A 235,117-nucleotide genomic window follows, 5' to 3' on the forward strand; every position below is an offset into this window, starting at 1 on the left:
AAGCAGAACAGTTTCAGAAGATGGTGGCATCCTTCCTGCTCTGGCTGTGAAAATGGTTATTTGGAAGGTAGGCACCATCAGAAGTAAGGTTTGGGCCTGAACTGCTAACATTTCTAGTGCCCAGCCCTGCTCGCTGCTATGCTGGGTCCCTCCAGGTTTTAAATGGGTCTGACCCCATCCCGGCTCTGAAAATGTGCACTTGATCAGATCACAAAGGTGAGGGCTCGGGGGCTTGAACGCACGCAAGGTGTGAGGCACTAGGTATTGTCAAAACCTAGACTGTCCCAAGGATGGCAATAACTAGGTATATAGGAGCTGGCCAGGGAAGACAGGCTCCCTAGTCTCTGGTAGCACTTTTTCAGCTGGTCACGGCCAGGGAGGGGGCTCTAAGTGACATGGGTGCGTGGTCTGAGTCAGCACGAGCAGTCCGACACAAATCCCCACTCAGCTTGGTCCTCGCCTGCGTTTGCTCAAACTCCCCAGGCACGTCAGTATTTCCCGTAATACTTGCCCTCGTTTTGTGCCTGCAGCACCCAGGAGCTCATCCACTCCCTGAATTTCCCTTAGAAAATGAAGGACTGGCCTGTTTGGAGTGGTGCGAGCCAGGCCCCCCTCCTTCAGGGCTATCCATCCTGGGTATCCTCTGCAGCCTGCCAGTGCCACCGACTCAGTGCAGAAAATCTTCATGGGGCCATGAAGAAACTGGGGAGCGGCCGTGATGGCACTGACATCAAAGGCACTGTGAGGAACCTGCATTTCCATCTCTATTCCCAACATTTATGTTGAGCAGGTTTTGGAGGCCACCATTTCCTTCTATTCCTCCCACTTCCTAGTTTTAGGGAAAAAAAAGAGCAAGCTCTCGTTGCCAACCACAAACGCATGCCTTCGGGAGAAAGGCTCCTGACGTAGCAGAGCGGGATGTCTGGGAGCACGTTCAGGATGAGCCCATCAGCAGCATTTCCCTGCAGACAACTCATCCCGCCTGTCTAGCCCTGCCTGTTTGAGCTTTTCCGTAGCTCTAGTCCTGGCTTCTAGACACAGAGCAGCCCTAGGTTTTGGGGTGTCTTCAGGGTGAGTCTGGATTTCCCGGGATCTGCATTTTGGGTTTAGATAGCTTAATCTTCTTGTCAGCTCTAGATCTAAGTGGACACAATCCAGATTGCTCTCTGCAAAAATCTCCTAGCCATTGAGGTGACCTTTTGTACTTGAATGAGATTCAATGGCTGCAAAAATTCAAACAAAAGGCAGTAAGTGCACTTACCAGTAAAGGCACTTAGTCACTGGGGCACATTGCAAAGGTCTACACCAAATTTACCCTCATGGGGAGATGTTCTTGAAAATACAGGGCAGTTTACCAACCAGTTATGGGGTTGGACATAGGAACCACTGGAAGATACTCTGTGATTTAGATCCTGCAGGTAGTTGTGCTACTTGATTATAATGGTTCTTTGGTTTATGAATAATGAATCATCCTGTGATTAAATTGATGTGAAAACTCCCATGGTGTGTAAATAGAGGCAAACTGCAATTTTTAACTACTTTGAGGTATGCTAACACTGAGGGGATATAATTTTCTTTCTGTAATTTAATTGTACACGATGTTTGCTCCCATCATTCCTACGTAAAAGTTTCTTACAGACTTAACAGATTGAGTTTCCATCTCTGTTGCATACAAACAGTAGTATGGACACAAGCAAAATGGAAATCATAACATAGCATCTCCACTATTTTAAGAGTCGTATTGAAACACATGGAACAGATACGCAATTCCACTCTTCGCTGCCTTCAGATTTAGTGCTCTGTGTATTTACTTAGCGCTAGAAAAGGAAAAGTGAAAACAAACCCATTGCCTCAATAAGCCCCAGGAACATGCTTCGCTGCTGCCCTTTCCCTTAGGAGTGGGTACCATTTCCAGGCAGTGGTGGGGCTCTGGGCAAGTGAGAGCTGCAAAGTCATTCCTAAAATGAGGCAATAGAGAGAAATGGGAAAAAAAAGGAAAAAAAAAAGGACTGAATGTCAGGGTGAGAAAAGCCAGCTGAGGAGGACTAATGGTTGAGAAAGCCGAGACATATCTGAAGGATGGTAGCTCTTGTAGATGGAAAGGCTGACTTGAAATAGGTCTGGCTGTTCCTGTTCCGTGGTGCTCCTGGGGAAGCACCTGCCTTGAGGCAATTTATCCAGCTGTCAGCCTGTTTTCACACAGACCGTAAACGTGTCCTGGGATTGTGACTTCGGCCAGGCATGGGGTGGTTTTCCCATCTCGTGATTATTTTTGAAATTTCAGACCTTTTTCCCACGTTGCGCTGGCTCAAACTGCTTCCATTTTTCCCACGGAGACCTGAGCGCAGGAAGAAGCCGCTCCAGCTGCCAGCGGAGCTGAGCTGCAGCAACGGCTGGGGGACCATGGAGCGCGCTCTGTCACTACGGCCTCATCACGTTCAGCAAAAGCGCTGTAGGTTTTGTGCCTTTTCCTACCAGCAGTTAAGGTCTAAATCAATTGGTATTTTCTTTGTGCAAACTTTTCTAGGTGCAATTCCAATTGCATCCATATTCAAACTTCCATAGAGTTACTTTGATTCGGTCAAGAGTTGTTCTCATCTTTTTTTTTCCCTCCGACCTTACATAATTTCTTTTCCAAGTGTCTTGCGCATGCGCGTTAACTGCAGCAGAGAAGCATCGCAAAAACTCATGAGAGCATGCCAAAAGTAGGCTAGCTGGTCTAATACAACTATTCGGCGTGGCATCTCCCGTGTGCATATCAGAGTTGAATTTCTATATGACTAAGCACATTGGCAGTGGTGTTTGATTGCATCTTTAGAGTACTGCTCCATATTTGTCTTTCCTTCCTCAGTTTGTCTCAGTTTAAAAAGAAAAAAAGGTGGGTTCATAATGCTACGTGCTGACAAGACTTAACTATTATGGATGGCAGGAGGGGTATGAGGCTCACAACGCAGCCGAGTACTGGAAAGATATTTGTCACTGCAGATTTTGCTTGTCATATGCAGAGATGACATGCAGATCTCCCCTTTGACAGATTGATAGTCATTCCGAGATGCATCCACCCACAAAAACCACAGACATGCTGCTTTACTCAAATCTTTACTTTAACCACTACTTTGTGATGCAAAACTGGTGGAGTTTTTGGTACTTTTTGTTAAAAATGAAATCTTTATAGGGGTTTTCCAGCATCCTTGCTAGTTACTAAAAACAAATCAACATTAGCCTACTGGATGGGACAACTCAGTTTACTTGTGGGTGGTTTTGACATTCATCTCATTAACATGTTTAGTTTGAAAGAAGGTTGGAAAGGTAGTAAATAAAAAATTGGACGCAGAAGTACGGTATCTCTCCACAAGCTATTCCTTACATCTCAGTTAAAATGCCAGTTTCACATAGGTGGAATATTTGTACTGATTTTACTCCAAATACCAACATCTCCTACTGGCCAAGTTCAAAGATGAGCAACACGGGTCTGTCTGTTTGTAAAAGTAAATGCACCATGCCAAATGTAAAGGTTACGCTCTACGCTGTTCCGGGCCAGGAAACTCACAGTTCAGGACTGAACGTCCATCACGGCGTGTGAGAACCTGGTCACGTCAGCTCAAAGCCAGGTAGTCTCCAGTTAAAACAAAGAGCCACCCAAATCAGTCATCGGTAGGCTTATGGCCCCTTTGTGTCCTGTGCTGCAGCAGCTACTTGATGCAGTACTTATTTTGGATGTCTCGGCATGGATCTTACTTCATGGGCATCCCTTTAACACCTCGCTTTGGGTGATCATACAGCTGCCTGGAAAAATAGCAAGTGGGTCTGCAGGAGTGCAGAGAACACACATGGAAGTGTCTTCAGATGCTTATGTTGGAAACGTAAAAGGGAAAGTACTCCAAATAAGTTTCTCTTGTTCAGAAATACAATGGGCAATTTAAAAAAACCCTATTAAGCCTGTGTGTAGGAGCATTTCCCATTCTGGGAGACAAGTTGAATTGTTATATGGAGCTATATTATGACTTTCCCGACACGGTATCAATCAAGACCCCATTATGTAACGAGGTATCCATCACGCGCGCCCCATCGCGAGTCCCCGCCGCGAGCACAGAGACTGTAATCCCGGCTCCTTTGTCCTGCCCCCTGCCAATTTGCTGCAAAATTGAGGACGAGGCTTGAATTTGCCATTGTGGCGGTCTCGGGGCCGCGGCGCCACGGCTGTGCTTTCGGAGCAGTTATTTGCATTGCCTTGATTAGCGCGTCACCTGCTTCATTAGCGAAGAAAATTCTCATCCACAGACTCAGCCATTCATGCAAATTGAAGAATACACGGAGATCCTTCCCCTCTAGGACTTTCCATTATTAGCAAAATTGGTAGATTCTTTTTGTTCCTTCCTCTTCGGAAGGTCACTTTCATTTTCACCTCTGAATGAAAGTTCTTATTTAAAAGACAAAATAATCATCTTCCCAAACTTTAACATACAGCAGCCCTGCTTAAAGAAATCTGATGCCAAACGAAGGCATCTCAGGTGCGTGCAAGGCAGGTGGAAACTCCCCAGTTTCAATCTAATCCTTATACTAACTGCCATCTGTCAGTGTCACCGAATCATTAATTTTACTGGATGTCAGGGAAGTGCTTTTAGAGCCAAAAAGCTCCCCACTGTGTAGGACCTAAACCTCCTGGGCTCAGTTCAGCGGTTCCTTCTTCCATCCTCAGCAAACATCGCCTTCTCTCTGATAGTACGAGACACCTTCCTTCCTTCCTCCATCCCTGTTTTCCAGGCTACGCAATCCCAGTTCCTCACACATCCCCTTTTCCCAAATCTAGAAATCCTTCTTGCTTTCCCCCTCTAGCATGCCCACACCATTTTTCCCAAAGGTGGGACCAAACCGTAAGGCCCTCCAGAAGGGCTGCGGGGGCACCAGCTGGAGCAGAGCAGGCACTTTCTATACGTATTCACACCCTGCCCTGTACCCAGGAGCAAGCTACCTTCTCCCACGGCAGCACCCACGCGCTCCAGTGGCCCGCTGTCACCCCTGGACCTTCTCCGGAGGGATTCTGCCTAACCAGCTCCCCTTGCTCTGCACCCATCACCGCGTCGGTTCCTCCTGGCCATCGCCGCACGTGGGCTCTGCATCGAGAGGAAAGTCTGCTCCTTCGCCCTGTCCACACCTCTGGCTGTGGTCTGCAAGTGCTAGTTTTGTTCCTTGAAATTGTCTTTTGATATTCGTAGTTACTCCACTCAATTAACAGTGCACAGCAACCTTGACGCTTCTGAAGGATTCCCCGTGTTCAGTTCATTTCTGATGTCCCTGAGAAATACTACTGCAAAGCCTCTGCAGAGGTGGACAGCGAGAGCCGTGTACCTTATCTTACAGCGCCGCTGGAGGTGACGCTCAGCCTCCCAAGGTCCTGGCTTAAAAAAACCTAAAGATATCATTACAGATTCTGATCTCAGGTTTTGGAGGGTTTTTTTTCACTTGAGCGTCCACAAATTGCAAATAGAGCTTTTTGTGATTTTGAGAGATGCTCAGCTTTTGTGGAGAAGAATATCCAAAACATGGCATTTGCACAGATCCCTCACGCAGCTTTTCCTTGAGATCAACAATAAGTTGCTGTGAGGCACCGGATCTCAGTCCGGAATGGGAAAGCCCTTACACAGGCATTAGCCTCAGAAGCTGCAGGGTCAAAACCGGCACCAACCAGAAGAGGCTTTTCTCCATTCCACACCTCCGCTGCCACGGCTAGCAGAGGAGTTCAGCACATCCAGAATGATCCAAGCCAGAAAAAAAAATCCCCAAAAAGTCTTGAAAACCAAACAGTACAAGAAGAAAAAAGTAAAAATGCGTGATGGTTATGCAGGAAATTTCATTGCAGCAATGAATCTGCAGGGATGAACGACCTGTTTGGTAATGGAGGGGTGGAAGACAGCAGTAGGCTTCCTCTGCTGACCTGGAGCTGATACAGCCTCTGCTCGGGCTGGGCAAGAAGTGTGACCATGCAAACCCACCGCGTCACCACATGACAAACCCTCTCCAAACCAACCCACCTGCCCCACGCCGGAGTTCTTTTCTACTGTCAGGGCAGTGGTTGTGCTTCACTTCAGTCGCCGTGCTGCAGCTGTACCAGAGGGAGGAAAAAAAAAAAACAAACCAAAACCACGTTTTGCATCTCCTCATCTCCTGGCAAAGGACAACCACACATTAAAACACCAGATTTTACACAGCTGATTTTCACACGGATCATCGCGCAGACCGGGGTTTGTGCTTTTACTGAAGCGCCCAGTATTTTTGCCTTTTTAAGGTAAAGATGAAGCCATGTTGCACATTTGTACGGATGCCCTCTCAGGCTGTACTGCAGCCTCCTCCCTCTCACCTGACTGGCAGACTCCGGGAAGCCTGACAAATTTGTGTGTGTCTGCTTATCCCTGGATGGCACCAAGGGAAGAAGTGAGTCAGATACATGTCTCTGCTGCTCAAAGAAAATGAAATCCTGCTCCTTCATTGCACAACGCCGACAGCAGTCACATCCGTCATGCTCCCTTGGCATACACCTTGTGAGGAGCCAGGGGCTGCAGAGGGGAGGAAGACAGATTTACCAGGATATGTATGGAAATTACACATGATTAAGAAGTCACAATCACACCAGTAAATCTCGGGCTGGGAGACTGCTGGTCAGGCTGCCCTCCCTCCCTCCCCATGGATGCACTCGCTTTGACGTTTTGTGATGACCTGTGGCAGGGAGACGCACCCTTTTCAGACAGTTGTGTGCACTTACCAGATTAAAGATGATTAATTGTACCAGGTAGTTCCTGCTACATCTTAATCAAATACACATAATCAGCAACGCTTCTGCGCACACGATACTTGGAGCTGGAGTGGTTTTTTTTTTTAAACTCTTGCACTCTCAGGTCTGAGGATGACAAGCCTAAAATATCAGTGGTAAGAGTCTGAAGGATTGAAAACTGGAGTGATCGTAGACAAGGTTCCTGGGGCACCAGTGCCTGTCGCTGCTGGAGGAGGAAGGACTTGGTCTGGTATTAAAAGACCAACCGCTGCCCCTCCTGCTCTGAGTGGGGGAAAAGCACCGTTCTTACCTGCAAGGCCCCTGCGGCTCGACTTTCCAGGGCGCGCAGGCAAGCGCGACAGCAGACACAAGCACACACCACCTTGGAGGGGGGAGAAAAACCACCAGCAGCCTCTGACCATAGAGTATTTTGCATCATTTATTTAAATACCTATATTTATGCATTTACAAATTTTCATAGCTCTGTTGGTAGCTTTTCTTTTTTTTTTTTTTTTTTTTTTTTTTTTTTTGTAGACAGTATTGCAGGGAAGTTAGCTTTTGTAAAATGAGGTCCATGTATAAAACTATGCAACGGATTGGAGAAAAAAAAACCCAAACCAAGTTTCCTTTCATACTCTCTAGAATCAGCAACCAAAGACAGTGACCGAATGGAGGGCAAGAGGGAGGGGACAGGGTGGGACAGACCAACCTCAAACCAGTGGCTCTCAGAAGCATTACACACGTCAGTGCTCAGCTAATGGTCCTAATAGGATAGGTCATGTTTCAGTCGGTGCAATGCCTGTTTGCTAAAGCTTTAGCAGGCACATAGGTCTCTAAAGAAAAAAATAAAAGGAAAGGATCCTACACACTGAGAATGCAAAGCCTGGACAGCCTCGTGATAGGTTTTAGGTGTCGTGGCATGAAATGCCCGTAGGAGACTGCACCGACTCGCCAGCAGTGCATCCTCATCCCAAACTTCATTTTGCATAAAAAGTTCCCTTTAAGAAATCTTAGCATTTAAAAAACCTGGTATCTGAGCTCTTCTAGCCTCAGTACTTTGAAGAAGTCACTTGAAAAATACCTCCTGCTTTCCTCATTTGGAAGCTTCAAAGTAATGTTTTGCTTTAATTGATACCAATTTAATAGCTCACGGATTCCCAGTGTTATCTCTGGGAGGAAGAGGCAACAGATATGGCATTGCAAGATATTTACACACATGGTACAAAAATGTCCAAGGGTATGAAAAATCACCAGTTACACAATTTTGCAGCAGCCTCATTTACACCTGTAATTTTATACCATTTATTACATTGTACTAACACACCAGATTCAAAGATGTGCACTCCCTTTAGGACATTCAGGAGTTACAAATATATTGTGATTGCATAATTCATATTGCACAATTGTATAAAAACATAAATACTAGCTATTCTATTTTTTTTTAAATACAAAATACATGTCACATAGTCAAATAGTCTTTTCAAGTGCAATTCAGGTGCTCTCTTTAGTCCTTCCAAGAAAAAGGCAATTTTGATAGTTTTGGCACAAAGTTTAACCTCCGTCCCGTGCCAACAGTTCTAATTACAATACGTATGCCCAAAACTTTATATAGTAGCAGTCATATACATATAGTATAAAAACAGGTTATTTACAAAATGAACTGAACGTACACAGAAGCAGCCTCAGTGGTCGGATCTGAACTCTGGGTTAGCATTATTCGTGCTGTTGCGAGAGGGGCAAGTGACCCTTCTTGACTTATGCCGGTTGCTGCGGGTTCACATTCATGGGCGGAGGGTGTCCTAGGAGACCGATGCGCTGTTTCTGCTTCCTCTGCTCCGTCATCTGGAAAATTAAAAAGTTTGCTCATTAGGCCTAGACGCTTCCTGTGCGTCAGCTCGCCGAAGGACCTGGCGCTGCCTTTACTGGTTAGCGTTTGCTCTGAAACCCACTTTCTACAAATAACGCTCCTCTGTCCGCTGTGCCAAGTGCTAACAGATGAAAGCAGCAACTACAGCCCTGTCTCGTGCACTCATCGGGGACGTCCGTGAACTTGCTCGTGCGGCTGACTACCGTTTTGCAAGAAGAGAGCTTGGGAGAGCCAGGCAAATTAGTGCAGAGAGCAGCTCGCAGAAACCTCCCCTCTTAGAAATTCTTTGTAACCGGTCCAATGTACGAGGCAGACCAGACGCAGAGGGCGGAAGAAAGGGGCGAGCCCTCAAGTCAGGCTGGGAATACCCTTGTCTTTGCTGGAATAGACTCGAGCGCTCCCGCTCTCATCAGGAGCGAGCCAACATCCCTCTCCGTCTGCCAAAAGCCAAGACGCAAGGCAGGGACAGGAGGTTAACCACCTCACTGCCAGACAGCCAAATCTTTGGCAGTACTTCCCATCAGATAAAATAACGTTTCTCCTGATCAGTGCAATCATGACCTGAAAATGGATCATCATTTTTTATTACCGATATTGAGAAATGGCCACAATCCAATTCCCCGCTCTCTTTTTTTGAAACCTCGGGAGGTTTCTGACGACTTGCATAAGCCGACACGCCACGTAAGGAGCAACTCCGGCGTGGGCAGGGTCTCCAGCGGCGAACAGCTGGATCGTTCCCCGCGGCTCCCTCTGCGACCACATCTCGGCTTCGGAGGAGCCAACACGTGGGACGGCTTGCAGCAGCCGTGCCGAGGAGGATGCCAAGACAGCTCCTCGCCCCTAGACCACCAAGGCGAGGGGACCCCGACACCGCTCCTCGGACACCCGGGCTCCACCGAGAGCCCCCACACCCTCAAAGCGACGTGCGAACGCACAACCGCACCGCTGCACGCGATCCGTGGCGGCACCGACGGCGTGCACGAATACCCGCACTCACGTCCCGCTTCTGCTGCTCCTTCCCTGGGGCTGAGCGTGCCCGGCTGCGGTAACAGGCATGGGTATGCCGGGGCAGGCCAGCCGGCTCACCGGGGCTTCGCGGGACCCGTCCGGCAACACGCCTGCACGCAGGAAAACCTAGCCCTAAGGCTGGTTCACCCAAAAAAAAGTAATCTTTCGTTCAAGTATAAGATACAATTTGGAATATTTTTCTTTATGAGAATTAACTGAATTCCTTGCAATGCTTTTCCTGCAACAGCTGCACCCACAATCCTTCAGTTTTTTCATTTTTCAGATATTTAATCACAAATGTCAGCCAATATAATGATTGTGGAAGTGACTCCAGGGTAAGGGAGACAGCATGCTCGCACATTTAGTCCATTTGTAGCCTGCATTTGAAGGTATTTGTCTAAAGACTCCAGTTTTGGCAATGGGGAATAGTGTTCCCATCTCCGGTGTGGGGTACCCTGGCACGCTGGGGCAGCCAGCCGGTGGCCGACCTCGGGTCTGGAGTTCATTATGGGGAAAAGAATTAGTCACAACAGGCAGTTCTGGGCAACCTCCAAAAGGCTCCTCCATGTCCCAGGGGCTGTACAGCACTGTGCACACCGCTGCTTTCACTCAGGCTAGCTGTGTGTAATTACACTCATTTAATCACCAGGGAAAGGACCAAAATACAGTAACTCCTCTTGAAACCATAATTAAACTCGACTGCAGCCTGGTGCCTTGCTCATCGCCTGACCCAAGGGAGGCAGAACTGTTATTTTACCTTTCCCGGAAGACGACCGCAGCCTCACGAGGACAGGTCACACCTCCCGGTCCCCTGTACCACACTTTTGGAAGTCTGTTTTCACAAAAGCCTTGTAACATTTCACAGGCAAACAGGAGCAGAAGGAGAGGAGTCTTCCCATCACTCTCTGGTCTCAGACACACACACAAGCTACTCCCCTGCTGAACCACTGGGACTTTTTTTAACTGTCTCTAAGATAACCCACAAGTTGGAAATGCAAAGATGCAAGCAGGATTTAGTTTTTAAAATGCCTGTTTATATTAAGTAGTTTCACTGAGCAAACTAAGAGCCACGATTTCACACAGCAAATAAACTGATTCAGAGGACACATGAAAAAAAAAAAAGGAAAGAGAAAAGAACAACAAAAAGGGACTGTAACATATTTTTCATGCTGTGTAGAAAAAGGGATGGTGCACCCTGATGCAGGTGTACATAGAAGACGTGCCTTTTAAAAAAATAGGAAGAATAAAGCATAATGCAGAGAGAGAGAAATACAATTGCAATGTCGATGCAGAACGTTATTAATCCTGCGAGATAAGTAATGCTTGTCTAGAGGGCACAGGGCTGCAAGACGGAGCAACTTTAATCTCTATCACATTTACCTGGAGACCAAATCTCTTGCAAAAGCTTTACAGCTGTAGCAACTGTACACCTGGGCCTAAAAGGCAATAAAATCTAGGCGCAATGTATTGCAGGGGAGCTGTCAGCTACTGGAGTAATGCTGACAGGATTAAAAAACAAAACCGAGGGACCTGAAGTTCAACTGAGTCAAGCTGGCCTCTCCGATAATCGTATATAACTGCCCAGACGCACGCTGCCTAGCTCCAAAGGTCACGTGTGATTTGGAGTTACCTCTAGGAACGGGAGCAGGGCACGTGCAAAGTGCACGAGCGGGATACCGACCGTGCACACACACGCGGACGCGCCGGTGTCTGCCCGCTCTGCTCCTCGCCAGCCCGCTCGACTAAAGCCAACCTGAGCAGCAGCTCCGGCGACGGAGGACAGGGGTCCCGGCGGGTGCAAAGGGACCGTCCCGAGCATCTGCTAGAGATGCCACACGCTCGCCGACGCCGGAGGACGGCGCTGGAAAGGGCTTCTGGATGATTACATCTAATCCCCTGCTGTTGCAGACAATTATGTTGTAATCTTTTTGCACAGAATTAAAGTGATCAAGATTTTAATGGCTCTTGGTGCACTTGTTTGTGAAAGAAGGCATGCTGGATTTCAGTTTCTAACAACTAGAATCTCCAGAAACCTAACGAGCTTGAAAAGCAAATGAATGAGAGGTTTTCCCTTCCCTTTATTTAATTACAAAAAAATAAATACAAATACAAGTTCCCTGAGTTAGTTCCTTTTCCTGGAGACAGTTCTTGATCAGGAGAAGGGATATACTGGTTTTGTCACATAATTGGAGCATCCTGCAACTTAAGCAGGGCTCTCAATAATGGTACTTAGGGGAATTCCTAAAAGCTATCACAACATTAATGAAGCTGGTTTCCTCTTTTGCTTTTACAGTCAAGTAGCTCTCTAAAAGCTAAATCCTTCATTCTTATTTTCACAAAGAGCGAGAAGGGTTTTTAGTGCTTGGTCAGCCAAGAGCTGCAAGCTTCAGAAATAAATGCATTCTGATCCAGAGCTGGCTGTGGCTGATGGAAAGACTCCTGGTGACTGCAGACCACTTTGAGTCAGACCCTTCAACAAGAAGACGTAAGACACATGTTTCAAGATAATTGTTTCCAGGCAAAATAGCAAAACCACTACCCAACAAGTATTAAAGCACAGACAAAAGAGCAACTGCCTCTATCCTCCATCCTCAAAACCAGCTAGAGCAAAGGGGTCCATGGCACAGTGTCTGAAAACTAATTACAGCCAAGAGCAGCAAGGTTTTCTGCTCCCAATCCTACACATTAATCCCTTCCTTGTGCTCCGTGGGGTGTCAGGTAAAAGGGCCCAGCTCCATCAGAAATGCAGAGCGTGATCGGAAGGCAGGGAGCCGGGATCTCAGTCAATATTGGCTTCCAGAGACTCATGTCTCCGTGAAGATAACTAGCTTACAGACAAACCCGGCCAACCCAGAGCAGAGATGGGAAGCAGGAATCCGATTAGTATTGGAGAGAGTTGTGCCAACTGTGCTACAGTAAGCAGATCACATCTGAAGAGATAACAAACCAAATCTGTTGGCCATTTCTGCCCTGGGCAATTCCATCGACTGCCCTGGGATACCATCATGTGCAAGTTCAGCAATTATTACTATCCAGTGCCGATATCTATATAAACTTAACTAATTGAACCATCTGGCTCAGGTTATTAATCCATAAAGATAAGCAGCTAGTCACTTTGCTGCCGCAAACAGCTCCCACCAGGGCAGGCAACAGCATTTTCCCTTTTGCTTCCACTTAGGCTGTAATCCGTATGGACAACATGAAATAAAGCCCTGCTGCCTCTGTGGCTTTCACAAAGCCATCGCTGGGTTTGGGCTGGGAACAATCCCCACGATCCCCTCGAGCCCCAGCCGAGCCAAAAGTTAACACAAGTCCTCAAACTCTTGCTGCATCGAAAAAATACTCAGAGGTCTATGAGGTGTTCATGTGTTAAGTAGCAGCAATACATGCTGCAATGCAAAATATTTCTGTGGGTATGTCTGCCTATGCTGCAGTCTAAAAGCGTGACAGCAGCCAAATTTTATCTGCATTAGCAGTGCAGTGATAGCACGGAGATCAGTGCAAGCTAACCACTCAAGTATTTCTCCAGTTTCTCAGCAGGTTTTGAGGTCCGTGCAGCAACACAGCACTTCTATCAATATCACACCCTCTGACTTACAGGATCATGCTAAGGTCTTAGGATTAAAACCTGTAACAACAACAATACATACATACATGCAGGCTCCCTGCACTAGCGAGGACTGATTTAAGTTAACTTCAGCTTTGATTTTTTTTTTTTTTAATGCAAGTTTTCCCTTTCTGGAGGTGGCCACTTTGGACTACACCAGTTCGGTTAGCACTGCCAGGCAGGTCAGCTGGGATACAGGGCTCTGGAAGGACATTTTGTTTGTTCGCTTCTTTCCTGAACACGAGTTACTTTAGCAAAAGATCTTCACGGCGTTTGCAGGAGCCATGGAGCTGTAAAACACCACTTTGTACAACAGGCTTGCAGGACCTTTGTCCTGCCCGTAGCAGTGCGTGGCCGCCCGTTCGCAGCCAGGTCTCCCTTACCTGATCTTTAAGCTCTGACAGCTGGCCAGAGAGGTTGGTCACAAGCTTCATGGTGGACTCCAACTTCTCCTGCAAGTTCCTCAGCTCATTCTGCTCTCCTTCTGAGTCACTGCTCACAAGTGACATGGCCCGCATCCGGGGGAACCAGTCCAGGTTTCTCTCCTGAGGATCAGACGCGAGTTCACAATTAGTGTTTGCCAAATGAAAACCTGCACCCGAGCGGCTGAGTGCAGACAGGTTTTTAATGCCACGCAGGGACGTTCCTCAGATACACAAGCTCTGTAGTTATTTTCATTTGCATCTGACTGAAAAGTTTGCAAAATTGCCTGCTAGAGGCAATAAGGCACTTCAGATGTACTACTAAAAATTAAGGCTGCTTATTGTTGGCTTTTCCTTTCGAGAAACTCACTCTCCCCAGCCATTTCTTCTTCAGATACACTTCAGTGTAATACATGAACACTGGACATTAAACAGGCTCAGATTTCATATGTGGACAAGCATCTTCCAGGGCTAGAAATCTGCTGCCACCTTATAGTCTTTTAATTTTTGTTGGAGATTTTCTGCTGATAAAGCTGGTTTGCTTTTTTTATCAAGCAACATTTGGCTGTCCTTTCTAATGAAAGAAACTATGTTCTACCTGTTTCATAGTTGAAACCATGTTTCACAGTTGAAATACTTCCTTTTTAATGAAAAAGAAAAAAAATCACGTTCTGACTGCCCAGTTCAGGCTAAAATATGGGACAGATTAAGTTACAATGAATTGTTTATAATGAAGTTTTCGCTCAGGCATACAAATTCTCTAATATTCCATGTTTAAGTTATAGCCAGGAACTTCAGTGGACACATGCTCAGTTTTACTAATATGTACATAGTGGCTCACACATACACTCACGTACATGCCAGTGACGTTAAAAATAAAAGCAGGAACGGAATAGAAAGCCACAAAAGAGGAGGAGGGGTGTATACCGCATCTTGACACCTTAAATTTCAACACTGAACTGGTTTCCTATCTTCTCTGGTTCTCTTCCCACGCTGGAGATACTCTCTAAAATGGAAGTTAAACTAACACTGGATGACATCAGGATGTGTGCACTCTCACAGGTGACACTACAACAACTGGTAATATTTTAAACAAACCAGATGAAACAGTAATAGCCTACTGGATTACCAGCATCCCAAACCAGAGATCGATCAACAGCACTGGTTAAGGGCGGCCAAATTTTGCCCCGCTTCGCAGGCCAGGCTCTTCGCTAGGCTCTCTCTCAAAACTACAGCTTATTTTTATAGCACTACAAACTCTCTCTGGCTTTTTGCCATTGCCTGCCTAAATCTCTACCTCGAACCCCATCTCCCCCATCTCTCTGCTCCCCCTCCATGCTCACTCATTCCCAGGAGCATCCATCCTGCTTAAATCAGGGTTGTGCACCTCTACAGAGAGTTACAGTCACATCCTTTCTGCAATTCAGATGCGATGCCAAGACTCATCATCTTAAATTAGTTGCTTCTGAACTGCTTAGAGTTTACTATTGCCGAGATTAAAAGGCAGAAAGCAGGCCCTTTCCCATGCAGCGCACCACAGGATTCCCACATGATGCAAAACTGCCAGGGAGGCTTTTTTCTCCTGATCTCTGTTTACAGGGCAGATGGCTTCTGCTAATAAAAGAAAAAATATATGTACAAAAAAATATGCCTTTATGAAGACAAGTGCCAAAATATTTTGGACTTTAGGAAATGACAGTCCCACAATTAAGATTTAATAGTAGTAACAGGCAACATTTCACTGCGTTCTTCCAGCCATAGTTAAATCCTCATTAGGGAAGAGAGGGCAGGCTTGTCACTCGTGCTCAGGTCCAGCACCTCACCCCCAAAGTATTCCCCCTCCCCACCCAGGGAAAACAAACTAAACCAACGGCTATTCCCCTCCCTGCTCTCCTCCAGGCAAGAGGTTTTCAAGGACACGGCAAATAAGACTAAAATGCAGTTTATATTTGCAGGTTTGCCTGGACCCTCAGGTCCATGTCCTGAGGTTTCTAGGCAGACACAAGAGCAGAGCCCTGAAGCTCCTGCCCATCTCCTGCCCACTTCCTACTTGCTGTACAAATACTGTTGTTTTACTTGCTCCCAAAGAGGTGAGCTTCCCAAGCCCATCCCCAGAGTGCTCCCAGGTCCCATCCTTCTGAAGGATGAAGGGGACGAGGGGAGCAGGACCTGGAAAAACCAGCCTTTCCCCACCTCCAAGATCTTATGAACAAATACCCTAACCCTTTTCTAACGTTACTTTGCAATATAAGCAAATGCTGTAGCTGCTGCAGAGGTTGCAACTTGATCATTACAGGCAGGGAAGGTGACGGGCAGTCTCGGATGGTGAAATCAAACCAGCAAGCACTAGAGCACTGACAGCTTCTGCAGGCTCATCAGAAGTTTCATACTCACTGGTCTTCTGAAAGCCCCAGCTCTTGAAGCTGCTTGAGTATGGGAAATCCTGGCTTTCACTTGAAAAACAACAAAGTGCCTCTCTAGTTCTCATGGCAGTGGTGAAAGATGAAACCCCCAAAATGCTCCATGTGAACTCCACACACTAACGAAAAGGAGACAAGACTCGTGGCCCTCCGGGCAGTCTCCTGGGCTGTGAGGACAGGACTCACTTTTGAGCCTGGAACTGGCAATACCCCTGCTAAGTCCTGACCCACCTGTGAAAGAGTTAACGGGGGCACCTGGAAACTTTCTGTGCACAGACAGGCTTAGGGAAGGACCCGTACATCACTTTGCCCACCCGTGTCATCGGGCTGGGCCCTAACCTGCGCTCCCCTTCAGGTTTCCTATACCTTGTTGGCACGACTCAAACCCAAAGTTCACCTGGAAGCGTCCAGCAGCCACCCAGCAAGAAAGAAGGGGACGTCCACCCGAACAGCCTGGGCAAACGCCCCGAGGTGAGGAACCGTGGGGACAGATGTGCAGGTAAAACTCCATCGATGCTGGTAAAACTGGCACCAGTGCTGGCTGACCCATGGTGGCTGCTGGGACCTCTCCAGAAAGGGCAGCAGGGATGCTGCCAGCACGCAGGGACGGACTTCTTCCTCCTCCTCCTCTTCCTCCTCTCTGCAGGTACAACCCTGCACCCCTTCACTCTGGCTTTGCATGGAAAACCTCCAGCCTGTTCCTACAACCTCCACCAGCACCGCAGAGAGAAGCTCGAGAGCCTGGATGCGACCAGCCTGCTGAAATGCAGAATTCTGCCCCAATGCCCATCCCCGGCCGTGCTGGGCGGGGGGGGGGGGGGGGGGGGCAGGTTGTGGGGGTGTTTTCTTTTAAATAAATAAATGATGATGCCTCAAGCAGAGATGGTGAAAACGGAAATAAGCAGGAATGCAGAAAGGTCAGTCGCTGACAAGCCCGCTGGGCCAGCGTGCAGCAGCCAGCCCGGCTCCCGGCCCCACGGCTGCCAGCGGCGCTCCCTCTGCAGAGCGCTTTCTATTCAAGGTTGAATAAAAGATTTATATCTTGATGATCTAGTTTCTGCTGAACTTTAACTGAACACCGGGGTGCCTTTAAAGATACAGCCTTACATCTTTCACTGGGGGTTTGGTAGTTTTTCAGAGGCAGTAAGTGACGGGAAAGGCTTCCCCCTTGATCCCTTTTTCTCTGCCTGTCCCTTGTCCCGCCGTGCACCCTCCCGGCTGCTGGCACCTCGCATACCAATGCAGTTATGCACTGTCTGCTGTGGTCCTCCTGCAAGCAGAGGCACCGGGATCCTGGTGTGCAGTCAGCTCCCTCTTCCCGTCACAGTCGCAGCTTCCTCCGCTGCAACAGACGAACTGACTAAAGCCACTGACGGAAGCTGGCTAACCACAAGTGCTGGGTTTCGGGTTAGCTCTTTTCTAGGTAAAGTTGGAAAAGTCCCTCTTTGTAAAGCAAATATCATTAAATCTCAGACATGGGGGCGAGGCTGACCGTCCACGATTGGAAATTTGAAAAAGGGGAAGCGGAGTTGCATGATGCAGATGCAATTCATTCTGAGAAGCGCCCGCTCCTCCCTGCTTCTGCCAAAGAGTTTATTCTAAGAAAGGTTTCTGAAGCAACCTCAAGGCGAGCCGTGCCAAGAGATGCATTAGCTCCGCTCCTCGGGCAGGAGGCGGCCGCTAACGGCAGGGACCGGGGCTCGTCCTCACCTCCGGCACCACCACGCCGCATCGCCGCTCCTCTTCTGGGTCTCCATTTATTCAGCTACCGCTGCGCCTAATAGTTATGGGGCGCTGAAGGGCTGATTCAATGCTCGTCAAAATAAATCCCTATAGCCTGCCACCGGAAGGCTGCCCAGCAGCCACCATTTAGTAGGGGAAGGTGGCAGCCGCAAATTTCAGTTTCTGTCATGTGTCGTTAAAAATCATACCCATACAGCTAATACACAGCTTTGTGAAGCGCTTCGAAAATTAATTTTTTTGTTTGTTTGTGGCGAGATGAAACTCCTCTTGGTTCTTTCTTTTGCTTCCTGGAAAAAGCCCCATGTCAGGTTCTCTCTCTCTTCTGCAGAGGGCTCACCATCACTTCTTCCACTCCAAGCTGCACTTCTCCCCTCTCCATGAAAAACAGCACTCGACCGTGTCTCCCCTGCACACGAAGAGTATTTTCAAGTCCTCATATGCACCATGTGTTTAAACAGGAGGCTGATGATACAAGGTTAATGGTATAAAAATCTCCTTTTTCACTGCTGCCACAGATTAAATACCTAAGCGGCTTTTGCACTGGTGCAGAGCAGGGAACCTGGAAGACAGACACCATTTCCAAAGGTGGAAGATGAATGACTGACCAGGTGTCTTGGTTTCAACCGGGACAGAGTTAATTTTCTTCATAGTAGCTGGTGCAGTGCTGTATTTTGGATTTAGTACGAGACTAATGTTGATAACACACTGATGTTTTAATTGTTGCTAAGTAGCGCTTATCCTAAGTCAAGGATTTTTCAGTTTCCCATGCTCTACCAGTACGCAGGTGCACAAGAAGCTGGGAGGCAGCATGGCCACGACAGCTGACCTGAACGAACCAAAGGGATATTCCATACCATAGAACGTCATGCCCAGTATATAAACTGGGGGGAGTCGGGCAGGAGGGGCCGATTGCTGCTCGGGGACTGGCTAGGCATCGGTCAGTGGGTGGTGAGCAATTGCGTTGTGCATCACTTGTCCTTCTTGGGTTTTATTTCTCTTTTTTTTTTTGTTATCTTCTTTTTCATTACAATTATTAGTACTACTATTATTATCATATTTTATTTTGATTATTAAACTGTTCTTACCTCAACCCACGAGTTCTACTTTTTTTTTTGATTCTCCTCCCCATCCCACTGGGGCGGGGAGGGGTGAGCGAGAGGCTGCGTGGTGCTTAGTTGCCAGCTGGTGTTAAACCACAACACCGTGTCCCCGTATGAAACGACCCCCCTGTACATCCCCGTGACAGCTCTGCTGCGGGTGACTCACTTGAGCCGAGCGTTGTGTTTACCAGCGGTGAAGTTACCCCACCAGGCATCGCCCGGCTCGATGCGGCTGAGGCGGACGGTCCCGGTGGGAATCCCTCCAGGCGATCTCCTTACTCTTGCCGAAAGGACGGTGCCGCCTCTCCGCAGAAACCTGCTGCTGGCTGTTTGGATCTACATTTTAAAGTAGGACGCGTTACACCACCACCGGCGGGGCAGGACAAAACAATTAAGCATGCAAAGGTTGAACAAACAGCTGCTGGTGGCGATGGCAGCAGTCACCCACCTACTCTTGTGCAACGCATCCGGCACGGCCCGGGTGGCCGGCGCAGCGCCCTGCGGCACGGGGTCACGGGCTCCCTGGCACGGCCGGGCTGGAGGCGGCAGCAGCGATGACTCAGGGGTCGGCCACCTCGCCCCGGCCCCGGGCCACCTCCTCGGCACACGCACACATCTCCGTGGGGCTTTTTTGTCCTAGCCGGCGTTGCAGACCGAGCGGTTTTTTTTCCACGGCACGCCGCCGCCCTGCGAGCTGCTTTGGGACCCACCTGAATCCCAAACGAACCATCACACGGAGTCGGGCTGAAGCCTTTGCTTCTGTTTTCATCCACCCAGGCCCCTTTTTCTGCCACACGCTCAGCCAAAGCGAAACCTTTGACTCGGCAGTGGGGATGCTAACCCGATATTCCCAGCACAGATGCCTGCCCAGGTCATTTATCAGGGAAAACTAAGAACTCGGCCACGTAAGGTTAATGCCAGCAACAGGAGGGTTTTTTTTTTTCTGCAGCACGCTGCAGGGCATGCCAGCGTGCACACCTCCGGAGGAAAGAGCACACTAACGCGGCATGGGGAAGATGAGGTTCACCAACCACTTCTCCCCGTGCAGCTTCTGGTTTGCACTTCAATGCCGATTTCAAGGGTGGAACAAGTTGCTTCACTATCTAAATGCAAAGCTCGCGGCCCGTGCCTATGACACAGTGTTTCCAGCAGCCAAGGGCCTTCTGCCAAACGCATCTCTTGGCTCTTCTATGCCTCTGCTATTATTTATTGTTTAAGCCTCTAATTATATTGGCTAACTCTGGTAAGGTACCTCAAGATGCAGCTTGTTGGGAAGATACCACTAAATTAAGCACTATCAGCTCCAGTTCAGATCCTGACCTCAGTCCTCCTCCTCTCCCAGCTTGCACCCAGCGTCATCGCGACCAGGAGCCCTGAAACCCCCGTTTCCTCGTCTATAACCGAGCAACTGCATACAAGTTATTTGTACGGGCTGCTCTCTTCTGCGTCTGCCGTTGGTTTGGTAAGTATTGACATGACAAATCTCTCCTATTTGATTTTGCCCCAAAGTACCGGATTTCCAAGCACAAATTACATTATGAATGTAACTCAGTTTCTAATACTTCCTCAGACTGTATAATTTTGGCTGTATACAAATCTTTCACCATTGCTGGAATGATGAAGCCCCTTTTGAAGTTCTTCAGGTTTGAAGCATCGTGGCCTGCCACTTGCTAATCCTGTAAGCGCTGCAGTTCAAAATCCAGTCTTGGCCACCTCCAACCACGTTATATTCAATGTAGAGCCTGGGGACACAGTAACCCTTCAAAGCCATCATCACGTGAGCCTCGTGCAGGTTGTGAATCACACTCTCCTGCTGACTTTCAGAGCACAGCGACAGTCATGGCTGGGTGTTTAACTCCTTGGGAGAGGTTTCAGGTTGAACTTGCACTTCTGGAAGAATGTGATTTTAGAAGTTTGACACTGAATAAACCTTGCCTTTGCTTACTAGGAGGCTATGTTCTGGCAGAAGTTACAGGCTACACTGGATGCTCAAAACAGTAAAAAGAAATACTTTCTGATTATGGTATAGCACATCGCTCAAGACAAAAAGAAAAAAAGCTCAGTAATATACTTAAATCTCCAGTTCTGTACAAAGAGGTTAATTAGGGCACAAAAGGAAATCTCTAGCCTTCATTTCCATTCCAAATTCCTTTAAGGATATCTGCACCATCACTCCTATTTATAAATGGGTCATTTTTCAAATGACAACACAGTCCAGTTGAAGATTCAGGACTTGGTGCTCTCAATCTGGACTTGTGAGCTTGGGCAATCTCTTACACCTCTCTACCTCACTTTTGTAATAAAGGTTAATGACACGTATCCTGCTTGGTGCAACACTAGATTAAAAATCTGTGGAAACTGCAACAGCTAGTTAGGAAGCTTTGTGCTAAAAAAACTTTTCCAAACAAGCCTTTATTTTTTTAATATGCACATCTGCGTGCATAAAATCACTCACAGCCATGCGGCCCTTACCCACACTGATCAAATGTTGATGTGAAGGTGTATATGCAAAACCCCACGTTAGGGTATGCAAGCGTTGTGTATGCAAATATTTGTCCATGCAAGTGACAGCGCACTGCAGCTGCACGCACACCACCTTACGAGTGCACGCAAAACCGAAATGTATATGTGGTTTTCTATGTATCGAGCTTCAGAGTAAGATTTTCTTACATATTATAAATGCCTGCGAACAGCTGTTTGTAGCAGACCTTTGCCAAGACTCAAGCGACAGCTGTACCGATGGGGCTGCTGCTAGCGAGGCTGCCACAGTAACCGGAGGCAAATGCAGAAAACTTCAGAAATTCTCAAGGCAGGACGGGTAGATAAGACACTTAAATGAACTAATCTGTAGGGAGTTGCGCTGAGTTCACATTAGTCATTTGGGTGTGGATGTCAATGTCTGGCCAACACGATAAGTGGATCCCCCCACCTCCTACACACTTGGTATTATTCAGACATCACCTGATCTTCCCTGGTGACTACAAAGCCACGCAGAGCTGAACCGTATGCCTTTGTTCCTGGGAAACGCGGGAGGCACCGGGCTACCAGCTCTGCAGCACCATTAACATACTTTCCAGATAAACACTTTTGGAAAGACATTGGTCCATCCCCAAGTCGCACTACCTTAAGTGCACATCTGCAGTGCTTCAGCCAGATGAGCAGAAATTAGGTCATCGGGAGGGCTTTATAAACACCAAGAATTAAAGATCATCTCTGTTACCACTAGATGTTTTCTCACATCCTACAGTACTGTCTGTGCTATTAAACAGATATTAGGAGGTGGCTCCAGAATGCATTTTGAAGGTGAGCTGCTTCATGCCAAGCTTCTGTTTGCCGAGGTTATCAACCTCACCAGCACTGGTAAGGACTTCAGGACAGCGGATGAGTCACCGCAGCAGCTCGGGTGTGTACCCAAGCTCAGCTTCTACATCAAACAGAACCAGCAATCCCATTTTTCCCCACCGCGTTGCTCTAGCAATTCCCAGCGAAGATTCTTAAGATATCCCAAGTTTTACATCACATATCACAGCAGGCACACGCTCACCTTACTGATGAAAGTGAATATTATCCCTATTTACAGGGGGAAGAGCTGGCGATGAATTCCAGGCCTCTTATCAAAAGCCTGGACTTGTAGCTACAAGACCACTGCAGCCTGGCTTCCCACGCAGCGGCACACAAACACACCGGGCTCCGCAAACACGGGGGAACGTGAACAAAAACAATCCGAGATTACAAGCACCAACAGACCCATATTTGTATCAGAAAAAACGTTATGGAAGCTACACTTACCAATCAGTACTATCTGTACAGTCTATTAGATTTTATTTTGTCAGATCATTGTTTTTTAAATTGTTATTTTGCTCAGGCTTATAGTGCTCAAAATACGTCTAAACCTTAATCTCTTTCCAAGTTTAACTGTTGACTTCTTTCTGCATGCTGCTTTTTAACTTACTGAGCTTCTATCCATGAAGAAATATAAAATTCACTAAAGAATTGTAGTTACTCATTGATTTTCAAGGCTACAATTTCTTTTTATGCTGGGTCAGGTTCCTGCAGGGTGCAAGATGAATTCTATGGGCAAGATTCAGCTCTGCCATCTCCAGTACAGTGGACAGCCTCAGAACTGCCTTTCTACACGCATTATTTTTAGACAAGAAAACATCAAAATTCAAGATCACTTTTAAAGCTTCTGAATATTCACTAACTGGCATAAGTGAAATTGTCCAGGATTCTTTTGATACGACAGTGCTTAAAATATCTTTAAAGCACTGTACAAGCAGCACTGGATGCAACTCACAAGCTCATGGTGAATATAATTTTAGTGTCCTAAATTCGTTCTTCTGGGTTTTTGTTTTTTTAATGTTTTCTAGTGTTGGAACAACCCACAAATACTAAATGTCAGAGGGAATTTTTTTTTTTTTTTTTTTTACTATTGCCAAAAGGCAGAAATCCCAGAGTTTTCTAAAGATATTCTGTTGAGAGTCAGAGCAAAGGTGAAGCATATTTGAGGTGTATTCTGTCACTGCAATATGATTTGGAGCACATTATGCTTCCTACCCTCAACTACTAAAAATGGGTATAAATTGCAGTTGAACAATGGTACCACGGAACAGCCCAAGGAAAAGACAGGCCCCATCTTTGTCATTATCAAAGATGTTAGAGTGCCACCTTCAGTCTGCACACGTGGGGAGAAAATCCCTTTTAAAATCTACCCACGACGTAAGTAGGCTTTCCAGGAGAATCTGGTAGCCGCAGACATTAAGCAACCACAGGTTCCCATTTGCCCTCTGTACAAATACAAAATAAACCATCACCTCCAACAGGTGAATCTCAATCTTTGGAACCACTGATATATTTAAGGCTTTCCTTTTGCCCATCCTTCTAGATTCATTGGATGAAGACAGAAGGCTTGAGTAAAAGATGAACCATGCCCTAAATTACTCCTAGATATACCTTAGGCAGAAAAAAGGATTTCTGACTCGTACAGAAGTATTTAAAACAGGCCTGGTAGAGAAATATATTCATCATGTTTTACACTCAGATTTTCTAGGGCAGAAAAGCATGTTTTTAATGTTAACAGATGATGGAAAGAAATTGCTTCTGATTTTCAGAGGAAGCTTTGCCAGATCAGTCCCAAGGAACGCATCGACTGCAAAATGCTGCCGAGAGCTACGGTGTCGGGGCAGCGGCAGCCCGAGCTGCCCCGGTCACGCCTGTGCCGGGTCGTTGCAGACCACTGATGTGCAAAGCAAATTTACTTCCTATTCCACAGCTTGTGTGGTTACACCACGCTTTCAACAGCATTGCAGTGAGACCCGGCTCATGAAATGCAAAAACCCACCAACTACAAGACATACTCCAAACCTCTACCTAGAGCATATAGTTACATAAAACTGCATCTGCATGAGACACTTGGTCTATGCATAATGTATCCAAACTGCCATTCAAGACACAGTAATCAGCCCTTGCTGACACTTCTATGAATGGGAATTCTGATAAAAGTTCTCCAGTTTTTGTGTTTATTGCAAACATATTCAGTGACTAGGTTTTGGTTCTTATCTAATTTGAACTGTTAATCTGAAATAATAATTTGTTAATAAGTTGTTCGTTAATTGAAACTTTTTAAAACTAGTTTTAACACAACACAAGATCCTCTTTTACAAGCAGAAACATTTTAAAGAGTACAGTGCTTTCCCCTGAAGTAATGCTTGCTGCAGTGGGATAAATAAAGGGAGCAACATAATCGGTCAGACTAGAAAGCAGCAGTGATGTACTTAGTTATCTCACTGTGCTAATCCTCTATCAGGTGACTGCTCACAAGATTTCTTTAAGCCCTCATTACAGAGGCAGAAATCCAGAACTAGGACATACACTGTAGTGACCCCAAAGTAACATGTTTAAGAGATCTTGGTGGGATTTACATGCTGACCGGGCCACGACAAATTGCCCACTTCAAGGTACGTTGTACCTCTGGAGTGAAAAGGCTAGAGACAAATAAAGAAAAGTTTTCTGCTATTTATTCGTCTGAAGGCAAATAAAGAAATAACTAATTGAAATGTTACAAATCAGAAACAGCTTTTGCTAACCAGCCAGAAGACACACAAATTAGTAACTGGGGTTTAGGAGCTAATTCCAGGAGCTCTGAACCTGCAGCTTGCCAGAGACAAGGCTTTTAATTCTCTCATTAAAAGGCGTTACAATTGAGTAGATATTAATTTTAGTTTTTTACAATAAGCTAAAATCATATGACAACAAATCCTACAAGTCAGTTTAAGATATTTGTACTGGGACAGGTTATAACCGGTTTGTTACACTTCAGACACGTCCACCAGCTTGCAAATATTCTCCCTTAAACATTAGTTTTCAAAACAGAACACCTTCTCTTCACCCGATTTAAAACCACGGAGACTACCTAACTGTCACTGCTCACTGCCACCTACTTCGGCAGACACGCGGGAGGGTGTCGGAGGCCGAGAAGCCGCAGGCACGCAGACGCAGATCGCCGGACGGCTGCGGTGCTGCAGCACACGTCGGCTCCCACGAGTGCCCCTGCCCGCACCATCCATTTGCAGCAAATGTGCTGCCATCAACGCAATGTCTTTTATCGAGTTATCTTGCCAAGTACATCTTAAGTATATTATCTTTAGGAGATGCTTCTAAAAGGAAAGGCATTGGATTAAGCCTATTATTGCAGAAAAAGTCTTACCCCAAGTTTTTGCTTGCAAAATAAATAAAATACGAGTACTATATTTACCAAACATGCCAGTAGATTGGTCTAATCTGGGAGGGGGGAGTAGGGGAGGAGAAAAGCAGAACTCCAAACTCACCTTGATCATTTCTGCCACATAACTTTCTGGTCCTGTATATTCTGTTGAGTCTTTTACTTTCACTAACACAATAAAGCACAAATAATGCCACATATTGTGCTCTTCTTTAATGTGCTCTTCAAATGTGACTGTCTTGTTATCAAACTTATCTCTTTCCAAACCTACAAGAGTGACACATATATAACCCTTAGTATTTACAAACTGATACTAAGAAAATGAGCTCTAAGAACAAAACTTGTTTCTACAGTCTGCTGTACTTCTTAACAGTCACAATCATTCTTAAATGAACACTCAGTAACAGGGATAAACTCTCTAACAAATTCCCACAATGTAGCAATTAGAGGAAAGAAGGCTTAACAAGTACTGCTCACACTTTACTATATATAACAGAAAACTTTTGATTTAAAAAAGGTAGCTACCTCGTATGCAATCAGCTTGCTGGTTTTCGTAACGCATCTCCTATTTTTAGGCAAAATGACACCAAAAGCAACATTTGCTTTGCAGCAAACTTCCAAAGGTTACTTCTGTCAGTCTGTGTGTTATGCAACTTCTGCATGACCATCACATTTAACTGCACCGGCCTCAAAGGCTCGGCAGCTTAATTCCCAATCTACTGATGGGAAAAACTTTCACAGGCACTACTCAACACTCTACACCCTTGGAAAAAACAACTGTTTATAAAAATCTCTCCCATTTGAATAGGAAACTATTCTTTGAAGCACAGGAGAAACAGAAACTAAGGAGCTGAGGAAAAACCAGTATACCTAGCATACATTCCCCCTCTCTTCCCGCTGCCAGGCTCCGATGTGTGTGGTACCTGAGAATATCAACCAGCTGAGGAATGCAAGGTAGGAACAGCCAGAAATTCCAGACTCCCGTTTCCTGCAAGTTTGCAGCTATCTCTGACTTTGAGAGAGTAACCCCTTACTCTTGAGTGTGTTTCTACACTTACCACAAATAAAGCAAGTTGTTTTTAAAATTTCTTCTTTCTTCTGTTTTTCACTCCTTAAATCAGCAAAAGTGTCAATGATCACACCAAAAATCAGGTTAAGGACAATAATGATGACCATGAAGAAGAATAACAGATCATATATCACTCTAGCAGCAAAGAGAGGTTCCTGCAAGATACATATTTTAATAATTAACAACCCAAATACGTGCACATCTAACCCTTACCATGCCTTTCTCAGTTCAGCAATGGAGTACACTGCCCCACAACCCCTCCCTTCAGAGTCTCCATTTCTGATGCTCTCCAATGATAACTTACAACTCAAAACATTAAGTGAAACTAAAATGCAAGATTACTGAAAGAAAAGCCAAATTAGTCAGCTACCAGTATACAGTCTCTACAGAGTTGCTCGTTCTGCTTACTGTGTCCAAGTCTGTCCTCTTCTCTCACACACGTTGAAATTTGTTCTCCCCTCACCCCCACCCTGCAAGCCCATCCAAATTATATCCTTATATTAATATGCTTATATATCAATATAGTAGCAGGGTTGACCATAAAGTCTTCTGCTGAAATTTAATAGTATTAATTTCATTTATGCTAACAACCATGTATGTGGACATTAAGTTGGACTTCCCAGTATCCATTTCATATTTATTGCAGGCCTGAATACCTGAACACCTAACGCCCATTTTCAGAATCATCCTGCCAGTTGGGTGCCAAACCTTTATTAAAAATTATGTAACTTTCAAATCATTGTAAGCTGAAAATAAGGCTACACATTAGAAAACACTTTGAAATTGCAGATAACAACAGAAAAGCGTTCACTCTGACCGAGACTGCTCCTTTGGCCCCTAACATGGTTTTGGGGAATGACAGCCTGAGACTCAAATGGGCACAAACAGCTAAAAAGAACCAGCTATACGGGCAGCTTTGGGTGTTATGAAAAATTCCTGCTGCTTTGACTGGTCCCTGCTCTCTGATGATGGCTCCAGACAACAGCCTGCCTTCCTTCCCACAGCCCCAGCTCCAACCCATCTTGGTCCCTGTCCTCTCATCCATGCCCAGTTTTACACATCTTACCTTTCCCTAGGGATGCTCTCCACAGAAGCTCGTGCCACTAGCATGGTATCAGCTACCACTGCAGTTTCATTCTGCTACCTCATGTTACTCTTCCAATAGCTTGTACTTATTTCTTCAGATCCTGAACTCCCAAAGCACAGACTGTTGGCTACACCACTTCTGTTCCTTTGGGCCCTATTCTGGACAGTCCTCAAGCTAAAAAAGCCCCCCAAAAAGGATGGGTAGAAGCTTGTTTGAACTGGCTGCTGTTTAATCTGATACTACAGAGATTTAACAATATTACACGGAGAGAAAGTGTGGTCCATTCTAGTCGCGATGTATCCTACTTCTGTTTAAAGGGAGTGTATACACGTTTTCCCCAGCAGAACTAGATCCCCAGCCCGACGTGGTTATCACTCTTCCACCCCCATTCAGTGATAATTTACCTCTTTGGATGGTTTCCTGAGCACATCACCTACTCCACCCCCACTCCTGAGCCCATGACTCAGTACAGTAACAATGCACATCAGTAACGTCTCGCACGTATGCTCTTTATTCTCTTCCTCCATTTCTTCAGCAATCAGTTCTATTAACACAGCAAGCAAAGACACGTTTCAAAGGCAAGAAGATCAGTTTTAAATAATTCTCCTCATTCTCTGCCGGTTATGCTCTCTCCCCCCTTTGCGAAAACTGCCGGGTTTCCAGCCAGCGTTGCAAACCCCCTTAGCTCTTGCAAAGAGCTGACCATGGGAGCGCGTCTCTGCTCCGGCTCCAGCCTGCCCTCCTCTCCCCACCAGCAGAGTTTTCTTTTGTGCTTGAACTGCTGTCTTTGACTTGGTTAAGTATCTCTTTCCATTTCTGTTAGCATGCATAGCTCAGATCACCAGATGCCTGTTTATACAGAATCATAGCTTTCTGACAGCTCAGAGGACAAAGTGTTGCCTCTTACACTCTCCCTTGGTGCCTAACAGATTGCACAGCCTCTGGGCTGCACTCAAAATGGCAACTTCGACTCGTATTTTTCAAATGGCTAAAATATCACTGCTTACGGAAACAGCATTTTACTAAAAAAGTAACACACTTTTTTTGACCCTCTCTTCATTTGGCTGAAGCCTCCAACTTCGCTGTTTCAGTTGCAGAACTGCTAGAATCAATTACCTAATCTCATATACTCTCCCTGTACCCATTAAAAGTCTCATGATTTTCATTTCATCATACAAATGCTCATGAGCAGATCCCACCTTCCCACGGACAGCCTTAGAAAGACCCAAATCCCCATGCAATCCAGAAATAGCCAGACCCCAAGATGGTAGAGAAATGGCCAAAGATTTGGGCATCGTTAATATCCCTGGCCACAGAAGACCCAATATCAGGTTGATTATTTATGATACAAAAACACCTCTGGAGTTTCCCTTCCTGCAGCAAGAGTAAAGACAAAGCAGCACGCTCCTCCTAGAGCTGAACAAAGCAGCTATTCCTGTGTCAGTGTTGAATCTTAGTTTATCAAAGAGGACATTTAAGCAAAACAGAACCATCTCCTCTTGCGAGCATGGGCTTGTGGCCATTATTGACCTTTGAAACATTTGACCATATGAGCGCTCCTTCTAAGAGATACAGTGATGTTCCGTCTGGCTCTCACAGCCAGCGTCATAAATCTCTGAGGAGTAAATTACATTTTCTAGAAAATAAAACTGAAATATTTCAATACCCAATCTGAGGCTGGCGATTATGCTACAAGTAATATCTTGCATGCACTACTTTGATCTCAAAAACCCCCAAACCTACCCTGTCTACTTAATCCATTGAGTACTTCCTGCCATGATATTAAAAACAGTTTCCTTAGTTAGCTAGATAGAATAATGCTGATGATAAACGATGTTCTGCTCCATATTTCACAGGGTATTATCCTCTGAGATCACATTTAATAGCCTAATGTTTTAAAATAATAAACTTTGCAAAGAGGTAAACTGCATCACTTCCTTCTCAAATTGATGTAGAAAATTAAAGAGTATGACAGCGTTTTATCAAAGTATGGTTTAGTTCTAAGTTTCTCTAGTTTAATCACTTCATGTAACAAATGTTATTTATGCTGTTGGCCTAAATTAATCCCATTTCAAGTTAGATAGTCTCATGATAGCTTTGCTCCCAGATTTATTACATGGGATTTTTAAAGAAATTATTGTTCCCTTAATTTCAGGTGCTTAACTAGAAAAAGTGTGAAAACTCAGGGTGTGAGTTATGAATTCAACAGCAGATACTCACGGTCTGAAGGAATGATTGAAGAACAGTTTTCACTGCTACCTGCTTTGCATACATCTGAATAGAGAAACTCTCCAGTCATGGTCTCACCTGGTTCTGCGCGATCTAAAAACAGAAGGTGATGAATCAAATGGATACTTTAATGTTTCATACGTTTTGCAAGATTACTTCTCAGATATTAAGGTACCCCATCATATTCAGTGTGCAATTACTAGGCAGATTCAGAACAGTGTATTATCCTAGAGCTTAGAAGGGCACGGTACTTTCTGATTTACACATTCAATGATTTTAAATTCAAACATAAAATTCTTCTTATTTCTATGAATCAAAGACCAAAGTTGTGCATTTATTTTGCATCAGCTCCAAAGTTGAGAGAGTAATTGAAATTGTTCCAAAATTACTATGTTCTAGTGCACAATGAATTTTGAAGGTGCCTTGAAAACTTGCTTTTCAACATCTTGCAAATATCAGACCAAACCTACTGCCACAGAGTGATACATCTCTGGCATTTCTCCAGCCACATGGAAACGTGAAATAATAGGGTCAGTGAGGTTTGGGTCTCTCACAGGGCTGGCAGTAAAATTAGAAAAAATAGTGGGAATGTCAAATAATACCTGTCGGAATAGCTCAAGTGTCAGAAAAAAAAACAAAGACAGAACAAGACAAAACCCAACCTCTCCTCTAACAAACTTCATTACTGTGCTTCCCACCCACTAAGTTAGTAGCTTGATGCTGCAGGGTGGAAAAAAAAATATGCAATTTTTAACTTACAATAAGCAACCTAAGGTCAGCACAGAGAAGTCTGCTACAGAGTTTAAACTGTAGCAAGTATTTGAGGGAGGTTAATACAGTCTATAAAACTATGAGCAAACCAGAATTAGAGAGATAAACCTCTACTTCACAGGAGCATCTCTTTGTTGTCCTTTGATGCCCTTCATTTATATTCAGTCTGTTATTTCAGATAAAATACTAATTTTTGTTACGCTGAAACTAAACCCCACCGTTAAAAGCCAATATAAGCATTTGAGAGCTGGCAATCCGAGGCAGAACTGAATTCTCCCAGTGCAGAGCCTTCTCCACAATGGCCTACCTAAAGTCTGCTTGTAATTAAACTGGGGGAGGGAGTAGGTGTAGCTGAATTAGATAATCTCAACTGTTTTAGCAAACAGTGAGGGGAGAAATAAATCTCAACCATGTGCAGAAGAGCCCAAGTGCTATCTCCAGGGCTTCCTCCTCCCCATCCCTCTTTATGCTGCAGCAGATTGCAGTGTTTTGTAAAAATACTGGGGTATCCATTTGCCCCCATCCATTTGATTGTTTTAAAATTTTATTTTCTATTTAAACAGCGTCCTTTGTAAGGAAGAAATTGTCAAACTGGTGAGGCAATCAGTATGTTTTGCAAAAGGTGGAAGACAGTCAGCACACCCCGGGGAACAAAAGCCCATTACTTTCTTCAACACAAACCGTCGAAATGAGGCGCCGGTACCAACCTGGCAATAATGTTTCATTAGGGAGCTTGTCTACTTCCAGGATAAAGTCATCTTTGAAGAAGAGGTACCCCACTATGGAGAACAGGTAGACCAAGATGAGAGCGAGAACAGCAGTCAGGATGATAGAACGCCCATTGCGAGTGACGCTCTTGATGACGTTCAGCAAGGTCTCTTCTCGGTACACCAAGTCAAAGAGCTGGGGGGCAACGAACAAAAAGCAAAGGCTGTTTCTCACACGTACCACCAATACCACTGGTGGCATGCTATGTGTTGGCGTAACATGGGGCAGCACGTTAACAATACCAATCTGATGTTTTAAAGAGCATTTAAAGCACTTTTTTTTTTTGCCTTTTTATAGTTATCTGAAATTTAACATATCAGCAAAGCAAAATATAGCAGGAGGCAAGGGAGATGGGGTCCCTCACTCCCACTGTACCAGTCTTGTGCCATGCACTTCGAAACACGAAGAAAGGAGGTAAGCTGTACCCTCCTCTTCATCTGCACTGCACGGACTCTAGTCCTGAGCAGCAGCTTGGGAAGAAGTCCCTGCCTGGTGTGAGGGCAGGTATTCTTGCTTAAGTGCTAGGTATACAGTGCGTGCTTTAAACATAAAGCTGCTAACACATACTGTTTTACCTTTTTTTTATAGTACTATCTGCCCCATCACAATCTGCAAGTAGCGCATCTCAAAATACAGTTAGCTCTTTCCTTTAAGTCTTAGCTTATGGAGTGTATAATTAAATGAGCAACATTTTTTTCCCAAATTCTTTGTTTAAATTTCTTTACAGATGTTTCCTTAATTTTTCTCCCCTCTGGGTCTGTGACAACTCACCAGCACAGCCCAGGCAGGTTGCTGGCTATGCTGGCTGACAATGAGAGAACAGGTATTTGTTAAATTGTACCTACATCAATACAGAAAATAACCAATTCAGGTACCAGAGGATGTCGCAAGCATCAAACAAAGGGACAAAAATAGAGTGTTCTGAATGGGATTTAAGGTTTGCTTTAAAAGTGACACATTTTCTCCACCAACACTAGATATACTCCTTCAGTGCTTATTCTTAGAAGTATTGTGCTGTGCAAGATGAATTCCACCCCAAACAGAAAAAACACATATGCCAGGCATCCGTGTCAGTCGTGTGAGGTCTGGAGTCTAGCTACAGCTAAGGAGACACTCCAAAGATAACCAACTGCTCCAAAAGCATGGACACTATGTTATAGCTATTGACAATAACAGTAAACCATCTTCAAGACTGTGTGCCTCTTACTCATAGCATGGTAACTCCAAAAGTACCTACTGTTCAGCTAACATTTCTATGGCTAGATTTTTTTTTCCCCTCACGTAAGAGCTTATATGACCTTAAGAAGGCTTAAACCTTCACCAGGTATTGATATTAAAGTCACGACATTTTAAATTGTTTTGTTATCTTGGATGTCAGAGCAGGGTCACAAGCAATACATCTAACCTAGCAACCCCATGCCTTCGAAGTCTGAGAAGAGAACTAACATACACAGGGAAATGCTAAATACCTTCATTGCAACTGCATACACATTTACTGTAACGAGCAATTTAAACTAAATTTAACCTTAAACACGTCTTGTATAACATATGTGAGAAGAACAAGAAAGCCCCCGCTTGTCCGTACGAATGAGGAAGAAGAGATGCAGCAGGAGTCCCGTAGCCTCCCACCGTAACTTCTCCCAGGCAAAATCTCCAGTGTGCAGTTCTCAAACGAGTGCTGGTACAACAATTTCCCAGTAGTAAAACAGAAAGAAAGCGGCGTATGACACATCTAGATAGGTCCGAGATGGGACTTTACAAACGCAGACAGAAAACCACTCTGAGGGCAAAGTGAATACCTACCAACAAACTATAAAAGAATTCATGTACGAAGAGCCCCAGAGCGCAAATCAGAAGGTACAGCAGGTGATAAAGAAACTCTACATCCATGATCATTGCCTTGTATCCTCTAGTGAAGGTTCCACAGTTACCCACAAAACTCATCAGAAAAATGATTTTATTACAGACCTAAGGAAAGATTAACCATGTATTAGTTACAACATGTGGCTTTCAGGAAAAAAAAGGCAATTTTTCAAAGCTGGAGGTAACTTGGCTCCATGATGATATCAAGAACCGTGCTGAATTGTCTGTTACACGACAGCATTTCACACGTCAGTCAAAACCTGCTTTCTGTTGCGTTTTCTGCACGGCTGAGACAGTGAGCTAAAACTAAAACTGCAGATGTCCAAGAAAACGTGTGCACTGACTCCTGTTTCCAGCTTGTTGTCAAAGGGCATCAAGACTAAAATTTAAAGAACAACATAAAAACGCTCCCTGGTGCAAGAGGTAAGCCTTCCTAAAAAACCAAACCACCCCACCCCTGTTCTAAGCATGGCACTTTCTGCAGTCAAGTAACTCTCTAGCCTACAGCAACCCTTATGTTTCTGAAACACCTCCTGTTGCTTGCTAATAAGCAAGCAGTCCAGATTCCCTCAGCAATTCACTCTCGGATCACGCACCCAGTAATCCTCCTGTGTAACACCAGCCGTCAACACCAGAAGGAAAGCTGCCTTCAACTTACCTGGAACCTGCTAAATGCTACGATTACCAACAGCAACACCCACCACCCTCGCAATGCAACTCTGGCTCTGTACTACATGGTGATGTCTTTTGAAGACAAGTAACGCTATTAAATGATGCACTTGAAAGCTGGGCACTTCGTAATAAAGGCAAGGTCTTTGAGAAGACACATCTTTGCACGGCTCCTGCTGACTCAGTCAGAGAGAAGCCCTTTTGGCTTACTTGCCACAGGAGACCACAAGTATCCGGGTTTGAGCGTTAATGAAGTTCTCTGGTGGCTCAGCTTACATGCTCAGTCCACACATTACTGTAGCAAAACTGCTTAGTGTCAGCTTTTGGCTAGCAGGTAGACTGCAGACAGACACTGGGGAAATGCATTGTTTAGTGAATCTTACACAACCCTGAAAATACTGTAGCTTAGTCGCTGAACGGAGACGGGTTTGAGCGAATAACTATGTACTTTAGGGTCACAGAGACTTCTTTACATTTCTGGCTGGGGTGGGAGCTGTTTCTAGACTGTGGCAAAACTGAGCAAAACCTCAGAGGTCTCCAGCCTGGGGAACCAGAATTAAATGAACAACAGCAAAGCACTTCTGCTAGAAACAGTCCAAAGAGGGAATTATTTCTCCCACCAGTTCCACCACAATGTCCCAGGCTATTTTTGCCTGACATCTTCCCGAGCAGGTAAGAAACCCTTATGTAAGATGCAAGAGAACTTCAAAAAAGCCCACTCAATACTTACGTTGAATGCACCCAGAAGAAATAAGGTAGGTTGTAAACCAACTGAAAATATTAGTCGTAATATTGTAGAAGCGATTAAGGCTCGGATGCCGTGGGGCTTAGGCAGAGCTATAACGATGGCCAGAGATATCAGCATAGCTGTCCACAGCAAGCCTGACAAGTGGGGCTCCAGTGTACCTAGGGTGGAGAGGCAAAACCAAAACCCAATTCAATACTTTGTAGAACCAAACCAAACAAAACCAAAATAACCAACTAAATGCCATTTTATCTTATCTCTGGTGGAGCATCATTAAGGCTCATGTTCAGACATTACTGATTTCAAAGCTGTAAGTGGAACATCTGAGCCCAATGCCTTCAGCAGATTTTAATTACAAACTTGTTACTAAAGCGTTATGTAAATGATAAGCGCCAGTATTATAGGATTCTCCATTTTAGTGTTCATTACTTATACACCTTGAATGCTGAAAAGGAGAGGCATTTTGCTAATGTGCTCTGTAGAGGCATTGAATGGGTAGGTGAAGACAGACAACATACTCCTCCAGGTCCAGATTCACAGCAGATTCTCCTATTATGCTTTTGGTCAAAAACCTCGTACCAGTTTTTGTCATCTCTTGCTATTTCTGGTTCTATTTAGACTGTCCCATGAGACTGTCTGCTTACATAACATCAAGCCTATGTTGCTAAAAATACAGTTCTCAAAGAGCCATAAAAAATACTCAGCTGAAAATACCATTTACCCTGGGTTTATGCAGAATATGAGAGACATCTCTTTCTTAAAACTGACAAAAAAAAGAAGTTTTTCTTCAAGCAACTGGCTCCTTAACAGACAAAAAGGCAAGATCCCCCAAATTTCATAGCACTCGGCAGCCCTTCTACAAGTACATATGCAGAGGACTGTTGTGTCTTATTGGCAAGATATTTGCTGAGGGCTTTTTCCTCCCCCCGCCCAAATTCAGACAGCTTAGGAAATATTAGTCTCATCTGACTACCACGAGCAGCCATTTCATTTTGTTCCAAATCACTGTAGATTAATAAAGACAGCAGAAGATAGATGGAAATTAAAACTTAATAAGCGTAAAGTTGAACAGATGTTTCCGCTGTCTGAAGGGAGTTTGGGATCCCAGAGCAACACTGCCACCGCTACTTGAGCTGTCAAACAGCAAAAGGTGCAGAGCTCGAAACAGTCTCACCCGTGTGGGAACGATAAACAGCACAGAAAGGGGAGAGACAGAAAAATGCACAAAAGCTTATTTAGGAATGACTTGAGAATTGCCACGAGAGGCAGATCCTGAAGGACCCTGCTGGCACCTGCACAGGTGTCTGAACATCCCAGCTATCACAAAGCCATCCACAGCACATGAAGGGATTTGCTTTCACAAGTTTCAGCAGTTCCCAGCAGGCCGGCAAAAATAACTAGAGTTAATGAAGTCCTCAGCTATTGCCTGTAACATCCACCTTGGAAAGACCCGACACCACAGGCAGCTCATTGGCACGAGGAGTGCAACGCCGTGACATGAAATGTCCTTAGTGGGACCCGGGTCAGGCGAGTACTCGCAGGGAAGAGCGGGGCTCAGGGCACGGGCTCGCCTCTCCTCTCCAGGGATGGAGAGAGACTGGGAACAGACTGGGAGCAGACTGGGAGCAGTGCCTTTGCCCTTGGCAAACGGAGCTCGCCGAGCCAGCGATCACTCGACATCAACCCTCTGCGCCCAACCTACGTCAAAGCCTTGCTGCGAGCACGTGGAGTCCGCTACACGACTGCGGCAGGAGGAGCACGTAACCGGCAGGAAGGTCTCCCTGTCTCTGGAATTCTCACCGTTCCGGTATCGAATTCCAGGCATCCAGTTTTGTTTCTGCTCCTCAAGTCAGAAGTTTTACAGCTTCTGCTACAGTCAGATGCTGATCAGCTGCTCAGTTCACCATGTCTGAGCAACTCAAGACACTGACAACTTCCCCCAAACAGTCTGTTTTGAAGAGGGTTTTTTTTTTTCTTAAAAAAAGCTAAATATAAAATACACATGTATTTACTTATTTTTCATTTTTGACTGTAACTAGTAGAGGAAGAGATTTTATCAAAATGTTACCTGATAAAGTATTTCAAGCATGTAGGGTAGGGCATCTTCAAAATGGCAAATGATCCCCACTGCCAAGTCTTGCAACTTGTAATCTCAATGAACTCCTTTAATTACCAGCTTTCCTATCAGCCATAAATACAGACCTTTAAATTTTAACCTGTCATCTTTGAAACTAGAGACAGAAAATTCAGTTGCTCTTTGTGCTTGTTAAAACCCTTCAACCCACTGCCAGCCAGAACGGGATCCGGGTAGCCCCGCGGTCTGCTGCCACAGGGTGCGATGCAGAGGTACACCAGCCGAAACCACAGCCTGGTGTTGCAGAAGGTAACTATACTCTTCCCCCTCTCAGGAACACTGAAATTTGGTCTAAAATATCCTGTACCTTCTCACAGGCTTTATCAGGATGCAGAACCCCTAAACACAAGTTTTCCACGCCCGCTGCCTTTACCACACTGCGACCACAAGCTGCTGTCGAACACTACTTGGACAAAACTACGACTCTCCTCAGTCTAAATTAACTGGTGAGCTGCAAAAGGGGTGAAATGGCTTTTATGCCGCACACACAGAGCTCAGCTGATAATTTTGTTAGGTTCAGGCTGCTGCTGTCTTTGAGCCGCATTGTCTTTGGGTTCTGTAGTTAGCAATGGATGCAAGAAAGATGCAGATGGAAGTTCAATAGGAAAAGATAAGCATCTAACTGGCCCTGTTGCATGATGAATCTCAAAGAAACGGAAGTGAAGGCTTGAACATGAATCACCCTCTCCAGAAGGAGCTTTTACTGCTGGGGTCCTTATTTACTCCAGTTGACACGGATGTGGAAAAAGCTCCTAGCTAGTCATTTCCCTTACACCAGCTTTGCAAGGGAGAAACTGGACAGAGGCATCCACAAGAATATTTCTCCAGATTTCCAGATTCCACCCCTCGACCTGCCCTGGGGTGCATCTCTTGGGAGAGGCTGGATCTAAGGAAGAGCAGCTGAATCTCATCAGGACTCCACTGGGAGTATTTACTGAATTGGCTCTAAGAACCACCACTGTCGCACAAACCCACTGTTTGGATCAAAAGCAACTTCCAGGAGACCTATTACAGCAAGATTGTGCAATCCCACATGAACCACACATGTTAACCCCCGCTTTACATTAGAAATGATAGCAAGTCCAGCTGCTGGCCGCTGATGGTAAGGAACCTCGGAGAGGCAACCTCCAGAGCCAGGGGATGTGGTTCCTCCTCGCTCCGTAAGGCAAACTCTGCTCTAAGTGCTCAGGGGGGTAAGGGTCTCCTGGAGAGACAGTAACAGAGGGGAGACGGGCTCTTCTTCTGTATTCTCCATTGATTCCTAATGGCACAAAGCAGGTCCCTTCGCCCCCGTATGCCTCCCCTGCCAACGCAGGGTAATCTCACTCACCCAACCCCAACGCTCAGAGGCCTCCTGAAGTGCTATGCAACCACAAAAGTTTGATGGAAAATGGCGTTAATAAAATGCAAGCTCAAGGAAAGCAATAAATTAACATTTCTCATATTCTTAGTTCAATACATAATTACAGAACTTTAAAACAAAGTAGAACAGTCAAGTGATTAAAGGTGGATGTCTGTCTTTGATAATTTTTTCCCTTAGGAAAAAGCATGGCTCTACGTTTTCCTTCCAAATGCCTCAAAGAACAGCACAATTTATATCAAGGCAATTACAAAAAAAGCCAATTTCTGTTCTGCTATCCCCACTGAAATAAACAGGGATGCAGAGACACAAGTGGGGGACAGAATTTGGCTCCTTATCCCTTGTTTGTTCACATATTTTTGTATGTTAAATATTGGTACCTCCTCGAATTCCTTTGAATGGATAGAAAAATGCCACGAGCAGGTTCATAAGGACAGCCAGGTTAAAGGAAATACTGCTCCAGAAGGACATGTTGCGAGCACACCAGTACAGGAAAGGTTGAGCTGTAAAAGAGAAAAATAACTCTTGTTAATGAAGCATTTAAAAAAATAAAAGTTCTATATATAAAAAATTAATCTCCACCAAAACTCAGTTTATTTTCAGTTTGCCCAAAAGCACAGCATCAACAGCAGTAATATTCATGGCTTATTCTGAAGTTTATTTGATTACTCTTTACATTTGGGGTACTTCCAGTTTCCTAGATAGTGCTTTAGGGCAAAGGACTGGCGTTAAAAAGGAAAGCATTTTCAAACATGATTTAGCAGCAGCATGAGAACAAGCTCAGAAATGCAGAGGTCAAGGACTTCAGGTTTCCCCTAATAACATACTTGGTACTCAGAGTCACACAAAGAACAATTAGGAGGAAGAAAATTTGTACAGGTTCGTAACGGTGAGATTCAGCCCCATCCCTCTGAGTTACGCTGCTGCTGCTGCCGCCAGCAGCTCACCTCCATGAGACGCTGCCCACCTTCAAACTTCTTTTCTGCTGCAGCAAGCCAGAAAAACCGCAGTGAAGACAGGGCAAGGTGGACAATTAAGGCACAAAGTGCAGCATAGCGACACAGCCATAAATTTAAAATGTTTAGGACTAGCTGCCAAGCAAGTAAGACAACTTCACTTCAGGCTGATAATAGACCAGTATAGCCCCAGAATAATAACCGAGCTGAAGCTTGGCTGGCCTTCCCTCTGCCCTCTGGGCAAAGGACACAAGCACATCTGCACAGAGCTAAGCGTACAGTTAAACAGCTGCACATTTTAAATTCTTAATGTTACATATAAATACTTTTCAAAAAGACTCCTAGTTTTAATAATCTCTGCAGCTAGAATCAAGAGGCACAGAAAGCAAAAAGATTCATTTTCTGAAGTGGTCGCAGACCAGAAGATGACAAGGACAGCTAAGAAGCTGCCTTACAGTAATTCCCTCTGCATCAAGGCAAAATCCCCGATTTTAGTTCCTGCAGGCTTATTGTACAGCAAATTGTGTACTCCTGAAATCTAGAGTGGGGGGGAAAAAAAATCAATTAAAAATGCTCTCAAAGAAGGGAAAGAACTAATGTTTTTCCCTGGTGGAAGGAGGTAACATGTACAGATATCAGAGAGCAAAGGAAAGAAGCTCACAGTGAAATTTATGGAAAAGATGAAAATGCAAACTCTGGGGCTGAAGAACAAATTAATGAATGCAGCAATTCTGAGCCTCACAGTAGCCACCACCTCTCTTCAGCAAATCACCTCTTCTAGCATCCTAAGCAAAAAAAATGGGTTAAAAGAATTATACAATGCCTCATTATACTGAGTTGAAATGCACATAAAAAGCAAATGTATTGAACAGCTGAATGCAAAGTACAAAGGACTACAAAAAGGTACCCCGTCACTGTAAGAACACAAGCTTCACTGCACCTCATCAGCCAGGCACATGTTAAGCCTCGCTGAAAGGCGATGTAGCAATGTTTCAAATAAACGATACACTGATTTCTATATTATTTCTGTTCTCAATTTCATTTTAACTGGAAGAATTTGTAAGCAGGTTGAATTCATCTGTATGAAATTGTTATACGAAGGGTCATTATAAAGTTCCGGGTTTTACTTTAAACCTTCCTTTGGGGATGGGCACAGACTGTCTGCCCTGTGTAGCACCTCTGCTGGTTTTGGCAAGCTCATTTGAATTCTTAATTAAGACCTTGGGAGACTTATGGTGCTCAGAATATGGGCTAGCACCATGAGCTGAAGGGGAAGTACATGGGTCTTTATAAAGACTTTTTTAGAAAGTCTTTCTCAGGCTTGAATAATCTGTAAGTGGTATCACATGAGCGCAGCACAGAGCACTGCCAGCTGGTCACATCTCGAAAACACCAACCTGTATTTAAGATGTGAGAAACAATTGTATAAACATAGAATATCACCTAGAGGCCAAATAAGGCCAGAATATGAGGAGACAGATTAAATTATTCCAGTTTCTTAAAGAAAAAAGAAATATTCTCCACTTCTGCAGGTGGATCTTGACTAATTTGTGGTCTGTTGTTAATTATGGATGTCTTCACAGCTTGCCTGGAGATAGCCTCAAAGACAATTAAAGTAATTAAAACAACAACATCTAACAGCATACATGGATGCTGTCGAAGACAAAGCTGTCCATTTGTTTAGGAAATAATTCCGTATTTCTTGTAGAGCTCTTAGAAGTCATTTTAGGAAACAGCTTCCTCAGGATTTTGATGCTGTCAGAAGTACTAATCCATTGTTCAGTGGAAATAGCTCCACTCTATTTAGTATTCATGGACATGAAAAATAATTCAGTAGAGCTGACCAAGTTTCAGGCGGTCTCATCTATACCTGACTTTGATAATTTTAAGTAATATGATTACAACTGCTTTTCTCTGTTAAAAGATCTACTAACATATACATACATACACCCAAATGATCAGAAGCAAATACTGAGTTTCCGTTACCAATTGTGCAACACTTCATAAGCTCTAGCGTGAACTGTGCATATGCATCCCAAAAACAAACTGGAAAGAGTCCAAGCTCTTCTTGGAGGTGCACAGTGAAAGGGCAAAATGCAATCGTCAGAGGTTACAACAAAGGGAATAATTTTATAAAAAATAATTTTCACAAGAAGGAAGGTCAAGAGGACCCTTCTCACTTAATTTTTTCCGATGCTATGCAATGCTGACTACCAGCAAGGTCTCCGTCGGGGGAAAACCTTTGCTAACCGTGCTGGCGTGGATGCCTGGCCCAGCAGGCAGGTTTTGGAGGCTGGCAGCAGCACGCAGCTGTACAGCACCAGCCCACTCTCACATTTGCTCTAGGAGGTGGTTCCGGACCAGTCTGTGCTCTTGCGCTAATAATTGGAGTTCAGCTGATTCAAGCATGGGGAACAACAGTGGCATCAGATGGCAGATGTTGACTTGAGCAGGAAATAACTGCTTTCTCTCACATTTCAGAGGGTCATTGTTGGTAAATTCTAACCACTCATGACTGCCCACTGAAGCTGAGCCTCATGTGCAACGTTTCTCCTTTAGCAAAACAAGATTGGTTTTTTTTATAAATAATTTTAAGCAAACAAGTTAGAAAGTGTACTGGGGGAGGTGGTGGCACTGTATGAATTAAAAGATAATTTAAAAAGTTTTCCTAGCTGCCAGGGGGAACTTCAGACGGAAAAGCAGTGCTTGAAAATGCTCGCTTTCAGGTGTTTTAGCATCACAGGGCTGGAAGGGACTTAGTCGGCACATCTGCCAGTCTATTCCTTGCCCAAAGGAAGGTCGAATTCTACTTCTACCATTACTGGAAAAATGCATGTTTAACCTGTTCTCAAGTGCCTCCATTGCTGCAGATGCCATAAGTCCATGCTGCATTACCCAGCCTTACTCCTCCTCACAAAGCAAGGGAACTGCTTCGTGTATCCAGTGCAGGGAAGGAGAACAGACCGCTGCTTTCTTCAGCTGTGTCCTCTCCATTCCTCCCTGCCACCAAATGCCTTCTCATTTAAGCTAAGCCTCCACAATTCTGTTCCTTCCTGTTGGATCTTAAAAAAGACGACCTGTGATCCTTCTTACTGCTCTCCCCTGGATCCCCTCCAGTTGGTCCATATTGCTCTTGCATTAAGCTTGACTTCATTACAGCATACTGCCATCGTGCAGAGGAGCAGACTCTTTCAAACAATTATCAAGGTTGCTGCCACACTGGGGAACCATCTGCTACCAAGTCAACATTTCAAACTCTGAAAACCTGACCTCAGCGCTCTGCTGGTGATGCTCCACACAACCACGCTGGCAACAGCAACCTACCTCGCAATTTCTTTTGCCAGTTCATCTCATTAAAGAGGTCTTCTGATTTCATGAAGAAGTCGTTGATCTTGCTGCCTTGTTCATCCCTCTCCGTGGTATAATATATCCGCAGCTTGGACTCCTTTGTGAGGAATTCACAGATACTGGGCACGGGAAAGACAATCTGCTCCATGGTACGGTCCGACCTGACAATCTGAAGAGCAGCCTTCTTAGAGTTCTTCCTAGTTTCTAAATTCTTTTATTTCTTCATTTGTCTGCTCCCCCCACCCTTTCAAACCAGCTACATGTAGAAACTTGGACACATTTCCATAGAACAGCAGCTTGATAGAGACTTCATTTAATTTACCTTTCAAAGTAGGCCTACAGTTAGCTCCAAGACTGCTAATTTCTATGCTGCGGTCTTATCCTGGCAATACTGCTTTTAACTGGGATTTCCACAGGGCCCAGTGAATCCTGCACCAAAGCTGTGCTGAATTTCAGAGCAATCTGGTTGCCCAGTTCAAGAATCTTAGCAAATTTTAGCCATGCACTGCACAGGCAAGTATGAGGAATAAGAGTTATATTTATATTGGTTATTAGAGTCTTGTGAACTCTCCATATTTGTGTGTGTTTTACTTTTAAAAAGCATCTTAGATTGTACATCAGGCCAAACTGTCATTTTAATACAGAAAGAATGGCAAAAGCTATCACTAACTTTATGGATTCAGCAATAGTTCCGGCCAAAATGTAACAGAAGCGAAGTTACACTTCCTCCTGCCAACAGAGCTCTGCTCAGCTCCATCTTAAAGCCCACATATGACAGCTCAAAAATAGCTCCCCCCCCCAGCGGCTGTCAAAAACTAAAATAAAAAAATAAGTACACATATATTCTCATGTCAAAGATGACAGTCCACACACAGGTAGTCAGTTCGATCAAAATATCACATATAACATAGCCGGCATTTAACTCCATCATTTTTCTTCCAAACGGCTCTTTCCGCAGCAGATCATTCCCCCCCCACACCTCCCGGCAGCCACCAGCTTCCCTGTACCTCAATCTGTGCCGTGTGCTTGGCGTAAAACTCCAGAGCCTCGTCTCCCTCTATCTGACCTCCCGGCTTCAGCATGTTCTGCAGCTCTTTGTTATGACGAGCCAACTAAAATAAAGGAATGCAAAGGGAGTGGGAGACACCAGATGTCTCTCTATGATATTAAATTTCTGATTTTTGGCATAAAAAAAAGAAATAGTACGCAGTCAGCTGCTAAGAAAGGGCAAAGTTGACAGAAGGCTTGTTCTATTCCAACCAGACACCCTGCAGCTCTATTTTGGGAGCAAGTCAGAATGATTCAAATATGTATTTTTTTTTAATATCCGTGTTATACTCCTCTTTTACCCATCCTCTCCCACCCTTTGCCTGACCTGGGAAACTTTGAACATTCACATTCAGTCTATCCTTCTACACCCACCCTAATTCAAAGGTGTGCTAATCACACAAGTATCTAGGCAGGGACGGAAGAGAAAATTTGCATCAATTGAAAAGCAGATGCACAGAGCATTGCTCCAAAAATGCTTCTGCATGCTCTAAATTCATCTTACAGCAGAGTGATGGTCTTTCTTCTCAGATGCTAAAGGAAAAAGAAGTCTGTAATGAAGTGATACATGTAGCATCAATATATTAAGTATATCTAGATATATTCTACACCTCCCCCTTGGTCTTTTACCTTTCAAACACCATGTTGTATCAATACAACAAACCTGACTGGCTCCAACATAGGGAGAATGTGGCAAGAACCACAGAAGCAGAGTGAGATTTCTGCTTGCAGTTTAATTGATCTGTGAGAATAATTTCTTTGGGAGTATAAAGTAACCTTTGACACAGCTGAAAAATAATACATTGCTCCCCAGTACTGCCAAGAACTTGAATCACATGTCTTCAGAAACTCGGTCAAGAGCCTGTCTGCTTCCCATTATAAAAGAAAACTCCAAAACTTTTCTTATATTACAGAATTTTCTTTTCTGATTCTTTACAGGTTTACAAAAGCTGTAGGCAAAGTTCTACCTGATGAGCTAATATATAAATGTTGTGTCCCACGTTCCTCGGAGATGCCGCAAGATCTTCCCCATTTTCTCCATCCTCAAATTCTACTTCTCCCTGCAGATAAGCCTTCTTTATCACTTCCACCTAGAAAGAGAGACACAGGCCACTGAAGAGACAGCTCAGGCTGAGGGCTGAAGTCTGCTAAGGCCAGTATACACTTCGTACTCGTACAGAGCTGAAAGGGACCTGAGCATATACATGAGAGAGGAACGTCGGTGGGCTTCCCAACCACCAGGATAAAAGAGGAGACCTGAACTCAGCACCTTCAGCCCAGCTCATTGACACAAGAACCTAAACTTCACGTTCCCCTCCAGGTAATGCATCCCGGGCCACCCTCGCCGCACGCTCCATCATGTTCCGACCTCTGGCCCCCGCCGTAGCTACGTGCACCGAGACAACTCGACAGTGTTTCAGCTGTACTTTGAATCTCCTGGCTGTGTTTTCACCAGTTAACACATTAACCGGCCCAAAAGCCTGCTACAGTCTACTGAACTGCTTTTAGGGCACAAGAAGTTTTCGTTTCTCTCTGTCTCTTGTGCAAATAACTTCTACACGTGGATTCCAAAGAGTCGGACGACGCTCCTTCCCTGCCTCACGCAGGTTGCTGAATGCCTCCTCCGTGGCATTCGACATGGTTTCCCTAATCGCTCGTGCTGCCTGGGAACAAGACAGACCCCCCTGTGGATATTGCACTCATTTAACCAAATCCTTGAAAGCTCTTCCACCGCCCAGCAATCCACGCACAGACCTCTTGCAGCACGCCTCGGGGGGACGCGACCGCCCCAGTCTCCCCAGTGCTGCTGTCACTGGTTTGAAGGGAGTCGGGAGTTTCAGAGCGACCCAGGGACTCACCAGCTCTTTGGGCCTCATGTTGTAGAGGATCCTCTCCGCGTTCTCGCTGTCGTGCCTGCTCTCCATGATCGCCAAGAGCAGTTTTGAGGCGTTGTTCTGAAGGGAGGGAAGAACACCAGCAATCACTGCCAGGAGTCCAAAAACGAGGAGGGTACCCAGCTTGGGCACTACCACCCGGGCTAAAGAAGGGCTCGAGACAGCCGGCTTCTGAAAACACGACCCGCGGGCAAGGCAGACCCTCCCCGCCAGCCCACTGCGGGCTCCTGCAGCCTCTCCTCGCCAAGCCCTCCATCTCCTCTAATTACTGATATACACAACTTCGTAGTATGTTTTTACCAGTTTATTTCCCAAGCCCTACTTATCGGGGGGCCATCAAACTAACCCAAGTTAAGGTTCGGATTTCCGAAACGCTGAGGTTGCAAGCTGGTATTATTTTGTTTTGTTTTAAAGATACTGCAGCATTACCACAAGCTCTCAACTCCAAAATGGTGCAGCTCAGCTTTACTCAAGATACTGTTGATTAAATCAAAGGACAGCCAAGGCTGAAGACACAGACGTGCTCCGCTGCTTTTAACTGAAAATTACTCTGCAACCTGCTCATGCCAAGAAATAGAGGGAGGAAATGGGAAACTACCACAAGGCACCAGACTACTTTAATACGAACAATTAAGATTAAAATCCATCATGACTGACAATAAAAACCAATAAAAGTATTTAATTTTGAAGTATAATGCTAATTGAGTCTAAAAGCATTTTTTATTTAGAATAATAAAAAACCCACACTACCCATAATAATGGTGTGAGTCGGCAGCGGAAAACAACTAGACATTGCACTATAAGACAGGACAATAAGTCAGAAAGGAAATATTTCTAAAACATATGCTGATGCAGGAGTGCTCTGTGACTGCTGTTGCTAGAAGACAACCTGCTAGTGTATTTTGAAACCAGCACAAGGGCTAATTATTTCAGCATTAATATGAACCGCCCTAAACAATTCTTGATGATTAAACATCAACTGATTAAACAGCAGCAATAAAGTATGAGGAAACTAGACATAGCACGAGAAATTTTACTTCCATTGTATATGTAAAAGCTCCGAAACAATGGAGAAGTTTTCATCAGCTTTAAATCTTTAACAGGAAATTATTTTAGGATTCCTCGGCATATCTTGGCTGCCTGCATCCTCCCCCCATCTGAAAACTGGTGCCTCCATGTTATCATTTAAAAGATGAAATGCCTCTGACGAATAATCTTTGAGCACTGCCTCCAGCTCGCTGATGCATATAATTTTTTGGCACTTATGAATATTGGGATATAATAAACACCCACATAATTCCAACAATAAAATTATGTTTCATCTTACTGTTAACGTGGATCGCACAAGATATTCACTTGCCTTCAGTTCCAACACAAGGTCCATCCTTTTCTTTCCCAACGGGTTGATGTCATTGAGAATTAATGCTGTGATGATGTCAATACCGTTGGACTCGTGAGTAGCAATGCAGTTCTGTCCAAAGAAAATTCATCAAACTTCACTAATTGTCTACACTAAAAATGCAGCCTAGGCTGGTGACCCAGCCAGAACAGAAGAGTCACCTCTTTCATCACCTCATAAGCTGTTTGAGATGGATAACTGAACAGAAAACTCCAGTCAGTGGAATAACAAAAGATTAAGGCATTTTGTTTCAAGCTTTTCCTATCATCAGCCATGGCATGTCCTACAGAAACCACCCAGCCTCAGGAAGCAGAAAGCAACACAGTTGATAAATGAAGCATTTACATGCCAAAGAGTCCAGGCTGAATACATAGCTGAGGAAGAACACTGTTTTACTGAGATTAGAGAGAGTTTTCTTTATTTTAGATCTGCCAATCAACACCTACTTCAGTCCTGTCTAACCAAAGAATGTGAATTTCTGTAACCTTCTTGCTTACCCTTTAGCCCTGCTTTTATAATGGTCTATAACTGAAATGTACCAACCAACAGCAGCGTGCTGGCTTCAAAATCCAGAGCCCTGCTCTGTCATCAAGCCCCACTGCGAGGATCCATACCTATATCTAAAGGTTGTTATTCCACCTGACCCATATGACAGAGAGAAACTGTCAGTTATGAACTGATGTGTACAGCCTCATGCATTCCCTCGCAGAGGTACAATTTCAGCTGAACATCGTCACCCCCCCCCCTTTGTTTAGCTTTGCTGTAAATTACGTTTGAGTGCATGAAGAAAAGGCACTTTAAAGAATAGATATTCTTGAAGACTTTTTGGAAAGTCATATTCCAGTCTTTCCATACCATACTATGGTTCAATTAATATGCAAATAGAGAAAATAAGCAGATATCCATGTTAGAAGGGTGACACCCACCCCGCTACACAGGACTTCGCAGGTCATATCAGCCCAATGGGAAAAGTGTTCTCCAACACACACACACACAGAGCACGTGTTATTTGCGGCGTCAATGCCAAAATATGCAGCCAGAATTTGGAAAACTATTTTGGGGTAGCTATCTCTTTAGTATGGTTTAGTCTAGACTTTCAGACCTCATTTGACTCATGGAAACAGTTACAGCAAGGGTCACGTTCAGACCGAAGGCAGAAGACATGGGCCTGACTAATTGGCGATGCTGCTCAAAAGCACGGCTCTACAACCTGCGGGAAGGTGAAATGGAAAAGCACAGCCGAGCAGTACAGCTGCCCCTGCCCGCCGGTCCTTCCCACTGGAGCAAACTGTAATTCTGGAGCACCTAAAAACTCCTGCTTATGCCAACAAAGTATCTTCCCATATTCCTTGCTGATTATTCAACCCTCGAGGAACAGAGCGGACCAACTCCAGCTGTGGGTCAGTAACTGCTTTATCTGACAGGATTACTGTCATTATTCAGTTACCCCTTCCCTGTAACAGGGTTACTTAAACCACCACGCTTGCTTTAAAACAGTTCTTCCTGCTCAGAGCAGAACATACCGCTGACGGTGAGTACGGTTTGGGGGGAGCTGGACAGAGGCTGCCTCAGCCCCCAGCAGAGACTTGGTGGTCCTCACCAACACCCACCCCGTGCTCGATGGGAACCACTGCCGCGTCCCCGCGCAGGGACAGTCGGCAGCAACGTGCACCTGGTTCTACGTGCAAGGCTACGTCTCAAAACAGTGGTTATCACCTTCATTAACAAAGCTACAGAGCTCAACTTTCTCCCACCGGGCTGGGGGGGGGGCACATTTCTCGCCTCTTTTACAACAGGCAACAGAGCTTGGTTTTAGCAACGTTTTTACTAGACAGTATTTCAAGTACAAAAATACTCCACTCTTCCCTGTCTGTCAAGCCTAATAAAACAACTTAAATCTCAGCAAAGCAGAAAACTCTCTACTGCTTTGAGTGGCTCAAGTCCTCAGAGGGGGGCCCAAGAAAGAGAAGTTGATTATTATGAGTTTATTAGGGAAAAAAACCCCAAACCAAAACCCCTTTGTAGGGCAAGTAAAGGGAGCAGCGTTACAAGAGAACATGTCTAGCAGACCGAGAGCCAAGCCCAGCAGAGCACACGCTTGGGTACAGGGAGAAAGGGTGATGCTTGTCACAGCTGTGGATGTATTACCTGGTTCTCGTGGCAAGGCCCCTGACAGTACTCGGTCAAACTTTCCAGCGTCTGGTTGATCAGCGCTACATTTTTCTCATTTATATACAGACCAAGAAGTCCAAGTCCACCAGTTGTGCTTCCACAGATACAGTCCAGAAACTGCAGCGTCTCACACACCAAGTTGTAGTTGGTCTTGTTGTTCTGGCAGCGTAGAAAATTCTGCGAGGAAAGTGTCAAAGCCAGGAGGGAAAGGGAAAAAAAACCACCAAACAAACTGATGTTTGGATCATAATATTTTATTAGGTTCATCCACCCACAATTGCACTGCATGGTATACTGCTCTAATTTCACTACAGCCTGTACAAGCAATTTAAGCCTCTTTCAGGGCTTGCTTGCAACGTGCTGCTCTCTTGAGCAGCTTGTTGGCTTCAAATTTTATAGAAGACGAGCAGAAATAAACAGAGTGCATCCATTAGAGCACTGAAACCCAACACGGAATAGGCTATTCACTGCAGATCAGAAAGCTCTCCTGAGCCTGCAAGCTTTCCTTCCAGCCTACCTGCTACATTTCACTGCTAACCATCACTCAAGGCTCTCTCCTCCTGAGACCTTTCTCCAAGACAGAAGCAGCAATTCCCTGGCTCTGGCTTCACAGCAGCAGCACCTGCACACGCAGCGAGGAGGCACCTGACTGCATGCCTTGAAGGAAGGTGTCTCGAAATGCAATTCTCTCAATTGCATTTCTTCCCACGTAATTATTGCAATCCCTGCTTGAAGCTGCTGATTAGGAGCAGCTCCTCTAATGAAATGCCAGGTTTATCAGCATGGATTAAGCATGTTTCCTCTCTCCTGTATTCCGAATGAAAAAAAACCCTGGCCCAACCAAAACAAAGAAGGACAATTAACAAAAAACAATTTCCCAGTGACTCAGATGCTGTTTGTCAGCATGTTCCCAGTGGCGCACTGTAAAAATGGATAACCACTACCACTTTCTTTTCCTTGAAGTATCAACAGGAGAACGTCTGTCCAGCCTAATTCTAGCAGGTTACAAAACACTTCAAAGGCAACCCCCCCCCCCACCAGATGAACAAGATGCATGGGACTATGGAACCAGCAAGGTCTTTTCTGCCAGCCTGCAGAGGAGCACTGTTAACTGATTGCCTCTACTGCCTGCATCAGACTAGTAAGTCTTTTAAGGCAAACAGACTGAGAAATTGCCAGATTCAATTGAAGGCTAAGCTAAAAAAGGAAAATGCTGTCTATGAATGCTGACTAAAGGTGACAGTGATTCAGCACATTTCAACTGATTGCTCATTTAGTATCCTGACTTTTGATTAACTTGTCAAAACGTAGAAAGGTTGACGCTACAGAAATCGGAGCTTGTGCCTTCTCTCCAGGTAAAAAAGCAGAGATAATGGATAGTACTGAAAGTGATGAAACAAAATGCTCCCCAGCTGCGGTACGGCATTTATTCTGATTATAGCTAGGTTTATACCAGCCTTAGCTTCTTGATCCAAAGTCAATAAACACAAAGGAAAGAGGAGGAATGAGTCACAGGGGGCAGAAGGACAATGTTAGATGGCTAACAAGGGGATGGAAAAATAGTAGAAAACAAGACCCCACTGCATCGTGAGAAACTGCCCGAGGAAATGTCTGTTGCCATCTCAGCCAGTATAGATTGAGCTCTTAATTTTCTGTCATCCAGAGCATCTCACAGGCTACGGAGTGGGAACACAACTCTTCAATATCGAACATGCCATCCTATTGCTTTCAGTGGGAACGAACCTGAGGAATGTGCCACCCACAAGACCCTGCATTCCAAATAAAAAGTGACAGAGTTGCAGATTCAGCTAGAACATTTGAAAAATATGCAGCTTGTGGGATCTTGAGGAGAAAAGAGGGAAAAGAGCATTCATACTGCCTAACTTTAGGGATTCTATATACTCAGTTGAGAGAGAAATACTTTCCGATGGGATGAAATGAACTCAAAGTCAGGCGGTCTTTCAACTCCTACCTTTGTGAATAACCTTCTGGAGACATTAGCTGACTTCATGCTATCCATTTTTAGGGAGCCCAGTCCTCCCCATTTCTGGGACACATGGCCAGATAGGGCTACACTTGCAAAGGCAGCACCTGCAGCCAGTTCTTAATGCCTCTACAGCATGTCGGGGTGTTGGAGACTTTGCTTCCCAGTACACAGCCTAAAGCCGAGTACCCTTCAAGGAAAACACAATGACTAAAAATAAAATTGGCTACTTACAGAATACTAGCTTGGTTTGCTCAAGCAGGGATGAACACAGAATCCTTGGAACGAATAGTTCTACTATTTAAGTGGGTATTTCCCCCCAAAGTCTAAATGTTTTCTTTGGACAGTCTTTGTTTTAGCAGAGATCTGATCCCTAATTGGAAAAACTTCGCAAAGAAAGAACATAAATAAGAAGAAGGTCTTAGTAAAGAAATATTTTTAAATGAACAGATTTTTCTTCAGAAGCAATCAAGCAAGGCATTTTTCACCGAATATAGGCTTGCTCTTTGGTCTTAGAAAGTTAATTCTCACACACACTTCTTGCCTAAAACATGGCAAGCTAAACTGGCTCATTCTTTGCATGCAACAGTACTGCTCCACTAGCCAAATTATTGAATCATTCCCCTGCAGTATGCAGAACTTTACTGTTCTTTACTACTTAGGCTTTGTCTCCAGGGATTATGCGTATAAGAAACAGTCAAATCCAATGTTAAAAAGTGCATCAATTATTACTTTTTTTGCACAAAAGCAGCGTTTAATCTAGCAATTTAGACCTTTACTCTGAGCAAGACTGGCTAGCAATATTTTTATTTCATGGAAATAATGCACTTAATAAAAAAGAATTGGAGTACTATTTTCCCCACGAAGATGGGATTTTTAAGTGTAACACTGAAGCTGCACGCTTGGCTGTGGTGGCGTGGGAGGCTGCTGGGTATCACCTGCCCGGGCACCAGCTCCGGAGGGAGGGCGCTGCTCCCTGCTCCACCGGCAATCCCCGCTCCTCTCCTCCAGCCTGCGCAGCTCTTGCTTCCAGGAAAGCATTCCCTGGATGCATCACTCAGCTTGTCACGAGCTTCGGTTCTCGTGACTGCTTCTGTAGTATACAGGGACGCCTTCATTCAGAAAAGAGATGGCACAGAAAAGACCTCCTAAGGAAACTGGTGGGGCTGTAGCCCAGCCGAAGCAGACCGGACAAGAGGCTGGCTACAGCGATTCAGCGCCGTGACAGCTTTGCTTTCTCGTGCAGAATTGAGGGTCAGACCTGATGCAAGTTTAATAAGAGCACCCAAGTATCTGCGTGCTGAGAGAGAAACAAAGATATCAAGAGCACTCCACAGGAAAATTTGATGCATTCAGCCTGAAGTGGGTAACAGAACATACTTAAGCATCCATCCATTTGTCCCAGTCCTTGCATTAACTTGAGGAAGATATTGCAACTCCTCCTCCAGACCCAAAGAGCGAGCTGGAGGGGGACAGCATCCTGCGTGCAACGCGGAACAAACTGCCACTTTGTCTGTGAAGGGAACGACTGAGTGATGCAAAAGGCACAGTATTGCATTTCACAAAGACTTCCTCCTCATGTAAAACATGTATCGACTCTTACAGCCGTGACTTGCATTTTCCTGTTTTTGCACATCAGGCTACTCTCAATTGCTAACGGCGTGTAAAATGCTCAGTTTGACAAACCTACAACTGCGCTGGGCAGATGATCCCTATTCACTTCTAATTCAAATCTAACTTACACAATTTTGGAAGACACACAGCTTCTAGATTAGGTCTGTCTTACTCCTTTAAGCAGTGAGTCCATTGGCAATATTGATAAGGAGTTCAGTTACAACGTGCTAGCTGCAAGACACAAAGGCTTTGAGGCTTTAGACACTCCTGCCTCCCCTTCAGGGCTGAAGGGGAAAGGCAAGCATCAAGGCAGGCAAGCAGCAAGAGGATTAGATTTGAAAAATTCTTCCTCCGACCTTTTCTTTTTTTAAAAAACACCTTTTTCTCCCAGAGCTGAATGCAACTACCTGCTGTTTGGGGAATTTAATTGTTCAGGATGGTGAACTGCTCAGGCCAAGTTTCTGCGTTGGCTTGAATTCAGTTTTGCTCCTATAGCTTTCAGAGCCTAGCCAAAGACAGCAGCAGCAAAGGATCATGTGCGTGCGGTTTGGACTACTGCCACATAGAACTGCCGTCCTACTTGTCTCTGACATCGCTAACGGCATGAAAATTGTTTGACAAAACAAAGATCAAATAGTTTTTTGAAAAAATTAGGAGAAACCCTGATGTATGTAACCTCGGCACCTATAAAACGCTAGAAGAATTCCATGTTCACAGCACAGGAACATTACCATACAGATTTGATTTCACATATTGCCAGCAGCAGGGCATTCGAGTTCAGCGGAAGTGATTTGGCAGGTCTGAAAAGCATTCACGCAGGGTCCTACACTTCTGGCGTGCCGTACAACAATATGCAATCACGGCAATTATTCCTCCTTTATGAGGGCATTTAGTACATTGTACCGCGTCTCACTAGCTCCTCGCTTTTATTCAATTCTAATCCAGCAGCAGTGGTTACGCTGAACAAAAATCATCTTAATTGCAGTCCATTTGTAAGCAAAAATCTTATCTCCTGCGGGGGCACGCGCTAGATAAGATTACTAATGTACAAGTTCTGGGCTTGCTATTTCAAATAATACAAACCCATCACAGAGCATCCCAGGACAGCGGAGGTCGGCAGGGACCTTTTGGATCTCTCCAGCCTGACCTCTCCCAGCTCTCTCTGCCTCTCCTTGCCCGTCAGATGCTCCAGTCCCTTAGTCCTCTTTGAGACTCCCTGCCGGACTCGGGACCCCAAGACTGGACCCAGCACTCCGCAGGGGGCCGGAGGCATCCCACCAGGTGCTGTGGGCTTGCGCACGTCCAAATCGTTTGAACGTTTCCTAACCCAGTTCTCCTCCACCAAGGGCAAGTCTTCCTCGCTGCAGATCTCCCCTCTGGTCTCAGGGACCTTGGGTTTGTGAAGACCAGTCTAACCAGTAAAGAGCAAGGTGAAGGTGGCACTGAGTACCTTGGCCCTCTCCATGTCCTTTATCCCCAGAGCCTCTGACCCCTTCAGCAGCAGACCCATGCTCTCCCTAGTTGTCTCCTGCTGTGGATGCAACCTAGAAACCCTTCTTGTTGCCCTTCCTGTCCCTCACCAGATTCAACTCCAGCTGAGGCTTTCCTGATACCATCCCCATGTGTTCATCTCTACGCACATGAACAGATCCGTGAAAACCCATGAGAACCTGTTCGCTGGAACCTCTTCACATATGCTTGAGGGCTGCTGGAACCAAAGTCTCAATGCTCTCTTTATTTTCCTACATGACTTTTTTTTTTCCCTTTCCTTCCCCTCCCAAAAGCCGATCAGTAACTTCACAGCAGAACGCTCGCTTGCGTTGAGTATATACTTTTAAAAAGCCACATCAGGTGTTGACCCCACCACCTTTTATATACATAGAAAAGACCACTGAACACTGGATAACTAGACTTCCCTGTATTTGCCCAGCAAGGTAAAAATAATTTTTTTGGATTATCTGCAAGGCCGAAGAAAATAGTTGGTCATGTATCAATTTTAAAAGGCATGGGATTAGCCAGACCGATGCGATGGCAGTGACCGCACGAGGTGACATGAGCACGCCTGCTCAGGAACCAGGCTGTACCTGCAAATCCCGATTGTGGTTTTCGCAGAGCAGCTGCAAGAACCGGAGGATGGGTTGCATTATTGAGATCACAGCACTCATCTCCAGGTCATCTTTGCTCTTGTCCGCTGCAGACTGCGCTCCTTCTCCTGCCGAATAATGGTCATCAGGATCAGCTTCCCTCCGGTAAGTGTTGTAAGCCTTTCTTGTAGCTGCAGAGGCCTCCAGTAACTGATCCCGGACCTCCTCGGTAATTTGGGTCATAGGCTCTCTCACTAAAACACACAAGAACAGATCTTCCTTAGGCAAACTGAATAAAAGGGACCAGAAAATCTATTCATACATTTCCCATTACAGTTTCACACGCAGGCCAGCTATTCATCATCAGTTCTTTTGGTAAGTATGTTTAGTGTGATGTGAGGGTCTCGAGTTTAGAAGGGTATCATGTCACTCTCTTCGCACCTTTTATGCGAACCACATTAAAGTTATGAATTCTGGTATTAATTGGTTAGGGCACACACATCTAGCACTATCAGGGGTTATGATAAAAGGACCTGCTATAGAAGAAAATTAGGATTTCTCCACTTATTGTTAGAGAAGGCACTGACCACAACCCACAGTCCAGGGTCATTACTACGGATCAGATTTGGGCAGCTTGTCACGATAGACAAGGCGGCAGAGTCTCATCTCAGAAATACTTTTCATCATTTCAATAGCACAATCTCACAAATGGATGAAGAGGGGATGAAGCTCTTGAAATCCTGAGCCAGGGCACCACTGATCTCTGAACTTTGCTCTGTGGGATCAGAGATCAGAGCATTATTGCATCAATTGAAATGAGTTCAAAACACAGCATTTTACTCCCTTGTCACTTCAGAAACGGAACAACTGGGGATTACCTCTTTTCCTGCTTGGTACATCTCTGTCTGAGTCTTCATCTTTCTTTTTATTTCCTAAGTCACTAGTATTGACTGTGACAGTAGCCTTGATTTCTTGCTGTGCCACTTTCATGCGATCATAAAAAACCTTAAAGAACTTTTCAGATTTCTTATCTTCCGTCAGTCGGCAGAAGAACGAATGCTAGGAGAAAATGGAACAGGATCTATATCTTCATACACAGACTTGAATACAGATTATTTCACCTTTCTGCACTGCATGATATCCTGGAGGACTGGGAGGTTAATTAGCTTTCAGTAAACCAAAGCCTAGAGCAATAGAAACTCGTATTTTATTGTTAAGGAAGCCCAAGTGTCTCAGCTACGTTAACTCCCTTATTAACAACTTCCAAACACATTTTTAAAGAAAAGCGAGTGCAATAAATCACACTAGCCCTAATACATCTAGGCAGCACACTTCTCTCTCATCAACGGAATTAAGATGAGTACAATGAATAAAGGTAAGGTAAGGACAATGGAATTATCTATGATTTGATTCTCAGTTCAGAAACAAAAGAGTATGAGCAAAATACATCGAAAAAAGAACTGTCCTGCCTTCCCACCCTCAAATCAAAGGGACTGTGACTCATAACATGCAATAGTCGATGTTAATCACAGTCCAAAAATGTACAAACAGGGCAATGTGATGAGGGACATTTCATGCTAAGTTTCCACTGCCCTGACTGCAGCAGACTTCTTAAAACTCCTTTTAAACCCTACTCTAATATATCTTTAAGTGACAGAAAAACTCAAAGCATTGACTACTTTTACAAAGGTTTATTAATGTTCTTCTGCCCATATGTGCACGGAGACAGAAAGTTCTCCCTAAAATTGAGGAGAATACAAATCATGTACAGGTCAAAAAGGAGCCAACACAGTGAGTGATCAGACAATTCTTGATGAAACCAATATGCTGTTACATAAATCAGGACCAGAGCTTAAACACGACTGAAGGATGAACTTGTAAGTGGGTCACCTTATGCAGAGCATTATGAAATTAGTTAGCATTCTGCAGCGGCTCACGATCCAACAGCTTTACATGATGAATAGGAATGAAGCCTGATTTATTGAAAAAACAAATTAAAATGGGAATAGCAATATATCCTGCCCGCTTTTCTGCGAAGCGGAGCACACAAGGCCGTCTCTGGTACGCCTGCCTTTGATCACTCCCAAGCAGCTGCAGTCAGAACAGCGCTGGATGACTTTGAAACACTAATAAAGTTGCGTCTTTGATTACAGACAAAGGAGGAATGCTACTATTTAAAGAAGCTGGTCAATATTCACATGAGATATCCCTCCCACCACTACAATACCTTCTACCTGCCCAGAGCATCTCAGGTAAACTCTTAAGAGTTTGTTCTTACTTCTAGTGATTAACAGAGAGGAGGGAAAGCAGAAAAAACAAGCGCGGGCATCACACGACCGCAGCGCCAGCCACACCGGTACCTTCTCCTGACATCCATCCAACCAGCCTGATAAAACAGACACGCCAGCACACTGCAAGAGATGCCTTCTACCGAAAGTCGTTGCAACAGAAACTGTGCTGGGCCCTGTGACACGATGCAAGATGATTTGGGTGCCCAATTCGTTTAACAGTATTTGCAGAATTATTCTCTAATCCAGTACTTTATATCAAGAATTTTAATGTTTTCTCATAAAATATGCCCAAATAAAAACATCCTTTGTCTGAATGACAGTTTACTTATCCAGTTTTTGGTGGGTATTTCTGTTCTAAACTGGTTCTTTGACCTGACCAGACCTAGTGGACAGAATACTGTCATAACTAAGAGATGTATTAACACGCTTTCCCTGAGCTGCCGACCAGTAACCAAACCCAGGGCTGGGTTATTTAGACAGGCAACCCTTTGAAACACAGTCTGCTACTTGGTGGCTACGAGTACAGTCAGAAGGAGTTTGCATTTAAGTTGCATCTTAAAAATTTTACTCTAACAGTATTACACAACGAGCATACCAATAATATTTCACAGAACAGATAGAGCAGCATAGACCGTCGGTTGTAGAAAGGGTAACCGTTTTCTGAAAAATAACGTGATTTGCTCCTCAGGCGAGCGATGGTTGTCACCTGGCCGCACATCTCAAGAGCCCGTACAGGAGGAGTTTCCCTGTGATGAAGCAGCGGTGAAGAAGTTTTTTTTCAATGAACAACACTGAAGAAATACTTTCTATGCGAGTAATTGTTACTTGCTGACAGGCTTGATTTTTGTTGTCTTTTCAAGCTTCTTAACTGACTTTCCACTGCACTTCAGAGAAAAAACAAATGAAACGAACATTTCCAGTAAAGCTTTCTTGTGTGTGCTGTGCATACGTTCAATGGTTGTCACAAAATGATTGTTTCAGTTTAGGTCAGGATGCCTAACACCCTCACACATATGAATCAACCACATGCCAGCTATCAAAAGATACTGTATTTTAAGAGGTGCAATCTTGCAAGTTGCACTCGAGCAGGTAATCAGTGGTGATAATTATGACAGAAATCCCGAAGTTTATTTACAGATACAGCCTCAAAGCAAAAACTGGAAAAAAAAAAATCGCCCTTTTTAAAATGGAAATAGAGTGGCCATTTTAGACTACCGTATGCCAGGGTCCCGGTTTGCACACAGACATCATGCAACCACAGGCGAGAATGCTGAAAATGCCAGGAGAGCAGCCTGGAACGAAGAGAACAGCAAACCTCCGCGCTCATACGCCTTGTGGAAGAATAGTGCTTTTAACGTACCGCTGACACAGGAGCATTCGACACCCACCGTCCCTTTGGGGGGCCCCAACAAAACCACCGCGAACCCAAAAGCCAAGCGTCTTCTCATCAAAAGCGAGGGCTGCCCTCCCCGGGCAGAGGAGCCCAGAAGCGTCTCCTCGTCCTCCAGACAGACCCTGACGATTTAGCCACCACCAAGCTGGGACTTGCGATCGCCTAAAAACCTCCTGTAGGGCAGGGAACCGTGACCATAACGTACCAGTATGTGGACTGCAGCTGGCTATCCTGGCACGAGGTACCAGAGGAAAAGCTACCTGAAAGGGCAGGGAAGAGGGAAGCTCCATCCCGTACTCGAGACACTGGCAGGCGACCAGTTGCCTGCTCTGAGAGCACTAAAATCGCGCAGTATGAAACTATTTTATTTCAACTGTGTTTTATTAATGACTGTTAAGAGTCATTGCCGTGAAACAAGAGACAACATATGACACACAGAGGATCATGAGATTTGTTTTATGAATGCCAGGTTCAGCAAACGGCTTTACAAGTACACGCACCTCAATGAAATGCAATACATCTCCAGAGCACAGCAACCAGCTGATGAAACGAACCAAGACTTCTCTGATGCGAGAATATCAGAGATAACGTGATCGCAATTAATTACACAGCCGCAGAATGAAAGAAACTCAAAAACATCCACAGATGACGTGCACAAGCTTCTAACATTATAGCTATGCTCACCATGAGCAACGACATCACGCAAAGAGTTCTCAATCGTTTTTAAAGACCGAGCAACCACCACCTACACAAATGCAATCAAAACTAACTCGGGGCAATGGAAAAAGCTTTGTTAAGAAACAGAAGGGGAAAACCTTCTCGCATAAAGGTTTGCAAGTTCAAAGTCTTGCAGGTGACTGCAGAATATATACATTTCTGTGGTCCACTATTTCCATGCAGGTATGAAGCACTAGGCAAGCAGCAGTACGCTGTTTCTTTTACAGGCATATGATACATCAAGTGTTATGGTGAGCCTGTATTTGTTTCGAGGGGAGGGAAGGAGAAGAACCCAGCATGGGCATCACATGTCTGCAAAGTCAGCCACACCGATTCCTTCTGCTGACATCCAAAGAGGTCTATTAAAATACCACCGAGTAAAACAACTAGTAACACCAGGTACCATGGAAACCTGTGGAATCACCTCTCCTTCCTTCTCCTCTCCATCACCCAACTCTGCTCCTTAAGAAATCCAACCAGAAACCTCATGCACAGCAGAATATCCCCCTTACACCTTTGTTCCCTCCAGCATACTGCCTCTGAGCCAAAGGGGATGGTAAGTAAATACCATCACCTTACCATCTACGACTTGATTTCCCTGGTCCACGCAAAACATGTCGCAGAAGAAAAGCTGCAAACCAAGTGATTGACTTTACTAGAAAATAAATCAAAGGTCAAGTTTAAATTGCAGTGCATTGATTAGCTACAGCCTGGCCCACCCTCGAGCACCATCAGCCCTTCACTCTCGCTCATTAACTGAGTCCAAAGTTGTGTTTAAGTAATGCATCTTTTTGAGAAAAGCATCCTTTCTTTAGAGGGCATTGAAGATGATAAACTATGTCTGTCTGTAGTCTGTTCCAGTGGTTAATAATTTTTAGAAACATGTGATTAAGCTCCTTTTTATATCACTAACTTCCAGTCACTGAACTTAAATTTTTTTTTTTGACATTTATGTCTCTTCTGTAGTTATTCCCAGGAACTTGGTATCCTATCCCCTTCAAATTATTTACATACACTGTTAAATGTTTACCTACCTTTTTTGCTAAACTGAAAATACTATTTTTGCTTGCTGGCATTTTATTCAGAATTAGTATCTTTTTCTGTGGTGGTTATTTTTTGGCATGTTCTCAAATATTGCAGATCATTAACAATCTGGATTGTAGAATCACATTAAAAAAAAAATATCAGCAAAGAACGGGCACATTTCCTAGCATTACCACTTCACCTCTTCTCCCTTCCTGCCTTGCCTTCCAAGACCTGTGACATAAAATATACGTAATTTCCAACGATGAGTGGAAGGGAAGCTCAGCTAACTACCCAGCTGTTCATGGGAGTGGGAATACAGAGACAGGATAACTACAGGGCATGGACAAATGCTCCTCAACGTGTCTCACATACCAGCACGTGGTAGTAAACTGGGTTTTTAACCAGCAGAACTGACATCTGCCCTTTGGAGAGCGAAGCCATAAACTGCAGCACACTAATACCTTTGTGTAAGGTGTACAAAGTATAGACGCAGCTAACTAATCCACTATCAATTTAACTAATCCACAATAAGTTTAATGCTGAGTGAGTCTGTGCCCAGTGTAGGACTGTTAAATGGGGAAAAAAAAAAAAAAATCAGCTGAAGGCAGCTAATTTCTAGCTCTTGCATTTGAAAGGCTTATCCAGTTTTGCCTATGTGCTGTCACCTTTACTGGGTACACCTTCTTCTACGCCGTTACCTGGATCTGCCCTGAAGTCACAACTGTTTTGCCAACCAAGAAAAGGAACAACCGTTTGATTGTTTTGCATCGAATAGCTTGGCTTTCCACCCCAGACTCGGTAATTACAGGCTGGACTGTATGCACTGTCTGAACGATCATGTTATGAGAAATGTAACTAAAACCTATTAGCAAGCGTTGGGTTTAAGACACATCTGCTCGGATGCGTGCTTCCTCCTGAAAGAAGGGTGGCCTGATTTTAGGCAAGCGTTTGGCCGCAGAACCAAACAGAGATTGCCGTCATCCTGCCGAGGACGGAGTATTTTCTGGACCACACCCTCTGTAATTCACAAAGCTGTTTCAACAGACCACAGCTATTAAGCCCCGCCAGACCGTCCGAACAGATCCCGAAGAATTCCCCAGGAAAACAAATATCTGATTACCAATAAATAGGGGAAAGCAAAGCCCCAGCAAACACCTGAAATTAAAGCAAACTGCTGTCATCTCCCTCCCCATTTCTCTAACGCCAGTGAACAGCAAACACCCCGTGAACTTGGCTAGTCAGGGATATTTCAAAGAGGAAAGTCCCTCCAGATACAAGAGAAAGATCAGCTCTCTGGCTTCAGTTCAGGACATTTTATTCCAACACTAGAGAGAAATTATTACGGGGATGTTAACTTGCCTGGGTTATCCGGACAGGCTGCCAGCATGAACTAATGCAAAACTTCTGTGCTACTTCATGTTTGCGGAAAGAACTTGCCACCCCCGTACCGTTTCTTATAGCTGGACTACTTCAAAGCAGCCACATTTTAAGGGGAACTGCACTTCTAACACAAGCGCTGAATTAAGTACAAATGCCAACTCTTTGCATTGTGCCTAAACATACTTCCACTGCAAAAAATTCAGACCTAACTTTGCTTTCTCTCCCCCCTCATTTATTTATTTTAAATATCACTGATCCCTCTCTTGAAATCTTTCATACATCCTGGCTCGCTAAAGATCCATCACTCTGGGGCGTGAGTGATGGATATCATTAGTCTTGCATAGCTTAAGGAAATGGCAGCTGAAATATTTCATGCTGAACATACTTCACAGTTTGAAATAAACCCATAAGGAAAATCTGCCAGAACACCTCAATTGCCTGATTTTTTTTGCAAACTGTAAAATAAACTTTGTCCTGAAAGCAGAAGGGGGACTTCCCAGCTCTGTTTTCCACAAATAAGACAAACTCTGTCATGGGCATCCACACGCCATCCTGCAAGGCTCTACTCTGAGCTGGAGAGTCTGCCCCCGCTTACGGAGGATGTTTTTTGGGGGGGTACGAGGGCACAGAGACAGACCCGTGTCAACGCTCATCCTTCCCAACCAGCTTTAAATGGCAGCAGCAGCAGAGCTGCACCACTCACTTCAGGAAGAAGCCCTTATATCCTACACGTTCTCCTACTGCAACGTCCCAAATCTTGATGCAATTTAAAGTCATTTCACAAAGACAAAAGTAAGAAGCAGCCTGACAGAAATACGGTCCCCTTGTGCCCTTCCAGAGCCAGCACAAACCCGCCGGGACGGTGAAGTGACACTGGATGATCACCAGGAGGTGAAGGCACACTGGGGGAAGGACAGGTAGGAACATGACTGTGGGGTTTGGGGTTTAAATCCCCCCGCAGACGGAGCAGATGGGCTCCAAAGCGTGGGAGGCTCGGGGGCCTGACCTGCTTTCAGCACGGAGCCTTATTTGAGTTCCTCCTGCGTACATGTGGGAGCACGCACCCGGCGGGTCACTCAGTTAATCTGTGCAAGGCTCTTGCATGGCAGGAGCATGAATCCCACTTCCTTACCGAACCAGCAAGCTCTGTGTAGGTGTGAGAAACAAGGAAGTCTGCAGACTCCCCAAAAGAAAAAAAAAAAAAAAAAAAAAGTGTAAGATCTTCTTGAGAGACAGAGGAATTAAAGAAAACCATAGCAACAAGTCAGTCCACCTACCCAAACCACCCACCCACCACCAGTTTCATTTGCTGACGCACTTCAAAAAACAAGCTGGCTCCTACCCGCTCTGGAAGGTGAGCAAGCCCTGAGAGCTCATTAAATTCCCTTCTCAGCTACTCTTGTATGCCTGCAGCTAGTGAGCAAGTGGGATATAAATAGAAGTTATATAACATCGCTTTGTTGATTCCTGTGCTTACCAAAAAAAAAAAAAAAAAAAAAAAAGGCAGCATGACCTTGTTTTTCTGAATAGCTTGCCTCTGCCTGCTTGTGGAGGACTTCAATCCTGCTAGGGATCATCTTAAAAGTTTATATTGGACCTGGATCCCACGGAGAGGACTAGGCAGAATTAGCGGTTTACATCCCCGCTCCTTACAGGACCAGGATCACACCTGAACGCCTAGAGGATCGCCACGCGAGAGGGCTGTGGTACCTAACGACCATGAACGACGCAAGGCTATCACGACTGGAGGGCAAGCAAGGCAGCTGGACCCTGATGTAGCATCTCTCCTCCTTTTTTTTTTTTGCCTATGTCGCTCAGTCACACAGATGGGCACCTCAAAATCTAAACATAAAACCACCCTTTGGGCACAAAGACCGAAAGATGCTGTGATACAGGAACACTGATGGCCCAAATATACTTCACAAAGTAGGATCAGCTGCCGCTCAAGTCGAAAGACTGCGTGGTATCGTTACCATCTCACCTCATCCACCCTCTTCTCAATCTCACCTCTGCATCTTACTGCGCCCGACAAAAATGAAATCATCTCTGCGGGAATGACTGCTCGCAGCTTTTGGCTCTGTTATTAGTAGGGCTTGTTTGTTCTTCACATGGTGGTATCTAACAGGTAAGTGAGGTTGAGACTTCACTGTGCTAAATACATTCAAATACACGTGAAAGAGACAGCGTGCTCCTACGGGCTTGCCATCTTGAGTCTCCTCACGTGCTGCGGATCAACAGAGCATCAGGACGCAGATTTCCTCAGCGCTGAGTTAATTATTAGTGCAGGTTCTGTGCCTTGTTTTGAAGGTAGCTGTGCCGTGAAGGAGGGTCTGGATCTGCAGCGAGCTTCATTTTGGAGAGGACTCTATTTCACAAAAGGATAAGATCGCTGCCCACAGCTGAATGCGATGGTTGATGTACGTCCTTACCAACATTTACCTTTTTTTTTTTAATGTCATCTTCTGAAGTAACATAACCAGAATGTAAAAAAAAAAAATTATGGTGTATTTTAACTTGAGAAAAACTCATTAAAATGGTGAAGGACATAGGTGATTACTTAATGTATGCCGATAGCTTGCTGGTTTTGCATTAGTTTCCCAAACAGGTATTATTAAAACAGCGTAAAAAATCCTACATCAAAGAATTCTGCCTGCTACAAACAAACAGTAGAAATTTTAAGACACATTTTTTAATCAACGACCAAAAGTTCTCAAGTGCTATTTACAGAAGTTTAGTGATCCAAAGATATCCTTGCCTCTGAAGCATTTAACATCACGTATGATTTTGTGTGCTCGCAGCTATCTGTGACTGTTGCAAATTTTTTAAGTGGTAAATCTGGTTTAAAATGTCCAAACCACAAACCCTAAAGCACCATTGTGTCACTAAATCTACGTTTTGTACCACCAATACTTCTGTAATATTTTGTAAATTTTTCTCCCAATTTAGAAGGGCAATTGCGGTCAGAGAGAAGAAGAAACTAAGTCTTTTGGCAACTGAATAGGACAGGACACATTTAGGCCAACAGGGAAAGTGAAAAAAATAAAGCGGGTTGACTGGCTGGTTCCGGCTATTTCACTGTTGGCCTTTTTAGCGTCGCTTAACCTTCCATTTTTGTCACAGTATTTCACAGCCAACGCTACAGCACGCTAAAAGACACAGACCTGTCCCTGAGTCACCGCTCCCTCAAATTGGGGGGCTGCGGCAGAGGGTGACAGCATGAGCCCCCCTCCCCGGTCGCACCCTGGTCCACTTGGGTCCCGCGGCTTTCCTGTGTGCCAGAAACACAAACAAGAGTCGGATAGCTCTGGATTCGATTCCTTTCGTGCATCAATTCTGCAATTATTTAATAATTATCCATCATCTTTGGACAGTCTGAGGCACCGAGTTCAGCAAAGGAGACCACAATTTGCCGTACTGGAGTTTTCTTACTGGTGGCGATGGACAAGGAGAAGCGTTGACTAAGTCCAGGTCCGTGTATGGTGCAAAACAGAGCTGGAGATGGGAGAGTTGTGTTAGTCCAGCTTTTTACCCAAACCAGTATTTCCTACTAAACCAGACTAATGAAGAGCTGGCTGCTGTGATTTCTGGTATCCCGCTTGTTCGGAGTCCCCCATGGTACTTCTGCAACGGGCAGCACAGCACCACGCGGCCACAGGCCCTAACCCTAACGAGCACTCAAAGGAGGGCACACAAACACACGGCTCCTCTTTGCAGGCTGAACTGAAGAGCTCTGGAAGTTAAAGCAACTTGAAGCTGCACAGCTTTTTGTACAGTCGCATCTGAAAGGAGCCTCACACATGTATGGTGAGCTCCAAACCTTCCTTGGCTCAGCACACTGGTTCGCTCTTGCCATGCGGTGATGGAGGCACAACTCTCCGGTCACCAACGTGGGCTCCTTGGTGCCACCTCGAGTCGTGATGGCCCCTCATCTGCATCCCATACTCAGCTGCTAGGGGAAGGAGGGCTGTAGAGCAGATCCCATCATCATCCTTGGTGCAGGAGCAGTGACTGTCTTCAGATGTCTTAAAGCTGGGAGCAAATCCCACTTCCTTCCTGAAAAACAATCACCTTTTCCTTGGATGCTGACTCCCATCACCTCATCCTCCGTGTTTGCAGCCCACCTTGGGAAGAACTGCAGATGAAGGGGGAAAGAAGGTACCACCACACTTTGAAGCGGTAGCGGTTAAAAAATGCCTGAAACTAAACTAATGTCATCAACTGCATTTTACCTTCCCTCGCTGAAAATACCAACACATGTGCGTGTGGGTAATTTGTCACGCAATCTAACTTTTGAGAAGATCCCTAATTAAACGAGCAGCAACCCAAGTCTCCATGGAGAGGCAGTTATGTAAGGGACTTTACTTGCCATTAACTTCCACCGACCAAGGAAACCCGAAACGCTACGGAGGTGAGGCAGAGTAACGGCGCATGTAATTTTTATTTAGCAGATGAGAGACAAGCGTTACAGGAGAAGTCCTCAGCAATTTCCTCCGCTGTCATTCATTTGCCAGGGTTGCTTTAACGGAGGAGAACTCGCCGCGTTGCAGAGCGTGCAGGGAACGGACCAAGCTTTCATCTCTTCCGAAGGAGACGCAGCTCCGCGTGGAGCGTGCCCACGAGGAACAGCACCTGCCACGCAAGCTCCGGCAAAGCGAGCCCACGCCAGCGCCCCGGGGGGACGGGTACCACGCGCCGGCAGGCAGCATCCCAGATGCAGGGCATGCTCGCCCCTCGCCATTTCGGAGGAGAGCGCGGGGCCGGCTGGGCATCCCCCCCTGCCCCAGGGCTGCTCTGTGCAGAACCGCTGACGCCAGCTCTCTCGAGGTGGATGCTGAGGGTTATATAAATTAATAAAGGGGTTTATGTAATTTTCAGTTCAGTGAGCTGCAGCATTTGTCAAGTTAATTTGTTGTCCGGTTTTGACCCTGCGGTTCCACCTCTGCTTCTGTCTCCTCACAAATGAGGGCAGGCTTCCCACGGAAAACCAGAGCTCCTGCTGAGTGGGAGCGACGCGCTACCGGACACAGCTTCGACGCTTTCATCACCGTCTCTGTTAACAAAGAACCTGACAGCATTTCTAAGTGAATTCTAAAACCTAAAAATAACCCAGAAGACTTTCCATCCAGAGAGCTTTAAGTGGGCAAAGACGTCTGTCTTTCTCCCGGAGCAGTTAATTTATCACATCCATGTTCACCCCTGTAGCAAAACACAGAGTAGCACGGGATTCAATGTGCCATACGCTACCAGCTTAGCCTCTTTCCTACAGGTAAACCAGGAGCATTTTTTCTTGTCCTGCTTCTCCCCCACATTCATTTTCTTAACAATGTAATAGAAATCACTCCTGCCAATTATAATAAGGAACATTTCTAGATTTGCTTTTCTGCTAGAGTTGGCAACCACCTACTTTGCCTAGCCATAATATTGGCCCTGCATGTATCTAATGAAACAGTTACACCTATTCCAGTTATCCCTTCCCAACATCATGGGGATCTCTTCTCCCACTGAAGCTCATGGGAGTTACCTGGGAACTCCCATTATTAACCATATTACAATCATCATGTGCAAGTTCCTGTGTGTCAGTACAACCCTTTTGCTTAACTTCAGGCCGAATTCATTTCCCGTGTGAAAACCTGGAGTTAAGAAAATGCCATGCAGGGGTGACACATTGCTGGCTTTGCTGCCAAAAAGCCTTTTTACATAACCTGTCCCTATCTCACCAGTTTCCTATTCTCAAAGGCCTGTAGATACAAGCAATTTAAGGTCAGTAAAAATTATTCAGACCAAGCACAGAATAAACTTGTTCAGAATACTATAGATCAAGACCCATTAATAATAACCAGAAAAATTGTGAAATGAAGATAAACTGTGTTAGACCTCAAAGACAAAGCTGTCTGATTAGGCTATGCCAACTTTCGTAATGACAAATGTATCTGATGCAAAATGAACACAGTTATTAGTCCAGAGACTGAAGATGACTCTTCCACTGGCAGTTACTGGAAACTGCCGTAGAACTTCAGAAAATCCACTCTGCAGGTTGCAGAGGTTGTAAAGACCTACCTACTTAATCTGCAAACCTTACCCAAAGGACATAGATTAGAGAAAAATCAGGATAAAAGACCACGGGAAGTATTGGGTTCATTTTCCTAAGTGCATCTAGTTTCCTTAAGCAGACAAATTTTGCAGTGTATTTTGTAAAAATGAAATCTTACTAAGTAGGAGACCATCTCATTGCTGCACTCAATAAATCTTTACTGTACTGTAGTGGAAGACTGCTCTATAAAACCTGTTGGACGTGAAGCTGTGCAGACTAGCGAGTACCCTGTGCAGCTCTCCCGTACTGGCAGTGCTCCTGAACAGCGGGGCTGCACCCAGAGCCTTCTGTATTTTCTGGGGGAGCAGATAAGCTATTCTTTCAACGCGAAGAAAGAAAAGCTTGGTTACGTGAATTTACCGTCTCAGGACACCAGCTTAACTTGGACACCGTTCAGCAATTACCCCGGGAGATACAGACCTGAAATCGTGATTTTACTAAAGAGCAAGCCTCCACCTTCGCTTTGATTCACCAGCGTGGAGCTAGCTGTTCTCCCAGAAGTTAAGCTTTGTGGTTGGTGTTTTTTTTCCATTAAAGTTTTACTTACTTGGCTTTCATGACTAAAATACTACTGAAAGATCAGAGCGCTGAATATGTGCTGTTCTTGACTGACACTGTAGTAGTCCCCATGGGCTCTGCGCTAGAGCCCGTGCAAGTAAAGCAAGGCATCAGCAAACTCACTCCCTAGCACCAGGAGATTAACCAATACAGAGGTAAGTCAGGGAACACCTTTGTGCACTGATAAACCTTCTTTTTTTCCCTTTTGCTATCAGGCCACTGGATTGCTATAGCACAGAATATCTGCATTACAACTGCTCCATAGGCTATTTTCAATAAAGTCTCATCTGTGCTTTGCATGCATGAGTAAGAGCTCCTGGGTGTGTCCAAGACCTCAGAGCTCACAGCATTAGCTGTAGGCATCACAAGTCATTTGGTTCCTAAAACATTCTGTACTTAAAAGCAGACTACACCAGAGCCCCCTCCCAGCCCTTCGCTGCTGCATTAGCGCACGTACGCGCACACGCACCGAGTAACTGCTGGCTGCCCAGAACATTTTCTAAAGGTAAAGACAACCACAAAGCACTTATTCCTGAGTGGGAAAGGACGGAAAATAGTTACTCTGGTTTGCGGAAGTAACATGTATAAAGGCAAGAGTGCAAAGGAAACTGCCAGGACCGTAAGGCGGGCGGGATGTGAAAGCATTGCCCCATTTGCTGCAAGCATCCTATGCCAGCAGCTCATTCCTAACCGCATAGTTACTTTACAGACTCCTGGCTCCCAGTTATAGACAGCAAATGCAAACTAAAGAATCTCCCTTTTTGGTGAAAAAAGTGTCTTTGGAGATTGATTGCAGATTTCCCTGTTTGTTTTGACCAGACGAGCTAAGGAATCTGCTTCCAACACTGATTCGCACACAGCGGGAAGTGACTCGACTCAGTCCATTAGTTCTGGGCTCCAGCACAAGCAAAGGATTTCTCCACGTCACGCTGGTGCAGAATTTGTTTTTCCTTCCAGCATGACAGCGTGAGGTTACCTGAGGCTCCCTGAGAGCTAGAAAGATGAAAGCTCAGCTTCCTTTACATTGGAGAAGAGCAGGAAATTTAAAGGAGTGACTCTCCCCAAGGAATGTGAATCCTGTCATTGCAGTTTAAGGTGACATTTAAACGCTCAATTCCCACTTTGTCTTTTGCAAAAAAGCTTCACTCTAAAGCATATACACAGTGGAAAAAGGAGGGTACTGATTACAGAGACAGCATGAAGGAGGCCAAAAATGTTCCCTCTCCTCTCAAGAGAAGTTTGCGTGAACACAAGAGGTGCTGCTGTATAGATCTAGTGCATGTTTTAACCGTAATGACCAATTACAACTAGCCAGGATTCAGCCCCACGTTACACTTAATCAAATCTTACCACATACTGCTGCCCAGAAGATAGAGCTGCTCTTTAGCACATCTCTGGTCAGGTTTGAGCCAGCCACTTCTATGGGACCAAATCCATTTTCACTGGCAGGCTGGTTTTCCATCACATCAGCCACTTAATTCAACTCACCGCTCAGCTGCACGAGCCGTACGAAGAGGGGACCAGCAGAGCTGACCAGAACAGGACGGGCCATTTTGGCAACAGCCCGCACTGAGGTTCGATTAAGCACAACGTGGAGTGCTGCCCTCAGTCCGGTCAAACATTTCTCCCAGAAGTTGCCATGGAGGTCTAGTTAAGAGTAACGCTTAAGTGCGGTGGCTCTCGGCTGCGGCAGCCACACCAGAGACAGACTGCGTCTTTCGGTAGTTTGGTTTTCAGGGCAGAAAAAGAAAAGACTGGGGAGTGGTAACACTATACTGGGAACAGTGTGCCACACATCTAAGATTTTTTTAGTTCTCTTTGCCCAAGCTCTTCTGAAAATGCTAGCATGTTTTATCTTTAAGTACCTAAATAAATGTTCCTAATTAGGATGCAGCACAAATGGCATCCAATTATAAGCCTAAATCTGTATGTATATCAAACATTTGGATGTATCATTTCTCCAAGTGAAAGGAACAATCTGCAAAATTTGCCTTCTTAAACAAATCACCAATTGTTTTGTTCAGATGTGTGAAACGCATTGCAGCAGGGTAGGAAAGGGGTAACACTCTCTGGAATAGCTACACATAAAGCCCATTGTCCAAGACAGAAAGGGACTGTTTGCAAACAGAACACATGCAAAGTCAAAAGAATAAAATATAACATATTCAATAATCTTTGTATGCATATTTTTCTGCAATAAGGTTTTACTTTCTGTTTGGAAGAATACCATACAAGCTAGTTGGTGTTATGTTCATTAAAATCTATACCAGGCACAATTCTCCTTTAGGGAAACAAAATCCTTATTTAAAACACAGAAACGAAAGACAGCAAGATCACAGGAGGACAGTGGTGGTCTGGAGTTTACTGTTATTTTAAATTTCAGTCTGAAATCTAACAACTAGTTGTAAAAGTCCCTGAGCATGTTGCAGTTGCTTGAACTTACTCATAGAAGTAGTTACATTAACTCACACTACAAGGCTGTTTTGTTATACATTCCTCTATATTGCCCTGGGAAATACCTCAATGACCTAGTGCCCATGCAAACATTTCTTAAGTTAACTTTTGCATGGTAGACACTGATATTTTTCTTAATTACAAGTCAAAGATCATTTAGTCATTTCCCCTCCCATCTCCTTAACCTCCTCAAGTTTCCTGGATTTCATAAAAACATTTCCCTTGCCAACATGTTTTAGTTATAAGCTTGAAGTTTTCCATTTCCCTACCTGTATTGTAGTGTTCCCACCTTCCAGCAGGGCAATGGCTAGCAGGATGCTCTCATGGAAGACTCTGTCACTGGTGGCATTCATGATGAGATCTATGACCAGGTTGGATGCACCTTCTTTATCCAGATGACACTGGACATCTGCCAAACTCATCTCACCTCGGCTCATTGAACTCGATCCAGAGCTTCCTCCTATAAAGGCGATCACGAGAAACAGGCTGAGATTCAAATGCCGCCACCCTACGGTGATGGCACCTCTCGTCTGGTTTAAATTATTAACCTATCCTGAACGGTGCGCACACGTTTATTAACAGTGATGAACTCGGCCCCTAGCATTTCTGCAAGGAAGAGTTTGTAACTTAAAGCAGAGATCAGGCATGCTATAAGATGGGTACTTAACATGGCTTTAACGTGCGCGAGTCTGCAGGAGGTGGTGTCCTGAGGGAGGACAGCCTGGGCTGGCAATGGGAAATGGTTATTGCCACTGCTGCCCTCATTAGCAGCAGAAAGTGGAGAGACGGCTGCTGTATTGGAAGAGGATTCTGCAAACAGCGTGGATTCAGGTATACAAAGAAAGGCTCTGCAGGACCAGCAAGGGGATGGAAAAAAAGGCAAAACAAATTCCAGAGGACGGCAAAGCCAACGCTACACTTCCGTGCAATTACAGAACCGTGAACTTCATGGATAAACAGACCAAACAAGAGAAGCAAGCGAGAATTTGTGGAAGTGGCAGGAAGAACGAGGACTGAAGCAAAAGGCTCTAGAAAGTAGAAGAGTATGGCAGCAGGCAGCACAACGCGAGGACTAATGAAATACATATCAACTTCAGAAAATACAGGGGAAATAGGGTTTTTTTGGGTTTTTTGTTTGTTTGTTTCTGATCAGGCCTCCTTTCAACAGGATTATCCACTGTCTTTATTTTGAAGAGGCAAAACCCACTGAACTCTATTTTGACAAAACATGCTTGACATTACTGACTTTTTTAGCAATGGTCTCAAATTAAATAAACTGCACTTTATAACTGACTTCAAACCAAATTTTTGCTCATCCTACCCCGCAATCTCTCTGTAATACAATGAAATGTTTTTGTTTCAGGTATGGTTAATAATCTGACATCCTTATAAGCACATTTCCAAACTATTATTGCAAATATTAAATGGATCAGGTTTTCTAAGTACATCCATTCAAAGCAAAGTCACAAAATTCAAGCCAACCCAAGACAGTCTCTGGAAAGTATAGAAAGCTCTGGCTGCTCAATTTAAAGTACTTTCTCAAATGCACTCAGGATAAAAAGAACAGTGCTCTCAGCCGCATGAGGAAAAAGCAGTTGACACGATTAGAGACAGGAGAGCGGTGCTCCGCTCAGCCTAAAACAGAATCCCTCAAGGAGAGTTAAAATGTGTTGGAGTTTCTAAAGCCAGGAGTGACCTGCAAGCAGGACTTCTTCCCTATCCATATGGATAGTTTCTTCTTTTTGGGGATATCACAGAACAGAACAGCAGGGGGAAAAAAACCCCTGTTTCACCTGTAAGATATGGATTTGTCAGGCAGACACAGACACACAGTATCTGGCAGGGCAGATCACACGAACCGCTGATGAGCAGGAGCGGGTCCTACCTCCTGCCCCGGCTTTGCTGGTGCCTCCGGCAGACAAGGGGCCATTGCCGAAGGTGGTGAGGCTCTCGCGCCGTCCCGCCGGTCTCACATTGCCATAGTAACGGTTGACCAAAACTTGCCTGAGTGCCTCACCCTTGATTCAAAGAGGATAACGAAATCATGATGTGAGCTTAATGAATAAACAAACTACTAATATTCAGCAGCAAGGGGACTGGTGTTATCGTTAGCCTACTTGTAAGTGAGGGAGGGGGAACCGAAACCCTGGAGATTTGGAAAAAACCACTGAGCATCTCCCAGTGTGCTCGGGCAGGCTGGGACACCGGGAGAGGGGGGGTTCTCATGGGGCTTAAGTAAGATTATGGGTTCCCAGCACCAGAAACAGCTACAGTTCAGTTTTTGTGTAAAGCTTTCTAGACAGATTTTATTCTCAAAGACTTTTTCTTTTTTTTTAAATTAAGATCTATTGCCTCAATCTTAAATGTAAAAAACTTGCATCTCTACAGCACCAACACAAAACGAAGAAGAGGATTAGAGAAGGAGTAACATTAGAAATGGCTTTGTGAGTGAGCAATCCCATCTTCCCAAACCTATTTTGCCATTTCACCAACGTTACAGGGACGCTCTCTTGCCTCCCCTCCATCAGCAAGCGATGCAATCTAACGCTGTCAGCCGCCCGAGCGGAAACCCGAGCGATCCCCTGCTGCATCCCGGCTCTTTGTTCCCCGTGTCCCTGCTGGCAGCCGCCCAAGCCGGCCGGTCACGCCAGCAGTCAGCATCCCAGCACATGAGCCCACGGACACCGCGGGGCACCGGTCCTCAGATAACCCCGACATCCCGGTCCCGCAGCCCCGGGAGCTGCCGGCACATCCCCGCGGAGCACGCACCGCTGCCGTCAGCGGAGACCAAAACACCTCCCAGGTCGAACATTAACCTGCGGACCCTGCGCTGCTCCCACTTCAGTCTTTACAGGAATTCCCAGGAATTCAGAGAGCCGCCCAAAAGCTGGCGGCGCTGCTGGCAACGGGCAGACACGCAAACACCGCAGTTGGATTAACAGATTTTTGTAAGGTCTTTGTGCAAAAAGGAAAACGGGTGATTATTTTACCTGGGAGCTACTGCTCTGCTAACGGTGGCGTGCTGTGGTGACAGCAGTACCAGCCTGAGACAGTGTTTGAGAGAGGGGAGAAAGAGGGTTTTCTGGGGATTCCAAAAAACAAAACAAAACAAACAAAATATCGATCTAGCCAAGAATAACGTCATATTAAAAATCTGTCAGGATGAACTAAATTATCTTCACCTCCATTCACAAAGCAAGTGCTTGACACTGATTTTCTTTTGCACTTAAAATGAAATCAGTTGTCTGACTATAGATTCAAAATGTTATTAACTACAAGGTTTAATAACATTAGCTGTCATGCAAGTGAAACCTTACTTTTTAAACTTTCACAAGAGGCCCTTTAAACACAAATAAATAAAAGGAACAATGTAAATGTGCATTAATTGGCTCATACAAAACTCCAGCACTGCCACAGCCACGCTGCTTTTGATACAAAGTTGGCAGTCACAAAAGGTAGCTTATAGGGTAGAAATCCTTATACCCCAATGCACTGGCAAGACAAAAACCTGTCTGGAAATTAACAGTCCTTTACCAAATTTCAGACATGACTTCCAAACAGAGAAGCCCAACACCTGCCTGCAGCTGGTCAGGGATCGCTGCCCTCCCTGCAAGGCTGGTGCTCCTGTCAGGGCTCCCACTGTCTGCTTCTTGTCAATACAATTTAGCAGATTAAAAATTGTTCCTATAGATTATTAGTGTGAAAGCTGCAGCCCAGGAGCTGCATTTTACAGAATCAGATGGGGACGGGGGAAGCAGCAGGGAGACAAGATGTAAAATAAACACAAAGAGAGCTTGCCAACCAGCTGCTTCCAAAGTCCCCCAAAAAAGAAAAAAAAGGCAAGTGACTTTGGAAGCAACAGTAGAAGATGATGAGCACTTTTCCAAGGGGCATACGCTTCCTATCACCGCTTGGGCCAAATAGTGAACATGTAGGAGAGGCAAGAGACTCAGTTGAAAAGCTCAAGCAAATTCTTATCCCAGAGGAACTACTCTGACTGGCAGCAACATGAGAGTGTTTAGTACATGATGTAGTGCTTTAACCATATTTCTGTTCTCAGTCTGGCAGGTAAGGAAGGCTACATGACAGAACAAGGCCAAGCCAGACAAAAAACCCCCTTAACTACATCTTCCTTCTACACGTGTACTGATTAGAAAGGCAACTTGATACCCATGCAAGCCCTATGCCAAAAATCAAGTTACAATGGAGTTCTCACATTACCTTTTTCCTCTTCTGTTAAACTAACTGGCAGTCGTTATATCAACTGGCATTTAAAAACAGTAATTTCTACTACTTACTACAAAGCTAACACCACACATCCAACCCCAAGAACTACCGTTCAGTAAACTCCACCTCCTCCTGAATTCAGGAGGGTAACTAAAGCTCCTGGAGTTGTCTCTAGACTTTCCTTCTGGTCCACTGTGGAGCAGAAGGCAACTTCTATTCCATAGTCAAAATAGTTGGGGTGAGGGGAGAGACCTCACTGGGAGCTGCTGCTCTGAGGACAGACCTGCAGCCCCTCTGCTGTCTATAGGAGTAGTGTATTCAAAATGGGACAAGTAACCAGAAAATACAAGAGGGAACACGTATCAAGCATTTGTTGTTTCTAGTCTGAAAGCATGCTGATTCATGGTTTCCAAGGTTTGGCAATCAGCATTCACTAGCATTTTGAATTCTAACTGGGAATAAAAACTTCGTTTCCTACAAAATTATTCAAATCCACTGTGTTAGCCAACAAATATATGAGTATGCGATCAAAGTAGAGGGGAGAAAAAATAAGTGGCATTTAAGAAATGTTATAATTAATTCAGCTGCAATGCTTGGCTCCGGAACAGTTCTTTAACCATCATGTTACTGTTGTGCACCACTTTGATGCGTACAGTATGCAAACAAATATCAGATGTTTGGCGGCAATAAGAAAAATCAAATATGCTACCTAGATAAAAAAACCAACAGCATTCAGTTTCATCTGCATTCACCATCAAGGTAAACTAACAGTAAGTAGTATGCAATCACTATTGTACATGTATCAGTAAAGCAAGAGGCAACACACAACTCAGTTAAAGTGATCTCAAAACCCTGGTATAATCTTTAAAACAGAGAATCTTTAACAATATCTAAGAGTGAAGCAGTTACAAGTTGCTGCTATTCTGTTCCCAGCTACAAGAGCAGTAAGAAATCGAGAAATGTATTAACGATGTTGATTTTGCAGCTTGGCTGTTTACGAAGGGGAAGGTGTGGCCAAAGCAGGCAAACTCCACAAGCACTGATAAATGTCACTTCATACTTGTGCGATCATCACCAAAGGGGAGGGCTTTGAAAGTGTGAACAGACTAGACCAGGATCTGAGGTTTAATTCAGAGCAGCCAAGCACTTGCCCCTTCCATTTAGTACAAGAGAAGGTGCTCCAGCACCCCATTTTGTAAGCATGGCTGATCATTTTACATTTCCCGACAGCAAGCAGTTAACCACAGAAGCTTCTTACACGACTTACGCTTCACTGTTTAAAAGGAAAAGATAGAGGATTAGTTCTGAACGTGCTTGACTGCTGTACATACCCTTCTATGATCCTCCAGTTGCCTCTGTGGTAGACTTTGATCAAGCTCCTGCTGTGCATGCAGAAATTTCATTTTAAAGTAGAACAACATGAAGACACACTAACAACTTTGCACTCATGGAAAATATTAAGGGAAGTCACAGCTGAAAGCAAGGGGGCAGATGAGGAAGATTGACTGACAAGCTATCTAAACAGAACATCTGCCTTCAATCAGCTCTGGCAGTACTTAACCAGTCTGCTCTGCCACCCTCCAGCAGACCACCATGGCATGCACATATGCCAACACATTTCTCATGGATTTAAAGAAAACACATAGTCTGTCTACTTTTACAGTTACCAGTAACACACGAGAGTTTTTAAGAACTCAAACCATGCATGCCCATGCATACAGATACACAGATACACACACACATACAAACACCCCATCCCACTATACACACACTTCTGGTGGAAGTGTAGGTACGTCGTTATATCTGACCGTGGTCAATGAAGCTCTTTTGAGACTGTGGAGGGCCTCCGACAAAACCTGTGTGATTTCCGTTCCAATCCCATGGACTTCAGAGGGGTTCACTGATTTACTGAACAAAGTCCCTCGGCATGTGCATGTTTCCAAATCAAATCTCTCTTATTTCAGATATTAAGTATCTAAAGGAAGCAAATTTTCAGGAATAGAACTTCCACTTTGTAAACCTGAAGTACATTGAGTTTTTGCTGCTTTAAAGCATTCTGAAAATGTGTAGGAACAACCGCTCTATACAGGGACCCATCTTAAACCAGGAGCCATCTCCCAAACATCTCAAAGTCATTCGATGACCACTCAGACTTTCAGTTTACATTTAAACACTATTCACAAAAACTACAAATACAAGGCCTAAACTACCACAAATTGCATTTTTTCATTCATGATTTCAAATATAATCTTCATATTCATATAGCTCAAAATATCAACACTGTGCTAGATTTAGACTTCCATGTGGTTTCAGTTAGGTTTGCACTGATACAGCACCCAGTTGTACACCCTACCAATGCCATCATCTGGATGTCCCATTAATTTAAGAAGAATTTGAGATTTCATAAATTCTTATGTCTTCATTTCGGCAAATAATCCATCTTATGCAAACTGATGCTGGGGTATCCCATAAAAGAAATGTGCCTACATATCCAATTCACCATAGAGATAGTAACCTTGAAGATGTGAAGTGACCATTAACTGTTTCGCTAGGGTGTTTTAACGAGACACGTAGCTGCTCTGGGATTATGAAGCTTCCACTAACTTCTTCTGACACCTCCATTTCCTTATCAAAGTTTTTAAATATGAGAGACAACATTAGGACCTTATTAGGAGCCAGCAAAATGAAGTCTCACTTTGCTAATGCAGGGGGATTTGAGAGGAGACTTTTCAAACGCTGCCTCCCTTAAAAGCTAAAGGGAAATGGCTGAAAGAGCTGCACTACCTTGGATTGGTTAAAACGCTTGTCCTTTGCGTTCTTTACTTCATCCAGGAACATAGATTTGGGACTGATTTACATGCTTTTATATATTTTCAGACTATCGTGCTGATGCTGCATTGGATTGAACCACTTCAACGAATCTACTTATTTTTCACTGTCTAGCACCACGCAGAAACACACATTTCACAGGGTTTTTACCAACAAGACACTCCACCAGGACTACTTCAAAACACCAATATTTGCCTGTTGTACAAATATAGGTGGGTGACACACCTCTACAGAGCTTTCCGTTTCTGGAGGTTGCGGCAGCTAGTTGAAAGTAAAATGCAGAAAAATTAGTCATCCTTCAAGAATCTTTCATCCCAACAGAAATCTAGTGGTCAACACTTAGGGGAAGGGAGCTAGCAAAGCACTTGACTTCAGTTGAATCACCACAAATGAATTATAGCCATAATTACTGTTTATACCCTCCCACCCACCCACCATGCTCCTAAAAGGGCCACATGTTGAAAATTTAGCAGGTATCCTTTGAACATCCCAAACTACTTTGCATGAACACAGAGGCACAAACAAAAAGCTTGAGTTGCAGGTGCACACAGGCCTGCAATGCAGAAATGCACTTTTGGGCAGCCTGCTCGGACCGCACACCCGGGATCTGCAACTCGCAGAGGGTGAAGGCAGCACGCCCGTCCCCAGCGGGAGGAGGAGGAGAAGGAGGAGGAGGAGGAGGAGGAGAAGGGAGGAAGCCAGGGCTGCATGTCACAGAAAGGCAGCAGCCTTACAATGTTAGTTTAAAAAAAATGCTTTCAGTGGGTTCTCATCTATAAACATACTTTTCTTGAGATAAAAGATATGTGATACAGCACCAAACACGAGCAATGAAATAAGAGGCTTACCGGTGACGGCTTTTCAAATTTAAAATGCTGATCACCACATTGAAACAGATGAAGACGAGCAACTTTTATCTAGTAGAGCTTAGACATACAACAGAGACCTAAACATTCAAATGAAACTGCCTACTTAATCGTGGCTAAATTGATTTAACTTCTCAGGAACAGACACTAAGAAATAAGACAATACAGTGGGACCAATTTAAGTCAGCCACTCATCGTCCACGTCCGCCTAGGGCACACAAACTAGACGGACAAATCAAGCATCGGCTGGGAGAGCAACCGTGGTATTTTAACCTAATATCTGCTGCAGCCTAGGAAATGCACAGCAAAGGGAGAGGAAGGACATGGGATCCAGAAGCTGAAATATGGAGAGACTCTGCTTCCCGGGAAGGAGCCAGAGGAGCGAGCGCTTCCCCGGCAGTGCTCCATGGGCAGGGGCTCCTTGGCCAGGAAGAGCTGTTCTCTGTTCTTCTCCTAATGGACTTTCCTCCTGGCTAATTCACATGGCCTTTGGTACACAGTTTCCTTGCATTGTCACCACTCTTGGAAACTTCGCAAGCATGCAAACCATTTCTCTCCTGGTCAAATTGAAGCAGGGAGCATCTGAGCCAGACGATCTAAAGTTAACAGGAAAACCTCATTTATGCAGAGGAACACACAGTTCCTGCACAGCCCGCTTTGTACACCCTTGCTGCTCGTAGGCTGGACACTGGGAACGCCGTATCAAGTCATTAGGGAGTCTGGGCACATTGTTGTGATTGCAGACACCGTCTGCACAACTTGCTTCAGAGCAAAGCAAAAAATTCCTCCTTTCTTAAGTGGTCAACAGCAGTAAGGAAATTGTGCATATTCCCCTGTAAGGGAACTCAGGTACCTTCCTTCCAGGGAAGGGGAGATTGAAGCTGGCAGGTCAAGTGGACGTGACTGCCACAAGGTAATGTCCTGGACTTTGGATTCTGGATGAAAGCATTCTTACTCCCAGGGTTATACCATGACCCCAAATTAATGAAACATACGTGTACATTTGGGGGCTGAAACCCAGCACAGACGAAGAATCAGCAGGAAATTAGTTTGATCTTTCCAACTTAATTGGTGAAGGAAAAAGTACATATTCTAGCTAGCAAATTCCTATGCCTTCCCACTTGAGCGCAGACAGCATGTATAAATAGATCAGCATGTTAGAACCAGCCCCACGAACTCATCTGCAAGCAAAAGCTACTGCCCTTGGCAATGCTCAGATGGATCATTCCAAGTAAGCACGGCCTTCAGCAATCTTTCAGTGAGAATATAAACTCCAAATACTGAAATTGATATTCTTTGAGTCAAAATGGGTTAAAGCTGTAGTTACCGTGCTGCACTTTGCACTATCCTCTGTGCTGCAACAGCAAAGTATCAGCTTATGCTTTACAAGAAGGATTGACTAGGGTGGGAGAGTAGACAGAAGTAGTAATTTTGCTAGTTTTCTTGTGCCTCCATATACCTCTGCTCTCGACCTAGAAGAAAAGCGATGGTTTGGGGGCCAGGGCCAAATTTGCGGAATACCGAGTGCCACGGACACCATGGCCAGCTGTCAAACTGGCATGTCGTCGGTGGCAGGGTCAGAGAACAGTACAACGTTTTTCCTTTTTGCTAGCAGCAGCAAAAGTTCCTTTCAACTTGCTGCGCAAAAACCCCTCTTCCTTTGAAGTTTCCATTCCCACAAGGCTGGCAAATAAACCACTCATCATTAGCCATAACAGGAGAATTACAACTTCTTTGACCTGTTGGTGACCGTAATGCTTCTAGCGTCCATTTCCCCAACACAGACTATGTGCATTTCCCAGAACGGTCTTTTTCTGACTCAACAGTGGATGTATCCACCTCAAAAACCACCAAAGCAAGTGACAGCTCAAGTGTGAACTCATTATATCTCAACTTATGAGATATGGAAGGGGTTTCGGTCCTTTTCCTTTATGGTTTTGAGGAAGGTATGAAAGTTTTATTTTCATTTGCTTTCAAAATAACAATCAAGATGAAAGTTATCTAATCCGGTCTTTCATAGAAAATTCAAACAACTAGCACTGTGGATAAAAAAGTGGAAATGGTTTGAGGAAATGCAGAAAGACTTTCATTCAGGTTTCAAGCCTCAGGATTGCTCTTCTCAAATTTTTTTTCAACTCAACTGTGTAGTAAACATCCAGAACACTGAGAGCCGAAAAGGCTTGAAATGCATTTAAAAGGCAAGTGGAGACTCCAGCTTGCATAGACTGGGTCTCCTCCAAATAGTGGCTTCAACAAAACAGGATGGAAAACATCTCATGTTGTAATGTTAAAAATGGGTGGAAAATAATCTTATCAGAAAAACCTGCATGTTTGTGAGACCAGACACATATGAACACTTTCAAAAACCCGATCCTTTTCTCCTTCAGCCTCACCAAACTTTGGAGTTTTGACAAAATAACATACAAACCAGCACAATTACAAGCACAAACCTCCTCCACTTCAGGCCATCTCCAAGTTCAAAGTTTGGATTGAGAGGTGACAAACCTCAGACTGCTTAACTCCCCAGGCTGATGCCATTTTCCAAACTACCACCACATCTCCTTTTTCCAAACATCCCTTGAAATTGGATAAGAAGGTGACTAGCTGGTGCAAGGCAAAAGTAAACTGACACCTGCCCTGGGAGGTCTTCAAGATCAACCCTAAGCATTTTGAAGACCTTAGTCACACTGCATTGATTTGGCTCAGTAGAGAAGCAATGGAGAGAAATGAGATGCCCTGTGCTGTGCAGGAAGGCGGGTTAAATTACCGAGCGGTCCCTTCTGGTCCTGAAATCTGTGAATTCAGGAACTGACCCAACTCCATGCATATGGCATCTAATTATCAGGGTGGCAGGGGGAGAGATTCGGCTTAGAGAAGAAAATAAAAAGGGGAAAAACACAACTACAGAGTCAGTCAGCCAAATATCACGTTAAGCTTTATAGCTAGGTTGTATATCTAGATGCAAAGAACTAGAGTGACAATCTCAGATATACATTATTCTGAAACCACTGCCCTCCACCTCGGCTCTTGCATTACCATTTCCCATATCAGCTAGAGTTCCAGTGGGACTGGCCATTTAGATAGAGTCCTGGAAGTCCCCTTCCACTTTTTCCTCCCTTTTCCGAATTTCTCCTCTTTTCTGCTTGAAATACATTCAGTATAGTTCTTACTTGAAAGACACACAGCCAAAGCACCACCTAGTCTGATTCATGACAACACACTAGAGCACAAATTATGTTGCTGTCCTTCACAACTCTTCAATAATACCAGAAAACTCCATGTAGGTTACCTGCTTGCCAAGTCTCCTTTGTAAGGCCAATACTGTTACCTTGTAGAACCGAAAAAAAAATTTGGATACGAAATTTCTAGCCTTTGCAGATGATATGTAGGTGTTTGTCAAAGATGCATTTGACTTGCTATGGATAAGTTTCAGGGCAGAGGGAAATAATTGGGAACCAAGAGCACTGAACTACTTTGACAAACATCCCACGTTATAGTTTACTGTTGTAACAGACCTGCGTCAAATTTGCCAAGCGGTGTATTTTTAGTGATGGAGTATCTCACACCTGCATAAATTCAGAGGCAGCGGGAGATATGGAGCAGCACCTTGTCCTGGCACGGGTCCTCCGAGCCGTGCAGCTCTCCCAGCCCTTGCAGGAGACATGTGGGATTTATGGGGGGCAGAGGCAGTTCCCCGGCTCCCACCGGCATGTGATGGAGCAGCAACCACATGCTCACACCCCCTCGCCTTGCCACTGCAGCGCACACCCAGACTGGGGACGTGGCTAAACATTCCCCCCCCAGCCTTATCTCCGTGAATTTGCTGAGACTTTGCATGCTGCCAGACGATGAGGTGGCAAATTTGGCATAAGGGCTGTCAGCGCCTGCACTGAAAGGTCACCGAGATCTGCCTACAGGAATGCCTTCCCTCATTTTCCAGAGTTTTCAGTTGAGAAAGCATGTTTTACTTGGGCTGGGGCTTTCCTGGAGTTGGAGACCTCAGTCTCCGATATGCCACTGACCTTCAATGAGAGTGCAATCATTTGCTTCTCTAAATCCTCAATCTTGCAGGTCTTTTACAATAACTGAATGTAGTAAGAACTATCTTCACTCCACATTTTACATTAGCAGTTTTAATTAACTGGTAAGATGGTATAACTATTTTTTTTTTTTTTTTTTGTTACAAGTAACTATAAGAAATGTTCCAGTCTCCTTTTCCAAAGAGCTCACCAATTCCAGTTCGTGCAATAAAAACAGTCCAAAGATTGCAGGATTTCTGAAGGAAAAAAAATATAAGGCAGCCCACAAAAATTTATGAGCGCCTGCATTTCCTCTGCTTGAGACATAACAAGTGAAGCACTGTCTAAGTGCAAAATACACAAGAGAAATGACTGTGGAGGAAGCTCCCTCTACAAATAAAATAATTTGTTAGTGCATCTCTCCAGCACTTAAGAGGTTAAAACATTTTCCAACTGCAATCAGAAGATGCATAAAATAGCACATATTTTGCACCTTATTCAGCCATTGTAGTTTTAATTTGTCATTGATAAAGAGCATTGAGAAGGTTAATTCAGTCAACCCCTTTGAACCGGGATTTTCAGTTCCCTTTTTACCTACTTGAAACCTCAAGACCAAAGTGAAGAGGTTAAAAAAAACAAACCCAGAACTATATTGAGTGGGTCTGCAGGTGTATTTTGCTGGATACCGTTTTATCAGCTGCGTAAAGTATCATTACTGAATAAAACCAGAAAAACCCCAACAACAAAAAAACCCCGGGGTTTTACTTAATTCCATTATTTAACTTCAAATCCTAAAAAGGACTAAATAATTACATGGGAAACTCCAGGTGCTTATAGAGGTTTGCTGGATTTGGTCGTTTCAGCATTTGCTGGCCCCTGCCCCAGCCCTCCCGGGGTGGGGGGAAGCAGCAGAGCACCCCTTCCTCACCCTGAAAAATAAAATACAGATTCAGCGGTTCGGGACCAGTGGTGATGGGAAGCCGCAAGAGCCCCACAGTCAGGGCAGCTACCGGCTCGGGGGCCGGCAGCCCCCGCGCAGCCTGCGGTGACTGTAAACATCTCCACCGCGTTTATTGGCAATTACTGCTGAAGGTCACACATCAGCAGCGGGCCCAAATTCCAGGAAAAAAAAGCTGTTCTTATGTAACTGCTGCCTGAATGTTGGCAGGTGCCCAGCGGAGCAGCTCACTGCAATGTGGCTGGGAAGGGGGGTGTTGGGGGGGGGGAATAAAACTAGGACATCTCCCAGCCACATTCAGCATCCTGAGCATGCCACCTGCAGGTCAGCACTAACACTTCTCTCCTTCGGAGTCCATAAAATATTAACGTGTTCCTCTAGGATGTACGCGTTTCAGTGCCCGGGACTCGCGCTGCAGGTGGAAACTGGGCCACGGTGTCCCCAGAGACCTGTCCGGACTGGGGAGACTGGACGGGAACGTCATGTCGCAAAACAGAAATGCCTCGACAGGGAGGGAGCTGTGCTGCCTGAGCCGTCCTGGACCGCAGGGAACCCACGGTGGAGCTCACCATCTCCACTTGGGTTGTGAAACACCATAAAATCGGTATTTGTATCGTGCCTGGACTTTTTAGTGGGTTGAGGATTGAATTAAAAGTGAATTAAGCTGTTGTGCCTAATTACAACCGGGGTTGAGTTATCACTGTTGTGTGAAGCTCTCCTCCAAGAGACCGGCACAGTCAACAGCTCCATCAAGAACAGGATTCCAGCAGCTCCAGCCCAGTAAGGAGCCGACCAAGGGAGGCTCAGCCCAAGGGCTTTTATAGACAACGCACAGTGCCCTGCCTTGGAGGTTTCTACTTCATTACTTGAGACGCCTGCACAGAGCCAATGTTAAGACCACGCTATTTATATTTAGCTCTTCAGCTCGTGTCAGACCCCTTCAGCTCCTCACGGCCGCCTGATGCTCTGGGAGAAAAACAGGAGCCCCGCTGCAAACCAAAAGACGAGCTCTGAGCACAAAACTCCCCAAGGTCAGGAGAAAACCAACACAACTGTGTTGCAAGTGAGGTGCAAATAAGGTGTAAAATGGTTTACAGCTTCCGATGGTTTTGGTTTTCTATCAAAACAAATTGTGCTTTCCATCCATCCTTCATGATACTTTTTCTGCTCTTTATTTTAATACCGGTCTTAGGCAGCCCCTATCCCAAAGGTCTGTGCGCTTTTACAAGTTCACAGGCGCCTGGATGTTTTGGAAATACTGTAAGATGACTCTCATCCTATTTCTGTCCCCAGAAGAAAAACCTTTTACACGAATCCTGCCACAACAGCGGATGCTGCAGAGTTCAAAAAAAAACATCTACAAGAGCTTAAAGATGCTCTCCCCATATTTCTGCCAGACCAGGTCATGCTCCTCAGACTATAGTAAGAGAAGCTGAAAACAAACACCACACTACACCGCTTCTCTTCCGAAAAACTGCAGTTCCTTCCCGTCCCTCCTTTCCAACGAAAAGGGAATTCCAGATAAATCCCCAGCAGAAGGCAGGTGAAGGAGGCTGATGGCGTTGGAGCGTCCTAGCCCCCCCGTCACTTCCACAGCCCTTCTCCAGCAGCATCCCCAAGGGCTCAGCCGGGCGTTCGCGAGGGTGCCGCCGACCTCGCGCTCAGGTCGCAGCCCTCGCCATCCTTCCTGTTCTGCGGGGGATTTCCTACCATCGAGGTGAATTCCAGCATTATTCACCCACTTAAAAGGGCACTCCTTTTCTTCACTTGCAAAAACGTTAAAGGGGGACTGGAACGTCGATTTTCTATCGCGGCTTCCAGTAACGAACGCACGGACCTCCCGGCGTTTTCAGTATCTTTTATCATTCGGACCCACCGCTCGCTGAAATTACCTTGCAGTAAGCAACTAAGATATATAAATCAACCTATGTATACAATCACATACATACTATGAAATCATGCCATGACACAGTTACTTTAACAGAGTTTTACCCTGAGGGAACGAGGAGCATTTCAGCTCATCAAAAAAATTAAGTTGTGCATAGTTTGACGGAAAAGGAAGTTAATAATTTTACTAATAATGGAGATTTCGGTATTCTTTGCCCTAAATGCTTACAGTTTCCAGGGTTGACAAGGGGGAAAAAAACCCCTCAGGAAACCCCAGGACTTCCTTTGAGACTTGTCAGTGTTTCAAGCCCCATCCAAATCCCTTTCTATAAGCAGCCAGTGCTTGTTGCTGATGGTTATAAACACACCTGCTCTGTGCATGCATTTTTTCCATTGAGGAGCAATAAGGTTCCTCCTTTGCAGCCTCCAGACCAAATCCTAAATTGCTCTGCACGCTCTGGCTGATTTATTGCAGGCAAAGACAGCACATTACAGCCAGAAACTGAAGGGGAAAGAGTTTCATATTATGACTTAATTTGCAATTAAACAATTCAAGTTTCTGTCTGAAGTTTCTCCAAGATAAAATTATATATATATATGTGCTATTCTGCGAAGGCATAGCGCCACATAATCTAAGGGGTCTAGCACCTGACAAACATTCATGTGCTACAGCTTAACTTCTCAAAATCAGAGCACGCTGCTGGTGCATACTCCTCAGGTAAGAGGGGGGAAAAAAAATCTTGGTTTGTAAAAAAGAGAAAGAGAAAATACCCCAGAGGTTAGACATCACAGCACCTCCGTAACTACATAATACTGAAGTTTGGTGTGAAGCTTGGAGACGCACCCGCGATGTCTCATACTAGCACAGCACAGGTCAGAGGCGACAGCAGCGCAATAAATGGACTTGTGCCACGTGAAAACGCTGTCCTTCAGACCGAAAATCAGACTCTCGCTCTCTGAATACACCCTACCCGTCAGCTATCTTCTGCGCACGTTAAGGGGAAGGGCACGCTAAGAGGAGAAAATTTCCACTGACAAACAGAAGGGTGAATACTCCAAGCAGCCCTGGATGAGGATTTTTTCATAAAGAGCTTTTCGTTAAAGCTGAAACTGATGATGGGAGAGACTTGTGAATTTTTTCTTAGGAAAGGTACCTCAGACCCTGGCTGGACCTTCTGCTCCAGCCCGGAGAGGGGACCCCAGCGCGCGTCGGGATGACGGTGACAGCACCGACCTGCAGCACAGCAGGGGCCTGAGCATCCCAACCAGAGGCTAGGTTAAACCAAAAAAAAAAGCCACAGCTCCGGTTTGTTCTGGTGAGGAATTCTGCTTCTTCCCTCCCCTAAAAGCCCTGCCGAACAGAAAAGAGCCTCCAACCCAGCCCTGGGCCATGTGTACACTTTTTGGTCTACTTTTGTGACAAACAGTTTGCGTTTCAAATGCATTTCAACAGGCAAGGTCCCCAAATATCACTTGGTTTTCAGAATGAAGTTTACCCAGTGAATTCAGATCAACGTCAAAATTAACAAGTTCTACAGAAAGTAATTTATGGCATATTTCATTATCTACTCTGCTGAATAAAGAGCAGTAACATTTTAAGTGTTTTAAGCAGTTGAATTTTGTTCCAAAGAAAAGCTTGGCTTGGGAGAGAATGCAGGAAACAAAGCGCAGAGAGGAAAATATTTCTTTTTTTCCTGGTATTTCAGTAAAATAAGGTGCCAGTCAATCACTTTCTCAGTATTATACATTTATGCAAAAAGAATCTCAAATTTAGCGCCCACACGTGGGTTTTTTTGAGCTGGATGAGGAAGTTGCAGCAGCAGAGACAGCTCAGCTCCCTCCCTCCACCCTGGGTGCCGGTGCCCGAACCAGACACACCACTTTTAAAAGTCCTTAGAAAGCTTAATTTCAGTTAGTCTGAAAGTTCTCACTCAAATACGGCTTTTCCGCCCGTAAAACAGCTACATGCAGCATAAACACAGCCTGGGCTGTCGCGCTGCCAACTGAAGGCACGTTTTTGACGGTAGGAAGCTTTTCGCACAGAAATAGCTTCCGAAGTCAGTAATTTTCATAGGGTTAACACCACGCTGCTTTCACAACACATCCAAACGTTTCACGTGGCTTTATGTACCAAGCCTAAGAAGCAACAGGAAGGACAGCGGGATGCTTTGACGAATTGCACGACTGTCACCTTTTTCGGTAAAGCCAGCAGTAGTTTCTGCAGAAGGACCCAGCCCTCCGCAGCACCGCCGGCGCCCAGCTGCGCCGTGCCCTGGGATGGGAGCAACGGCTTCTTCCAGCTTGCGTGAATGCCATTAAACCTCAGTATTTAGTTTTGCTGAAAGAGCCTGCTCACCGATGACGCGGTAATCGCGGCCGAGCGCTAAATGCGGACGTTTTAATGGTGCTTGCGGCTGTTGATCCTCCAAAGGCGCTCAGGGCTGGTCCTAAGCTTCGTGGGATCTACTATGGCACCAAATGACTGTAGGCTGCCAGAAATTGTAACTGTTTTTGGACTAATATTCCAAGTAATGACATACGGAATTAGTTATGGTAACTATTCCCAGTGTAGACACATGGCAGACTGAAAAAACTCAACTACTTCACTGACACAGGCATACAAATCAGAAAGCTCAATGCTGAAGAGACAACAGGACAGATCACAGAGCTACTCATAAAACAAACACCATAGAAACAACACTGTAGAAAATAAATAAAATTAAAACCTCAGCATTATCCAATTCAATGGTAATCTGCCGGAAAAAAAAGAAGGGGAAGAATTGAAAGCAAGCATTAGTAAGAGAAATTACAAATAAATTTCATGTTAGGATCTTATAAATCATTTAACACTTTAATGCTGCAGTCCAACATTGTGAGCATGAGTAACATTCGCAAGCACCAGGATGTGGTGGGTTAGGGAACGGACACTGCTGGAAGCACAGCACCCGGGAGCTTCGGAGGCAGGATGCGCCCTGGCTTTGTTCCTGTGCCAAGTGACAAACCACGCGGGGTGGCTGACTGAGATCCAAGAACCTCACCCTTGGGCATCCGAGTCCTCACCAGCGTGAGCTGTAAGCAGCAGCAGGAGTGCAGAGGCTGGACTCCCAATTCGGGAGGAGAAACGGAGTTTTAAAACCTAAGTCCTGCAGAACTGAGGCTAATCATCTGGTAGGCACCCAGGAAGACGTCTATGAATGACATGTTTCAGCAAAGTAAAAAACTTGGGTCTAGCCTACACTGTCAATGTAGTAAAGTTTTCTGCCTATTAAATATACCACAGTATGCTACCCATCACTGAGCGAACCTGAGTGCGTGCCAAGATGAAGAGTCTTTAGCAATATGTAAAACTTCAAGCCTTCCCACAGGCTTCTGTACATCTGTGTTCTCACCATGGTTTTTACATGCTGCAGAGGAATCCCAGCTGTTTAATGAAGGCCTTTGCTATTGGGAGTGGACAACACCGCATTCTCATTACGTTTCCCACCTACAAAAGGGACAAGCTCACGGGCCAGGAGGGTGTGGCATTTTCATTATTTGTGCTGGAAGATTAAGCACGAGAGGAGGAGTACAATCTTTTTAAAAATCAGATTGTTCCAGCTAGCACCACATGGTATTGCAGCAAAATCACACGCTATGCCAAAACTTCCATGGCGCTCTGCTGCTGAACACTACTTTGAAGTGACTGCTGTCAATTCTGTGACCATCTGACCTACAAGCCATATTGCTTGCGTGATCAATATGCTGGTCACAAGAATAAGTTTTGCCACCTTTATGTATGTAGGGACTCCTGTATTGAGAATGGGTGCAGAAGTTTTTTTTTCCCTTTTCTTTTTTTTAAAAAAACAAAAGGTATTGCCTTTTAAGTGGTGACTAAATACAGTTATATGAGTCACAAGGGAGAATAAATATGATTGCACTTCTCACGGCCAGACGGTAAAAGCTGTTGTACTACTAGCAGCCTATCTATAAGCAATCAGCTGCTTTTTCATATTCGGATATCCACTGCACAGGCAAGCGTATTCTTGTCTGGCATTATGTAACTGATCTACTGTTTCAGAAATTAATGTATTTTCTACACTTTGAAGATTTTTAGAATCTTGTGGGGTTTTCCATGGCCTAAATGGTGCAAGTTATGTTAACTGTATTTTCTAGAAATACTGCTTCACCCGAGTATGCCAAATAAAGGCTAAGGAACTTCTGTAGATGAATTTCCATTTAGAAAAATCTCCGAGTGGCAGATTGCATTTGAAAGAAAAAACCTCAGAGCTCTCATTTGGGTTTTGTTGGTGTACAGTATATACAGTATATATCATCCAGCTTTCCTATTACTTAAGGTGACCCCGCACAGTCTCTCTTGGTTGTTTTTAACAGGAGAAAGCACACCGATGTGCTAACAAAGTGTAAAACTAAATCCATGGTTACGCTTAATCTTTTACATCCCCAGTGTTGGGCAACAAGAAATACCAGCACCCTGCAGTGGTTGAAGAGGATCACCTAGCCCAACTCCCTTTCGCAGCACCAGACGAACACTTCTGCAGGCTACAACCAGTCCCCTTCCAGATCAGACTTGTACTCTATCGCAGATGTCTTAGCAAAGGGACCTTGAGGAGAGGACAGGTCTCCACAGGGCTTCATCTTGTGCTGTTACGACCCAGCACACGATCTGCCACTTCAGCAGAAAAGGACAATGTGCTGAAAGTTAAGTTGAAAGCTGCAGTGGCTGCCCTTTCCTACCTACCCTGCTCCCCTCCTTATCTCACATATACATGCTTCTTTCTTGCAGTTGATTAGGGCATGCCCCCAAACCCGATGAGTTTATTCAAAAATATGGCTACTGCAAACTGAAAAAAAAAAACCCAACAAAAAACCTAGGTAGGACTGCAAGTCTAGAGCAAAGCAGCAGCAGGAGCCAGGATGCGGGCTAGACCTCTGGCAGCCCAGAGGTAGTGGCAACACGTGGGAAGAACGTTCCCTGACAGGGCAGGGAGCACAGCACCGGCCATCCCCACCCTTCGGGCATTTTCCGAGGAGTCTCCTGCTCACTCACGGCGCTGCTGTGTACTCGGCTGGGTGTGCTCGGGTAACAGCCCACACGCGCGCACGTGCACACCCACATGCGTGCAAGTCTCCTCGCCTTATTTGCTCTCCCTCCTCCAGGTCCCTGCGCTCTGGCGTGCCGGCACCTGCCTCTGGCTGCACTGGCAACAGAGCATGATGTTCTGCTCCTGCATCCCCATTTCCAGCGAGGATAGCCAAAGCAGAGGTCGTGTGCGACATCCCAGCTGGCCAGGCAGCCTAGCAATGCTGCAGGTTTCTCTGCCTTCGGACCATCTCCCTCCCTTGCGGCTGCAGCTATAAACAATTACTACTATTATAAAACTGTCTGACCTCTAAAGCTCTTGCCTTTTTGTGCTGTGAATCTAGCACTAAGCAACAACTTTAAATCCTGCTGCAAGCGAGAATTGGACATGAGACACCATCTGCTGCCGGGCACAGACTCGCAGCTGCAGCTAGCATCCTTCTGCACCTCTGCTTCCCCCAGTCCCTGCTGCCAATTCTCGGCTGGTCACGAGCACGTTCACTGGGAGGGTATACTGCTCTGTACACCTACCGTGTGGCATGGTAATAACCTAAGTTGCTTAGAAATGCACGAGATAACTTAGACTAGGATTTTGAGATTGACTGTAGGAATGTCTAGGTACACAAACATACGGGCATATACACACTCTTCTGATGCAAATAGAAAATAGGTCTGTACCTACAGAGAAACGTACTTCTCAACAAGACAAAGGAGTTGTATGCAGAAAAAGGAAAGAAAAAAAACCCATGGGTGGGTATACTGACAGTTTCCGTCTATATTTCACAACAAGATGATGACTCAAATGTATATAAATTAAAATTAAACTACAGATATCCTCTTGTTGCAAGGTTATGTGATGAAGAGTCACCTAGACCCAGAAAGCAGGTGAAGAGGTTATATCCTTCATAAAAAGGTAACGAAATTAGATATTTTTACAGTGCCAGCAACTGCAGGAATTAGATTTAAACTTGCAAGTCTAAAGTAGAAAAGCAACAGAAACAAGCTTACCTTTCAAATTATATTTGAAGTTATTAGTTGACTAAAAATGTTTTGTTCCTGATCCAGTACAGAAGTGCTTACACATACAAAACACAGCTTGAAAGAGCGAGAATTTTATTTTCCTTTACTGAATAATAAAGACAGTGTTTAACACAGAATGATGAACTGTAAATTACGTTACCTTTTCTCCATAGCCTCTATCTTTGGTCATCATTTCCCTGAGCGTCTGTAATACTTTAATACATAGTTTCTCCTCGTTCTCCTCTAGCAGCTGTTTAGTATGCTTTATTAACCTGAAAATAACCAATCAATCACAGCTTGTTTTAGTACTAATATTGTAAAAATAGGGTAAGATACACGTGCCTATCTTACTTAATTGGCTTAAGCCACAAACAGGTTTTATTATCATACCATTATACAAGCATCTTGGGAACATTCTCTCAGGAGCAACATTTAACCAGCTACCACGGGCTTCGGTGAAGCTGTGAAGGAAACTGCATCCCCCCCGGCAGGAGGACAGCCAGATAAACCCCTCCGACTACAGGCAGAAAGGAATCAGGGGAAGGGGCAGTGGGATTTAGGACCTGATGGTCCTCCAGAACAAGCACTTATAGAAAACTATTCCACATACTACTTTGTTAAAAACCGTATCAAGAGTCCTGGACAGTGCAACTGGAAATCCATCCTACCCAGCATTTGTCACTTACTCAGGTACCTGGTTTCCATAAACTCTGTATATAATCCACCCCTCCAGGAGGTGATCTGAGAAGCTGGATTCTGCTCTGAATTGTCCTCTAAATGACCTTGTAACCTTTCCTTTTCCTTCCCTCTAAATGTAGGCAGCACCTGTGTTAAGTGATGCACATGATAACAACGGATTCTGACATACTGGCCCAGCAGTAAGTGCTACAAGATCAAGTACCTTACAGACATTACTAGGGTTGAAGGCAGGTATCAAATAACAGGGATCAGCTCAAAATTTCTTACTCATTTATACTACTGTTCATGACACTTGTATCCTGCAGCAAATACAGAAATTTTTAAGCATTAGCTCTGAGAGCATATCAAGCAGTCTTTCCCCATCCCCAAGAGCATTTTTTTTTCCCCGTCCAAGGACAAATCGCATTTACTATCCCATGAAATACTGTCCTTTACAAGTATTTCAAAGTATATCAAGTATTTACCAAGCTGGGCACTGTTCCATAAGGCATGGGAAAACTGGGAAAAAGCAAAACATAACAAAACCCCTCCCAACAACACAGACTTCAAGACAACTTACTTGCAAATGAAACCTCCACTTTCACATTTCCTCCTTGCATCCGTGTTCTCTGGGAAGAGCAGTTCAGGCCTGTGAAGCACATCTACTAGTACTGACAACTCTGCCTGGACAAGAGGACGTAGGCGATCCTCTAAAGCTGATACTATGTCCTGGAATATAACCATATCAAGATTTTAAACATTAAATAAATCTATATTTATATGCAAATTAATTTTACAAACCACAAAAGAGGGACAGGACAGTTAGGTCTGTCCTGACTGGATAAACTAGATTAAAGACCTCAGAGTTTGGTCAGATAAGACTTTCAGTTTTATTGATTAATAGGTGTCCTAAAAAAAGGGAGACCTGATTTCCAGCAGTCCCCCATATTACTTAGTTTCCCTACCCTACCCATGTTTGTAGGTGTTCTTGTTGATATAGGAGAAAGAGAAAAATGCAGATTCATAGCTGCACTGAAACTTTATGATAATGATCAGGCTATTTATGCTTACACGAACTGACAAAAGTACTACTGTTAAAATTTTGCAAAAAGAAAAAAAAAGTAGTTATGTGCCTTGTCCTCCATGTTTGGAAAGCTGTAGCTACCTTAAAAATGAAGCCACGTTTATCCTAATACTTAAACAAGCAGAAAGTACTGAGATACCTGCGAAGCCAGAGACAAAGTTTAATCAAATTGAAATGGACAAATAGACAGGACTGGATGAAGAGGGAGAAGCTATTTCAATGAGACTGGGTTGGGCTGTGTTTTTACATTACGTAATAGAAGTTTACATAAAGTTAGTTAGAACTGTTTGCCAGAAAAAGCTTTTGACCAGGGAATGAATTTTCAAAGGATAAAAGCATCATTCAAGATGATGAATTTCATATGGTATAAAAAAAGGCCTTATTGAACTGTCTAGAGATCTGAACATAGCATACAGCTGTAACACATCAGTCCCTATTTCTAACATGAAGCATGATGTTTAAATAGTCTTTTTAGCAAGAGCAGTATGGAAAGGCACACACTTCGTTTCAGGGAATGACTGCGGCTGCAAACGGTTCACAAGGAACTGATACATCTATTTATTTCAAGCTCTGCAGTGGTTTCCAGGCAGGGCTGTGGCACCTTTCATTGTCTGAGAGTTTTGGTGCACAAGGAGCAAAGCACTGGAGGAGTTTGGAAGGCTGTGATGATGAAAAAGTCCTGTCTTACTAAAGAAAATATTACTAATGGTGGAACAAGAATACTTCAAGTACCACTAGCTTCAAGTATCAACATCTCCTAGGATGAGTACTTCTATACCCATTAGCTGTGCACGTTCAATTACCTGTCCCAATACAATGGTTTACATTTGATTTTTTATACAGTGTTACAGTATTATTATATTCAGCATCAGCCAACTTGATTTCCATGTGGCATTTGGACTAGTTAATTTCCAAATGTCTTTGTACTTAGTAAATTACTCCTTTTGTGTTGGCATGCAAGTAAGTGCTTATCAACGGAGGAAGGGGTACTGTGTAGTCACCTGTAATCTTTCAATTATGTTTCGATAATCCCTGGAGGCAGCGAGCACCGAATCTCTGCGGGCAGCATTCCTTGCAGTCATTCGCCAGTTCATTGCAGTCTTCTGTACAATGTTATGAGATTTCAGGAAGAGATTGTTGACCTGACTGTCCAAGTCTACAGGAATTGCAATTGCTCGGCTTTTCGCTGCAACAAGCAAAAGTTAGTAAGAATTGACTCCTTCAGCCCATGTATTACAATCAATGCAAGAAAAGACAACCTCTACTTGCAATTCCTTCTACAATCTCCTCCGTGTGCTTTTTAAACAATGCAATGCTTGGTCCCTGCGTAATGGGTCAGACCTCTGTGCTGCATTATGTTTAAAGGCTTTCACACCTCAGAGCTGTTTACTGTCTTCAAAGTGTGGGAGTAGGAATCTGTCCTTACACACACACACTCCTAACAACTCCTGCTAACACACATGTACACCTATCCAACAGAATTTGGCCTCAATATCCAGTACAAATTACTCTTCTTGCTACTAAAAGGGGAGCAAGCTACTGGGAGGAGTGGCACAAAATTCTTTCCCTGCTGCAGATCAACAGGACTGCAGAGAGTTTTGAGGTTAAACGGAGAAAGCACTTCAGGTTACGGTGACACCACCTATTGCTCAACCATGACAATATATCAACATAACTCTGGCTTCGTACCATGCCTTGGCTCCGAGTTATCTGCAAGTGGCACCCGTGGGAAGTAAACTGCACTTTCTTTTTGGAGGGATGACATGTAAGCAGCAAATACTGGATGACCATGTTTGCAGCAGTTAGTTCTGATTACATCCATCTCTTACCTACATCTGAGAGGACCCGAATGCAGCTTTCCACTGAAGCCTTTTGGCTTGGCATTAACCAGTTGCAATGGTACACTCTGAACACGCCTTGCAGCAACTGTACAAACACAGGCTGGCGAGTCTAGAACACAAGGTTAAAGAAGAGAAAAATCAAACTCATCCCACCGTATTGAAACGTACAAACATCACCTTGAGGTAATACTGGTTACCAGCTTCAGCCATGACTCTCTGCACACCAGTCATTTCTAACTGGTCTGTATCCACTTGTTAGGCAATTTCATGTTGTAGAAATCAACACCACACCATCAACAACTGAATGGAAAGGGTGGGAATGAGTGCTGGAAGGGAAATATTAAACAGATAGCTTCTAAAGCATAAAGCCTCAGTAATTGAAGCTTGAGTAAGCAAAGGAAATAAGCAGTCATCTTCATCTGTTTAATCAGAGTTATCAGCAAACCTGGCATACAGAGATTCTTCTTTTAGCGTTGACCAGTAGCTGACTCAAGAGTCCACAGGTAAATGGGACTTTGCTCTTGGCTCAACAACAGCACAGCTCCAAAGTTGAAAACTCATCATTTCAAGTATTATTAGCTGGTATCTAATTTACTGAAGAAACCAGCTGTGTGTTTGTTATTTCGAACACAGGTAATAGTTAGTGGTAAACACTACAGCCACGGATTGGCCAAAATTAAGGCGTGGTTTTCAGCCCTGTATTTCACAAGGTGATCTTCCACTACAGATAGATAGGTGAGCTATTCCAACACACACATGCACATGAGCTCTGTTCTTTCATCTTTGCAACATCCCAACAATAGTGACCAAAACTCTCTATTTGGTTTTGTACGGTAATTACTTAGTAGAACAATTCCTTTATTTTACCTGTAAAACGTATTTCAAATATTTCAACTGAACCTACATTGAGAGGGAATACCCCCTGTCCCTGTGCCTACTAGCTATGTAATGTTTCTATCAGCTAAGTGAACTACACCACAGTGCAAAGCCCACAAGACTTAGGAACCAGTGAAAAAATACCTCTTTTATTCTTGTCAAGATTAATGCCTGTTTGCAAGAAAAAAGTGGAGTTAGAGAAAAAAGCCATATCTGTTACATAATTAAATCTATTAGATCAATTCATCAAGTAACACCATTATGAAACACATTATGAGATACAAAAGGAGAATCAAAATTCAAGAACCAAAAATTACTAAGAGGCAAATACCTATTATCCTTGCTAGAAATAAGCCAAACACCAAAACCATGGCAGACAGTAGTATCCTCCAAGGGCACTGAAAATACCTGCACATTTGGATTTAAGGCACCCACATACTCCTTTAAGTTCATGTTTAAAGACTTTTTGGTCTTAAAAAGCTTCAAAGACATTTCATTTGCTTAAACTAGGTCAATAAATCAAATAAGAAACCTACTCCATGTTCCACATGCCTCCAACTACACTTGTGAAGGAAAGCCTTGGGCAGCAGCACCCTTAGGAGGCAAACAGGCTAAATAGCACTTGTAAAAGAGGAAAAGTTTTGGAAAGCTGTTCTTTGAAAAGACATATTTATGTTCTCCTAATTTTATATTATTTGAACTGCACGACAGATGTACAAGGTGTTCCTTGAACAAGCAAGGCTGGTCCTGACTCAAAGGAGGTACAATTGAAGTCGAACAAGCCGTAACATGAAAGGGCATGAGACAAGAAGAGGCTCGCATGGGAAGAAACAAGATGACAAGGTGCAGCAGAAAGGACAGGGAGTGACTGAATCCAAAGGCAACGCAAAGGAGAGTGGCAGCTGTCACTCGCCTGTGGAGACAGCGGCACCAGGTCAGGCAGCAGCCGCTGCAGGCTGCCCTGCAGCATCTCAGACAGGAGGGAAAAATCCCACCTGGAGGAGTGATGTACGCCAGCTAGGTGGTCCAGCGGACTGTACTCCTCAGACGGGAAAGTCCCTGGTTATGGGCAAGAGTCTTGACAGGCAGAAAAAGGGAGAGAAACGGAGCTTTTAACTTAGAGATGTAGAGGAAAGATCAATCTAGGATAAGGCAGAGCTATCAACTGAGATGGTAAAAGAGAGGTGAACTATGTTACTTCATCCTGCTGGACAGAGGGAGAGATTGAGAAACTAAAGAAAAACTGCTGACATAAAATTAACAGATGGCTAAAATATGATGGTAAGGAAGTGTATTCAAATGCTGTACACTCAGAGATGACAATTAAAAGCATGAGAGCCAAGGTATACAGTACAGAGGGAAGAGAGAAGGGCAGCGCCCCAGGAGACAAGGCTAACTTGATCTCTGTCTCATTTCTTTTGATGAAGTTTTGACAAACTAGCATGGAGGCTGATACCGCAATAGCGGCTGACATCTTAAAGTCACATGAGGCGCAAATCAACTGCTGGACTGCTCAGACTTGCTTGAGTTAAGACACAACCCTAATAAAGCTGCTAAGCCCAAACACAGCTGTTGCAGCCCTGTGCGCCCTCAGAGGCAATGCCCGCAGTTTGGCAGCTTAAGAGTATTTGAGCCAATCTCAAAGACAGCTCTGTTGCTTTCAGTGTGACTGTCTCCTTGTCTGAATAAGGAGGGCTGTCTATGAGAAGCAGAGCTGCGTTGAATGCTAAACAGTTGGTAGATCAGTCTGGCCACTGGTCATCCAGACACGGGTTGAGTACACGTCCTGACTCAAGGAGGGCAGAGATACAGGTAGTCAGGAAGGCAAAAGCAGGAACATTATTGCTTATACTAAGCAGAAAGAAGTCTTTACCTGATGCACAGTCATGCAGCAGTTTTATGTACACTTCCCTGGAGCACTGCAGTCACCCAGGCAGTGCACCATGATCCAAAGGTTTAGCACAGATTCTCTGACGAGGGACTGACATCAAATTGCCAGATGCCCTTTATGGCCACTTTTGGGAACCAGATGCCTCCTAACTTGCTGCTAGTTGCATTCAATTACAAACCTGGAGTTTGCACTCCGAACAACTGCCTTTGGCACGATGAGGTTGCATCAAGTTTCAACAACTACCATACTCAAACTTCTGGCAGACCTGCCAGGCACCTGACCACTCCACCCACACTCCTCCCAAAAAGTTTTTTATGAATAAAAGAATGATGTTATCTTTGTGCTGCAATACAAATATTAGGGCAATGTCCTGACACTGCTTTTCTGTGGTGGAAATCTCTACCTTCCGTCACTTCACAAATGTTCCAAGCTTCTCCACATTTCCCTAACTTTTGAACAAGACAAAAAAAAATTACTCAGCCTTATGAAACACACTAGAGCTTTTGGAATTTTTTTGTTTTTAAAGGAAATTAGAATCGTCCTATAAAAACATGCTTTCTTTAAACAATCACCTTTGCACCCTCTGTAATGCAACACCCTCTCCTCCTGTCTGGAAAGTTTGCCACCAAACTTTATCTTCTTTCTTAATGGCTCTCTGGAGAACTCCTTGCTGCTGTGCTACTGCTTTACCACTGCTAGAGAGCTGGCATGCCAATCTACCGCTGAGCAAAATTGCTTGTTGCTCTACTATACCTGCCCACATCATCTTGTTCAACTGTACTCTGATCTGAGGCCGCAAAGAGTACAACCAGAGCCCTTAGATACAACTGCAGTACAAAACATACAAAAACCCCACTTCATTCCCCTACTTGCAGTGTGATTTTCTCACCCAAAACCTGGTAATGATATATAGAAACTCTGTCCAAGAGACCTGTGTGATCTCAGGGGTAGTAGAGAGTTGAATCTACAAACGAAGTAGTGTGACACTTCAGCCTCTCTAGAAAAACATTTGTAATCTGATCTATAAATCTTTCCGCTTCTACAGCAAAAGAAACATCCTGGTCACAAAGAATACCGATCTGCTCCCCCCTTACGAACACACGTTTCTTTTGAACTGGTAAATGGAAACAAAGTGGAATGAACATAATTGCATTGGCAGCATATTTTTACCTTTCTGTCTCTGCACATTTTCCTACCTGCAAAGTAGTGCTCTGATCAGAGAATGGGGAACTGAAGAAAGTGGTGACTATACTCATCACTATTTCTGTAACGTACTTCTCCAATATGGAGTCAGCATGCTTTCTGTCGCTGGTGTTGTTACAAGCCTGCAAGACAATTCATCCTTAGGTCAGAAGCAGCTCAACCAAGGTAGATTAGTAAGTGTTACAGACTGGAATTCTTTATTTCTCATCGTTCTAGTCACAGCAATTCCCTGCCACAATGATGTTTATGACACTTGGCTCTCTGGATTTCCAACACACACAAAAGCAGAAGCCCAGCACCATTACTGTTTTAATGTGTTGGCATATAGCATGTTTAGGAGGGAAGGGAAAAAAAACCACAGTGCCTTAGAGGAAAGAAAGTAGTAGGATAGGGAGGACTGAGGTGTAATGCTTTCGTATGGGGAAATACTTGGAATCCCAGGCAAAAAGCCATATGGCCAAACAAATGCCAAGCTTGGAAAAAATTTGCCCTGACCTGCCAAAAATCGTTGACTATTGCTCGGGAAGGAGCTCGTTATCCTGGCCAAAATGAGCAAGCCAGGTGGCAGAACAGAAAAAGGCATTAGACAAAAGAGCAGGGTGTGGGGCTTTTCTGAGTTTTTTTGGGGTGTTTTTTTTTTTTTTTTCTTTTTAAAAGGAAAAATATTAATCTGTTCCATGGAATATGACTAATGAAATCCACAGGCATAAGGAAAAGAAGGCACATATAAATCTGAAGGAACTCAGTATTCAGGGTACTTACTGCCCTGATGCACTGTTATGTCTTATTCTTACTGCTCTACACTAAATAGGTTCATTTAAGCTTTTTTAATTCAGTTCCTAGATGCAGAAATCATTACCCGACAGATGTCAACCAGGAAGTTCTCAAATAGCTTCCACATATGATTACTGGTGTAAATCTCTTTCATTTCTACTTCTGTGTCCACATAGCAATGATTCAAGAAGTTGATGTATGCAATTTTGACCTAAAAGTAGAGAAAAAAAATTACCATTAAAAAAATAAAAACCTGAATGGTATTATGAATGAATATAATGTCACCTTGAAACTGCTATATAAATCATTTGTAATTCTACTTCTTCATTTTATTTAAGCACTGGTGAAATTTAATGCCATGAATAGCAAGACATCATCCAATAAAAAACACCAGGATTACTGTAGACAAAACGTCAGCATAATAATCATTTCCAGTTCTGCAGAACCATCTGTTCAAGGTTAGCAGCATACTCCATAAACCTCTCTGCCTCAAGAACCCTATAAAACAAGCAAGTACAGCATCACATCCCCATTTTAAGAGCAAGGAAACAAGCATAAAAGGATTTAACTTAGCTATCCAGATGCACTGGGGTTGCCGATAGCAGAACCAGGGAAGGAATCCAGTTTCCCAGCTCACAGCTTACTGTCCACCTGCACCACCACCCTTCCCAGACCAGACTCAGCAATATCAAATCTCTCTCACCCAAAGTCAGCACATTTCAAATACACATAGGCCGCTGCCTCCAAACAGCCCTCACCTCAGGTATGCAATCCTCGTGGGTTACTACCCTAACAATGTCATCCAAAGGAAGAAGGGAGTTGCATTTTATTTCTGTGTAGACATTTTTGCCTTCTGTGCACACAGCAAGCAGTTCTACTAAGTGGATGTGGTACATCAGTGGGCTGTTTTCATCCATCCGATCCCTCTCTGATCTCATCATTTGCACCAAAGTCTGGAAGGAGGCTCTGTCATTGTAAAAGACTAGGACGTCTTCTCCTGCGTTCACCAGCTACCGAGAAAGAAAAATATTCCATCAGCAGATCAAAGCCCGCGCATCTCCCTGCAGCATCCTCCCCTAATCTGTGGGCTGACTGTTACAGTGCAAATCCCGATTAGCTATTCTTTAGACACTTAAAAGGAGTGCAGCCCACCAAGTCAGCTGGGCATTCCTCTTGTGCTGCCTTCATGGGACAGAGGGCTCGAGTATGACATTTTGCCTTAAAGAATTTACCACTTCTGAACTGCTGAAGAACTTCAAAGTCAGTCCAACTGACTGCTTAGACAGAAGTTGTGCCAAGAAGCTTGTGACTTTCCACTGTGCTTTTTTATTTCACATACATTGCCTCAGCTGACTTTTTAATACAGCTAGCTGTAGACATACCATTTTGGTCAGAGAAATGCCCCAGGGGCACGCCGGATGGGAGGACTGCAGGGTTCAGTAATTCCACCCTTCTGAACAAACATCATCAATTTTCCAAGGCTAGCGAGTGACACGTTAAGTCACACATTGGAGATTTCTACCAGCTTCATATTTGAGACCCGGACGGCCACATTTTCAGAGCAGTGCAGACCTCCTGTAACTCCGTGAAGGGAAGGAGAACGAGCAATCCGAGACCTGCTCCAGGCTGGACGCTTCTGAGCACACAGCTGGAGGGATCTGGGGCTGTCCTCCCGCAGGGTTTGTGGCAAACAGCCAAATAAAACACAGAAAGCAACCCCCAAGGCAAACCCTTTTTCTCAGCAGCTACCGAGCGCCGTGGAAACCGACTGCTGAGCATCTTGCAAACTCAACTCCATGCTGAGAAGCTCACGAAACCATTTTTGAACTGAATGACAAAATATGGCAGACCTTCTAGTAAGACTGATACACAAAAGCTGGAGCTTAACAAATCTGATCCTTGGGCTCCCCCTGCTGAGGAGGCCAATAAAAATCCCATCAGACATGCAAATACACTGTCAGACAGATCACATCCAATATCCAACTTAAAGACATTTATGTACCCTTCTCTTCACCTCTCCCTTCTATCCTGACACCCCAATTTCCCAGTTACCTACATACCTAAATTTCAGAAGACCCTCAGACCTTTCCCCCTTCAGCACTTAAACAGCTCGATATGTAGGTCTTGAAATTAAACTATTTCTCTTCTAGCCAATTTTGCTAGAGAAAGGTGCCCTTGCATCACAAGCCCACTTATATGCTGCTGTGTAGAAGCCTGGAAAGTAACTTGTAAGTATCATTAGTAACCGACCACTCGTTATATCTATGAGTAAAGAGCTCAGAAAGCTTTTGGTCACAAAAAAGCCTGTGCTTTCTGGTAGCTGTATGCTCTTTTTGCATTGTGAGAGCTAACTGTCAGCTTCTTGGCAGTCCCAGAAGCGAGAGGATCAATTTGTCATTTTCACCAAATGGTATGTGAAAACTTCTGTTCAGACCTTGCAAATCTCTGCAGCTCTCACCTCAGCCATTACCATATCTTGGCATTTCTTAATGAATTTTCCTTCCGCCTTGACAATTGTCTGCAGGAACTTTATGTACTGAACATTTCTGCCATGTGTTTCGATACAGTGGACAAAGTGTTGAACAACGCGTTCATTAATCTCACTGCAAAGCTGGAAGTTGTTCATGAAAATGTGCTGCATTGTTACTGCTTCCAGAATCTAACGGGGGGGATGAAAGAAAGAAAGAAAGAAAGAAATTAGAAAATAAACAAACCACCAAACCCACACAGAGGTCAGGATAAAGTCAGCACTCCTGCAGGGTGCAGGACTGAAAAGAACATTTCTGAGGACCTGATCTTTCAACACAACGGCTCGTATCTAAGCCTATTTTTCAGTCTACTTCAGCCTCTTGAACTTTCTACACTGAAATGGTCCTAAGCAAACAGATCTTGCCAACTTTTGAGGCTTTAGAATGAAATCAAAATGTGACCCCTTCAACCAATCTTGCATCAGAACAGGCCCAGAGGCAATCCCAAAGGACAATCCATTCTCTTTTCTTGCTAGAAAAAAAAATATAAATCATGGCATGAGGTTATTCTTACCCCTGGGTTAAGGAACAGGTTTATGTGCTTGTGCAGCAATGCCTGGTTCTGTTGGTTCCCAGCGCAAAAGTTCTGTAAAAACTCGTGCGCAAGCTTCATTATCTCCTGCATCCTCGTGTCTTCAGCCTGTGATTGCATGACAAATAAGATAGGGTTAAGAAGAATCTGAAGGTTCACTTTCAGGTGAGTACTGGATGAGCCGCAGCTCCAGCTCTGCAAGGGAACTGTCACGTCTCTCTCACACTCCAAAGAAAAACAAACCTCCACCCAGTTCACAGACATTAGGGATGAGTTTGGCCCGCTTCACAGTTTTAAAGATCATCAAAAATAAAGTCCATAATAGAAATTACAGTAGTTTATTCTCTAAAATTGCATACTCCATGGCCAAGCCTGCCAGCAACGTGCTTTAGTCACTTTTACACTTCTGAACATACCAGTACATTGGCCAAACCACACATCATCACCTTGGGGCTACACAGGAAAACTGCTATGTTCCACTGAAATGCATTTCAGCAGCGACAGATAGGTAGTCCATGGCAAAGAAAAGATGGAAAGTTATTATTGCAACAGCTAAGCCCAATTTATGTTTACTGGAATCTGCACACTACTTGCATGCTTCCAAGTACAATTCAGGAATCGGTGCCTTTCCTCTGACATCAGTGTGGATTACCAGTCCACTGATGGTACAAAATGCAGTTTGGAAAATTAGTGTCTGCTTTTATTTTTAAGGAGTTTCGTATATTTCCAAGAGCGAAACACCTTCCACACCACCTGTCCGACATGTATTCACATGCATGGACAGAAAAGTGACAAGAGGTGTCAGAGGGTGTTTTTGCTGCTGACTTTTTAGCAAAATATGAAGCAAGACAGCATGAGACTTAGCTTAACATTAATCAAAGCTATTGTCTAGAATTACTGGTTCTCAGAGACCTGTAGAGTTTGGAACAGAGGACAGCAGAGTGACCAGGAAAATGTGAAGAGCTCCCTCACCTATGCAATGATAAGTACCTGTCACCTGTGACTAATGGGCAGCCAACACGATGAACTTATGGTGCGCTTCATCAGCACAATGCAGTGCTGTGCAAGCTCAAACCATGCAGCAACAGAATCAGACTAGGCTTCAAACTGCACCTCTGACGTTACACGGCACTCTGTATGGCTATGAGCAGCAGACCTCGCCTGGAGAGCCAGTTGCTATTTATTCATTTCCAAGGGGGCACTTGGGACTCTACAACTGGGAGGGTCTGTGTCTAACTACTGGGTGGACCTGCTGATAGATCCCACGGGGGACCAGGCACGCTCATTTCCCTTCATGTTCCCAGGGTGGCTGTCATACAGCTACCTCACGGCAGCAACGAGGGTCTGGTTTCCACCGACACAGCTTAACTCCAAGGCAGCACACACCTCCCATGAAAAGGAGAGAGTTGAGCCTTGGTCTTACTCTGAGCTATGATGGACAGATACTTCTTCAGGAAACAGTGCCCAACACTGTCTATTCAAAGACCTCACACAAACAAAGCTTATACAAGCTCCCCACTATTTCTGAAGCATGGATATTTCATAGACTGTGAGGCTATATAAAATAGACTCTGTGAATCCAATTTAAAGGTAGAAGGTTCAAGAAGGTTCAGAGGAGGTATTAAAAGCCTGTCAACATGACATGAAGCAAGGCAACAGCCGTACAGAAACCCAACCTTTTCGTAAGGGATCTGCAGCAGCTCCAGCACAACCGCATGAGCTCCCATGTTCCTCAGAAGTCGCTGCTGCTGCTTACGGCTTTTCCTGACCGAGGCGCTTTCCTGAACACAGAGCTTGCTGAGCCGCAGCAGGATCTGGAGAAGAGACTTGCTTTAGAGCTGAGATTCTGGGTTTTATTTCAGAGCATGCCAGGTGGCTTCCAGAGAGCAGCAACAGTGAAAAACGCATCTGCATGGACCAGAGCAGCCCTAGGCAGCAAAATCATGTTTTGGGGTCTCGAGATGAGGAGCTAAGACCAGGCTAAGGCCAGGTCGGTCCTGCAACACCAGTAGAGGTGCAAGAGGACCAAGCTGCAAGCGAGAGCTGCTGGGAAACATGGGGGCAGAAGGCAGCGATGGTTCCCACTGTCCCCTCGAGTGGCAGCCACCCTCGCCACCCCCCAGGGACACAGCAGCCAGCGCAGCCTTGTGCCACTCGGCACAGGCAAGGGAAGCAGCTTACTGGCCCCAGGCACCACCCGTGGCATCTCTTGACTAGGGCTGGTCCTGCAGAATTCAGCCATGGCAAGCGAACCCAGCATCAGGCTCCACAGTATGGAATCACAGAAAGAGCATTAGCTCACACCACAGCAGCGCCAACGTGTGCTACTTTGTCTGGTATTTTTTAAATTAAATTTCAATAGCACAGTGGGTTTGAGTGCAAGGTACTCAGGACAGGGCAAATTAAATAGCTTCTCCACTTGCTTTCTTCCTTTGTAGCCTTTAACAATAAAAATATTGTGTTACCATTGAAACAGCAAGATGTCGCATTTCTCACTAATCCATTCTTAAGGAAAGAATACACATGTCGTGCTTATTATATTCCTGGCTTCTCATTCAAGTTGGGATATGTTATTACTCAGCAAATAGTTTCCACAATGGAAGAGTGACTCAGACTTTCCTGGGTGCCTCCCTCTAACTGCAGCTCTGCAGAGCTGTGTTACTCATTTACACTTCCATTTAACTACCAAGAAGCAAAGTTTTACCTCTTTTACTACACGGTAGTTGTAGCTGCTAGTACTTTCAGGCTTTTGGGACTTGCTGTGACCTTCCTGAGGATAAAATCAGACAATTTATTAGTAGCTTATACTATTGTCTTCATGAAGGCTAAAATTACCATTCTAGGATAGCACCTGCTTTCTTCATGGGAAGGAGTGTCATCCTTCAGTTTTCTGACAGTGTCAGAAAAAACCATATAATTATCCTGTCAAGTCACATTGACCTCTATAACATAAAATCAGGTGAGGATGAGCTGATTTTAGAGACGGCAACCTGCTGTCCTTTCCTTTGCTTGTCACATTCTGTCTGTAATCAAGTCTCCCCCCCAAAACTTCTTACTTTCTCTCCCTCTCTACTATTAAACTGTCATTGCATAGATATCATGAGATGCCTTACAGTACTATGTGCAAGGAAAGCAATAAGTTAATTACTTCCTTCCAACAATAAATGCTCATAACCCAGGGAATACTTGAATTCGCTCACCCAGTCTTTTCTATATGATTGGAAATTATATGGAGGCAAAAGGTGTTTAATTAGTTCTAAGCCAGATGTGCATGCCAAGAAAGTCCATATTATCAGGTACAGATAAAGCACTGTTCTCTTCTGTCATTTAATCCCAGTGCCATGATTCAAAATGCATCACACCTGAACAGTTCACAGCTCTGCCCTTAGATTATTTGAGGTACTTTTGACCATACAAAACCCATGCAATCTGTCAGGGCTGAAAGGGCACAAGTCAGGAGCCAGAGCAAACCCAAACCAACTGCTCTGTTAGAGCCAAAAGATGAGGATCCTGAGCAGTTTCCACTTGAGACTAATTGGCATAAACTAGCTCAAGTTCTCCTCTTATTCTTGGATTAATCTAAAAGCAATACAGACAGGCTCACCAGGCTATGCAGTGTGCTGGAAAGATCCTTTTTGTCACATTTCTAGAAACAGTTACATCTTCATAAAATATTAACACATGAATTTGAGCAAACACAACCTAATTACCTCTTTTTTCTTATGTTCGTTTTCACCTTGCACTCCATCCATAGTCTCATCAGGACCTTGGCCTTTGTACACCCAAAGCTCCGATTTTTCCACAATAGACCTCAGCTGGTCCAAATCTTGTTTTATCTGCTTGTAGTTGTCAACATCTTGGCTGGTAACAAGCAGTTGAACCTTACATGAATGCAATCCATTAGTTGCACAAAAGGATTGTTTTTTAGCTGCAACATATACATTCAGATGAGAAATGACGCTCTTAATACAGATACATACCTGCTTAAAAGCTTGAAGGACTTCTTGTCTCTGACTAAAGTGCCGGAAGAGTAGCTGAAGTGCTCCAGACACCAGAGGAGGATAATCATGCATTGTTAAATGCAACAAAACTCTGAGAAACGTTCTGCCACCATGATCATCTAAATCCAGCGGTGTGTTCTCCTCACTGAAAACAAGAGTGTAGGAGTTAACTAGCAGGTTCTTCAGACCAGTCAGCAGTGGCAGAAAACCTTTTTTCTTACTTTTAAATAAGGGGGAAATTTATCAAATCAAGTGCTATTTTAAGACACACAGGGTTTTTTGGTGTACTGCTTAATAGGGAGGCTATTCCAGAATCTCGCTAATCATTGTTCGCTCAGCTTACATTATCCAACGTACATTTTTCGGGGTTAAACTATGCCAAAATATTTGTCCCTGTGTCAGCCTCAACCTATGGCTCAAATAGTTCTTGCCTATTCCTGCTATTAACCTTTCTCACTATTTGTGAAACAGAACCCTACCTCAGTATCCAGGTTGTAATGCTAATTAAGTCAAGCACTTGAAATCCTCCTCCTCCCTCTATTTCCCTTGCACCTCTTTTCTGAGCATGAGAAACTTGTGTTGTATTTTTTTTTCCTGTCAGTGCCCCCTGAATCATTTCTGTATTCTGCTTCCAACCGAGTCTGCATGCTTACATTAAAACTTCTGGTTATTAATTCTGTAAGTGAACCTCTCTCTCCCCCCTTCTGCCTTCATTTAAGAACTCAGTTATCTTAGGTTTACAGAAAAAAACTGCAACTCTGAGCAGCTTAAGGACAAGCTCAAGTATTTGGACTCTGTCACTGACTAGCTGTCCTGTGATTTAAGAAAGGATATAAGTTGCTCCAGCAGGAAGGCAGGTATGGAAGCTTGCTTTCTTCTGTCATGCATGTGCAGTTTACTGCTGCATTAGACAAAAAAAGGGTGGCTAAATATGTATCTATCTCAGTAAAAAGTCCCAATCCTTGCCTACACAAACTTTTCCACCTAAGACTTCACTGCAACATTCGGATGTACTTATCCTACAACTTGGCTTTCACCCACACAAGTGAAAGCCTCCCATGAAGATCTTTCTGGCTGAAGGACCCCTGTCGTCCCTTATTTGTGGCTTTTAATCCAAATGGACACTACTTTGAGCTGCATCAAAGGCATTTCAAAATGAAGCCTAGGTAACTGGCAGCTGCTTCCAACCTTTTCCCAGCCACCACCTCACTTTCAGCTGCAATCCACACTCCTCGGGAGCCCTAAGGGCTGCAGCCTGGGAACTGCTGAGCTACCCCTTGATTAGCACTAGCGAAGAGATACTTTCCTTCCGCCAAAGATCCCCTCGGCTTGTTCTTCAATATGTTCAAAGTCTAGGGCTCCTGAAAAAAAAAAAAGACAAATACATTACGTATTTGTTGTACCAATGCTGTTTTTACAGCCTAAAACCATTTTAAACAGCAAGTGGTGATGTAGGTGTAAGCAAGGGGGTCTTAAGAAGCTGAAAGGAATGCTGAAAGATTACTGAAGCAGCCTGCTAAGATAACATAAGACAATATATTAACCTGTACTCAGCTCACAAATTAAACTGCATAATAATTTCAGCAACATCCAGGCTTATTCCTCCCTTGCCTATTTTTAGATTGCACCAGCATCATTCCAGGACACTGATGAGACCTGGTGTCATTCAGAGGGGCCATCCACAAGAAACACCAAACTTCAGCCTTGAGAAGTTATAAAGTAATAAATTCAGCAATGACAGCAATACCCCTGTGGCTCAATAGACAAAAAGTTCTTTGCATTTTTCAGTATAGGGTATATATTATCACATGGGCAATGACCAATGCTCTGAAATAAAAAAATGAAAATGTTAAAACAGACTAGGAGCTCTCAATATTGCACAAAGATTTGCAAAGGGGAACAGAAAGAGAGCACAGGGATTTTGCATCCTTGCTGAAAATGTTTACCCTCCTTCTTCCAAAGTTCAGCTCACAGAAAGAGCTCTTGCTCTCCCGCCAGCCCAGTTTTGAAGGCCCTGGCACCCCGGGGGGCTGCCGGACAGGCAGCCCAAGAAAAAAGTAAACACATCCCCTTTGAAGTGAGATCAAAAGAAACAGTCTCCTTCCTTTGAAGACTTCGCATCTAAACCACATTTTCCTTATCCTTCTCCTTTGCATCTAGAGATACAGTCCCCAAATTGAGGAAGAAAAACTGTTTGATGTCTAATAAGCTCCACTTTTAAAGTCCAGTTATTCATACATGGTACACGTCCTAACTACAGGACGCTTTTTCCCCTGGAAAGCAATAGAGCAATTGACAACACCCCATTTACCCAGTCCACTAACTATCCTGCTTTCGATTAAGAACAACACTGGACATGACAAGCTCCTCAACAGCTTACTTTCATACCCTTGTCTAACACCACTGAGAAACAGACACCTCCAGATGTCTTGCCTTCCTACAATACCTTTGGAAAAGAGAAATTTGGGTGGGTTGAGGCATCAGGCAGGGGGGAAGGGATGGAGGAAATCAGATTACTCTGAGGACCCTTTTCCTTCACCCAAAAACATTAATAGAAAAGATTTTATTTGAGGTTGATGACAGATCACACGTGATAGTTTATTTCAGGTTTTCTTCAAAGGATGAATTTCAGGCTCTTGGTCACACTTAAACACATGGAAACAAGTAGTAGAGAGTACAAATAAATCCTGGGTTTTGTTTGGGGTACATGGAAATGATCCCTACTCATTACTCCCACTGCTAGCAGGGTACTCTGCTTCAGTGGGACCACTGAGATGCCAAAGCAAGAACCTGAATCAATTATCCAATTAGCACCTGTAAGATTAAAGAGTCCTCCCTAACCCACACAAACTCATTCTTTGCAAAGTAACTAACCTGGTACATTAGCTGGCATTTCTTGATTACTGCTTCCAGTTGGTGATTCAGACATCTGGGCATTGCTTTCATCAAATTCATGTTTAAATATACAAAGTAGGCAGGAGATTCTGTAGTCCAATCTCACATTCAAAATAAACTAATGATACAGAAGTAGTAAAAATGTTGAAATAACTTGCTTATTTCAGCACATGTACAATTTACACATAATGCAGTGCTACCAACATGCAAGATCAACATAGTAAAGTTGGGGATTTAACTTGGAGAAAAGGTACGCAAATGTTTCCCCAGAATTCAGTATTTGATGATTCAGATGAATCAGATCTGATTCAGTATCAGAATTTGTTTAGTGATTTCAACAAGCACGTGATATACACAAAGTAATAAATACTTGTGAGAGATTTTGGCAGAGTTTTGATCCCTCATTATTGCCCGATGCCCGCATCCTCCCCCCCCAAGGAAAGGAAAGCAGCATTTCTGTCTCCGTTCTCAGACCAGCAGGACTCTAACAGACCAGCACTGCTCTCCTCCTCGTGCTCACTCCCGGGGTGCTGTCGCAGAAGCAGCTGAACGTGAGCTGCCAAGAGCCAGGCTGCTGCTGCCACACCACAGCCACCAGTTCGGGTGGGCTCTACGAGCTAGTGCCCATGAAACCTCCAGCACAGCAGGGACCACCTTCTCGGTGGTCTTCCTCCCTTTTGAGGAAAGAAGTACAACGCAAAGAACACTTTGCGGTTCTCTCAGATTTAGGGGAAAATGCTTAATGCCAGTTTCAATAGACCACGGTAACAGGGGAAATACTGGCAGACTAAAATATCCCATTGCACATGCCGGGCCATAGGAGAAGTTCTGGTTTTAACTAAAATTAGCAACGGTGAAAGGAAGTGAATCAAGCCTCCCCTACGTGCTGCATCTGCTGCTGAGGGGAAGGGCATAACCTCAAACCCAGCTACGTGCAGAGCCTCCCACGGGGGCACAGGGAAGGTACACCATGGCTTTCCTGCTGCTTCACATACTTTCGCCCACAAGGCTTTTGAAGCATTCCGGGCCCCCTGAACTTGCCCATGAAGCTGCTGTACAAAAAAGGGACTCCTACGCTGAGGAAGGGAAGATGGATTTCGGTGCAGTAAGTTTGTAGCCACATCTAGGTCAAGGCAGCGCTGTGGAAAGGGGAAAAACACTTTTCTCTCTGTGTCCCTAAGACTTAGGAGTGAACAAGTCAGAAAAGCCAGACAGAGATGGAAGAGACAGCGAGACTGGCAAATGTGCACACATAAAAAACATTTCAGGCTGATGGCTCTATGAGGAGTCTCAAGTATCTCCCCCTTCCTTGGGGCACTTAACAAGATGGTTCTATAGACTCAGAGAAATTACTAAGACAGTAAAGTGGAAAATGAACTCTCCACTTCAGGAAGTCAGATATTTAGAAATCACTGGTAAATATGCAGATGTCTATTGCAAACCCATTTTTATTAAATTGTTTCAGTAATGGCATAATATTGTCACATGCAAGTTGAGTGCTGCATGCCTGAAAGTCACCCTTGTAACATTTTACCAGTTTGAAAAAGGCACATAGGAGGCAGGAAAGAATTAAAAGCAGCATGGCACTATATTAATGCTTAGATTAAAGACAGCACAAGATGCTACGCTAATCTGTGTTGCTAGTACCTGAAGTATTTCGATGATCTTCAGCTTTGTGTCCATTACCAGGATGTCCTCTTTCTCTGGTTCACTCTGCTTGACGTTACCCTCAGGAGCAGCAGCAAGCGGAGTCATGGGCAAGAACCCACCGCCTCTGAGCACCACCTGGGTCATCAGCTCACCGACTCCGTGGATTGATCTCATCACATTGCTCCCTTCAGAGAGGTAGGTAAACAGGTAAGGTTATGATGGTGTAATGGGACTGCATTAACAGGACAAGGACCCTCCACTTCCTACGAAGAGAAATTGTCTCAACATCAAACAAGGCCAGGTGGACACCCGAATCCCTGGAGCAGATGGAAGTCAAGAGAAGCACTGCAGTACTTTCAGAACCCCCTGCCCTCTCCCTCTTCCGTCGTAGGCATTACTCAACTTTACAACCAAGCCATGGACAGAAAGGAGTAGAAGATTTTTGAACTCACATTGGCATTTTGAGATGAACTAGAAACTACCAAAGAACGATCTGTTCTGCCAATTATTTTTCAGCCTTACCTTTACTTTCCTCGCCTTTTGCCATCTTGGTAATAGGGAAGATGGTAGTGATGTGCACACAGTCTAATATAGCAAGGAGGATTTTGGTTAGTCTGAGGAGGTCACAGAAGTTGTAGAAACCAAAATATATCAGATTCCTGGCTAAGTTAACAACCTACCAAAATAACAATAAAAAGCCTGATTAATACTAAACATTTTGCTATCACAATCAAGTTGTCTTAACATAGTGAAAAGATAAAGAACCTAGCTGCGAGTCGTATTCTTATCATAATACCTTGTAATTCCATAAGACTGTATAGTTCTACGTTTTATCAAGTTCTACTTTTCTACAAATACTGCAATGCCTGGAGTAACAGTCTGTACCTGCAATTAATATTCTATAACTACAAAATCATACCATATTTGTCTCATTATAGAAAAGATAAGTTAGGTCAAGACTAGAGGGAATGCACAGATGCTTTTTATGGTTTTGTCTTACAAAAAAAAGTTTTAAAAAAATCACACATCTACAGCTTACTGCTACCAAGTTATTAAGTTTCCCCACAAGTCCTCCACATGCACTGCTTCAAGTTCTACACATAATAATTTCACACACAGTGCAAATATTTAATGTAGCCCCATTATCTGAGGTATATTTCTTCAAATGCTTTTGGTTTTTTTTCTGTAGAAACATCATATCTTTTCTTAAATTAACTGTTATTTAGGAAATGCTACTGTATGGATTTGCTACATTTTATTTGCACAGACAGACTTTTAATAGGTCTGTAAGTCACAGGACACTGTATTGCTCTCTTCGTGAGTAATATTGTAAGCTCTAGAGACTATCTGTGCATGCAGACATAGCAGTTAGTTTTCGAGACTATTTATTCCAGTAAAGCTTGACCTTGCAATAACATTGAGAGCACAAAAAGTAAACAAGGCTGCTGCAAATCTAAGACATAAGCTCACATTCGTTAATTGTATTTCAAGAACTATCACTGCAAACTCACAAACTTCAGTGGGGTTGCTTGCACGAGGAAAAAGGACTACAGTGGAAAGGAAAAGCCTGCTGAGGCTCAGCAGTCACTAATTACTTGCCAATCTACCTGGTGTTGAAAAAAGTACCAACATTCCACAAAAAAAAAAAAAAAAGATAAAATCAGAACTGGATAACTACCTCAAAAGTGAGCTTATTTTTCTCTTTATCAGAGAAAGGGAACCTCTGACACACCACATCTCTTAAATATTCCTCTACAAATTCCATTGTTTGTGCAAATCTCTCCTTAATTTCATCTTTGGAAGTTCCACTGCTATCATAGCTGAAGAGGGAAAAAAAAACAAAACAAAAAACAAAACAAAACACAAAACTTAGCATGCAAATACACAGGGCTCTTTTCCCCCGACACAATTTTCATTGGTTTGTCAAAAATCTAAGAAGTTAAAGGCTGTTAAATAATTTATCCAAACGAGGGAGTCAGGAAGCTGACACCATAATTTCCTGGCTTTTGCTGTTTTATCCCATATGCTCATTTTGCACTATTTAAAAATCTCTGAGGAAAACAAAAAAAGAGAATTTTGTCCCAATAAATAAAAGAAGAAACCCTTATTATTTTAGTGGAAACAATGACAAGCTATGTACAGCATTAAGGAGAATGAATGTGGCCAAGAGATGCTGACTGTGGATGCTATTTTCCCTCCAAATAAAAGCAATATATATGCAAAGTAGACATTAATTTTTCTTAATATAAATTCTAGGTTTGTTTCTCAACATGTGCAGAAAGCATTCGAAAAAAAGACAATCCCCACCACCTTCCACTAACTGCTTTGGTTTTCCTGTTACATCACATATCACTGTTTAGCCTCTGCCAGACCTGAAGCCATTTGTTTTTCTATTTTGACATTTAAAGTTGAATATGATCTATTGTGTATCTCTCAGAAAAGAAAAACAGGCTAGCAAGGAGGGAAGGGAGGGAAAACCAAGAAACCACTAACCACCAGTACTAATACTGACAAGACTCAAATTCCTAACATTTAACACAAATTTTAAATGTTCATTTTCTCCAACTGAAAAAATTGAGTTCTGAACAGGTGAAGAACTACAAATTTTACATTATTTGTGCTATAAAGAGTTAATACAAGCCTACGGTCAAGAAATCATGTGTCCACTTGAGCTGTGGTTTTATACAGGTTTTTCACCACTGTATCACAGTACTTTCCATTGGCGGTTAAGGAACATGACTCTGTCTCCAGCACATTACTTGCTTCAGCATCTTCCCCCTTTTTTTTTTGCTTTTGATTGTGTGAGTTACCGTATGGACAATCTGCCCTGAAGAGTCTATGCTCTAATCAAATAAGGCAGGAGGAAAAATTAAATAGTCCTCCTTTGCTTTCACTCCCCAGGGCTAGGTCACTCGTCAGATCACCCAAATCAGACACAGACCATCACGGTGATCACTGCGGGTTTTGGAGACAAACCCCTACTGCCTCATAGCTTACACCATGCATACACAGGAAGGTTATTTTGTTCTCAGGAATGTTCTCTCCAGCAAACATTACAAGCAAATGAAACTACAGGGTTTGAATGTGTTATGGATTTTATTTTATTTTTTTATTATTTTTAAACAGAAACAGTATAAATAATGCATGGGTTTAGGATTGATCTGGTTTTGTTTTAAAAATCAAGAGTGATGTAATTTCCTTTCCCACACCATTCCAGCAAGTACTTACTCATCAATAGCAATTTCAGAAGGTATTTCAGACCACAGACGAGCATACTTCACTGGTGTTACTTGTTCTTGGGGGTCACGATCAACGTGCATATGAAGCATTAGCCGGCAGAAAGATGCTCTCAGATCATATGGCAAGTTTTCATCAGACATGCAACGGAGAATGAGGTCCACATCCAGCTGGCCAGATATTTCATTTATGGCTAAGTACTGCCGATCAAGGCACATTCTAGCAAAGAGGTTTAGTTGGTATCTTCAGGGGGAAAATAATACATAAACAAACAGCTTACATTTTAATTTCCTGAAACGTCCACTGGGTATAGTACTGATATGCTTTTACATGTATTAACAGAATGACTCTTATATTTTCCAGTAATATAGCTATGCTTATTATGGAAAGAATAAAGTACTCATCAAACACTAGTAAGAGGTAGCAATGGAAAAATAAAATAAAAGGAGTCATCGTATTTCCCTGAGAGTTACATAGAATTAAGTAATGTTGTTTATGAAAGCTACAGAATAATCCAAAGAACAGTTAAGGCAACTCAGCCTAAATCATGTAGAAGACCAAACACTTACTACTGATGCTGAAGCCACAGTTGTTCACTGAGGCAACAATGTAGGTGGACTACAGAATCGTTAAAAATCAGGTATTTCATTAAACAGCTACCGAGCTCTGCTCCCTTCAGTCAAAGAATTGGTAGAGAAAAACTAAACTTAATTCCTAAGCTTTTCAGTCCATAAACTAAAAGCAAGCAACTGGCATTTAAGGCATGCATATTAAGGACTGATAATTAGCCTTTAGTCATAAAGCACATGTCCAGCATTCATGAGCACTCATACAGGCTTGTGTTGAACAGTGTCAACCATGAGCTTTCCTAAAAAAATGAACATTTAATTGAAACCTTTTCACTCTCAGCACTTCTCAAGGAAATTTGACCAAACTGTATCCTAAACCCTTGTTTTAAGCATGTTCACGAGTCTATAATGTAGACTAAAAATAATTAACACTATCAATTCTACTTAAAAATGAGTGCAAGAAAATTATTTTGAAAGCAGATACAATGTTTAAAAATATATACACAAGTGGTGTCCTTTTGAGCTCAACCCTCCAATAGGCTCAAAAGCCCCACGTATTAGGAAGTCTGCTGCAACAACCATTTCAATAGAAGAGATAATGCAAAATAAGACAGCTAGTAAAAAATAGAAAAATCTAGTTGTACTTTCTGCATCACCACAATTGAGTCTGTCAAACTACTCTCAGAAGTTTATAACCCAGACACAGGAATTTGGTCTGGGCTGAAACCTGATCTTACACTATGCCAAGAACTTGGTGTCTTGTCAAGTCATCTGGAAACATCGCTTCACATTAGGAACTGCTAAAAGCATAGCTTAAGCTGTACAAAAGAGCACTGCACATTAATCAAACCAAACTTGTGGCATTTTCATAACTTCACATTTTGTCCTGCTGAGAACTACAGGACCACTAAAGGCTTTGAGCTTAGAGAGAAATTTTAAAGGCAGGGAGAACAGCAGTGACTTCTTTAAAACCAAAAGCAAAGCCATCTGCACACTGAAATCCTGTTCTTCCTGCAAGCAGTTGTTCACCCCAACTACCATCCAAACACAGGTATCCTAAGCAGTTAACATACAGGCTCTCTTATAACACCCACTTATGAGGAAATCAAGCAGAAATACAGGCATTAAGTGCTGTGCAAATTCAATGCACTATAAGTCTCAACTATTTTTTTTTAAATCAGTTTGAACTTGATTATCCTGATAATTGGACTTCTCACCGCGAATAACTTTGTGCTTTTAGCTGTCACTTCAAAGAGACATCATTCTCACTCTCTAACAGCTATTTTGTCCACGAAACCAGTACCCTTTCTCCCAAACCAACTACAGCCTATATTCCAAAGGCTTCCCCACTCAGCCTTGCTGAACTTTGCTAGCCGACTACTGCGCATGCTGTTAACCTGTAGTAGCTGAGTACGTCTCGATCTTCCTTCTGCCCTTCCTTAGCATCCTGAGCCAACTCTCTGATACTCTTACTGCGGATTTCCTTGTTACTGTCTCTCCAGAACAACCACACTTCTTCCTCATCTTCTCCAACTTCCAAGGCATTTTCTCCACTTGACACTTCTTCAAACTCAAATCGAGAGAGGACCAGCCTGCCAGAAGAAAGTTAGGTTAGGTTACAAACTGCCAAGATCCATGCAGATCTTTTAGAACATTTCTTTTAAGACACTTGCTAAAAAAGACACTTGCTAAAATGTACTGGTGATATAGAAGTAACTAATTTTATGATCTCACCTGCATTCAGAAAACAAATGTTATTGCTCAGCTCTGTGAAGTAAAAGCAGAATTTCTTACTCTTTCAGCAGTAGCATTTTACTACATAAAAACTTCGGGGTTTATTATTAAAAGCATTAGGTTAGAATGAATTTAGATTATAAGCTTCCCGTTCAGCCTTAAAAAGACCAACATTTCAGCTCCATTCAATTGATGAAGAAACAAGGAAGTTAAAGACACGACTAACTGGCTTTCAAAAACAACTTTATGGGAGAACCAATTCAAAGATTGTTCAACAGACAAAGAAAAGGATTTGGTTAATAAAAATATCTAAAAATTGATTAGTTCTGTATCACATAAATGCCAAACGGATCAGAACTTCTTTATGCTTACGTGGTGAAATAACTAGAAACAAATCAGCTACTGAAACCAAAAAGGCTTTGGGGACTTATAGAAAAAAGATCATACATTTGAAAAAAAGACAAATTAAATACACAAGGATAAGAACAAATAAGTGATATAGCAAGTTTAAGTGCTGGTCAAAATAAATACAGTCTTTATGATTTCATGAAGAGAATTATGTGCGCAAGAATACTCTCATTCATTTGTGTTTTAAATACTACCTGACAAAGACCTGCTTCCCTTTTGCAGTATTTTGGTAATTATTACCTATGCCCTATTCCACATATCGAATAAACCCTTCTTTATGAAGAACAACTGGGATTTGGTGCCTGCTATGATGCTTCAGCAATGGCAGGGCAATGCTGAGAGCTGGAGACCAAAATCCTAACCGCAGAGGGAGAACCGGGTGAGCAGAGATGCGTCAGCTTCTGCTTTGCTGCAAGCTAAGCTGAGCAGGCACGCGCCCAAGAAGCGCTCGCTCGCTTCAGACAGCTTATGGAGGAAAGCCTGAAGCCCAGACGAGGATCAGGCCCACAGGACCCTGCACACCTTCCTGCAAAGTCTGTCTACTTTGATCAAACGTGAGATATCTGAAAGATTTCTCTGACTGCAGGACTGAGAATGCATATGGCAGACGTCTGCTGCCATCAATACCCATTTACTGTGTATTTGAAGAGGACCCCACACATACTTAACTGCTTTCTCTAGTCATGCCAGCAGTGCTCTCAGCTTTGAATCACCTTCCTTCTGTTTCACACTAGGAAAACCATCTTTAAAGGCATTAACTTACTTAGTTTCAATGAGAATGTCTGCATTTGCTGGATTCAGCACGGCTTTACAAATCAACTCCTGTGTCACTGGAATAGACTTGTTCATGGAAACGCACAGATCTGAGAGGTAATCCAAAAACCTGTTGGAAAACGCGAGCCAAAATGATATCAATCCTTGTTGAGATCTAGACTGAAGCAATCTACATTTCAGAAAGAAAACATTCAGAACTCCATTTTAACATTGCAGAGCGAGACTGTTGCCCGAGGGGGAAGTTAATGGTGAGTGCCAAAGAAGAAGTGAACGAGCTGTGCTTCCTTACTAGCAAGTTGGCAGGTAAAGAATTTTCTCAGAAGGCTAAGAGGAAAAGGGTAATCATATACTCAAAAACGTAGATCTCACCTGGGCTCCCTATTTTTCCTCACGAGACTAACAAAAGTGTCAATCTCGGCAGCTGTGATGTGCTTCTCCAAGAGCTTGCGATTGTTATGAAGCAGTGCTGTGATAGTGTCCTCAGCCAAGACATCATAGCCAATTTGCTTCTGCATGAAGCCAAACTGCTTTGCAATGTATTCCTTCAAAACATAGGGGGAAGAAGGAAGGTGTTGCAATTAATTCTCAGATTTTAAGAAAGTGCTCAATAACAGAAAACAGTAAGATGTTCGTCAATGTCAACACCCCAAGAAGCAAACTGGATTAGATTCAAATGGTTCTTCTTTTGAGAGAAAACAAGCGATGACAGATAACCTTAACACCTCCCTCCCTCCTGGGCTAGACACTGCCAAGGCATTTATCCTCATCTCGTACGAGTTTGTTTCTAATAAATGGCAAAAAATAAATGAACAGCCTTAATACACAGGTCAACTTTCAATGGAGCTTGTAGTAAACAAGAGTGAAGAAAGTCTTACGATTCACCTGAATTTGACAGTCAGAAATTCCATTGTTTTCTTTAAACTCCCCTTGGAACTGGTACTAATTACACTGCATATAGTCTCTGATAGAGATGAAAAATGCCAGATGGAGTAAAACTGAGCAATCTCAAAATCTCTTGCTGACTGTACAATCACAGCACAGCATAGCAGCGTTTAATTAATGGGATGCAGCTTTTGTATTTTTTTTGGAGCACGGGATCAATGTTAATGCCATTGAAAGCTACAGACACATTTCAAACCTGATTCTTTCTGTAATCCTGCTGAGAGTGTCTCAGCACTCTGTAGCAAAGCCGGCATATGTGTCTGAAAGGAGCATGACGCTGGTCTCCAAGCTCCTCCAAGCGCAACATCGGGCCATCACCACTGTCTGTAAATGGTGCTTGCAACAACTTGAAAATCTATAGATTAATTAAAAAACAAAGATAAAATCCCATGAGACACTGCCTTCACCTGACTAAAATTAGTGTAAAAGCACTGTGTCAGTGTCTTTAAATTTCTAAAAGGTACATCAGAAATACACTATAGTTACCAAGTTTCCTGGCCACAGAGTAGCCTGGACAGAAGACATGGTTGATCACCTTTTTTCAACACCGTAATCTGTAATTTTTCCTTCTAGCAAGGGTATGCCTACAGTCCACTGCCAAGAGCCTGCTGAAAGCTAGAAACTCAAAGGATCTTTGGGTCCCAATAATTTGGCCAGGTTCTCTATTATTAGGTTCTCTTTTCTGACAACCTCTCTTTGTAGGCAGATTTTAGAGAAAAATGCAGCCTACCTGCTTTAGAATATTCTGTTCTCTCATGAGTTTTTGCCGTTCTCTATTAGGTTTAGAAAATACCACTTCAAGGACATCTTGTCCAGAATTAGTTCCACCAGTAACAAAGTAGACCAAATCTTCCAACAATTTGGTAACAGATCTAGAGGAAAGCCAGAAGTTGTTAATCCAAGACTACAAATTCTATCTATTAAAAGAACAGTGTCAGTGTAAGTTTACATAGACTTCAAAATGCTAAGTGAAACAAGAACATCAATTAGAGACTGACTCAGATGCTGGATAAAGCACATAGGGTTGTACAGAACTTAAAATTAGGAACTTATGCTCCCTATTGCCATAGCCTTAGTGTCTAATAGCTAAACCATAGCAGCAGTAAGACAACAGTATCGCTTTAGGGCAACTATATGCTCGCCAAGTTCTATTTGGCAGTTCTTTAACTTGCCAGAAAAAATAACATAAATCGGGTGATAATCTCTCCCAAGGCCAAATAAAAGACACTGGCTACAGAAGCTCACAGGCCTTGGTTTTACCCAGTCGACTCTGTGCTGTTTTTGTGTGGCCACGTACTTTTCACGGATAATGTCAGAGGATTTGCAATAAGTCATATGTTCAGTCTTCACAAGATGGATTATAAATTCCCACACTCAATTTGCAAAGCCCGACAAGAAAGGTATGCTGTGGATTATTCCTCCAAGTTCACAACAACAGTTCTCATGCTCTCATTTCACAGAGCGACAGGGAGGGCTTGACAGAATAGGCTTGAGAACCTCCACTATGGACACGTCAACAATAAAACCATCAACTTTTTTTTTTTTGTTTAAATCTCATCAAGGCAGAAACAAAATCCCTCTTCTGAAGATAGCTAACATAGATAAAATTTTCAAACAGTTACTGAGTAAAGGAAACAACATTATCTGAACCAAATTCTTATTACCTTACCTTCTTTCATTCTGGGTTATTGTTCCCTTTTCCAATTTGCCAGCAATGGAACCTAAAACCTTACTTGCATCATTTGCAAAATCCAAGTCCCGAACCTCTGCAGGGGAAACTGGTACTATAGCAAAAGCTTCTTTGTCCTCTTTCACTGGAGAAGTACCAATCTGAAACCCAGAGAAGTTTTATCATCAAACCAAAAAGCAGAAAACAAAGTAGCGATTCACATAGTGAAAATTAAACAGAAGAAAAGCCACGCTCCACTTAGACAGTATGAGAATACTGATGAAGTCAAACTTTGAGAACAGGACCACTCTCTGCAAGCTCAAAGCTGTTCCTAAATCCAGAGAAACATCAGGTGAGATTGCAAAATGTTGCTGTAAACAGTGGAAAAACATCCTCCTCGTGCACAAAAGAAATCGAACAGTGTAACTACTAAACTACCATGAAAACCTAGACTTTAAGATAAAATATATTGCGCAGGCACCATTCATTACTGTTACGCTGCTTGCTGTTTGACAAACCCAGCAGTCTCAAGGGACTGGAACTTCTGCCAACAACACTTTTGTCAAAGTACAGGAATCAAAGGACGTGCTTACATAAAGTAACAGAACTTACTTTAAGCATCACAGGTTTCTCCTCTTCTTTATCAATAGGGATATTGGTACTATGAACCCAGGTGTTAGTGCAAAGGTGTCGAAGTCTGACATAAGAGTTCCTGAAAGTCAAAAGTTTCAAAGCATGAGTCAGTTTCCCAGACTGGAAATCCTCACATTGTTTGAACTGCAAGATGTTGGCAGGAACAAGCGGAAAAAAAAAGTGTCATCTTTACCCATGCTGCATACCATAACGGGAATAAGACTCTTCTTTCCTTATTTCATTCTATAAATTCACCTTAGGAAGCCTTCTTATACAATGAAATAGATTTTGCTGTAAAACAGAACTACATCTGTATTTTGTTGCCGTATCTCAGCTGCTGCACAGTAACAAAGCCAGCCTCTTCAAGTCCTCACATTTCCACATGCTGTAGTGTACCTGAGCTGTCAGCTTCCTCCCTTACCTTTGTATTTTTCAGCCCATAACTCCCTGATATCTATTTTATATTTTCAAAACTGAGAATTTCTTGGCTCTTTGTATCGCTAGTCAATGTTGTACAAGGATCAAAGGTCCACGAAGATACCAGAACAGGAGACTAGTATGCAACAATTTTCTCTAGCAGAAGTCCTATGGGGACAGCAGTTCCCAGACTGTTTCCTCAGGTATTTCTGGCAACGACACTGTTTTCCATGTACCAGCTCTTTGATAAAACATGTCAAGCCAGAGTCAGATGAGCATCTTAGTCTAGGATAAGAAACAGTCTCTCAGCTGCAGTACAACCTCCTCTCTCCACACAACCATGGCAGCCCAAAGGACAGAGGAGGCAGCCAGGATGGCTGCTTTTGGTGGCCATGTTAACTTCTGCTAACTTGAGAGGATCTGATCATTTAGAGAGTTGCTGAAGTAGATGAAACAAATACGCTGTGCTTTCTTGGTGGGGACAGACACCAAAGAGCCTGCATGCAGACTGTGTATCTTTGAAGGGTACAACATCTTTTAAAGGAGCTGGAGGGAGGTACCATAGGAATAGTAAAGGACATGTAAACAAAAGAAAATGAAGTGCTAAATATTTGATGTTACATCCTAGCTAACATAATACAGACAGGTCACAGGAGTGGCTTGATAGGACACCCAAGGATTTTAGTCCCAGTTTGTTCACCGGCAAGGAAGTCACTTAATCTCAATTTTCCCATCTGTAAAATGGTGTTCCGTTACATATAACTCAATTCTGAAGCACTAAAGTGAAGCTTCAAGCACTCACTAAGTATTTCTGTATTATTTTGAGGAAGAACCTTAATTCCAAAGGACAAAACAAAATTACTGGGAGATAGCTCTACCTTAAAAACAAGAATCATCAAACTCCAAAGCAGAAAGTCAGTTCTAACGGTAGGCTTAGCTGTACCTGGGGACAAGGCTGTCTCCTCCTCTCAAGGTGGTAGGGTCCAACTCGAATATGGAGGAGATATCATTTCCTTCAGGCACAGACACCAGGGAGTACGCCATCTTCTCCTGAGCATTGCGCAAGCCTCTTCGGGAGGCATCCTGCTCAGGGTCCAGCTGTGGAAGGAGTCCCATCACACACAGTCAGACCAAGCCCTCCGGACCCACCCACCTCGTGTTAAGTAGATGTGTCCTGTAATTTGCAGACTTAACTCTGAACCACTCCAAGTACCAGTTAAGACAGCTGGGCTTTAGGACACCAGTAAAACTGACAAGTAGCTGCTCTTGCCAACCATTTCTTCACTTTCCCTGGTGTTAATAACTTCTGAGTATTTCTGGATCACAAGCACAATAAATACTAGACCACAGAGGTTATGTCTTGCAGACAGTGCCAGAAGAGACTCAAAATCCCCCAGCCATATAGCCCACAGCGTGCTGGGAACTCTGGCTAGTTTTAGATGACCCACATCTGCTAAGATCCCAACTCCTGACACTACTGGCTCTTGAAAAGTATTCTACATATTGCATTTATCACGCTAACAAAGTAATTATGTGAGCTGCAAACATAAAAATCAGCAACGCTATGTACCAACAATCTGGCTGGGAAATAATCAACTTCAGCAGCAAAAATGGGACTCGCATCTACCACAGACAAATGAAACAAAAAGATAATCAAGAAGTTAGATATCTTGCTGTTCACACTACAGCTTATGATGCACTCAAACACAATTATATGCTACGAAGGCCATGGCATCAGAAGTATCTTTATTTCCAAGGTGCTAGCAAATTACCAGCCTCCTTTAGCAAAGTAAAGATACTAACATCAACTGAATAAACCCCTGGATTTTCAGATGAAAGGACAACAGGGTAGGAAAGAAAGATAAACTGGGAAGAAGGAACAACAACTTCCTCCAAAACCTTTTCTAGGGAACTACCAGTTATCACTAGTCAATAAAAAAGTTGCTAAATGTCTCACACAATGCACAAGACAGCTGTCCATGTATAAACATCTAAATCCTAGATGTAATTTTCAAAGTGATCAAGCAACCAATTTGTCAGCTTCTCTGTGATCATGGCACTAGTGGAAGGTAGGCACCCAAAGTAATCAGCACTCAAGTACCTGTCTTTCAAAGTCCTGGTGTAAGGCACTGCAATCCTGAAACATATGGAAAAGGTATCTAATGTTGCCTGTGCCTCAGGATACTCTGTAGTTAGCACATTTGTAGTCAATGAACCTGGCTGCAAAGTAGTGACATTTAAAGCCTGATTTTGCACATGGGAACAGACAGTTAGCTGTATGGAACAGAAGTACACATTGGGAGCGTGCCTTCAAGAGAAGAAGCAACTGTACGCTCAACAGAGTCCATCTGGAGGCTTTACACCGGGAGAAATTGGCTCACTTGGAATGAATTCTCCAAATTTCAGCTGTCTCCTTCATCCCCACAGTAAGGAAGCTGCTCTGTATTCACAATTTGTACTTCAGGAGACAACTGGTCAGTTACTGAAACTGTGGCGAAGCTGAAAATGAGTAATAAATCAGAAAGTAGGAAATGGGGCAATTTAGGGAGAACTAAAACTTCAACGCCAAAGTCGACAAAAGCATTCCCCTTTAATGTTGCAAGGGTACTAGCTGGCATCTCACCCATGCCCATTTAAACCCCATTCTTGTACAGCTTGCTGAGGTATAAGGAGAAAATAACAACAAAACACAGAGCTGTGCAAAGAAACCTGCCATCTTGCAGACAGCTCACATTTGGATCAAGTTGGAGTAGATAAAGTTGGATAAAGCAGCCTACACCATCCTGTCACTAGTGAATGTTAAATGATGCAGTAATTTTGTGTCAGAAATGAATTATGTGCTCCTGATCCTATTCTTTATGATCTATTTTTGCCACCTAGTGGTAAAAAGACAGCAGGGAAAAATCAGTGCAACTCTGAAGCCAGTGCATTATCATTATTACTGCACTTATCAGAAGGAGATATTAGCATATCACCAGTAGGATGTATGTCTACATAAAAGACCTCAACACCGATTAACTTTCAAAAAGTTAACCCAACAAAATACTTCAATGTTGGATTCCCCCTGCTGCGCCCCCCACCAAACAATAGCTTTGTGGGGGGTTTTGTTCATTTTTTCAGTATGTTTACTGAGTCAAGCTGTCAGAAGATGAGTGTTTGCTGCCAAATACCAACAAAAACTAATCAGGATAACAGCTCAGTATCTGGGGGCAAGGGTAACTGTTTTAATGGCCAGGCTATAATAACAAATCCTTTTAGGAGGAAAAATCCACCCTGCAGGATTTCAAAGCATCACAGTGCATTCATCTTTTAAAGACTGGAGGAGTAGTTCTTTTTCATATCCAAATAGAGCAAATCTTCCATAATACAGGATAAATGACCAAGAAAGCTGCATAAACCTACAATCAAATCCAACTAAAAAAAAAAATAAAAATCCACAATGGAAAGTGCTGTTCCAGTTTTCTTTTCAACTATTGAAGCAATGCTGTTTCCCTTTGATACCAAAGAGAAGCTTTTATTAACACAAAGCATCAGCACACTCAATCTTTGACACAACAACATTTACCAAACACAACACAGACTTGCTTTCACAGGAAAATCAGAAGAATGGCACTGAAATAATTCTCACCCTGCCATTCTTGCTCTCTAGACCCTTTATCCTGGCTTTCCTGTGACAAGCTAAAACAAGAGAGGGAATTAATTTCTTAAATAAGGAGGTCAGACAACTGACTGGCACAGCACTACATGAACATCCCATTAGGGGCACTTGACGTCTGGTACCACCTTGAGCAACTTGCTTTTCAGACCTATTCAAGAGAATGCTTCCAGGAAGCAAAGGTTTAAGAAATAGGAAGACAGAAAAAGAGATGCTACAAAGGGGGGAGGCGAGGGGGTCCAGGTAACATATAAATTCGGTGCCAAGTACATTGATCTTCACTAAAGCCTAATCCAGTTTTCAATATCCACTTCCCTGGATAGGCCTTAAAAGCCATCAGGTAATTCTCAGGTTTTTAGTTTATTCACTAGCAGCAAAGCCTGGACCATCTATGCACTGGCCAGGTAAATACCTGGGCCTGTGTCAAGCCCTCCTCAATTAGGGGCAAGATTATACTCTTGCCTATACTTACTGAGGGTTGACACTCCAGGTCATCTTCCTCATAGTCAGGGTTTACCTGATGAAACAGAATCACAGGCATGTCAAAACTCTAACAGAGCTGAAAGTGGGAAACAACCTCAGCGCAGTCTAAAAGTACTTTGAAAAAAAATGCACTCTACTGCTACAGCACTACCAGGCATGCAGAACAAAAATACTGTGCAAACCAATTCATTTCTAATCAGGCATCTGTCTGTTCATGAATTAAGCAGTTAAGTAATCTGCAAACATGCAGACAGATTTATCTTGTTCAGGATAATCACTAAAGGTGCAAGAAGGGTAGAGAGTTACCAAGTTTCAGTTTTTGTGGTTTGTTTTTTGTTTTTGTTTTTGTTTTTTTTTTTTTTTTTTAATCCCAAGTGGAATTTCCAACTAGGAATTACTGGCTTGGCAGAAATCTTTTAGAACAAACACTATTCTAACCATGGGTCAGGTGAGCAATCTCCTCTGGTATATTTTTGCATAGTGTAAGACCATGTTTTTGTTTGGGCTGATTAGCAACCCCAAGATTTACTGGAAAAGCTCTACACTGGATCACTACTGAAAAGGATTTGCAAGTGTGCATGTGACAAAATGCTGCTGTTTTTCCAATCTGCTTATTAGAAGAATATAAAATGGGATATTTAATCTGAACTTCTCTTACTGAAGCTTTCAAGTCAATAGCATGGGCTGAGACAGCCCTTCTGCCCTGCTACGCACTCTTACATCCAGGACAGCTTTTACTTAGAGAGGTTTGTGTATTGGCATGTTGATATATCCATGCTTTAAAGTAAACAGAAGTAGTTTTAATAAACATTTACAAATGTTAAGCAGCAAAACTCACACAGTTATAACCCTTAGACTTATTTTCTTACTTTTTTTTTTATTGTCTTGGAATCTTATTTCAATAGGGGAAAGACGTCCACTATGGAGAGAGAAAAATTCTTATTTGTTGCTTGGACAGCTAAGTGTTATCTGCAGTTCTTATAAGACTGGTCTGAAGTCTAACTGCATTTTCATTTTACAGTCAGTTCTACAATTCTGCTCAGAAATCAGTGATTCAAGAGAAACTAACAATAGCTGAATTCATTTTCCCCCAAAGGCTCTCAGCCATTTACAATTTATTCATCTATTAATAAATTCATCTTGATTCTACTGCCCACATGACAGAATACTATTTAGTGTCTATTCTTTGCAAGAGAAGAGTTATCGTCTCTAGAATTCATACAAAAAATGAAATAAGCTCAAGACTACCCCTGTACCGTGGTATTCTTTCAAGTCTCTTTCACCTTGTTTTCTATGTTTAGCCATCTACCTTTGTACTAATACTAAGGACCCAAACACCACTCTCCTCCCCTCCCCTGTGTCTATTTTTAGGGCAGGAAATGAAAGATTTTCAGAAGGTGTAAAAGGAAGAAAATACTGTGGAAGGAAAGGCAGAGTTCCTAAGCAAGCCCCAACACCTACCTCTGCTGCTAGGTAGTGTCCAGTAGCAAGGTGTTTGAACCTGAAAAGGCTATTCCAGTATCCCGCACCACCACGACAAGGATCATGCTGCACCACCTACAAGGGAAGGGAAACCGCATTTACACCGTACGTCAGCGACCTCCCTTTCAAACGCAGCATTTATGGTATTTCGCATACAGATAAGAGGAAACAGAACAAGGACCTCCAGAAAAGATGAAACCACCTTTCATATGTGAACAACACACAGTACAGTAAACACCTTGAGCTGGCTACAATTAGTTCACTTCAACGATTATGAATGATGGCAGGAAGATTATGGTGCAAGTTGGCAGAGAAGTAATTAAAGAAGGTGCTCTAGATGTGCACGTGTTGCTAGGTCTTGAAAGGAACTTCCTAAAGAAACACAACAAATCCGTTACCTTTTTCGTATAACTAATTTTTGACCTTCTTAAAGTGGATGAGGGAAGACACCTGGAAATATTTCCAATGCAATGGTGTTGTACAAAAGAATATGAAGACTGTTATATTTACTTTCTAACTTCTCCTGTGGCAAGCAGAGCCTCCAACATCAGATGATCTGTTACTTCATATCAGCTACTCTGTGGCTACACCTGCTTTCTTAGGGAAAACTCAGCATAGCTGACCTGTGCCTTTCAGGGAAGGACTACCTTACCTCTGTCTTGCATTTACCACTGGGTAAACTGCATACACACAGACAGTCACCACAGAAGCTACTGATGTGTTGTAACATGTCGAAGTAATGGTAATTATAAGTAGGCTTTCAATTCAAATACAGGAGAAGCTATATATCAAAGCAGATAATTATGGAAAGATAATATGAAAAATACCTATCCACTGTTACAATTAATTTTATGATTCTCACATGCAGTTTGCATGGCAAACATTTAAAATCACAAAACAAGTCCAATAATACCAACAGATTGAGGATATTTTAAGAAGCCAGTGATGGCCAAGGTGTTAGTCACTCTATTTAAAAGCCAAGTAAAGAAAAAAAATAGTCCAAACAAGCAACGCGCAGAGACTAGCAAAGGGTTGCAGTCTTCTGTCAAATGAGGATATGCATAATCACATTATTCCACACCAAAAATAGAGTGTTCAGTACACTCAGCAGGACGGTTGAAATTATTAGCTGGTGCTAAACTTTAGTGACTGGAAAGAAAATGACTTCATAGATGCTTCTCGGTCCTCTTTTTCTTAATTGTCAAGAACCTGAATTTGAGAGCTATCTGCTGCACCATTAGAGATCAGAACTCCTCTTTAATTTAGCACAGAAAGCACAGTAAGTAAAGGAATTTTACGATTAAACTTCTAACACCAGGAAGACTTCTACCTAAAAAAAGAAATCCAGGTACACTGCTTTTAAACAGAAACAGTAATTGTTCCTACAAAGCCACCCCCAGCCCGAGTTACAATTCTTACCTCTACTTCCCACAGGGCTTTTGAACTGGTTGCAGATGTGGCCGACTGCCTCCCTGTCGTTCTCAGGAAGACATGCTGCTTCTTCCTGTGCTCGTCGCAAGTCAGAAACTTCTCCTGTTCTGCATGAAACAGTCTCACCACATCCCCCTGTCAAAGCCCAGACAGCATGATCAATACAGACATTACCCATCAGTGAACAAGTTACAAGCAAGTAGAGCTTTGAGTCTTACCCCTTTGAGAATATCATCTTTGTTATCACTCCATTTCATGAAGAGGACAATTTTCCAGCTTGTATTGCAATTCACAGAGTTGACCTAAAAGGAGAACTAAAACCATTAGCCCCACTGCCTAGTGTCTGCAGAAGATACTGCCACGAACTACTGCCTTATTTTTTAGACAATTTTCAACAGAATACTGCAGTCCCTGTTGCATTATTCTAGAGAAGAGAAGTCCTTTCTGTGTTTACTCCAGAACAAGTAAACTGAGCTGACTTGCTAGGAAAGTCACTTGCTACACATCACTGTGCCACTACTTTTGATTTTGAAGGAAAAATCTTATTTTTAGCCAGTCAAGCAAAAGAGATCAAACTCAAACCTCTGCCCAGCACCCAAGAGATATGAGAAAAGTCTGCTAGCTCTCCTAAGTTGCTGATTAACAAGATAACCATTCCTAAACAATGCCACAGGTACCAACCAGCTTGCTGATTTTCATAAACAAATCCAAGCAGCTTAGCTGAAATATATGGAGATTTGTACAGCTGTTCCAGCTGTGTCAATCTGCCCTTACCTCATTGCATCCTGGATTATCGACAAGCTGATGACTACTGGCGTGGAGAGGTTGGCCAGCATTGACAGGATTCAGGACTACTTTGTCTCCAATGACAACCTGTAGATAAGTGCAGCATCAGACAGAAATTTGCACCCTGGGAAAGCTCTTTCTTTTTTTAATGGGAGGAAATCACCTTCTTGCAGTTTGGAGAGATGCCAGTCTGAGTATGAAAACCCGGATTCTGTTTGCTTCAGAATTTAGCTCACCGTACTCAGTCATTCAGGCAGAAAAAAACCCCTATACTATTGGACTCAGAGGCTTCCAGAAGAAACACATACTGCAATTCTGGTACTAACCTATCTGCTGCTTTCCATGAAGTTGTTTCATTGGTTAACATTTAACAAATAATTCCTATAGCAAAAGGTCAGCCAAAAATCCTCCTCCTCCAAGACACACTTTCATTTGTAAAACCAGATTCTTGACCAGGCTGGCATATGACTCAAGATAAATGCACTTTATTATGGGCACTAAAGGTCTTGCTCTTCCCTTCTTCTAGGGCAAAGTCTTACTTAAATTAAAAACCAAAAAGCCTCTTCTGTATTCAGAAGAACTATTCTCAGTGATAAAAGTGTCTGAGAATTGGTGCTATTTAAAAGCACTAAATGGCCTCTAAGACTGTGCTACCCTGTGCTTTGGGTTTACTGTGTGTATGTGTCTGTAGAAAAGGAACAGTCACATGAAAACGTATGGGGCTAGTCTATAGGATAAATTATTCCTACTTGATAAAGTCTGCTCTGTTTAGGTGCCAAATATATACCTGGACCATACCATAGAGCACACTGAAGCTTATTACCTCCCGGTTTTAGGCAGATAGTGTACCCAGGTGACTCAGACTTTGTAAAAAAGAGATTAAGAGATTAAAATGGCAATGCATTTAATTGAAAACCAATTATTTTCCAGATCTCCCATGAAGAGGACCATTTAACCTCATTATTACCCATTCCTCATATACAAAATGATGATCAATTTTGATTCTGCACAGACAACATTGCAAACCAAGACGCTAATTATTTGTTCCAAATCTACTGAAGGAACTCAACATTTCCTACCATTTTGAATTGGGCAGGAACTGTGAAAGGCTAGTGTAATTAGGTCCTTTATTCCCTCCACTGTTAAATCATTCCACGTTTCCAAAATACAAGTTACCATAGCAATTTTCCTCCCCCTCATGACAGCATAGGAAAAAGGTTGTTCCTGCAACATCACGCACTAAAAGATCTGTGCATTTCATTAATTGCAAGACAGGCCTCCTGCAACAAGCTTTGCCAAGCTGTGCACAAAGCAATACGTGAAGATATTCCGCTTATCACTTACACTGTCTCCAATGGAACGCAGCTTGTAGAAAGGCTGTATGTAGAACCAGGAACCTTCATTTCCAGCTTCATCCAAGGTCACCCTCATAGCATTCTTCTCTAGTAGAGCTGGAAGCCTCTTATTTACTGTTAAGTATTTGTTACTTTTTAAGTGAAGCAGCTAGAATAAGAATTAGAGTTCAGTTCTAAGAATGCTCATTTTTCCTCCCCTCAATAAATAGCGAGCATGCGCAAGATAACCACAATACTATACAGGAATCAAAATAAAAACTAAATTATATAGAAGGACTGATGAATTCAGGCACAATTTCACTTACACTTCTTTCAGTATATATACAGTCCTACAGCACAAAACATCTTCAGATAATCCAACTGTCCCTTCTCCAGCAAACGATAAACACTTAGAAATGCCCTCATCACTTTATGACAGCCTGTTCAAAAAGCCAGGATCAAAAGTTGTAAAATGCTGGGGACTAAGTGGCTCTCCCTGGTAAGAAGGGAGTGCTGAGAAGTAAAGCTGCTCTTATCTTGCTTTGTTCTGTCTCATTTAACAGAAAACATGACTGCTTCTTTGAAGACTCTCCTCAAAAAGTCCCATTCTTCAAAGTTCGGCTGTATACCACCTCGCAGACCACACACCATCAGCATGAATATGTAAGCTGCAACAGGTCACATCCCAGCTCCCAACCTCCCCAACTCCAACCAACTGTTGTTAAGTTTCCAGTAAATTTAGCAGACAAGTACTTTTGTACAGAAAGCCGCTTTTTGATGCCTTTTGACTACCATAAATACTCACAGAACATATGGGAGTTACAGGAAAATATGGGCAAAAACTTATCACTGTTCTTAATAGTGATTATGTTTGTAGTCCAAAAATAGGTATTATTATTTTTCTTTCATCATTAAAACTAGATTTTTTTTTTTTTTGCCTTAAACACACAGGCCAATAGCGCACTTAATTCAACCAAGCCAGGCACTTCCCTGCCTGTTCTCCATCAGGTTGCTCCAAATCCTGCAACTGCTTTGGAGGGCAGCCAACCAATTTCTCCTTGCAACGGGAAAGCCCAGCCTGCCTGTGCTCCTAGTCACCCCCTCTGTTGGCTGGTACTGTGTCAGCAGAATAAAATAAAAAACATTTGTATAGGAATTTCTTAATCTAAGGCTCAAAACGCTCAGGTAACTACCCCTACTTCTGAAGTGCTGAGGCACTCCACCTAGTAGAAGTAGGTCTGCTTTGGTTTCAGGGTGAACTCGCACCTGCTCCATATTATGTTCCCCATTTATTAAAGACCTGTCCTTTTTAATCGTGCAGTTATTGTACCCCCCATTTTTCTTGGCTTTGATGCATGATTTTCTTTTTTTTCATTCCCTGGGACCTAGCACATCCTTTGCTTCAACAGACTGCAATTTAATTGTGTCAACATTTGATTGTGAGACACCATATGTGGCATTGTACAGTGCCTGTGCCATCTTCCAAATGGTCAACCCTAACGAAGGCTCTAAGAAGTATTTCTGAAGAAAGCAATCATATGGTGGCTTCAAAAAAAACCCACAACAAAAACCCCACAATTAACCCATAGTAAAAAAAAGTGACTTCATCATAGCTATATGCCCAGTTGTTGCTTCATAGGATCCCACTTCATGACACTGTCATACCTTGCAAAACTACAGACTCTTGTCCAGAATTCCAGAAATTTCAAGTCACACTGAGCAGGGGATTTTGAGCAAAATCCTATACAGCTTGCAAAGATGTTTACAGCCTACCTGAATAACGTTGCCATACTGGATGACTGTTCCCAGCAGCTTTCTGTTTTCGGTTTCGTTCTGTTTCTTTTCCAAATCTGCCGCATGCTGAAATTAAAGGAGAACAATTAATTTGCTGACTGTTTTATAAAAAAAGTGCCCAAACACCCGAGGTTCTTTAACAGGATTTCAAAGAACTGGAAAACCAGCGAGCATTCCTTCTTCCAAATTCCAAATGCGTAACTTCCAATTCCCTTTTTCAGTTGTTTAGGAAGATAGACACACACCATTTAAGCAATCCATCATTTGGGTAAAATTTGACAAAATTTTGGAATAAAACATGAGATGAAAAGCTCGGACAAGACAGAAGACAAGCCATGAGAAGAAAACAGCATACCTATGGAGGGAAGGTGAAAAGGGATGAATAACAACCCAAGCCAGGAAGTCTATAATCCTTTCTACTGACTTCTATACAAATTGAAAGGAAAGGACCTCAACTTTGATTCTTTATTTTACTTTGCCAATACAGGCCCCAACTCTCATACAGCCTGTCTTTTTATGGTGACTCTAATCATCTTCACCATGCAGCAGGATTACTTAGAAGACATTTACAAATGCCCCCTGCAGCTGTGAATATGTGAGTTCCCAATTTCCCAGCACCACAGAGCTGGTACTTCATGAAACTGAAGGATACTCTGTGCTACGTTACAGACCGGCTGTGAAAATGCAGCCACGCATTTCTGTATCCCACTAACATGGTAATAAAAGGGAAAACCCTTGCAAAATTGAATTATCATAGAGATACATTGTTCCATTTAATAACTTAATTTATAACTAGTCTCTTGCGCTTTGCATTAAAAGTGAGCTATTTTGCCCAGGCTGTTTTTAAACCATTTCATTTAGTAAATAAATTCTCCCTCACTTTACAGGAAAGATGATTTTTTTTTTCATTAAAAAAATAAAGATCTGTATTTGCTTCAACTGATATCTAGTGGTAGAGAGTAATTTAAAACTAGACTTTTTAGGAAGCTAAGCATCAAGGTTTATGGTTTGGTTCTCAGATCGCAAGGACTATGGTAGGTCCAGTTTTCTCTTGGAGAAGAAGAAAAGTGCCCACAGTTCCTAACTGTAGTAAGGTGAAGTACTAGTAACACAGGACAAAGCCTAGCTACTGCAAAGGAAGAGCTATCTGTATACTGTTATAAAATTTCATCATCTTCAGGTTACACAAAATGTGCTATTTTTAGAAGTTGTGCTAGGTATGATAGCTGGCTTTTGCTCCAGGAGAACCTGGAATACAGCTGCTCATTCAAATTCAAATGTATATTCAGAAATACAATGCAGCATAACTTCCTCTTTATTATTGAAATACAACTTTTTTTGCTTCATTTCAAAGTATTCTGTCAAGAATGGATTTCTTCAAGACACTAGGGCCCTCTCAACTATCAACTGCAATCACAGAAGACAGGACTTCTCTGCCTGCACTGGATTGGGTGTCACATTTATTATAAACAAAGAAAACAGTGTATTCTGTTAAAATATGATTAAGACTTGGGATGCATTTCAAAAGCACACACCAGAACTGACAATCATTCAAGAAGAAAGAATCATTTTCTCTGGCCACTAGATGTCAGCTTCTCTAACAGCACTGATTCTTGATACCAAAGAAAGACAAGTGTCCCAGATTTTAAATCCCTTAAATGGCATTAACTTAAAATAACCTGACCTCAGCATTGAGCACTCCACAGCAGACAATAAATTCCACCAGCAGACAAACAGAAGCCAAAAAAGGCAAGTGATGATGAATACATCCTGCATCACCAATTTTGTTCGAAATTATATGCACTGACAAAGAAATCTAATCATGGGCAAATCACATAATTGTAGGCACATGTTTCAGGGCATAGCTCCCCCCACCCCCCCTCCAATACATATCATGCAAAACGCAGAGTTTCTTAGTGTATTCCATGTACCAATAAATGGAAAAGATGACATGTACCCATATGATTGGCAGAAAAAAGTTTGGATATATGAGTGATGTACATGGGACCAAATTATTTTGAAGCCATGCATCAGCCCCAGGTCACCGAAGACCTTATTTGGCACAGGCTATATAAAGGGTTAGCCTTTATGTCAAAGTAATGCATATTAAATAATCTCCAATAAAATTGTAAAGTACTCAAATCCTTTCACCAAATCAGGCAAGAACTTCACGCATGGTGGTACATTTCTGTACAAATATCACTCAGCTGGGGCTAAATACTGGAAAAATCTAATCCTGTATTTCCATAGGGACCCCGGCACAAAATGGTAAAGTGTCAGACGAACAGGAACAGGTTCCAAACACCTGAACTGGCACCAACTGAGGAAAGAGAAGGCAACTTTAAATGACATTGTAATCCAGGGCAATTACAAAGTATTTTTCTTCTACATGAGGCAGTATTTAGACCATACTTTCTCTTAAAATCCATGAACTCACACACATAACCTGCGGGAATAAACTGGAGAGTTCCCTTCTACATCAGAAAAACCAAACCCAGAATCCCGCATTACTTAAAGCTTGCTGGCATGGTCTACTTCTCTTATCGTCATCAAAGGGGCAGGAGAAATGCAGCACAAGTGAGGGACCTTTGTGCTACAGCCAGTACCAAAATAGCTTTCTCCTTGCAAGTTAATACTTCTAGGTTATAAAATTATGTTTTGAGAAGCAAAATGAGTCAAACACTCAGCCTTTGTGAAATGCAGGAGCAAGGCAGCCATATGGCAATCAGCAAATGACACTCTCCTACAGGGCCATTCTGTATTTCAGTCTACAATGAGCTTAATATAGGCTTAAAGAAACTAAAAATATTTAGAATTGTAATTTTGACATGAAGTACTCTAGCTATGTAATTTTAACATAAACATGGAGTTTATTTAACTCTAAAGTCAACAGATGGTATTTAAGTTCAGTTGGCTTTTTTTTGTATAGGAAGTCTAAAAACAGCAATCAATTGCCTTACTGGGTTTTCAACTGCTGAATGTCAACATTTTACCCAGAAAATACTAAATACTGCACACTAATAAGGAAGGAGAGGCTGTTTGGCCTTATAATTACTCATAATTATCCATCAACCTTTACACATATTAACAGCAATGTTTGAGGAATCCCAATAGATTTATCAGACCGGTAGCTCAGATGGCATCTACCAGCACAGCTAATGCCTGTGACTTCCCACGCCGAGACACAATGCCTGAGAATCCTCTACTCTGTGTACTTGTTCGAAGGGTCCCATTTTTACACTGTTAGCACCCAAAATGCCCATGTAGAGCACTACTACAGGTTAGCACAGGTTAACGACAAAAGCTTAAATGGCTACCATGGCTCTAACCCGGTATCATACATACTGGTATTGGGACACACTGACCTTGAACAGCATGTTGTCATAAATCAGAGGATGTTTAAAGAGTTAGATCTCAGCGAGTGTCTCAAAAAGAGTCTTGTATACTGATTTCTATATAACTTCTTGGTATCTCTGGGTTAACTGTGTCAAGCTGATTGGAAACACTTACTTAAAGCAGTATGGATGTGAGCGTTGATGATCAACAGAAGCCTAAACATGAATACTTACGTGCAGTTTATTGAGTAGCACGGCATCTGTTGTGCTGTTAGCTCCTGGCTTTGCTGCTTTCCAGAACTGCTTTTGAGCAGAGTACCGGTTCATGGGACATAGTTTGAACAGGCAATCTATAAAAACAGATGAAATAGAGAGATTGCTTCAACCATTCATAATTATCTGGATTTTTGCTGCTAACATTGTCCAAATATTCCAGCAGCAAGGAAAGGTTTATAAACAAATTCCAAAAAGCTCTTGATCAGACAAATGCTTTTTTGAGCAACAGGAATGTTGCCCCATGAATGATAAAAATTAACTGTTGCTGCCAAACATCTGATGCAAGACCAGAAAATTTATAACTTGTCCCAGTCAAACACACTCCCATACTAAAATGGTAACACATTTCAGTGCTTTCCCAGGCAAATGGATCCATTTTACACACAACTTTTTGTTTTTCTACTTCAGCAGGTACACTACTTCACACAATGTTAGGTTGGGGGTTTTTGGTTTGGTTTTTTTTTTGTTGTTTGTTTAGTTTTAAACCAAATACCTTCTATTGCCAGGGAAAATGAGGCACAAAGAATTGGAGAAACTCACCTAATAAAGTAGCAGCAGCATAAAATACCCCCAAATAATAGCACACACAGGCACAGACATTAGAAGCATAGTTCCAGGTAACAGTAAACCCCTTGGGGGTGTCAGGTTCTTTACCCCGTCCATCAACACTGTTTGTTTAATATTCTGCCTGGCAAAAGCCAGGAATTACAGCTCATCAGTCTTATTAAAAACACATTTCTATATTAAAGAGATGCTAACTTATCAGTAATAAAACCGAATTAGCTGCGTTTACTATTTTTCCTCTTCTCTGTTGCTAAGCAACTGAACACGCAAAAAAAATAAAGCAAGCTATTCAAAGACAGTGCCTAAAGTAGCAGCTTAGAAGTTTAAACAAAGTGCCAAGAAAGCCAGAAGGTTGTTCCCAGTGCCTCTTTGGCAATGGCGTGGCTGTAAGACTTCAGGCTTTTAATTCACATGGTGTTTCTCAAGGGTCCTGGTGCATTCTTATAAGCAAGCACTGCAATTTGGGAAGTAGCAAGGTGAGGAGAGACCTACCTGGGGGCTTTATCTTCACTGTCTGAAAAGCACAGCTGCCTATGGGCTACCTTGCTAACAGACACATTGGACAAGTCAGCCAAAAAGGGAAAAACCCCACACTGACGACAAGTCATTTCAGCTCTGCCGGAGGTTGAAGTTGCTGAAGGGGCTGAGCCCCACTAGAGACCGACCTCGATAATTTTACCTCGGGATGCCATTTGAGATGGACACCTTCACTCTTCTCAAGTCTTTCTTAAAGAAAAGACCTATCTGATGTCGCTCTGCCTGCCTGCCTAATCCATCCTCAAAGCACCCTCAAAGCACACCAGGCAACATCAAACACCTTTCCCAGAAGGGCAAAGGTCTTCAGAACTAAATCCCGTTCTAACAGGGTGAAGCACCAGTGGCAGATTGTCATTTCGTCTCGCAGTGAGGCACTGGCTGCCAAATGGGCTGACCAACTTGTCCCAAACCACCACAGCAACTCCTGCAGCCTGCTTAGCTTGGCCCAGTACACCAGCAACAGATAGAGCAGGAGCTGGGTATGGCACTGGGGATCTCTAATGGAGTGACACGTACTGGGGAAGGGGAGAAAGAGCTGAGGGTATGTGGAGGGAGATTTAATTGCATCTATCCAGAAATACTCACCTCTACTTTGACACTACCAATGTACAGCTTCTGAACAAACAGGAAAAGTGGAAAATGAAGTAAGTGCAAACCACACTTTCCAGGTTTGTTCTCTTCAACGTATTTTTCATTTACATAAAGATGATTCACAGAGATTGACAGCACAGAATAGATTCAAAAAGCCACTGCAGGCTGGCACTTTAAGCTAAGACTACGTATTGTAAGCAACACACCAGTTATAAAATTTTCTATTTTTGCTTAAACCATCAGTTCACACAATGACAGCAATTAACACACAGAACTGCATAGAAGAATTGTGTGCTAGATTTAGTCACAGTGCAAGTGTACTTTTTTCCATTCTTTTCAGTCAAGAAAGTTGTCAAGTTAAGCTTAACTTCTAAATTGTTAATTGCAAACCCCTCTCTTGCCTGTAGCACAGGGGAGAGGTCTACAAGTGGTTGACCTTGTCCAACACAAGAAAGGAAAACATAACGTGTTTTTTTTTAAGTTTTATTCCTAGTTACAAAGCTACAGATCTAAAACAAACAACGAAAAGTACCCTACATGTTTTTTTCTAGTATTTGTGCTATGAAATCTATTCCTTAAGTGGTTGAGAAGTTAAACTTAGCCTTATTGACCTTAATGCAACCACCAGAGGCTGGTTAGTACCAAATGTATTCACCATGGGTCAAACTACATGGACTTTATGGCCAGAAGACTTTTAGATCTCCAGATCCCATAGGCTTATATGTTTACATAAATCAACATGCAAGGATGTGCTAGCTGAGTACCATCACGGTCAGCAATCTGCAACCCACAGTAGTGATGACTGTGTAAGATAAACCAACTACTTGTCAGACACTATACTTACAGAAGTTAGGTCTATTTCTAACAGATGCAAAATGAAGCCAAAGCAGCTGAAACAATCAGCTCTCTGCTCTGATCATGGATTCAAGCAGTTTTAGCCACATCGGAAAGGTGATAAATAAAGCTATTACTGCAAAGTAATTACATCTTATTATACACTGTTTGTTGAATATTAACCACAAAGGAATGCATTTTCTTTTCAGATCTTCATGATATACAGTGAAAAATAGCAGAATCGCACACTGAGTAAGTATAAAAATAAAATACTACGTAACTGCTGATGAAATGATGACACATCGAGCCTGAACACCGAACAAAGGTCCTGCAGGAAGGAGTAATTGCGTAACTGTATACTACCCCATCATGCACATGGGTGATGAATGAATATTATATGGACATGTATTAAAAGTGCATTTCAATGCTTCCAAGCTAAATCTTGTTCTTTCGTCAGCAATCGCTTTGCATCTAATAAAGCGGACCGAGTAAGACCATAATTGCACCATGTGATACATTAATGCTCTCTTTGGACACTTAGATCCCCACGTGGGCCTCTGCCACCTGCAGCTCACAAAAATATTGTCAGTGATGTTTGGTTATCCTCTGCATATACCAGCATCACAGAGGAATAGTCAAAATCAAGGATACTGGAAACATTAGAAAATTCCATGTTCCGAAGAATTCTGGAGTTCAACGAAGAGAGAAACTTGCCAGCTACATTAATGCAACTGCAAATCCTTCTATCCCATGCTTTTCATTTTCTCTGCTCCCTTTTCCATTCCTTTCTCTTGTAGTAGACCTTACTCCTTTCCCACACAGTCAGAGTCTCCAAACTTCCAACCTCTCCTGCCAGTCCAAGCCCAACCAGTCAGAATCTCTACTTCCATCCCAATTAATTTATTTTATTCAGCCCCTAACAACTGATTAATCCATCCCATCTCTTTTCCCCTCATGACAGCAATGTACAGGTCTCCACCTAATACTTGAGGAGGGATTATGTTTTGCCCAGACAATCCTCATCTCCCAAAGTTTCCCAACTTCATCATCCAAGGCACCTTACACTCCCAAAGCATGAGGAACCAGAACTTTACAAAGAAAGGGCTAGGCTTTTTTCCTTAACCATCAACAGAGTATTTTGCCAGTCACTTTTTAGGAATACAGACTTTTCTTTAGAAACACGTCTGGGAAAAGTACCTGGCAAAAAAAAATATATCAGCCAAACCAGCAAAACTTACAAACATTGGGCTGGAAAAGCATCCCCTAATGGAAACTTTCAGCCAACCTTGAGCCTCTGCAGCGCTTCCACCTCCATCCCGTAGTGAAGAGGAACTGCATTGCCTGGGGGCAGGTAGGCTGCTGCTGGGCAAGGGAAAATTATCGTACGGTCAGGCCCTCTGAAGGGGTAACAGCTTCTGGGCTCGCAGAGGCAGGACCCAATTTAAGAAACAGACCATCACGGTTTCACATACCATAAGCTCGGCAAGCTCCCTCCGGTGCTGCTCCACGACAGCCGGCTTGCTGGCTGACCCCGTCCCATTCTACTTGTCAGGCTCGATTCAATCGGGTATGCACAATTTTTGCTTTCATAGCAAAATGAAAAACCTAACCAGACCGATTTTTTTTCTTTCTTTTTTTTTTTTTTTTTTTAAAAATGGACTCTGTTGCATGGGCATTTGAGTAGCATTTAGGTAGTACGTTAGTAAGAGTGCTATAAAATATAATGCAAGACTCGTCCAAAATTGCAAATACCCACTAACTTCAGAGAGGCTGGAATGATTTGGAGAAGCAAGTAGAGTATTTCAGAACCCATACAAGATACAGTCACCTTCTCTCATATGAAGCTGCCTAGAAATACATAACTCAAACACACCTATGCAATTCCAGTCTTCCCTTCAGAGGGTTTCCCCACCACTTAGGGCATTAAGTGATGTCAAGTCATGTCAGTTCTACCCTCGGTAGATGAAGACAGCTCAGAAAGTTGCTAAACTGACACTGCTGACATCCAAAGCTCTTTGCGGTGACTTTGCTGGGTGACAGTTGGACACCAGCCACTATTAAAACTTTCCATCTTCGCTACTTTCAGAGACCAGCTCAGATCAGTTTTGAGTTGCAGTACACAATTTTTCTCACTCTGCCATTCTCTCGTGTGCTCGTTTCTAAATGATCTGGAAGTACTTTTAGCTTCAGCCAGGCTGGTTGCGTAATACACCACTCATCATTTTTTCCAAATCTCCCCTGGCTATTTTAAGCATTTAGTAGAAAGTCTTCACCAACTTTTCTGCAGTTAGAGAAAGCAGGCATCAAGTATTTTGTTGGCAACAAAAAGGTGTGTCATTAATTCATTTTTTAAACATGGACCCAGACTTTACAAAATGCCAACTGGAAAAAGGTAAGAGTCAAGAAAAATTATTCACTCTCTCTCAAAAGACATCAGAGTACTTTCAGATGAGGGAAATCTATAAAGATGAAGATATTTAAATAAGTCACTTACAAAACCCACTGAATATTTAACACCAACACAGCTGTTTCTTCGTTACTTGGAAAAAAAAAACCAACCACCAAACTCCTTTTTGCGCAGCAATACTAAAATTAAAAGAAAATTAGCAATTCCCTGTTGAAATTTAGCAGTTTCTCTTCAGACTTTTCTATACTTAGATACCTGATATTTCCCTAAGGCCAAAGTCTGCTCACAGTAGAGAATAAATATAAGGATAGTATTTTCTAGTTTTTATTTTAAATATAAAAAATAGCAGCAAAGAAAATGAAGAAGTAACATCGCTGGCAATGATGGAAATATTGCAAATAGAACTTCTCAACTTTGTATTTATGAAAGCTGCATAGGTTTAATACCCTCACAAGGATGATAACACTCCACAGGATGAAGAGATTATTTGTTTAAAGACAGAATGAAGACCTCTTTTGTGTTTAAGCGAAATATTTTCACGCAGGAGGCATACAGAATAATACAAAATGCATATATTCAATCACAGGCGAGTTTTACCTCCTCAGAAGACCTTGGATTACTACATCATCTATTTCTATACTTGTTCCTTCTGAGATTTAAAATTAATAGATGACAGCCTAAGAGGTTCAAAGAATATAGAACAAAAGTGGCTACAGAAATGTGTTGATTATTAATCATTCCTGCATTTCCATAAAAAGGGAGAAAAAAAGAACTTGATCCTACTGAAATTACTGTCTTTGTGATGAGAAGACATCCTTTCATTTTCAATTTGCAGTGAACAAGCTTTGCTGGGAGCACAGCAAACCATTTCAAAATAAGTATTTTGTCAGGATGCACTAAATGCTTGACCTGCTGTCCCAGCGGAGCCCACTCCATCCGCAGCTCCATCAAAACAAGCAAGAAAACAAACCTGAACTGTACACATTTAGGCCAGTGGAAGAAGATGACTGAAGTCAAATCTCATGTTGCCGATGGTTCTGCCGTGCCGCAAGTGGGGAAAATTTAAGCACAGGCGAGAAGGGCATTTGTATTCCAAGCCCAAAGATCTTGTCGCTATAGCACATGCCACTGCAAAGCAACCCAATCATTCAGGATTCAAATGCTGAACTAATTACATGACAAAATACATTAGAGGTTTCTGCTGCTGTGAAATCTGCTACCTCCCTTCTGCATGCTGTTGCATCTTACCTGTTTCAAGGGCTTTCAATACTTTTCTTTTTAAAGCAGAATAAAGGAGGAAAATCATCCTTGCAACCAGCATTTAAATGGAGAGCCTGCATGATTTATGATCTAAATATATTTTAATTTTCTTGTTAAAATAACCACCCTCAATTCATATCTGCAAGACATGAGGGTAACCACCCTCTTGCCATTGTACTCATTTATGCATAGTTCTACCAATGGAAATCTCTACTTCATTTTTTCAAGCTTTAACAACATGGGAAATAATGTAATTGTTATTAACTTAGAGCTGATGTATCAAACCAAACAAAGGGAGGAGACTGAAACAGTGATTTCAGAGTAAAAAATTATAGACGTGAGAGCTGGACACTGAATATCAATGCCTACTAAGAGAGCTGGACACTGAATATCAATGCCTACTAAATCAACAGTACTCAGTAATGCAACATTAATTAAAAAGCAATGGCTTTTTGAAGACATAACAAATTAGCATATGAATCCACACAACATCATTAGTAACTTTACAATAATAAACACAGCATTTTAGATGCACCAAAATTTACTGTGCTATAAGGCTGTCCTTCAACAAAAACTGAGCAAGATAACTTTATTCTAACAAGGAAGATGAAACACATAGCTCCTCATCTGCAGGGAAACTTATTTTGTGAGGGTCTGGACACATTGCCATGTCTCATGGTAAATTAAGAACCAAAGCACAGACAACTTACAACACTACAAGCAAACACCATCCAAAGCCCTCAAGACCAGAACGGTACCAAAGTGCCCCAAACAACTACCAAGTGACTGACATGAAAAATGCACCTTTAAGTAAACATCTTAGGTACCAAAGAGTTCAGAATGCACCAGTGTTTGTTTTATTTCTACATGTAACCTCTTTGGTCTCCTTCAAAAAGAAAACTGCTACTCGAAAAGAGAGAAATATTTAGACACTGGATATACAGGCAGTTCCAAAAGGAAACATTTGCAGGAAAGACCAGATGCACTTTTCAGTCTCTAGTACGAACAACGCTGAGCAAAGGTGCTTTGTGAAAACACAAAGCCACAAGGAACAGCAACACAAGCAGAAAGGAAAAAACACCGACTCATTTAACTAAAACATGTCCCATTTGACATCTAGGGGGTCAGGTTAAAGAATGCAAGAGAACTGGCAGCCTCCTTGTCACTGAGGACTGGCACCACGATGGATAACATGTCCCTGGATGGGTGATATGAAGGGCTACAAGACGTATATAAAGACAACAGCACACCAAGATGTCTCAAAGAAAACTGTTAAGAACAGAGTAAATATGCCAGGTATCTTTGAAAGCCTTAAGGAACAGGTCTAACTTATGGACACAAAGGATAATTTTGACCAAGAGAAGCTACTTAAATTAAATTAAGAATAATCTCAAGAACCTTTAGAAAAGTCAAAGCACCACAATAGCTCCTGGCTAGTAATAAATACAAGACAGAAAAAAACTCTTAATGTTGAGGAGAGGGAAAAGGAAAAGAAAAAAAAATATCCAAGAGAAGAGTTCACAACTGCACACATTAATTTGAGCTAACTCAGGATCTCAAGGAAGTTATTCGTTTCAGTGAATGTTTTTACTGTCTTAGCTCATCTCCATCTCTGGTCTAGCACGAGAAGAAATCCTGGTCTAAGATGCAAACCTTGCCAAGACGCAAGTCCAAAGGCCAACCTCTTCTCTCGCCCACAAGTACTGGAAATTAAGTTTTACACACTACAAGCAGAAGCATTAGTACTTTATACAACGGGAATTTAGCAAACTAATGCACGTAAGAGGTGCAGAAACCTTTTGAAGTAAACTTTTGTGGCTTTCGCCTTTGTCCTAGCCTTGAGAGCTGTATTCTTATCTCGGGAAGCCATCCGCTATCTCCCTTTTAATAGTTTCCATGATAAATCTCCCTGCAAGGCCCTAAACCAGAAGTCTCAGAACATGAACTGTGGCACATTCTTCCTCAAAATCTTCTGGCCTTTTCAGAATACATCGGTAGCATTTTACACTAGCAGTGAACCAAAGTACATACATCTGCTGGCCATATTTCATCTTTTTTTCGACTGCCTGCCCCTTGGACTTCATTTTCATGTTTGCTTCTTCACTTGTTCCTGCTTTTCCAGAATAAAGTTCTTGCTCAAAATGGGTCAGGAAGTGGGGGCAGGCGGCAGGGAACAGCTCGGACAGTCCGAGCACAGGAAGAACAAGAAAGATCAAATTTCAAACACCCTCCGAAAGCACCAATGTGGAGCAGTATGGAAAGAATACGGTTGTGCTATTAAACAGAGTTGATGTGACTGAACAGCATAACAAAAGTTGTTTCTATTTAAGAAAGCTTTGCGTGCATGTTGTAAGAAACAAGTCACCGCAGCATCACACAAAACAAAAGGCAAATTTTTCAGCTGTTCCATAAAATAACTTGATTTGCAGCTTTTAAATGCATTTGGCTTAAAGAAAACCCACATCACCAATAAATAAGATATAGGGAAGTTAAATAAATATTTGATGATATTATTGAAATCTAGGATGGAAGAACTGAAGAAATAATAAAAATTAATTCAGTGCTTTAATTTTTCTTATGCTAATGAAGTGCTTGGGATCCCTTGCCTGAAATGCTCATTTGTTTCTTTCCTTCTTCCCAGTTTCTGGCCCCACTGCCTTCTGCAGAATTGCCAATACCACAATCTCACAGGACTGGCAGACCCTTAGAAAACTTACTTGGCTCATCCCTCCCTCCCAAAGGCAGAATTAACTATGCCTACTCCATTCCTGACATATCTCCTGAAGTCATCTATTCCAGCACTCCACTATTTCTCTATATAACCTATTTATTTTTACCATTGAAGCCCATTACTTCTTTCCCTCTCCACATGGGCATGCAGAACAGAACTTCTCCTCCCTCTCTCAGCAGTATTTGCAGGCTCCTCTGCCCCACAACTACCAAGATGCAAGACTAATTGGTCTTGCTCCTGTCCATTACCCTCCTCTAGATTTTCTCTACTTGGCTCATATCTTTCTGGAAGTATGAGGTACAGTACTAAACAAAATACTTCACTTGAGGCTCTGCCAGGAAGTAGAATTGGAAAAAAATAATTACTATGTCTTTTGGCAATGTTTCTTTTTATATATTCCAAGGCAGCAATTGCACCTTTTGAAAGAGCACAGCATCGACTCCTATTCAAACTGAGATTCCTGCAATCCCCAGATCCTTTCCTACCACACTGCTGCGTACGCCCATCCTCCTCCTCCTCCCTGGATGCCGTCAGCTAAGCGCAGTCTTTCACATATGCCCCCACTGAACTGCAACACCGTTTTTTGGATCGTTTCTTCAATTTTCAAGGTAATTATGAGTGAATTCCCAAGTCATCATCTTCTCTTGGAGCTTGCAGAGGACAGCCAGCTGTCAAAAACGCAGTTACCAGCAGCACGGCAGCAGACACCCAGTGCTGCAGTAGGAGACAGCATCCATAAGGCACGTGCCGCCACGCAGGCGTTTGGATTTCCAGTAAATTGGCTATAGATGGACTTGAGCAGCACTATTTGAAGAGCTTAGCAAAGCAAAGATAAATGCAAAAAACCCCAGACCTGCCTTAATTATAGGAAACACCACCCTCGAGTTGAATAGAGCAGAGTCATGCCGCTGAACTGTGCTGTGCTCCCAGGCAAACAGGGTAAAACACCAGTGTCCGCATCTGTTTTCTGAGTCTGAAAGCTTTATTTCTTGCCTGCTATTCCTAGCCTTGGCTTGAGTCTTTCACCTCACTTACTGAGGCCCTCTCCCTCTCTCTACTTTAAACAGTCACCATCCTTTTGGCAGGGGACCAGAGACGCTCTTGCTGAAGCCTACCAAACGATGCTGCTCAATCTGTCCAAGTTCACTCCGTCGCTGTACGCCACTCCCCTTCTCAGGAACACAGCACGGAAGACACCAGCAAATCATGCAGCTAATTAAAATCTGGCCAAGTCCTCCACAATGTAGTCTTAGCACTGAGGATTGCACTCTGGCTGTCATTTTAAAAAGTAGATTATGCTGACAAGGTATATATATGCTGTAAACACAAGTGCTGCCGTATATTGCCTCTGCTCAATTTGTCTGCAGCAGCGTACCAGTGTGTTACAGCAGAGAATAAAACACTTAAAGCACTTCTAAAAAGCACAATATTCCAGTTTGACAGCACTGAAGAGTTAAGCCGTGCCAGCACCGCTGCTGAAACACAATCTATAGCTTTAGAGATCAAAAATGAAAGTGGAAAATAGTCCCTAAACTAGTAAAACAGCCCCTTCCAGGAAGGGCTGAAGAGCACTGCTTTACCAAATAAGGCCAGTGAGAGCTGGAAGCCAAAGCAGCAAAGCCATGCTCTATTAAAAAAGCCAGACAGCTGGATAATAGAAATGTGAATAAGCCAGCCTCACTAGACCGGATTGCAAATGGGAAGAACAAATGTTCAGCGACCATGAGCGGAAGCAGAGCCTGCCAGCAGAGGCCTGAAGGCATTTATCCCAGCCGGCAGGAGCCGACAGCACATTCTTACTGGAGTTTGGTTTTTTTTTTTTTTTTTTTTTTTTTTTTTAAATGCAATGCAATGCTGTCATTCTAAACAGGCAACAGAACCACCACAGATTATGTCTGGAAAGAGATGCTGATGGGGCACTTAGCATCACCTGAAGTGCTTGGCACCTGAGTGCAGTGAACATGCAAACAAAAATCCAAATCCTAAAAATGCACTGTGTATTGTAGATTGACACACGTTTCACCCCGCTGTGCAAAGCTGCCAATATTCTACTAGATAAGGACAAGCACAATGATGGAATTGCAAAAGAGAATACTGTTCATTTTTCAACTTCAAAAGAAACTGAGTTGTGTTTTTTCTTCTCTCTTTTTTTAAAAAAAAAAAAAAAACAAAAAAAACACCACCACGGATGTCATTCAATTTATTTTAGTCTGCTCTACCATTACGTTATCTTCCAGAGAAAAGAAGTAGACATACGATCATCCATCTCTAAGGGATGTTTCACACAGGCTCCAAGTGAAAGCCTTTTGCAGAAATAAACACTCTGTGTTAACTTGCTGTCTATTTTCCCATGGACATAGCAACTTTTAGGACTCCTCAGTTTATCACAACTGGTTATGTCCCTGGAGAATAGATTGTAAGAGCCTGTGACAAGAGCACCAAAACTTTATACCATAAATCAAGGAGTTAACACATAACCTGTAAAGGAAATGATCAGCTTCACTTCTTTAACTTCTTGTCCAACTATTAGGCAGACCAAAAAGTTTGGTTTTAGGTGCTGTAATTTCACATGACAATGCCTGCCTCCTTCCCCTGAAATCCTTGAGACTAGAGCAACCAAAAAAACCCCATTATGCTGATACCACAGTAAGAACATCCAAGCAACGGACCTCAAGGCTTCTTATCCCTCTGTCACGACAGCTGCACCAGCCAAAGCAGGAGCTCCCCTGTCCCACGCTCACTTTCGCAATACTTGGCTTTCTAATTTCTGCACTCCCTCTTTATAGCAGTCACACCGGCACTCTAGCAAAGCCAAGCAAGGAGTATCCACCTGTGCATTCAATCCTGAATGCTGCTTGCCTCCTAAGCCAATTTACCTTCAAGAACACAATATTTACCAGTCATTGTATTACAAAGCCTATTAATTGTTGCCTTCTCACAGTGTGTGTGAATCAACAGATCCATTCATTTCAGTCCCTTCTCTTGCCAGCTGCAAAAAGATGAGCAAATCTGTACATTAGTGTGGCATTTGACAGTCACAGCTGGGAGGCCTTCACAGCAACACATAATCAACTGAAAAACAGGAGGGGAAAAAAAGTGATTAAACCTTTACCTAGCTATCGCAACAGCACTGATAAGGTTCTTCCTTAACACTGAGACTTCTGCGTTTTCCCAGCCTTTAATTGATGGAACTGAAATGAAGCCCTTGGACCATAACAAGGCATTTGCATTGCCAAGGGCAGCACCAAAAAGGACCGTGCATTACCATCTCGCCCTCAAGGCATGACCTTTGCCACCACAACATACATCCTTACCTGTATTTGTTTCTGAAAAGTCTACAGAAAATAAATGTATTCAAACCACTTTGCTACATTAATTTTAAAAATTTCCTTTTCCATAAAGAACAATAATGAGGTATTTTCAATGTTTTGAGCCATCTTTCAAGCTGCCTTATTGACGTAATGACAACATATCAATCAGTGCGGAAGAAAGCTGGTTTCAAAAGTGATGGATGGGCTGGTGAGAGCTATTAAATAACACCAGCTGCATCACTGTCTGAACACATCCTACACTCATATCCGCACAGAGTCAGCAAAGGCAGTTGTCTCGGATCACAAATACCACCTTTATCAGTAGCCTCAAAGCAGCAATAACCTCTGCAGGTCAGAAAAATGCACTGAAGTCCTCTTTTAACATTGTCCGCTCCCGGCCCTTCTCTTCCTTCGTTTCAATCACTGCCTCTTTGTTTTCAACTATTATTTGTATCGAAGTTGCATTAAAACTGTTTTCTGGTTGTGTCAGGCGGTCCAGCCTCTAATTCCAGATCTACATCAGGTTTATGCCCTGATTTTCAGGATTTCAGGTTTCGGATTAATTTAATCAGGTTTCAGATTAATTTTCCTTTTCTACACAAGATCTTGGCATTCAAAAACAGCAGAAGCAACTAAAAAACCCCGATTGTATCCAATAGATTTGATAATATCTGTTTGCAACTCTTGGTCTGCAGAGTGGAAGGGAGCCACAGTGCAGGCAGATGAAATCCTTTGGTGGGGAGATGCTGGGACAGCCTGAAATGGCGACTCACAGTCAAGGCAGCCCCAAACACGGACCAAAGAGCATCCAGAGGCAGGACCCAACACCGCTGGTTTCACAGACGTGATGGAGTGTTTTAAAAGTCACTGCGTCCCTCTCCTGCTCCACTGTAAATTTAACAGGAGTTTACAAGAACTACATCAACGGTGACATCTGAACAGTGTCGTTTCACCTGTCACGGTGCCAGTCGCTATTTTCAACTGCTAAAAAATGGCCCTTGGCACCGACAGCTCCAGGAGCACTCAACGCACCATCCCATGCCAGCTCTCCCGTGGAGGAGGTCTGAAACAATGCTTTCTAGATTTATGACTTCAGAGGAAAATTGTAGTAAGAGGTAGCACTCGGCTATATTACTCATCTGTAGACCCCAGGGATAATTTTTACCCACAACCATTTTAACACATGCTTTTGGAAAAACAAGTACATCAACCTCTTGAACCAACAAGTGACTCTCACACGATAAACGAGACACAAGTCATGAAAGATCGGTTGCATGTATTTTTGATATTAGAGATGCTCAAAAAATAGCGTCTGCCTCAGAGTTCAGAAATAAAGACTACTTCAGCAAATGGTAAATGAAATCCAGACACTGATGCTATCCAAAGGATTAATCATGGAAAGTGCCAACTGTACTGATTAAATATCTGGACCTTACTCAAAGATAATTGATACAAGCAGACCAAAAACTCCCCTCAAAACACCTAAGGATATGTACATTATGCAAAACAAAAAATTAAGTGACAAAGATGGGAGTTGTTTATCTATAATTTCCTGAGCTTTTAGATCTGGATGAGCACTTGGGACTTTCCTCATTGACTTTCAATTTTACTAAGTCACTCACAGTATGAAAAGGAAGTCACTAGAAGCAGTGGTTTAAATTTACTTGCCTGCCATCTGTCTGTATTTTTAAAAGGTGAACTTCAAGATACTGAGCATGCCTTCCTTTTGCCCTTTAAAAATATTCAAAAAGCCTGCTACTTCTCCATTCAAATACACGAACTGCACATTTTCAGGCACAAATCCATTATCTTCTTACTAAAGATCAGAGCACTAACAATACTACACATTAAGTTTAATGAAGAACTTTTTTAAGAAAGAAAGATTATGAGACTTAACCAAAAGATATTGGCTGGCACAAACTCACGTGCAGTGAATTATATTTCCATGATCTTCCACTGTCATAGAAACAGAGGACTATTAAAGACCTTAAGTGGTCATTAGTGCATTGCATCCTCCTGCTGTGTGGCAGCACAGGAGCACTTCCACTATGCATTTTCCCCTCTTGGTTACTCAAAAAGCTTTGAAGGCTTTTACAAGGTGAAACCATTTAAAGTATAGTTAACATTACAAAGACCCAATATTTGAAGAGAAACAGATGAGCTGCTCAAGGAAAGCATTGGAGAATCATGTGCACCATACAGCAGCAAGTTTCTGAGCCTAAACGCTTCTATGACATTGTGAGAATAATCACATTTTTTAAAAGGCAATATTGAGGCTGGAAGCATGGTGGTAGGTCACAGCACACGTGCTGCCAGAGTAAGGATATAACAGAGTTTTTGTATTCCATCCCTGAACTTGCACTACTACAAACATTGCCAAACACTATTATTTTCGTGCATATTATCTCCACTTCTTTACAATATCATGTCTTGAAAATTGTCATCAGATAGCCCACACTCCCAGACAACCCACATTTGGGGACACAAATGACCACTAAAATCAGAAAGCTTTCGGCCTTCACTCAAGAGCTGCTCGTGGAATACTAATTAACTTCATAAACCCCAACCTTATTCCATAGAACAAGTTTTTCTTGTCAAACATCCCCGTGTGGTACTTTTACTAATGAATACATCCAAATAACTGCTGAGTAGAAGCCTTAAGCCATATGCTTGTTATGTATACAAATCAACTTTTTTTTTTTTTTACTAAAAATATTTAAACTGAGACTACTGATACACCCACTGCTATGTAGCAAGGATGGATCCTTCAGTTCAGCAACAGAACACCCTTTTGCTCTATTCTAATGAAATCTGATGAAGAAATTATCCCTCCAGTCTCCGCTTTGTAAGGTCTAATAGATTTATGATGAAAGTTTTCATAAATCATTGGAAAATGGTAACAAAAATGGGTCAAAATGATTGCAACACTGACAGAGATGCCAGGTGTGCAGAAAGAATATCACATCACACTATCTTCCTTGATCTCTTGGTACTTGGGATTTCGACTTCCTAATGCATGGGAGCAGTTGAGAAGCACTTCTATCAAACCTGTACTCAGTCATCCCCACGACTGACCACTGCGACACATTTACGAGAAGATAAATGGACAGAAGCAAGCAGAAGGGGTTATGGAATTGCAATAATGGTGTCTCCAGTCATTCCACCATTACTTCCAGTCCTGCACTGTCAATTTGCTGCTCTGTGGGGATATGGCCAACAGGAAAAGGCTTCCAAAGCTATGGTAAATCTTAGCCTCAAACAGCACACAGCTACCCAAAGCGAACTGTAGGAATGCCTGACCTCACGAGAAGAGACAAACAAATGTTAACACACACAAAAAACCATCTGGCCAGGTCACAAGCATATTCCAGGTTACTTAATTATCAGCAAACTTATTGTGCTGGCTAGATTAAAAATTTGCAAAGCACTTTTAAAAATGCAATACAGTTGTACTGCACATCCTTGAAGGGCCACATCATTAAAAAGCAGTACTCATTTAAACAATGCATAAAGGTGCACAAAATTGCCAAGGCACTCTTGACTAAAAACAAAGGCCCACGACGTCCACCATGCATGTCCACTCTGTAACCTCTTCCCTCGCAAGCAGTGCAGAGAAAGCCGATTTCTTCTCTTTAAAAGACTCACTCTTCCCTATGTGCCTTCAAAGCTCTTCCATAATGAATGCACCCAACATTTGACAGCAAGAAGTTCCTAGGATTGTTTGCAAGAGCAGACTTCATGCGTTATCCTCCCCCAGTCTTCCTCCCAGCGTGGCCCTAAAGCAGCTGGTTCCTGCCTACTCCCACCCCACGCTCTCCTCCATGGCAACACTTCTGTGTACCAACAGGGAAATACACAGAAAAATGAATAAGAGATTATTTCTGTGTCCTCAGATCTAGCACCAGCACGATGCTAGTAATCAAGAATCATTGCAAAGCAAGATGTCCACTTCAGCAATTCAGTTGGTTGCATAAATTTTAATTGAGAGGTTGGACTAGCTCCATAAGAATCTAAAAAGCCCAACCTGACAGCTGGTTGTGCCACAGACTTGTAAGCACAGAAAACCCACACAGGATGCTGCCTGACAAAGCTCGATCTCAGACTATTAAAGAAGTCATCCTGCAGATCACTACATCTTATGGAAGGGTTATTCCATTAAACACCTTACTTTTCTTAATCATCACAAATATCTGGTCGCTATCTTCTATTCCTCCTACCACCCTCAAGCTTTTCTGTCTACTAAATAAGGATAAAGAGATATATTGCAGCCCTACCACATCGAAGAATAGATTCACATAGTTCCTTCCTGTACAATCTACTAGTTCTGTTTTATGTGTATTTATGTAGGTTCTGCTCAAAAATTTCCTTTGATGTGTTCAGAAACATCTCCCACCAGGCCACCCAACTGATTTTGCAAAAGCTCTGTCCAGAACCAACTCTCTGCAAGCCACCCATACTGTTCCCAAGCAGAGCTTGAGGACATAAAAACACAGAACAAGGTAGGTCTTGTCCTCAAGAACATGTAGTGCTGTACAGAGGAACACAGAAGAATTTATCTGAGGGCACAACCAGAAAGACTAGATATTCATACTGATGCGAGGATGTCCATGGACTATTCTGAAGGCGCCGTCTGACCAGCACACCGATCTGGAGAGGCCAAAGCACTGTACGAGAAACTGTTCATTTCTTCAAGTTAATTGATTCAATCCCCAAAATATCCAAGGAACGTTTTCAGTCCTTCAGAAGAGATCAGCATAATCCAGCATTATACTGCAATAAACATTAGACAGCACTGTTTCTGAAGCAGTCACTTTCCAATGTGGAAAAAAAATAATCTAGATAAACTTACCTTTGCATTTGCAAAATAATAAATATTTATAAACAAATGTTCTCCTTTCTACTTACCAGTATCAGGGTACTATGCCTTTACACTTCTTTAAAAATCTAAATATTTAAAGTATGTTTAAAATTAGCATAGTGCAAAAGATACGTCCAATAAAGTATCCACCAATAAAAACCATCTTTGGAGGTGGGAGAAAATCTTAGGGCTTCCAACATGAGCCCCACGCTAACTGAGCAGATATTCAAAGTAGCTGAGTCATTGTGGTTTTCTGAAATGAGCCTTTAACCACGACTTGAAGGAAGGAACATAAGTGACAGGCACTTCAAAATCTCTGAAGGATTAAAGTTTTCCTTTTAAAGTTACTGAGTTTTTAAGTCTAAGGCTGCAACTCATTTTCCTGACACTTTTTCTCCCCCCTTTTTTTATCCTTTTTTTTTTTTTTGAGTACTTTGATGTCTAGTTCCCAACAAAATGTTTAACTTTAATCCTGTATTAGCCATAATTTATACCCTGTATGAGTATCACATTGCTCTATAGAGTAGTTAACTGTTTGGGATCTCAGACCACACTGTCTCAGAGGTACTTCTCTCAGTCAGGACTTGCATTGCAAGCAAAATGGTCTGTGGCAATGGACTTGTGTGACTAATCTGAGATTTTAGTAAAACCTCCAGGTCTTTTTATTTTTTCCCCCCTTCAAACTCTCCAATTAACACCCCCTCCCCACTACGTCCAATTGTGGTTTTACAGCTATGGTAGCAGCAGGGCCAAAACAACAACCAGGCTCACTATACTTACAAAACCACAGAGCAGACAAACAAATCCAGTAGTTTCTGCACAGAAAAGGTACAATAAAGAAAGCAGAAAATGTAAACATTGGGAGTACCTGAAGGGAAAGCAAGGTACAGCAAGATGGAATTAATTTTGCATGAGAAGCAGACAGCTCCACTCAATCCCTTCCCAGTTATCATCAGACAGCTGCGTTTTAGGCAGGAACAAACCACAGCAAAGGATCACAAAGATCCTCAATACAGCACAGATGTATGCAAGCTATCAGTTATGAAATCTTTAAACACAGAAAGCTGAAAGAAAGAAATTTGTGCAAACAGAAATCCCCTCTCCCTGGAAACTGTCTGAAAAACAAAACATAACAAACCAAACCACTTTTTCTGATTTTTTTTTCCCCAAGAACTTTTACAGTTTTCCCCACAGTTTTGGTTTGCGTTTCTTTTTTCTTTCGCATTTCAGAAAATGAAAAACTTCAATGTTTTCATATTCTTTTCAATAAAGGATTCTTGGAGAAGTTACAAGAATAAAATAGTTTCTCCAGTTTTATTCTGAACATTCAGTTATTCTCACCAATGAAAAGAACAAGAATCCCATATGAACTCCTCACCTTCTCAAAAGCCTGCAAAGGACTTTCCTCTCTCCCTTGTGCTACTCCCTCTCCCCCATTCCTTCTGCTTCCCATTTAATGGATGCTGACTTGGGGTGCAGAGGCAGCACACGTGAATAGCGGCACCCCTCTGGAAACACAGCCTGAAATGAGTTTAACCTCAACACAGCTGCGGGGTTTTCCCTTGATCAAACATTTCATAGAGGCAAAGCACTAATTACATTTGTTCCCTTTATGGCCTTCTCTGCTACCCATATGCCTTCAAGGTCCTGAAAACTACTGTTCAGCATTGAGGATTGTGAAGAGTGAAAAACTATGGTGATGGCTGCTGACCTTCCAAGGCAGCTTCAGCTAAATACTAAAACCAAATGAATATGAAAATACCCTCTCAATTTTTTTTGCATCAGATAAAAATTAGAAATTAAATGTCGACCATAATATTAAGATTTAAAAAACCTGATGTCAAATATTAGTGGATATTCATAACAAACTACTACAACTAAATATAAAGTCACCTATATATAGTGTACTCCCTTCTCTTGCAATTTTTATTTGTGTAATATATATACACACATACAAGCAAACCTGTAAGGAGGCTGTAAGACAAATAAGCTCTTAAACTCCAAAGAGTTCTCTGCGCACGAATTCTGATCCCAATGCAGAATTATCATGTCGAGTTTCCCAAATCTTCACAAAACACAAAAACTTTAAGCACATGACTGACAGCATATGGAAAAAAATATATTTGGACTTAAATCTTGTAGATCATATTTGAAGGATCTTCTCATTGTCATTCTCCATGACCAAGGCCATCTGCCTGACAAGGAGTGGGAGGATATGGCTTATTTTAAAACTTGTCAATGATAACCAAGAATTATCTGCAAAACCTATATTGCCTTCAGACTTTACCTTCCAATCCCTAACATGTTAGCTCGTAGGGTGCTGCCATTCCTATTTGGAGAGTATGTACTTTGCAGCAGGGAACATTCTCCCATGTATTGCTCAGCACTGAGCACACGCAGGGCATGCCACCACCATCGTGTCTCCATAGCCAAATGCTCCTACACCAACCAGCAAAGATACAATTTTTGTTTCCCACGAAAATGTGGTAATTGAGTTACTCCTATAGTACAGTACCTCAAGTTCTTATCAGCTTTCATTCCGACCACATGAATACGAGATATATTACTTGCTTTTTAATCAATACAGAAAATGCACTTTTGAAGGATAAAACTAAATAAGTCAACACGAACCCCAGAAAAGTTGCATGTACATGTATGCTCCAAAAAGCACCTTTGCTTCATACTGATGTTAAGACATGAGCAAGAAGTCAAAGGCACCCGGATGCTTTTGACAAGAACATCTAGTTAAATTACCATAAAAACTCTGTAGTTGAGAAAGTCGTCTCCATCTGTGCTGAAGCCATTCGCAACCACACAAAATCACAAACCTACCACTTGGTTCTTCAGCCTTTCTTGGCAGCCCTTGGTGCCAATTAATCAAAACTTCCAGGCTGGACTGATGGAGCATTCGCCCAATCAGTACTGCAACTTCTGCTTTTGGGAGGTGTTTTAAAAAACACCGAAGTATCTAGCTCAGTCCTCTCTCTGGTCATGGTCAGCAACCCAGCTCCATCATCAGGCTCTAACAGTTTCACTTCAGAGGTTTGCAGAGAGAGGACTAAACTTCTCCTCTTTCCACTGGTTACATTCTAATAATACTGAGATTTGTTCTTGTTTCTTCAAAAATAAAATGCAGCTTTACGGCATAAGGAGCAGCTGTGGACTGGAGTCCCTAACACAAAGCAACCCTTTTCTACTGAGCCCCTACCCTCGTCCCAGAGACTGCCAGGCCACCACCAGCCTGAACCACTGCTTTTTGGGGTTGTTTGGAGTTAAATGGTGCTGGCTAGAGATCATGCACTGCTCTGAAGGGGAGGGAAAGGATTTTTGTAGATATAGCTAAGATTTTCTCCTTTTCAGGATGGCTGCTCCCTCATCCAGCTCTCTCACTTCCTCATGCCTACAAGTTCTGTGTTTATTTTTTCCTTGTATAATTTTTAACCTCAACGAATAAAAGGGCTGACATTCACTAAATACAAGGTCTAAGTGCTACCAGATTGCTCTTGCATAGCAAAGCATTCTGTATCCTTAATAAAATCTGACTCGGAGATAATTTGTTGTCGTTAAAGCAGAAGAGGATCCTGTAGCAGCATTTTCTACCAATGTCACAGTTTCTCTGCTGTCAGTAGAGCTTGGAGGTGTTTTCTTATTCTGAAAATCTGACTGAGAGCTACAGAAAGACTCTTCAACCAAAACACAATGAGTTATGTTTTCATTGAACTTCTGTATATTATATAATCAAAACAGATGATAATTGCCAACACTGAGAACTCAGCACTGATTATTTTCGTAAATTAGGTATGAAGGAAGTGTTAGTCCTAACACATAAGTAACTCTCTTACTTGAATGAATAATAAGTTGTTCATTAGAATAAAATTTTCAAGGAACACTGCATTTAGTGTCAGTCAATCTGTAATGGCTATTCTAGTGTTTGAAACATTCACATGAGACATGCCAACTTAAACGCTTTGACTTTCACAGCAAGATAACAAGAGCTACCGAGCTCAGATTTCTCAGCATCTCTCTCTGCTAGGCTGCATCCAGACCAGCTGAAGGTAGAGGCACAAACAGCTCCATTCCCAGTTACCAGCTGGCAGAAAGCCTCCACCTCAGCTTCCACAAAACTACGCCAACACTGCGTGCATTTTCTCCTTTGCCATGACCACAAAGTCAGAAGTTTAAAAGGCAAGTGCAGTGCATAAGAAACAGCCTCCTCATATGCCAATTTTTTTTTTTAAAAGCAAATGAGAACAATCAGCATAGGTATGTTTACAAACAATACTTTTTCTAGGTGCGAAACACAAGGCTTCTTTATACTGGTTGCATTTATTAGGGGCCACTAAATGCTAACCCAGGATTTTTGCAACTCTCTACCCCAGCCAGTCACTTGTCAAGCACGGAAACAAACCTTCCAGTTTATTCCTAAAGAATCAGTATGTGCTTTTCAAGACTGACCTCAAAGCAGCAAATTCCTTTCTGAATCACAAAAAATGCAATGCAGTTTTCAGTATCAAGAACCTTCACCAACAACTCACTTGTTTCCTAGCATTTGGATCACAAACTTTGAAGTTATGCAGGAAAGACTGGAGATTTTTTACATAGACAAGTCCCAAATAACAAGGAGCTTGACAGATTAGCACTGGCACCTTGATCCCCACCCAGCAATGTGAAGAACTCAGCTGGAGGTGCTATTAATGCATCAATAATTGAAGAAGAGAAATCACACTCAGGTGTTGACACATTAAGTACTATACTTCATCTTGAAAGATTAATCTAAATTCTGCAACAAGGAGGACAGGGTAGTCAATCTCCAGCAGCAATGTGGGAACAGAGGAAGATACGAGTGTCGCAGACTGCTCACCGAAGACAACTGGCAAGGTCTGGCTTTCATAACAGCACATTTTTATGGCTGGCTATGCTGGCAGCCTCACCATTTTTCTTCTGACTGCTCTCAAACAGAAGTACTTACAGCATTACTTCCCTGAGCTCACAGCTGAGGAGATACCACCACTTCAGTCAGGACTCTTGCCCAGTGAAGAACAGGCTACCCAGAAAATAAGAAGTGAAATTATTTAACTTTTGGATTGACGCTGGTTTCCTCTTCGACTAACGACTTCCATGTGGCACTTGGACACAGTACCCGTAAGACCTCGTGGTATGGGTACTTAGCATATTTATCTCTTGTCTTCTTAAGTAAATAACCTAAATCGAAAATATTTTTGAACTTTAAGTCCTTTCAAAATATAAAGCCTTATTTTTTAGGTAAAGTAAAATAATTGAAGCTTTCAGTATAACTTACTGCTATTGCAAGCAGCACAGAACTTCATTCTGTCCTAAAAGCAACAGAGAAGTGAGATTCTACAGAACAGACTCGCTGAAGAGTTCGACACAGACGAGATCCTCAGGGGTGTCACAGCATACTTATCTGCTCCCTCTGAAAATGAAACACCTCATGATCACATGAAGTCAAGGAGTAAGATGAAATCAAATTTGGTGACATAAAAATGTAAAGGGGAAAAAACTCGAGAACGAGAATATTGTTCATACCTCTGCCAAAGTAAAAGCTAGATATGGTTTCCTAAAGTTTACTGGGGAAGGCAGCTGGGTTTACAAGGCAGAAAAATGGAAACCCTTAAGCATAAACATGCCAATCCAAATCTTAATTGGAAAATCCAAGAATATGGATCACAGCTTCCTGCGACTGCGTGCCATATCAGGAATCATAAGCTACATGTCGCAGAAGCAAAACCAGGAGAGCCAAGAGGATCTGCTTGACAGCTCAGCTATGCAAGTGTCAGCACATTCAAGGTGAAAAATGTTTTTCTGAATCAAACTCCACTGCATTTGTCACCAAACCTTTGTGCTTCTACACATCCAGGACAGTCCAAAGCTAAGTCTCAGGAAATTCATGAAGTAAATTACAGTTGCTTTTGACTAATTACAGGTCACTTTTAACCTTAACTGCAAGGCACTGTCAGAACAGGTGACAATTCATTAGTAACTCACTCTGGCTAACAGGAATAACAAAAGCTCCCACCAAATCGGTAAACATCATTCAGATGCTTTAGATGCTTCTTGTCTAAATCTTATTCCCATGTATTTGGTATCTCTCAGGCACCAAGCAGTAAGGGAACACTGCTCATCACTGTGCAATACAGCAGGCAAGTCGGGATGGAGAGCTGGGTGACAAAAGCTCTCGTATCAGTACTGCCAGCAAAGCTGCGTTTCACTAGCACAATCCTGTACGTCAGACTTGCAGAGCAGGCAGTTCAGCTTCCTTAGCTGCAAACTACCATTCAAGACCTACAATAAGAAAAATTCTATCATGTTGGTGACTCCAGAAAGCTACGTGGGCAATATGGTTCAGCCAGGCAGAAACATTGAGCAGGCTGCATGAAAACTTAAATTTCAAACAGAACTGAATGAGACAGCTCACCTAGCCTACCGCCCCAAATTTGCATGTTACATATTTTTCTTCTATTAATGCCCAAATAACCAACTTGCACATAAGAAAATCTGATAATTCACCACAGTTCCCATATTGCCAAGAAACAATCTTTGATGCTAGGTTACCACAGTTTGATAAAATCTCACCCAAGGCTAAGTCAGTGAGCCTCAGGCGTAATAAATGCCACCAGTCCGGAACACCTGACTTGAGAGTGCAATATTTTACATGCCAGACCTTACCGACCAGCCTCTCTCTAAATCTCTCTCAAGTTTCTCAACACTTCAGACAACTGGTGAAAAGCTGAAGATGTCTAGTACCTAATACCTGGGAGACTGCTTCCCTCACACACATTTTTTTTCCACAAACTTCATGGCTTTATCCATCTGCTTCAGTATTTGCATCCTTCTATACAAGTAAGTCTCCTTCATCTGCAAAGCACTCAGGCTGTACTAACAAAAAGCACAACACTAGCTCTGAAGTTTATTTGAAGGTCCTCTGGAAGTACTTAGTATTGATGAGACTCATCAGCATCTCAATCTTCCCAGTTTACAGAAGAGACTCTGAGAGCTTTTAAAAGGAACAAAGCAAAGTAGATTGAGTGCACAGAATAACACAACAGTTGAGCTACCCTAAATATTAAGCAAGCCACAAATTTTAATAACTTTGCTATATTAAAAGATATGCACCAATGTCACCCCACCCCCACAATTCATCAAGGCATTTCACTCCCTTGGGCTCTTGTGACTAAGTATAATATTTCATTAAATATCCTGTTCATACTGGCTTATGTACTAGGGAACACACTAATTTTAGAAAACTGATTAGCTAGTTCTTTCTAACTGAATGTTATTGTAGCTAAGGTCAGATTTTGCACTGAAACTATGGCAACAAAGGCACAGTATTCTTTTGTCTACAAGGTTGGGGCTAGGTTTATTAACAGTACTGTTCTACTTAACAGCTAAGCACTGCTTTTTGGCAAGCCCTCCCCTCGATGCTACCTGAAATACCCTGAACTTTCCACAGGGGAAAACGCTCAGACCTGCGAGAGCTGTTGAAAAAGAATGAACATCCAAACCAGCGCTTTGCTTTATTTCTTCATTTTTCTGACATGGTCACTACACCAGTACCTTTCCCCTGTCGTTTTGCACAGAATGTCTCATCAGTACAGAACTACCACCCACATTTTTCAGATGGGCAAATGAAATGCACAGATCATAAAACTTCATACTAGGAGTTCAGTTAAATCCCCCCTCACTCTTTTGCAGTACCTAAACCAACAGATTGCGTTTTTCATACAGCATTCCAGTTATGCATATTAATGGCAACTTTCTATTTCAAAGGGGCTTTGCTCTGCCTTCATCTAGATGCAAAACATCCAAGATGAAAGCACTTTAAAACCAGAAGTTGGCAGACAGCTGTTTGACCACAGTACTCTCAGTACAGACCAGCATGCAAACACAACCCAGCCAATCTTCACAGCCTGTGCCTTGTATTCCAAACAGACCCAGCTCCTCTTCTTGTTCAGTATCGACAACTTTTTTACACCAAGTTAAACAGACCCTCTTGTAATCTGTGCCGCACAGACCTCTCCCATTACGGTCTTGGCACCACATCACTAGGACACAGGGAAAGACCCACGCTAAACCATATCAATTAAATCAATAATTATTTAGCCAGTCATTTATTCACTATTTCAGCAAAGCACATCAGCATCACGGATTTGGGATGTCTTTAGGATGTTCTGGTGCTTCAGCATGCATATCTACCAACTGGACTACAAACCTGTCTTGCTTAATAGGCCAGTAAGGAACCACACTGCAATAGATGTGGCAAATTAAATAAACCCAGCTTTCCAATTTACTCTCCATGACCCAAAAACCCAAAAGCTTCCCTTTGATTCCTGCATCCAATCACTACTGCATTTCAAAGCAATGCAAGCTACTTTTGCACATTTAAATAATAAACTATAGGACACAGCAGCTACACAAGTTGAGTATAACACCTATTCTCTAACTGTGCTCATAAGGGGAAAGCTCCAGTACCTCCTCTGCTCGCTAACATAGCGAGCCATGTAAGTAATTATCATTGACGAACCTGGCACTACCACAAACCCTGTGGTTAAAAATGTCTGGAGATAAGGTGTTCATGATGTCACTCTGAAGTCACCAGAGAAGACAGCGTACATTGCCTACCGCCTGAGCTGCAGAAAGGAAGGAGGCTTGGGAGCGCTCATGTACGTGATGCATCAACTCTTGATTAGGACTCCCTCTCTCCCAGGGTTTTCCAAGCTTTAGCAGATACAAAGCACATTTGTCTGTTTGAAAATGCAACACTTCTGACCTTTCAGTTTTTCTGAAATACCTAAATGCCACAGTGACAATTGTCTATAACATCTGCTTGTATGTAGGATGCAGTGGGCTAAAGATTCACATTTTAGAGACAGTGCTCAGGATTTCTTCATCGTATAAAGGGCATCAAATTCAAATGCGTACTAGCAGTTGGCAGTTTTCTAGTACAGTTCTATAAATACTTAGAATCATACTAAAGGATTCCTCATCAAGGCAGTGAAAAATGTATTTTGGATATTATAACTATATCCTAATTCAGCAAGATTGAAAGATTCTGCCTACACAAAATGGCCAATGCTTCAATTTTAAATAAAGAAATTACAGCCACAGCACTAGACTGTATTTTTATCATTTTTCTCTTCTATCGTGCCAACCATAAAGTTTCTTTTGATTTTACACTATACCATGATCTTGGTACCCTTTTTGAAAAGGGACTAAGAAACATAATTTTTTCTTTTTATGGCATTTGGCTCTTAATAAATCAGAGAAATTAATTAAGTAGGTGTTTACTATTGTTGCCCCACTTCCTACTTCTGGTATTCAGCGAGTGCATTTTAGTCTGTCTTGGACATCTCAAAACTGAAAAGGAGTCACTTTTCTATTGCAAACAATTTATTTCTCTTCAAGGTCACTGTGCTAAGCTTTGAACTTAGCACTCCAGCACTCTCAAAAGTTCTGCGTCCTACATGAAAAATGAATCATGCTACTTTATCTGCTAATATATGGTTATCAGAGAGAAGAAAGCCATATTTAGACATCAGTTTAAATACTCCTTAAAGGAATCTAGGCACTTAATTGATATACCCAAAGATTTCACCAGCATTAGAAACCCCATGTTCAAAGAGAAAAAGGAGCCTAAACTTGGCCATGCAGCTCAGCTCTAACACCTTTCTTCTTCTCACCATCATTCCAGGAATATGCCCTTAACCCTCTGCAAAACACCCACTTGAACTCATCTAATATATGCAGAAAGTCATACAATTCAGACTATTTCACATCAAAGTTAAAAAAGCAACCTAAGCTGATATAATCGCTTTCACCAGAGTAGATTTGGAAAAGTATGCACAGAGAGCATATGGAGAGCAATAGGATTTGAGGCTACACAGTTATCTGAAGCTGAACACATGATACGTAAAGGCTTATACTGCAAAAAATTCTCCTTGATGAGTACAAGGGACAGCACTGAACTACCTTACTGCCTAGAAAGTGCACTTCTATATGCTGCTAATATTTTTCCAAAACTAACAGGCAGAGGGATCTGGGTATTTGTTTTAGTTTGTTTTTTAATATTCTGAAGTGTTTGGGAAAACCATGTATGTGACCCTTCAACTGAAAACTCCCTTAATCTCAGTTCTAATGCCAAACTATAAACAAGCTTGCATTGGCTAAATAAGGCTAAATAATCCTGTATGTATGCAACACAACTCCACAGCCTCTATCAGTGCTGCATAAATTATATGGTTTCCTTCAAACTAAACAAAGCAGTAGTGTATAGGCTTCAGGTCATTGATGGCAAAGCTATGAAGAACAAAACGTGCCTCAAAACATTTCTGTTAAGGGGAAGCATACTGACTTTCATCAATGCTGAGCACAGTGCAAATTTAAGAATAATCCATCAAAAGAACTGTGGCATGTATGCAGATTTTTTTTTTATATGCATATATATTTATATATTAAAGCTTCTTTGTAGTGCCCAGGTAATTTCTTCTGTTGAAGATGAACCTGTAGTTCAAAGACAGAGACCCTCAGTGCTAGCCCCTAACACCATCAGACAAATCTAACCAAAGGCTTCGTGAAGGCAATATTCAGAAAGAGAATACAGTATGGATTAGGATCAAAAGAACAAACAGAATTTGAACTATTCATCTTCTGCTTCACCATGAGGGTATTTTAAGTCTAAGATATGGGTTCATTCCTTGAACATCTTGCCAAAAAAAGAGTGTTGCCCAGCAACTACTAAAACAATGTTCTGGAAGGAGGTAGCTGCTGGACAAATTAACCCAGTAAATGCCCTTTTTCCCTGCATTTCATGCAGCTATTGCAAAGCTTCTGGATCCCTGGCAGACAGATATGCATCCCAAATAAAGAGCTGTAAGGAATTTCCTGAGAAGGCTGTCAGACAGACTGTTTTGGTGTAGTAGCAATGTCTTGCATTAAGCAAACACATTTGGCTTAGCACAGCGCTAAGTTCCAATACAAAATGAACACAAATAAAACCTCTGCAAAAGCACATACAAACTAATAGAGCACAGAAGCAGCAGCTAAAGCACAAAATTATCAGCCTTGGGCTCTGCTTCAGCTTTGCCACTATTGCTACGTCTGACTTTAATTTGCAAAATAGCTATCCGTCTCTGCATTTAAGTACGAAACACGGGTGCTTTTAGCCTAGCTAGAGGGTCAGCTGTAGTTCATACTTTCCCCATAAACCCATGCATATTAAAAGGATGTTCATTTATAGTCACTATTCAGATGCACACTCATACTGAAAGATGGCAATTAGAGCAGCGATTCCAGCTTTATAAAATACATAAAATGTTTTTTTTGTTGTTGTTCAAAGCAGTGCAGATAACCAAGGAACTGTCACACTCTTCCTTTTTTTTGGAGACTTGTACAACTAGCATTTTTTCCAGGAATCTCATCTGTACACAGTACATTCAGACCAGTTAAGTAAAATACTCTTTTGCAAGAATTTTCATACTAACATTTTTAAAAAGAAACACCCTAATGAATGTACTCTTAAGTCTTAATATTTTGCAAGGCAGTATTAGAGGACTTTTGAACTAGATGGAGCTGAAAACATGAAGGGCCAGAGAAACACTGTACTTGAAGAAAAAAACCCATACACCCAAACCACCATATTTAAAGTGGATTCAGAATGCCAGAACAAAAACCAAAATCCACTGAAATCTCACAGACCATCATTACCACCCAACCTCAAACCACTAACTTCAGGTGCTATCTACTTCTGATTGGGATGGAAAAAAGGAAGGAAAAAAAGAAAATCAGCCTTCACACCCTCAAGTGATCAAACTAATATTTTAGAGACCTAGAGGCACAACAGCATTTAATACGTGAAATAACTACTGGTAAACACTCACAGTAACTTGAGGGTGCTGGACTAAAACCTTCGTTTACAGTTCTTTCCAACTCTGGCACTTCAGTTTTTCCCATCTAATAGACCCTCTGAATTTTATTTTTTTAGTGTCTCATTTACACTTCTACGCCGCACTCCAAATCTTACCTGAACGCCATCCCATCTTACTCTCAGCTTCCTCTTGCACTTCATCCCTTTCAGGGCTCCACCACCACCAGATTAATGTCAGCCTACTTTTTCCACAACTTTTGTCAACAAAGCAAGCCCTCGTGTCCTCAGGATACCTCTGTACGTTCTCCTCCAAGCAGACTGAAAGGCTCTATCGCTCCCATCTCCGACTCCAGTCGTGCCGCTGCAAATCATTCTGTTCAATCCAGTTCATCCAAACACACACCAAGCTTCCCCCACTGAATTTTCCTTAGGACAACTTGAAGCCAACATTTTTAAAAGGAGTGACTTACTAGCACACAAAACCCACCTCCGTTTCAGCTACGAAGTGCTTGCTTTTAGAAATGCATTCCTCAGGCAGGGACTATTTTCACACCACAAGCAGGTTATCAGCGTTTAGTGACAGCATATACTCATGGCTAAGTATTACTGTCAACTGCCTTTCGTACGAGAGGCTGTCTCCAGAAAGAAGGATGGTGCGTACGCACCACCACTTCGTGCACAGCAGCTCTGCTGCATTTCAAGGGTCTAAAGTAGAGAGGAAAGAAAAACCACCACCCTCTAGACCAGGGCCTTGCTGCTGCCACAAGATGCAACTGATGAAGTGTAGCCTAGGCAACAGGACTTTTTAAAACCTGAAACACCCATGGCTAAGAAAAAAAGCAGGATGGATTAATTTTGCTACTGGATAGATATGCTTTAGTTTCACACTGAATTTTCTTAGAGTCATGTATGCATATCTCAAGCACTGAATCTTGCTTCTAGATACCTCTCACCACTTTGATTAAGCGTGAAAATTATATTTACAACTGTTTTAAATCTGCCCACAGAAGAGAGATCTGCTCAGAGTAGCTTAGGAATACATTTCCTAAAAATACTACCCAAAGAGAGATCCTCAAGACTGGCCACAAAGTCACACGTACAGTATTCCTTCCAGAAGGTGACTTCAGATTTGACTGACCTGCGTCAGGAAACCTTGAAGCACAGATTGTTTGAAAGAGGATTCGCACATAGGTATAAACCAGGTTATAGCATAGAGGTGTTTTTCCAGTACTGTGTAAAGCTATAATGTAAGTCACATTTGATTAATTTTGGTCCCGCTCTAATGAGATTTTCAAAAGTTACTTCGCAGTTACCAGTGCCGGTGTTTTGCGCCTATTCGAATTCAAACCAAGGTCACGCTTCTTCTCAGGCCTCAAACTGCAGTGATCGTATCGGCCGTGATGACTAGAACAGGGTATATGAAACCATTGAACAAGCATAGGCACCACGTACAAAGTTTACTGGATAGTGGAACATTTCCACATCAGTGCCCACCCCAGGCTGCTACTGTACAAAAGGTATCTTCTGCTACTGATCTACTAATCCGCTGTACCGGTGACACAGCCCAAGGCAATGAAGACTAAATCTCAAGTATGACAAAACTAAATATTGGGACTACTGAATTACATTCATCAGATGCCCACGGTTGCTTTATATCCCAAATGTAAATGCTGTTTGGATAAATGCACCTTAGGGAAGACCTCGTGTTCCATTTGCAGGGGAGGTATTTTTGCAAGGTGTCATAAAAATACCAAGTAAGACTGCAGAGACATGGTTGTAGTTCCTGACCTTGTCAGAGACTTCCCGTGCAACACTGCAAACAAGCCTCTGGGTGCCTTTACTTTGTAATAAAAAACCAAAAAGGGGGTATTTTCCATTTGAGTTGAAGATGGTGTGATAAAATTCATTATTACTTCTTCTGAAATTATTTATCATGGAAAGCATTTTATCTTAGACTACACTTATAAAGCATGTGTATAAATAACAGAAATGCCTGCTAAAATTTCATGACTTCTGTTGCCTTTTACTATTGAGCATAAACTTCCCCATGAAAGCTGTAGTGAAGTAACTACGAAGGTTGGAAAAGGTTCACACCATTCTTTCTCCATGTATAAATTATAAGCAATATGAGAACATTTACAATGCCTAACCACAATGTTTTATGCCAGACAAATGTGTCTCTGTACTTGCAGTCCCTAAACTGTGCTAGCAAGAATTGCCTTTTTCTCATTCTTTTCTCTCTCCCCCTGCCTCCTTCTACACCCAGCAGTCTCAGTCAAACCTGGCTTTATTCTTTCATATGATTTTAACATCAAGAAATGCCTAGAGTCAGGGCTCTAGTTCACATAAAACCATTGTTGTTGTTCTGAAGAGCTTAACGTTGAATGCTAAAACTTCCCCAGGTTGCCTCTTTAGTATCTGAATAATGAGCTATTTAGTTTTCCGGTAAAAAGGGAGAAAAACCAACAAGAACTCACAGACTTCAGCAATATTCTAAAAAGAGAGTTTCATTATATGAGACATCTTCGTGTCGTGGCAAAAAAAACAAAAAAACCCCCCTAACAGCAGCATATAAAACTAGCAGTACAGAAGGTATATGATTTTCAAGGGCAATCACCTGCAGTCCTGGCCAAACATGGATAGAATTATGGTTAATTCTGAGCCCCTGATAAAGGCAAAGCATAACCAAGGAAACAAGATTCATCCAACAAAGAAACAAGACAAACAGTTGCTGCTACATCTGAGAACAGCAGTAAAAGGTAGATCAAATTTTTAGAATATTTGGCTGAGCTATCCTTTGGGTAAAAGATGCAACCAAGGGGTGAAGGAAAAAAAAAAAAAAGAGAATTTAAGAAGGTTTTTCCAAGCAAAATCCCAGTTAGTGCTTCTCTTCCTGCTTGAGATTTTTCTTAAACAAATCAGCCTTAGCCAAACTGTGCAAAGAAGTAGGCATTAATTTCTTATCACTAAGCAAAAGTTTCCTGGCAGAATGAAAGCCAAGTCAAACCTAGTTAATATCGAATGAGGTTAAACAACAACAGTTGTTACAAACATTTGCTCCTTTTCATTTTCCTCTTCTCTGAAATAGGTTTGGTACTGGGTAACCAAATGGCATGTATGGAGAAAAAGAAATGAAACTTACAGGGACCCTGTTCTGAAAAGTTCTGAAACAGTTCTGAAAGCCAACCTTAATTGGCAACCCCATCTCTACCCCCTCACAAACCATTCTAAGTCCCACAATTCACTTCACATAGACATTCACACTTTTATATATATATATGTTTTCTTTTTTTTTTTTCCCTCATGAGTTGCCGTTCACAGAAGAAGATGACACTAAAATATTCTATAGAAAGCATGGAGGTCAAAAATAGTTACACATGATTGCACAAAATGAAGGACAACTTCTAACCAGAAGGCTAATAAGCTGCCTAACAAACTTACCTCTGAATTTTTTGGGTGGGTTGTTAAGATCACCTGCTTCTGGCTGTACAACACACCGATCATCCACAAGGCTGCAAAGAAATGAGAAGTAAAGTGAGATTCTATTCCCTCGCCATTGCTTACATCCTTGTTATCAAAACCAGAGTTGTTTATTTGCAATGTTTTATCCGAGTGGCCACTTCAGCAGAAGACATTCCCCAAATGCCAACTTATGCCAAATCTTTCTAAGAAGCATGCAGCTAATTTTTACTGTTGCCCAGAGCTATGCTCCTGGATAGGTGGGACAATAAATAAGTCATTGCTCCTGTATACTGCATCATCTTTATGTCCCCTCCTTGAGGTGCAGACAGAACAGCCCATATTCTAGTTAGGTGAGAGACAACCTTAGAACAATTATTGCCTCTTGGACAGATTTGAATAACGTTGCAAATGGGTTTATAGGAAGGGTAGAGAACAGGAAAATATGACAACTATGCAAACTGGACACTAACCCTATGACCCCTTAAGTATTAAGAAAAGGCAGAAACAGGAACTGCCACAATAAAAATTGACTCCCAAGAGAAAGGAAGGCGTAAATATACCCTCCTGCTCACCAGTCACAAACACGAGGTAAGTAAATGGATCAAACTAACCTCCTCCTGTTCTAGCAGGAAGGAGGTGAATTGGACAAGTGAACCCAAGAGATTCCAATAGGGAATGCCAAGACAGAGCTTCCTGTGAATACACATGAGCAAAAAACCCACAGGGTCAATTCAAATCCCACAAAATGAAAAAAAATAGTTAAGATGCACCTGTCCCCACTGTTCTGCCCTTAGCACACTTTGGATCAACATGGAATCACGCTTTTATCAAACACTATTTCCAAATTGTGAAAATGCAACTATAACCAAATACTCTGTAGTTTCTGATTTGATCCTAAATGACTCAATTTGGCCCCTTAAAACCAATCTGTCAAAGAGGCCTTCTACCCAAAAGTAGAAAGTAAAACTCCAAGCTCTTAAAGGTTTGAGGGGTCCATTCTCATGCAGAATCAACTTGAGAAAGATTGAGACCTAGAATATGAGAGTTGTTCCTTGCAGAGGCTGGTTACATGCAGGGAGCATCTTGAGACAACAATTATGGAAAATAATGAAGTGCATAAAAATTAAGAGATCAGAGAGACTAAGTGGACTCAACAGTTCTATGCATCTAAAATTTGCATATGCAAACATTCAGAGTAAATTGCTTTTTCCCCATGGATTTTCTCCCTATTCAGTATCATATATACATATATGTGCTCCAACAAGAATGGCAGTATTAATATTTGAGCTGACTGAAACACCTGCTTCTAGTAAACAAAGGGCCAAAAAAATATCAAGTCAAATGGGTTACTCTGATCATCCCCCACAGAGATAATCTCAGTGCAATATATGCCTCTCATCCTGAGATTAAATTGAAAGTAAAGAGGAACTTCCCAAACTACTAAGAAAAAAATTTTACAGGGTGAAAAACACAAAAGAGGATATATTGTACACCAGTAATCATAATGATGACAGCACTGAGTTTGGGAAACAGCAAGAGTAAAGTCCTGATTAAGCAACAGTCATGTCATAGGAATATTAAATAGGAACACTCTTCAAAGATTTAGAACAACGTTAGAATGTATAGTGGTATCTGCTTCTCAACCTTCATTAACCACATGAACAAGTCATTACACATTGTTATGACATAAGACTGTCAAAACTCCACATGGTATAGAGTACAGTTAAACTGAATCTTTCCTTTTGCTTCTTTAATTTTCTCCAGGACAAAGGCTAAATTAAATATGGGACAAAACTAATTTGATTATGAAGGCTTATTAAGATGATAATGCATTTCATGTTTCATATAGCAATTGGGATTTCTGGCTTAAATTAGGCTCAGAAGATGTGTGGCCATTATATAATGCAGTTACCTTAAAACAGTACTAATCAAATCAAAGAGGATGCTTGTAACACTAAGGGATCTTTAGAAGTGCCATAAGAACATCTCATCAAGCCTAGAAAACACATGTGCTTAGGGCCTGTAATGTCTAAAAGGACTACCCATGGTGAAAAATATCTGCTCAGCAATGCCATAAAAAGCCACAGCCACCGCATAATGTTCATCATGCACTGTATGGGATTAAACATAACATAACAACTTTCTACTTGTTCTGGAATTATTTACTGCCAAACTTGCTTCAATACTAGGAAGAAAAAAAATAGCCAAATGTATAGTATCGCTTAATTCATTTTGCCAGTTTTCAGCAGATAGTATTTGGCCAGTTACACAGCTGATCGAATACTGCAGAGTGTACATGTCATATTTGACGAGTACCTGGGAAATTTGTCAAATACATTCGCCAAATACTATTCAACCAACCCTACTTACTACATCCCTTGCTTTTATCATACCTTCTTTCCCTTCTGGCAGCATCCCATATTTTCTTCTCTTTCCTATAATAGATCATGGTGCATCTTCAGTATCTGCTTCCTTCTCTGCCCCCTTATTTTCCAGAATCCTAATAGCTAGAGGACTAAACCTACAAGTTAGTTTGGAGTCACTCAGATGAGATTCCAGCCCATCGTTTCCTGCCGAGAGACTTACCAGGATGCTGTCTTTGTACCCTGCTTGGGAGCTCCATTTATCAGATGCATCTGGACAGTAGGCATCAAAAAATTTGCTGTCACTGTACCCACCCTGAGGCCCTTACGGCTACTGGAAATGAGAAAGAGCATGTTGTGTGCGTGCCCACTCACCACATCATCAAGCCTCCTGGTTGCTTCTTTGCTACTCATTCAAGTATTGAAGTACCACAGCAATGTGTCATGCACGCTACTTCCCTCCCTCTAATTTCTCACTGCTTCGAAACAAGGTGGCAGATGTGCTCTCTGAGCTTCTCATCCAGCCGCCTGCAAGGTCTTCCAAATCAGTACACAGCTCCTCTGCCAGCTTCTGATGTTCGGAGAGATTTCTCCTCAGCAGCAGTTGAGCAGAATAAAACATAACCTGTCACTCTTCAGAGCTGTATTTCAATTCCACGGCTTTTCTCCGCAAACTCTTCCTTTTCCTATGTGAACGGCTACTTTCTGTTTAATGAAGTAGCGTACGCTTCTCACTGCTTAAGAGGCACTCTCCTACAGAGCACCTACTCTGACATCTTTGCAGAAGAAAGCGCAAAGGAGCTCTGTGGGGAAGCACACCGGGGGCAGGAGCCGGCAAGGCACGGCTCCCACCACAGCTCCGGGGTGCTGACCATTGGCAAAGCTGAAGATTCAAAACATGTTCTCCTTTGCCTGGAGAGGAACAATTTTGTTCGTGTGAGAAACCTCAAATACTGGAAGACAAAACTAGTCACAGTGGTTAAGTTAGTGGTGTATAAACGGTTTGGCTAGGGGCTTCTTCTTTTTAAATATACATATTTTTTATTTTTTTTTTAAAACTACTTACATTGCCTATACTACATCCTTTTTTCCAATCAGCAGACTGCACTGGGGCCTATTCATTCCTGACTGGGCAGGGCAGGGAGGGACAGGACGGGACACACGGATGGACACGGGACAGACAACAACATGAAAATCATTTGCTTGCATTCATTCCCTCTACCCACACCTTAACCTGACAAGCTTCTTCCTCCCCACCAAGGACATCAAAACCACACCACAGCCATCAATATGCTCTCCATCCTCCCGACATCTAGCTTGCCATATCGGCTTTAGGCCGTTCTTAAATTTAGGGCCAAATCTGTACGTAAAGCTACCTTGCTTTACCCAGTATTTCCTGGGAGTCAGGCTCAGGATAGCTAGCTGAATTCTGCTAGTCCTTCTTATGGATGTTTTTAGTAGAAGAGAACAGCTGTTCTTACCCCAAAGTGCTAATAAATCCATTTGTTGAGCCCTCTGCATAGAGAGAACAAATATCTCCAATATGAAGGAAGCTCGACATCTTGTCAGTCATCTCTGGCTTACTGCCCCTGGAAGAATAAAGCACAACGTTACTATTTATCAGGCAGAATTTCTCGGTACAAGCTACTGGAGGTTACAACAACAGGATCCTTTGCTTTTGTCTGTTCATTTGTTTGAAATACTGAACAAGTCCTTGCACTGGAATTTCAGGTATCAAAGAAAACACAGCATGTCAAAATGCTTGCTTAGAAAAATAAACTAGGGAAAAAAAGGCAGCTACTGGCATCCCCTTCGGTGTGGGAATTTTACGGGGAGCCGTATTTGTCCCAACAGATGCTCACAGCCATTTCGGTCCAGGCGTACCAACCCGTTTCATCCCATCTGTGAGAGGGAAAGGGGGAAGAAGAGTGGGCTGCCTCAGTTTAAGACATATTATTTGTACCATCTAAATAACAACACGTTTCTTTGCCAGCTTCTTTGTCAGAATCAAAGGTAGGTTTGCGCATATTTTAAAGGTCCTCTGGTGTGCTGGAGTGGTGCTCGTGGGAATTGTAATGTAAAATATTGACATGATTGCTGTCAATACTTTTTGGTCATGTCAAAATATTGACGTTGACCAACACCAGGGTAGCAATCTGCTTACATCTGCAGTCCCAAAGACAGCATTAGGTGAAGACCCACTGAATATGATGGATGACAGATTTTGCATGTAAAAGCTTTACGATTTTTCAGACTCAAATACTTTAAACTATGTATGTATCAGGAAGCCAAATCCCTGTGAAAGCAGGAATACTTCAATCCTGTTTTTAAAAAAGATTGCCTAAATGCAACACTGAGGAGACAGCCACTTAGGGTTGTCAACTTCCAAGAATTAAGAACTATCCTTATTTTCTTTAAAGCCCCAAATCCCAGACCTAATGATACAGGACGTACCTGCCATTTAAATAAATATAGCAAAGCGAGTTTCTATCTGTCACAGCAACAAAGAGACAGACAAACAACATGAGCCCGGATAAAAAGAAGCCCAACTGAATAGATTTTTCAAAGATGTCTTTTCCAAGGCCATTTACTGGTTTTTTTGGAGATCCTCCTAAGCCATGCTTTTTGATCACTGAGTTCAAAACGCTGAAATAGCTTTCTGTGCTTGAGGTTTCAAACAGCAGGCAGTAATGCAGCTCTTCCAAGCTGCTCCTTCTCACAGGATGGTGACTCGCTCTGCAAGGCAGCCCTGCCAGTGAACACTGCCCAGGACCAGACTTGCCAGATTTAAGGGAAAATAATTGAAAACACTTTCACCCTCTCCAACATCACATCCAAATCAGTTTTAAATGGTCTGCCACTAGGAGAACTAGGCAGCAGGAAATTACGCTCATTATAGAGCACAGCCCTGACATTGTCCAGGGGATAAATATTCTCTTTCACTGAACATTATCTTGTTTACCAAAAGTGTAAGGATCAAGTTTATTAAGCAAGGCTGGAGCTCAACAAGGACACATTCACGGAGATGTAGAAGCTGATGTTAATAATGCACTGCAGATATGAAAGTGCCAGCAAAAACCTGAAGCTATGCTTTTCTTCTGAAAAGCTGCAAACAGTTATCCCTCCCTCCTCACCGCCTCACCACCAAAGTATTTGTGATGGTGGTAATAAAGATAACAACTTTCATTATTATTAGGTCAAAGCACATTATAGACATTCTCATGCCTGTAAATTCCTGTGTCATTTGTACAATTAAAAACAAATTCGGGAAAAACAAAAGATAACAGGCCAAGTTCATATGCAGGGTAAAGAAGTCTTAGCTCTTCTGAAATCAAATCTCTGTGCATACAGAAGCAAACCATTTGGCTTCAGGTTGCTTGTTTAACGCCAAGTCCTTCAGCCACTGCATATGTTACACAGTCCGTTCTCATTCTCTTTTGATAAGTGGACAGAAAAACATCACTACCTATTTTAAGATACATGCGACAAAACATACAGAAATATGCTGAGTGACTGAATTAGCATCACTAGAAATACAGCTTTCCTCATTTCCTGACTTGGATGTTAACTACGAACTTCAGACCAAAAAACTTTTAAGCCCTCAAAATTCAGCTCAGCCCTAAATTAATACAGCCCAAAGAAAAAGATATCTAAGGCAACACGAAGTGTCAATACTTCCAAACGACCCCTTTTTACAATGGCATTTAAGGTATCCTGTTCAGGGTGTGAGGGGGATTACTTTACTGGACTACATCGTTTTTCCTTTGGAAGTGGCAGATGCTCACCACAGCTGTTCCCAAAAGAATGTGAAGGTCAAAATTATTGACTTCCATTAGAGAAGAGAAGAATTTTTTCCTGGCAAAAAAAATTATCTCAGACCATTGACCAAAACCAGACCCAAGGGTGGACAATCAAATTTCTGCATTACTTTCCAGAATACAGCCTCCATTATCTTGTATTTTCTTTACTGAGGAAGTTCACAACATACCATGTCATATGCCATTATATTGTAACCCTGACATACCATGATAGTGTAAACCCCTAAAATAAGCCCTTTTGCAATTTATTGATATTTCCATTAGTAGAATGTTTAGCACCTTTACCTATAACCATTATATGGTTATGGGTAACAGAAAGGTAGTTTTAAGTCTGGAAGTAGTTCAGGTACACAGCATGATGGATTTAATTGCTGCTCTGTTCACCAGATCCTTTGTAAATTTTTCTGGGCAAGCTCGCAAAGCTATCACTACAAAGTCAGGTTGTTGTTCTGTGCACCTCAGGGTGCAGGCTGCCCACAGCACCACTGAACTCCAGCCTCTTCTATCCCGAACAGGAGAGCCGTGCTCCTCATGCTTCCTGCTGGTCATCAGCTTTGCTGGAGTTACGGCTTACGAAAGGGTTCATCTGGCTACAATAACCTTATTTTTTAAGGCTTTTCTCAGGCATGCAGTATTTAGCACTTAAGCCCCCACTCATCCCTTTCTTGTATTCCTTTTGAATACTGTTTAAACGCCGATCAGCGTGATGTTTCTCCAACGCAACAGGAGATGCTCGGACAGATCGTGCCTCCACTGCTCTCATGAAGCACGCTGCCAGTTCCAAGTAGGGTGAGCCTCTTTGTAAAATACCTCTTTATCCTAAGGCTTACCCACAGTCAAAACTGGTATGATGAACACTGTCTACATCTATTACATTCTTTAATAACCGAATACCAAAAGTCAGTCCACTTGACATTTATCTTTAAACATGCTGTTTCTGAGGTTGGCCGGTGCTCAGGAACATGCTGAACTCACAGATGGAGAGAGGGACTAAATGACCCAACAGGCCTCCTTACATACAAGATTTACAAGTAAAGAGAATAATTTCTAAACTGATTTAGCTTACTTCAAAGCTGCTTTCATACTCTCCTCACAAGGGACTTACGACACCTAACAAAATTACTCCACTAATTGATCAATTATTTGCATTAAACACTAATGATCAGCTACCACGAATTGCTTATTTCCCATCTTTGATGAGAAGGACAACTGTGGTATCTGAGACAAAAAGTAGAACTGGAAGGTTTTCAAGAGCAAAATTTCCAGGTACCCAGTTTGAAAAGCTTTTCAAAACAGCTCTGTCAATGTCAGCTGACCACGCTAATCCCCTCAAAATCAGACCTCTATGGGCATCTTCAGCTGGAGAAGCCAGAAGTTGAGGCTCTAAAAATCTGTCAACCCTGGCACATTTATCCCAAGTTCATAGCGCAGGTGGACCACAGGGACTTCAGAGAACAGGTTCCCACCTGGACACGTCAGCCAAAGCATCCGTGCTTGTCCCCTTGGCCGGGGAGGGGATGCTTCCCTTCCCACACTGCATTGGCCAAAGACATGAGATGACCACCAGGAGCCCCTGGAAGAGCAGGGAAGGAGGATTCTCACACACGTGCTCAGTACTTGGCTCTTATGGCTAAAAGCACAAGCACACTGCTCAGTAGACAAATACAAGAATTACACTGCAATTCATTTATTTTAGATACGTGCCAGTGCCAAGAGCAATCGATTAATACTAGAGGAGGGGACGGCCCTAAGAGAACGTTTGCAGTTATTGCTATGCACAATCCCTGTTTTAATGGCATTCCCAAATCCACACAGGACAGGGGAGTCCTGCAAGAAACCCGTCATGTTCCAGCTGTAACACAGCAGTCTCCTGGACATGAAGCATTGTCTTCCTCTTCCACTTAAACACTGGGGGAGAACAAGATTCCTTCTAGGTAAACCTACTTGAAAAATCAAACATAAGGAAGTACTCTGATAAGGAAACAATAGCAGCATGGCAATACTAGCATACAAGTCTAGCAAAGGTGAGTCAGGTTTCTCCAAACAAGTATTACAATGGTTAACTCGGGTGGCAGCAATATCCACAGCAGCAACACAAGTTTTTAAAACAACGTTCTTCTCCCACTAAGCTGAAGACTCTAATTTTGACAGACAGAAAGACAGACTTAATTCTTAAGATGAGAAATGAAACGTGAACTAAAATGGACTGTGCATTGAGAAGTAGGCTATTAGCTACCCATAGACATCAAAAATTACCTGAGAGATGAACACATTCTACAGTATTTTTTAAGCCTTGACAGCTTGAATTTAATTATGTTGGTGATGACTTCCTCATGCATATTATCTATACAAAAGTTAGTGTGGCTTTAAATGTATTTTATATACAGTTTATCTGCACAGGAAAATAAAATCAAGTGTCTATTTAAGAAGCTACCCCCTAAAATATAAATACAGAAGCCTGCCGAATTTCACATGAATTGCAGGGTTCTGCTTTACAAGTCATTTTGCCAGTCTATAGCTTTGCTCTATGGGACTGCATCTGAAAATGCATTAGCCACATTGAAGCAGCAAATTAAACCCAGGAAAACTTTCTATTCACCTCAAGAGTTTTAGGACTTGCCATTCCCCTACTACTCTGTACTGCTTTGGTGAACACAAATCTGTATCACAAGACCGCGAGTTTGGTCTTCTGAGTGAACAGAAAGTCCCATTAATTATGGGGTTCATTTTTTATTATTTTCTTGCTTATAGGTTATCTTGTGCATATCCTCAAAACAAGCTGCATTTCATATAGCAAAAGCCAACGAAAAAGAATCAATCCTGCAATGCAAACTAAGCACTTTGACAAGGTTTGTACAAAGCCCTTTACCACCAGCACTACCATTCCTTTCTGAACCAAAGGTGAAGTTCTGCAGACCCTTCCTCATAACTGTTTCCAGTGGCTTTCAGGAAGATTGAAAAGACTCAGTCATATTTTAGGGCACAAGCAGATCATATGCTTAGCCTGATGGCCTTGAATAAGCCCGTATAAGGTTGATATAGTCACTGAAATCCAACTCTGAGACACTTTTCAACCCATTTTCTCATGAAAACACATTTCATAATGGCAGTTAAAGCAGAATTAACAGTGAAAACACTTAGAAATCAAACTGACTGTTAAATATCAAATACCTTAATGAGACAGCTGCTTTCTGAAGATCTCAGAATAGGAAATGCAACTGCTTTGTAAACATCTCAGGCTAATTTTTCCCATCACTCATCTAGATCTTGATGCTAAGTTAGAAAAAACAGGCTTCAGAGCAATGCTGAAAGTTTGCTTTCCTTGAATAGCGGAGTCAAGGCCCCCTTTTGAAGTCCCTCCTTACAGGGACTGTTTGTAACAAGATTTCTGCAGTATGCTATTCCTCATGTCAAGCAATTTAATGCTGAAAGGCTTTTCAGAGAATCTGAAGCTATTTTGCAGATACCATGTCTCACGTGTCCACTTTGTGTGGGATTTTAATTCTTTAACCTATGACTGCAAATCCTATTTGTAAAATAAATGAGACCAAATATGTCTTATTGCTGACAGTTTGATTTCCAGCAACTGGGATACAAATTACTTAATCTTTTTAAGATGGTTCTAATGATGTTTGTTTTGAGCAAAAAAGCTCCTTGCTGTGCCTTGCAGTCTCATGATGTACTCAGTTCTCTATTATCATATTTTCACTGTGGTTTAGTGCTCAATTAAATAGAGACTGGCAATTTTATATGTACCGTTACAGAAATTGGAGCAGCACTTTATCAACGGTTTTTTCGCTATTTAGGTTGTTTAGGCAAGAATAGAATCTCAAACCGTACTTAACTGCTTCAACTTCATTCCTGCATACAGGAAACACCACAGTGCAAGTTTAATTTTGCTTCACTTTTTAACAGAAAAAAAGATCAGAGTTTAAGAGTAGAGAGACAACAAAAAAGCAAACATAAAGGACTACTTAATGACATAAGCTATTGCCATGCATGTGAAGAACCATCCACAAATTAAAAGATAGCGGTAATATTACATCAAGACTTGATCAACTGAGAACCCACAACACCAGGTAAGTCAGTGTGTTTGAATCAAATGGAACTGGGTCCTTAATATTTGTAAATCAGGCCAAGCAAGCTAACATTTTTTTTAAATGCACCTAAACCCTGGCTCTCTAGATTTAAGTGAAAGTCCAGTTCTTAAAAAATTTGGTAAATCCAAACTTCACAATAAGATTACTTGACCGAAAATTTGGCCATGTAGGCTTGATCCAATATTTCTCCTACATTTCTCTAATGATTTCTGTGTTTTTTTGGATAACATCCACCCAGCATTCTGTATCTATTTTTACAGGTGCATCTAACTTGTTAAAAACTGAGACCAAAACCTGATGTTTCCCATTCTTATTTCAACAACAACAAAAAAGGCCGTTTCCTCCCTGAAGGCTGTGAGAAAGATTCATAAGAATCCCATTAAAACAGCCAAAGCAAGGAGGAAGTGCTCTATTTAAAAGATCATCTAGTGAATAATCACTCTTCTGGGGCTGCAGGACGAAGTGCTGTCATTTGCAAAGCTTCTGACTTAGCAAATCTAAAAGCAGCTCTTTGCACACACCAGGGAAAGACAAATACAACAGATTTTGGGTAGCAGAGCACAGGCAGCTGGGGTAAGTGCCACGCACCGAGCGGGCCATCTCAGGGAAGTTCGTTCACTCCTCAGCTGAGCACCAAGTCAACAGCAGAGTCAAATTCTGCAGTTTCTCAACCACCAACACTGTTCGTAGCATGTGGAAAACAGCAGCAGCACAGGGGACCCATAGCCACGCCGTCTCGAACGTCGGGATCCTCACCCTCGCACACTTGCAGTGGGAGGCAGCTCAGGAGTTGCATTAGGTTTTGAGACGGTTCAGCACTGCTAATTTTATGCACATTTTAGAGATTACACATTAAAAAAAAATATCAGCATGGTATGTTTATCTACCACATGATCTTGTTTTCCATTTAACTGCAACCTTTCATGTCCTGGAGCCTGCTATCTGCTGACAAATTGTCATTTGATGAACCGTTAGATTAAAGAGGAGAAATGCACTTTCTCAGAGAAAGTATTTTTCCTCCTAATGCTTATAATGCAGCAGATATTTCTATAGTTTGCAGTCTGAGCAGGCAAGATGGAGGGTGTGGGAGAGGAGAAGGAGGGAGCAGCACAGCGCTATGACTTTCTCAAGGACACGCAGTGGGTCAGACTCAGAGCCCAGATTTGAATCCAGGTCTCCTGAATCCCCATCCACCCATCCACACTGCCCCTCTTCTCCCAGGAGGAAAATCAGTCTCATTGCACATCTAATCAAGCATATGTTTCCCCCTTTTCTCAAAGGAAGTTGGAAGAGGCGTGTAAATTCATATACAGCAAGATGATGGCCAAGTTAATTATGTTCTATTCATACTATTTGTCACTCCACAGATAAATTTTTTAATTTTTTTTTTACCATATCAATGACAAAGTTATTTAGAAGTTACTATTTCATAGATGCAACAAAAGTCAGTTTAAGAAAAAGGGACAAACAGATTAAGTAACTCATTTTGTTAACTTAAACCTCAATAAATCCTCAATGCAGGAAAGCAAACATGCACAACATCCTTTTCTCCTCAGGAAGAGCACCTGCATTTTTTTTTTTTATTTGGCCAGTGCAACCAGACAAGCTAGTTACAGAAAATTCAGGTCGAAAGTAACATACTCATAACAACGCGCTAGGCAGAAGTTACGCTTTGACAGCAGCATCTTATATAGCAGCCATCAGACTGATGTAAGAAACACAACTGATGGATCCTATTGACAGGCATCTGCAGAAAGCTGAAAAAAGAAAATCTATTAGAGATACACTGTCAGGAGAAAAAACCCATTTTTTGTTTCAAACGAAGTATGACCTGACAGCATCTTTTTAATCCCATTAAAAGAAGCACTTACTGAAGTTGATACTTACAGAAGTTTGTACTTGCTGGCTCTAAACCTGATGGGAGAAGGCAGCTTAGACGTCAGCCTCTGGATGAGGCCCCTACAAGCACACAATGTTTTCCAGCATATTTCTATTAGAAGGAGAGAGTTGGAACACGCCAAAAGAACCAGGGCAACCAACGTCATGGGGAAAGAGAGCAAGCTTGATTTGTAACACCAACTGGAGTTTGGCCAAGGAAGAAAAATGGCCAGGGAAGAAGAGGGTACAGAACAGTTCCAATTTCATTTTGCATGGCCATGTATCTAATGAGGCTTCACCACAGAATGGGCTGTCTCCTACAGCGTTCCTCGCATCAGGCTTCCTTCCTCACAAGATACACACTCTAGCAAATGCAATACTCCCTAAATCTACCAAAGTATTGTCCTTCTGTCTGTCCGTCTCACTAGCCTTCATCCACCTGAGTCTGCTCATCTCCCTCTGACCCCACTGGCCCAACACGTTCACCCTTCCCGTGCCCTACACCTCCTATTTCTCCCTTCGTCAATACTGCACCTTGGTGGAGGTTCTCTGGCCTCCATGGTGGCACCGCTGTCGTTTTCCACGACTGGGCTTTGCTGGATGTCTCCTGGTAGCCTGGGGTCTCCACCGGCAAATGAAGTTAACGCTTTTCGTCCACGAGCAAGTCTCTCCTATTGAAGGCTTCTAAGTCTTCACTCGTCTTCCAGACGCAGCAACCCTGACAAGGGTAAGCTCGCTGCTCTTCCCTCCTAGACACCTCCGCAGGCACCCAGGTCTGCAGGCTAAAACCGAAGTGCCTGGGACAACCAGCCGAAGAGGAGGAGCCACTGCCGGCACATGATGAGCACGTGTGGAGAACCACTGGTGGCCAGGGGACCTACTTTGAGCCCTGCTGATCTAAAAACACCCGATGGGCTGGGCTCCTTTACAGATGAAGGCTCCAGCTCCCAGGTTGACTTGTACGTGTTGGCCCCCCCAACAGTAATTTTCTAGAATGCAAGCACGAGCCGTTCTTCTGAAGCAATGGTTCAAAATACTGCGCCACCTTATCTCATAAAGAGCATTAGCAACTGAATCTGCTTAACCCTCACAGACAGAGGAGCGGCCAAGGATTGCAGAGTTTTTTTAATCATAAGTTTTCAATTAACCCTTTAGATCAAGCATCATCAGCCAACTCAGCTACGTATCCACCTTTGTGTCCAAGCGTCTCTTCTCGGAGTGGGATGCAGACAGGACATATCAGACTGCAATCAAAACTTTTTTCTTCAGAACTTCTTGGCAGATTTCTGAAGTGGACAGGATGGGCCAAGGCACAAAAGAAATGTTTGTAAAAGTTTCATATTAAACTGCTGCTAAACAATTCCCATAAATTAAAAAAGAAAAGCCACAGCCTTTTGGCAGTAGCCATTTTTCGGTCTACTGTGATGAGAAATTTCTTACATGTATACGCACGGAAATCACCATCTTCTAACTGCAGCCATCAAGCATGCGGCAGGGATGAGGAGAGAATGAATGAGTTTGTGCACATCATCACATTTGGATCCAGTACCCAACCCCCCTTTCCTCATAGCTTAGCATCAGATTACTCCAAAAGCAGAAACATTATCTAACATCCTAAACCAGAAATTTGCTTCATCTGGAATTCAGTTTTCTCAGAGCTATTCACCATCCTTTGATAACCTGTTCAGCTGAACGGTCAGTGAGATACGAACACTCAGCTTTCTGCAACAATCCTCACGTTGGCACTCTGGCACATGAGGATGCTGTTACATTGCCACAAGCCGTAAATCAACTAAATAACACACGCTTCCATGCACATTTCTAACACATTTTTCTCTCTAGAGGGTTAACTTGCTCAGATCTGAAGTGACATTTTATTCTCCATACAACACTGTTAGGAAGGAAAAAGGAGTTCTGATCTAAGTTTTGATAGGCTTAACCAAAACCACAACTATGAAAATGAAACTCGTCTGAGTTCAGAATCCACAACTGAATTTTGCAGCTTTCCTCATTTGAGTTACAGTTCCTGTAGTTTTCATTTGATCTTAAATCGTTTTCCCCCAAAGGAATTTGGTCCCATAAAACACAACTGCTCTGAAGACTTGGAAGGTACCTTCTCAACAGGTACAGAACAAGCAAGAATAACACACGCTTCCTGCGGTTGCCTCTGCCCATGAGCAGTTGCAGCACCCTGCAAAGAGGGTTCTGCCTCCATACCCAGCCCCCGTCCATCCCTGCCAAGACAGAGAACCAGGCAATAATTGCTGTAGCGCTTTTGTCGTGCCCGTTGGGAACAGAAATCAGAAAGGAATACTGAGCCAGAACAAAGCTTGTGCTGTTTGGCATCCTGTCTCCCGCAGCAGCCTCTGGGAGATGTGCAGCGGAAGAGCACAGGAATCATTTTGAATTGCTATGGACACAGATGGGATCCAGCTTAGCAGCCCAGAGATACTGTCCGCTAGCTTTTCAAGTCTTCTCCTTTACAGCACCCAGTAAAGCAGTATCTACCTGTACCCAGCATAGGCCACTATATGAAACTGCTCAATGGCTTTTAACTCATCTTCTGTATTATCACACAAAAAAAGCAGAAAAAAGGCTCGAGGCTACTGAAGCAACAGAAACTAGTGAAGGTGCTATCTCAGCTGCAGAAGAAACTAATTGGAGTGTACTGTAAGGCAGATTTTTATGAAACTGGATTAATACCGCGGTTGCTCTGTGGCAGAAATGTTACATTTACGTAACTTTCTAGCAGCACACCATTTTCTACCTCTAAACCCCTCTGGTCTCCATAAGCTGCTTTGGTGAAGCTGCCTTCCCTCACACTCACCCACGGGCGAGCAAGCAGCTCGTCTACCAGCTACTACAGAGCCACTACCCTTATCCCACCTCCCACGGGATCTTGAGACTGCTCCCGTCTTCAAGACATAATCCTACAACTATCTTGTATTTATGGGGTAATAATGTCTCAAAGACTCCCAGTATTCTCTGCAACTTGACACATCAGATAGTCCTAAGGAGTACGCTATGCACTGAAGAATTACCACGCACAGCATCACAGGGGAACAGCAGAGTCAACAAAACAACCAGAACAGGCTACACCTGCTCTTCTGACTGCTTCATCCAAGGGCAGGCACAAGACAAGAGCTCCAGACACCTGGGTCCTGTTTTACACCTGCTTTATAACACCGAAAAAGACGTTTCACCTCAATACTGTCCATCTCATCAATTTATCAGGAGAGATCGGCTCGTCTTACAGGAAGCAGATGAAAGGAACTTCTGCTTCCAGAATTGGCTTCTGGACCACACCGGTACGTATTTGATGAACCACCAGGACTGTTACCTTTCCCCAGCACACACACACATAGAGTACTGGAGGAGCTGGAAACTTGCTTGCACATTCCATCAAAAATCCGCCACCCTTGCAGGTGACTGGCCACCTTCTCACACTGCCACATCGTAATGCTCATTCAGCATTGCCTCTACAAGAAAAGTTATTATAAAATTAGACCAAGACCTCACACCACACAACAGCAGGACGTCATGGTTTGCAAGTCTCGCTCTAAGTTGCAATGGCACTTGTGAGCTGCAGGACTTGAGATTGACTGACGGTGCCATGAATAAGATCACGTTAAACCCCTTGTTCATAACCGGAGACCGCAGCTGTCATTTACACCACCCACCACCCTGTTTATCAGTCCCAGTACACCTCCTTCATCCACCTGTTCTCACCCAGACCTGCAGCTCCAACAGCAGTCACCAAAGAAACGCACCGACCAAGTGCTCACTCCTTCAGTGCTCTTCACTAGGGCCTCTTCCACCTTCTAACGATGGCGTTCAGGACCGTCTAATCTTAGAAAAATATACTATTTCCCACAGTTAAGCTCCACCCCATGATTGCAAAGGCAAACCAAAGTTACTCTTGCTGTTTGTTTACTTCCTAATTTACGAACTCCCTGTAAGAGGAAATCAGATCACTCCGTATTTCAAGGCTTAACACTGCAAAAGAAGCAGATGGGGAAAAAACTCATCTAAGCAAACACTTTAATCTCAGGGTGGAGTAAGGTATTTTAACAAGAAAAAACCCTGTTATTGACAAACAAAAGATGGCTTAAAGAACACACTAGAAATAATCAGCTCAGCAAACAGCTTACTTGAGAGCATTCCTCTAACAGCTGTTTTGAAAAACACTGGAACCGTGTTTTTCATTTCCACAATGACTCCTTTTTTTGGTTTACACACACTGGCCACTACGCATTCACACCACTTCAAGTCGCTGGTTTCCTTAGCAGTCAACTTCCATTTGTTTTGTCAAGTGTCCTGTTACGCCAGAATTTTCAGCCTGATCGATGCCACCAGTTTTCTCGACACTCTGAACAACCAGTGTTGGACAACCAATGCTTTCCTACAGTCATGACGCCATGCAATACTGTTATTGTTTCAAGCACCGACCTGACACCGGCAAAACCACTGAGCGAGCATTTAGAACCTGGAATATTTGCTGTGTGAGGAAATTGGCTTAAAGTACAGGTTCAGAAAATAAACAAAAAACCCTAGTGCCTGGTAGCACGTTAACTGAGCCACAGAGAAGCCACTAAGGGAAAGAAAGGGATACTGGCTTCACATTGCATCCCACACTCGCGCAGCTGAACCCTGGGAGGAAAGCAGTTCAGATGTGGGCCTTTGGACTGGGCTCTGGGTCAGCGAGTCTTTTGGCTCAACAGGTTTGGAAGTCCTGGGATACCAGACAAATTTCTGAGCCAGGAAAAGAAACTCAAAGACAAATAACAAAGTGCATGTTTAAAAAAATAAAGCACACACTCAGGTACTGGCCCTCATTAATAAATAAAACGAATGGCTACCACACACACACACTACTCCACACACAACTTCAGGCCACTAAATCTTCATAAGGCGAGGATCTGGACTGTATTAGCCACGTTTTCCTGATTTGCGAGCAGCAACACCACAGCCCAATCCATCTGCAGTTGAGCGGGCACATGCAAACTGTTGCATGGCATGCACAGCGACGCGTTTGACGCAGTAATTCAAACCTTTCACCTGTTGGAGTTTTTTTTATACAAACTACTGCGAGCCAGACTGAACCCACATGGGGTAAAGAGGTTTTATACCAGAGGGGAGAAGCCTGACCGACCCCAAGCCACTGCCGCTGCGTCGAGCCCACCGCTGCATGTAGCTCCACAGCAAAGCCCCCCCTACACCCAGGGTAACACAACGGGGGTCCGTGGAGCAACAGGCACATGTGTCACCTCTCTGCGCAGCCAGAGGAGCCCCAAGGCAGCCTTTGGCCCCAAAACACCCAGCGTAACTAGCAGTGGTTGAGCTTTTGGCGTGCAGACATGAGCCCGCTCGGAATTACGGCACATCCCACGTACATGGGGAACGCACATCTGCCCCCTCCCCCCCCCGCTGAAGTCCCGTTATCGTAGTCCAGGAAACAGCCAAATATTTGGCCCGTCAGACCAGTTAAGCGAGACCCTCAGAACCATCCACCCGCAGTTGCCCGGCTTGCGACCCTTGGAGAACAGCGACCGCCCGTAGCCGCGTCCCCACCGGCGCTCGCAAGTGTTTACATAACGCGAAACACCCCTTCCAACTGTGCCTCAACTACCAGAGGAAAAACACGGGCGAAGTTGGAGCGGACACGCCGCTCCGCCGACGAGGCCTCGCTCGTCCCGCGGAGGGGAGCGGCCGGCGACCCCCGGCCCCGGTCCCGGTCTGGGGGGGGGGGCAGCCCTCACCCCTCAGCCCGGCACGGCTGGGCGCCAGCGGGCACCGCGGACCCAAGCTCCGCTCCCCGCGGAACCGGGAAGGCGGAGAGCTCTCTGCCCCGTCCTGCGGGGACTCCCGCGGCCGGGCATCCCCGCCGAGCACCGCTCCGCCGGCCCGGCCCCAGCGGCTCCATCCCCCGCCCCGCACCCGCAGCCCAGCGGCGGCCTGGGGAAGGAGAAGGGGGGGCTGCTGTCCCGGCGGCCGGACCGGGGCGGGCTCGGCTCGACCCCCCCCCACCCCGTTCCCCAGCCGCCGCCTCAGCCCCTGCCCGCCCCTACCTGGCTCCGGTGGCGGCGGGGCGGGCTAGCGGCGGCTCGGCAGCCCCATGCTGCCGGCGGCGCGGCGCTGCCCGGTCCCGTTAGGATGGAGGCTGCGCCGAGCTTTCCCCCCCGCCGCCCGCCGCCGCCTCAGCCGCACATCCACATGGTTACTGCGCTCGGAGCTCGCCCGCCGCCCCTTATATACCGCCGCGGGGCACTCTGGGTAGCCGAGTCCTGCCGCCGCCGCGCCGCCAACGGCGAGACCGCGCCGCGGGACTACAACTCCCGGCGTGCTCCGCGCCGGCGGGAGGATGGGGCGACCCCAGCGGAGCGGGGCCGGGGCGGTGCCGCGGGGGGCTCTGCCGGCCCCGGCGTCTGCTCCAAACCGGGGGTCGGCCTCGGTCTGGGGGCTGGAAGCTGGGTTTTGTCCCGAGGAGGGGGGGTTCGCATAGAGCTCTGGCACCGGGCGGGCGGCGGGAGAGGGGTGGGACAGCGCTGCCGAGGAGCAGCGGGATACACCGGCCGGGATAAACGGCGAGAAAATCCAGCCGGGAGAAATAAATCCCCGGTAAACGCAGGACTCGGCGGGGGCTGGGAAGGGCCAAACAGCGGAGGGATGACGCCGAAAGAAAGCCTCGCGCTTGAATGTAAGGGATTGAGGTTTTGCGAGATGATTTACACACGCTGCTTTCGCTTCTGGGGTAATGCAGTTATTGGAAGAGCAGAGCCCTTCGCCGAGAACGGTCAGCTGTACGGAAGCGGGGTAAACCAGCTGTTTTGCAGAACAGCTCAAAACTTTGAAAGTAGTGAGTTTTACTTGGTTACCTCTTCAGTAAGAGCATCCGGCATAGGGGTGCTGCTAATCTTAAAGCCTGTCTACTGACTGACAACGCAACTTAAGGCAGAGCGGCCAGCATTGATAAAAAATAAGTAATATTTCCTTTTATTTATAACATTGCACAACTATTTGCCCCTAAAATATTAGTCAAGATACACTGTCCACGATTACACTGTAATTTTTATGCCCTCTGTAGGGTACGCGTGGCTATGTCTGGCAGCACAAAGTGCCTCGCAGAAGTGGATGCAATGTTTGCGCTGCAGAACTGCTGTATCACTTTAATTGGCATAAGGCGAAGAAAACACTTCCCACCTCTCGCTTCCACCCGCACCTACCGTAGGTAACAGGCAGGAATTGGTGTGTCACTGCCTCTACCATGCTCATTGCTTGTTCCCCCCTCTAGAGCAGCGGAACGCCACCAGAGAAGGGGGACAAGTCCCGATCAGCCAGTGGTCCGATTCAACATAACCTACCACTGTACTGGTTCTTCATTAAAAAATAACATCAGAGGAGTTGTAATTATGGCTGTCAAACAAGAATATGCAGAAGTTGAAGCCCGTTACTTTGGAACTTAAGTGAAGGTCAGTGAATAGAGTGCTATGATTTTCATAAATGGCTGCGATACTACAAGCCATTACTCATCAGAACTTTGGCAGAGTAATGGTGCCTAATATCATTAGGTAATCCTAATGAATTCTCGTGTAATCAAATCTAATCTCTGGATGAGTTTAGTAGGCTGAGGACAGTGAATGGCTAGAACATCTGGTGCACTTAGGTAGTGACATAAGGACCGTCACGAGAGCCAGTGGCAAAGAGCTTTGCCCACTGAACACCTTTTGCGGTGACGCTAGCTAGCAGTATGCCTTGAAATATCTTCATTACCGAGTGCTAAATAAGAGCAGCAGCAGTATGTTAGAAATTGCGTGTAATGTAAGCCATAGTTTTGGGGGATTTCCCAGACAGAGGACGAACGGGTGCCCCAGCCGCACTCAACCTGGCAGTATGAAGTTCTGTGAACACGGGATGCAGAGGAGAGGCACAGAGGAGACCTGGGGACATCCTGCTCTATCCCAGTCTGCAGATCTTCAGTTCGTTGTCCAAAGAGTTGCATACATCTCTCCATGCTTCTCCTACAGCAGTCATGTCCTTTGTTACCTGCTGCTTCTGCAGCCTACCAGTCCTCTGACCTTGCAGCCTCTCCAGAAGGTAGAATATCAAAACCTACATTTTCTCTCATGGACTATGTTTGCTTCTGGGTCTTGGTCAGTTCTTCAAAGGCCGTGAAGTTTGTGCTACTGAAGGCCCTTCAGCCAAAAATACTGATCAAGTACTGTGAAGAACTGCCTAGATTTGAAGGGGTACTGGCAAAGACAAGATAATCATGAACATTTCTAACGGTGGAAAATGTTTCCATTTCTCTTTAGGAACTTGCTTTGGGGTGCTGCTGCAGGCATGGTGAGTTCATAAGGTTCTTACTGTCTTACAGCTTTAAGAAGAGATGAAATGGTAGGGTAGTCTGGGAATGAAAAAATTCATGCTCTGAAGTACCATCGATTTATTCTCTTAAAGCAGCTGTTTCACTGATAATGTGAACTACAGCAGGTGTCCCCCGAGATGGGGAATAGAGTCCTATCCGCTCAGTAGCAAACAAGGGGTTGGGCTTAGATCACACACACATACACAAAGAGGGTCTAAGGAATGAGAACTGTTCAAGAATTCAGAGAGGAAACAGAGAAAAGAATACTACTTGGTATCACTTCAGTCTTTAGAGTGCTATAATATAGATGTTTAGCCCAATCACACGCGATTTCAGTCACAGGAAAACACCTTGCAAGAGATGTATTTTTTTTTTTGCTATTGGAGAACTCTGTTCTTTTTCTTCTTTTTGAACCTTGTTTCTTGTTTTATGCTACCTAATTTGCAATTACCTGTTCACTTCTCTGGACTATTTCGATCAGAAAGCACTCCAGCCTGCTGGGTGGGTTTGCACTTTTTTTGCCTTTGCTGTTAGTGCAGCTGCACAAGAAGCAGCCCTGGAAGAAAAATTAGAACAGAAGATATTCCAGGCAGCCACCAGGACTCTAAGGATCAAACTGTCTAATCTTGCTCGTGGCTGGTCTTCATGATGAGGTAGATGATCACAAAAGCTTTCTGTCATCAGAGCTGTCCCTGCCAGCACTGCAGCACTAGGAGATGAAAAGCACTACTAACAATAGGGACAAATGCTAGGCAACATCTCAGCTTTTCAGCTAAGTGCTGAGAAGTCTCTCATTTCTATAATATTTTAATAACAGTGAAATCAGTGTCTTAATCCTGAAGCATGGTGTACTCAGTGCGAGGAAAGAGAATAATTAAACTCTGTGTGGAGGAGATTAGCTGCCTGTGAACAAATGACTTAGGAGCACAAACATCATCAATAAATGACACCAGCAAAAGTTCTCAGAAGTCCTCAGGATTACAAACTGGAAGTTGGATGTTGCTCAGAAGCAAACTGTAATTGTAATTATTTCATCTAGTCTCCTGACAGAATAAGGAACACAAATCTTCCCAATGGAAGTACAGAAATGATGCAGAAAAGAATTCTAGGAAAGTAAGCAATGAGAACAAGTGGGCAAGACACACCAGAGAACTGTCCCAGTTCATTGGAAATTAGCTGATTTTCTTGAATTCCATCATTACACAGTCAGAATCCCATGGTTTTAATAAGGGGAAGTTATCCTGGCAGGCCATTTTCAGTTCTAGAAGACTGTAGAATTTGGATACCTAGATCTTGCTGTCATTTCAGTAAATTGCATTGGAAATTTGGAAGGAGAAATTAAGTTCTATTTACTTCGTGTTTTCACAGAGATTCATTAATGCATGGGGCTAAGATCACTGTTTCAACATAAAAGGAATGTTTACATTTTCTGACCCCGAAGCAGCAAGGGTTGATTTTATAATTAAATTTGTATTCATTTGTTTTCCTGCACTCTGTTGCTTTTCTAAGTATGTCACAGGGCAAAAGGGACTAATGATGGATAATTGAAATGCATCCTTGTGAAGACTCCCAGCACTGTCATTTTACACACAGTAAAATTTCATACAGCAAATACAGTTGAGTAGTGTTCCTTTCCAGTATTAATACAAAACAAACACACACACACACACCCCGCGCCCTTCACTATGGTCATGCTTCTTTTTGCTGCACAGTCCTAATCTGTGTAGGGGAAAAAACATATTAAATGTTTTGAATTAATATGCCACAGAATGAGTAAAGATTTCTTTCAGCATCATGGAGGATCCAAAAGAAGATCCATTCTGCTGACAGCCCCACACAGAAGCTGACAGAAGCTCCCACACAAAGTAACGATTTACATGATAGAGCACCAAAACCTTCAACAACTACAGGGAACCACAGGAAAAATGAAGGAAAACAAGGGCATTACCAGCTCCCTGATGTAGAAGATATTGACAGTTCTAGATTGAGACAGCTGATCACCATCTGTGTTAGGCTATGTACCTTGGCTGTGGAATGAGTACAAGGGAATACAAAAGCAGTGCACCCTTTCTACCTGAGAATGAGATAGCAGGACTTGGGATTTATGCCACACAAGAGAGCAGGCGCATGCACCTGCTAGTTCACCAGCTCCTTAGCAGGGGGACAGTGAGTGGGAAGAGCCTTTGCTCTGATCACAAAGTCCCAGCCAGCCGAGCTGGCACAGAGTGGGGTAGTAATTTGCTTCTTGCTACTAAAAGCAAATTGCTACCTCTCCCAAGAGCAAAGTAGGAGGCCATTGTGCCTCTATAAAGTATGTTTGCATTCCTGACCTGCTTGGCTTGTACACTAGTATGTTGCCATTCACCTGGCTTGTTACAAACTGCTTCTCAGTCACCTGCACTGAAAACTCCTGTAAAAAACCCCAAAACTGCAATAACAGGATTGGATGTTCACTTAGAAAGGAAAGCAGGTTTCTCCTTTCTCCCTCCAGTGATATTCCCCCCCCTCCGTGGTGATGTTTTTGCCATAAAGACTGGTTGTGTCATATTTGGTAAAATCCATTTTTAAGCATGAAACATCGAAATTCCAGGACAGATACACAAACAGAAGCGCCCAAGGAATTTACCATTTATTTATTTTTTCCTAAGTCCTTATTCTGAAATGATGCTGAGTTGCATCATCCCCAATTAACAGAGGAGACGAGGGTTCTCCTAGGAGGAAGGCATGTACACACTCTTACATTACATACTGCTATTGAACACAAGGCATAAGCACTTACTTTTTGGGCCTTAGACCTGCACCTTGTACGTGTCTCTGACATTAATGCTATCTACATGCTGTTGGCTGTCCTTCAGCTGCAGATTCGTTGCAGTGATTTGCTGCAAAAGAGAAAGAAAGAAAGTGCTTAAAACACACATGAATACCACTGATGTGCTCAGCCAGAGGCCAAGGCCTTGAGAACACTATCCTTGGTGCAAGTTACTAACAATGATTTCCAAGAGAGTTTACAAAAGGGCCAGTCCTTGCTTCTGCTGAGCAATACCTACACAGTTTGAACTTCTCCTTACTATGAATATTGCTAAATAACATAATCAACTACAATAACCCCTAGTTGCAGTTTCTGACTTCTCAAGGTGAGAATACTTAAAGGCAGCATCTCTATTTCCCTATTTGTTTCCCCATGGAGGCGAAATGAGCAGTAAATGACTGTGTTGTGCCAAGGGATTATATGGATGGATAGTTAAGATATTATTTTTGGGAACACAGATCTACCTGCATTCATTTCACATACATATTTTTCTCAGGAATGTTAACTGTTAACAAGTACAGGACATACATCTTGAATAAACCCGAATACCGTATACATTAAATACTATCTGTCAGGTACCAGAGCGCTGGGTACAGCGTCTCTGCAAAAGTGCAGGTCTGCGTGCTTTATTTGGGCCATGTCTGCTTCAGCACCAAGTTATTTTTAGGCAACGAAATGGCAAACTTCAAATCCACCTCAGGAACGACTACAAGGGGCTGAGGGCAGCAGGGCCACCCTGACGGGGATGGGGGTGTGTGTGTCCCCCCCGCTCCAGTGACGGGTACTCCCCCTGCTCCCTCACTCTTCTCACAAAACCTCACATACCTGTCGGAGACACAACACAAACTCTACAGGTATCGCTGCGTTTCCCGTGAGGTAAGACCGGCCCGGCCCGGCCCGGCCCGGCGGGGCAGAACCACACATCTGCTCTTGGCGGGACTCCTGAGGTGCCTGCCGGGGGTGTGTGTGGGGGGGTGTCCCTGTGGGGGCAGCACCCCGGTTCCCCCTCAGGTGCGCGAACAACCTCCCCGGGGCGGAGGCGGGAAGGGCGGCGAGGGGACCGAGCTCCCGCCTCCGTCCCCTCAGGGACGCGGCGCTGCCCCTTTAAGGCGCGGCTCGTCACCTGACCGCCGGCGGCACGTGGTGCCTTCGCCAACATGGCTGCGCCCGCGGCGGCCTGCGTTTGGGTGCTCCGCTACCTCTTCTTCCTCTTCCTCCTCCTTCTGCTGCCGGCGACCGATGGAGCCGCCGGGGAGGCAGCTCCCGGCGGGGACTGCGGGTGCAGCGCTAGCCGGGGCGGCGGTGGTGACGGGCGGGAGGTAGCGAAGCGGCGGTACTCGGCGGCGGGCGGCGGACGGAGCGCGGGGCGCGGGCCGGTGAGTGTCCTGAGGCGGGGAGACCGGGCGGCCTGAGGGACCGGGCGGCCTGAGGGACCGGGCGACTGCGGCGGGGTCGGGCCGGGCCGTGGGGCGTCCCCGGGGGTGGTGGGGGAAGCAGGGCCTGTTGCGGCCCTCGGGGGGATTCATGGAGAACCCCGAACGAGCGGGTCGCTGTGTAGAAACTCGAATTTAAGTCGCCTCGCAGCTCTCTCGGGCCGAACTCGTGAGAACCTCGGCTCGGGCACGGGTGCTTGGGTTGGTCCTGTCTCGTTTTTCCTGCTCAGAGAGAGCCCGGGCGTCTGCCGGGCCGGTCGGGTGCTCCTGAAGATGGAGAGAGGCCTGGGCAGTGGTGCTGGTCTCCCGGTGGTCTTCCCCGTGTCCCCACCCGTGTCTGTCCTCACCGCCCCCCTTGTGCAAAGCTGAGACGTGACAAACTGAGTCTGGGTGGTTTTTTCGGCTGCTTGTTTTGACAGGCCTCCCCATAGCTTGAACTGGCAAACACCGGGAATACGTGTGCTGGAGTACTCACCTGAGGGGGGTTGCCTGCTGCCGTACCGCCTGGGGAGGTGGGAGCCCTGTTAGTGTAGCCCCTTACTTGGCCCAAATCAATGCTACTGGGGCTCTGGTCCCCCCTCCCATACCCAGTTTCTTTTAGGTCTGTGTTGATACCAAAGGAATTGAAACACCAGCAAGTGATGTGTCATGTCTCTTGTGTGTATTTCAGTAAAGCTATCGTTTATGTATCCGTATCTAGATAGCCTTTCAGGTTCTCTTCAAGTGAAAGTCTCTTTAATTGCTTATTCCTTTCTGTTTGTGCTGTTGCTGCTCTTCTGAAAAACACCACGCGAAGCTGAGTGTGCCTTCTTGATGAAGGCAATGCTTAAAGTGGATTGATGTGCGATGATGGTGCCTACTGCGAACGGATACTGAGGTTTTTCTGTATTATTGAAGAGCAAATGCTTCACTAAATGAGCTATCATCAGTTATTAGAAATGGTATTGCTGTTTCATTTCACAAAAGGCGCTAGTAAACTTTAGCAGACAATCAATATTCTACCATGGCAGACTTTGATCTTGTTCTCGTGCGAGATGGCTTGCAAATAGTAAAAATGTGAGGGGCTGCCTCTCTCATTGCCTCTTAGTGTTGTAACGCTGGGAAGCTGTGTCATGCAGGCAGTGTGGAAACTTAAGTAAAAGGAAGGATGCACAGTGGTAATCGTGACTTTACTATTGCAGGCTGCACTTAAGAAATGTGACAATATTTAAAGAGTATGAATTAAATAACCCATATTGCACTTGAGCTTTACGTCACTAATATGCGTTTCGTGTAATCAATTTCAGCATTTCACTGTGGGTCTCACTGTAAGGTGAAAAAATGATTTGACTCTTATTTTATGCAAGGCAGCTAGCAACTTCGACAGTAGGTGTTGAAAACTAATTAGTGCTGGCTTTTAAGCTATGTTCACAACATAATTTGGTTATGCTTAGCTAGAAAACATTTTTACCAGAAGTGAGGGAAGAATTAGCCTCTACCTCAAGCACAAATGAGATCACTTGTTTCCACCACATTTTTAGAACTGGAGAGCTAGTGTTTTAGTGGGTCTGCTCTACATTACCACAATACTTTCAACATAAGTATAATCATAGGCAAATACAGTCCCTGTTGTTGAAGTTCAGCTGAAGTTGACAATGAACTGCATGTGCTAGCTAAATAATATTGTGAAGATACAGGCCATTATTGTTGCACACTCTACCTAATACAGTAAATAACATATCTGTCAGCCTCTGCTGTTGGACTTCTGCTTCCATAGTTCTTAGAAGTTAGTTCCTTGGTGTTAGCTACCTGTATGTTAAAACTGTATGTTTAAAGTTGCTTAATTAACTATACAAATGTGGCCTCTGGATGTGATGTCTATGCAGAAAATCTGTTCTTCATTTAGTGTATTCCACTGTTCTCAGGTGAGGAGCGCTGTCAGACATCTGAGCCTTGTGTCCTATGATGTGCTGTTATCATAGAGCTGGCTGTCAAAGGAAGGTCCTATTTCCAAGCAGGAGGTGGAGCTGTGAAATGAGCCTTGGTGGGGGAGGATAATCCTGTGGAATCGATGTTTGGTATCAGTTGAACACAACACTGGTGGACATGCCAGAAGTCTCAGCTGTCACAGTGTGAGAGGGCTGCAAAAGCAGCAGGTTCATAAGGAAACCTTTGGACATTTCTAGCTGACTGTACACTGGCAATCTATAGAGACTTTTCAGATTTTGGAAATGAATGCTAGGCTGTAAAGCGAGAGCTGATTTTTCACATTAATTTCACAGACAGCAGCTCACTAGTGAGCTCTGAATCTTGCTTTGAAGACTGCTTCTAGGAGTTGTTTTAGCTAAAGTGGGTTGGAAAGAGATTGGAAAGAAGGGAGTGGCGCAACTTTGTATCACATTGTCATTCCTTAAGTCCTAAAAAATGTAAGCAAGGTTATCCTGAAGCCCTTTTATGGATTCAGTTAAAGGCAATCTGTAAGTGCTTAGATTCTTTTTAGTGGAGAGGATGCAGCTAGCTTCAAATATGGTTAGTTCAAAGGAAAAAGTATCTGTAGCCCTTCTTACAGGCCCCTTGCAAGTTGTGTGAATTTCAAGCACCACTGGGAGATACCCAAGCAAGAGGAGGGATCTATAGTGGAGAAGAACCAATTAAATTGGATACGCACGGTTATATCAAATACTCCAGCTTCTTTTAGAATAGGGAGAGGTGCTGGATAGCTGATGTGAACTTATTTACTGATCATTTGGTATGCTGGCGGTGTTGTAACTACATAAATAACAGTAAACTCCAGAAGCTGGCAGGTAACTAATGATTCTTTGTCTTCCTGGTTTGTGAGTCAACAGATAGATGCTTTCACCAAAACAGTTTAACTTTATGAAGAGAATCTTGTCAAGTAAGAAAAAAAAGTAAAAAAAATCAAACTATAGAAGAATCAAGGTCCTATAATCTAGGCCGCACTGCAAAATGGCTATACCTGCAAAGTCCAAAGTTCACATTTGGTTCTGTGTACCCGCATCGTCATCTAAATAATGTAACATCAGTTCACATTTTTTACAACCCTATCTCTGCAGTTTGGCTACTTCTAATATACATGTTGCATACTGTGTTATTCCACTGTATGCATATGGAATTTTGTTTGAACGGTCGTACATCTAAATCCCAGGCTGCTTTTTCTGTCAGAACTTGAACTAAACTTCTAGAGTAGTGTTAGAAGTGTGGTAGTCTGGGAACTTCTCCCTCAGTGAATATTTCTGCTATTAGACTTGAATTTCCTGCATACCAGACATCAGGATCTTGTAAAAAAAAAATAAAAATGCTGCTATATCTTAGAACTGGCTTTGCTTGTTTAGGTTCTGTCACTGGTCCGCCTGCTTGAGTCTGTCATAAGAGTAGTGTGTGATCACAGATCACTGCCAGGGTATGTTCAGGTGCGATATGACATGCCAGATTATTTTCCACAGTGGATGTGTAAGCCAGTGCTGGCTGGCTTTCTTGGGGTTCACCCACTCACAAGCTTCTGACCGTTGCCAGAGGAGGAATGAGGTGGCTGAATTGGACGTGAGTTAGGTGGTGAAGGTAGCTCAGGAATACTGAAAAGAAAGGAGAGGGAGTTTTCTTCCCCAATTCCTCCATCTGTTGGTGATGAGTTGGGTAACTGCTTGGCAAACTAGCTCTTGGGTAGTCAGCCCTTGAAACATCACCTGCTTGTTGAGAAACTTTTATGCAGCCTGAGCTGTCATTCTTCATTGCAGCACAAGCTTCTGAGCAGGGATCATGGATGCTCTTGTTTTTTGGGTGAGGAGCGCTCTCAGGAAACATCTGATGAGGCACGACAAGACCTCTGGGGCCTTCCTTGTCCTGGAAAGATCCCACTAAAGTTGAGGGAAAACGTGTTGTGATTCTCTGGAAACTGGCTGAGGCCTTAAAGGGAAAACATCCTATTGAAATAGTTGAAATGTTATTCTGTCACTTGTCCTTTACTTCTGAAGCTTGAGGCTTTTGCACAAGGCCAGTCCTCCAGAGGAGTGGAATATAACTGACTTGAAAGTTTCTCATCTCTGGTACACAGAGCTGCAGGTGCTGTGCCTACCTGCCAGTTAGCAGCACAGTTGGTAATAAAATCCTGCACGTGCCTGTTTTTAAATGAAAAATCATGTGTAGTTAGTATGCAAACAAGCATAGGCTTGTCCACAAAAGAGCACTTTACAGTTTTGTAATCTCCAGATTCTTCATTGATGCATCAAGCCTTCATAGGAGTAGAGTGAAATGCCAAAATTCCTAATCTGAAAATGAATAGAAAGGACTCTGGATTCTTTCTTGGCTCTTGGGTACAGTAGGAGAACATGTTTCTCCTCATCAGAGCACAAGTATTACCCTCAGTGAAAGTTCTCAATTACCCAGACTTCATGTCGAAAGAGCTGCAAATGTTTTTTTTTTTTTGTTCTCAATTTAAGTTCTGCTTGCTGTTTCTTCCAAACAGGTGGTGATCAAGGCGCCCCTGTTGCCATTTAGTTGTGCTGTTTTTGTCAGTGAAATTCTGCTCAAAGCAAGAGCACCTCCAAAGATGAGGTGGAGGAGGAGTAAGACTTTTCAGTCTTTCGTTTTCATAATCTTTTGGGTGGTGTTTTCTTTGCAGATGGTCGCTATTCCAGGAGGAGTGTTCACAATGGGCACCGATGAGCCTGAAATACATCAAGATGGAGAAGGGCCTGCTAGAAGAGTCCACGTTAACAGTTTCTACATGGATCAGTATGAGGTCAGCAACGAGGAATTTGAGAGATTCGTGAATTCTACTGGGTACGTTACGGAGGTAAGGCGGAAGGGTATACAGTCTCCTGTCATCTTTCTTTGTGTTGGCAAAATCCCCATTAAAAACTTAGACTGTTCTTTTTTGAAGGATGTCACAATTACTTGCTTGGGGTTTGCATACCAGAATGTTTCTGATGTAAGTAGTGTAGAGAGAAAATTGTCTTGCCTTGCTGCCCAGGGGTCCGAAAGGGCGTTTAGATGTATACAGTTACACTTATTAAGTGTCTTGATATCTGAACTAGTATCTTCCATGCAGCATGACCGAGGCAGCCTGGGTGAAGCTAACAGATGGCTGAAGATGTTTATGCAGGGTTTTGGGTTTTTTTTGTTGTTGGGGTTTTTTTGACCTTTGGGTCCTAGGATGTCTTTGTACCAGTACAACTATGTTGTTAGATTTTCTTTATTTTAGAGGACCAGGGATTTAAAAGACTATGGTGGCTGAGGACTCTCAGGCTAGTTCAGCGCAGCTACTTGCTGATGAGCTGAGCAACAGAAAGCCCTGCTGTCTAAAGAAGATAGAATAGCAAGTATAATAATAGTTTTGTGCATGTGGCTGGGAACAATGGGCTAAGAAAGAATATGTTAAGGTTCTTCCAAGAAAGAAGCTACCTGTGCCTGGGGCTCTGATCTTTCCTGACAGTTGAATGTTCCTACGCAACTTTTATAAAACCCTGACAGGCCTTTTAGGCAAATAAAAGCCTCAGTAATAATCAGGTCTCAAAGGAGGCACTTTGCTGAATTCACTTGATAAACTGGTTCTCATTTGGAAGACAGGATCCTTCTGGTTGGATGAAGGGCTTCTTTTATCTACGGCACTATTTCTGTTTTTAAGTTCTTAGCTCAATAATTACAAAAAAATGTTGCTTAACAATTTTGAGTTTGAACAGGGCTTACTTGTTGCAAATGGCTTCTGGAATGAGCAGATGTGCAGTGGTATTTAAATGTAGCACTGCATGGGATGGAGTCTGTTTCAGACAGTACTTCGTGGCTCAGCTGGTGTAGCTGGGTGCTCCACTTATGCTTTCTCCCACCCCCCTCACATGGGGCCCCCTTTTATGCTGGATTTGGAAAAATAAACTCAGAGTTAGAGTAAACAGCACTGATTCTGCATGTTTTTTTGGGGGGATGCAGCTGAGCTGGTTTTTGTGTGTTTAAATAATGTTCACATTACTGCGGGTAAACAGAACCAACCTACTTTTTGGTTTTCTTTTATTAAGGACTAGACTGAACTGCAGTGGCAAGTGAAACTTGAAAGTAAATAGAAAGCTGAAGAAAAAAAATCTCCAGATGTATAGCTATCTTGTTGAACCAAAAGTATTTTTTAACAAAATAATAATAATAAAAAAGCCATTGATGGAGGCTGTCAGGCTGAAATTTGGGGTCCTTTAGGTGATAGACCTGTTTGCCTCTGCCTGGATCTTTCAGATTGGTCAAGAGTGGAAAAAAAAGAAAAGGTATTTTTTTCTTCTCTTTGATAAACGTGTTCGCATCTTTGTCTGGGTCTTTCAGACTGGGGAAGTGAAAGAAATTATGTGTTTTCTTCTTCTCTTTCCTTTCTGAAACTGAATATATAAAGATTACAGTCATATGCTAAAACTTCTTGCTATTTGGGTGGTGAATGGGATCCTTCTTTCAAACTGTGCTTCTTGAAGAGTTCTCAGCATGCAGAAGCAGCCCATGGTGATCATTCTCAGTCTTTGAATGCCTATAATAAAATGAAGAAATTGAGAAGGGCAAATGTGATGCATTCTGATAACATGTTTTGACTTCCCTAGTATATCAATTCACTTGGCTTACCAAGGGAAAAAAGCCCTACATTGGTATCATGCACTGTCATTCCTTGAAATTATTTGTATTTTTTGTTTCTTTTGGCTTTATATAATGCTAGATGTAATGACTGGGTTACTTTTAACTCTTTTATTGTTGTTTCAACAGCATTTTAAATCATGGTGCTAGTGATGATGAAGGAGCAGTAAGTGACAAGGTTTATGCCTAAGTTTGTAATTACCAAAGGAAGAATAAGAGAGATGAAATAGGCCCTTGAATGTTAGATTGACTGTAGCATTTTAAAGCAGTTGGGACAATTGGAACTGCGTTTTTAATTAATAAAAGTAAAAACATTTGCAGAAGTTCTGTGAGCTGCCATCTGTCCAGTGGCTGTTGAAGAATGACGACACCCAGAGATAAAATGCCTTCTTCTGTTCCAAAACAGCTTCCTTGAAAGAAAACTCAAAATTACTATTAGAATTTCCTTATCCTGGATAAAATAAAGTTGTAAATGTGAGTGGCATTTTAAGAATAACATTCCTTTGATAATATGCTTGAATCTTTTGTTCTTTATATAGGCAGAGAAATTCGGCGATTCCTTTGTGTTTGAGGGAATGCTGAGTGAAGAAGTGAAGGCTGACATCCACCAGGCAGTGAGTAACACAGCAGGGTAAAGCTTACTTAGCAATCACTGGGGTAGATGTGTTAGCAATTATGGCAGTAAGAGCTAAATTGTGTGATGTTCCTGAAGCTGTGTACAAAAATGGGGTTTATGGAGGGGGGTTTGGCCTAGAATAATATACTCCCTCAAGTGTGGAGGATTTGCAGTCTATTCACTGTTCTCTTTTTTTTTTTTTTTTTGTTAACAAACAAAAAGTCTGCTTCTGATAAGCAAAAGTTAGTATCAACCCCTTCTTGTTGTCTTTTGGCTCTGAAGTGAGAGATACTTAGGACTGTAGTAAGTGGTGCAGATAGAAGGCTGTTTGATTGTATTATGTGTAACACAGTGATGCTTCAGAAATTTAGATGTCACTAGTGGCTCTCCTGAGTGATGTGCTGTGTAGGCAAAGAACAGGAGTGCTTCTGGCTCCAAGAACATACGTACATGTGACTGGCATGTTCTGCCAGTGCAGTCTTATGTCCAAAGTGGGTAAATCCTGGATCCTACCGATTTAAGAAAAAGAGGATAATCTGTGTATCTGATACAACAGCCATGCTTGCATGAGTGCTTTTTCTAGGTTAACTAGACGCAAATATTCCTAAGTGCCATTTCTATGGCAGACCTGAGTCTGTAAGAGTGCTTATTATGTTGTGAATGGCTAAAGTTTACTGTGCTTCCTCCATCTCTGTAGAAGGTCCTTTATGCCTTGCTGTTTTTTTCACTTCCCTTCATCTTGCTAGGGCAACATAGTGATCCTGGCAGGTGCAGTGCTGATTAAACTGGAACTGATCCAGTTTTCCTGTTGAGTGGAAGTGAATATTAGTTTAAAAAACCCCAAAAGTTTGGTAGTGAAGGTTCCCTGCCCCCCCCACCCCCCTTCCCCTTTTCCTGTTGTGAATGTGTTGCTGAGCCTTTCTTAGGCTTCATTTAACTCCTCTTTAACCTTAACAGGTCACTAAACCTTTACAGCTCCCGATAGTAAGCAGATTATGTGTTGTCATCTGCTGGATGACTTGATCTGCTTTGAGCAGAAGTTTGGACAAGATGACCTCCTGAGGTCCCTTCCCATCAGAATTATCCTCAGGTCTGATGAACACACTGCATTTCCAGATATCTTGTCCCATGCCTTTAAAAGGCCTTAGAAATGAAGCATTCTGATGTGCATAGTGGGGCAATTTGGGGGGAGGGAGGGACACACGTGGCTTCAAGTTGCTTTTACTCTGGATGGGAATTTTTTTGCTTTTTTGGTTAATTTTCTTTTGGATCAGTGAAGATAACTTGGCTCATTCTGCAACTGCTGGAATCAACACAGCTAAGCAGGGTGTACACAAGGCAGAGATACTACACAAGGTAGTAGCAGGACTGAAACTGCATCTTTTGGCAATAGTTCAGTTAGACATAAATAAGTGTTCAAGTGAAACTGCGTCTATAAAGGAGCACAACTTTTTCTTGCCACCTTTTGTACCTTCTGGTGCTAGATAAGCAAAGAAAGAGAGGTGGGACAGTCTGAGATGAAATTATTTCTTTTAGTTAGTAGCAAGGTTTTACTTGTGTACAACTTTTGATCCAAGGTACAACTTCAAGAGTTTAGAGGATTATTTGTTATGATAAACAACTGAGAATACCTGGGGCTTTAGTTTTAGTAATTTAATTTTCTCCAAAAATAGTTTATCACGCAAAGAATTTTTATTCCATGTGCATGGTGCAATACCTTACAATAGTGAATATTCATTGTTCTACATAAATGATGCTCTTGGTTGAGGGGGAAGTCTGTAGAGTTTGATTTTTATCTTCAAGGGGCAGACTGATAGATCGGAGGTTTCAAGAAGCCCTATGTCAATGTGTGCTGTGAAGGATTGGCAAAAAATGTGGGGTTTTGTTTCCTACTGCAAGGGAAGAAAGATTACAAGAATAGTTTGTTATCTTTTAATTCAGGACTAACAGTTCTGTACAGTGAGATTTAAGAGGACTAAATTGGACTTCCCAAATACGAGTGTCACTGATGTTGAAGGTAGAATAAATGCAGATGGGCTCATCCCATCTTCATAAAAGTTGGTATTAGAGAAATTCTTTTTCCTACCCTAGTTCTGTGATGGAGAAATCCCTAAATCAGGCTCTCTGTTTTAAAATAAACAAACAAACTCTAAGAATGCTGGTGTAAGCTCAGTCTTGGCTACTTTTATAAACACATAGGGAGTGTTGGGAGTCACTTTCCTGGGTGTGTCAGCCAAATTTTGAAGTGTTGGCTGTAATGCTAACAGAACAAGTATTATGCCAGAGCTGGAATGGAGCCCAAACTGGTCTTTTTGGCTGGTTCTTTATGAAAGTTTTCTGTATTTGTTAAAAGTAAACTTTAGGAGACTGTCCTTTTGCCATGTTTTCAGTATTTGTTATCAGGTCACTTTGCGAGTTGCTGGCACGCAGATCATTGTCAAAATGAACACACAGAAAGATTGTACTAGTTATTTTGGTAAAGTGATCTGGAGCATAGTGACTGACTGCCTTGGAGTTTGGCACTTCTTAACTTTATGCTGATGCTGTGGACAAACTTATGTTCTAAAACATGGCAATATCATGAGGATGTGAAAAAGAAACTAGAAGCTGCTTTTCTTCCTCCTGTCTGCCTGCCCCCTCACCAGCTACCTACCATGAAATCCAGCTTTCAGCAAGGAACTTCTGTCTGCGAGGAGAAGGTGTCAGAAGGCAGCTCAGTGGTAGAGTGGAAAGCAAAGTCTAATGCCTGAAGATACAGCTTAGAATTTTATCTGTATATGCTTCTGCCTCTCAAAACTGCGTCTTTTTGTTGTTCTAGTAAGCGTTTTCTGTAAGAGGTTATAAATGTTGAAAGTACTGTGTGGACTTTAGTTGTTTTGAGGGTCTTTGGTTTTTGTGAGAGTGCAATTTGTAGCCTAGAACAAGCAAGCGTCTTTCGGTTGCAGGGAAGGGAAGCATCAGCTGTGGGGATGTGGTGTTAGAATATAATGTAGTCAGACTGCTTCTCAGACAACTGGATTCTGTGTAGGCCATGCTTATCCCGGCTAACTGAAACTAATAAAATGTGTTAGCAGTTTTCTATAGATCATGCTTTCAAGAAACAAGTTTCTATAGACAACTTGCAAGACACTTCTTGTTGTGAAAATGTAGAAGCATCCCAATTATGGGGCAGGGACTTTAAGGGTTCTGCAAAGGCAAATTCTTCCTCAGGATCTGCAAGCTTAAATTAAACAATAGAAAATAAAAGCTAGCTTCTTGTTACATTGCCCAAAATGTTTAAAATCTACTAGTGTCTGCTAGGGAAAAAAAGGTGAAAGGAATCTAATACTACTCAATTACTTAAAAAAAAAAAAAAAAAAAAAGTGAGCACACTTTAAAAATTGGCTGCTGCAGTGTAACTGTTCAAATGTAATCAGAAAAAGTGTAAATTGCATGAAGTTGGTTTTCATCAGGAGATTGTAATGACCAGCAATAGAAAAGATTAAGGCTTTTTTCTCAATGTATATCTTAGTCAACTCATATTTTAGCTTGTGGTATATACCTTCCTGAATCATAACTATCACCATGAAAAGCAGAAATAAGATATAAACATTGGTGTGTTACTGGTACTGAAAATCCCTCCACCAAATTGATGGGAGAAAGGACTGTATTTTTACTTTGCCTTAGTGGCTTAGACGTGTTTTGATAAGGCTTTTCTCCAGCTGAAGCACAGGGGTGCTAAATGCAAATGTGTGTATAGGGGAAGAGCAACAGGAATGTATATTTTGGAAGTACTATTTTGGAAGTAGTATTTCATATGTAGTGAAAGAATTGGAGAAAGGTGGAAGTGAAGATACTGAACTAAGTGGTATAAATAATGAGCTGCATGTGTCTGTCGTAGAGTATCTGGGGGTTTGCTCTATTTGGCTACTTTGGCTTCTCCAGTTCTTAAACCAGACACATTTATCATAGGCCCTCAACAGAAGCAGACAGCTAAATTAGAACAGAGGTGGGGCTGGTGAAAGCTAATGCGGGAGCAAACCAGCTTAGCACGTAGAATAATTGTTGGAGCTTTGGGTGTGCGTTTCCTGGAGGTGAGGTGGTCTCCTAGATAGCCACTGCTACAGGAATGTAGGTTGGACCTAACTCTCCTCTGGAAGGGAAGCAGTAAAAAGGGGTGTAGCAGCCAATAATTGAATTGTTCTAGATTTCTGGGAACTCGAGTTTTAGTTTTGGCCTTGAAGTTTGCAGTGGTAACATGGCAGAGAGCGAAAATTTAGCTCTGTAACAGATGAGGGTGTTACTGATAGACTTGGTGAGGACTTTTTCAAATAAAAAAGGATTTTTCTAGGGCAAGGGTAGAAGGTCCTTTGAAACAAAAACGTTTTGTATGGGCTTAACAAGTTTTGATAGCTTCAGATGCTAAAATCAGTTCTCAGACTTGCTGATTAAAATCAACTACCAATTACTGCATCTGTACAGCTATTAAGTTATGGCCTTTTTGGGTACTTGGCCTTTGGTTTAGATGTCATAGATAAAACACAGCCTAGAATTGCCAATAGCTTGGCATTTGGAAATTATTTTTTTCTTTCCTTCTCTTTTGAGATAATTTGGGGAAATGGAAAAAGCTCAAAATTTAGAGATTTTGCTATTCTTATTTTATTATGAAACTGTTTTCCTGCTCTTTTATCTCCCTGACTTAGTTACAGAGGAAGTAGAAAGGGTACTGTTATTCCATGGCATTGTAAAATGCCATTTATATGGCATTTTAATGTATCTTAGAGCAAAAAGCATGGGGATTGTGTCTGTGAAATGAGAAGGTACTGAGGCGTGCTTGCCAGTGAGGGGATTTGAGGGCTCTTGCAAATAACTGCAAGGGTTTCGCTTGCTGTGCAGCTACCATGAAAAAGGTAAACAGGATAGCACTTACTGAGACTGGAGTACAGCGTAAGTCAGATTTGCTCACTGGAGAGCAGTGGGAACATTTTTATTCTTGGCTTGTGGAAGATAGCAAAATTAATTTTTGCTTCTAGGCCAGATAAACTCTGCCATGAAGAGACTGAAAGCATACAAATCTGTATACTTCATTTGTCCTTAGGAGGTATTGAGTTTTTGGTCTGAGAAGGCAATGAAATTAGTTCACTGGCAGACCTGAGCAAATACTATTAAGGAGTTCTGGTCAATCCAGAACTATGGGATGCTACTTTCATCCCTATTTATATGGAAACCTCTGCAGTGGTCTTGAGCTGTGCAATTTACCTATTTATAACAGTGCCTCTAGCCTGTAACTCAAAGGGCATAGTCCTATTCTAAAAACAATGAAAACATTATGCATTTCAAATGAGTATTTCAGAATAATGAAACAAACAACGACTGCAGGTAGTATAGCAGTGCTAGTGTTTGTAGCAGTTACTATGGAGAATGTACCTTCTGACAGCACGCAATATGAACTTGCTTATCTGTGGCTTGAGGGGGGAAGCAGGTAGGTTATTGTATAGTTTGTCTGATACTGATAGAAAGTCAACATACATAGGATGCATAAGCAGCGGTTAACAAATATGCTTATTGCTACTTTAGGGGTAAATTTAATTTCAACCACACTTGGCTTTTGCTTTTTCAGAGGCCTTTCAGAGAGGAAACTGAAATCAAAGGAAGAGATGGGCAAGCCTATTTCTTGCAGACCCCAGTGCTTCAGATATCCCCCATAAGGAGTTGGGAAGATGGAGCTGTTAATCTCGATCTTCTTACACTGTGCTCTCACTATTGGGATAAAGAATGATGTGCAGGAAGCATATCTCGCTGGGAATTACCAGTAACATTAGTCCATATTTATGAGTATAAACTACAGCTTTAAAGGGGGGCATTGCCTGTGCCTCAGGCTGTAGATATAGCTGTGCAGGCCTCGTTTTCTTAATGCTCATATTCACTTGGTTATTGGAAAAAATTACTACCTTGAGTGCAGATTTAGATGTTGGCTGAAAAATAGACTTCCAGAGATGGAGCTCACCAGGAACATCAGTTCCTCAAAAGAAACTTCTTTGGATTCTAAAACTTGCACCTAATGAATCTTATTGGATTTTAGCATCAAATATTTTTGGTTATTTTACTTGGAGGATTGACATAGCTGTGAAGTATTACACTGAGATTCGATGACCTTCCCTTACACAAAGGAAAAGGTCCCTTCATATAGTAAAGTGCTAGTTTCCAATTAAGTCTGAAATCTTTTCTCTAACTGATGACTTAAAATACATTTATTCTTATTCTATAAAGCTGCTGCTTTTCCTTTTTGTGGTACTGCAATTTCAAACTACTTTAAAATATTGGGACTTAAGGCAAACAATATCAATATTCAATATTACACAAAAACCGGTATTGTTTTTATTTCTGAGCTAATGAGGGAGGCTAGAAACCTTAGAAAATAAGAACGAAACCAGATTCTTCTGTAATTTGAGCTTTTGGGGCACTGAGACTTTTAATTGATATAATAAATAGCATGGGACTTGCAGTAGCGTTGCAGAAGCTGGCGGCATGAAGTATTAGTTATCTCCTTGGAAAAAATACTCAGCTGTCAACTTCTGAGCTGCTTCAGTGTGCTTAATTACTGATTTAGTGGAGGGTTTGACAATCAAGTTTCAGTTCAGTTTATGTACATAATTATAGAAGGTTTGTTCTTCTCTGCAGAATATCTTCAAGTACAAATATGAGTTATAGCGGCGTATGTAGATTGTCTCCCGTATGCAGCTACTATGACAACCTCGATAACTGGCTAGGAGAGATCTATTCTTTGTCCTGAGCCTCGAAGCAGCGTTCGCTTCCACACTATTTACATTGCAATGTCTCCCTGACTCCGTTACAGCTGTTTCAACTTAAACACAAGCCCGTTGCTATAGAGATGTTGTACCGCATAGAAATAGGTCGTGTTGGTGTCATTTTCTGTGCACGGACAAAAAGGAGAAGCGGAGCTGCGGGCTGGCGAAGGTGAACGGGGAGCGTGCATCTGCCGGAGGGATCTTCCTTGCGTTTGGAGAACAGCTTTAAAATCGAGTGGGACCACTGCGTGGCTCGTTTCAAACCGCCCCTCGCGGTGCGATGTGTTCCGAATCCGACTGCAAAGCCGAATCCATCAGAGGAGGGGGGCTCAGCTTTGTCTCTGCCCTCCGCCGAGTCCCCCCTCCGACCCGGAGCAGGATTTGACCGCAGCCAGCCAAAACGCTGCCTGGGTAAGCGTCGGTGGAGAGCTGGGCTGTGCTAACGCAGCAGCCCGGAATAGCTGCCGCTCGCTGATGTCTGCGACGGCGGAATCGCAATCCCGACGCTCCGTCGATCTGTCCGTACCCGTCGCCTGCTCCTGCAGGTGTAGGTTAAGGTCACCCGTTGACTGGCCGTGCCAGGCTGGCAGACGGGGCTCCCGTGGGACGGAGGTGCTGTAGGGATTGATCCGTGCTTGGGAGCTGCCTGCGGAAGGTGGGAGAGAGGTCTCTGCCCTGGTTCTTAGCAAGGGAAGAAGTTTTGGAGGGTTGTTGGGAAGGTACGCTACTTAAAAATATAGGTGTAAAGTTCCTTGTGACCAGGAGCCCGCCTAATGTGATTTCTTTGTGGTTTCCGAGGGGAAAGTGACAGTGGCTCATCTGTTGCACAGTGATCACTTTTATTTCTTAAACTCTCTGCCCTACTAAAAATGTTCTATTTTCTGTCTGCCTCTTTCTTCAGTAGTTCATTAATCAGCTGTTCAGGGTTTAGGATGTGGCTTAGAGGAGGAAGAATTGACAGAGATTTATGTGCATCTGCCTTACATGGATAAAATAAAACCTCATCCAAAAATTACATTCTTCACTGAATCACTAAGGTTTTTTTCTCACGTCCTACCAATCCTACCAGTGAGGGTGTCCAGACCACTGGGTGTATTTCCCAGAGATAATGCTTCACAACTTCCCTGCTTCCAGCTGATGCACACATTGCTTTTGCAGCCAAGAGCAAATTAAAGATGTACAGTGCTTAACACAATCTGATTCAAACAAATGGTAACCTATTAAGTCAGCTTCTGAAACTGAAGTGTGTGTATCTTTGGTTAAGAACCCGCTGCTTAATAAATGATTCTTGAAGTGTTTTCCAGACATAGGCTACATTTTACTCGGGGAAAAATCTCTTTTCAGACAGTTGATTCCTACATTGCTGAAGTTCTTACTCTGCAATAACTTTTGCTTCTTCCAGATTTTTATCTCGACCTAGTATACACAGGCCTTATTATATTAAAATAGCATTTTAATGCTGTAGCACATCAAAAAAAAATGTTTGGTGCTACACGTCTGGACAACAGCATGAAATTCTCATCATCTTATGGGCCTGACAAGGTTAAAATCTACAGCTTTGTTATTTCAAGTGACTTGCTGCATGTTAGAGATGGAATTAGAGCCAAGATTAGCTACTCAGTTGAGTTTATTTTTGGTAATTTTTCTAATACATAAATGTGATTTGCATTTGAAATTTGGAGCTAAAGTGGGGGTTGGCTTTTTTTTCCTAACATGTCCAGTGTCATGTTAGGTGCAAGACTAATACAAATGTTTTCATGGTTATTGGCTGGATTTTTTGGGTGTGTTTTGGGTGTGTTTTTAAGGGTATTCCCTTACTGCTTTTGCAGTGGCAGTAACGGTGTAATGCTGACGATGAAACTTCACTTTCCTGATGTTCCCCCCTTTCATTTTTTTCTATGTATCTTTAGAAAGGAATTTTCTTCAAGATAATTGTAAAGTAGTCTAAAAATCTTGAAATCATGAGTTAATGGAGCAATTAGACTTAGGATATCCCAACCTACTTTGAAAAGAAAATTGAATGCTTCAAACTTTGAATTTTATGCAAGCTGATAGTGGGAGTATAGGCTTTAGTTCTCCAAATCGCTTCATTAGAGTGGAAAACTCGTAGGTTGGAATTAACTGTTAGTATATCTTCCCAGCATTATCATACCATGTTCTCTTTTCTTCACAGTGCTACAAGTCTGTGATAAGCAGAACAGTGAGTTCTTTAAAGTTTAATCCTGGAACAGAGAGCTGGATAATCCAAGTTTTCAGCTGGATCAGACCAAAACAAGCATTGAGCTTCTCTGCCTCTGACATGTGCCTTGCTGCTAGAACTGCATTTCCTTGTGTATGGAGGCAGTTGTGTAACATTTGCAGGGCCATTACGTTTTTAACCGATTCTGTTACAAGCGATAGGCTATGCTGTAAAGAGTTAATCAAAACGAAGGAGGTATTGTCCTCTAATTCAGTATCTCTTCAAGATCTATTCAGCAGCATATGCTGCTATTTTTACAAAATGAATCTGTTGCCAGTCTACAGAACACATGTTTTGGAGTGAAGCATGAGAACTGCAAAGCTTTATGAAAGTAACTAAGCTTATTAGTGGCAAGGGAGGGCTTTGCCGTATTAACTGTGATGTTGTACTATCTCTGTCTAATTAGCTTTTCCACTAATTAGATTTAGAGCAATTAAAAGCTTTAAAGACTTCTGAGAAGTTTTTTGAAAGGACTGTAAATTTCAGGTACATGACTTTCTCTTTTGGAAGGAGCATCTTGGTGCATGCTCGCTCGTGTCCGTGGCTGACTTAGATAAGTTTCCAATTAATTATTGAAGGCTGTACGTACTCTATCACTGTTATTGCTGTCCTAGTACTATATGTGTAACTTCTCTAAAGATCTGGGTGTTCTGCAAAGACTGGCAGCCATTTGGTGTTCAGTTCAGCAGAGCCAGAAACAGAAGACGTGCACACGTAGTGCTCTCATGCGGAGAGACTATATTTTTCTTGGTTTAAAATAAACCATTCTGATTGAAAGCATCTGCTTTTTCTTTTGCATAACAAAAATGTTTTCCAAAATTAAAGTCTTCTAAAGTGTAAGTCTTTGCAGTCTCCTGCAGAGATTTTTGCTTTTTTTTTTTTAATCCAAAGCCAAGCAGTTTAATTTACAAAAACATGTTGTGCTTAGAAACTATTGGGTTGATATCTTACTTGTGATCTTTCAGATTCACGGAGAACCTTTAGCAAATGGTACTACGGCTCTTATTTTCCTTAAAGAGCTGTAAAATTCTAATTTTGGATTTCTGTCCTATCTTGAGTATAGATTAAAGGTTAAAGCTCAAAATATACAAGGAATTGGTTAAGTCAGACTAGTTTTAAACCTACTGACTGTAGTATCTGTTTAGCAGCTTGGTCATTCTGAAGTTTTAGTGCTATGAGAGTTGAGTGGAGTATCTTTCTGAATGAAGATCCCACCTTTGGGTTTGAATGCTCAGTAACAGAGCTATAGTTTCCAGTAAGAGATCAAATTCTTCTCATGCTTTTTTTTTTGAAAAGGTTAGGGGCTCCACTTCTGATGAGAACATCATTGGCTTTGTTAGATACTGAGCCAGAATTATGTGGTTTTGTCAATTTATGTGCCTGCCATGCTAGGGAGATCAGAAAGCAGGATCTTTAACAAATGTCATTACTTTAGTAGTATGCCTGGAGGGTCCCATTTAGGTAGAGAGCACATGGACAGAACATCTCAGTCATCAGCAAGCTGCTGAGAGCATCTTTTTCTTTTGTACTTAACACTGATGTTCACTCGCTCTCTGGAGCGTCAAAAACCTGTGTGTGGATGACTTCCCAGCCTGGAGGAGTCCTGCAGCATGTTTAGGGATTCCAGGGCTCTTGCCTAGAGCTTACAGAGCTGTGGGCTCTTCAGCTGAGCTTAAGCCAACGACTCTGCAGCTTTACTCTGGGATTGCTATTGATTTACAGTGAGCTTTTAGGTAAGGTACCCAGATGTATGCTGTAGGCAAAATTTGTGTGTGATGATGGGAGAAGAGTGAAAAGCTGTCATGGGAGCTGTTATAGCATAGATTGATCAGATGCTTTAAATATAATATGTCTTTGTGTATTAGCAGCACTTTTATTTCTTAGGCACTGAAATTTATTTTCCTACTGAAACATTCAAATGAGAGATCTGATGTGTGGTTTGGACCAGAGTTTTTCTTAACAACTTAAGTTTGTCATAGATAATTTTTTTTCTCACGCACATGTAATTACATGTTAAATGCTTGTCACTGTTGAAGGATGCAGCTTCCTCCTAGTAGCTGCTGCTAAAATTGACTGGGCTGGTGCTCTGTCTCCCAAGCACCAGCTTTCTGTGACTTTTACTTTTGGACCTTCCTGTGAAGGATTTGGTGAGTTAAAGGGTAATGCTCTTGGCACAATTCCTACTTGTGTGTGTAACACTTCACAAAGTTGGTTTAGCAGCATGATGAAGAGAAATAAATACTCTACTTTTTCCCTTTGCCATCTGTAGAGCGGGGAAAGCTGAGGGGCAGTTGAGAGGGCAGAAGTTGCTGGAGGTTGTCCTGCAGGCCAGTATTAGAGTAGCATCTGGACCTCCTCGGTCTAGGGCTAACCAGCTGGTAGGTTATTTAACTCCTAAAGCATTGGAGGGTTATTTACTTTGATTTTTGTTCATAATGGAAATTGGAATATTTTAGAAACAAGCACTCAAGCTGCTGGAAAAAAACCCACTATTGATGGTTAGCATAAGTGTTCTGTTTTGCCTCAATTTTCTGAAAGGGCCCATTATTAAGATAGGTATTTCTAAGTGAATGTGAATCAGAATAGAATAGTTAAACATGCTGTGTACTGACCCTCTCAGGTTTGAAGTAAGCTTAATAGAAGAAATCCATAATGAATGTATTCCAGGAATAATTCCTTGGCATTGCAGAATCAAATTTGAGACTTTTGGTTAGAGAAGTACTTGATGTCTGCATTGTTGCACAGTATTTTGTCTGCAAGCTTGATTTGTTCAGCAAACCAACTGGGGGGAAAAAAAAGAAGGCTTCACTTGACTTCTGTGGCTCTTCTGTCTCCACCTTCTGGAAGCTGATAGCAAATAATTTAAAATCAGCTTACTGAGTTAATTAACTGGAAAGCAAATGTGTTGCAAGATGTGTGTTTTGACCCTAGTTAAAGGATGTCATCAGGATTTTATTTTAGTTATTCCAAAACACTGAGTCTAGGGAGCAAATAATTGGGATGAAAATTCTCTTTAAGCCAAAATTGTCTTTTTTTATTGTCTCTGCAGAATGTCAGACTGAAGTCAGCCGGATGGTTAGCTTGTTTAACTGTACTGTGGGGATACTGTTGTAACAGAATTGAGTAAAACTGTACTGTTCCAGATGACCTCTTCCAACCACTGCCATCTGAGTGTTCTTGGCATAGTTTTCAGAGGTGAAGAGATACACTTGAGAATTTCTGAGAGGACAGTCTGGTCCAGCACAGGTGATGTGCTGAAGGCTGTGCTTTCAAAGAGAATAAATGGTGCTTTGTATCAGACCTGCAGGTGAGAAAATGTAGAAGGGAAGGAGAGACAGCCAGAGGGCAATGTTTCCAAAAAGTATGCTCAGGATTTGGTCTCCCTCTCACTTGTTGGTTGGGTGGTATTTTCTTTGTGCTGTTCAGTACCTTGGGCTGTTCTCTGGCTGGGAGTGTTGTAATGTCGATCAAACGATCACCTTGGTTTGTCAGAATAATAGGTCAGTTGGCTGCAGGCAGAGCCACGAGCTGTGAGTGAGAGCTTTGTAGCCTGTTGTCACATGGTGGTTTTTCAGAATAGCCTTTAGCTGGGAATTTAAGCCTTCTTCCCTGGCCACTCTTGTCCCTTTTCAGGTTGCAGCTGCTCCCTGGTGGTTGCCTGTGAAGGGAGCCAACTGGAAGCACCCTGAGGGTCATGACTCTAGTATCTCCAACAGGTAAGCCATAAGTGGCCATTCAACTGGAATACACAGAGCTTGTAAATGTACCTGTAAACTTGCACCAGGTATGGGGGTACAAGAAAGGTTTGTCTTTTTTTTTAATTAGTTACCTGTTTGCTGCTGCTTCTGCAACTATGTTCCCATCTTCTAGTGTGTTGCATGCAATATTCAGTGGTTGTATGGTCAATGACGTAGTAGTATTTCAAAAAGGTCTATAAGCACTTTCTACCTGAGGGAAAAGAGACCATACTGAAATGTGCTTCCCTGTGTTTTCTACTCACATTTGTATATCAGCAGTGAAACAAAGTAGATCTTTAGAGGGTCAGAAACTTTAGAGCATTCAATGCAGATCTGGTTTCGGAGAGGAAGACTAAATACTAGCTGCACGTGGACTCTAGGAGTCCGTGTAGTGTGTTGTCCATCTGGGATTTGGAAGCCTATGTCTCTGGCAGCAGAAGACTGAAGAGTTTTGTGCTTTTTATTGTATTCTGACTTTGTGGGCTGATTATTGTGGAAAATCAGTTGTGGATTTATCTAGAAGCACTAAATGCTTTGGAAAACTAGTTTTTCTTAACAGCCTATAGTTGGTGCCATGCTTTGCTAGTATGAACCCTGAAACTTGCTGATCCATGTCTTTATGCAGTCTCTTTCCATTCAGAAGTGGAATGAATTTTATGCCTAGAAAATCAAAAGGCTTCATTATTCTCAGGTGCTTTTTATGGATACTGCAGAACTAGCCCTGGGTTGCACATGTTGAAAGCTATTGTTCAGTTACGTATATTATTGTATGCTTACTTGGATGTGACTCTTCATTTGGGACCTCTTATATTGCAACTCTTTTTTTCTCGCTAAGCAGGTATCAATGCAGCTGGCACTAGCTGCCTTAAGCAACTAGTTAAAGTTTCAAAACTGCTGTTTGAAATAAAGTCAGACTCTTTAGCCTAGATCCAGTAGATTCGGGCATGTTTTTGTGTCCTCCAAGGAGAGGGCTGTGTTAGTGTAACATCACCTGATGGCTGAACTGCTTAGTAACAAGTCCGTTGTCTGTTCTCCAAGGGCAATGAAAGAATTATCTGAGGCAAAAATAGAGATCATATCGGGAGGCGTTGTTAGGGGGGAGATGGAGGAATTTAGGTCACAGTCAGCAGATAAGAGTTGGAAATGTGCCATGTAAATCTAGTCTTGCAAAGTATGGTGCAAACCTAGCCTAGTAAAACTGCTGGTGAACTTGCCACGTGGAAGTAGCCTAATGGACCAAGAGGCATATGCTGGCTTGTTAAATGAGGCAGGAAAGATGAATTAATAGGAAGTCCTCTGTATCTGTCTTCTGGACCAGTACCCTCAGCTCTTGAAGTATCTTGGTCTATTAGCGGCTTGGATGGGGAGGATCCATGTGACAAGAATGACTAGGCATTTTTTCTGTCTTTTTCTGGAAAAAGACAAGGATTGTAAGGGCAATCCTGAAACTAAACCAAAGGAAAGATGGGAGATTTCATGTAAACTGTGGACTGCTTGAAACACGCAAAGAAAAATACTTTTTTGTTAAATTTCTTCAGTTCACTGTTTACTGGATTGGGTGCTGCAAAAGATGATGTTGCTAAGAGTAAAGGACTCTTTCTCATCCAACCTCTCCCTCAAAAACCCTACAACTGACAGCAAAGAACCTGCAGCAAAGAGAAGAGTGCCCAGGGAAGTGAAGAGCATTTGCCATTAAACTGCAATGTAAATTTTCCTGTTGAGAATCTGGAGTTCTTGTTAAGATACTGTCATAGCCTACCAAGGAGTAGTAATGCTGCAGGCTTTTGGTGTCTTCCTTTGGGCCTCTGAGCACCTATGTTTCCACAGGAGCCAGCGTGTCAATAGTTCCTCACTGGCTCCTGGGTGCAGCAGGTTTCGGAGGTGAGACTGTGAGAAAGCACAAGCCACAAATGTCTCTTTTAACTGTAGAGGGCTGTACGTAAAAGCATGATGAGACAAGCAGAAGTTAGTTTTTTTTCTCTTCCTTGTTTTTCTCTGATGGTTGCATTTCCTTTCCAGCATCTTGCTGTCTTTCTTCAAGTAGCTTGTTTTCTGTAAAAGTAATCTGATAGCTTGTCCAGTTGTAACTGAACTGTGAAACTTCCTCACAGTCCGTTGTGGCCATCTCTAAAAGAGTTTCTTAAAGTGCTTGTGGTGTATAGCTGTGAGATTGCCTAGTTCTGCTGATGATCTTGTGCTGTTTATTTTGTTCCCCAGAATGGATCATCCAGTTCTTCATGTTTCCTGGAATGATGCTGTGGCATTCTGCACCTGGGCAGGGAAACGGTTACCAACTGAGGCTGAATGGGAATACAGCTGTCGAGGGGGTCTTGAAAATAGGTACTTGTCACAAATATGTCTCTGATAAATGTTAAACACCGGTATTTACTAGATAAGGAAGAGTTGTGTGGGTTTTTATTACCCTCAATGTCTTTTTCTTGTGTAGTATGCACATCTGTGGTAAATATAACACTGACTTACTCTGAACAGATTCCTTTAGGGAAGTGAGTTTCCCTGAATGGTTTATTGTAATCTGAACTCTGTAATGGGAAGAGAATGCAAAGAGCCCAAGAGAGCAGGCGGTATGACAAAATGCCAAGGCACAGGACTGCTGCTATTGCAGGAGATGAAAGGTGTAGCGGAGGAGCTTAGTGCCAAGGCCAAAAGAGTTGCAGAAGACCTTAAGGAGTAAATAACTACATCGCTGCACAGCGCCTGTAGGGGCACTGGATCCACCTGTTACCTGGCTGTGGGTTTGGGGAGGAGGAGGAGACAAGGTGGATAACGGGTTAATGTCTTCTCCATCCTGTGTCCTGGACTACATACTGCACAGGGCAGAGCTGCCTTTCCCTCCTTCATGTATGAATTGTCCTCGTAGAACCCTTGTTCTCTTTGAAAACCTGCTAGATGTTGGTACAAATGGAGCTGGAATACAAACAGTTCTCCAGGGTAAGGTGGGGAGGAAGGGGGGTGTGTGTGGTGTGTATGTCTTTTTTTTTTTTTTTAAGTGTTTGCAACTGTTCTTGTGTATGTCTTTTAATAGACTTTTCCCATGGGGCAACAAGCTTCAGCCGAAAGGTCAACATTATGCCAATATCTGGCAAGGAGTGTTCCCAACTAATAACACTGCAGAAGATGGATACAAGGGAACTGCACCTGTAAGTATGTGTCTAAGTGAATTAATCATATGGAAATGAACTTAGTCTTCCCCAAACTGAGGTCTGTGTTCAACACAAAAAGCCATGGCTGTTTTCCATTCCTGTACTCTTTCACCTTTAGATTTTTAAAGTTACAGTATATTTCACTGCAGGCTTGAGTATTACCAAGGGACACTTTTTAAAAGCTAATTGAAAAATAAAGATTATTTTCATTTTAACTTTCAGTTCCTCTCAGACTGACCTCTTTTCCCCCTTTCCAGTCAGCTTACAGTCAGAAGCTGAAATACTTTCTGCCTGCACTTTTGGCATTACAATTTTTTGAACTCTCATTTTTTTGGGTAGTTGTTCCTGAGGCACAAAAATCATGCAATAGTTTAAAAGAAATGAAACTTCCCTTTTTGGAAAGGTTGAGTCTGTCTATTATAGCAAACAATGGAGTAAAATTTTGAAGGCAATCAACAATGTGAATGAATTATTAAATGGTAGTTAAAGTAAGTCCAAAAAGTTTCATCGGTAGAGAAGTCTTGCATATGCATGAGTTGACAGCCACTCTTGCTTTCCTTTGATGGAAAGGGAAATCTGGAAGTTGTAAGTATAGGCACGGAGGTCAGATCACTAATGCTATGTTCGGGTCTGTGTCTGTTGGTCAAACAGTGCCTCTCTTTAGAGGATCAGTCTCCAAAACCAATGAGAAGATATGTGCCCTGATGGAAATGTGGTGCTGAGAACATTGAGGATGATAATAATTCCTTCTTTCATTCTATTGTATTCAAATGGATTATGTAGAAGTGTTGTAGTTCTGCACTACTCATTTGGTGTCTGCTTTTGAGATATGAAGGCAGAAGCTCCTAGTAAAGACACATGTACCTTCAGCAGACTGGCCTTCAGGATTAAAAACCTTATTTCATGTTGAGCCGTTTACAGAACTGGCACTGGTGTTCTATATCTCATATAGGTCACTGCGTTTCCTCCCAATGGATATGGCTTGTACAACATTGTAGGAAATGCCTGGGAATGGACGTCGGACTGGTGGGCTGTTCATCATTCAACGGATGAAGTTCATAACCCTGTAAGTATTTTATTGGCATCACATGAAGCATAGAATTCTCTCTTGCTACTCTGGTCTGGTTGCTGTTTGAAAACCTACTGTACTTTGCTTCTTTCTACTGTGTCTCCGGTGGGGGACATTCTGTGTTGTGGTGAATTAGGAACTATCACGCCGCAGGTAATCAACACTGAAATTGTAGAGCTGTAGTGCAATTTTATTTATTTATTTTTTTGTTGGACAGGCCTCCACAACTGCTTAGCAGTTGAATACTTCCAAACTGGCATCATATTACATAAAGCAAGAATTTGCCAATGCAGTGGAATTACTTAAACAAAAAAATCTTCCTTTTTTTTTTTAATGTTGCTACAATCTGTACTACTTGTCCCACCACCATTAGAGAACAAACCATTGTGAGTTATCTTCATGGCTTCTACTAGCTCATTTAGAATTCAGTGTGTACTAAACCTGATGTTTATGGGGAGAAGTAGCTTACCAGGCTTTGAGAGGTTAATATTTGGTTTTCTTTGTGGCAGGCAGAGAAAGAGGTCCTGCAGGGTAAGCTTCCTATGTGGGGTTTCTCATGCAGTATCTATCAGGAGATTCAAGTTCTAGTATTACATATCTTTCATTTATCCAGGATGACTAAATATGAGAAATGCTCTGTTCTCACAGAGCTTGTTTTGTTCAGACACAGTTATCTGTAATGAGAAAATGAATTAAACCTCATAGGGCAGGAGCTATCTCTTTGCTGCAGGATTTGAGTATCCCCATGCTCTGGTCTCTTATGGTACGTGTAGTCTTTCTTTGGTATGCCAGGCATAATTGGAGGCCTTTCTGGGAAGTCAGCAATTGGGAGCTTGAGGAACTTGCTAAATTTTTTTTGCTGTTCCGTACATTGCAGAGGTTGACGTTCTGCTGTTCTTCCAGGAGGATGTGTCTGGCAAGAGAAATCAGACTCATCTTGGGGTCTAGATTGCTCTAGATCTGTACTAGCAGTTCCATCACACTGATGGAGCATCTAGAGACCTGCTAACCCATACCAATCATGTTGGCCAATTTCAAGTTACTTGTATCCCAGTAAAATATACCACAGGTCTCTCCAGTGGTTTCAGCTATGTGTTGGACAGTGTGCTACATATATCTTCCCAAGTAACTGAAATGCTTGGGACTGTAGCTTTTTTTTTTTCACTGTTTGATTTAAAATAGGATGGACTATCCTCTAATTTTTTTGGTAGGCAGTCTTAGTGGTCTACCAATGGCTAAAGAACCTCCTTTTCCTTTGGGACGTTGGCCGTGTTGTATCTCCATCTACTACTTTTCTCACACACTGCACAAATAATACATATGATGTGATTTGAATATTTCACAGTAGTCAAAGTTTTCTGCCAGGTTGTGTAATCCAGCAATAATGGAAGGCTGTATTGCATGAATTGCCTCTTGAATGTATAAACACACCTGTCTTTTTCTAACATTGACTCATGGCTTGCATACACATACAGCTAAAATTTATATAGAACTTACACTTAGCATTCAAGCTGATACTTTAGATTATTTTTTTTTCCCCTGTTTGCATACTGATTGATTAGGAAAGAAACATCTGCTGTCTTGCAATTCTGTTTCCATTCTGGTGGGTTTTTTTATATGCAATTAAGGGTAATTTTTTTCCTGTACTTTTTGAATGGGGAAGCAAGGCCAGTTTATGAGCAAGATTTCTAAAGATGAAGTCGTGAGTAGCTAGCAGAATGTAAATTTAGGTGAAAGTGAAGAACAATAAACCTAGCAAACTTTCCCATATCAGAGTAGAGTATTGATTTGATTGCAGCCTCGTAAGTCAGAGTAGGAGGAGGAGAACGAGCAAGGCTGAGCTTTCCATTCCCGACTGTGTGGTCACCCTGGTTTGTACCAGGAAAATCCTACTTTACTCCTCTCACTACTGAAGCTTCAGTGCCTGGAACAAAAGCATAATGATCTGCATGTGCTGCCTTAATTGGAATGGAGGGGAAGGACCCCTTGCAGAGACAAACAGCATCTGTGTCCCTGGGGAAGAACACAAGTCTGGCAGTTGGTAGCATATTGCAATGGTCCCTCTTCTTTCTTCTGGTTCTCGGGCTGACAGCTACTTCAGTTTGGCTGCTTGTTCCTGCAGTGACCCCTCGGGGCAGGGAAAAGTGCCCAGCTCTCTAGCAGTCGTCTTCCTTAGCAAGAAAGGGCAACGCTGGGAAGCAAAAATAGAGTCACTAGGCTGAGTCTGGAGAACAGAAACACTTCTGATGCGGTGTGTATATAGAACTTAAAAGTCACAGATCTCAGGTCTATTTCACCTAGATATGTTCTACAGTTTTTTGTTTGTGTTTGTCTGTAGGTTAGTAACGTGCATTATTTGTTTAAACTGTTAAAGGCTCTGTGTCATCCCTGGCAAAGTCTTAGAGCTTTTTTTTTTTCACATAAGATGACTGGCTCTTATAGGCTCAAGGCATGAAACCCCTAATTTATGTGGAAGTTACTGTGGTAATAACGGAAAGTATCTCCAGGAGTCTTCATCCAAACTGTAGCTTTCAGCTAATCCATTCCCTGCCATTGGTGCTAGTTAACTTCATCTTATTTTATTTTATAAAGAAAAATAGTTTTCTCTGCCCATGTCAGCCTTCCCAACTTGTCCAAGTTCCACAAAATCCAGCTAGCTAGAATCGTGTATTTTGCTGAACTACAGCTACTGTGGTATGAAGGTTGGGAAAAAAAAATCTGTCATCTTAAGTATTGCAGTGGTGCACCTCCATTAGAATGACTTACTTAAATGATACGCTTTTGTGTTAATAATGTCAATGCAGCAGTGCTTCGGTGTTGAATTAAGGTGACAGTGAGAAACAAGTGTCCTGTGACTTCTGCTCTCTGTTAAGTGGCTATGAGTTTGTTAAGGTTTTTAAATTCAGCACAAACATTTTGCAGACACTTCAGAAAGTTTTTAAAAATTAGGTGTTAACAATGATGCTTTTAGTTTTTTTTTGTTGGAAACTAATTGTTAGAATGTAGTGTCTGAGGCAGAGCACTTCAAAGTGAATTCCAAAGGGTTTTTCTGATTAAATGGATAAGAAAACCGTATCTCATAATGTGAAAAGGTGTCCCAAAATAGCCAGGCTGCAGTATCTTCTGAGACATTAAAAATGATTAGCACCATATCTATCAGAGCCAATCTCTTAAGTCTCTCCAGAGTACAAGTCAGCATAACCTATATATAGGATGTGTTCTTTCTGCCTAAAAGAGTAGGAATTCTTCTAGAGGGTCAGAGCTTAGTGAAAGTTTTTTAACAAATTTAGTTTAACAACTGAAATCTTCAAAGCAGTTTTCTAGTACTGGAGAGATTTTGGGTATACTGTGGATTGGTTACAAGGAATGTATGGAATTTTGCACACAGGTGGTTTTTTTCCTATAATTGATTGGCTTGGACTAACAAATAATTACCAAGAGCAAAAATAAACTGGGACACCTGAAAAGTGCTTTGTAAGTTGTTTACCACTTTTTAAGGTGTTAGATTTAATTTATGCTCTAACAATGGAACAAACAATGTTTTTCTTCTTCTTCACCAGGTGTAGCACCTGTGCAGTTAAGTGTTGAAGGCAAATAAAAAAACTTGAAATATTTTTATGCAGCTCAAGAAGAATATAGAATGCAGAGCTTGGTACTGTGTCCTTGAAACTATAAGCTGTGGAGTGCCAGGAACACTGGACATTATTGGCAATAGTGGGGTTTTGGGGATGCAGCCAGAACTTCCAAAGTTAGTGGCATTGAAAGGCATCATAATATGTTATGGATGTAACTTTTAAGAGCAGAGTGTTAGTATAACATTAGTATAACTCTTTAACTATTCCAGTCCAGACACTTATTTGTATGGTAGTAGCAGCTTGTTCAAAGCATAAGGAGCAAGTGGCTTTTATTTTGAATTCTACTTCTCATCAGTTTGTGCAGCCAGCTGCAAATGTTTCTGCTCATTTTTGACTTAAGCAAATGAAAGTCTCCCCATTTTATGAGCATACAGGATCAGTGGAGATTAGTGTACTGTACTTAGACTAGCTGTGAAAGCAAATAAACAGTATTATATTTGGAGGGGGTTTAAGTAACAAATTGTATATATTGAATAACCTCATTTGTCATCTGGAACACAGTGAATGGTCTCTCGATTTTGTGTGAGATACGAAACACATGATTTGTGTGTTACTCTTGCAGAAAAAAAATAGGAAGCATCCAAGCTGGTAACATTTACTCAGTGCAGCAGGATAGTCCAGGGGAAATCCCGTGTATCAGGAATCCAGAACAAACCAGGATAAGCCAAATCTAAAATAGCTGTCTGTGGAAAACTTTTACATGTGGAAATGGAAAAAAAACCTCTAAATTTTCTGAATTTCAAGTGGAGTAGTGTGTCTCAATTGTGACCTGTTCTTCCAACTTCCCCTCACCTCTCAGCGTAGTTCTTTTCTCTATCGTGTGTTCAGTAACCACTAAAAACCTTTCTAAGCAGAATTTTGTCGTGCATTTAGATCTAGGGTGCCAGGCTGTATCTACCACGGCTGTTCTCCAGTACACGTTGTGCATTTTGGGGCTCCTTTCTTAAGGGATTCTTCACTTGAGTGACTGCCAGGAGATCCCGGAGCTAGCTGTCCTGCTGCTCCTCTCTGAAATTACGTCGCTTGCACTTGAAGACATCTTGGAGTTGCACAGAATGGGGCCACGTAGCAGTACAAAGACAGTCTCGCAGCATGTCTTAATCATGTAGGCGAAGTGGTTTTTATGTGGCCAAACTGAGTTTGGGGGGGAATTATAAAATCCACTTCAGAAAATGTAAAACTGATATTTCAACTCCTCCAGCATTGGCAGTGGGTGAAAAGCCAGAACACTGCTGTTGTCAGAAGTAAGTGCTTCTGGGCTGATGTTTCTCATGAGTGGGAAATAAATCCAGAGTTTAAGACAAACTCGCAAGAAATATTTCTTCAGTACATATTGCAGCTACTTTTTGGTGCAGAAGGACAGGACTAAGAAGCACCATGTTGGTTTTTGTTTGTTTGTTTTTTTGTTTGAAAAATGTAAATGATTATTTGGCAGACAGTAGCCAAGCGTGTGTGTGAGATCAATCAATCAAACCACAATTCCTTTATGGGGCCATTTGAATTGTGGTGACTTCTGGCTCAGGTTTTTTTGTATACGGTGTGTAGTTTCTTATGACCTGCAGTTCTCTGAAAACTGATTTAGCTCAAGACAGAGTGGCCATGTAGCTGATGGTGCATAGAAAATTATGATGCAACTTCAGAAAGCATTTGTTTGATGTAATGAAAGAAATACAGCTTTCTTTTTAATTTAAAAAAGCTTCTATGATGTATTGTAATAACTCTTTATGAATAATCCTACTTGTACGCTTTGGCAATTGAATGCACAAGCACTCGTAATTATGCAATCAAGCTATAATATGTCTGTAACAACATTATACTACAAAATAAACTTGCCAATATACAGTAAATTCTGTTCTTTAAATCTGGGATCAAAGTCTGGACAGCTCTGGCTCTCTACATATGGACAGCAAACATCCTTCCACTTCAGTATCAGATGGTACACTTCTCCAGATAATGGCATAAAACAATATTGTTTGGAACAAAGATTTGCTTGTTTTAATCAGATGTTACCTTAATTGCTATGCTCTGATTAGTTTTTATTATGGGTAAGCACAATCAAAGCAGGTTTCCTTTATCTATAAGGAAGATACAAGCATGAGCAAATACTAACATTGCAGGCTTTCTCCTTTTCTTAATTACAAGAAATACATGATATTGAACTGTAACATTGTCTGGCCAAACTTAGATAATGTTTGTATGCTCTTACTTTACCAAGTATGTTAAATGCATGTGTTATTTTAGAAAAGCTACTGACTGGGGGGATCTTGGCTTTTCAGGATGCTGTACCTGAAGTCTGTGTAGTTCTGTAGAAGACAAAGCAGTGAAGTTTTTTGGGGTTTGGTTGGGTTTTTTTCAGTAGTTGCTAAGCAGCCAGTGCTCAGACAGGAATGAGTTTACATTTCTACATCTGCAGATGTAAGGACTGCTAACTTTCTTTGTAAAACAAGGGAAAGTTTAAGCAAGTGATGTAGGTAGGAGGAAGACCACACAGAGAAAAGGACTCTGGCTGGAAGGGTGTGTATGGAACTCCTGTGCAGTGTCAGAAGCAGGGTGTCGCTGGTAAGGGACATCTAGCTCTTAACACCTTTCAAGAAGTTGAAATCTCTTACTCCAGTCTGTCTGTAGGGACTTGGCTTCTTCCTTTATCTCAGTTTGGAGCTGGGATCGGGGCCTTGTTTTGGATAACAGAGGTGGTTCATGCTACAGGTAGACCAAGGAGCTGCAGCACCCTCCTACCTACCTGGACAAAATTGTTCCACTCCATATGCTGAGCATGTAGAGTCCAAGTGGTTTCTTCCTGCCTGTGACGTGTCTGAGGTTTCTTCAGCAAGGCTGGGGTAGAGAAAGGAGTATAGAAATAAGACATGCAGAACAGGGGAAGGACAGCTGCTTGCCCTGAGCTTTACCGCAGTGGCTGAGCTGCGAACTTACTGGGAGCTGTGGTAAAGGGCTCCTGAAGTGAAGGAATGCAAATACAGCCCATGGCTGCAGGGATGCCGACACATCATCTGGGGGACTTCGAAGTCCTCGGTCTGTAGTGCTAAGCAGGGGGCTTGCACAGGATGCGAAATCAAACCGTTAGAGGAAGGAAAGGCAAGACTTGATTCCAACACCACGTTCTCCTCGGGCAGACAAACCTGTTGTACAAAAGGACAAAGCAGTGTAAACGGTGATGCTCATCAGTCTGGAACAAGAATGTCTTTCTCACTTAGTTTTGGTTGCTTTCAGATCAGCCCACGTGGCTTTGCTAGGGACCTTGGTGATAACGTGGTGCCTTTTATAGAGAAGCTGAGCTACATATGGAATGAAAGCATAATCGCTGCCTGCTATGTTCAGTGTTGTGGTTCCAATTTTAACTCCACGATAGCCTTCAAATCAGACTGAAAGTTTTTGTAAGCTGCATTTTTAATACTAGGAAGGAGAACTGAAATAACTGTGCTCTAACTTTTGAGTCTTTGTGGTTCTCTTAACCTCCCTTAATTGGAATGCAGTCATGAGCTGAGAAAGGTATCAATCCAGTTGGTCTCTTGCACACAGTTACTTGTGCATTTGATTTTGTACATATGCAAGTAGCTGGATACAACTGTAAGGAAAGCTGGTTATCCCAACTTTTATCTTTTCCTTTGCTAAATTGCAAAGCGTGACAGGGAAACACCGACAGCAAGAGAATTAAACGTAGCCCATAGACAGTTGTCAAACAGGCAGAGATTGTTTCTCCAACTGATGTCTAGTGATTTTCTGCTTTTCCAAGAACTTCACCAGTTGTTGTATTATAAACTCTTTACCTTCAGTGATTTTCAAGTGTTTTGTAATAGAATAGATTATTGGAGAACACTGTATCAGATTTTTGCAGGTGGTAAAGTGTTTCAGTGCTGTAATCCTGCTTCAGAGGCTGGGGATTTTCAATATAACTTGTTTTTCTGTTACCAAATTATCTTTGCTCAATTTTTGCCTAGCAGAAGATATTTGTAATTAATAAAAAGAGCTTATGCAATTACCATTTACTTTGGTTCACATGCTGCTTCAGTATATGTTATCCCTGTATAATTGCTGAAACATACAATAGTCTTATGGTTGGATGAGAAACCTTCTAATCTGAAATTAGCATGTTCTTCTTAATTTATAAAAGTTACTTTGGAGCTAATAGCAAAGATTGCTGCTCAGTATTTGCATTACAGTTCTTAATGGGAAATCCTGCTTAACAGCCCCATTGTTCTCTGTTTTGTCTTGTTCTCATGTAACTTTTTTTAGGTCAGTTTTTTTCTTCTCGCTGGCTCTATCCTGGCTTCCCTTAAAATGAGATTAACAGGCTGTTTGAGTTGATTGTGCTTGTTAGTGGCTTATCTTAGAGTGGGGATCTGTGCATCCACATGCAAGTTTTGTGAAGACAACTTCCAGAGACCTTGGAAATGGAGTAAGCCTGTCCTGCAGAGGAGCACCCAGGCTCGGAAAGGAGCGGACACTGCCTCTGGGTGTGGTTTTCCTTGAGTATTTGTAGGGTATTTAATGCAGTAGTAGGCCAAATTCTTTTTTGCATATCTTGTATAAACTTTTGCAATAGTTGTGAAGCTGCTGAAGTTTGAGTATGGTAAGCTTTGGATATGAAGACTCGCAAAGCAGGCAATCTCAGTGGATGCAGTCAGTAGCTTCTGTAGTACCAGCATCAACTTTCAGGGTTTTCTTACAGTCCCTGTGATTTATATTCAGTGTTACAAATACTTGTCATGCAGATTCTTCTAGAACTTCACCTCTGGTAATGCAGGAGCTGGGTGGGAGACAACTAGGCCCCCTGATACAGGGTAGGATGGTGTGATGACCAGATGTAACCAAACTGGTCAAATCAGCGGTCACTGAGAGAAGCTGGAGAGGCATCTTTCCCTGTGAAATCCCCTCTTTAGGGACCTACTTCTTAAAGGGAAATTATTCCTGGGTTCAGGAGATAGTACAGAAGTGAAAATTTCTTTGGTGACTGCTTTTATATTGGACAAGGCATTGTTGTTAAGGCTTTGCAGAAAGCATAGCACCCTTCAGATACTTCCAGGATACATGGCTGGCTGCTGGACAGGAGGAGGCAAAATAATTACCAGAACTTCTTTTTCAGCAGTTGTAAGTTTTTAACCTGTTAATGGTACTTTTTTATGGTACTATTTGGTATCATTTACATAGTCTGTAGCAATGAATTCTTTTTTTCCTAACTGGCAAAAAACTTTTTCCTACTGGTAAAAAGCCAGTAAAAACTGGGCTGATGACTTCCTTGTAGCCTGTATTTTTTTGATATAGGTAATGGTCTTAGCAGAAAATGCAGGGATCTGGAGAATATCACAGCTCTTTTTTTCTTCCTGTATTCCACAAATTCTTCTGATAACGTTATGTCTAGAAATACAGACTTGATTCACACACCCTACCAACCAGTGAAGAAACAGCTTGTACCTCAAGTTAAGTGAAAAATTCTTTATTGGAGGCTTGATAAGAAAGCACTTTTGTTGCATGCTAGTGTAACATGTACAGAAATAGAAATATGTGCAAATCTTACAACTTTGAGAGGATTCTTAGTGGCAGTACTAACTTCTAGGCTAGGCTTGCCAGTTAACTAACAAAACACAATTTATTTTCTTGATCTTGTTTGTGCCTTCTATAAGACAGATATTCTTGTGGCCCCTTCTTAAAAGTAGTTCCTCAATGCACGTGGAGTGTAGAAAGCATGTAAGAATATTTGGTATCAACAGTGGAAACATGAATTATAGCAGTAGTGTCTAAGCATGAGATGAGTGCAGTAGTAACTTTCACAGCTAAAAGGAATGAAGTGGGAAAATTGTTCACCTGCGTAATAAATATGCATCAAAGCTAGTAAAATAGCGTGTTAATAAGGAAGCCTAGCTTTTTCGTTGAACCATTAGGCCATCCTTTGGAACTGGAATTGAAAAAGAAGAGTGAAATAACCTCGTTAAATCAATTCTAGGGCCAATTTCACAGCAGTTCAAATAAATCACATACATTACATTGCAAATGTACACACAATTACAAAATTGTTGCTCCTAAGTGCAGTGCTTTCTGCAGACCTCCTTAGCTCTCATGATCCCACATAATAATGAATTTAGTACACTCTGACTGGCAGATGATACGGAATGCCTTGCAGCACAGTCACTAACTTGTGTTTCAGACTGGATTTTGGCCTGGAAAGAGAATAAGCACCAAACATTGGGCATTACAGCCCCTTGTCGCAACTGGCCACCAAACAGTGTAACTGCATTCGGAAAAGTGGAAGTTCTCCGTGTTCCTGTTGGAGGCTCACAGGTGTCTGTGTTTGTGTCATAGCAGTGGAACTGATGAGAATCACAGATTTCACTACATGTGCAGGCTGGTGTGTGAAAACTTCCTAATCTCCTGCTAGGAAACATCTGAAAACTACAGAAACAGATCTGTTTTCAAAGATCAGTACTCTCTCATGATTCCACTGTGCTTTTTACAGTGTATTACCAGGTGCTTTAGAGAAACACAGCACAGTGTGCTCTTGGCTAGTGGGCAGCAACTCCAAAGTTAAATATTTGCAGCAGTGGGGAGGGAGAACAATTACTCTCACCTGTCTGCAAGTCTTTTACAACCTAATTATTTCAAGCTTTCTGGTTCAGATAGACACACCTGAAATTTGTTTACTTTGAATATTTATGGCTACTCCTTATCCATCTCCCTATCCTTACAGCTTTTTACCTTTACTCTGTAATTAGCAATTGTTTTTCCTTGAATACTAACCAGTGTCCTCTCCTCCACAGAAAGGGCCCTCATCTGGGACGGACCGAGTGAAGAAGGGTGGATCCTATATGTGCCACAAGGTAATGTGAAAAGGCCTGTGGTATTTTTGTATTGATCTTTCCTCTGAACGTACCTGACTTGACAATGAAATGATCTTCTGACAGAGTTTTCTGGCAGCCTGGACACTTGCTAAAGGGTTTCATGCAATTTAAGGAGGAGCAATACCTAATGTTCCTCAGGACTTTTGTTTTGGTTAGCTTGGAATTAAACCAACCAACCAAACTGTTTTACCCAGTATGTTTTGGGGTTTTTTTGTTTTGTTTTGTTTTGTTTTTTTTTTTGAGGTAGAAGTTAAAATGGATGTATACCTCTAATGCTATTTTCATTGTAGTGTTTCAGTGATACTTGTAAGAGTAGAAAGTATGGATGTGACTTTGAGTTTTATGGCTCTCGATGCAGGAAGGAATCAGCTATTTGCAGAAAGATTGTTGGGAGATAAATGTTTCAGCTTACGTGACAGTAGACTTGAAAATCTTTCTGAAAGTCTGGATACACCACAATGCAACAGCCGCTCATGACACAAATCATGTTTTAAACTCTGTTTAAACTCTGCTGGAAAAAATGCTCATTGTAGATCTCCTCTTTTTATTAAAGCTGCCCTGCTCTTCTTCCCTTTCAAAGCCTGCAGCTGGCAAATCATTCTCATAATTAGATTAAATTTTCTACAGTGAGATCCCATTTTCTACACTGATTTCCTTCTTAGGTGAAATCAATGTCAGATGTTAATTAGCAGTTTTGATTAAATTAACACTGGAATAGACTCTTCTTCAGTGATGAATAATGTGACCCATTTTAAAGGCTTGTGAAGATTCTAGTCTGTCCTAGTCTTTTTTGTAGGTGATAAAACTAGGCTGTGTATCAAGACAAAAAAACCCGACTGAATACTATTAGTACAAGGGCTCTTTATTAGCTGCCTAAAAACCTATTCAGACTCATCTACCCGTGCTATTGCTCTTCTGCAGTGTGAGACGGCAGCAGCGCGCGTCCTCCTTTGAGGGTAATGGCTGCTCTCTGGCTCTGCGCTGCTGTCGAAGAGCTGGGGAAGAACTTTTGTTTGAATCTCCGTAGATGGAGATACTGTTAGCTCATGGAGACAGACATGGGTGACCCGCTGCCTCTGTGGGGATGGTGGGGTTCACAGGGCTGTTCCCTTGATGACAGAGCCCGTTTAAGTTGTCGCCACCCTCGTGGTTGTACAAATAGAACTGTTTAGTAGCTGTGCCCAAACTCCTGAAGGGATTCGGGTTTAAAGGAGAAAAACTATCCTCTCCTCCCTGTTCTCCTCTGTTCCCCCCTCCCTCCCTGCTGTGTCGTGTCCCCCGTCCCCCCCCCCCAAAAAAAAAGGCAGAGGGGAAGAAAAGAAAAAAAAAAAAGCTTGCTTTCTAACCCAGCCATTTCCAATGTCTGGTTCAGAGCCTGACTACATGCAGCTGAACCAGCCTGAAGGAAAGTGGTTTGGGTTTTGTTTTTTTGTTTGTTTGTTTGTTTGTTTTTTTTTGTCAGAGGCCAGGAGCCTGTAGCAGGAGGACAGGAACAAAAAGCCTGAGCCAGATTTTTTTGAAGTAACAGCAAAATGGGGCAGAACATGGATGTATTGTACTGGAGTTGCTACATAAAACACACAGTCTGTTACCCCAGTGCTGTACCAGTGAAATTACCACTGTGACTGTCGTCCTTCCATGCTATGATGGATAACTGCTTCTGGGCAGTCAGTCTACCTTAATGTAGCAAACCGCTTAAACTGGTTAGTTCTGCAGTTTGGAAACCACTGTCCCTAATGCCAGATAATTGAGAATCTGTAGCACCGTGAATAGCACAGGTTTTTCTTTTTTCAAGGAGTGTAAGTATATTAACGTGCACTGAGACATGGCCAAATCTGTACAGCTAGGGAATGTACAAAACATGTTTTAGACCAGCGTCTGTACCTTGCTGTAAAGATGTCTGACCTTGTCCTGTTTATATTCATTTGGTTGTGTGTAAGTTTAACAGCCTTTCTTAAAACAACCTGTACAAAGCACCCTGCAGCAGTCCTTTTCAGAATCTTTTAAGATAACATTTTTGATCTAAATTGGTCTATTGCACAAATCCTACGAGCACAAGACAAACAATACTGCGAATGAAAGCGCAGGCAGAGACGTTTCCCACCGACACGCATCAGTGGCATCAAATGGCTGTATCTGATGGGTGTGAGGACAAGTCCTGTGAAATAATCTTGTGCTCCTTTCTTGCTTCAAGAAATGAAATGGCAACGATGGTTCCGCCTTTCCTTTTCTGAGAGGTGGCTGCGATGTGATTGCAGCCCATTCTGGAAGAGGACAGTGTTAAAAGTTGTCTACTAGGAATATCTGAAATGTGATTGAATCATTTTCAGTGGCTTAGTTTTAAATGTAAATGTTTTTATAGCCACCAGTTCAGATTATATCTTGATAATAAATATCCCTAGCATGCTAGCTGATGCTAGGAACTCTGGGAAGGAGTTTGCCTCTAGTTACTCCCTTCTTCTTGTTCCATCTCGTTCAGTGAAATGTTTTTTGACAGGTGCCAGTACCTGTCCCATTTCCAATCATCCCTTAGTACACCAATACGCAGATCAAGGCACTGAGCTGCTTCCTCTTCCCCTGAGGAGAAGCAGAATGGTCATTTTAGCCATTTCCCAGAGCAGGATATGTTATTAGTTGACACTCACGTTATCAGACACTTTGCCATTCAAACTACCTTTTATATCAGCTGCAACTGGTCTCTGTTGACAGTGGGATTTCTAACCCTTACTTCTAACACAGTCATTTTGATCTGTATCAGTTCATTGATCTGTCCAACAGCATTTGAAACATTTTGCTATATTAATCTAACAAACACTTGCCTAAGGAAGCACAAGCTGTGCTATACTCTGAAGTTCACTTTTTTTTCCTCTTACTCTGCAGTCTTACTGCTACAGGTATCGCTGTGCAGCCCGAAGTCAAAACACTCCCGACAGCTCTGCTTCAAATCTGGGATTCCGCTGCGCAGCAGACACCTTGCCGGAGCTGCGGTGACCAAGCGGGCTGTCACACTGAGACACGAGGGGCTGAATTCCACCCGAGGAAGAGCAGGTGTGTGGAGTGTCACTTGTCGATGACACAGAATAGAAAAATCTAGTGCTTAAACTTCCTGCTGAGGGAAAAAAAATCCAACACCACTCAACAGCGCTTGAAAAACCTTCACGTATTTATCTGTGGGGAACCTGGCCTGGACTCTTATCCTGACCAAATGTTCTATTGGTGAATTCTGTTGATTTTAGCAAGAGTAGTCTGGAGTTAACTAGCACAAAACTGAGCAGAAACATGCCAGTTGTGTTTTAAAAGGTTAATTAATAATTTCTTTTGAAAAAATCTTTATTAAATAGTTGTATTTATTGTAATAGTTTGAATTTCTACACTCAACTCCAATAAACAAGGACTTTATAAACTTCTAGACAGCTTTAAGAGAAAATTGTAGGAGTTAACAGTGAGGACTGGAATACAGACAGCTATCTGCATGGGCAGTTAGTGCAGCCCTTGCATTACATTCCTGTTGCAGTGAAAATTGGGTCCAGAAATGTGCTTTTTCTGGTTAGATACTTGCTCCTCTTTAGAAAGTGCCTTCTGCAGCTGCGGGATGATAATCCTCAGGGTGATGATGATTAGAAATGATGTACATATTTGAATAAAATTTCAAGCATTTATTTATGCTGAAGTCTTTTATTGATAGAAAAACACTGGCAATTTTCTTTGAGGTTCTTGGACATGGCATAGACTTATTTTGGGGACTTGCAAATCGCAAAACCAGCATCATTAAAAACTGAAGCTAACAAATTATTCCACTTGAATAAAAGCTTACTAAAGTGAAAAGATGGCAGATGTAACTGTGAGCCCTAAGGCCTAATAAGGTAAATTTTGAAACTGTTGTGTTTAAAAAAAAAAAAAAAAAAAAAAAAAAAAAAATCCCATTTAAAAGGAGAGGCAGTTTAGCAAGGAGGAAGGGAAACGGGAATAACAAGAGCTACCTCACTGTGGGATCTGAATGTACTTCAGGCCTTTCACCAAGTGCTTTGCGCTGTCACTCACTCTAGGATGTGGTATCTGGTCCTATTTCTGTGCCAGGCAATTGCTTGCTCTAAGCAGACTGACAAAGTGATTGCCTGTGCAGCAGGCTGGGTGCCAGAATGGTTGTCCTGTTGAACGTGTCACCGTCAGCTTGTGGCTGCCCTCTAACAGGCCTCTTGCTGCCTGCCTGTAAAACAGGGATTGAACTCAGCTGTCTTCTCAGCTGCTTTGAGACCAAACAGTGAAAAACGTGGTGGATTAACAAAAACTTTTGCATTGATGCCAGCCCTTCCCAGCATTATCTTTTCTGTAGGAAGTTGGGTTTGGGTTTAATACAACCTGGGGTTAATACAAATCCATTGCTTGCCAGCTCTTTCTCCACTTGGTGTTTGATGTTGAAAAGAAGATATTGGGGGATGTCTGGGGAGCCCTTCAACAAACACCAGCCTCCAGCAGGGGGTAAAGGTGATTCTAGCAAGCAGAAAAAAATTATTCCAGAATACACCACTATGACTTGGAACTCACATATGCACGATAAAAGCTGTGGTAAATATTTTGTGTAGTAAAGACTGCCTTACCACCATTAAGTGTTTAATTAAAATCTATGTATTAAAAACATCTATTTTACAGAGAGTAATAGGGAAAGATTCTATCTTTATTTCTATCTTTCTAAACGGCATGTCTCTGCTCCTTGAAAAAAATGCACACAATTCCCTATATTGGAAAATTCTTATGACTTTATTTAAATAAACAGCTTGATGATGCCACAACATCAGGTATATGTCAGTTAGTGCTCACTGTGCTGCAGGCAGCACGTGGGGGAAAGTCTTCCTGTTCTTCTGCGGAGATGATGGAATGTGTCCCATCCATGCTGCTTTAGTTTGGATAACAGTTATTGTGTTTAACTCAAGGATATTTAATGAAAGATCTTGTAATAAATGTGATCAGATTTCAATGGGAAAGTAAATTTCCATGCTGGAGTGAGTATTGAATATTGAAATGTTGATAATTATTACTGCACTTTGAGAGTAGAAAGGAGGAGGGAGGATTACAGGGAGCTCACAGTCTTTAGAGCTCTTTGATTGGGTTCATTGTGAAAGAGCACACCAAACTGTGAAGTGGTAGACCGGGACTCTGAAGCTGAAAGGAACCTGAAGGAAAAAGCGAGCAGAAATGCAGCAGGAAGAAACAAGGGTCCATTTTCTTTTTTTAGTCCCTTGTTAAGGGATTTTTTTTCTTTTTAGTAGGATTTTGCTCCACACCTCCAGACAGCTGTAGTGCTGAGGCATAGCAAAGCGTAATGCACATGCTGTGTGGAAAAAGGCCATTAGCAATTGCCATGATGGTTTAGAACTCTATGACAACCTATTATTTTATGTTCTTGCAAGGCCTTTAACGTGGCTGGCTCTTTTCAACAGTGCAACGCTGTCGTCTTCTTCTGTGCTGTGGAAGTTTGTTCTAACCAGATAATTGATACTCTGTTCACTTGCTAGAAGCAGCATCAGCTGGCTGGGACAGAAAGGGTAGGATTGCACAAAGACAGAAGGCTCGGCTGTGTTCTCTGGTTTAAGGCTGGTGATGCAAGGACTAGATCTTGCTAATGGTGTTTGGGTTTTTGTGTTTCAGGGTTTGTTTTTTTTTTAATCTACACTTCCTTAACTACTCAAAATCATGCCAAGTACATATTTGTAACAGGAAGCTAACAAATCGTGCCGTCATTTTGAAAACGAGGAACACAGATGGTATTAAAACTAGTCTTGAAACTTTTTCCAGGAGGGAAAGAGGAAGTAGATTGGATCATCTGCTCCCAGCCCTCCAGTCCCACTGGCTGTAAGTGTCTGGGTGGCTGGCGCAACGCCCTTTGAGGGAAGAAAACCAGATAAGCCTCTAAATAGGACAATAGGCCTTGCAACCCAAGCTGTATTCTGGTAGACAGTGCAGCGTGCATTCTGAGTTACGGGATCTGGAGAACTCTTCCAGAGAAGCAGGCACTCTTAATGAGGCAAGGATTAAAGTTAATGGCCACTCAGCTTGTAAGTGGCTTTTGACAAGCAACTGAAATCCTTTGGAAGCTTTCTGTACTGACAGAAGTGATGCTTTAATCATTAACCCTAAGAAAAACTATGCAGTAATCTTCTCTTAAACTAAAACCACAGCCATATGTAAATCTCAACAGCAGTTCTTCATAACGGAAGCATGAAGATATATATTAAATGGGAAAAAGCTAACACTGAACCTTATCAAGGAAGAATAGGTAAACACAAAGTAAGATTTTGTTTAGCAAATAGCAGAATAATAGCAGCAAACTATCCCTTGTCTGTATCAGGTTAATCTTCCAGGTGCAAATGAAAGTGGTCTTTTATTTGGAAAAAAAGTTACCAATGGTCTTCAGAACAGCCAACCCCCCCTCCCCCCCCAAGATGTGCAACCTTGTGTGTCTGTGTGTTACGTCAAAGGTTATGAATACAGTTAAAAATCAAACTGTACAGAGCAAATAACCTACAGGTTTGTGCTGCTGATGGTGCACTGTGGCACGACTGTAAAAAGTAGCATTGCAGTTAATCTGTCTTGTGCATCAAAGTTGGGGGAAATTCAAAACAAGCTTATTTGTTTGAAGCGTCCTTAATTTGAAAGGAAGTAGAG

General features: G+C 42.7%; 2 protein-coding genes across 5 annotated transcripts; one reads left to right on the top strand and one right to left on the bottom strand.

Moving 5' to 3' along the window:
- Positions 1–7,184: 7,184 nt before the first annotated feature.
- Positions 7,185–187,361, bottom strand: ITPR1 (inositol 1,4,5-trisphosphate receptor type 1). Of its 3 annotated transcripts, XM_075053124.1 has the most exons (59): positions 187,223–187,361; positions 172,840–172,947; positions 168,975–169,045; positions 136,518–136,633; positions 132,928–133,014; positions 131,165–131,323; positions 129,809–129,907; positions 129,253–129,336; positions 129,023–129,169; positions 127,583–127,678; positions 126,111–126,155; positions 122,927–123,081; positions 121,546–121,645; positions 120,934–121,094; positions 119,995–120,136; positions 119,461–119,619; positions 118,692–118,864; positions 118,312–118,431; positions 116,804–116,998; positions 114,829–115,080; positions 113,279–113,420; positions 112,123–112,276; positions 111,598–111,785; positions 109,930–110,068; positions 108,358–108,416; positions 107,035–107,196; positions 106,765–106,935; positions 105,759–105,824; positions 104,731–104,868; positions 103,037–103,162; positions 102,453–102,653; positions 100,753–101,004; positions 100,080–100,205; positions 99,214–99,342; positions 95,239–95,359; positions 94,411–94,595; positions 92,906–93,054; positions 91,808–91,919; positions 76,320–76,367; positions 72,647–72,779; positions 71,031–71,221; positions 55,730–55,910; positions 54,852–55,105; positions 49,146–49,346; positions 46,959–47,069; positions 45,563–45,658; positions 44,672–44,794; positions 43,664–43,768; positions 42,633–42,825; positions 38,733–38,855; positions 34,844–35,019; positions 33,385–33,549; positions 31,521–31,716; positions 30,034–30,135; positions 28,218–28,357; positions 26,716–26,881; positions 25,764–25,924; positions 13,635–13,796; positions 7,185–8,611 (listed from the first exon to the last, which is right to left on the bottom strand). In XM_075053124.1, exons 2-59 carry the CDS (start codon positions 172,929–172,931, stop codon positions 8,525–8,527), a joined length of 8,187 nt encoding a protein of 2,728 aa, XP_074909225.1. In that variant the 5' UTR covers positions 172,932–172,947; positions 187,223–187,361; the 3' UTR covers positions 7,185–8,524. The 3 variants fall into 3 exon arrangements, with proteins under 3 accessions (XP_074909225.1, XP_074909226.1, XP_074909227.1); XM_075053125.1 differs by lacking the exon at positions 76,320–76,367; XM_075053126.1 differs by lacking the exons at positions 76,320–76,367; positions 126,111–126,155.
- Positions 187,362–193,479: 6,118 nt separating this feature from the next.
- On the top strand, positions 193,480–232,279 carry SUMF1 (sulfatase modifying factor 1). Of its 2 annotated transcripts, XM_075052632.1 has the most exons (9): positions 193,480–193,704; positions 198,380–198,553; positions 200,898–200,972; positions 213,635–213,717; positions 215,956–216,078; positions 216,782–216,896; positions 217,852–217,965; positions 228,374–228,433; positions 231,335–232,279. In XM_075052632.1, exons 1-9 carry the CDS (start codon positions 193,486–193,488, stop codon positions 231,443–231,445), a joined length of 1,074 nt encoding a protein of 357 aa, XP_074908733.1. In that variant the 5' UTR covers positions 193,480–193,485; the 3' UTR covers positions 231,446–232,279. The 2 variants fall into 2 exon arrangements, with proteins under 2 accessions (XP_074908733.1, XP_074908734.1); XM_075052633.1 differs by lacking the exon at positions 213,635–213,717 and having other exon boundaries at positions 200,898–200,989.
- The last annotated feature ends 2,838 nt before the right edge of the window (positions 232,280–235,117 follow it).

Source organism: Buteo buteo, chromosome 21 (genome assembly GCF_964188355.1).
Source record: "Buteo buteo chromosome 21, bButBut1.hap1.1, whole genome shotgun sequence".
NCBI classification, from domain to species: domain Eukaryota; kingdom Metazoa; phylum Chordata; class Aves; order Accipitriformes; family Accipitridae; genus Buteo; species Buteo buteo.

Bases quoted from the DNA above. Each gene is read 5' to 3' on its own strand.
- ITPR1 (XM_075053124.1), bottom strand. From the start codon at position 172,931: ATGACTGACAAGATGTCGAGCTTCCTTCATATTGGAGATATTTGTTCT. The intron at 120,137-120,933 runs GTAAGGTAATAA...GCTTTCCTCTAG, and splicing joins ATAACCCAGAATGAAAGAAG to ATCTGTTACCAAATTGTTGG. The intron at 30,136-31,520 runs GTTGGTACCGGC...TTCTGTTTTTAG, and splicing joins TAATGAAACATTATTGCCAG to ATCGCGCAGAACCAGGTGAG.
- SUMF1 (XM_075052632.1), top strand. From the start codon at position 193,486: ATGGCTGCGCCCGCGGCGGCCTGCGTTTGGGTGCTCCGCTACCTCTTC. The intron at 213,718-215,955 runs GTAAGCCATAAG...TTTGTTCCCCAG, and splicing joins GACTCTAGTATCTCCAACAG to AATGGATCATCCAGTTCTTC. The intron at 217,966-228,373 runs GTAAGTATTTTA...TCTCCTCCACAG, and splicing joins CGGATGAAGTTCATAACCCT to AAAGGGCCCTCATCTGGGAC.